This window comes from Panthera tigris, chromosome C2, assembly GCF_018350195.1.
Source record: "Panthera tigris isolate Pti1 chromosome C2, P.tigris_Pti1_mat1.1, whole genome shotgun sequence".
Lineage (NCBI taxonomy): Eukaryota > Metazoa > Chordata > Mammalia > Carnivora > Felidae > Panthera > Panthera tigris.
Window position 1 is genome coordinate 45,447,029 of NC_056668.1, and position 288,358 is coordinate 45,735,386.

The 288,358-nt window shown below is 38.8% G+C and overlaps 6 protein-coding genes, 3 long non-coding RNA genes and 1 pseudogene across 15 annotated transcripts; 5 read left to right on the forward strand and 5 right to left on the reverse strand.

The window, feature by feature from the left end:
- The first annotated feature begins 4,001 nt into the window (after window positions 1–4,001).
- CRYBG3 (crystallin beta-gamma domain containing 3) lies at window positions 4,002–134,277 on the forward strand. 2 transcript variants are annotated; one of them, XM_042998379.1, is made up of 22 exons: window positions 4,002–4,910; window positions 23,014–23,080; window positions 40,076–40,506; window positions 50,557–56,782; window positions 58,147–58,191; window positions 58,539–58,654; window positions 59,619–59,766; window positions 65,483–65,619; window positions 67,153–67,267; window positions 68,398–68,433; window positions 70,541–70,674; window positions 74,001–74,127; window positions 94,464–94,606; window positions 94,718–94,844; window positions 95,736–95,768; window positions 101,342–101,451; window positions 111,077–111,203; window positions 124,380–124,519; window positions 127,341–127,464; window positions 130,962–131,120; window positions 132,249–132,408; window positions 133,166–134,277. In XM_042998379.1, exons 1-22 carry the CDS (start codon window positions 4,762–4,764, stop codon window positions 133,252–133,254), a joined length of 8,943 nt encoding a protein of 2,980 aa, XP_042854313.1. In that variant the 5' UTR covers window positions 4,002–4,761; the 3' UTR covers window positions 133,255–134,277. The 2 variants fall into 2 exon arrangements, with proteins under 2 accessions (XP_042854313.1, XP_042854314.1); XM_042998380.1 differs by lacking the exon at window positions 95,736–95,768.
- On the reverse strand, window positions 49,180–53,275 carry LOC122241935. The gene is made up of 2 exons (XR_006222029.1): window positions 53,147–53,275; window positions 49,180–49,638 (listed from the first exon to the last, which is right to left on the reverse strand). It is a non-coding gene; the product is annotated as an uncharacterized LOC122241935 (long non-coding RNA).
- Window positions 105,215–106,373, reverse strand: LOC102971846 (annotated as a pseudogene).
- Window positions 134,278–134,577: 300 nt separating the features above from the next.
- RIOX2 (ribosomal oxygenase 2) lies at window positions 134,578–162,540 on the reverse strand. Of its 5 annotated transcripts, none has more exons than XM_042998383.1 (10): window positions 162,496–162,540; window positions 156,400–156,871; window positions 150,615–150,734; window positions 149,423–149,551; window positions 143,554–143,657; window positions 140,254–140,356; window positions 139,291–139,459; window positions 137,233–137,321; window positions 135,584–135,670; window positions 134,578–135,156 (listed from the first exon to the last, which is right to left on the reverse strand). In XM_042998383.1, exons 2-10 carry the CDS (start codon window positions 156,832–156,834, stop codon window positions 134,998–135,000), a joined length of 1,395 nt encoding a protein of 464 aa, XP_042854317.1. In that variant the 5' UTR covers window positions 156,835–156,871; window positions 162,496–162,540; the 3' UTR covers window positions 134,578–134,997. The 5 variants fall into 5 exon arrangements, with proteins under 5 accessions (XP_042854317.1, XP_042854316.1, XP_042854318.1 ...); XM_042998382.1 differs by lacking the exon at window positions 162,496–162,540 and adding an exon at window positions 162,416–162,485; XM_042998384.1 differs by lacking the exon at window positions 162,496–162,540 and adding an exon at window positions 162,410–162,482 and having other exon boundaries at window positions 139,291–139,456.
- On the reverse strand, window positions 149,573–150,601 carry LOC122241934. The gene is made up of 3 exons (XR_006222028.1): window positions 150,400–150,601; window positions 150,145–150,271; window positions 149,573–149,636 (listed from the first exon to the last, which is right to left on the reverse strand). It is a non-coding gene; the product is annotated as an uncharacterized LOC122241934 (long non-coding RNA).
- A 3,768-nt stretch (window positions 162,541–166,308) lies between the features above and the next one.
- Window positions 166,309–177,644, forward strand: LOC122230479. Its single transcript, XR_006207453.1, has 3 exons — window positions 166,309–166,593; window positions 169,221–169,425; window positions 177,596–177,644. It is a non-coding gene; the product is annotated as an uncharacterized LOC122230479 (long non-coding RNA).
- GABRR3 (gamma-aminobutyric acid type A receptor subunit rho3) lies at window positions 173,761–222,964 on the reverse strand. 2 transcript variants are annotated; one of them, XM_042956257.1, is made up of 11 exons: window positions 222,844–222,964; window positions 221,254–221,411; window positions 220,948–221,074; window positions 210,805–210,923; window positions 203,822–203,889; window positions 201,146–201,369; window positions 195,532–195,614; window positions 194,383–194,523; window positions 188,358–188,510; window positions 179,134–179,330; window positions 173,761–174,294 (listed from the first exon to the last, which is right to left on the reverse strand). In XM_042956257.1, exons 3-11 carry the CDS (start codon window positions 221,070–221,072, stop codon window positions 173,992–173,994), a joined length of 1,413 nt encoding a protein of 470 aa, XP_042812191.1. In that variant the 5' UTR covers window positions 221,073–221,074; window positions 221,254–221,411; window positions 222,844–222,964; the 3' UTR covers window positions 173,761–173,991. The 2 variants fall into 2 exon arrangements, with proteins under 2 accessions (XP_042812191.1, XP_042812192.1); XM_042956258.1 differs by lacking the exons at window positions 221,254–221,411; window positions 222,844–222,964 and having other exon boundaries at window positions 220,948–221,101.
- Window positions 222,965–239,120: 16,156 nt separating this feature from the next.
- LOC102948794 (olfactory receptor 5AC1-like) lies at window positions 239,121–240,044 on the forward strand. Its single transcript, XM_007095937.1, has one exon. The coding sequence runs from the start codon at window positions 239,121–239,123 to the stop codon at window positions 240,042–240,044; it is 924 nt and encodes a 307-aa protein (XP_007095999.1).
- Window positions 240,045–253,185: 13,141 nt separating this feature from the next.
- On the forward strand, window positions 253,186–254,136 carry LOC102966622 (olfactory receptor 5AC1-like). Its single transcript, XM_007095984.2, has one exon. It carries the CDS (start codon window positions 253,186–253,188, stop codon window positions 254,134–254,136), a length of 951 nt encoding a protein of 316 aa, XP_007096046.2.
- Window positions 254,137–261,898: 7,762 nt separating this feature from the next.
- On the forward strand, window positions 261,899–262,822 carry LOC102949077 (olfactory receptor 5AC1-like). Its single transcript, XM_015543715.2, has one exon. The coding sequence runs from the start codon at window positions 261,899–261,901 to the stop codon at window positions 262,820–262,822; it is 924 nt and encodes a 307-aa protein (XP_015399201.2).
- The last annotated feature ends 25,536 nt before the right edge of the window (window positions 262,823–288,358 follow it).

Consider the following 288,358-nt stretch of genomic DNA (forward strand, 5'->3'; position numbering starts at 1 on the left):
GACTATAATGGAGGTCCATCCTATATGTATGCTCACAGAAAGATTTCCCTATTATACCCTCTTTGCTCATCTGTTTTTCCTATCAAACTTGCCTCTTGAAGGAAAGTATCTTACTCATCTTAGTATCTCTAAGAATAAGCATGCATCTGACACATAGTTTGGCACTTAGGGACAGAGGTTCTGAGGTATCTGAAGATTTTTACAACTTGATGGGTCCTTTTTAAAGAAAAATGATTTAAAATTAAGAATGAAAATTAGATATAGAAATGGATGAAAAAATAAATCATGCAAATTACCAATTTTAAAAAGTCAACTAACAATACAAAATCACAAAGTCTAGAAAACCAATATATTTTTCCATTGCTTGGCATACCTCTATAATACTTTTTTTCTTTTATTTTTAATAGTATACCCTTTGAATTTTTTTTTAATGTTTGTTTTTGAGAGAGAGAGACAGAGCATGAGCAGGGGAGGAGCAGAGAGAGAGGGAGACACAGAATCCGAAACAGGCTCCAGGCTCTGAGCTGTCGGCACAGAGCCCGAGGTGGGGCTCGAACTCACAAACCGTGGGATCACGACCTGAGCCGAAGCTGGATGCTCAACCAACTGAGCCACCCAGGCATCCCAATAGTATACCCTTTGATAGTCTTTCATATGACAATGACTTTCTTTTTTTAAAAACTTTCAAAGTAATGTCTACACCCACCATGGGGCTCAAACTCATGACCCCAAAATCAAAAGTCACATGCTCTATCAACTAAGACAGATCAAGAGTCACATGCTCTACTAACATTGTTTTTCTAATATCACTTTCTATACATCTGGTTGAGTGTATTATTGATTGGAGGGGTATGTAAACTTGAACACTCTCACACACTCACTGTAGTGCTGTGACAGGTTTGTGCCCTACAAAGAAGAATTCTGATACATTTTATGTTACATGATTTTCATTTAAAAAGTTTGATGCAGGCATCTGGATGGCTCAGTTGGTTGAGCATCCGATTCTTGATTTCGGCTCAGGTCATGATCCCAGGGTCGTGGGATCAAGTCCCACATTGGAATCTGTGCTGAGTATGGAACCTGCTTAAGGTTCTCTCTCTCTCTCTCCCTCTGCCCTTTTCCCTCACTCATGCTCTCTCTCTCAAAAAAAGTTTGATATATTAACAGTTATAAAAATTATATACACTGCAGTATTGAACACATTACTGCTATGACAGAAATCACATCAATTGGAAGTGATTCTTCTTGTATTTTGTCTTCTGATGCCTGGAATAATTTTCCACATTCCCTTTTTCCTATTGTACATTTCAAATCTTGTTTCACCTCTACTACCCACACATTTTCAACATCAGGGACTTGATGTTTATATCTTGATAAGACCTCTGTTCCTGCATGTTGGCTATAATGCTTGGTGAGTTGCACAATGGACAAACTGGAATTTAAGCTGTAATTTAGTTAAATTTTGGACACACTGACAATCAGATAAATATATACATCACTAAATCCAAACTGAATGTATATCCAACTCAAATTCCCTAGAAGATGCCAAAATGTTCCCAATAAATCCAACATCAACTGATTTTAGCAGAAGTGTGATGATGGGGGTAGGGGTGTGGGAATCCCAAGTGGAAAGATTATGTGTCTTAATCAATTGCAGTTACAATATTTACTTGTATAAATTTCACAAAAAAAAACACATGACCATGTGATCCCATTCCTGAGTTCACATTGGAAGAGACTGTGCCAGTGAGGAGCCTCGAGGCTTCAGCTTCATCAGCTTCACAACGAATATGCTTCTGCAGTGGGCCTTCACTAAATGGAACAACTGAATGAGTGAATGAACTGTGCTAAATTTTCATCTCTAACATCCTTGCAACTCTAAAATTCATTTGTACAGACTTCCTAATATAATGTTAGAACTTAGTACTCAGAAATTTGTTAATATGAGTCAGAATATCAGGATGTAGGATATCTAAGAACTGATAAATATTAGAAAAGTCAGTGAAAATTTAGGGTCTTTTTTTATGGCTTTAAACTAATCTTGCATTGACAAAGCTTGCCTTAATGGAGCCAGGCACCATTTATATTTACAATTCATTCAAAGTGCTGCTTTGTTCCTCCATAGAATGTAGATTGGAGTATCATTAGATATTGTTTCCTTCATGAAGGAGTTGCTTTTGAGAAAAAAAAAAAGTATCATAGATCTATATTGGCCCAAATGTTCACTTTAGGGGCCTCTAATAACATCTATACTATCTTATACATTTACAAGCTGTTCATTAATACAAGGGATTCTATTTGGATGAACATTAGCATTATTTCCACTACTTATCCTATCATCACCAACACTGTAGAAAATTTTTATGAAGGAGTTTACACATTACAATTCTGATGCCTTCTCACTTACCGAGGATAGTGGCTACTGCAGAAATAGGACTGTCACTGTATTTTCCTTGACAGCTATTTTTCAGAGAAATTCTTATTCTTGGAAAGCTATTGTTAGTTAAAACCATAATTCAGTACTAAATCTTGCTGGATCCCACCCACTTCTATCCCCAGAAAGACTTCCCAAACAATCTACCCACTGCATGGACATTAGGGTATAGGGCCTGCTTTTCACAGTACAAGTTGGGGACACATCTGGTACTCACTTAACATTCCTTTGGGGAGATAAATCATTCTCTGGGCCTTCTAGCTGGAGGGCACAGTTTGCTTCATACTCTCTTTGTTCTCATGTCATCTGGGCTTTCTGGTAAATTGGCATTTAATGGAGATTCTCTGCTAAAATGATAAGTTAGAATTGGGAACTTTACTTGGCCTATGTATTATTCCAGCTTTTCCCTATTTTCTCAGACTCACAGAAAAGGAGGAAATATTTCCAATGAGAAAGCACTGGTCAGTCTGAATCCAGCTGAAGGAAACTGGGCTGATTTAACTTTGGTGGGTTAAATCAAAGCTAGAACAAATTAGGGTGAGTGCCTTGGGCTCTGCTGCAGTTAGGAGGGGTTAGAGTGCTTCTAGGAGACCGCTGGGGGAAGGCAGAGAGGCTCAACAGCCACCAGCTGATGCAGAAATGACCAGGGCTTATAGATGTCCAACTTACTCATAAACAACCTTCTCTTCTTCAGCACCCCAAAGCTAGAGGAGGGATAACCCCCAAGGTACCTTCCTTCCTCTCCCCAAGCCAAAACTGCCTGGGACATTTCATTTACTGGTATATAATTTTTATACAAGTAAAGGACTGATTCTTTGTAAATATGTCTGTAAATATTTCTACACCATCTCAGGAGGAATTTAGTTTAGAAACGAGCAAACAAAACCAAAATACCTGCGGTGAATGAGCCTCAATGTTAGCCACTCTGCTAGCCACTAGGATATAAAAATAAAAGAATATCTATCTACTGTATTAATAAGTCAGACACATAAGAACGAATATTACAGGATAACACTTATATGATGAATCTAAAATAGCCACATTAATAGAAGTAGAGGGGAATGGTGGTCCCCTGGGGCCGCAAGGAGGAGGAAACAGAGCTCTTCAAGGGTACAAAGTTTCAGTTATGAAAAATGAGTACTTCCTAGAGTTCTACTGTACAGCATCGTGCCTATAGTTAACAATACTGTATTGCACACTTAAAAAAATTCCTAAGAAGTTTTTGTGTTGTGTTGTATGTTAAAGTTATCAAATAGTAAGAAGGCAAGAGGAAACTTCTGGTGGTTTATGGCATAGATTGTGATGATGGTTTCAGGAGTGCGTTTATCTCCAAACTCATCAAGATGTATACATTAATTATGTAGGGCTTTCTGTATGTAAAACATAAAAAAAACTAATAAATTCCATACTACTGTATTTAGACTGTTTTTGTTTTTAAGCCATCTTAAAGACTGGTTTCCAGATTTCAGTGACATCTGTGTAAAGACTGTAGAATATATTTCAACAACAAACAGAAATTTAAGTCACGTTTTTATCAGTGTCGTTTTTGCAAGACGGTTCTCAGAGTCGTATATAACATGGAGTGTGAGAAATTTAAGGCGCATCCGGGTTAGGAAAAGTTATTCCACACATAAGGTAACTGAACAAGAAAAGAGTTGACAGACCTACACAGACACCTATGCCCCACCTTCACTTCTGGGACCCCGCCATGGGGTAATCTCTATTGCAGCCCTGGTGGAAAGTGTTTTTGAAGTAGCTGTTTGCTAGCTAAAAGCCCAAGGCTCTCTGATACCGCAGTTTACAAGGTGCTGTCACAAACTTGAGTTCAAGTTCTTTTAAAAGTCTGAGGACAGTTTTCGTTCACTGCCTGAGGGATAGAAAAGAAGTCAGTAATACAGAGTAAAAACTGAGCGCAAAGTCCAAAGGACTACAGCCTAACTGTTTTGGGCGGGAAACCCGGAGCCCAGCGTCCCAGGCTGCGCGTTCACCCCACCCAGGATCTCAGGCTCCCGCCTCCAGCTAGGACCCCGTCGGCCCCGCAGACTCCCGCCGGGCCCAGACTCGGGGCGGTGCCGCGGCTTCTGGCTCCTCCCAGGGGGCGGGCTAGTCGGGGGCGGGAGGAGGAGCCGGCGTGCAGCGCTAGCAACAGCCGCGCGGGGTGCGCATCGCGCCCGCGCCTCTCCCGCCCGGGATGTATTGAGCCGCGCCGGTTGCCCGCGCCCAGTCTGTCCTGCCTTCGCCGGTCCTGCCACGCCGGGCTCCCGGCGTAAGACACCGCCAAACCCGTTCGCCGCGGACCGCCCCGGACCGGCAGCCGCGCAGGGGACATGTCTGGAGGCCGGAGGAGGGGCGGCGCCCCCTGGCACACCTTCTCCCGGTTCTTCGCTCCCCGAAGCCCTTCCCGGGACAAGGAAGAGGACGAGGAGGAGAGGTCGGGGACGAGCCAGCCGCCCGCTCCAGGCCAGGGCGCCGCCAGGTGGGAGCCGCGGGGGACGTCTGGGGGTCCTGCGCGAACTCGCCGGACGGGGGCCCCTGGCCCGACCGGCCGCCTGCAGCCAGCTGCTCTGGGGCCAGGCTGCGCTCCGTTCGCCACTTTCTGTTCTCCTTTCTCCATTGCTAAAGTTTCCTCCTCTTCGCCCGGTCTCCTTGCCGCCTCACTCCCCTTTCCTTGGGTAAATCCGGGTGAAGTTCGTGACCCGCAGAGGAGCGCGTTCCCACCCGGCCCAGCCTGCGCGGCGCTCTTCCTTCCCACTCCCCCTCCCGGAACGTGATTCTGTTCCCGTTCCACACTGGCGTCTGCGCTCCAAGTTCTGTGGCAAAAGCGAGTCCCCCGGCGTCCTGCCGGCAGTAATGGGAAACAGTTGTGAGCGAGCCGAGCCACCAGCCGGGGCGGAGAGGGCGCCATCCGAAACCACTCATGGGGGAAAGGTAAAGCGTTGGAGCGCCACCCTCTCAGATGGTGTTTTGCCATCCTATTTCAATTTCCTCAGAATGATTTTTTTTTTTTTAAATGTGATACCGAGTTCCCAAGACTTCGTCAAAATACAAAACCTCGCTAGTTTTATTTACTATTTTGCCTGGACATTTAAATGATGCCGCCCTTTCTCATGTCTCTTTGGGAACATGTGCCTCAAGTTCCCCAACAGATTCCAGAAACCAGGACTCCGCTGTCTTGGTTTCAGCAAGGATAACGTGCCCCTTCTCTGCAGTCTTTCCTCGTTCCTCCACCTGCTGTAAAATCGATTATTTTTTTTAGACGGGTCTCCGTAAAATGCCCGTTCCTGAGCCTCTTTTTTCGGCTCAGAGGGAAGAGGGGTCAAATACATCTCGCTGTTTTAAGCTTTTGGTGAGAAGACAAGCTTGCAGTCTCTCCTCTCCCAAACTGCACCGGAAGAGTGTAATCCCTTTTGATTGGAAGGACGCTCTCTAGAAAGCTGTGTTTACTTCAGATTTTAAAGACTTCGTGGAGGACTTCAGAGCAAAATGGATAGGAAGCAGAACTGTGACCGAGCTGGTTTCATTAGTATTCAGGTCTCGTGATTTGGTTCTAGTCGCTTATGTGTACCTCGGTTTCCCTCCTTTTGAAACGTGTCCATTACGAATGTCTGTTAATGCCACATCTTTCCAAGACAGCTCCTGTAATGGGTAAATTTTCCTGGGAAGCTTCAGCTATTGTTGCCCTGTTAAGGGGGAACTTAAAATTCATAGTTACACAGTAGTTAAAAATAAGTTTTGAAGTCTGACGGGGCTCAACCAGAGTGTCAGATCTGGTGGGGGCAGACAGCCTGAGGTGCCTGCCATCACTGCAACGACACTAATAATATTGGATAATACGGAAGCAGTGTTTGAAAGAAATCCCAAGTAGTCTTAGCAAAAGTTGGAAACTTGAGTCAGTGTTAGAAGGGAATAGGCTGGCCAACTTCAGGTTCAGAACAGAATTGTGCTGCAACTTTGCCTGCCTTCCTGCCCTGTTTTGGCTTTTTAGGTACTTCTCAGATCTAATTTCCTCCCTCTGGAGCTAACCACTCTAGCAGCTGGCCTCTTGTCTGCTTAGCGCTTCTCCATTCTCATTATCTCCAGATAGGCACACACTGGCCTTTTGACACTGAGGATTTTAATAGTGCTTATGTGAACACTAATTTTGACTTCATCTTTGTAGAACTTTCCCAGTGTTAAGGGGATAGCAGATAATCCTTTCTGTGGGTGTTTTATGTTTTAAATGAGCTTAAATCTTTCTTTTCAAGAATATAAACACATACAAAGCCTTTATTGAAAGTTTAATGAAACAAATGGAAACTCTTAGTAGTACCCAGTGTCCTAGTAACACAACACCCTGATGTTTACAAGTTTGGAAACAGATTTGCAGTTTGTCACTGTGCTCTTATTTCAAAATGAAGGGGCATTTTGGCTCTTAAAGGCAGCAAAAAAATTGTAGTTTTAATGGGAGCCCAGTTTACCTTTTATACGGGTGATTTTGGGTGGCGAGGAATCCCAACAGCAAACATGTTAAGTGCTTGGCGTGGTAAGGACGTAAAGATGACTAGCAAAAGCCTCCTTCTCTCAAGGAACTGTAAGAAGCTGAAAAGACCACTTGTAAACAATAATATTAGCACCTACCATGTATTTAGCATTTAACAATTTGTAAAAGTACTTAAAAAATATTACACTTGAGGTTGGACACACCTTTGCGATTAGCGTCCTCATTTTAGTATAGAAAACAGAGCTAAGGAAACTTGCCCCAAGTCCATAACTACTTTTCGTTCAGTGAACAAGTATTAAGTCCAACGCTGTGCCTGCAACTCTGAGTCCCCTTAATATTACGTTAAGGGTTAATATCTGCGTTCTGATTTTTCAGTGTACTCGAAATGAAATGCATTCTGTCAAACTTGAAACTTGTATAGTTTCCTTTTCTTCACTACCAGTGATGTTTATATGAATTTTATTTACATAATGTAGGCATGTACAAATATAAAATGGGACATAAATTCCTTAAGAACAGAATGAAAATTAAACATAAGACCAATAAGAGTCAAATTTTAAGCATTATCCTGAAAACACTTTTTTGGCTCCTCACAAAATGCAGATGGTACCAACTGGGACAAACACAGGGTCCTTGGGGGTTGTTGTGATTATGCCGTGATTCAGGTTTGCTAATATTTCCTTTTTTGAACCATAGGAAAGCCTTTGCTTTTATGGTGTGCTCTAAATTATTTGGGTTTCATTTGGTGTGAACACATCATTTATTTATTGAGTTTGCTGCTGTTTTGTTCTCAGTAACCTTAGGCAATTAAAGAAGGTCAGGAAACATCAACGCTGTTATATATGCAAATTCAGGTGTGGACACTTGAATTGCTTGTTAGTACTCTTCTTGGGTGACCAGATCCAGGAGGTGCTTATATTTATTTTAGATTATATAGACAGGAAAATGTAACTGAAGTTTTCATAGGAAGCTTGAAAACTCTGAGCTTTGTGTATCCCAGTTATTTCAAACCACTGCTATAATATTTAAACCAATTTATGAGCACATAAGGAAAGAACTCCTTAGAAGTGATGGGCGGGGGGGAATGCCTGGGTGTCTCCGTTGGTTAAGTGGCCGACTTAGGCTCAGGTTATGATCTCACAGTTCATGAGTTCAAGCCCCACTCTGGGGTCTGTGCTGACAGCTCAGAGCCTGTAGCTTGCTTCAGATTCTGTGTCTCCCCCTCTCTCTGCCCCTCTCCCACTTGCACTCTGTCTCTCAAAAAATGAATAAACAATGAAAATAATTAAAAAGTGATAGGGGATAGCAGGGAGGGCTTAACGGTTGAGGGATTGTTACTTGGTTCTTGGAGACATTAGTAGTGTTTTAATAAGAGAACTTAGCCAGTAAGATAGAAATAGGGAACAGGTATTCTAGGTTGAGCAAGAGCCTATAGGAGGTTATGATCTCTTGGGGACTATATAATTTAATATACATTAGTGGGACAGAATGAAAGAGGCAGTAAGGATTGGAGCTAGGTCAGATTTTGGCTCTTGATTTAAAGGTTAGACTACTTATGTGAAAGCCTGTTAAACAGATACTGTGAGAATGTCAAATTTGGAGGATACCTGCCTATTAATATTCTTCATTTGGGGGAAAATGATTGCTCCCTTTCTTTGCTGTATCACACATGATGGACCTATTTACAAGCAATGCTGTGTGACATTTTAACTCTGGAGGGGGGGCAGTAAGGTGAGAACAACATTTATCAAGGCAGACTGTACACATATTGCTGGGTTGGGTACTTTTACTTGCAGCATCTCATTTAAACCTCACCCTCAACTTTGAAGGTTAGTATACTGATCACTATTCTGACAGTTGAGAAAACTGAGGGTGGAGAGTTCTTATTAGTGAACACTGGTGGCATCTTGGGTGGAACGATTCTTTGGTGAACTGGACTCTGCTGTCCTTTGCAGGACATTTAGCATCCGTGACCCCGCCCACTAATTGCCAGTAGCATTCTCCAGTCATTGGGATAATCCAAACACCTCCACCCAGGTGCATGGGAGGAGGTAGAGTGATACCACTCCCGGTGAAGAATGATTTAGCCCAAATCATGGAAGAAATAAGTTTCAAGGTTGAGATTTGAACCTAGGTTTCTCCGACTCTAAAAGCTGTTGTTGTTTTTTTTCCCCCACACCATCTTGCCCACTCTTCTTCTAAACTATGCTCATTCAAAACATATTTGCATACGTAAGTCAATGGGAATTTTTCATACTTTGTTCCAGAATGAGCGTTAGTGTGGCCCATTTCAGATAGATTCTTTTTGGCTGTTCCTTTCAGTGTTCCAGTATATCGTTACTGATAGAAAGTAAGAGAATCACTAGAACCAAGGACAGGGGCTGTGTCTTACTCATCTTGGTGTCCCGTTTACCCAGCTTAGGTGAGGAGTGAATTGCTATTTCTGGATGGAACATTGAAGCACTTACTAGTGGTTTTCAGCTAGAGGTAGTACAGTGTTCCCGCAGCTCTGAAGTGAGCATTTAGACACATGGGGCATCTTGAAAGATTTCTATACAGTGTTTGGCTCTCTATTTAAAGTTTAGAGAATTTTTGCTCGTCACCATGGCTGAGGGTGTTAAATGGGTGGAGCAAGGATGCTAATGACTTGTACAGGAGATATTGTCATAAAAACAAACATGTCAGTAGTGCCCCTGACGCATGAGAGCTTTTGGCTGTTAAGGAACCAGTGTTGACCACAGCATCAAGTAGGTGAGAAAAGGGAGCTTTGTTCTCTGAATTTTCATGGTGATTATATTTTCACTGATTTGCAAGCACTATAGAAAATAATTGGTAACTCGTTTAGTTGAATAAGGAGATACCTGTGTGGTCTTGAAGGACCACATCAGTAGTTCATACCCATTGTAGTAAAGATGGCAGGAAAATTCCAGAAGTCCTCAGCGGTATTTTCTAAGAATGTTGAACTCCTAAGTTGAGTGAAAGCATAGAAGGTGCTTTTGACAGAGTAGAAACACAAACTGTTAGGGTGTTGAAACTGTATCATCTTTCAAGTGAAATTTCTCTCTTTGGGGTTTAATAGGGTGTCTGCCAGATGCCTAATTTGGGGATTCTGTTTCTTGGTGAGGGCATTCCTTGTAAGCTAACTTAGTTGTACACTCTCAGTGTTAAGAGTTGCAAGTACTTCACATTGTCCAGCAATAAATTTACGTCATCAGAACTTCTAACTGTATTGAAAACTGATAGCATTTTCATCTCAGAGGACAATATATAAAGAGATAAAAACAAATTTTGCAAAGAGGAAAATAATATTCCCTTCAAGATAAAATATTTCCTTTCCCAACTAGGGTACTAATGAAATACACTGCAGCCTAGATATGCCAGAAATGCTAATACAGTTATGGTAGCAAGAAAACTTAGGTTGGTGTAAATTTAAATTCAGGAAAATAATCTGGGCTTTCTCCTGAAAAGAGAAGATCAGCATGGAATAAAATTTTAAAATATCATTTATTTGGAGTCTGTTCATTCCATAAATTTGAAGGGCTGCTATGTGTGAGATAATGCTATTAAGCAGTGGGGATAAAGATGAACAAAACTACCCTCAAAGAGTGCATAAATTAACAGAGGAGATAAACACGGACATCTCTGTTCTCAAGATGAGCTCATTATAAGCTAAAAATGTTTTTGACATATGTGCATGTGACCTGTTTGGTTCAGAATACACTTGCTGTTTCATGACTGTCATATATTGTATGAGAGCTTTACTTGGGCTTTCAAGATATCTTCCCACGTTAATTAACTTTTCTGAGCATGGTTTGTTTAGCATCCTTTGCCAAACAATACTGGGGAGATGTGACAGTAACTGTACCAGCAGGATGAATGCTTTTCCCCCGTTGCTCTTGCTCTTCCTAGACTTCACAGGTTTGGTTAAGTTCCAAATGGAGGCAGAAAAGTACATCCTCTCGGGCATTAACATTTCATGTGACTGGAGATCCTTACTTAGTGTCGATAGAGAAAGAAGTTGAAGTTTTGCTGCCAGAAATAACTCATTCTTTTTTTTTTTTATAAAGTTTTTTTTTAAGTTTATTTGAGAGAGAGAGGGTGCACAAGAGAGAACAGAGGGGGGGCAGAGAAAGTTGGAGAGAGAGAATCCCAAGCAGGCTCTGCACTGTCAGTGAGGAGCCCAATGCAGGACTCGATCTCATGTACTGTGAAAGCATGACCTGAGCCGAAATCTAGAGTCGGATGCTTGACCAACTGAGCCATCCAGGCACCCCAGAAATAACTCATTCATAATATTTAGGTGGCAGTTGTGAATGGCCAGTGGTACAACTCCATCAGGACTATGCCTCAATGTGTCATCCCTGGGGGTATTTAATTGCAGGTATCCCAAAGCAGTGAAACAACTGTTTAGTCAAGTGGGTTTTTTTTGCTCGACAGATTAGTGATGACAAAACTAAACCACCCTTTATTAAGGCCATAATCAGACCCAAGGCCTGTGCTTGGGGCTTTAAATACATACATTCATTTAATCCTTAGCAACCTTTGAGAGAGGAGGTATTTTTACTCTGTCTTACAGATCTATAATTTAAGGTTTGGAGAGGTCCAGCAGTTAATCAGAAGTCTCACAGCATCTGTGGTGGAGTCAGAGTCAAATTCTCTTCCTGAATTCAGAGCCTGCTGCATTATGTGATTGCTTCCTCTGCTTAACTTAGGAAGACCTATAAAAGAAAGCTGGCCTTAGAAAATGGTTTTGAATGGAAATAAAAGACAATGGCATGCAGCTGGACGTCTGCCCAGATGGCTTGGGTTAGTGCTCTGTACAATAAAGAGTTTATGGTCCTGACAGTTGAGAAAAGGAAAACAAATGTATATATTTATACAAATTATAAATATATATTTAAACACTTGAAAAGGGTCCATCTTCTTCAAAAGACATAGAAACTGAATGTGTAGTAGCAAGATACCGTATTCTCCCTAATTGATAAGCAAACGAGTTGGATGTGGGGAAACTGGAAGTAGTGACTGGTGGGAGGATAAACTGGAAGGTTCTCTCAGTATTCTGGATTCACATACTGTGACCCAGCACTTCCCTGTAGGAATTCCCTTAGACATGTATAGTTTGCAAACAGACCCAATGTTGTCTTTACAAAGTTAGCCATTGCAGTGTTGCTTATAGCAAAAGGAAAAAAATAAAATTGTTACATGGGGTACAACAACGTAATAGAATATTACACAGCTGCCAAAAAGAATGACAAAAAAAAGCATTTTATGTACTGATAAAGGAATATCTCCAAGATTTTAAGGAAAAAAAAAAAAAAGCTGGAAATCACTGTGTGTGGTATGCTCCCATTCCTGTATCAAAAATGGGGGAGTGTGGGGCGCCTGGATGGCGCAGTCGGTTGAGCGTCCGACTTCAGCCAGGTCACCATCTCGTGGTCCGTGAGTTCGAGCCCCGCGTCAGGCTCTGGGCTGATGGCTCGGAGCCTGGAGCCTGTTTCTGATTCTGTGTCTCCCTCTCTCTCTGCCCCTCCCCCGTTCATGCTCTGTCTCTCTCTGTCCCAAAAATAAATAAAAAACGTTGAAAAAAAAATTAAAAAAAAAAAAAATGGGGGAGTGTGAAATAAGTCTGTTACTGGGGTTGTGTTAACTAGGGGAGATGGAAAAGGGACTCAGGGAATGAGGAACAGGAAGGAATCTTCATTTTATATCTTTTTATACATAAAAAAGTTATGCGAATTACCTATTTCAGGGGAAGTAAGGTTAGTTTAAGACCTGGTGGATATCTGGGTATAAAAGAGGGGAAAAAAAATCAAGAAAATTTAGGATCCTGACTTGGCAGAGATTTTCCAAAAAATGCATGAACTACATTAACTTATTCAAATGAGAGAAGTTATAATTAAGGCTATAAATATATAGAAGTAATATTTATAATACAGAGAGCTTTGATATCTTGACACTTTTTATGAATGAGGTTTGTATATTATAAATCAATAATGTGAAACTGGGTGGAATTAACAGAGCCTCAAAAATACCAACTCATTTTCGTGAGATCACCTGTCATATACTTAGAGTAACAGTATGACCCTAGCATTTCATTCACACTTTCAGTCTTTTGTTAAAAATTGAGGCAGGCCCTCATCTCTAAGGTTTAGCATATGAGGTTTAAATCTCCAGATTTAGCGTATGAGCCCAAACTCCACAGAATAATAAGTGTACAAAATGAGGATGCCTGTATATTAGGACAACTTTTTGTTTTACTGGAAAGGTCATGTATGAAAATGTGTTTTCACCAGTGTTTACCAAGAATTCATTTACCCCTCATACCAGGCACTGTGCTAGGTTCTGGGAATCCAGAACTGAACATGCTACAACATGGTCTTTGGTTCAGAGTACACATGCAGTTTTGTGGGGAAGGCAGACATAGCACAAATCTTTCTTCCCTTAAATTAAGTACCCAGGGCAGAGTATGGAGGGGGTGTTGCTGCTGGGTGGCTCAGTGGGTTAAGCGTTGGACTTCAGCTCAGGTCATGATCTCACGGTTAGTGAGTTCTAGCCCCACATTGGGCTCTCTGCTGTCAGAGCAGAGACCTCTTTGGATCCTCTGTCCCCCTGTCTTTCTGCCCCTCCCCTGCTCATCCTGTCTGTCTGTCTGTCTCTCTGTCTCTCAAAAGTAACATTAAAAAAATATGTCCCCCTGTCTTTCTGCCCCTCCCCTGCTCATCCTGTCTGTCTGTCTGTCTCTCTGTCTCTCAAAAGTAACATTAAAAAAATATGTTCCTTTAAAGAAAAGAAAAAAAAAAAGGATGAGCACCAAGGTGCCACTCAGGGCTATAGGAGCATTTAACAAGTGTGGGCCCTTTCTTGACACACTTTTTAGAGGAAACTTCTAATCTTGTTTAAGCTGTTTCTTTTGGTATTTTTGGACATGTGTCTGAACAATGCCTTACAGTTCTTTCTTGAGTTCTAAACTTTAGATAACTTATATTGACTTCTGGTTATGGTAGATGAGGACTTAGCTATTTTATACCTCTTCCTACTTCCTTTACTCATTCAGCCAATATAATTGTTGATTTTGGAATAAAATCAAAAGCCAATATTTAGATTTTTATGAAATACAATTTTGGTTTCATAATACAACACACTAGCTTTTATATCTTCCTTATGACAAGTAGCACAAATGGCAGTACCAGAAATTGTGAAAATGGCATTTGAGTACCCTCACAAATAGTAGTTTCATATAATTTCTAAAGATATATGTTAGAAGTTTGTGCTTAATTCTTTGTATTAAGATTTATATATAATGTAGATACTACCTTAGTGGCAGATCATATTTTTTTTTTATAATTACCATGCTTCTTATGACAAGAAATGATATACTCTCAATTTTCCATTCTATTAAGTGGAGACCGGTTAGGTGAGATACAGATTCTCAGACTTCCTTGTCTTGTCAGATCACCAAGGAGTGTACCCTCGCTGGAGGGGTGGCATTGCGCTCTATTAGTCAAAGCTGGAAATGTGTCTTGTGATAATTTTGATTATTTCATTGTTTTAGGAAGGCAAATAAGGATCTCCTATATATTATGATACAAATAAGTTATCATTATGTAGTATTTGTAGTATTAGCATTTTGTTATTTGTCTATTCTGAATTCATTTTCACTAACTTCCATTTGTTTGCTTTTCACAATCACTATAATACTTTGCATTTTTTTTCCTTTTTAATAGTAATATATACTTTTTAAAAACAGGTATGAATTACAAGAAAATCAAAAAGAAGAAACAACTCATAACCCTACCGACAAACATACACATACTATCCTGTCAGATCATTTTCAATGTGCATTTACACATATATACATATTTTTACAAAAAGTGGAAGTTCTCTTCAGGATTTTGAAATTTATTTTTTTCCACTCAACCATAATGCTTTAACATTTTCTACAATAGTATATATATTTATATAAATTACAAAAATAATTTTAAATTTAGTCCTTTCAAAAATCTGAGTGTTATCATCACTTTTCAGAATTCAGTTTGAATATCTAAATGTGCCTCTCTGCCTATGTGGGGTTTGCACTGTAATGGGAGAAGACAGAAAATTAACAGATTCTGTAATGTATAATGGTCAGGGTGAGGGTATGGAACATGATGGAGGTAGTGGGTCTGGAGTGAGGTGTAGATAGGATGGTCATGAAAGTCCTCTCTCTTGGGTAACACTTAAGCAAAGGACCTCGATGCTACTTGGGAGTGGGGAACAAATCTAAGGAAAGAACTTTCCAAGCAGAGGGAACAGCCAGTTCCAGGGGCCTGGGGGTAGTATCATGTTGGCGCAGATGCTAGAGTGAGCAGAGACAACAGAACGGAAGAGAGAGCAGCTGTCAATGACATGGGGAAAGGAGTCAGGGCCAGAGGAGATAGGCCAAGGTAGGGAGTTGAGATGATGTTTACTTTTAGAAAGTATCATTTTGGCATAGGTTTATATGTGTGCATGTGTTTATATATTCTCACAAAGGTTGTTGGTTTATTGATGTCTGGAAGAATTTGCAGTGAGAAAGAATTTGAGTTGGAGGTGAGGTCAGGCTCTGGGAAGGCACAGTCTCGCCTGGCCTTGAACCTCCAGTGCCCCTTCCTTAGGACAGTTTGATGAATACTACATGAACGGATGCCTGTTTTAGAGGGCAGCTAGAACCCTGTTTTGAGTTCATGTCACAGCAAAAGATGGAGGGTGTTGATTCATGTGAGGTAGATCACAAATGTTCAGAATCTGAAGGATATGAGGTCAAGGACTTTGGGATAGTAGAACAGTTACTAATATAGTCACATATAGACAGCTCAGGTACACATCAAACATACCAACGTTCTCTGTAGCCTGTGATTAAACTAAAGGGTCTTGTTTCGGGGGGCATGAGCAGGGAGACCGGACGTAAAGCAGCTTCCAGGTAGTTACATAAACAATAGGAGAAGGCTGATATGATAGGGAAAAGACTGTCACAAGAGTCTAAGATGGTAAAGCGACAGAGCTTCATAATCATGTCTTACCTTTCCTCCCTTTCCCGGTTTTTCTCCAAAGAGTTCCGAAATTCAAATGCCAGATGTTTGAACTAAAATACATGCTGTTCGACTGCCTTAAAATGGCAGCTTTTAGTGCTTGCTTCGGCAGCACATATACTAAAATGGCAGCTTTTAGTTACCTTTTAATTTGAAGCCCAGAAATAGTGCCATAACCACCTGTTTTATATTCTGTTAATGGTCATTAAAAAAATACAAGTACTACTCTACTGCTGGCAGACACTGTTTATGAATGGATGGTTTTCCAGATGGTTGTTTGTAAATTGTCCATGTGGAGCTCTGTCTTTATCCCCATAGAAGCTAGGTTGGAAATGTTGGATGCGGCTCCAGGCCAGGGCATACAAGTTGGTTTAATCCATAATATGCCTGCGGTATAATATTGAAAAAAGAGAACTCCACGCTTCTGGTGTGAAGCTGTGTCTGTAAGAAAAAACTTCCAAGGGGTGTAGATGCTCCCAGGGCAGCAGCAGACCCTTTGAGAGTTTGTGGGAATAAAAGCCTATACTGTATTTAAGGACCCCAAGTGAGGGCTGAGAGGGTGGAGCCCAAGGGAATACAGGACAGGCCGCTAGGTGGTTTCAGTAGATTTGAAATAAGGACTGTAGAAGTTTCTGCCTCTTTGTTACAATGTCCTGGTATTAATTTTGTCACCGAGTTGGTTTCTTAGTTAGAGTCTGTCTCTTCCTTCACCACAGAAACTTCAAGGTTAGCCTACCTGTTTCTTTTTCCATTCTTGCTGCCAGTGGAGATTCATATGGGATTTTAGATCTGGCAGAGAGCTGGTCTGACTCTTTCATTTTATGTCTTTGAAAAATCCAGTCCAGGAAGGTACATTTTGACTGAAGTGCCTTTTGTCCCTAAAGTGCTATCCCTGAAACAGACATCTGTCCATTTTGAGTTTTTGCAAAGCATTTTGCTACCAATGACCACAGGAAAAGGGTATGGATAGGTAAAAGACCCTTTCTTGTTCTGTACTATTTTTTCATATACTTCTCCAAGGTAAAGTCATGCCCGGAAGACTGAGTATGATTTGATCACATTTCAAAGGAAGGCCAGATTCTGGCCACTTCTGGAGTTTCATCACAGTACTTATGTCAAGTGGGCTCTGAGGTGAGGAATAATAAATAACATGCCAGACAGGGAGGCCTGATGGAGCTGTGGTGGAGAGGGGGATGCTGTTTAGTGGATCAGGAGAGTTTTATGTTAGTGGAGGAGGAGAAAACAATAGATTTGCCTTGACTGTCTTTCTGTGTCCTTAACCTTGCTGGTTCCTCTACTGTAGACCATTACACCATAAGCGGAAGTGAAAATCAGAAGATAATTTCAGGTGGCATCAGGCTGAGTGGGATGGAGAGAAAGAGAAGGGAGAAAAAAAAAAAAAAAAAATCCTTCATTTCCCTAGGGATGGTGAGAAGTTCCTGTGGACAGTGGATCCAGGCGGGGGAGGGGCTGGGGAGAGGCTGTTTAGATGTATAGGGCATTCCCAAATTGGGGACTACGTTTTATTAAGTGGCTTTGTGTTTAGGGATATGCTCAGAATTACCGCCAGTGATGTCTTGAGCGAGAAATGTTACCTCCTTTCTGAAAATGGCAAGAAATCATAGACTTCTGCATCCGTAGAAAAGTGGGCAAGCCTCCAAAAGACTGTTATGGAAGTTGTATTCAGTTCTTTGACATTTCCAGGTTTTTCTGATACAGCCACAGGAATGATCTGTGAGAGAAAAGGCAGAGTAAGAGGCAATACACAGCAGCTGTGCTCTAGGAGGGGGAGGCGTGAAGAGCCTTACTCTCCCTCACTGTGCCTCCACCCAGTCCTCCGAGTCTGTGTGCTGTCCCCGCATGTCTATCCCTTGACCATCTAGGAAGTTGCATTCCTACCACATGAGGAACTGAGCCTGGAAGAGGCCCAGGAGCATCCCTTATTCTTCAGTCTGTGGTATACACCTAAAAGAAGGGTGTATTTTCTTTTCTTATTTTTTTTTTTTAAGTTTATTTATTTTGAGAGAGAGCATGCATGCAGAGGCGGGGGGAGAGGCAGAGAGGAGGAGAGACAGACTCCCAAGCAGGCTCTGAGACATCCCTGCAGAGCCCAGTGCGGGGCTCGAACTCACAAACTGTGAGATCATGACCTGAGCCGAGATCAAGAGTGGACGTTTAACTGACTGAGCCACCCAGCTGCCCCACGAAGGGTATATTTTCTTGTTGGTCCCACTTTGCACTTGCGATGGTCAGTGTACCCATTCGGGCAACAGCTCTTGGTTGGGGCCAGGAGCTCTGCAGGGCATGGCTGTTGGAAAATGAGTAGTGTTTTACATGACTTGAGTTTTCTAAGTAGTTGATACCTACCCTTTAACTATCAACACTGAACACATTTAAATAATATTAAGTGGAGCTCCCTCAGACTGGATCATTCTCCTCCCTGTACAACTCTCATTTGTTGGCTTCTGCTGAAGAATAGAGGCTCTCAAACCATTGTTTATCAAGAGTGTGGTCAGAGGGCCACCTGCTTCAGAACAATCCTGGGTAGGGGGAGTTGGTTATTGAAAATGTGGACTCCTGGGCCCCACTCCTAACTGGAATCATTGACAGGTAGGCCCATAAATTTGCTTTAAAAATACGATTGCCCAGGTGATGGTGGTGCATCTAGGTAGAGATTCTGAAGGAGTGAGGGCAAAGATTTCGTCTGGTGTGTTCACTGCTCAACCCCTAGCACCAACAACAGTGCCTGGCACTTAAAAGGGATTTGAAAGGAAGGGGCCAGTACTTATCTGCTGACTGAGTGAGTTGATGTGCCCAGTCTTCTTCTGCTTATTTGCTATGGGTTATGGAATCTTGTTATGATTTAATAAAAATAGAAGTATAAGATACATATTAAGTGCCAGGATAGAGACTTTCCTCTGTGTAAATTATTTGAACTCTAGAATATGCTTTGTTTTTTCTTGGCCCAGAGTTTTGTTTTAATTTGTGTCTGGAAAGTAGATGGTAAATGACTGCATGTGGGATTCCTGGTTTTCAAGTATGGTGTAAATTAGGTAGCTTCAAAAATGAGAAGCTTCTGTGTTACTTAGACCTTGATATTTACCTGGGCTGTTTTGAAAGATTAATTTCCAGAATTCCCATAGCTAATAAGTAAGATGAGGCTATTTGGAAATGCAGGGTCCTATTTGTGCCTACGTGTGATTATGATTCCTGCCCCTCACCCCCTGCCATGAGCAAAATGTGTGCTTTCTAAAAATACTGCTATTGAAATATTCCTGGGTCCCAAAGGGGGTTAAATTGTGAGAGAACAATAGAAACGGATTGTCGTCTTTCATAAGGTTTTAGATCATCTGAATTTGAACATGTTTCTCTTTTCTTCATATATTTAAGAGTCTGAGAATACTATTCCAAGCCTTTTGAGTCTTTTCTGTTCATTTTTTTTAACTAATCCGACTGGTAAGTCAATGTTTTCAGTATTTTCATCTACTCTGTTTTATTTTTGTGTGTGTTTTGCCTTTAAATCATCTCAGAATAATCTTATTTCTGTTGAGTATTTTTTCCTACCAACCCCACTCTCTTCTTTATACCTTTCAACAAAAGGTGTATATTCTTTCAAGAGACTTACATACTACTTCATTAAGAAAAAAATATGATTACATTGTTCCCATTTTTTTTGATTAAGCAGGCACAAATAAAGAACCTGTTTGGTATCTTTTTTTTTTTTTTTTAACAATATTTGAATGGCAGATACAATGCTAGGCTCTGGGACATAGACATGAATGATACAATTCTGAATTTAATGAGTTAAAATTCTAATTAGATAGCTAAACATTATAGTATATAGTATAAATGTATGTGTGGTATCACTGGGTTCAATGAGAACCCCCAAAAAAATAAAGATTAAGCTCGGACTAAATTGTAAAGGATTAAGAGCAGGGCAAAGTGTTGAGGATGTTACATACAGGAGAAGAGAGTGGTTTGCCAGCATATTCTGAGAATGTAAAGTGGTTCTATGTGATGGGCGTATCTGGGGCCACGTGAGTAACTTTCTGTATCCTAAGGACTCTTCATTTTATTCATCACCTCGTAGAGATTTGCTGAAGGAATTTTTAAACTGGAAAGTGTGATGATCAGGTTAACAGTCATTTTGACAAGAATAAAGGATTGAAACGTAGCAGTCTTGAAGAGGCCTGAGATCAATTAAGAAGGACTCTTCGTCAGTAAACTAGAAAAGAGGGGGAAAGCTTTAACTGAAACAGTGATTTTTATAGCTAAACCAGAATTCTAAAATACGTTGTTTACTTTAGAACTCAACACAGTTTTAAATTTTGGTTTAGCAGTAAGATTCATGAGTCTTAAACATACCATATAAGGTTTAGAAAGTTTGTGAAGGTATTTTTTTTTTCCAGCTTTTAATTCTTCAGTTGTTTACTCAATACAAAATACTTATATGCTGCCCTACAACTATATTTTTATGGCATTGTGTGTGTGTGTGTGTGTGTATGTGTAGAATATATGTAATTATAACTACTTGAAAATACTGATTTCTGTATTGCTCTCATGAACCTGGAGCTACATTTTCTACAGACCTTTTGTATTGGAAAAGAAACTTTTGCCATTTTCATAGGCAGTAAGTTTACAGAGAGTGCTGTAAACACTCTAGAGTTTCATTTTTTTTTTTTTTAACATTTATTCATTTTTGAGAGAGACAGAGCATGCATGGGGGAGGGGCAGAGAGAGAAGGAGACACAGAATCCGAAGCAGGCTCCAGGCTCTAAGCTGTCAGCACAGAGCCTGACGCAGGGCTCCAACTCAAAAACTGTGAGATCATGACCTGTGGCCAAGTCAGACGCTTAACCAACTCAGCCACCCAGACGCCCCAACACTCGAGAATTTCAGGAGTCTTAAAGGGAAGAACTAGGAGACTAAGGTACTTGTATGTTTACTTTTTAGGTGAATCATTCAAAATAGACTGTAGTTAGAGAATACACTTATAAAACCATTAAGGTCAGTATTATTCGTGATTATATGACAAATCCTTATAATGTGCTCTTTTTACATGTATTTTGCTACCCTCTCTTTTTGCATTGAGCTATAAAATAAACCAGTATTGACATTTAATTTAAAAAGAGAATTGTTGGGGCGCCTAGGTGGCTCAGTCAGTTAAACATTTGACTCTTGATTTCAGCTCAGGTCATGATCTCACATTTACGAGATTGAGCCCTACGTTGAGCTCTGCACTGACAGCATGGAGCCTGCTTGGAATTCTCTCTCTCCTTCTCTCTCTCTCTTACTCGCTTTCTCTTTCTCTCTCTCTCAAAAAAAAAAAAAAAAAAAAGAATTGTTAACAACCTTGTGACAAAAAATAAAGCTAAAATAGAAAATAAATAGCAAATGGAGATAAGAAACCAATCACTTTTAAAGCAGCAATGTTTGAGACCTTTTGTGTGTGTTTGTGTGTATATTAAATGTTTTTGATCACAATTCTGAATTGTACAGTATTTTTCTTTCTGTCCTTGGTTTTTCATATGGAATTTTCATGTGTTAAGCACATATTTATCTCCTTTATACAGTTGCTTTTCCTGCTGGCACTTCAAAGGCTTATGAGTATGACTATTTCTTATTAGTTTGAGTATTCTGCGTAGAGTCTGAGACTCAATGAAATTTAAATCCATTGTATTTTCCACACCTTCATGATCTTTCTACCTTTCTGTCTTTTTATTGTTACCATTTGTTCCCTGTCTACATAATTGCACTGGACATTATGGATAGAAAATCTAACTAGCCTAAATCATGTCTTCTCTTTCTGTTGTGTCTAATCTGAGTTACTGAGACCACCTCCTTTTCATCCCCTCTACCACCAGTCACTATGATGCCCTGTGTTTTCCCCATTCTCCATCATCCCTCCTGCTTTATGCTTGTCCCCTGGCTAAAGGCTTCCCAGTGCTAGTAGGACAAAGATCAAGTTCTGAAACGTGTCAGACAGGTTCTGCATGGTCTGGCAGCCACTACTTCTGGTATCATTCTCCTCTCTAGCAGGGTTACCTCTGCCTGACACAAGTTGTGCTCCAGTCTTATATTAAAAACAAACAAACAAAACATGGTTTCCTGAAAATGCCATATTCTCTATTACCCCTCCTCTGTGCCTTCTCTGAGAGCACTTAGCAGGCAGAATTGCTGTTCTTTGCTTCTTCTGTGCTCCATAGTATTTTGTTCTTTGAGCAGTTGTAACTTCTGCCAAACTGTAGTTTTAGTTTGTTTGTATATCAGTCTCCCCTACAAGACTGAGTTTTATAAAGACCTTGACCTACTTGTTCTTACATCCTCAAGGCCAAGCATAATCCCTGGCGCATGGCAGACAGTCATGATGATCTTTAGTGGGGAGCTGTTCAATTTGTCTAGCATTATGAAAGTATGAAAATAACATCGTGTATAAAACAAATATAAAAGTTTATATCTGAAATGTATATGTGCCTAATAGGAAGCATAGTTCATTATGACATAAGGCATCTGTGAAGGTATTCTAGACCAGACAATTGGGAGGTGACTGTCTGGAAAATCAGGTTCTTAAGGTGCCATCTGGGACACATTTGGGGCTAGATAAGCCTGCATCTATTTTTGAGTATTCCCAAAGTTCACTAGATGATCCTATATGTTTATAAAGACTTGCTGAATAGAAATATATTGTATTCCATGTAGCATTCAGTATAGGCATTAAAAAATATATATCAGGCTGTGGAAAACCCTAATATAAATAAAATTGTAGAGTGTTAATCATTTCCAAGATAGTTGTACGCTGTTCTTTGTAATGATGATTATCAACATAAGAATGTAGCGCGTGATAGATTCACAAGAATTTCTGAGGCTCAGATGAGTATATTTGAATGTGTTTTCAAGTGTAGAGATTCAAATGAACATATTCTTTTACATATTGTGTGTGAATCCTTTGAGCATTGCAAGTGAAGGACCTTTCAGTTTTTACTTTAAACAAAGAAACTGTATTTTCGTAATTCTCTTTTAATTTCAAAGAAACTGTGGTTTTTATTTTTCAGTGTTGAAAATGAGCCCATGAGCACAAGTCAGAAAAAGGAAAATGCGCTTTCATCAGAAGCAGTAAAGGTATAGTTTCAAATTAATATTATATTAAGCAAATATTTTTCTTAGTTTCTGCTCCTTTTAGATTCTGCGTCTCATTTGACATTTGAAAAAGAGCACTGTATTACTGATGTGTAAATCCAGCCCACCTCTGTTGGACATAGTATGTGGGGCAGGGTGGGGGGAGTGGGCACTGAGAGAGTCAGAGAATGGTGTGCTCATCCCAGCTCTGCCACTAACCTTCTGTGAGGCCTTCAGCTCAGGCACTTAACATCTCAGAGCCTTAGTTTTAGTTCTAAATCTGTGAAATGGATCACCTGATCTCCAGAGTTTCTTTTCCCTAGGACATTCTTTGATTTATGTTGTGTTTTCCCAAATGCTGCTGACATCTAATAGTACTTTAGGCAGGCAGTAGTTAACAACATGTTCTTGCATGCTCCTAGTATGTGATGGATATTTTTGATCAGCTCACATATGAACTGGCTTTTTTTTTTTTTTTTCTTCTACAGGACTAGCATGAAAAGTGTGTAAGCTACACACCTCCCTAGATAGTTACTGATAAGTGCGGTTAAAAATCCTTGAGAATCGGGGCGCCTGGGTGGCTCAGTCGGTTAAGCGTCCGACTTCGGCTCAGGTCACGATCTCGCAGTCCGCGGGTTCCAGCCCCGCGTCGGGCTCTGGGCTGATGGCTCAGAGCCTGGAGCCTGCTTCTGATTCTGTGTCTCCCTCTCTCTCTGCCCCTCCCCCGTTCATGCTGTGTCTCTCTCTGTCTGAAAAATAAATAAACGTTAAAAAAAAATTTAAAAAAAAAATCCTTGAGAATCACGAAACCTTGTGACTTTTTTTTTTTTTTTTTTTTTTTTTTTTTTTAACTCATAAGTGGTTTACTAGAAATTGTACATTTGTTTTGTCAGGTGATACGATGCCAGATAGGTGACCAAGTTTTCGTAGCTGTACCACAGTCATGGAGTCTGTTCTCAGTTACTTTCTTCTTACATGATTTGTGACAGTCTATACAGGAGAATGCTTGTACTTCCCATGCATTCCAGAGTAAGTTAGCTTGGTCAGTGGGAGGACCACAAAGTCCAGTGAATTCTTCATTATTGATAGGGGGACTTTTTGTTGCTGTTTGTGTATTTGAGAGAGGGAGAGAGAGAGAATGAGAATGGGAGTGGGGGAGAAGCAGAGAGAGAAGAGAGGATCTCAAGCAGGCTCTGCGCTGTCAGCACAGAGCCTGATGCAGAGCTCGAACTCACCCTGAGATCATGACCTGAGCTGAAATCAAGAGTCAGGCGCTTAAATGACTGAGCCACCCAGGCGCTGCCTGATAGGGGGACCTTTTTTTTTTTTTTTAGATATATAGATAATTTATTGTCAAATTGGTTTCCATACAACACCCAGTGCTCATCCCAACAGGTGTCCTCCTCAATGCCCATCACCCACTTTCTCCTCTCCCTCACAGGGGGACTTTTAAACATTATATAATTCAAAAGGCATTAGATATGGTTGAGATAAAGTTGTTTTCATTCTTCCCCATCATAGTCAACAATATAAATTTATTTTTTTAATTATTTTTAAAATTTTATTTTAGAAAGAATTCTCAAGTGGGGGAGAGATTTTTTTTTAAACTTTTTTTTTTTAACGTTTTATTTATTTTTGAGACAGAGAGAGACAGTATGAACGGGGGAGGGTCAGAGAGAGGGAGACACAGAATCTGAAACAGGCTCCAGGCTCTGAGCGGTCAGCACAGAGCCCGACGTGGGGCTCGAACTCACGGACCGCGAGATCATGACCTGAGCTGAAGTCGGCCGCTTAACCGACTGAGCCACCCAGGTGCCCCTTGATTCTTTTTTTTAAAATTTTTTGAAATATAATTTTTGAAAGAGAGAGGAACAGTGTGAGTGGGGGGACGGGAGGGGCAAAGAGAGAGGGAGACACAGAATTAAGTAGGCTTCAGGCTCTAAGCTGTCAGCACAGAGCCTGATGTGGGGCTCAAACCCATGAGCCATGAGGTCATGACCTGAGCCATGATTTCGCCACCCAGGTGCCTGGAGGTGGGGAGGAAGAGAGAGGGAGGGAAGGGGAAAGGGAGAGGGAGGGAGGAAGATATTCTTAAGCAGGTCTCATGCTCAATGCGGAGACAAAATGGGGTTTGATCCTCGGATCCTGGGATCATAACCTGAGCTGAAATCAAGAGCCAGACACTCAACCAACTGAGCTACCCAGGCCCCCCTAAATTTTTTTGAAAGAAAATATCAGGATCTGATTTTTTTTTAACTTTATTGAAAGAAAAAAATCAGGATTACTTTGCTTTCTTTATCTTTCTTCATTTCTTTGTGAGTTTGACTATTAGATCCTGCTTTAAGGTTTTGTAACATTTCTGCCTACTCCTCTCCTACCTCCTCAACCAGTTGTTAGCCAGCCTGATGGTTGACCACTGCATGGGCTTTGTAGCTTTCTTCTTCTTCTTCAGTTTTTGCATGGTCTTGAGTTTCGTTACTTCAAGATTTTTACTTCTCTTGGTGTACATGCAGCCTTGCTCTTATGTTGTTTTACAGGAAATATTTTCTTTTGAGATCTCAAACTTCAAGGTTTCTTTGGCTACCAGCTACTGTCATTCCATCTTCTAATCCCTCATTGCCTCATTGTACCTGTTCCTTAACCTTCACCAAACATTCCTGCTCTCCTTGCTGTGCCTCCCTTGTCTTGGTCTCTACTTGTTTTCCCACATGGCCTGTAACTGATACTGTACTACTTCAGCTATAATCTCACTAAAAAAAAACCTTCACTCTTCAAACTTGGTCTTCCCTATAGTCTTTCTTTCTACTTGCAGACAAAGGCACACCTTTGTAGATATGGTAAATATATATGTGGGACAAATATAGCAGCTGGACCTCTATTATTACAGTCTTTCTATCCATTCTTAATATCTTGGTTTGAATACCCAAGATAATTTCAGTTTGGGATCTGTGTTCCCAAGTAAATATGGTCCACAGTCCCAAGATTGTTTCTCTTATGATTTAAGGCTTATTGGATTACTTACACACGGGCAGTCCACTGAACTCATATTGGAAGGGCATCACGACACTCCCACTGGAGTGGCCTGAGCATTTTGGTCCTTTGGAAACTGTTAGTAAGATTTCTTCAACCTAGCCACACAGATCCAGTGGTTTAGATACCTATTTCTGCCATGCATAAAAAATATGTATTTTGATAATACCAATAGTCAACACCATTCCTTCAGGGAAAAAATGGGTCAGCAGCAATATTTATGATCTTGTTATTGTAAATAGTCTCAATTTAAGTCTTTTCAGAAGCAAGTGGAATAAAACGTGCATATTTGTTTTCTTTCTAATAAGTAGTTTTCTGAAACACAGCACTCTACTGTAATGTGACATTTGTTACCATGCTTCCATCTTATTAATCTGAATTTTATGATAATGCCTTCTGTGATGAGGAAAAATATGCAGCATTTTTCCTGTTGAGTCTGAAATGTAACAGATTTATGAATAATAAATGTTATCTGTTTCCTTTTGTATTTGATTTTGAGATGCCAAATCAAGATGTTGAAGATCGTTTAGTTGTAAGTTTAAGCTACAAAATTTAATTGTATTTTTCAAACAACTAAAGACTATAGAAGCTTGATACCATGTCTGGACATCATTATATTCTTAGCTGTCACTTATATGCCATATAAGTTTTGCTGTTTTGCGAACATCAGTAGCTATTTCTAACACTTGGATTTGTCTTTCCACTGATAAATTTATTTCTTTTATATGAACTAGGTTTCTATGGCTGGCAAAACTTGTAGATACTTAGTCCATATTCTACCTTTATTTTTCTATGGGGTCTACAGTCTTCGGTCTTGTAGCCTTAGACACCTGGTCTTGGTGCATTCACGCCTACTGTTATTTAAAAGAGTGGGAGACATGTTCTCATTCTCTGCTTCCAGCTACCAACTTCAGAGGAGTTTTCATCCCTTGTTGCCTTCCAAGAATAAACTTCCTTGGGCCCCTTTCTAGTGGTTTGGTCTCTTATTTCCTGCCTTCTCTTGGACCTTGCCTTGACTGTCCATCCCTCCATCTTCGCTGGCTTCTGTTTCTCTTCTTGTTTTGTTTTATTTCTTTTTGTGGGTCTGGTTTCTTTTCAGTCTATCATTTCACTTCACTCCCTGTTTCTACCCAAAAGTTTCTTATGAAAGTCTGTTTCAATCATTGTTAAATTCTTGATCCTTTCAATTTGATTCCTATCTCTTTTCTAGTTTCCTCAGACATGGGAAGCTTAGTACTGTGCCTGGTACACATGTTATAAATACTCAGTAAGTGGTTAAATGAGTAAAAGTCATCCCATGAAACCAGTGACATCTTGCTAACCACAGTCAGTAGTCTTTTCTTAATTCTTAGTTTATTTAACCTATTGAGGCACTTAATTTTCCAGGTCTTGTCTTCTTTACAGAGATTTATTTTTTTATCTTTGCTTCCATAATATCATACTTTGTTTCATTTCCTGTCTCTGGTGAATACCTTCTGTTTCCTTCTGATTTTCTGGCTAAATGACTTTTCATATAGATGTTTCTCAAAGTCCTAGGTCTTCCTCAATGTCAGTCTTCCGAAGTAATTATCTTTCAGTCTTATTATTTTATTTTTTTGGCTCTCACATCTCTATTTGACATTGCTTTTTAACTCCAGACTTGAGCATCAGTGTTCCAGACATTTCTGCATGGATGGCCTTTGATACCTCAAATTCAGTCTGGCCAAAAGTCTTGCTATCTTCAGAGATGTTCTCTATATGTATTTGGTTGGGAGGTGAAGGTGATGGGAGGTAGGGAGGATCCTTCAACTGCTTAGGAAAGGGGAAGAGCCCTGGGCTCACGTATTCTGTCCGAATATTTTCAACCAAACTCTTTACTTTTTATCCTGTGTCTCACACTGTCCTAAGTGGTACCTAGTGTCTTTAAAACCTGACCTTTTTCAGGTTGTCCATGGACTAGATTGTTTCCTTCATGATCAGAGCTCCCCCTTGGGTTGGAGCAGTTGGGTAGAAGTTGGGTTGGAGCAGTTGGTTAGAAGCTTCCTGTGGTCAGTTACCCTGCCTCCAGCTGCCTTTGCCTTCTAAACATTTTTTGAAATTTCTTATCCGCTAATATCTATTCTCTTCCTCTCTTTGTATTTATAACTTAAACATTTCCTTTACTATCATTTTGTAATGTTTTGTACAAGAGAAACAGTATGTGTGCTTCATCAACAGTGCTAATTAGAATTTTTATCTTTTTATAATTGAAGAAAGTGAATCTCAAAGATTGTCACTTAACAAACCTACACTGTTAGTGCGAGGAGACGAGAATTCAGATACAGTTCTGTATAATGTTCCGCATTTGTGAACTTAATTTATAAGATATATTCATAAACTAGATTTACCAAAAAGAAATCTTATTAAAAAATTAGATTCTATTTTCAGAAATGAGTCATTAGCTAAGTAAAGTGAATTGAATTTGGACCATAGGTTATAGATTCTCCAACCCAGCCCTAAATAAATTGATGGTTATTAGGCTTGTTCTCAATAGCTTGAAATCTGCTTTATATAAAATTTAACTTTTTTCCCATTTTAGAACTGCTGCTTATAACTAATCATAAAACTTTCGTGAAGTTTCTAGAGTGGTTTTTAACAGGCGGTTTATAGATACCTATGATGTACCTATGAATAATCAAGGAGTATCAGTCTAGTGCATATTACTATGATTTATAACATCTATTTTTAATCCTGTGAATAAGTCACTTAACAAAGACTCATACTTTTTTTTTTTTAATGTTTATTTATTTATTTTGAGAGAGGGAAAGAACATAAGCTGGGGAGGGGCAGAGAGAGGGAGAGAGAGAATCCCAAGCAGGCTCTGTGCTGTCAGTGCGAAGCCTGCCATGGGGCTAGAACCCATGAACCACGAGGTCATGACCTGAGCTGAAATCAAGAGTTGACCACTTAACTGAGCCACCCAGACCCCCTCCACACACTTTTTATTTATTTTTTTTTAACTATTGCCAGGTAAAGATGGGAAAATTGTAGCTCAAGAAGTTCTTATTGAAGAGAAATAGTCACTAACTGTTCCTTCTACTAATCTATTGAGTGTACAGTGTTGTTTAGTAAGATGGACATACTCAATATATACATCTGTTCATATTTTGATATGCGTAACTCTTCCTTCCTTATTGGTCTCTTTCAACTTTTTCTTGGCCGAAAGTGAAATGATAGCCAAATTTAAATATGTTAAATGTTTTCTTGGTTAGGCTAGGGGGAAGTTGCTTACTGGACTAATTTTTTAAATAAATTATGGCCTTAAATGCTTGCTATCTTTTTTCTCAGCAATACAGATAATAGCGGCAGTAAAACGTCAGTTTTATGTAGAGATTTTCAAATTTTTCTTTTTCAAATTTTTTTTTTTTTAATGTACTTACTTATTTTTGAAGGAGAGAGGGACAGAGCATGAGCAGGGAAGGGGCAGAGAGAGAGGGAGACACAGAATCCAAAGCAGGCTCCAGGCACTGAGCTGTCAGCACAGAGCCCGATGGGGGCTCAAACTCACGAATTGTGACATATGACCTGAGCTGAAGTCGGACGCTTAACCGACTGAGCTGCCCAGGCGCCCCCAAATTTTTTTTTCAAATACAAGAATTCTTTAAAAAAAAAAAATTCAATTGTAATCACTTTTGGAACCCATTTATAAATAGATTAAAGCTTTAGTTGATAGGAATGTTGATGATGGAATGAGTTGTCTCATAGTGAGCCACTACCTATCTGCCTCTGCCAACCATGGGCCTCCTTGGAAAAGTTTTAAAATTACATGTGCAGTGATGGAAAGAACAGTCTTTGGAATCAGACAGATCTGGGCTTAAATCCCAGCTTTCCATGTGGTAGTTTTGTAATCTTGGAAAATTTACTCAACTTCTTTGAACTTTGGTTTGCTGATCTGCAGTGGGAGTGTGTGGAAGGTTGTTCAAATCCTGTTTCATAGAAGTGCTTTGGAATTAACCAAGATAACACATACAGCACTACCTGATGCTGGACACAAAATAGGTACTCAGGAAAAAAGCTGCCTTCTTGCCATATAAAGTCTAGCTGAAACTTAGAAATAACTCTTTGAGAATGATACTGACTTTTTCTGGGTGAATAGTATAGAAGTAGTTACTAGAAACATTAACTCTATCACATTTGAATAGAAGGCACACATGGAGGTACACACACTGAAATTTAGCCAGAAGTAAAAAATTCTCAGCCCTTAATTCCTTCTATAAAGACTGAGGCTGTCAGGTGCCCGAAGTGGAGATTGCACTGTGTATCACTGTGTAGTCCAGATGACCAAAGGAACTGCCAGGGCCAGAGCCTGTCAGTGTGGCTGGTGCTGGTCTGGGGCCTTGATCCTTAGAGTTCCGGGTGTCGAATGTAGTATAAGGTATCTGGTTTGATTTGTGGCAGCTCCATTCTGTCAGAGACCAGTAGTGGTCCTATTTTGTGGTATGATGGAGTACCTTATCAAATGGAAGCTGTGTATGAAAGGTTATCTACATACTCCAGATTTCTGTGAGTATATTTTCCTCCATGGGTGCCACATACTGATTTGAGAACATTAGAAGGGGGTTCCAGAAAGCTCTCATAGAATTAAAAACATTTATTCTTCTGGCCCAGTGTTTTCATCAGAGAAATCTTGATACCATAACAGAAAGGAGTGGCCTTTCTCCTATCTTATGTCATTTGGTTCCTCTTTCTTCTTTCGTTACACACCTGCCCAGGTTGATTGAATTTCTACCTACATCTTAACCCTTGACAAGGCTCACATCTGTCCTTCCAGCCCAATGTGTTCTCCTGAGCTTTAGGGTAAGAGAGCCAATTCTTTGCACCTTTCCTGTCAGTGTCACTGGGTATAAGATTTGATGGTCTCAAAGTTGAACTCAGTCTATTTTATCCTAATTTCCTTCCCTTCTGTATTCCCTATCTTGCTTCAAGGTGCCGCCAATTACCCTATCTTGACATCTGGAAATGACTCTGTCATTTTGTCTCTTCATTGTGCCAGGGACCATCAACAGCCCTTTCTTCCTGTCCATACCCATTGCTACTCTATAGCTGAGACTTTTCATATTTTAGACTGGCAGTTTTTTACTCTCATGTTTTTTTTTCCTCTGACACAGATGATAGATGACTGTCTTGGGTCACCTGTGGTTATGGGCACTTGTTTGGTACACTATATATAACTAAATCCCTTTGTCAGAAATTACATGGAAATGAAAAACTGAAAGTATCATCACAGATAAAACTTGATTTCATGCTAGAGCATTTAAATTTATTTATTTATTTTGAGAGAGAGCACAAGCAGGGGAGGGGGAGAAAGAGAGAGAATCGCAAGCAGGCTCTGCAGGGTCAGTGCAGAGCCTTATGTGGCCTTTGAATTCATGAAACTGTGAAATCATGACCTAAGCCTAAGTCAAGAGTCAGATGCTTAACTGACTAAACCACCCAGGCACCCCCCATTCTAGAATACTATTTGTAAGTGAAATTTCAGCTTTTTAAAAATGTATTTTTTTAGAGACAGAGTGTGAGCAGGGGAGGGGCAGAGAGGGAGACACAGAATCCGAAGCAGCTCCAGGCTCTGAGCTGTGAGCACAGAGCCCAATGTGGGGTTCAACTCACAGACCATGAGATCATGACCTGAGCCGAAATCAAACGCTTAACTGACTGAGCCACCCAAGTGCCCCAAACTTCAGCTTTTTAACTAATTTTAGTAATAAATTATTTGTGACATCTCAAAACTCATCACAGCACAGATATGTCATGACTAAAAGTTGCAGATAACTTATTATGTTAAACAATAACCAGATTAGTCAGGGTGAAATAGTTGATGTCCAACCGGCTGGCCTGTTCTAATTTTTTAGTGGAAAAATAATTCTGTGATAAAAATGTAATACTACCTTTCAAACAAAAATTCCTTTAACAATAAGGGTATAAATAGCTCACCTTTGCACCTTACCATTAGTTGTGAAACCCATTTATTGGAAAAAAGTATTCATGTAAATATGTCTCAATAGTTTATAGTTAATTAAACAACATCCCACAAATTAAATCCATTATGATGAAAGTAAATAGTGATTTTGATTAAAAATTTTAGCACTACTTAAACTATAGCTAACTCAGGATATCAGTAAAAATCTGATAATAAATATCTCCCTCAAAACTGAAGAAATAGTAACTATTGGTGGTAGAATTTCAAAATTTGGCAAATTTGTCAGGTAATGTGTTAACAGCCAGATGTCTTAGCAAACCAACTAGAATTCTCTAGTAAGCAGCTGTTTTTTTTAGTTTATGAGTGTCAGATTTTAGTACCTGTTAATAATTTAGGTGATAGTCTTCCTTTTGGTGAAAGCATATAAAATTGTTTGCCTTTACCTTGTGGTGGCAGGGAAAACAGGATGGTAGGGATGTTTATTGGAAGAACATGTGCATAGGTGATTTTCATTCTGAAAAACCTGAGTTGTATTAGAAATTTCCCAGGCAAAGAGGACAAGGAATAAGTGGTCTCAGCAGTGGGAATAGCATTATTGCAAGGATGTTCTGTAGTAAGAAGAGAGAGGGGAGAGAGGAGATGGAGAAGGACTGAATGAGGATGGATATGATGACATTAGACATTGCAAGCATTGTGAGTGGCAAGAGATGAAATTGGAGAAAGACACAGGGGCCTCCACCCACCAGTACCTTGAGTGCCATACTTGAGAGTTTGGATTTTATCCTGACAGCAATGCATAGCCTTTAAAGGTTTTTAAGGATGATCAGATTTGAATTCTAAAAGACTGCTCTAGTTTTTATCTGGAGAGTAGACTGGGGACAGTGCAAGCAAGGAAACAGATTAAGTCACTGCTGGCAGTATTCTAGGGGAGAGGTCATGGTATCCTGATGATTTTGTCTGACTTTTTAACAAATGGGAATGTTAAGGTTTGCAGAAAAAGGAAGAGTGGAAACAAAGCATAGTCAGGTCAATTTTGGATGTGTTTAGCTAGAGGTTCCAATGAAGTATCCAGGTGGATATGGATGGTGAATTGATAGTTATAACTAATATATCAGATATACTGTCTGAGCTACAAATAAAAATCTGGGAATCCTCTGATTAATCTGTGGGAAATGAAACCTGATAAGATGATCATGAAGATAAAGCAGTCCTAGGCTGGAAATTGAAGCAGCATGTTACATAAGGGATGGCTAGAATGATGTGAACTGGAAGGAGATGGAAAAAGTTTAGAGAAGAAGGTAAATCTCAGAGTAATGTCATAGAAGCCAAAGGAAGATTGGTTATCAGGAAGGGATTAAATCTCACATTCTGCAGACACGGACGAGGCGGGGGGAAAGTATCTTAGCAAGTAGGACAGTGTATTTTAGAGATTGTGGTCAGCACAACTGGGGAGGAAGCTAGATTATGCAAGCACTTAAGGAGTGATTTGGGAGGAAAGGGGAAAGAAGATGGTGAGAGTTAGGAATCCTTTTTTGAGGAGGTTGTTAGTAAAGAGTGGAGAGGGCTTTCCTTGGACATTTACTTATGAACGGTGGGCTAACAGAAGGGGCAGATGAGGAACTTTAATTCCCAAGGAGGCAACAAGGACTCAACTTGTGCCGTGGTGGAGAAATTCGCCTTGGGTGAGGAGTCCTTCCTTCATGAAGAGCATCAGTGAAGGAAGCCGCGCAGATCCTGCTAGAGTCAGAGCTGTGAGGGATCATCTGCATGAAAGAGAGGGTAGGGGGCTCTGCTGAGCAAGTCTGTGGGATAGTGAAGGGAGTAGGAGAGGTGGGAAGTAGCTGCTGTGGAAAATGAGGAAAGAGTACAGACAGATTTCCAGCAGAGGCTGTAAATTGTGAATTATTGGCTGCCTGTATCTGCATAGCGTGCATATACTTGGGGCTTTTTAAAGCAAGACTCATTCGCTTAGGCAGAAAAGATAAAACTGGAAATTTTCTGGGTGGGGATGGCCAAGGAATAAAACAAAGAGACTTTGAGGTTATTCTTCATTTGAGAGCCAGATAGAAAATACAGGAAATTTTGTGGGAACTGAAAGGGACAGTGTAAGAGAGGACAGAAGCTGTGATGAGGCAGGGGACAGTGTGGTAAGACAGCCGGAAAGATGAGAAGGTGGGGACACTGGGGAATGCTTGAGATGGAGTTTCAGAGGTGACACAGTCATGGGTAACCACTAGGGTCAGAGTTAACCAAAGAGGCAAGAAAAGTGGCAGTGGAAGTCACTGGAGTTGAGGGCGCTCAGGATCTGTGAGTCAGGGTGTCTGAAGTATTACCCTTGCTATGTGCAGTAAAGGCACAGTCTGAGGTAGAAAGGATGATGAAGTCAGATGCTTGACACAGTAAAGGAAGAGTCACCTGGCTCTTCACTGTTTTCCACTCAACAGTCTCTATGGTGACACACTCTACCCCTGACCTTTTTGACCTTATGTCCTGTGCTAATCACAATGTTGGGACAGCACCTGCCACCTGTTCCCTGCTATAGACTGCTCATAGGAGGTGATACACTCCAATACTAGTTAGACCTGCAAACAAATTCTTACATCACTAGAATGTGGGTTCCATGAAAGCAGTGCTCTTGGTGGTTTTTTGTTTTGTTGTTTTTACTGTTGCATCTAAACACCTGGAATGGTATCCTTTTGTTCATTATTTACTGAATGAGTGAATGCTTTCAAGTTTGCCTTGACCCTAACTGCTACTTGGTATACCCATTTCAGCCAATTACTACTACATTCCCCCAAAACAATCTTCCAGGTGTTCTCTATTTGGGGAACCCAAATCCCAGCTCCACCTATGTGTCCCTCCTTTGGCTTGTTATCTCTCCTCTCACTTTACTGAGGTCACAGCCACTTGTTGGATCTTGATCTTTGGCTTCTCCCCTCACAGCATTGCTCAGGTCTTAGCCACTTCCTTACCTCTTTACCTGGAAGGGGGAAATGTCTCTACTCTTCTCTAAGGATAATACTTGCCCTTTATTATTATTAGAAGTATTAGAGACTATACTGGTCTCTATCTTACTTTGTGCTTTTTATTCTGGAACCTGCCATCCTTCTCTCTTGTATAGCAGTTACTCCCTTTCCAGTAGGTGCAGAGCCGATCCACAGAACAGGATCAAAAAGCCATCTAGGGGTGCCTGGGTGGCTCAGTCCATTGGGTGTCTGACTTTGGCTCAGGTCATGATCTCACGGTTTGTGACTTTGAGCCCTACATCAGGCTCTGTGCTGACAGCTCAGCTGCCTGGAGCCTGCTTCAGATTCTGTGTCTCCCTCTGTCTCTGTTCTTCCCCCACTCGCACTCTGTCTCTCTCTCTCTCTCTCTCTCAAAAATAAATAAAGATTAAAGAAAAATTTAAAAAAAAATACATCTATTCTGTCTTGGACCTTAAACTCTCATATTCTGTCTTTCCTTTTTTTTTTTTTTTTTTTTTTTTTTTAAGTTAAAAAACTTCTCAGAGTGCTCCCTTCTATTTATGGACTGTTCCTATTCCCTTGTTTAACTACTACTCCTGGCTTAACACCTTGAGTTGGAGGCTGTACTCGCAAGTTCCTGAGTTGTTGCAACTATTTCTTCTGCATTCTTAGGGCTTCTCTATAGTCCTAGTTCCTCATTTACTAACTCAACAACTATTGGAGAGCACCTCTTATTGTCAGGAACATTTCAAGTGCTAGAGACACTACACTGTATAAAATAGACAAAAATCCCTGCACTTGCAGTTTTTACTTTCTATAGGAAGAAACAGATATTAAAGAATATAAGTGTATGTGTGTGTGTATTTGATATTGGCAAGTACAAAGGAGAAAAATCAGAGGATACTGGCACTTTCATAGTGGAGGAATTTACTATTTTAGCATGACTGGGGAAGGTTTCAATGAAGAGATGACTTTCCAATAAAGGTCTGAACGGGAATGAGTCATACAGCTATGTGGGGGAAGAACATTCTAAGCAGAAAGAGTAGATGTACAATTCCTGAGGTATGAGTGTACCTAATGTTTTTGAAGAACAGTGGGAGACGATAGTCACCTTTCTTGCCCTCACATTGGCATTTGTCATTTAGTCCCCATTTGCTTTTAGAAATCCTCGTTGTCCTTTGCAACCAGTATTCTGGAGGGATGAGCTGGTCTGGTTTTTGCCTTTTCCATCGCTCAGTCATTTCTTCTCTATTTGCACCTTTTTAAAATCTTTTTTTCCTGAGGGCTCTTTTGTTGGTCCCCCCCTTTATCCTGCACACACTGTGTTTTGCCAAATTGCATTCTTAAACTATGCTTCTGAGTATTTTCCAGACATCTCAACTTGTACATCACCAGGGGACCAAAAATTCAATGTATTTGCCATCTAAGTAATTTGTTGCCTTATCTCCTCCCAACCCCACAAAGGCCCTAATCTCACCTCTCCTGTTTCCCATATCCATTTTTTGGCTTTACTCAAATAGTTGCCCAATTTAGAAAACTTAGTTGTCTCTGACTTTGTTGTCCCTCTCCCTCTGCTTCTGTGAGTCATCTTATCAACCTCATTCTCTATTCTCTTTACCCCAGTCTTCTTCAGCCTCACCACTGCCATGACAAACATAGTTCATACTTCTGTTTTTGAACATACTATACTGTGTGTCTAGGATGCTCTTCTCAGCCTTTAGGAGCAAGCTCAGATGTTCCCTCCTCCTTGCAGTGGATTCTCCCCATCCCTAGTCAAGTTCATTGTATCCTCCATTGTGTGCATACCTCTTCTAAGCCCCACACAGTGGCACAGTGATAACCATCTTGCCTAAACTATAAGCACGTTGAGGCCAAAGCTACATTTCACTAATCAGTGTCCCTAATGCTTTCCTATGCTTCCATATATTGGGGACATAGCAAAGAGAGTAGAGAGATGGATGAAATTGACCTAAGGGCACTGCATTGCAACAAATTGTGTATGAAGGAAAAAAAATGTCCCAGTTCCCCAGATAACATATGCCTTCGTCAGTAGCCTTTGTATGTTATGTTCAGAATACCAACATCTTTGAGAACAACTGGAATTGATGTTTTGTTTGCTTGGATCCTGACTGCTTTCATTCTACTCCTTGGAACATTGGCAGACAGTCCTGCTGGCAGGCAGCACTGGCCCTAGCTTGTGGCAGGCTGAATTTTATTGTTGTTTAGGCTGAGGGGAAAGAGCAGCTGTTTCAGATCAGACTTAAAATTTTAATTATATAAATATAGAATTTATTGTGTTACTTTGAATAGCAGTACACTTTTCTGCTAGTTTTTGTTTCTAGATTTAGATACTTTTTTTTCTTGTTATAAACAAATTTCTCGTGAGATTTAGGGAGAAATTAAGCAATGGAGACATCTAAGGACAAAAAAAAATGCTCTTCAGTAAACTGAAGATACAGAGATTCTAGAATAGCAAAGAAGCTGAAAATTGGGGGGCATCTGGGTGACTCAGTTAAGTGTCCTACTCTTGGTTTCAGCTCAGGTCATGATCTCACAGTTCATGAGTTCGAGCCCCGGGTCTGGCTTTGCACTGATAGCACAGAGCCTGCTTGGGATTCTCTCTCTCCCCCTCTCCCTTTGCCCATCCCTGGCCTGCTCTCTCTCTTTCTCTCTGTAAAAATAAATAAACATTAAAATTAAAAATATATATATTTAAATACTGAAAATTGGGAAGGAAAAACAAACAATTGTTTTAAAAAATTATGTATAACTCTAAAAAGGTTAAGTGTAAATGCTTTCACTTAGCAAACATATTTTTTTTTTGTTTAGAAAGCAGTCTACAGTATTTTGAAAGGTCAAGTAAAAAATGATAGTTGAGGCAGTGAAATAGTTCTTTTTTTCCTTAGTGTGTGCACACATGTAAGCAGGGGAGAGGGGCAGGGGGGAGAGCGAGAGCACCCCAGGCAGGCTCTATGGTAAGTGCGGAGCCCAACACAGGGCTCAATCCCACGACCCTGAGATCATGACCTCAGCCGGTATCAAGAGTCAGATGCCTATATAATATTTTGGACAGAAATTATTCTTGGGATTTTATTGATGTCAAAAAATGTAATCTCCATATTCTCTTAATTTTCCTTTTTTTAAAAAAAAATCCATTGCCCAATTTTATAAGACTCTTGTGAATCTTTAAAGCATTTTAAGAATATTTACAATATTCTAATGAATGCCCTATAGTTTACTTCCTTCAAATAGCTACCCAGGAAGAGCAGTCATTCATACTAACTATAGAAAAAAAAAATCACCGTTCTGTTCATGTTACAGTCTTAGTTCCTTTTGACAGGAAGAAATGTTGTGGCTGATAATTACAACAAATTAAATGGCATAAAGAACAAAAAAATGTATATCTTCATACACAGAAGCATTTTCAAAATGTCAGCTAGCATTTCTCTTGCCAAACTAAGAGGCTCTTTATGCTGTTTTTGGGAAGAGAGGGCACAACTGATTTATAACACAGGCTCCCATGATGAGCAGAAACTTGGAGGGATGAGGTGGCGACGTGTGGGATCAAATTGCAGTTGAAACCAGTAAAAGGTGAGACTTTGAGTGACTCTGGAAGGTTGATGATATTCTAAATGTAGAGACTCACAAGTTTTATTAAGCTCCTGACTCATTGAAAAAGAATGCTATCTGTGTATTTCCTCAAAAATACCCTCTGACTCCCAAGGTGGGAACAAACTTAAAATACTTTTTGCTTGAAATTAATTTCCAGGGCTTATAGGTCCTAAACATTTTCTCAAGCTTGAATATGCTAAATTTTATTAGCAGTTAGTGGAACACTTCTTTAAACTGTTTTGAATTTGGATTAAAATATGGGACGAGTTAAATAACATTATAATTATGATGCTCTTGCCTGCTTGAGGATCAGCCTCTTAATAAAACTTTATCGTGTGAACGTACAGTGCCCTAAGGTGGTTTTACCTTGGTGTACCGACCTTTCTCTGACTCGCACTTGAGCTTTCCTTTTATGAGGACTAGTGAGCTTGACATCTGACAGATACTGTCAGACAGACATTCCTTTTACAAGTAGGTGAGCAGGCACAGGCTGAGTTGGCACATGGGCATAAAGCTCTTGAAGCTTCAGGAAAGAGTGTGACATGGAATGTCGATACAGCAGCTCAGTCTTTCCTCACAGAGAGTGCACATGAATATGCTTTGCTTTCCTAGTAACTTAACTATGAGCAGGTGAAACACACCTGCAGAACTGTTTAACATCTGCAGGAATTCCCAGTACTGCCCAGGCTTTGCATTAATGCACATCTCAGGGTTTTGTGTTTTACTATTAAGGATAGTGGACTTTTCCTCTGAATTGATAGACCATGTTGCTGTCTTTCCTCATCTTATTGAGGAACAGTTTTACACAATGTGGCGGCTTCGTGGGTTAGCACAGTGCCGAAATGAGGTCTATTTAGGTATTGTCTGATGGTCCAGAGTGCTTGAAAGTACTGTCCATTAGCTCAGAGTAATGAAAGCCGCATTTAAATATACATAACATATGCCATGGTCTGTCCCTTTACTTACCTCTCCATATACATCTTTCACTCTTCTCATTTTGTACCCAAACTCCGTTCATCTTTAACTCTTTAGAAACTGACACATCACTAAATAGAGTTGGGGGGAGGGGAGGAGGAGGAGATGAGAGATGGGGATGGAGGGAGATGCATAAGCATCACAGAGTCACATATTAGGTCTCCTTCAAAGGACACTTCTAGGAATCATCCTCTGAGTTAACCTCCTCTGCTGTCACTGCTACCGAACCTGGACTGCTTACTCCTGTTCTGGCTTCCCACTCATGCTGTACTTCTCTCTCTGTGTGACGTTTACTATACAGCTTTAATGTGTGCTGACCATGCCCTTCATTAGACTGTAAAGGGCCCGAGGAATCAGAAGCCATCAGTCTTACAAATGTATCCCTGGCCTCTGGCACACAGTGTGTCGTATAATAGGTTATTGGTCAATCTGTTATTTTTTAAATGATGATGTTTATAATTCTCTATCTTGTTTTCAAAGATTCCCCAAAGTGAGCACAAAAGGAACCATGCTGAGAAGCTAATCGCTCTTCCAATGCAGGAAGATTCCAAAAAGCCAAATGACCTCTCCCGCTCCACTTCAGATACCAAAATAGGAGAAAGTGATAGGCAGCCGAAGGAAAGCTTTTTTCAGTTTCTTGGTAACTTATTCAATATCTCAGGAAAATCATCTCTTGGTGATGCCAAGCAGTCTTCTTTCAAGGATGACCATGACAAAACTGAGAAAGATTTACAAAATCCCAGTGACCGTCCTGAGGAAGGGGTCAAAAGAGAAAGGGAGATTTTCGGTGGCTCCCTGGGAACCCAGGCACTTCCAGCCGAAGAACCGGAGTCCAACTCAGCAGAGCCCTCAGATTCCTTTTCTTTGGATACAACACAAGACAGTGAACAGGAAACCAGTGATTTACTAAAGTAAGTTTACAATTTACTTAGCCAGAAAGTTAAACTTATGGACCTAGCTCTTAAGCCTTACTTCTAACCCTGATTAATTAAGGGAATTGGAAAAAGTATTGTGTAATGTCTTCGCTACTAGGTAAACAAACAAACAAAAAAAAAATTGTGTGATTTTGTGTACCATACATATAACCTAGGACCTTTCGTGCTATTTTAGGGGGCAGTACCAATACCTTTTAGGTGCTAACTTTGTCAGTACGATATTTATTTCTAATTTAAGACTTCCTTGAATGAGAGTGTTTTCTGTTGTCCAAATTCTTCCTGTATTAGGACAGGCAGTAAGACCAGTGTCTGCATTTTGGGAACAGAAATGGTGCTAAGGAGGGGTGCCTGGGTGGCTCAGTTGGTGCTAAGGAGGGGTGCTTGGGTGGCCCAGTTGGTCAGGTCATGTCTCACAGTTCGTGAGTTCAAGGCCCGCATCAGTCTCTGTGCTGACAGCTCAGAGCCTGGAGCCTGCATCAGATTCTGTGTCTCCCTGTCTCTGTCCCTTCCTTGCTTATACCCTTAGCTTGGTGCTAAGGTTTGTATGCACATTCTATTCATATCTTTCCTTTGTGGAATGACAATAAAGGGGTTAAGAAAAGAAATTAAATTGACTCTACTTGTAAAACTAGCCTTGTGATGCTTTTCCACAGCTCTGAGAAACTGAAATCTTGTGTAGATATAAGGATTATTTCATCATCCCTTTTTTTCTGTCTTTGATTAACAGGTGCCAACTTGTTTTTCTTTTGCTCAAATGAACTTGGAAGGAATATTTTTTACTTAGAAAATGTATATAACAATGTTTGGTCCATTAGTCATTTTGTGTAACTTAGTATTCATTCATAACTAATAAGTATCTGTTGCATTGATTTTTATTTAAAGATGTTTTTATTTATTTTGAGAGTGAGAGAGAGCATGAACTGGGGAGGGGCAGAGAGAGAGGGAGGGAGAGAACCCCACGCAGGCTTTACACTGTCAGTGAAGAGCCCAATCAATGTAGGGCTCAAACTCAGGAACCATGAGATCATGACCTGAGCCAAAATCAAGAGTCAGATGCTTAGCCAACCCAGGTGCCCCTGTTGTATTGATTTTAGCTTCTACTTGTGAATTATTTGTATCATTTTAAGAGGTCATCTATAATAATATAGTCAGAAATAGATGATAACTTAGAGCTTTTTAGTTCTTTATAGTTTCAGAGTGTCTTCATATACGTACTTTGAGTTAATTCCTCATAGGCAAGCTCCAAAGGTAGGCATAGACCCAACTTACAGTTGTGAGAACTGAGACCCTGATAGACTTGAGTTTGCCCATCAAGATTGATGTGGTAGGGCTTGCCCTACCAAATGTCAGTGTACTGATAAAGCCACATAATTTGAAACAGTGTCATACTAATGTAATACTTACTAAACATTTAAGTGAAACAGAATAGATCATCCAGAAGTAGACCCTTATATATATATGTGATTTTAACCCTTGAATGTGATGGCATTTTTACATATTCTTTTTTTTTTTTTTATTGTTTTCCATATTATAGAAAGGAACACTTGGGGAAATTGGTTAACAATTTGGAGGGAACAAAAAGCTAGATACTTATCTCATTGTTACAATAAAATAATTAAAATTCAGTAACAAATGATTTTAAAAAGTACAAAACTAAACTAGCTAAATATGACTTATTCTGTTTTGATGAGAAACCACTTTCTAAGCATGATAGCAATGGAAAGTATCAGGAAAGACCAGTAAACTGCATTACTTTAAAAAAATTTTTTTAATGTTTATTTATTTTTGAGAGAGAGAGACCACAAGCAGAGGAGGGGCAGAGAGGGAGACACAGAATCCAAAGCAGACTTCAGGCTCCGAGCTGTGAGCACAGAGCCCGATGTGGGGCTCGAACCCATGAACCATGACCTGAGCTGAAGTCGGACGTTCAACCAACTGAGCCACCCAGGCACCCCAAGATTACTTTTTTTTCTAACGTTTATTTTGAGAGCAAGAAGAGCATGTGCACATCCCCCCGACCCCCCTCCACACACACAAACATGGGGAGGAGGGGCTCTGAGAGAGAAGAAAAGCAAAAATCCCAAGCAGGCTCTGGGCTAGATCAAACTCATGAACTGAGAGGTCATGACCTGAGCTAAAATCAGGCTGACTGAGCCAGCCAAGTGCCCCTGGATTACTTTTAATTTTCAAACTCCCTATGTCAAACAAAATTAACAGTGATACATTGTATTGGCAAGTGAGAAAATTCGATACAAAAAGATGTCAGAGAATCCTTTAACTGATAAGCATTTTATTAAAAAAATTTTTTTTGTATATATTTATTTTTGAGAGAGAAACAGTGTGAGCAGGTCAGGGGCAGAGAGAGAGGGAGAGAGAATCTAGAAAGGCTCCAGACTCTGAGCCATCAGCACAGAGCCCACTGATGCGGGGGCTCAAACCCATGAACCTTGAGATCATGACCTGAGCCCAAGTTGGAAGCTTAACCAACTGAGCTACTCAGGCGCCCCAGAGCGGATCAGCATTTTAGACACTAACTCAATAGGGGAAAAAAAAAGTGAAAAAAAAAAGTGAAACAATATAAACAAAAGAAATACAAACTGCTAATACATAAGTGGAAAAAAGTTTATTCTCACCAGCAATCAAGGAAATGCCAACTAAAATGGAATAACTTTTATAAAATTTTACTAAAATAATAAATGATATACTCTGTATTACTCAAAGTTGATAGAGCTGATGCTCCATATACAGTGATAGGAGTGGAGGCCATATTTTAGAGCAATATGTATCAAGCTTAGAAAGCTTATAGGTTATTTCTAATTATATAAGGAGGTGTTTACTGAAATATTATTTACAGGAACATATCATTGGAAATAAATGTCCAACAGCAGAAAAATGGTTAAATTGGGGTACCTCGGTAATAAAGGATTGTCTAAAGGAGTTCTGTCTAAAATGTGGTTGGACTAGCAGCATCAACATCACCTGGGAATCATTAGAAATGCAAATTATTTGATTCAGACCCACTAAATCAGAATTTCTGGGAGTGGTGCCCAGCAGTCTTCTAACAACCTCTCCAGATGACTTTTTGTACCAAAGTAACTTAAAGTGGTAAGGATTTTGAGGCTATTATGTGGAAATTATGTGGAATGGAAAGTTTGTGTTTTTTCTTTTTTTCTTGTTAATCCCCCCCTTTGGTTTTGATTAATCGAGTTTATTTCTTTGGTACTGGACAGTTGAAAATGGAAGAGGTTACCTTGCCTCTTATTTCTTGTTAGTAAAACCCTCCTTGTTAATAGAATAATTGCTTAAAGCCCGGGCACCTGGGTGGCTCAGTCAGTTAAGCATCCGACTCTGGATTTTAGTTCGGGTCATGATGTTATGGTTAGTGAGATCAAGCCCCATGTCAGGCTAGGCTCCATGCTGACAGTGCAGAGCCTGCTGGTGAATCTCTCTCTCTTCCTCTCTCTCTCTCTCTCTCTCTCTCTCTCTCTCTCTCTCTCTCTCTCTGCCCCTCCCCTGCTCACATGTACATGTATTCTCTCTCTCCCAAAAATAACCTTAAAAAAAAAAAAAGAATTTCTTAAGGCAGTTACCAGAACCACCTCTGCAAAGCTTTTGTCTTGGCTGAGATACAAGCCTCCTCTGGCCCAGCTCCAGAAGTCCTACAAATTATCAGGTATAGAATTGCAGTTTAGTGACTTCCTACTGTCACATGTTAATTTAAGAATTGACAGGGGCACCTGGGTGTCTCAGTCGGTTAAGCCTCCGACTTCGGCTCGGGTCATGATCTCGCGGTCCGTGAGTTCGAGCCCCGCGTCAGGCTCTGTGCTGACAGCTCAGAGCCTGGAGCCTGTTTCGGATTCTGTGCCTCCCTCTCTCTCAGACCCTCCCCCGTTCATGCTCTGTCTCTCTCTGTCTCAAAAATAAATAAACGTTAAAAAAAATTAAAAAAAAAAGGATTGACATACCATTTTTGTTAATAGTTTATTTTGACAATATGATTAAGGACTACTTATAACTAATTTTAGATATTTAAATAATATATATGGAAAAATTTACTAATAATTTTGAGACTGCATTTTAAGTATTAAAGTTGTTTGTGAAATGAATTTACTAAAAGCAAGGATATATTTAATTTTTCATTGCGATCATGAGAATATTCCAAATATAAAATGTTATTTAAAATTAAGAGTTGCTGATGCATAATTAATAAACCTTGTATATAAGAATCTCTGAAGGTAAGAAAGAGAGTGTTATTGAAACCCAAGTTAGAACAGCTGCCTGGGAAGCACACTCTTCACAGGGAAGAAAGTGCTCTGGGTGATAAACAGTTTTTACAGGGTTATATATGTTTTTACATCTTATGAAAGCTCAAAAGATTATAGACTAGCGTATAAGCAGGAATCACAAGTTTTAAGGTCAAGGAATGCAGGGAATAGGAGCATTGATCAATATTGCAAGGACAGATGGTTTTCTGTTAGGCAACTCATTTATAAAATCAGTATACAGTGTATGTTTGGTGAGCCATAAATCAGGCTTTTGGTTTAAACAAAGTTAGTGTACAGTCAGGCTGACTTAGACATCTAGAATGGCTCTCCTTCTAGCTCAGGCCTTTGGAGAGTGTTTTCTCTCATGAGAGTCTACACTTCTGAAATCGGTAGGAGATTTCAGTGTCACACAAAATTTCAGTTTTTATAACTTCGATTTTTTAATTAACTAAAGGTTTTGCATCATCTTTCTCATGTAAAAATGCCCCTACTTTTTTTTCTCTGTAGGTCTTTTATAATCAGAGTGTACTAAAAAGGGCTAATAGCTTAATTTACACAAGTTTATAAAATAATCTGTGCTGTATAATGCTGTCCATTACTATAATATCAAGCATACTTTTTAAGTCACTATTAATTACAGTTTTCAAAATTTAGGTAAGTTATTAACTATAATTTGAAGTGTGTTCAGAAAAAAATCCTGCTCAAAAGTTATAAATTATTTCATTTCGCTTAATTAAAAATAATAAACAGCTTTGTAATTGTTTTTATGTTGACTATGCCAATTTAATTTTTAATATCCATAAAGCCTTTCATTAAACCTGTTTGGTGACAACTTTTAGATTGTTTTCCATACATTAACTTAGGCCTTCATTGCAGTTTATTAGGAAACTACTTCACTGTTGGGTTGAAATCTTTAAAAAGTTTAAGTTCTATGATTTTTATGTTTTCAACAGATTCATATCCATCATGAAAAAATTTTCTGTCAAAGCTTTATTGTGATTTAAAAAAAAATTGCTGGATTCACAGCCTGTCTTTATACGGAAAAGTTAAAAGCCTTTCCTATTATGAGAGAAGATATTCTTAACTGTAATTTGAAAGGAAATCTATCTTAATGCTGAGAAGATAGCTTAATCATACTTTCTTAAAGTGAGTTAGATACTTTGCTCTAAGGCTGTTATTTTTAGGCTATTATTTAGGATTTCCTTTGAAGAATGACAAATGTCTTTGGTTGACCTTTGAAATATCAGGAATATCAAATATATACAGAAAAGAATATAGCTGTGTTTGGTACCTGGAGGCTTAATAAATCTTTACATGATAGGTAGGTATATCTTGGGCTAAAATGCATAAAACCTTTTCACATTTCCAATATGTACATATGTCTACTTCTTTAAATATTTGAAATGTCTAGGTATGTTACTTTGGTCTTGCTCTCCTTTTTTTTTTTTTTTTTTTTTTTTTTGGTTTGGGCACAGTGTATTTTATTGGTGGTATATGACAAAGTTCGGGGGCCTGGGATGGAAACATTGACGCCAAGGTCATGACAGTCTCTGTAAGTTGGGGCTGAGCTGGGGCAAGGACTCCCTAGCAGCTGAGGGCTTCTCCTCTTGTGCTCTTAATAGAGCTTGTGGTTCAGAGGGCTCTTACTCCTTGAATTGGAGGCCATGTGGACCATAAGATCCACCATTGGTTTCTGTAGCTAAATTCATTGTTGTACCAGGAAATGAGCTTGATAAAGTAGTCATTGAGGTCAATGCCAATCCCAGCATCAAAGATGGAAGGGTGGGGATTACTGTTAAATTTGCAGGAGATAATCTTGCAGTATCTGCTTCACTGTCTTCTTGATATCCTTGTATTTGGCAGCTTTTTCCAGGTGTCAAGTCATATCCATAACTGACCTATTAGGGATAAGGACACATAACGGCATTCCAATGAGCTTTCCACTTGGCCTCAGGGATGGCCTTGCCCACCACTTTGACAGTGCCAATAGAAGCAGGGATGATGTTCTGGGCAGCCCCTTGGCCATCACACCACAGCTTCACAAAGGGGCTGTCAGTCTGCCAGCTGGCACTGATGGCATCAGCTGTGGTCACGAGTCCCTCCACTATGCCAAAGTTGCCATGGATGACCTGGGCCAGAGGGGCCAAGCAGCTGGTGGGGTAGAAGGCATTGCTGACCATCTTGAGGGATTTGTCCTGCTTCTGATGGTTCACACTCCTCACAAACATGAGGGCATCAACAGAAGGGGCAGAGACAATGACCCTCTTGGCTTCATCCTTTGAGTGAACCCCAGCCTTCTCCATGGTGGTAAAGACACTAGTAGACTCCACAACATGTTCAGCACTAGCATCACTCAGTTTGCTGTTGGCAGGATCTCACTCCTGGAAGGTGGAGATGGACTTTGCTGACAAATTTCCCATTCTCAGCCTTGACTGTACCATTGAGTTTGACATGGGTGGAGTCATACCAGAATATGTAGACCATGTAATTGAGGTCAACAAATTGGTGGCAACAGTATCAACTTTGCCAGACTTAAAAAGCAGCCCTTGTGATCAGACACCAATACAGCCAAATCCATTTACTCCAACCTTCACCATCAAGTCTCAGGGATGCAGCTGGCACTGTACAAGAAAATGTGGCTGTCTGTCAAATGGAGAGGAGCAGAGAGCCTGTCTTATTTGGTTCTTACTATTGTTAGGATCATTTAACTTTGGTTGTGTAGGATAAGCTGTAGATCCCATGGACAATTTATATAATATGTGTAATTAATACTCCATTTTCTCTGTGCAGCTTATAAAATTTTAATTTTCCATCTTCAGATTTTATTTTTAAAGTTACGTGTTTTTGATATTTCCATTTTCTATTTTATTTACCAGGCAAAAACTTAACAATTAAAGGACAGTTTTATATTCTTATACTATTCAATTATGGAGACTCAACTGCAACCTGAGAAAGAATGCTGTAGAAAATAGACTACATTGGTGACATGACTAATCTTTTAAAAAGAGGGAGTGTAGCTCATCAGTACCTGACACAACTAATTATAGTACACGAAGTTAGGCTTGAAACTTTGATGTTCAGTGCTTTAAACATGATTATATAGTTGTTTAGTATAAGCAATGTATGTTTTAGTTTCAAGCATATAACATTTCCACCAGGTGCTACAGGAGATTATCTGGTTACAAATTTAAACTAGTTCATATAAATCAGTGTAATCATTTTAGTTGAAAGTACCCAGAAAATCCTAAAAAATGGAGAAAATGATTCTCCTCACCCCTGAAAGGACTCCAAAACTACCAAAAGGCATTATTACAGTGAGTTGACATTTAATGGATTTTTTGTATGTGGTTTATAGAAGACCTTTTAGATCAAAAGGTGCATTAGGATTGATGCAGGATAAAATGTCTTGAGGTCTTTTTAGGAGGGAGTTGGTAGGAAGAGAATGTCAGTTTACTTAAATTGAATTCTGATTCCTGTATCATTTCATATTTCTTTGGAATCATGTACATTTGTGTATCCATGTCTTCAGAATTATTTTATTGATCTTTTGAAGGAAAAAATATTGCAACCTGTTGAGAGTAGATTTTAAATATAAAACATTAAAGCTTTAAAAGAAAAACTGACCAAAAATTTCTTGTCATTTATTCGGGCTTCTCGATCTTCACATGTTGTTCTGAAGGCTCTTGTGTTTTCTGATTAATTAATGTATTTTGATATCCGATTTCACCAATAACGTTACTTTACCTGTATGGTAAAGTACCATGTATTTTTCTCTTCTTGTATGTTTTCACAGGCAATTACCTTATTCGTTTTTGAGTTTGTTTCATAATAAGTCTTTGATCTGGCCTGACACTTATTCTGGAGCTAAAACTACTTTCATAAGGCAAAGCTTTTTCCCTAGTCATCTTGTTTAGCTGCTTTGTAATGGACAGTAAAAACATGCATGTAACCAATACAAGTTTTCACAATAGTGGTGGATTGGATTTCAGAGACCAGCAATTATATAGATTGAAATACATTATTTCAGCTAAAATTCAAGAAATATGTGAGGGGCACAGTTCATAAAAATTTGACCTGTCCGAAGAGGTTTACCATCTGTTTTATCACGTAAATGAGTCTAGTGTTCTTAATGTTACTGCTTTAAAGCAGGGGAGAAAAAGCATTATTTAGGTATTGGAATACTGGTGGCTGGATTTCTTATTCATGTGGGTTCTACAATGTTTTGTTAATTATATGTTTAATCTGAAAAAAAAATAGAACATCAAATATTTCTGCCATACATTTTTAGTGTTAGGATCCTAAAATGAGCCTAGAGTTCAGAATTTAAAACACTTTTATATAATCGATAATAGTGAAGGCAGTCTGGAATAAATCACACACTAAGCACTTACTATCATTGCTTTATTTTAGTCATTCATTGCCCAAAGGTTGTAAATATATATCATTTGCCAAATTTTGTGGGGGGCATTTAAAAATGTAAAAATGGTTAAGACACAGTGCCTTCCTTCAAATAGCCACAAGGCAAGTGGGTAAAATGCATTAAGTGCCTAGATCTTTATAATCTGATATGGCAAATGCTGCGCTCAAGGTTCTTCGCACCCACAGATCAGAGGCTAACTGCCCATGTCAGCAGGAAAGGGGCGCTGGGATCTGTTTGTTCTGGAGATGACTTGTGAACTTAGTCTCAGAAGACATTGGAGTTTCTCTCTGGGGCTGGGATTTAAGGGAAGAGAATGGTGTGTGTCCAGGGCTATTAAGCAGTATCAGATAGCATGAGAACTCCCAGCGAAAGATTCTTCAAAGGAAGTTGGATGCTGAGAGTCTCTGGAACTTTATGCTGGGGCTGAGAAGAAGTAGAGAACTTTTACTAGAAGTCTCTTTTGATTACATTTACCCAAGCAGTTTTATGCTACAGAAATTGAATATTTGAAGAACTTAACATAAGAGCATTTTTAAGGCAATTCTGTCATTGAGTTAACAAATACATGCTGAGTGCTTGATGTGAGTTAGACATCTTACCAGTTGTTTTCCTTTAAGAGTTCTCCCCCTATGTGCTTGAAGTTGCCGTTCAAATTTACATCCAAGAGTAAAGGAAGAGAAGCTTACTGTGGTGCTCTAATATGGTGGACAAATCAGTGACATATCCATGAACTTGTGCCAGTATGAGGCACATAAGGCAGTGTGGTTCCTTCCAGTCAAACACTCTTTGAGATTGTAACTAAAACCCAAGCCTTGGACTTGTCAGCCCACTTTCTGTCTGGTAACTACTGTGAGAGAGATGTAGGTAATCAGGTAAGAGGGAATGGTTTTGGAGCACCTGGCTTTCTCAGTCCGTTAAGCGTCTGACTTCGGCTCAGGTCATGACCTCACGGTTCGTGAGTTTGAGCTCTGTGCTGACAGCTCAGAGCCTGGAGCCTGCTTCCAATTCTGTGTCTCCTTCTCTCTGTGCTTTTCCCCGGCTCACACTCTGTCTCTGTCTTTCAAAAATGAATAGAAATGTTGGAAAAAAAAATCTTTAAAAAGGAATGGTTGTAAGGAGCTCAAACATTCATGTGCCTTGATGTTCATGTGTTCCTTGTCAAATCTTCATTATTTTTAGTAAAGACAGGTTTACCTAAAACATTTTAGGATTTCCTTCTCCAGTTGAATACTTACTAGGAGTAGGAGTATTTGAAAGATATACTTTATCATAACTTCTAGGATTACTGTTAAGTGTTACTAACTATATTTCATGATACTATTGGGCTCTTTCTTTTTACAGACAACTGGATAGTAATCCAGAGAGGCCTTCCGTAACATATGCAACATATCGAGGCCCCAGACAAATTAGGAAATATTTGAAGCACCAGAATGCATTGGAAACTGTGAATCCCTTGGACAGAGAAAATGAAAGTTCTGACTCTAGTACAAGCATCCATATTGGCCCTGGAAGTGACATTGAGGCTAGGATGGTGTCGTCGTTGTCATCAGCTAGTACAGACATATCTGTGAAAGGACATTTGCTCGAAGGCCTGTTAGAAGACTCTGATTGTAGCAAAATAAATGTTAACACAGAAAGCCATCTGACAAACCATTTAGAATTGCCCAATACTGCTGCTTCTACGAATGTTTTAAATAAAAATGATCCTGGGGGACCTGTGAGAAGTAGGTCATCCCCTTCTTCTGTGACTAACTCCAGCTCCACTGCCAGTGAATCTGACTCACGACACCATTTAAGTTGTGCACCAGTTTCTCAGACTGACAGAAATTTGGTATGCTCAGCATTGTTTACAGGAAGTAACAGTAGCAGAGTTCCTTGCAGTCCAGATTTTCAGGGAATAACTACAGCGGAAACTACAATAAAGGAAGACAGCTCAGTGATGAGTGATGGGACATGGGTGCAAAGAGAAGCACGTGTTGGGCATGAGAGCCCTGCTGTTTCTGACTACTCTTCTAGTAAACCTGATGGGAGTGACACTACCAAACAGGGCAGTGCAGATTTGCTGAGTCCAAATAAGTCAATTATGCATGAAGATCTGCAGTTGCCAGAGAGTAAGTGTTCTGACAAGCAAGCTGTTGATAACTCAGCCAAGCAGGCTGCCGGTCATATCAGCACCACGGCTCTTCAGAGACATGCTGTGACAGACACAGAACCTGTAAATGAAGGAAATAGACTGTCTTCCCAAGACTCACAAAAAAATTTGGCTGCTACAAAAATCAGACAAGAAACAGAAAGCACCTTGGTTAGTGAACCCCCAACTTCAAGTCACGTAAAAGCTCCAGAAGGTAGAATTAAGCCACTACCCAAAGATATTGACCAGCTGTTTGTAACGGAATCCAAAAGGTCCAGTTTTAGGCCACATGGCAAAATGCCTCATGTGGTTAGAATAAATCAAAACAGCCCTGCCTCCGGAGAACACATCAGCCAATCAGCAGTTGTAGCGTGCTTAGAAAACAGAATATCCCCTAAGCTGAATTTTGAACCTAACAGAAATCACATTTCAGAATCTCATCTTGACTCTGAGAGTCTTCAACAAACCAAAGTATCACCTGATGTCAGAACACCTCTTATCCTTGACAGTACAAAGTCAGATTTCAGTATTTCATCTCCTACGTTTGTTTCCAGGGTTGGTATGCTGAGCAAGTTAGATACTCCTGTTACAAAGGATGAGTGTTCTGTGCTCACTGAAACTGGGGATGTCAGCATTGTTGGTATTTCCAGTCCGCCTGGTAAATGTCAAGAAGAAAATGTGGCAAATCGTGTTGAGGCAGTAAATGGGAAGGGTACTCCTGCTTGTCTTCATCTGGAGCGTGGATCTGCAACTCTTGAATCCAAGGAAGTTCTTCCGAAAGGTGAAAAATGCCAGGTTGGAGTTGACTCGAGATTGGAGTGTGAAAGCCTCTCTGAGGACAACAGTTCCATTTCACCTCAAGGCCCTGCTAAAGCAGAATTGATGTGTTCAAATGCTAGAGCAAGTAAGAGCACTACAGAGAAGTCTGGTTCTCTTTCCTTGGAAACCAAACCTGACATTGCGAAAATTTTATCAAAGGTGGAAGTTGACGGTCAGAACGGTGTTCCTGTTGAGTTGCATTCTGTAAGAGAAGAAACTGTAGCCATCTCCAAGATCACTGTTTCCCAAACAGAGCCTAGAGATATTTCTCAGGATAAGATTTCTTCTCCATTTGAAGTTACAGATGTGCCAGGAAAGCTTATTTTATCAGAATTAACTTCCCTAGAGGCTGAACAGGACAAAAGTTTTCAATCAATGGATTGTGAGGAGATTAAAGAGAATTGTCAGACTGAGGTATCTCTTCCTGCCTCCAAATATCAAGGTTTTCTGGAAACAGAGGCAAAAGCTTTAGTTTATCCTCCTGCTTTTCCCAAAGGTAATATATCTGAGATTTTACCTCCCGTTCATGACGAAAAAGCTACTAGGCAAATGGCACAGAATTATGAGGCCAATACCTATGTGATTCATCAACCTTCACATATTTTTGGGACTAGAAAGATTTCTGGTTTCTCAGAAATGGCAAAATTCAACTCAACTAGTGCTTCCCCACAATTCCAAGAAGCTGACAGCACACAAGTAAATTCACCTTTTCTGGAATCTGATAAAAGTTTGGGGAAAAATGCTTTTGTATCTGAGAACTCACACTTTCACAATGTTCCTGTGCTGAAATCAGAAAAGAAAGCCTTATCTCACAGAAAAAAAGAGAATAGTCATTCCCTAAGTGGTAGTATTGATAGTGTGTCTTCCTCTGGTAGCTCTGAAGAAGTTAGCATGGTTTTAAGTTCACATAGTCACCAAAATAATTCCAGTTCTGTAAAAGTTACCATAGATGCCACACATGAAGGTGCCTCTTTAACTAACCTGCTGCGCCCTAATAGCCCTTATTTGGAATTTGAAACATCTGTCCCAACAGGGGCAGAAGTGACCCCTTTTCAAGAACATTTTGGGGCTCCTGCTGGGAAGGTGTCTCTCGATTTCCCAACTGCTGCCCAATTTGACAATCCCATGGAAGCAGAGACTGGAGCAGTTGCTGGGGCTCCGACGTCAGTTAACAGCTCAAGCCAGCAGTGTTCTGAAGCCTCTGCTGAGCACACGGAAGCAAGGAGAAGAGTCCATGACCAACTTTTGGACCTCAAAAGTGGTTTAGTTAAAAAGGCTGATACATTGATCGGTGAAATTTTTGTTTCTGTCAGGGAAGAATTAAAATCCACACACATAGTTGATACCTGCCAAGAGCATATAGCCATAGATGGCATAATGAATTCAGGTACTCTGAAAGAAGATGTTCCTGAGAAAAACTCCTCAGAAGTGACACTGGCAGGGATCCAGCTAACAGAGCATTTGGAAGAGCAGGGCATGGAAAACAGGTCAGATGTCCCAGAGGAAGAAAAGGTCTGTGTTTCACTTACAGCTGGTGAGAAGAGTCTCCTTTTTGATTCTGATAGAATGAATTTATCTTGTTTGTTAGAAGATCAAGCTAGGGAATTAGTCAATGAGATTATTTATTCAGCCCAAGAAAATTTGGCAAATGATGCTTTTGAAGATACTGAAGATACCTGGGATTCTGAACTTCAGGCTAATACTTCACAAATTCTCAACAGTGATAGTGTTAAGCCACATGATACATTAAGGGATTTCTTGGTGTCTGAACAGGCAGTAAATCAAAGCACATGTGAAATTAATGAAAATAAAATATTAGGTAGGTTCTTCTCTGTAAGTAACTTAGTTAAGGACGTAGAGTCAATTAAAGGAAGAGAAATTGTTCTCTACCAAGAATCCCCACTTTCTGGAAGTAGAGCTAGACAGGCTGATAGGATAAATTTGTGGGAATCAGATGCTGTTTTACTAGCTGAAGATACACCCCATAAAGGGTTAGATGATAAGGTAAAAACACATTTATTTTTCAAAGAGGACTCTAAAGATAAAGTGGAAATAGCGTGTATGGATAATCACAAAACAGGGACAGAGGATACAAGAACTCTTGTATTAAATTTCAAATGGCCTCCATTTGCAAATGATGACATCCATGTACCTGGGACATCCAAGAACAGTTTTTCTGATAGTCTTGTGTGTATATCTGAAAAAGGCTTGCCAGGACAGAGTAATAAAAACACACTCTTTACAATGTCAGAAGTAGGGAAAGTACACAAGAAAGATATGGAAGTAAATATAAGAAAAATGGAGCTTAGATCTCCCATGTTAGAATTGGAAAAAACAAAGAAAAAGGATGCTGAATTGAATATTACGAAATATGAGGCAGCCCCTCCTATGTTAGAAATGGGAAGAGCACATAAAAAGGATGCCAAATTAAATGTGATAAAAACTGAGCCAACAGCTGACATTTTTAAAGTGGGAGAAGTACACCAAGTGGATGCTGAGAGGTATATTGAAAAAACTGAGGGATTACCTGCCATTTTAGGAATGAAAAAAGCTTATAAAATGAGGGATATCGAAGGAAATCTTGGCAAAACTGACATGATGCCTATTATTTCAGAAGTGAAAAATACCTACCAAAAAGATGCTGAGGTAATTACTGGAAAGACTGAAGTGATGCCTGCCACATTAGAAATGGAAAATATTTACCAAAAGGATGCTGAAGGGGATATTGCAAAGACCGAGGTGATACCTGTTGCATTAGAATTACAAAATATTTACCAAAAGCATGCTGAAGGTGATGTTGGCAAGACCGGGATGACCTCAGTTATGTCAGAAATGGAAAATGTCTACCAAAAAGACTTTGAGGGGGTTACCGAAAAGGCTGAAGTGATCCCTGCCACGTTAGAAATGGAAGATATTTACCCAGAGGATGGTGAAGAGGATATCACAGAGACTGAGGTGATACCTGTTACATTAGAAATGGAAAATATTTACCTAAGTGATGCTGATCTGGACAAAACTGAGGTTATGCCCATTATGTTAGAAGTGGTAAATGTCTACGAAAAAGATGCTGAGGGCATCACTGAAAAGACTGGAAGACCTTTGTTGGAAATATCTTACCAGAAGGATGCTGGAGAGGGTATTAGGAAAACTGAAATGGTACCTTTAGTGTTAGAAGTGAAAGAAGCACACAAGAAGGCAGTCCCTGCCTTCTTCGAAGTGGAAAGGGCATGTAAGACAGAGGATACAGAGGCAGTTGGAATGAGTGTGTCTATGCCCTCTCCAAGAGAAATGGAAAGACTGTCTCCAGAAGATTCTGATGAGGCTCTCAGGAAACACAAAGTATTATCTACAGTGGTAAATGTTAAGAAAACCTATGGAACAAGTCTGGAATTGCCTATTACACAAGCAGAGGCTGTGCCTCCCATATTTGAAGCCGAAAAAACATCCCAAGAGCCTGGTGGAGAGAGTGTTGGAGAAATAGAGAAAGGACCCCCTGAGAGAAAGGAAGGCTTGATAGCGTGTGACAACAGACTTGCCTCATATTTCAGGGGATATGAATCACCTACATTAAGCAAGGATTATGAAGGCTACCCAGCTTTAGCAGTGCCGGATTTTCGACCCAAGGATACCATGGGAAAGCTAGACAAAAGAACATCTGTTACTGCAGTAGATAACCAAATAAGAGATGATAATTATAGTGATGAAAAAGAAGAATCTAATTTAGCCTTCATGTCTCAGGATGAACAAGAAAATTCTTCCTTTACTATATTATATGACGAACCCCTTCAAGATGAGGACAGGTGTGCTACCCCAGAAGTAAGAACACACACTCTGCTGTTTCCTGATACATCTACTGACAGCATGCCTGTAGTCACATGCGAGAGGTCTGAGAGCAGAACTGACCTTGTCCATCATTTTGAAAAGGACACTAAATTAGGTGAGACATTTGATAGTGATAGTTCAGAATCATTCTTATCAGTGGAGGCCAAAAGGTACAAAATTTATCCCTTAGCTTTGTCTCCCATTTATGAGGATGACAGCTCTCAGGAGGACATTCTGTCCAGCGAGGTCTCACCTGGTCACCATGGCTCCACAAAATCAAGAGAGAATGCAAACCAGCCCTCTTCTGTTTTATCCCTTCTCCAGTCGGTATCAGAGCGTTTAAAGATGAATTTTGATGAAGACAGACAGGGGATAGAGGCAGAGGAGGAGGAGGAGGAGGAGAAGGAGGGGGAGGAACCATTACATAAAGGAAGCCTGAGACCTAGGAGGAAGGAAACCATTACTTTGAAGCTGCCAGACCCTTCCATCACGTTTTATCCTGATGATGACCAGGAAAGGACTGGAATCTCTAAGAATTCATACGTAATGTCAAATGAACCTACTACCTCTGATCTGCAAGTTGGTCTGTGGCCAGAAAAGGCTTCATTTCTACAAAAATCTGACCTTACTTCTAAACTACATTCTTCTTTAAAGAGTGCTTATCATCAGTATTTGCATACTTCCAAAACTCACTCCTCAGACAAAGGAGCCAGATTTGGTGGACTTTTTCAGGAACCAGTGTCAAAATATTTCCGTGCTCAGGACATCTCAGGCAGATTAAGCCCATTCACAGAGGTAAGTTATTTTGATTATTAACAAATGAAGTAGTGCTTTGGGTCATGAAATGACCTAAAAACTTATGAAGAAAATCAGTGATTTGAGGTTGTGTAAAGATGGTTTTAAAAATATATCAGAAGTTACTTTATTCTTTATTTGAAGTGTATCATAATCCCTGTATTTTAGCCGGACTGTTAAAGTGAGAAAATGAAAGTGCTTAGGCAGAATTTAAAAGGCATAAGAGAAGCAAGTTATTTCCCCCTTCTTTGCTAATATTTAGTTTTCAAGTGAAATTAAGTGACAGCATTCTGAATTTCTCAAGGTACTATATATGGGGAAATTGTTACATTCCATTGAGCTTATGTGTCTCAGTAAAATATTTCATAATATTCTGAAATATTTTCAGTAATCACTTGGCAGTATCCTGTCAGTACTTGCTCATATTGTTCATACAAAGCAGGGCCACAAACAGTCTAATTGAAAGAAAAAAAGCTGAAAACATTATAGCTGTTAATGGTCTTGAAATTCAGTTTTATGGGTTTTTTTGCCTTAGAAATATTTAAACATTTAATGTAGAATATTCACTTAACATGGGACTTCCTTTCTGGCATTCCCAAGATCATGGAACTTTCTCTACGATTCCCAAGACCCATGTCTTCACCATGAATAGCCACAGTAGCAAATAGTTATATTAGAATACCAACCAGTAGCTTGCAAGGCAAAGTCTTTTTAAAAGAAAGGATAAGATTTGAAGAAATGTTTCTTTAATGATCCCCCATCACCTACCAAGTCAAGTGAAACATCTTCACTATATTACAGCACACCCAAGTCCTGTTTGTCCAACCTTATCTCCACGTGCTCTGGTTATACACCCAGTGTTTCCTACCACCTTGCCTCGGAAAATATGTTCTCCATGGAATTCTTTTATCAACTCCCTGACCCCAACCTGCCACATTTTTTCCCTTATTAAAATCCTGTGTTTTCAAGGTCTTCTCCATATCACTTCCTCCAACAAGCCTTTTGGGGGCCTCCCCGTGCCATCACCTCACCTCTATGCTGGTGTCATTCCCCTAGATGCCCATAAGTTGGCATTTTCTTTGTATTTTACCCATGAGTTTAACCTAGTCCTTCACAGAACAGTCACATGAGTGTGATCATCTGCTCCTTCCTTCCAGGTATAAGCTCCTTGAGGGCACAAACAACACATTATTTACCCTTATATTTGCCCTTGTATCTCTTGTAGTACCTAGAGGTACACTTTGCATATAATGGTCCCTAAGTAAATATGTGATGAATTGGATTTGTGACTGCTAAGAAAGTGAGTTATAGATCTTTCTGTTGATGTTTCTTAAGGCTTACTTCTTCCACATTTACTCTTTCAGAATGTTGACAAACAAATTCTGAGGTGTAACCCGAGACCTGGGAAGGTAAGCATAAGTTTCTTATTAACTAAGGTAAAATATGAAAAGTAAAGTTACGTTAGGGATGCCTGGCTGGCTCAGTCGGTTGGGCATGCGACTCAGGGTCATGAGTTCAAGCCTCACATTGGGCACAGAGCTTACTTTAAAAACAAAAAAAAGGTTACTTTCAGATTTGGGGAGTTTAAAGTAAATACTTTTCACTGACTTTAAAGGGGATTATTTTACTCAAAGATTTAGCATCTATAGTAATCATCTTTTATATGTTTAGGATATTTTCTACATTCTAGGACATTTTGGAATTTTAAATGCATTCTTAACAATTAGTTTTTGTGCCTGCTTTCTGTATATTGCAGATGGTTATCTATGATCTCCATGGAAGTAAATACAAGCAGGAGATCTACTGTAATATTCCCGATGCCACATCATGGTCCTTTCCGAATGGGATACTGATAAAAGTTGTAAGGGGCTGGTAAGAAATCTCTTAAAATTTGGTAGCATTTTCCCCCCAACTAAGTGTGTTTTCTTACTCTTTATGCTTTTTGTATTTTTTATTAAAGTCACATTCCCTTTCCTCTGGTTTTTGACAGAATATTTTGAAACATAATTAGTGTCTTATAATTTAATAGTTCTTTTTATGTACTGTGCCAGAAAATACTGGCTGTTTTTAGTGCTTAAAGCCAATGGGCCATAAGTAGCAAGACCTAATATATATATTATATGCAATTAATACTATTCTGAAACTACATTAGTAGCAGGATGGATTTGGCAAGTTGAGTTGAAGGCATCAGCTAAATGAAGCATAGCTTTGAAAGCGAGTTCACAAGTTGTGGGATGCTAAGGAATGTGAAGGCCACATACTTGAAGTCATTTGTCTAGCTGACATGGTCAAGAAGTGAAGGATTCTTTGTGTGGTGTAAAAATGAGGGGAAACCTCATTTGTTATGGACCATTTCCCTTGCATATGCTGCAGCCAAAATTTCTTTGTCCAGTCTCAGTTACCCACTGGTCAGTACTCATGAAGTAAGTGGTATGGTATAGTGTTGTCTTCATGCAATAAAATGGGACACCTGTGCTCCCATTTTATTCAAGAATTGGAATTGTTAAGCTATTGTTTTTGATAGAAATATATAGCTTTGTTTATATACCATCTAGAAAGTATACGTGCATTTATGCATACATAAATATAGGCGTAGATTATGTTTGGGAATATTTCCAAGTTGTGTGCACTTTTATTCTTATGCCTATGTCTATACTTAAATTAGCATATGTCATTGTTTCAAAAATAGGTTTATATACCAATTGTGGAAAATAGCTCAGGTTTTGAAAGTTAAGTAGGTACAATAGTCTGTGGACTTAATAATAAGTATCATGTGTTTTATGCCTCATTTCTTAGAAAATTAATTATAACCAATCATGCTTTTATATTTGTTCAGCTGGATTTTATATGAGAAGCCACATTTCCAGGGTCAGAAATGTGTGTTGGAAGAAGGAGAAAAGGTGTTAAATCGTGACTGGATCCTTCAGAACAGAAAACATCCACCAAGAGACTTTGTATTGGGTTCTATCAAACGTGTCTTAAAGGTGACACAACCTTTTGTTTTGTTTTGTTTTGTTTTTCCTGTTTTTTTATTTTCTTTTGTCAAGTAGTAAAGCTGTACGTTGGTCTAGCGATGTTTAAAAGCGGTTGCTAATATCCGTGCTAATTTTACCAGTCTTCATTATATTGATGATAATCTTTTGAATTTATGCATATAAAGTGTTACAGTGAGTGATAATTGAAAATGTTGCCTGTAATCTGGCCCATAAAATGAATTGGTGCATGATACATATATGTATGTGTGTATGTATATGTGCATACATATATATATATTTTTTTCTTTTTAATGTTTATTTTTGAGAGACAGGGAGAGAGAGAGAGCAAGCGAGAGAGCACGAGCTAGGGAGGGGAAGAGAGAGAGAGAGAGACACACATAATCGAAAGCAGGTTCTAGGCTGTGAACTGTCAGTACAGAGCCCGATGCAGAGCTCAAATTCAAGAGCCATGAGATAATGACCTGAACTGAAGTTGGACGCTTAACTGACTGGGCAACCCAGGTGCCCCCATACATATATTTTTAATAGTAGTAGGAATACATCATCCAGGCATCTTTAGCAAACGAGCCGAAATTTCCAAATATCTTTTTTTTTTACTATAGATCTCTACCCTTGAGTGTAGGAGTGTGTGTGTGAGTGTGTGCATATGAGTGTTTAGGAAATCAGAGAAGGAAGGGTGGAGAAAGGAAGGTAAGGTGTGTTCCTCTTTTATTTTCTGTTTAGAAAATACTATTTAATACTCACATGAGGAAGGTCTCCCAGTATAATAAAACATTTTGTGTTGGTGTAGAGGAGAGGCGAATTAGTGGTTAGGACAGATCTCAGATAAGGACAGATTTATTTCTCCAGGGCATTCTTAAGAGTTCCTTTAGCATTAAAATAGTGCATGATTTATTACAATCATATGACAGTCATGAATATATATATATTTTTTCAAGTTACGGAGATTTTGTTTATATGCTTAAAAATGTAGGGGCACCTGGGTGGCACAGTCGGTTAAGCGTCCGACTTCAGCCAGGTCACGATCTCGCGGTCCGTGAGTTCGAGCCCCGCGTCGGGCTCTGGGCTGATGGCTCGGAGCCTGGAGCCTGTTTCCGATTCTGTGTCTCCCTCTCTCTCTGCCCCTCCCTCGTTCATGCTCTGTCTCTCTCTGTCCCAAAAATAAATAAAAAACGTTGAAAAAAAAAAAATTAAAAAAAAAAAATGTAAATTCAGGTGGATCCTATAATAGTGATTTGGGTCAATGTTATTAAACTCTTGATAGCTGCAAATAGCATACGGAGGAAGGAAACATAGCTTCCAGGAAAAAGTCTCCATGAAAGGGGTATCTGCAAAAATTTTGTGAATTAATACTTCCTGGAAAACTGCAAACAAGCCTGTATCTTCACAAATACGTGTTTTGCTTTTGGATCCGATACTGTGATGAACACGGGAAATGGAAATACAAGTGAAATATGATCTCATGCTTGAGATTGCTGGAAGTCTAGGGGAGGGACATCTGAGTCACGTAAGCATATGAATTGAGAACGCTCTGCAGGGCCCTCAGGATGCACAAAGAAGAGGTACTCCCCTGGAGGAGGTGGCACCTGATTGGAATCCTGAGAGAGTATAAGCAGTGGGCGGGTGGAGATGTGAGGAAGTTCTTGGCAGAGCCACTTGTGTTAAATAAGGATGTGAATGTTGGTACCACAAGGAGATTGACGGCTGCAGCATCGAGGGTGTTTGTTTGCATTGAAAACCTTAACTGCAAGCAGGTCAGCTCAGCAAGTGGCATCTGAGTGCTCATTTAATTAGCTAACTCACTAGAAATTGATTGAAATGAATAGTGTGTAGGTATAATCTTCTAAGATTTAAATACCTTCAGGTGTGTGTGTGTGTGTGTGCGTGAGAGAGAGAGAGAGAGAGAGAGAGAGAGAGAGAGAGAGAATGTCAGGCATCATGCCAAGCCTAGTGGAGAAAAAAAGGTAAGTTGAAAACAGCAGCCTTCTCACCACAAAACCACAATAAAATCAAAAAACTCAGTTCTGTTGAATATGGATATATAAATGTGTATTTGCACATCCACCATTTGCTTAGATTATATTAAGAGAAAGAGTAAGTGATGCTTGCATTTCTTCCTTCTTCCAGTGCTTGGAGTGCTTGGAGCCTTTTTTTTTATTTTATTTTTAATGTTTATTTTTAAATAAAATTTAATAAAATTAATAAAAATTTATTTTTTAAATTTTATTTTTAATGTTTATTGATTTTTGAGAGAGAGAGAGACAGAGTGCAAGCAGAAGAGGGGCAGAGAGAGAGGGAGACACAGAATCTGAAGCAGACTCTAGGTTTCGAGCTGTCAGCACAGAGCCCGACAAGGGACGTGAACCCACGAACCTCGAGACCATGACCTGAGCCAAAGTCAGACGCTCAACTGACCAAGACACCCAGGAGCCCCTGGAGTCATGTTTTAAATTGCAGTGTTAGTGCACTCATGTCTTGAACAGACTAGCACCTTTCAATGAGGAAGGAAAATAAAACTATTGAGCATCGAATGGAAAAGGCATTAGCATTGTTCTAAATATTTTACAAAATAAGAATCAGGCATCAAACTGCTTCCTTTCTCCAACCTTGTCAAAATTTTGCCTATTGATAGCTTCATTGTCATGGTGATTGTTACCATTCCAGATTAACCTAGGCTTAAGCCTAGTACTAACTTTATCTTATTTCGTTCTCTTTTATTTGCTCTAATCTGAGTAGTCAAAACTTGTGTTCTTTAAGGATAATACTTCATGATGTCTTCACTTCGCTATGAATAGATGCAAAGGACACCGTCAGTTATCAACAGGTGTAGGTTCTGCTCAAAGTCATCTTTGCTCCCAGAAATAATTAGGAGTGAGGTAGCATTGCAAATATTAGAAATTAATATTGCAAATTACTATTTACTGTGCATTTAATATTTTTTTAAAGGAATAACATTTTTCTTGGTCAGAAGTTACTTTGGTTTTGTCCTCACTAATTTACTGAGAAGAGAGAGATCGGATGTTAGGTCAGGTACTGATGGTATTTTATGTGAGGTGGAGTCAGTTAGATTTTCTTATTGTTTTTGTTAACTGTAATCCATTCCTACCCTATTTCTCTCCTATAGTTTTGTCTCCATTCCTACAGAATGATTTAATAGTCTAAGCTTGCAAATTTCATCAAAAGTATATCATGAGTAGAAAAGTTGGGGCGGGGGGGAAGCCATACAAACTTTACTAAGAGTAAACTGTTCATTGTCACTAGATTACTAGAAAGTACCCTTCAGTTGTTAGTGTTACTGCCTCCATCCATCAAGAATTATGCAAGTCTTGCAAGAGACATTATTTCTGTGAGAATAGCCCCCATAAAGAAGGTGAAACTTAACTATTGAAATCTTTTTCATTTAACTAGAGAAAAACCTGGTCCTCTGGCAAAGAGAGTTGAGAACGTAAGCGTTCTTTTTGTTTATTTTCCATTTTTTAGTCATCATCACACTTTTTCCATTATGCTGTTTCCTTCTTTGTTGTGGTGGACTCAAGTGCCTTGTAGCTTTTTCCCTTTTAAAGTACACCACCCAAGCATTGTTTGTATAACACAATGCAGAGGAAACTTATTTGTGTGAGACACTTAGTTATGTATTCTGTTACTGTACCTTCTGTCCCTAGGGGAACATTAATAGGGCAGCATTTCAAATAATGTTAATAGAACTCTATTATTAATAGCAAACAAAAACTTTGAAGATTGACAGGTGACTGTTGTGGACGTTTCTGGCCATTTTTTGAAATGAAATTTGAGGTGTGCCTGGGTGGCTCAGTCAGTTGAGTATCCAATTCTTGATTTCACCCCAGGTCACGATCCCAGGGCCATGGAATCAAGCCCTGCATTGGGCTCCACACTGAGTGAAGGCCTCCTCATGGCTTTGTTATGCTTCTGAGAAGGAAGGCTTAAAGACTTTTGGCACTCTCCCTCTCCCCCGCTTCCCTTCTGCCCCTTTCCCCTGCTCACTCTCTCCCTCTCAAAAAAAAAAAAAAACAAAAAAAAGTAAAATGAAATTTCAAATAATACTTTTATACTTCAAAGGATATTTTAGGTTATGCTTCTTTATTGCATTTCAGAACTAGCTTTCTGAAAATAAGATGTGTTAATGTACTTGTGCATATTGATAAGAATGATTAATAATAAAACTCAGTTTGCAGAAAGGTTAAAAAATCAGAAAATTGGAGTTAAAAATTGCAAAACTAATTATAATAAAAAATAGAATTATTCAGCCTGATAAATATCACCCCTGTTACTCATTTACCTCTTTCATTAAAGCATAATCACTTGAATTTCACAATGTCCTAGGTGAGAATTTTGCTACTGAAATTTTGAATTGTATAATTAAGCACTCATGATTACTGAGTTAGTGTGTTCAGACAGAAGCACATCTTTAATTTCAGAGGAGGGAAAAATAATTGTAGTTTTCATTCCCAAAGAAAAGATGAAGTCTTTTTTGACTTACAACCTGACGATTAGATGATGTTCATAAGTAAGAATACAGAAAATTTCCTGTTTAGTTGCCTTGAGGAAAACATTTATAAAACTTAGACCATATGAAAAAGAGAGTGGGATTAGCATGGATACCAGTATGACTGAAGAGTTGTATGGAGTTCCTTTGGGTCACTGGGTTGGTGCCGTGTTGTAGGAAGGCAAATACATGTAAATTTGATGTGCTTGGGTCTTGAGCCAAGGAGTGTCATGAGGAAAGCGGTGTTCTAACAAGCCTAGCTGTATATAATGTGGTTCATACCTGACTGGTGGAATAGGCCCATAATTGATGTCTTGGCCTTGATAAAAGTCCTTGACAGTGGGAATAGATAAGAGATATACGTAAGGGAAATTTTAAAGGAAGGTTTGACAGGAGATGGTGGCAGTGAGTATGTGATGGAGTGTAGGGTCAAATTTTATAATGCCTTTCTTCTTCAAACCAACTTGTACTAAAGAAAATAAATAGAATCCCACAAGTAGGAAAACAGACTTCCTTTACCCTCACTTCTAATTCCTACTTTTGTCAATGTAAATTAGATAACACACTGAGAGAGTACTGTGCCTCTCTGTTATTTATTTTTTATATCCCCCATGAGATCAGCTTTTACTTAACTCCCTTCCTCCTCATGGCTTTGTTATGCTTCTGAGAAGGAAGGCTTAAAGACATCTGGCACTCACATAGTTTGGTAACTAAACATTGATTGTTTAATAGAACAAGACTTTTAAAAACTACATAGGGCGTCCGACTCTTGGTTTTGGCTCTGGTCAATATCCCATGGTTCGTGAGTTCGAGCCCCACATTGGGCTTCATGCTGACAATATGGAGTCTGCTTGGGATTCTCTCTCTCCCTTTCTCCCTGCCCCTTCCTTGTTTGCTTTCTGTCTCTCTCAAAATAAGTAAATAAACTTAAAAACTATGAAAAAAAAATAAAAACCAAGCCAAAAAAAAAAAGTAATACTTTCTCAATTAATTTTTATAATTTTCATGTCATTAATGTAACTTCTTAGAATAATTCATTTTTAAAACTGGTAAAATGAAACAGTATTTCCTTTGTGCTGTTTTTGAGAAGAAATTCAACTGAACAATGAGAATAATTGTAATTGCATGTCCAGGGTATTGAGAATGCTGGATTGTGTGTGTCTCCAGATGATTTCAAAGCCTTTTTTTTTTTTTTTTCAGGATTGCAGCATTCCAGAGATAGAACTTTGCCCACAGTCTGACCCAGAGTATTGTCCTATCCATATACAGCGAGCCGTCCCCAATTTGGAAGAGCTGAATATCCCTAAATCTGTGTCCTTCACTGTGAAGTCAGGAGTGTATGTATCAGTTTCTTTTTATTACAGTGATTGATGGCCACCAAAGTTAACTTTTTATTTCATGTTTTAGTAGGTGACATACATTTCTGTGAAGTTTTAGTTTATGCTCCTGGATACTCAAGAAAGACTATTGTGGGGATTTGAACAGATTTTGTTTTCCTTTGGATCCAGTTAAGTCTTTGATGTAGAACTCCTAGGAACAGATGGAGATTCTCAGACATAGTTCTTGATAGATTCATCCATCATCTTTTCACCCACCAAATTTTGAGATTGAGAAATAAAAACATGTCCCTGACCTAAAAATCTGGAGTTTGAACTATTTCAAGAATGTCTCAGTGCCAGTAGTTATTGAGTGCCTCCACAGGGCTGGACCCATGGTGCTTTTTTGTTTATTACTATTCCTGCAAGGCAGGTGGAGATACTCATTTTATAAATGAGGAAATTATATTATTTGTCTCAGGCTACCAGCTGGTGGACATGGGTCTGATGCCAAACCTTTCTGATTCTGAAGGTATCTTTCAGACTGTCGGTGCTACTTTGAGCCTGAATTTATTTATTTGTTTTTAAATTTTTTTAGTGTTTTTATTTATTTTGAGAGAGAGAGTGAGAGTGGGGTAGGGGCAGAGAGAGAGGGAGACACATAATCTGAAGCAGGCTCTAGACTCTGAGGCTGTCAGCACAGAGCCTGATGTGGGGCTTGAACCCACAAACCGTGACCTGAACCGAAGTTGGATGCGTAATTGGCTGAGCCACCCAGGCACACCAAACCCTGAGTTTAGTTTCCAGATGAGTTCGAATGACAATTCTGTGATACCAATTCAACACATGTTCCTTTTCTGTCTTTCACTCTTTTCATCTGCTCTGATGATGGTTGATGTACAAGTTGGGGCTCACTGTAGGACATCTTTCTTCATCTCTCCCAACCGTAGATTAAAACTCTTGGGCAGACCCAGTAATTGAGCCTGTCCATGAGATGTCTGTACCTATCAAGTTTAGGCAGAAGGTAGTGGGTCTTTTGGGAATCTCATGTCAAATGCTGTTCCTGAGGCAGCCAAATGAACTGATTATTGATTCTAAAAATGTGGGTCAAAGATGTAAAATGCCTTAAATGAAAAAAAAAAAAAATGTAAAATGCCTTGTAGAATCCCACCTCTGGTTGCCCCACTTTAAAAAAAGAAAACAGTAGAATGTTTTTTTTTTTTTCCAATTCTGCTTGAATCAAAGGTGTCACACCTTTTAAATATTGGAAAATTCTAAGAAAAGTAATGCTTACTGCTTGGAAAACATATAATAAATAGACTTATAAGACAGTGTTTGAATGTTGAGTACTTAATAACACATTAATTCTTGTTATATGCTCTCTAGTGAACTCATTTCGAATATGTTTTACTAGTTGTAATTTTGCCACAAAGGTTTTTTTGTTTTGGGTTTTTGCCTGTTTTTTTTTTTTTTTTTTTGATAGGCCTTTTTACTTTTAATTCTTACAAGACAATAGTATCCCTATTATACTTTAACCATTCATTTCTTATTTAGTTGGCTTGCCTACCCAGATATTAATTTTAAGGGACAAGCTACAGTTTTGGAGGAAGACCATGGACTCTTTGAGATTTCTGCAACAGAAATTAAATCATTGCATCCACTTCAGATGGTAAGCAAATTAAAAAGAAGCATTTTTCCAAAATGCCCATGAGCCCAAAGTTAAATAGCTATGGTGATTGCTCATGCATCTCTATCTTGAGAAATGAGAATGTATACTACTGAATCAACAACCTATATGTTATTTTTCTGTTTCTTTATATTATAGAGAATATCTGTGTGAAAACATTTTAATGCTTTCTAGAAGACAAATGTCTGAATTTACTTTGTGTTAAGTTTATTACAGTGCATGCCATTTCCTTATAAGTACCATTGTACAAAAATTTTGAATAAAGTTCTGAATTTTTTTTGATGCTTATTAGAAAACCACTTACAGTAAATTATGCTTTTCCATTGCAGTAATGAATGATGAGCACAGCATTAATAATAAATAGATCTGTCAGTGGTTGCTCTCTTAAAGATAATAAGTGCATGCAGTATTTATTTTTGTTGCAAACATTTTTATTTGAGGGCAGACTCTTCAATTAAATGTGAGGTGAGTGATAAACCATTCTTGGTTGCTCTGTACTTTTTAAAAAATAAAAACCAAGAAAACCTACAAAATTTTAAGAAATACCACAATGTGGAGTAGCATTAAAAACAGGAAATTCTAGAATTAGTTTTTGTGAAGGGGTTAACCTTTTATGTTCTGCAACCTTGATGTCACAAAGACTGTAAGTATGATAAAAAGTGTTTATAGAACTTGGAAGGGGAAGCACTCTAATTTAGAAAGCCCGAGCAGTTGTCATGAGGAAATGTAGTGTCAGTGGTTTGGAAATCTATTCTGCCAAAGGAGAGTTTTTAAATCTAGCAATTCCACTCTATTTCTTGGTACTCTCTGCAGTGGGATTAAATCTTTAATCAGTTGCATGTGCTTAAGGACTAAAAAGCTCAGTTTCCTTCCTTATACTGGTTGTAATCTGGAATGTATATTTTGAAGATTTCTTGTCCCATCTACATCGATGAGCAGTCTGAGTCTGTTTTGACTGCTATAGAGTTCTGTACTTAAATTTTAAAATTTACCACAACTTAAAGCTGACTGGTATGTAATCTTCACTAATCAGATGTTTATATAACCTACATATGTCACTTAGTTACTTCCAGATATTCTAAGTCTTTAATATTAAAATTTCTTATCTTAAGGGTGGACTAAAAGTGGAAATGCCTATGAACCTAAAGGTGAGTCTTAAAACAGACTTTTATAGTTTCAGTATTAATCTTCACATATTTTGAACTATTAAAGTAAAAAAATGATGACTGGTATATTCTAATAATACTTGGTGGATGTTGGGAGTGGTGGGAAATGACTGCACAGAACAGTCACTGAGGACCCATGCTGTGATGGAGAGTGAGGTCAGTATGCAAGGATGGAGGTCTTGCTGACAACCTAGTCAGACCCAATGAGCAGCTACTACAGGGTGGAAAGGTGATAGGTTTGATTTTTGATTTGGTGGGGAGGGGCTAGGGACGTGGCAGCGTGACATTCAAGCAGAGATATTGAGCAGTCTTTTGGGAGTGATGCTCAGAAAGGAGATCAGGGGTGATCAGAAGAAGCAGTAGGTAGCTCCTGTCAGATATCAGTTGGTAAGAATAAATAAGTACCTGAAGGGAACAGTAGAGACACCAGGATTAAGCCCATTTGGGGAAAGGAAATGAAATTATAAAATGTGTGTGAAAGGAGAGCGGGAAAAAAACCAGTGCAGTGATCAAAGATTCAGCCAGACCTCTGCTTAACTAGCGAATAGCACTTCCACAGGCAGGCATGGAAACAAAGATTCATCTATCTATCTCCTGCCCTGCAAAACAAGACACAGCTCCTCCAACCCTCCCATTTCTCACCTTTCTAACTTATGGAATTGACCACCATTCTCTTAATCACATAGGTGGAATCTTTTAAAAGTTAGTATCTGAGCATAGTATACCTTAGCTCTGTGTTGGAGTCATGCATATCCAAGTTTAAAAAAAAAATACTTACGATTGTATTCCACTCACAGAATATCGTTTTCGTCTGGGGTGTAGTCAGAAGTTTTCAAATTCTACAGGTGATTGTGATAACATGCAGCTGAGGTTTCGAACCAGTGACCTGAAAGATACAAAATTAGCTGTGACAGTTGAGTGACTCCTGTCTCAGTTTCTTCAGGTGTGACAGGCTGGACATTTGCAGTTTGACAGGTTGTAGAGGCATATGAATTAAATAGCTATCACACATGGTCACATTTTCAAGGTGTTATGTGTTAGTTGACGGCTTGCTCATCAAAGAATTACTGCTTCTTAGTTTGAATGTGTTCAGATGTAGAAAGTATTAAACCAAATAAAACTTCACCTCTTCAAATACATCACCCTGTGAAAATTAAATATGTGGAACACCGGAGCTGTACTACATGTTTTTTTTTCAGTTTGTATAATCTTATAAATTTTTGAAAACAAGTTAGATAGAACTTGGTCAGTATGTTTTAGCATGGGGCCTTATTTTGCCAGTTGTATGCAACGTATGCCATTAGCCACAAGTAGGACCTGGTGATAGAACGTAGATAGATTAGTGCCATTATCACCATTATCATTTCCACATACTAAAGGCAGACAGGTCATACTTGGGAAGTAAAGAGCACCAAAATGGTGGAAGAGACCTACTTGGACCAATCCAAATTTAAAATAAATGAAATGCTAGAAATGGGTTTTCTACTATACTTACCTCCCAACCCATATGAATCAAATATAAAAAAAAAAACCCAACAAAAAGAAAACACCATAATTTTTTCAATCATTTCTTCTTATTAGGAAGTTTTATATTTAAATTCAAGAATTTGCATATCTCTTTCTTACTAGTGACTGGCAGCCACCATGTTATAAGAAGCAGCTGTTGTTTCTCAATTCAGTAGATAATTTATTATTATGTCCTAGAACCTCAAGAGTGTTTTTATTTATGTCTAATAGGGGAAAGTCAATAAATACAAGGTGGGCCTGTGTTAAATTCCAGGCAGAGAGCTAAAATTAGGTAATTTAAGAGTCAATTATAAGACAATTTACCCTGTCAGATGGTCCTAGGATTGGGGTAACCAGAACAGCGTAATCGTGACAGAAACATATTATTAAGGTATCTTCATGGTAATAACCCACATAAATCCTTGTCAATATCAGTCAGTGTGCTACGTTGTAAATAAATATTAGTGCAAAAATGGATGGTGTCCCTGTTCATGTTGGGATTTTTAGTGTCACTTAAGTAAATGAATTTTGTACCTATTCTAAAATATGAGCATGTTAAGTAATTTTCTTTCATATCTTCCAGGTTATTATTTATGAAAAACCTCACTTCTGTGGACAGGCCAGAGAGTTTAGTGAACACATAGATTCTGTCCCTAAGTTCTTAAAAAATAACGGGGATTTTCATGGAATTGGATCAATTCGTGTCATCGGTGGAGTGTGAGTGTTATGTTTTCAATATTGCAATTAATAGTCTGTTCTTTGAAGATCACAGAAAATGTGCTAAGCAGAGCAAAAAGAATGTGCCTTAATCTAAAAATATGCATCTTTTCTGTAAGGTACTATAAAATAAAAAAAATAGTTACTAATGGCTTTCCTGTGAACTCTTGATTGTATTAGAGATTTTGAGATAGATTGAATATAGAAAATAGTTTCTAAAACTTAAACACTTGGTATTGCTAAACACAATATAGAAGATAAAAATTGCAAAATAAAATTATTTTGGGTGGGGGGGGATGCCTCAAGGGCTCAATCTGTTCCAGTGTCTGATTCTTGATTTGGACTCATCATGAACCCAGGGTTGTGGGATTGAGCCCCACATTTTGGGATTCTATCTCTCTCTTCGCCACGTTTGCGCACTTGCTTGTGCGCTCGCTCTCTCTCTCAGATAAAAGAAATTGATATGTTTTGTTTTACAAATTTTGAATATGAATGGAAGCCCCAATTTTGATTCTCTATTCTGTGGATCTTAGTTAACTTTCTGTGCTGAGGATCTTGCCAGTGAGTCCTTCATTAAAGAAGTAGCCTGGGTTGTAGGTTTCCCAAGTCAAGTATTTTTTACATTGGTTACCCTCTGACATTATACTGTTTTTGAGGAAGCCCCCCCCAAGAACCTCTAAGTATAAATCTAAGTGTAACCTAATCTCAGTCATCGGTTTATGGGGCAGGGACCCCAGAAAATCCATGACTGAACTGGTGGGATATGGGTTTGTATTTGTATCCTGGCAGATAAAATCAGAGCTTATTTGCCATTGTCAACTTAGTACTAGAATTCCTCCATGAACATTGTTGGTCTCTCTGTTGATATGATAGTTTATTTGGAATGTTGGTTCATTTTAAGTATCCATGTCTCATTATTTGCAGTAACATCATAAAACTTCTTCATGCTATTCTAGCAAAAGATTCTACTAAAATATTTATTCATAGAAGTTAAATGATGGGTCTTAGATCTCTCAAGGGTCTACATTTAGAGACTTAGACTTTGCAGTTTCTGGCTGTAAATCAAGTGATGGCCACACTAGCCAAAATGGAAACATAAGAGACTATGCCATATATTAGATATGTAGGACATATCCATAATTAGTCTGACATTGGTAATCATTTAATTCTTTATCCTTCAATTAAAAAATTATTAGGCCCTTGAAAAACAAACATGTTTTGGATAAACAAATTTTTATTGTGTCATATTTATTTGCAGTCTTCTCTAATCTGTGAACACATATGCTTCTTGTTAACCCTGCTAAATATTATTGCCTTTTCTTCCCTTTGGAATCTGAATGTTTTTCCCATTAACTAGATTGTGATTTGCATTGTTTCCTGAGTTTTTTTGTAATTGTTCTATAAAAACTCTCAAGAAAACATTATGGCTTGTGATACAATATACACAAGTTTCATTTTTCATATGACAACTGTAGGAGTAAAATGTCATATCCCCATTTAAAAGTGAACAGTTGATTTCACTGTTTTTCAGTGTTACTACCACTTTTCACTTTTGTTAACTGTTTATCTGCAGGTAGTAAGAATTCATCTCTGTCCCATCTTGAGGAATCTAGAGAAAGTGAGGTTGATGTTTTTTCATTTTTCTCAGATAACATCTGTTTTTAAATATCCCAGATGGATATATAAATTGAATGTTAGACAAAACTTTATTGTAAAAAAGCTGAGAAGATTTTTGAACTGTCATCATGTAATAATTTATTAATCTGTCTTTAATATTTAGGTCTTCTATATCTTTTATTCTTTTTCCCATTCAGGTTTATTAAAAGCATGTTTTGAGTAGCCACATTTATATAAATGAAAGCCACATTTAGAATTTGAAAGTTTTGGGGACTCCTGGGTGGCTCAGTAGGTTAAGTGTCTGACTCTTGATTTTGCCTCAGGTCATGATCTCACGGTTCATTAGATCGACCCCTGCATCAAGCTTTGTGCTGACAGTGCAGACTCCCTGGGATTCTCTCCCTCTTTCTGTCCCTCCCCAACCCCACATGCACACACCTCAGCTCACTCACTCACTCTCTGTGTCTCAAAAATAAACTCAAAAAAAATTTTGAAAGCTTTCTTGTGCAGTTTATCTTCGCATAATAGTTTAAGAATAAAATAATGTTCTTGTACATATTACAAATTCACTAAGATATATAAAATATGTTTATCCCCATTCATGTGGACCCCTTCTTCCCTTGCCATATACACACCTACATGCAGAAAATGAGGAGGTGTACATGATTGCTGAGCGACTGCTATTATTTTATGCCCTTTGGAAACAATTTTTTGGAGTAGTTTTTTAATTTTTTGAAAACAATAGTAGTCAGCCGTACCCAGCTTCATTTGTCAAGCCCCAGAATGCAGAAGTTCCCAACCCACGAGCCCAAAATAGTCATTCTGGAATCTTCTCCATTGGAGGGGCTCCCATTGTAACACCACAGTGCCCCTCAAGGCAGATTTAAGCAGGCCATTGTGTGTTATGAATCATCCATGCCCACATTACATTCGTTAGCTACTGTGAATTATTCCATAAAAAGGTAAGTTTTGTGGAGGAGCTTAATGACCAATGATGTTTATCAGTGTTCTTTACTGACAGTTTTAGATGAGAAGTCAAGAAACCTGTGTCCCTGGAGCATACTGTGTCACCGTCCTTCCTGTTCCCATTATCACCACTGATTAAATGGTGGGGACAAAATTGCCCACCCCTAAATTTTTACAGAAGCCTTCATATATGTGTGGGCCATCAGCGCTAATGCCAGCCCAGTTGCATTTCCTCTTTGTTAAAACCACCGGTAATGTGTTTTAGATCTGAAGCCTACTGAGAGGTTCTTTTGATTTAAACCCTAGAAAAATGTTTAATATAGTAATCATTCTCTGTGATTACAGAAGGGCTTTGTCAATAAAATAAGAATGGCTCTTTGAATCTCAGCATAGGTTTGTAACTTTTGTCATTGGCTATTTGTACTTTCCATTAATTGGCTGTTCCCCCCGCACCACCACCATATTGAGATACAGTATCATGTCATGCCACAATTAGCAAGCTTTGCCCTGTTGTAATTCTACAATAGTTAACCTTTGTTGGGAAAAGCCGGCAAACTATAAAAGCTATTGATCCATGAAGCATACAGCATTTATCTGTCTTTATAAATGGTAACAAAACAATGTGTTGTTTTTTTAAAATATGGTGATAATACAACTAAGTGCTTTATCGGGATATTTTCTTTTTTTTTTTCTTTTTTCTTTTTTTTATTCATGGCTTAATTGGATATCCTTTGTATTTCTAGGTGGGTTGCCTATGAAAAAGAACATTTTAAAGGCCAGCAATTCTTGCTTGAAGAAGGAAATTTTGAAGACAGTAATGCCTGTGGAGCATTAAGTGGCCCCATCTTGTCTTTCCGCTTCTTACAAGCTGTGAGTTAGCTTTGTTATTCGTAATTTTCTGTTTTCTCTCCATGAAAATCAGTCATGAGTTGTGATAAAACATGAGGTTATAAAATGTTTCTAATACCTGAGAGCATTACACTGAACCACTAATGTGGCTTGCCTGCTTTTCTTAACTTTATGATTATTATAGAATACTTATGTTTACTTTTCATCCATCAATCCCATAAGTACTTTTTGAGCACCTGTTTTGTGAGCTGTATTGTATCAGATACTGGAGATACAGTGGCCACTCAGTCCTTGCTTTCGCAGAGCAGGCAGTCTACTAGAGAAAATAGCATTTATATAAGTGTTTGATATTATTTGGCTATGATTGGATTAAGCACAAAGTACTCAGGGTACCCAGAAAAAGGTCAGTTACTCCCACTTGGAAATAGAGAGGAAAAGATAACAGTTGAGTAAAATGTCTGATTCAAGAGTTAGCCAAGTGGAGAGGTTCCAGGACAGAGTGAATCAGAAAGGTAGGTGCTATTTTAGCAAGAGATTAACATTAAAAGGCAAGGATGCGAGCCACTAGTTCTCAGCTGGAGGTGATTTTACCCCTAGGGAGCATTTGACAGTGTCCGGAGACATTTTGGATTGTTGTGATTTGTGGAGGCCTAGATGGGGGCTGATACTGATAGCTACTCCATGGATGCCGGGGATACTGCCAAACCTCCATAAGTCACAGGACAGCCCTCTCAAAACAAAGAGTCATCTGGTCTAAAATGTTAATAGTGCAGAGGTTGAGAAATCCTCTTATAAGTGAAACTGGGGTGTTTGGGAAATACAATTAAGTCAGGATATTAGGCAGAACTTTGGGAGAAATGAGGGCAAAAGCCAGATAATGAAGGGCCTTATACACATGTTGAGTCCAGATTATTATTTTTTTCTTTATTTGACCTTGAGCCTCTGATGGATCTTATGCCCAGTGAGCAAGATTAGATTAGAAATTTAGAAAGATCTTTGTGGTGACTCTATCCAGAAATGGCTTGGGATGGAGGAGATAAGTCTGGACATTACAGAACTCCAGGTAGAAGTCAAGGTCACAGAGAAGAGATACATGCTAGAGAGTTCTGTAGGGATCAGGGTTTATCAAATGTTGCTTATTTTTCTGACCAGCTCTGGAGATTTTTAAGTATGTTCAGAGGAGCATGCTTTCTTGCAATTCAGGAGTTCTGCAGTCTCTTCCCAAAGTAATCTTTACCCATGTAAATACTAACTGTCTGCAATGACCTCTAAAGCCCTCTTTGAAGGAATTGATAATGAAGTGAAGGGTGTCCACATGAACTTTGAATGGGCACAAAGAGTTGCATGCTCTGGCCTTTTAGGTTTTTGTCTGTCTGGGCTATTCATCTGGTCAGGCAGGAGGAGCCAAGAATGGGGAAAGCTGCACAGGAGCAAGGGAGCTTTTTTTGTGTTTCTCCATGAATGATCCTTGTTAGTAAGACCACGAGTTGGAAACCAGTTCTACCTAAAAGACCTATAAGACAGGCCACTGAAGATAATTGGGCACTGAGTTTCCTTGAGCAGTGGATAGATAACTATGAGGTACTTAGTCCACAATTCTATTATGCAAGGTCCATGCATTTTCTCTACTTAGCTATTCCTTTCTTGACCTCTAAAAAGGCAAGCAAGATGAAACAAGATAGAACCTTCATCCTTTTATTTTAGTTCTTCACAACCATATGCATTCAGGGAACTATGAGTCATGAGTCCAAGAATCTTCTGCTCTAATGTTGAATAATTTTTAATATTTTTCCTCCTTATTTAAAAAGATAGCTGAATGGAAGCCTTGCTGTTCCTAGAAATGTTCAACAATGAATGTGGCATCTTCTCATGATGACTATGACTAAAACAAGCAAACAGAATAAAACCCCAAATCACTCATTGAAATCTCCCAATAATAGAAAATGTGAAAAGATATAAATACTATATATAGCCAAATAATAGGTATTTGGTATAGAAAGTATGATAATATACATTGGAAAAACTGGTAGGAATTGGCATGTTGATTACTGCTGTATACAAAAGTTTGGGGTGTTTACGAAAATAACGACAGCTTTTATGTAAATAAATTCCCTTGACATAAAATCTTCTGTTAAGATTTTTTTTAACAATTAAAAGACTACTTGTTAGCTTATAAAGATATTATTATAATCTTGACATTTGTCAAGTGCTTATTAATGGCCTTACATGCATACTTGTACTGAATCTTCACAAAGACCACAAGATAGACACTGTTACCATTTTCATCTTATAGGAATGGAAACTAAGGGTCTCAGGTAAGAGTCATACCAAGTGTAGAATTGTTATTTGAGACCAAGTCTGTGTTACTGTAGAGCCCATATTTTCCTTTTTTTTTTTTTTTAATTTTTGTTACAGAGTGATTACCCTAAAAAAGTACCTTAACTTTGGAAAACTGGATTTCATTCAACCAAAAGCTTATTAGCATTTCATTTGTAGCTAGAAATGTATGCTAACATTGCAGACCAGTACACATGTATAATAAATATTTACATGACTTTCAGACAGTTCATTTATAATTTAAATTTATGTTCACTAAAATATTTTCAGATGAAATATTTTGCATTCTTCAGACATAGCAGAGAGTTGGAAGAGTTTTGGGTTTTTTTACTACTTTATTGAGACACTGTTGACATATAAAGAGCTGTACATATTTAACATCTACAACTCGATGAGTTTGCAGACATGTGTACACTGGGGAAACCATTACCACCATCAAGACCAGACATACCCGTCTTCTCCCAAAGTTTCTTCCTGCTCCTTTATTATTATTATTTTTTTTTCTTGTGATAAGACATAAGATCTACTCTCTCTGAAAAATTTTAAATTTAAGACACACTATTGTTAGACGTAAGATTTAAAGCTCTCATGGTTGTCATAACCTATATAGGTTAGCAGGTAGATTTGACATGAGACATCTTTTTCCCCATATAGATTTTCAGGTGTCCCTAACCTGGGAAAGAATGATGCACTACATGTAAGATCTAAATTAAAGTAATATAAAACAAAATAAAGAAGAAGATAGATAGAAAAGTTGCATAATGCAATACAGTTTTCTAATGTCCTGGCTTCAGAATGTAGAACACTGTGAATCTACTAAGGTCAAATTCTGGACATGTTCCTTAGGGATAATGTGATCTGTGTCTTGGAGTGCTTGGAGAAGACAACAGGAAATATGTTTCTAATTCCAAATGAGGCAGTCAGATATACTGACTTTGAGTTAATTTCTTTTTTTTTTTTTTCTTTTTTTTTAAAGGAGAGGTCCAGAAGAATATAGGAGTATTTAGACTCCAGGGATTAAACAATGAATTTTTATTCCTTGGCTTCCTCGGTATTTTCCCCTCAGTTTTATACTAGCTTAACTTTTGGATTTGCTTTTGTTAGGATTTTCAGACCTGGGGCCTCTTTTCAGGTCTCTGAAACCAGGTGGTATGCAATGGGGAGACCATTATTTCTCCTAAATAAATGTATATACCAATTCTCCACTGGTGTCTCATAATACTTTGCCCACCAGGGGTTTTAGCACAAGAGCTCCAGGGCAGATCAGCTATGGGATTGTATGGAATTTAAAAACACCCAATTTACTAATCCTTAAAGACTTATCTTTGGTCCCAAAGCATCTGCTCATTTTTTCTGACAATGGGGAGCTCTGGACCAGAGATAGCTTACCAGAGTAAGCTATCCAGATTTTCCCTTGGATATAAGTGCTTTAAAAATATAAAATGGAATACAAATTTTAGATCATTCCATCATTATTCATTCTTCTCAAGCAACAGAGCTCCACTTTAATCTGTGTGACTTTCAAAATTATATAATTTTTGCACCTGGCAAAGCAGGGATGCTAGTAACATAGAAATCTCATGATGCTTACCCTGGACATGACTCTTAAGTGCCTATTGCAATCTCCTCTTGAACAAGGCAGTTAGAAGTTGTGGGTTTGGGTTTTTGTAGTTTTTTGTGTGTTTTATATCACACTTCATACATGTATCCCCAGGAGATTTAGCCCAGGTGATTGGATTTGGGCTAGTTCGAGCTCTGCCCAGTAGGGACACCATATTGATGGTAACTGTCAACTAGATCAGATAATGTATATTTGGTAGATTTGAGTGAAGAATGCAGAGAGTGAAAAAAGGAAAGTGGCTCAGAAAGGTACTTAGAAAAAGATAGAAGGCAAAAGCTGTAAGGCAAGAAAAGCCTTGAGTAAACAAAAGCAGAAGATGGAAAGAGGAGAGTGATGCCACTTAAGAGGCTCCTGTGGCCCTTGGCCGGGTCTCTCAGAATAGCAGACAGAGTAGGAAGGACACAAACTCAATCCATATGAGGAAATTTGTTTGTGAATCCACAAGCATATGGCAGCAGTCAGCTCTTATACTTGACACTGGGTCCTGTGACAGTGGGTCCCTCCTCTGCTCAGCTTCCAGGCTGCATTGTTGTTGCCTGCTTCCCAGTTCACTCTTGCACAGCCCACACAGTAGGATTTGTGCAAATCATTGCTCAAGTAAAGTACATAACATCATAACATAGTTATTTCTTAATGAAAGGTCACAAACACAGCACATGTACACATATCTGTATTTGTCTTTTTATGTCTTTGTCTCATTTTACTCCAATATAATGTGAACCATGGCGTTTCAGCTTATCCTTGTTCCCCTATTCCTGCAACCCTAACAGGGAGTAGAGAACAGTTGTAGGGGCAGAAGAAGTAAAAGCAGAGATGGAGCATTCCAGAGTTACCAGAGTAAGGGAGGAGAGGGCCATGTAATTAAGAACTGCTACAGACTCTCCTGGAGCTCTTGGGCCTGCTTGGTTAGTTACTGTTAGTACCAGTTCCTTGACCAGGACCCAGATGGGGCTCCTTTCAGCTAATCCTCACATTGTATCCTCACAGCCACTTGGAGCTTGTTTTATACTTACAGGTTACAAGAAACAGGCATGTTCAGCTTCTTCGGGTGATGAAAATTTGTGTTGTCAGTATAACCAGGATTGCTGGTGTGCCACCAGTTGTGCATATTTCAGTTGAAAGGCTTGTCCTGGGGACTTTACGGCAAATCACTTATGGAACATTTAAAGGCTTGATTTTATATATTTATGTATGTGTGTGTATATATATATATTTTTTTTTTAATATATTTTTATACTTTTATATTTGTATCTGGAAAATGGTGGATCTTTCTCAAGATAGACATGTGTATGCATGTATATGCATGTATATTACATGTATATATATAAAATTAGGATTTAGGGGAGCTCAATGATAACAAGTACAGGTATTTTAAGGATAAAGTGTTATATTAATAAAAGAAGGGATGGTGGGGAGCCTGGGTGACTCAGTCGGTTAAGTTCTGACTTCAGCTCAGGTCATGATCTCACAGTTCATGGGTTTGAGCCCCGCATCGGGCTCTGTGCTGACAGCTCAGAGCCTGGAGCCTGCTTTGGATTCTGTGTCTCCCTCTCTCTCTGTCCCTCCCCTGCTCGCGCTCTGTCTCTCTCTCAAAATAAATAAACATGAAAAAAGAAAAATTTTAAAAAGAAGGGATGGTGACAGTGATGTGAAATAAATTCACCCAACTCTCATTTTTATTTAAGAACCTTGTGAAGGTAATGAAAGTAACACATATTGTCAGGTTCCAAAGGTTTACTGTCAAGGAGGAATTAAAAACACAATTATGGGTTATGAATTATAATAAACATTTCAGGTAAAAAGCCTTTCTCTTTTATCCTGAAGTCTCAAATGAAATTTGATCCATTGATATGAAGTTTTTAATTCCTTGGAAGTTGAGAAGTAAGTAGTAAATGAGAGGTTTTTTTAATGTATTTTCTTCTGATAGATGCTTTGGTTGTTTTTGACGCTGTTTTGCTTGTTCATGTAAGGTGAATGTTTATCCTCGAAATCTATTCTTAGATTAGATTTATAACGTATTAAAAGCAGGAGAAAATGGATATTGTTTAGACTTACAGAAGTTGCTAACATTTTCCATAGGTCTAAGACTAATCTACAAACAACGAAATAGTAGGGACAGAGGAAGAGAGTTTGGTTCTCTAGCAGTAATGTCGCACACAGAGAGTCGTGATATTGAGACTTCTCTTTCCAGGAAGCAACTTTATTCCTGCCGGCACCCCTCAGTTGGGCTCGTCCTCAAAGAACTGAGCCCCAAATGCCACGTGGCATAGTTTTTAATGTATTTTTTACTTGTTTGTCTCCCATATATGGTAACACACAAACATGTAGTCTGATTAAGTGGTCTCATGTTACAAGGTCGCGAGGGATGTTGTCAAGTGCACTAATAGCAAGATTTCCTTGAGGTTTTTTTTTTTTTTTTTTTTTATCCTTAGGGAGGGGACCCTACCACATTACCCCCTCTGATGCTCAGACCCCTCTATTTAGGGTCAAAGAGCATCATCTTGGTTTAGAGGTTAAATTTTTTATAACATCATTACATGAGTGGCTTTTTTTTTTTTTTTTTTTTTTTTTTTTTTTTTAATTATGGCCTCAATGAGATTGGAGGCAGACTACATCCAGGGGAGCTAAGCAAGGTTACATTAAGCAGCCTCCTAAAATTAGGAGGATAATTTCCATGAGGATTTTGAATCCCCTGAGAGTTGAAAATCATCCTCCAAATAACTCCCCAGGGTTTCAGTCGTTCGAGGTCTGGACTGGGACACGAGAAACCTTTTTCATTTGATCCGTGATCTCTTCTTGGACTTTCCTCTCATTACCTATCTGTAGGCAGCAGTTGCTCAAGTTAAATTTTCCATAAACACCTCGCTCAGAAGCAAGCATGTAATCTAAGGCCAAGCAATTTTGATAGATGGCATTGCACATTTTGGTTTGTTGCTTGGCTAGTAAGTTAAGAGCTCTGGCAGTTTCATTGTTAAAATTTTTACAACTGCTTGCAGTCTAATTATGCGGTTTAGCATGTAAATGGGAGTGTAGTAGCCGCAATACCCATCCTCTGCCCAGATGGCAGGGCCATGATATTGGATTATATGCTCCAGAGGCCATTTATTATCTTTTTGAGTATTAATTTGTAAGGCACACTGCTTTCTTTGAGTCTCCCTGTCCCCATATACTTGGAATCCCAAATACTTCTCTCTAGCAAGTGGGAGCAGGAAGAAAGATGGATGAGTAGTTTCCAGCACATATGACCCTGACCAGATTGAGGGAAGTAGTATATAGGCTGTCTTTGCACATATCTAGCATAGTCCACCTGGGACTCGCCTTTGATGCCTGTGTTGACATTGTCTCAGGCCTCTCAGAGATGGGAGAAGTTAGACAAGGGGTGGGGATCTGGCTCAAGGTGACCTGAGGTCCCTCACCATTGGGTTTTTCGGACAGTTGAGTTATAAAATCTTTGGCATAGGCGTGCTAAATTTTTAACAGACGACAATGAACTTTTCTCCACTAGGCAAGACAGTTTTTTTCCCAGTAACTGAGCTTTTAAGAAGCCAAACCCCAATAGTAGGACTGGGGTATTTTGTTTTACTATAAGGTTTGTGGGGATCTAATTTTTAGTCTCTTAAGGCCATTGTTTCCCCATGTAGGTACCAGCGAAGTATTCTATTCCCAAAAGGAAGGTGAGTGTTAACAAAAACCTCTCATCACATTTTTAGCCAGCCGAGGCAGCCTCTGCCAACCTATGGAAAGGAGTAGAGCAGGAACCACAATGGTAGTGGGAAACAAGGCGTGATAGTGCATCACAGTAAGGAAACATATAGAAAATAAGGACAGTCTTTTGGACTTAAGGACATCGATTCCTCAAGCTTCTGCCATGCATGGATTAGTCAGCTTCTGGAGTGACTAAAGCAGGGCTGCAGTTTCTTGGAGCCTCTGGAGTTGCATATTGCTTCTTCCATATGGTCAGCTTGCACAGCATTGATAGATCAGGAACGCATTCCCAGTTTCAAGATGCCAGCTTCACTCTGCTGTGGTGAATCCAGGTACCCACTTTGGCTACCTTTACTGTAGTAGGGGTGGACAAAATGACAGTGAATGGTCCCCTCCAGAGGGGCTTTAGGGGTTGGACATTTTACTACTTTATCCATATTGCATTTCCTGGTTTAAAGGGGTGAGCATCTGTAGGCAGATTCACAGGTAATCGTTCCCTGACCCAGTGGTGAAAGGTGGTTAGGGTAAAGCCAAGGGCCCGTATCTGTTGTTTTAGGATTAGATTGTCTATCTCATTTAGATCCCCTGCTTGTGCCCTTGATAAAGGATTTTATAAGGGGAGAACCCCATCTGCTTTTTTAGCCTCCCACTTGCAGCTGCAGTCTTTCCCTGAAGGTCCCTTATCTCTCCCTGCCTAATGTTAACCCTTTCCCTATTTATTTCTCCCCTGGCATAGGGCCTGTAACTACTGTTAGGGAACAGGGACGATGACCGTTCTGGCTTCTTCAAGCTAAGGGACGGTATAGGGGTACAGCAGTTAGTCTACCTAAGGGTTGGTCGAATGGCCCACAGTATGGTTTTACAGGAAGGCTGGCAGGTATGAGGTGGCATAAACGTTAGTAGACATAAAGAGAAAAACACAAAGTAAAGATTATATTGACCAATAAGATGGCGTCTTAAGATAATGTCTCTAGTTTCCAAACCTGTCAAATAATCTAGGAGAGACCCTGACTTTGTAAACAACATATGTCAGGGAATCTCTCATAACCCAAGTGATGGAGAAGCAGGAGCAGTAAGTAATCAATGGTGGCTCTATTTTTAAGAGTTTGGCATGTAATCCTTGTGAGGTGTTAGAGTTTTGCTGAGTATAAGCAGACAGTCTGCTTTATTTTGATGTGTAAAACTTTTTTAAGAGCCAGGAGTTCTATTAGAGAAAGAGTCAAGGCAGCCATTTACCATTATTAATTTGTAAATATTTAGATAAGCCAAACCTGGGTATTATTTTATGAAGCAGAATTTTTATTACTTTTTGTGCCTTTTTTGTCTTGTAGGAGAAGGCCTCTACCCAATTAAAAGTATTAACCCATACAAACAGATGGTGGATTTTTTTTTTTTGACCTTGGCATCTGAGTGAGACCTAATTGTTAATCTTTCCTGGATAGTCTCCAGTTCCTTGACTGTCTGGGAAAGCAAGTTTGTGGTTGAAAGGATTGTTTCTAAGACGCACTTCACAGCCTGATACTACTTGGAGAAATGTCCTTGACAAATTTTTTCTAGTAAACATCTTTGGGCCATTTGATAAGTTTTGTCCCTCCCTAAATAGAAGCCCTGATGCTGTGTTTTAATCATCTTTTAGCTCTGTGAGCTTGGTAATAGTAATTGCCCTGCTTGTTTGTAACCATTCCAAGGGCTAGAGACAGTGTTTAGGAGTCAGACCCCAGTTTATTTATTTATTTTTTGTAGAGAGTAGGTGTGATTGAGTCTCCTTTAATAATTGATTTAGCAGCAAACTATTTTCCTGAACCCTTTAATATCCAGTAATTTCCAAAACACATAAAATATCCAGTAATTTCCAAAAACACATAATTGTTTATCTGTCCTGGAGTTAGTAGCACCATAGTCTCTAATTTAGTTACAATGTTCCTTTCTAGCAAAGGAGTAAGGCTCTCTGGCATTAGCCGTAAAGAATGAGAAAAAAGTAGGTTTCCTCATATACATCCCAGGGTCTGAGAGAAAAATTTAGTTTTTCAAAGATGCCTCTCGTGCTGTGTTTGGATAGTTGGCCTGGAGTGGAAAGGAGGACAGAAAGGGTAGCTCTGGTGTTAAGCAGAAAATCAGTTTTTCTTCCATATTTAGAGTTACCTGAGGTTCTGGGTTTCTGATAAACAGTTGGTTTAGGGGAGCCACCGTGAAGAGCCCCAGGCCCCGGTTAGTCCCTTCCAGGGACATTGGTTATCTGAACCCTCACAGATAGAGGTCCCTGAGGGGTGTTCAGATCTCCAGTGATTGTCTCCACATAGGGGCATGGCTAATGGGGTGTTCATTTTGGTTGTCCCCTCTGAGGACGTTCTCCTTTTCGTGCTCTGAATGGCCATATAAATGGCACTTGGTGCCAGGACCTCAGGAAGTCTGGTCTGACATAGTACGCAAGGCCACAATTAAGGCCTCAGATTTTTTTTTTTTTAAGCTTCCTTTTCTGTTTTGTTAGTAATACCCAATTGGCAGCTTATAAGAGCTCCTCCAGAGTCCCTTCAAGGCCAACAGCCAATTTTTGCATTTTTCTCTGAATATCTAGGGCTGACTGAGTGACAAATTTGTTCTTTAAAATTATCTCAGCCTTAGGGGTGTCAGGGGAGATAGCCGTATATTTAATGAGAGCCTCCCTCAACCTCTCCAGGAAGGCCGTTGAGCTCTTATTTTGTGTTTGTAAGATAGTGGCTAATTTAGCTTAATTTAAGGGTTAAATCTTATATTTCCTTAATTTTTTTTTAAACATCTGTCTCATTAAGAGTCTGACTTAACAAAATTATTATATCTTAATTTTTTTAAGGCCCAAAAACAATGAACATAGGGGTATTCTCCCCATTTCCTTCACATTTGCAAAACACCTCCTTTTGTAGGGTAGTATTGTTATTGATATGTTCCTCTGGGGGCCAGGTTCCCTCTTCCAATTTGTATGGGAGCCAAGCCTTTATGCAAAGAAATGAATCATAATGCATTCCAATGGAGTAATGGCCTTGGATGGGGAATTACCCATTTATAGGAAAAAGGAAGAAAGTTGTCCCTTATCTCAATTTCCTATAGCCTGCCTGGAGAAACCTCACCTCCTGGCCCCTTGTTTCGGCTGGCTATGCGATTGGCAGCCAAAAGCCCTGTCAGTCTCTGAGTTGCTGGGAGTAGTCATTCTTAACCAGGCTTGACTCTACCTCTGAGAGCTGGCCTGGTCTTTCCTGTTTTTTGTTTTGTTTTGTTTTGTTGTTTTGACCCCTCCATTTCCTGCCTGTAGGACCTTGGGGGTATGTTGGAGGTATGGACTGTGACCAAGCAATATTTTCTTGGTTGTTGTAGGATGCACTAATTTTATTTTGGCCCAGCAGTAACTTACATATCAATCATTGGCCATTGAGGGAGGGGGTTAAAGAGCCAAAGTCAAGGTCTATTTCCCTGCCTTTCTCAACAATGCCCACATAAATGTTTCAGCCATGTGGATATCCATTTTTGGCATACAACGGGCTAAGTTTAGTAAAATGGCTCCCATGTATCTTAGTAAAAGCCCTTCATTTATCATCCATCCCTCACATGGCAAAGGCGTCCATTCCTCTGCTGAACAGGAATAACACAAATGTGGAGGATTTGGAGGCTGGCACCAGAGTATTGCCATCATTTTCCCAGCCTTTGGATCAAACGAGGAGGAATTTTAATCTTAACCCCGTGTACTTTTAAAATCCAATTATTTTAACCTTGGTCCTTCCTGACCACACATTAAATGTCTTTTTAAAGATTTTTCTTCACAAACCTTCTACAACTTTTCTTTGCATTTAGATTTTGTCCCAAGCCATTTCTCTCCAAATAACCAGTCTCGTTTAGGACAAAATTACTTTCTTTTACCTTCAAAAAAATATATATTTCCATTGCTTATATATTTTTTTATATTTCCTACTTATCTAGATACAGAGTTGCTTTTCTAATTTTTATCAGTTTTAACTACATGTAGCAGAATTTTAACTCTTAGAAACCTTAGTCTCCAGTGAAAACTAAGTAGTAACCAATTACGAACTCTGTTACATCAGAATTTTTTTTAGATGGCAAACTTATGAATACATTAAGCACAAAGCATGTTTTTTTTTTAACAATTCCAAATACCCTTAGTTTTTTGCAACAAGTGAGAAGCACAAACCTACATCTAATAAATAGGGCTTTAATCTCGTTAGATATCTAATGAATTAAATCTCAATTTATCATGCGAGCAAAACTTTAACATTTTAGGTTACCAAAGACTTTGAAAGCTATCTTAAGGATTACCCATGAAAACTTTGAGACAGACAAAATTAACCATCACTTTAAGTCATCCTTTTGTTAGCAAATTAGAACAGAGATAACATGAACCTATTTGACCTTCAGCAAATCTAGGTTGAATAAAAGTTTGCTTCTGTGTGTGTGTGTGTGTGTGTGTGTGTGTGTGTGCGCGCGCGCGCGTTTAATGTTGATAAACACTGTCTTAAACTAACAAACTTAAATTAGCTTAAACACTGAATACGTTTTATTTGGGTTCGTGAAATGCAATTTGTTCCCTTCCCCATGGTTAATCTTTACCTGGAACATTGGTGGGGAAATCTGACGTGGAATTCTTTGATCCTGGACATTTGGGTGGGAGGAGGAGCTGATGGTGCCAAAGGCATTGAGGAGCCAGTTGTGCAGGCCACCCCCCAAGTAGTGTAGAAACAGGAAGGGGGGTGTGGAGGAAACGCAGAAGAGACAAGGTGCCAGCGGAAGGCAGAGAAAGAGAATTCGCAGTTTTAAATCTTGTCAGCTTGGACAAAGGAGCAGGCACCAGTTTCTTTTGTTTTGTTTTCCACCAGTGGACTTAGGCAGTAAATGTCAGTCCAGAGAAGGCAAGGAATTTCCCTGAAACAAAAGGAGTTTTGGCAGCTGCTTGGGAATATTCCTTAAAGTCCCTGTTCTGATATAGAATAACCAGAGACACTTGGCTCTAATTATCATAGTCATTGATCCAGGAAATAGAGAAAAGTCCCCAAACACAGTCACATGGCGACTCCAACCTGCCACCCAGCGCCCAGTGCCTTAGAGTTGCAGCTTTGTTCCTTGTCCCTTGTGGAATTACTAGTGCGACTCTGGGAGGTGATCAGGTTCCCCTTCTGCCTCTTGCAAGTCTACCAAAACGAACCCGGGTTTTTACCAGTCTGACGGGTGCTCCCTTAGCTGGTTCCTGAGCCTCATGGGTTCCATTAGCGCACACAGGGTCCTCTCCCCAGCACGCCAGGAGGGCTAGTCTCCTTCCTCTGCTGGCGCCAGCCTCTCCTGGTGCCCCGATGGTTCGCATTCCCAGTGGCAAAGGAGGTGGCAACTCACTGACTCTGAATCCTGGACGAGCCCCCAAGTGATGTAGCAGGATTCTTGCACAGAGAGTCATGAAACCGAGGCTTTTCTTTTCAGGAAGCAACTTTATTCCTGCTGGCACTGCTCAGTTGGGTTTGTACCCAAAGAACTGAGCCCCAAATGCCATATGGCACAGGTTCTTATATATTTTTTATTTCTTTGTCTCCCATATATGGTAACACACAAACTTACTCTGATTAAGTGGTCTTATGTTACAGGGTGGGGATGGAGGTTGTCAAGTATACAAATAACAAGGTTCCCTTGAGGTGTTTTTTTTTTTTCTTCTTTCTTTGGAAGGGGACCCTACCACAGTTCTTTTTAAAAATAACGTATTCTGGGGTTCTTGGGTGGCTCAGTCAGTTAAGCGTCTGACTTCGGCTCAGGTCATGATCTCATGGTTTGTGAGTTCGAGCCCTGTGTCAGGCTCTGTACTGACAGCTCAGAGCCTGGAGCCTGCTTCAGATTCTGTGTCTTCCTCTCTCTCTGCACTTCCCTGCGCACACTGTCTCCCTCTTTCCCAAAAATAATAAACATTAAAAAAATTAAAAAATAATGTATTCTGTATTTTCCAATTAAAAAGTATATCTGTTACAAAGTTTTGTAAAAAAGGTAGGTTAAAATTATCCAATTTCTCTGGACCCAACCACTCTTGAGTTTTTTTCCTACTAGTGTTCTTTTATGAAAAGTTGGGGGGGGGGGGTTTGCATGCTTATTGTCTTACCAGTTTTATAAGGGAGAGGTTTTGTCATATTCTTTCATCCTGACAGTGATTAAGGTAAGTAGATAAATAGATTTTGACTTAAATTCAGTCTGCCCCTCAGTAGCTGTGTTACTTCAAGCAAATTACTCCCCTTCCTTAGCTGGAAAATGAGAATGATGGTAATATAATCTCATGTGGTAGCTCTTTTGGAAATAAAACACATAAAGCTCTTGGCCAGTAGTAAGTATATTCCATCAGGTGGTAGGTAGATATATAAAGATTTATGCTTATGCGTCGTTTGGGTATTTGCACTATTTACAACTTTTTGGTATTACAAAAAAAATTCATCTTTGAATATAAATTCCCATCATTTAGTTTTAAGAAACTTTTTCTAGCTAAAAAAAAGAATTTTACCAAAAATATGAGAGAGTTAAACAATATCACCCTTTAAAATGTATTTGTAAATTATTTTCAACTTCCGGTCACGCCATCATTACATCGTGGTTTACTTCACCAAGGTTTTTAGGGTCTCGGCCAACATGGCAGAGAAGTAGGAGGATCCGTACTTCCCGTGACTTGCCAACAAAGAAGTGCAGAAGCTAAAAGACTATGAACACCAGAGCCTGGGAGGAAAAGAGACTGAATCTAGTAGGAAGAAAATGGGGAAGCTTGAAAGAAGATAGGGCTACTCCAAGGAACAAATCAAAGCACACCTAGTGGAGGATCGAAAATATCACTACGAGTAGGGTAATAAAATAACCAAACACAACAACAGAGAGCAAGTAACAATCTCCGAAAAAACAACTCCTGAAGGGACAGGCCCTGGACAGTGTATGACCCTCTTTTAATATAGCAGTGCTCGCAGGTGCAAAGACCACAACAAGCTTTTAAAATGCATAAGGGACAGAAAACTAGCCAAAATGATGAAACGCAAGGATTCTCCTCAAAACAAATCCCAAGAAGTAGCAACAGCTAACGAATTGATCAAAACCTATTTAACCAATATAACTGAACAAGAATTTAGAATAATAGTCATAAAATTAATTGCTGTGTTGAAAAAAGCATACAGACAGCAGAGAATCTATTGCTACAGAGATCAAGGGACTAAAAAATAGTCATGATGAATTAAAAAATGTTATAAATGAGATGGAAAATAAAATGGAAGCGGCCACAGCATGGATTGAAGAGGCAGAGGGGAGAATAGGTGAAGTAAAAGATAAAATTATGGAAAAAGAGGAAGCTGAGAAAAAGATTAAAAAATCCAGGAGTATGAGGGGAGAATTAGAATTCGAGAGAACTAAGTGATGCAATCAAATGGAACAATATCCATATCATAGGAATTCCAGAAGTAGAAAGAGAGAAGGGGGCTGAAGGTATACTTGAACAAATCATAGCTGAGAACTTCACTGATCTGGGAAAGGAAACAGGCATTGAAATCCAAGAGGTACAAAGAACTCCCTTCAGACGTAACTTGAATCGATCTTCTGCACGATATATCATAGTGAAACTGGCAAAATACAAGGATAAAGAGAGAATTCTGAAAGCAGCTAGGGATAAAAGGGCCTTAACATACAAAGGTAGACACATGACGGTAGTCATGAATCCTTTACCCAGCAAGTCTGTCATTCAGAATAGAAGGACAGAATAGAAGGACAGATAAAGGTTTTCCCAAACAAACAAAAACTGAAGGAATTCATCACCACTAGACTAGCCCTACAAGAGATCCTAAGGGAGATTCTGTGAGTGAAATGTTGCAAGGACCACAAAGTACCAGAGACACCACTACAAGCATGAAACCTAATCACAATGACTCTAAACCCATATCTTTCAATAATAGCACTGAATGTAAATGGACTAAATGCTCCAACCAAAAGACATAGGGTATCAGAATGTATAAAAAACAAGACCCATCTATTTTCTGTCTACAAGAGACTCATTTTAGACCTGAGGACACCTTCAGATTGAAAGTGAGGGGGTGGAGAACTATCTATCATGCTACTAGAAGTTAAAAGAAAGCTGGAGTAACCATACTTATATCAGACAAGCTAGACATTAATTTAAAGGCTGTAACAAGAGATGAAGAAGGGCATTATATAAAAATTATGGGGTCTATCCATCAGGAAAAGCTAACAGTTATAAATGTCTATGCACCGAATTCGGTACCACCAAATATATAAAACAATCACAAACATAAGCAACCTTATTGATAAGAATGTGGCAATTGCAGGGGACTTTAATACTCCACTTACAGCAATGGATAGATCATCTAGACAGAGAATCAATAAAGAAACAAGGGCCCCAAATGATACATTGGATCAGATGGACTTGAATGAAAATACAAAAGTCCAAATGCTTTGGGATGCAGAGAAGGCAGTTGTGAGAGGAAAATACACTGCAATCCAGGCCTATCTCAAGAAACAAGAAAAATCCCGAATACAAAATCTAACAGCACACCTAAAGGAACTAGAAGCGGAACAGCAAAGACACCCCAAACCCACCAGAAGAAGAGAAATAATAAAGATCACAGCAGAAATAATATAGAATCTAAAAAAACAGAGCAGATAAGTGAAATCAACGGTTGGATTCTTGAAAAAATAAAATTGATAAACCTCTAGCCAGGCTTCTCAAAAGGGAGAGGACCCAAGTAGATAAAATCATGAATGAAAATGGAATTATTACAACCAATCCATCAGAAATACAAGCAATTATCAGGGAATACTATGAAAAATTATATGCCAACAGACTGGACAACCTGAAAGAGATGGACAAATTCCTAAACACCCACACACTTCCAAAACTCAAACAGGAAGAGATAGAAAACTTGAACATACCCATAACCAGCGAGAAATTGAATCAGTTATCAAAAATCTCCTAACAAATAAAGAGTCCAGGACTAGATGGCTTCCCTGGGGAATACTACCAGACATTTAAAGCAGAGATAATGCCTATCCTTCTCAAGCTGTTCCAAAACATAGAAAGGGAAGGAAAACTTCCAGACTCATTCTATGAAGCTAGCATTACTTTGATTCCCAAACCAGACAGAGACCCAGCAATAAAAGAGCACTACAGGCCAATATCCCTGATGAATGTGGATGCAAAAATTTTCAGTAAGATACTAGCATATTGAATTCAATAGGATATAAAAAGAATTATTTACCATGATCAAGTGGGATTCATTCCTGGGCTGCAGGGCTGGTTCAACATTGGCAAATCAATCAATGTGATACATCACATTAATAAAAGATAAGAACCATATGATCCTGTCAATTGATGCAGAAAAAAGCATTTGACAAAATACAGCATCCTTTCTTAATAAAGACCCTCGAGAGAGTCAAGATAGAAGGAACATACTGAAACATCATAAAAGCCATTTATGAAAAGCCCACAGCTAATATCATCCTCAGTGGGCAAAAACTGAGAGCTTTCCCCCTGAGGTCAGGAACATGACAGGGATGTCCACTCTCATCGCTGTTGTTTAACATAGTGTTGGAAGTTCTAACTTCAGCAATCAGACAACAAAAAGAAATCAAAGGCATCAAAATTGGCAAAGATGAAGTCAAGCTTTCCCTTTTTGCAGATGACATGATACTATACATGGAAAACCCGACAGACTCTTCCAAAAGTCTGCTAGAACTGGTACATGAATTCAATAAAATCGCAGGATACAAAATTAATGTACAGAAATCAGTTGCATTCTTATAAACTAATAATGAAGCAACAGAAAGACAAATAAAGGAACTGATCCCATTCACAATTGCACCAAGGATCATAAAAGATCTCGGAATAAACCTAACCAAAGATGTAAAAGATCTGTATGCTAAAAACTATAGAAAGCTTATGAAGGAAATTGAAAAAGATACAAAGAAATGGAAAAACATTCCGTGCTCATGGATTGGAAGGATAAGTATTGTTAAAATGTTAATACTTCCCAAAGCAATCTACACATTTAATGCAATCCCAATCAAAATTGCACCAGCTTTCTTCTCGAAGCTAGAACAAGCAATCCTAAAATTTATATGGAACCACAAAAGACCCCAAATAGCCAAAGTAATATTGAAGAAGAAGACCAAAGCGGGAGGCATCACAACCCCACACTTTAGCTTCTACTAGAAAGCTGTAATAATCAAGACAGCATGGTATTGGCACAAAAACAAACACATAGACCAATGGAATAGAATAGAAACCCCAGAACTAGACCCACAAACGTATGGCCAACTAATCTTTGACAAAGCAGGAAAGAATATCCAATGGAAAAAAGACAGTCTCTTCAACAAATGTTGCTGGGAGAACTGGACAGCAACATGCAAAAGGTTGAATCTAGACCACTTTCTCACACCATTCGCAAAAATAAACTCAAAATGGATAAAGGACCTGAATGTGAGACAGGAAACCATCAAAACCCTAGAGGAGAAAGCAGGAAAAAACCTCTCTGACCTCAGCTGCAGCGATTTCTTACTCGACACATCTCCAAAGGCAAGGGAATTAAAAGCAAAGATGAACTCTTGGGACCTCATCAAGATAAAAAGCTTCTGCACAGCAAAGGAAACAATCAACAAAACTAAAAGGCAACCAACAGAATGGGAAAAGATATTTGCAAATGACATATCGGACAAAGGGCTAGTATCCAAAATCTATAAAGAGCTTACCAAACTCCACACCCGAAAAACAAATAATCCAGTAAAGAAATGGGCAGAAAACATGAATAGACACTTCTCTAAAGAAGACATCCAGATGGCCAACAGGCACATTGAAAAGAAGCCCAACATCACTCCTCATGAGGGAAATATAAATCAAAACCACACTCAGATACCACCTCACGCCAGTCAGAGTAGCTAAAATGAACAAATCAGGAGACTATAGATGCTGGTGAGGACATGGAGAAATGGGAACCCTCTTGCACTGTTGGTGGGAATGTAAACTGGTGCAGCTACTCTGGAAAACGGTGTGGAGCTTCCTCAAAAAATTAAAAATAGAAATACCCTATGACCCAGCAATAGCACTGCTAGGAATTTACCCAAGGGATACAGGAGTGCTGATGCATAGGGGCACTTGCACCCCAATGTTTATAGCAGCACTTTCAACAATAGCCAAATTATGGAAAGAGCCTAAATGTCCATCAACTGATGAATGGATAAAGAAGACGTGGTTTATATATACAATGGAATACTACTTGGCAATGAGAAAGAATGAAATCTGGCTTTTTGTAGCAATGTGGATGGAAGTGGAGAGTATTATGCTAAGTGAAATAAGTCAGGCAGAGAAAGACAAATACCATTTGTTTCACTCTTATGTAGATCCTGAGAAACTTAATAGAGGGCGGGGGGGAAGGGAAGAGGGGGAAAAAAAAGAAGTTACAGAGGGAAGGAGGCAAATGATAAGAGACACTTGAATACTGAGAGCAAACTGAGGGTTGACGGGGGGGGGGGGGGGGGGGGGGGGAGACGGGAAAGTGGGTGATGGGCATTGAGTAGGGCACCTGTTGGGATGAGCACTGGGTGTTGTACTGAAACCAATTTGACAATAAATTATATATATAAATTAATAAAAATATTACAGAAAATAGTTTCTTTTAGTATTAAGTGCCAGAGGCTCCATAAATAAATAAATAAATAAATAAATAAATAAATAAATAAATATTTTCTAAAATTGCTATCCAATTTATATGTATATATATTTTTTACATTTATTTATTTTTTGAGAAACAGAGAGCACAAGCAGGTAAGGGGCAGAGAGAGGGAGACACAGAATCAGAAGCAGGCTCCAGGCTCTGAGTTGTCAGCACAGAGCCCAACGTGGGGCTTGACCTCAAGAACAACAAGATTATGACCAGGGCCAAAGTCAGATGTGTAACCAAGTGAGCCACCCAGGTGCCCCCATCCAATTTATTTTTTTTTACCAGGAATGTTTCTAGATAAAACTGGATTTTTACAACCTCCTTATTTTAAAAAATGAAAATTGTATCTAAGGATTTTAATTTGAATTTCTTATTTTTTACTGGTGAAATTGGACTTTTGCATATTTGTTTTTAATGCCAATCTTTTTTGTGAATTGTCTGTGTCCTTCGTGGATTTATCAACTTGGATCTTAAAATTTTTCTGATATTTTTGTTGTAAATATATTATCTATAAAAACTTCAAAATTTTCCTCTCATTTTAACTTTTTTAATCTTTGGTCAAGGAAATTTCATTTTTTCTTTTACATTTAAGCTTATAAAATCCTCTCCCACAAAATGCACACTGTACATTTTGTATTTACTCTTGGCTCCATGTTGTGGCTTCACTTTTGAGGCACAAGTGAAACTTTCGTTTCCTTTATAAGTGGTGTAACATATAATAGCCTGTAAGTCCCAGCCATTTACCAACTCTTGATTAATTTCCACTTCTATAACAATGTTGATTTCCTGATTAAAGTAAATTGGTATTTATTTTTTTCTTTAAGCTTTAAAAGTAATAACTATCAAAATTGTTTCCAGTCACATTTAAAATTCCTCCTGGAGTTATGTGTGTGAAATCCCAAGTATGAAAATTGTGCAAAGGTACAACAATTTATAGAACAAAATCCTTATGCTCTCTTTAACTTTCTTCTTCCTCTTTTTAGAATTTTATAGAATCCTCTATCACGCTATTTGAATCTGACCTAGAAAGTGGGAAGTTTATTGACATTACAAATCAGGAAATTTCTGACTTGGAAGAAATCGGCTTTGGCAGTGAAACCAGATCCATTCACGTTAAAAGTGGCGTGTAAGTTTTCTCCCATTCTGAGAACTTTGAGAGGTTCTTTGGTTTTAAAATTGTTGGTTTGTTTGCTCGATTCTGTATCATCTCTGTTCTTTTTCTTTTTTTTCCTGCTAGATGGGTTGCCTACCACCAGAAGTTCTTTTGTGGAGAACAGTACATTTTAGAGAAAGGAAAATACAAATGCTTTTTTGACTGGGGAGGATCAAATAATATAATCATGTCCATACGACCTATCCAACTGGTGAGTCAGCTATGACCATAACCAATTCTAGAGCATGTAACAGTGTACAGCTGAACATGTAGAACAGGCTTTTTAAACGTGAAACTGCTGGATTATGTTATGTGAATATACAGAGAAAACGAAATAGCATATTAATTGCTTTAGATTCTTTAGGGAGCTGATAGTAGGTGGTATCAACACATCAATGAGATGCCTGTAATTTGATCACTTCATTCATTTAACAGTATTTATTTGGTGCTTCATATGCCAGACACTACTGATCACTGGAGATAAAAGATGAATAGGATCGCCCTGATGGTGCTCAGTCTCATTGAGGAGATTGATATATAGATGACTGATTATAGTGTGATGAGTGAGGAGGTGAGGTGTGTAGGCAGTGCGGGGGAACCTGTGAAGGAGCACTCAGAGCCTGGGAGTTGGGCAGCAGGCCTCTTCTCAAGAAGAGGTTGTGTTGAGTGATATCTTTAGGGTTAAAAGCAGTTTAGTCACACGATGACGTGGGGCAGAAAAAGCAGTCCTCAAAGAGGGAATAATCTCATGTACAAAATCATGAAGTTAGGAAAGAGTGTGGTTAGGAAAGAGTGTTCTTTGTGTAACAACACAGAACAAGAAGGGTGCCCATGAAATAGTGGTGGCAAAGGTAATGACAGGAAGCTCAGACTCTGTTTGATGGACATTGAGGCACATATTTTTTCCCAGCTACATTACTCAAAAGGAATTAGTAATGAGTACTAAAATCAAGATAATTCAGTTATTTGAAGGTCATAACTAGTTCAAGAAATCTAGTAAATTACTTTTTTTTTCATTTTTCAAATGGTATTTTCAAACTTTCGAAAAGATAAGTAAGATTATACGATTACAATTTTTAAAATGTTTTAATATATGTTTCAGGAACCACTTGGAATAAATGAGCCTCCCCATTTGGTATGTTTGAAAATTTTTTTATTTACTAAAAACATTTGTGCCCTTTGTCTCAATATCTCAATTCTTTGTTTCCCTCAGATAAATTTCTTATGTCTATATGACAGGACAGTTTATATCATACTTGGTACCCACAGGCAGAAGAGTGTCCCTCTTCATTACTGGTTGCATTGGCCTGGACTTAACATATTTCCTTTTGGTTTCTCCTCATAGAGCTTTAACTCTGACCTCTTTGGGGTCATTTTGAATCTCTGCCACTCTTTTCCTATTGCCCGTTCATTTTTCAATGTCATATATTTTTTTCTTTAAGTTTATATATTTATTTTGAGAGAGTGTGCATGTACACATGGTCAAATGAGGGAAGGGCAGAGATTGAGGGGGAGAGAAATCCCAAGCAGGCCCTGGCACTGCAAGCACAGGGCCTGACACAGGGTTGAATCTCACAAACCATGAGATCATGACCTGACCCGAAATCTAGAGTCTGATGCTTTAACCAACTGAACCACCTAGGTGCCCCCATTCAGTGTCACATTCTTATTCAGCACAGTATGTTATCCTGTGTTGGGAGGAGCAAACTTAATGTGGAAAAATGGCTGTCTTGGCATGCTTATTATTTAAATGTATTTCTAATACCTAAATCACATATTTCCTAAAAGTGCTAGCAAAGTTGCAGCCCTGCTTGTTTATTTCTAGTGTGTTCATGGATTGAAGGATTTAACAATACTCTGGAGCCTAACGTTTGTTTGTGATCCATTGAAGGTTACAAATTATGCTTAATTTGTGCTTGTGATAAATCTGTAAGGTCAAAATTAATCCCAGTTATTGATGAGAAAGCCAAGATTTGGAATTTAAGTGTCATTTCACACAGCTAGAAATAACAAAATAGGCATTTTTTAGTATCTGACTCCACTTAAACCACATTTTCAGGATTTTACATCAGAGTAAGACCTGTGGTATAATCAGTACATCCATAGAAGGGAGAGGGGATAAGAGACATTGCTTCCTTCCTCTGTCTCACTTTAAATAACAGATTTGGGAAAAGAAGCCAATTGAGTGATTAAGCTTAAATACTGGACATTTGCTGGCTTTAGATGAAGCTAAATCTTTTTCTCTGAGTGTGTATGTTTTTCATGTTCTTGCCAGTGTTTATGTATTTCAAGTCAACTTCGTTGTAACCATGTTTCTGTTAACAGTATGTTTTCAGGTTTTCTTATTTTCTGATTAGTTCAAGTCCTATTGGGAACATTTCCTTTTTGAATATAATTGAGTTGTTGATTCAGAGACACTTCCTGCCAGATTTGTATTTTGAATCTTTGAAAACTCCAACAGCAGACTTTTAAAGCACTTGTACAGGAATCAACCTGAGTAGTTAAAGAGTTAAACAGAGATAATTCCAAACTGCACATTTTCTAAGTTTTTAAGTGCAGATAAAAGTCACATTCTTTTAAGTGCTGTTTTTCCCTCCTACATTCCTGTTCTTTTTTATGGACTTCCTTGTTTGGAGCAGATTGCTCCGAGGATTTTCTTTATAGTATTTCCAGTCCAACTTGAAGAGAAAGGAAGCAGCAGAAAACGCCCAGTGAAATGAGCCCCACTTCATATTTCTGGATATGGCTCAGCCATAGCCTTGTGAAATAAGTGTTTCTGACAGGTATATGATAGCTGAGTATTTAGTAACGTGAAGAAGACAAAGCCTCCTTAGTTTACCCAGTATCAAAGCTCTTATTATTTCTATTGGACCACATTTTCAGAATGTTTTGCTTGTTTTTACTTAGGGGAAAGGATCTTGGCTGACACTCTGGTTCCATTCAGTAACTAGAAAGTATTTTCTCCTTCACAAATAGCTGTGATAGTCATATTGACTATTTCAGATGTTATTTTCGCTGAGGAATAAGGAAATGACATCTCAGAGTTGAAGTCGAAGAATTTTTTTTTTCTTTGTTTGTGCTGGTGATTTTAAAGGGAACCTCAAGCAACCTAAGAAGGGAAAAGCCAGAATATGTATGTATACAGAGATAAATACACATCATGAATGTTCCTCTAATAAATATATTAGTTCTGATGTGTTACCATATTATTATGAGATCTGTTTTATTTGAGACCCAGAACACCTCCTTTAATGCAGAAGATTATTATTTTACCTATGGCTGAAGATCAATCACTAAGTCTAATTGCCAACTCAAAATATACAGCATCATTATATAGTTCTTCATAATACCAGCTGGCATTTAATTTTTTCATTTTTTTCCCCAAATAAAAACAGAATATGAATTATGTTCATAATTTCATCACCTCTTTATCTTAGCAGAACATCAGACATCTCACTAGATTAAATCTTATAAAAGTGAGTTTAGCTTTCAAAGAGGTATAGTCAGGCACCATTCTCTAGAAATTATAAACAGTTATTCCCTTTGATACAACTGAGGACCTTTTTTTCTTCCTAGAATCTTTTTCAAGTGCATTTGCAAATATTATTAGTAGAAGTTTTGATTTCTTTAAATTTTGAGCCTCTGTTCCATTTTATATATGATTCTATCTGAGAAAAAGCAACTCTAGATATTTTCTTGTATTGGATAGTTTGGCCACATTGAATTTTAGAGTGATCACAGCATCTTTAACAGTTGGGGTTACTGTTATCCTGTATGGGGGACAGGAAAGTAACAGCTTTAGGCTAGTAAGATTCAAGGGTACCAGAGGAAAACACTTCTTCATGGTGCTACAACCAGATCATTTTTACAGAATCCAAAGACCAGAAATACTCAGGAAGAGCTAATTATCTAAGTAAAGAAAACCCTTTACGAGTAATCAGGGAAATAAAATTGTGTAGTAAACATTTGATGTGAGGAGTACAAAACAGGACAGTAGGAGACAGTGTGATGTAATAGTAGAATAGAAACAAATAGAAACAAGACTGTTCTTTGTTTAATAATGAGCATGTTTGTGTAAAGGAGGTCCAAAAGGCTGCACAAGGTCTTATTTAGGTAGGATAGAAAGTTTCTCATAAAAATTGTTTTAGCATTGGAATAAATGAAGTTACAATGAAAAAATTATTCTGATAGTGTGAAATAAATTGAGCACAACTTATGTGTTTGGTCAATAATTAAAATTTTGAGTTCTTAGTTTGTCATATTAAAGACCTATTACGTTTACTCACATATATCACAAATGAAAAGTACATAATAAAAAATATTTCTGCAAAAAGTTCATCATAAAGTAGTGATAGTTTCTGTCTGATAGAGTAGTTCTAAAGAGGTATAATAATGTGTGTGAAAAGGCAGTTTGCACTGCAAAACTGTGGTATGCGGTCTTTTTTTTTTTTTTTTTCCATCCATACAGTTCCATTTGGGAGGCTGGTAGGGATTGAGCCATACCTAAATGGCATAGGTTTAGTTTGAAATAAACTCATCTCTTGTTTATATTTTTGCCTTGATTCTAAGCATCCTATCTGAGTTACTTTGTACATTCTCCATTTATCTGGAAAGGAAACCAAAATAGTGATTTATCCACCTGGCTTTTCCCAGGACTTAATTTTACCAAGGTCCTGTTATTTAATTTCACTAAGAGTAGAAACCACAATTTAATTATAATTAATAATCACAGAATTGGTTTCTGTATGGACCAATCTCAGAACATTATCATGAGAATGTTCTGTTGAGACATTCATAAGGTCATCAGAGTGAGGCATTACTTTTCTGGGGCTGGACAAATTTTGGGTGAACCATATGACATCTTATTTTGAGAGTAAAAATAAAATAAGCTCAGATTGGCATTAAGCCTGCTTTTTGTTTGTTTGGGCAAAGAATATTCTAACCCATCGAATCAAAAAGGTACTTGATGACAAGTGTGTGTGTCTATGTGTATTTTAATTAATGCTTCTGCTTATGAAGACAGATTAGACACTAGAGTTGGCTACAACATAGACCATCTGAAATATGTTTAGCTTGCACTGTCACTTGTCTGGGATTTCATGGCTTCATGGTGATAAACTGAAGTATAAATCTTAAGCTCAGCCATATAAAAACCGGGTATTTGCACAGTGAACAAGACAGCCGTGACCTCTGTTTGCATGTGGCTTTTCCAACTCTTATCATGAATTAAGATAATACTTGCATATAGAAAAAATTACTATACATTTTTGGAAGTTAAATTGTGGTATACTTCTCAATCTAATGTTTTTATAAGCCTTTAAGTTAAAACATGTAGTGTATAAACTAACCAAAATGTGTGTTCTTATCAAGGAAATTACCGGCAGTTTCCCCGGACACATAAAATTGTGCTTACATGAGAAATTGTTGCACAGGTCTGTCTCGTTCTGGACTTCATTTTTCTTACTACCTTCTGTATCCACTAGAAGGATCATGATAGAAACTTCCTTAAGGCAGGGAGTAGCTGGTGTTTTAATGCTCCAAATGCAGACTGGTTTCATGATAGGAAGTTATGTTGTGCAAGCCACGGATGGTCCAGGGGAATCCGTTCCTCCACCTCCCTGGTTTTCGCTAGTCTTTGATGTCAGAGCAGAAGAAGACAGTCAAGACACAGTTGCACAGAACTCAGAGGCCATCAGCCTCTAAGAGGGCTCTTGGGAAGATGAAGGAGGCAAACATCAACTGCTCAAAGAAGCCTTGTTCTTGATACAGCGTGAGCAGGAAAAAGGACAATGCTGCCCAGCCCTCATTATGATGCCTTTTTAGCTACAATGCGGGCCTGTCAGTGCAGGGTGAACCTGTGGGCTGTGTTATTTCAAGGCTCCCATGTATTTTGAAATATTTATAGGGCTCATTAACTTTTTCTTTCCTATTATATAGATTCAAGGCCACTAGAGTTGCAGATTATTGTATTTCTGGACTGAAGGGAATAACTGAGATTTCATGGATTTTTCTTGACAAAAAGGACTGAAGTAGAAATGTGTTTATATATTAAACAGTAAGCTGTACATTTAAGATATTCTTAACAGTAAGCAGAAGTCTCTTAGCTAAAATGGATGTCTTTCTTTGTTCACCATAAATCTTCCAGAAATCTTGTTGTCATTATTTTCTCTGCCATCTGCTCCTGTGTTCTCAGGCCCACGTAGGGGCATGCCTTCATGCTTCAACCTTTTATTAACTGGATCAGCAAGACTTGGGAAGAGAAAAGACTTAATACTAACCACCCCTCATACTAGCTGAAACTGCCTTCGTATTTAACACTACATCGCTTCTTATTTTATGCATGTCGTCTCACCACAAGGGATAATGATTGTTTGACACAATAGATAGGGACCACATTTTAGTGGAGGAAGGATTCTGATTTAATCTTACAGGTAGAATTTTTTTCTGGGACCCTGTGCCCAGAATCTGATGCAAAAGATGGATGAAAATAGTAAATAAATGGTGACATTGCTGGAAATGGGTAAGGAAACAAACAATGGGAGTTTAAAGAGCAGATCACCCTTAACCTCGATTCATTGGTAATAGATAAAATTCTGTCTCATATTTTGCTGAATTTTTTAAATAAATATAGGAAAAGGTTTTCATTTGCTTTTGTGATAATGTCAAACAGTTGTTTCCTATTAAATTGTTGTGTTATTGTTCTCCTAGCTCAAAGCATTCAGTAAACCAGGGTTCCAGGGTGAATGTGTAGATTTTACAGAAGAAATCTCTGATTTGACTTCATTCAGGCCATGTTCTTTTAAAGTTCTTCGGGGTTGGTAAGTATGCTTGTTGAGTGCTTTCTACTGTTGTTCAATAACTAAATTTGCTTTAAATTCACAGGGATTTGACTTGTTTATTTTGTATTCACAGTGAATTAAAAACATTCTTTTAGTCATTGGTCAACTGCTAATTAGCCTATAGTAATTTTTCCTAGCTTATATTATGAACCATTGTGTAATACAGAGAAACGAAATGCTAGTGAGCCAATTTTTGGGAGCATTGTGGTCATTTTATTTTCTCACTGATAACTTAGACTATTTCCTAAACATTTTGAATGTTTGTATGTTTATTGGATAGTATAATAGAACGCTATTTAAAAAACTTCTGTTTCTGTCCAGATTAGATATAGTACTCCTAAATTTAAAAAATATATATATTTTGTTGAAATTCTTTATCAAATCAACCTTGTTTCACAGATGAGTACTCCTGATTTCAGAGTTAGTGTTCCAAAGATCCCACACCTAATATTAGACCCAGGATTGCTTTAGTCTTTTCTTTTGTTTTTTCTTTTTCTTTCTTTTTCTTTCTTTCTTTCTTTTTTTTTCTTTTTGAGAGAGAGAGAGAGAGAGAGAGAGAGAGCGTGCGCGCAAGTGAGCAGGGGAGGGGCAGAAAGAGAGGAAGAGAGAGAATCCCAATCAGGCCCTGCACAGTCAGCACAGAGCCCCATGTAGGGTTCAAACTCACAAACCCAACCATGAGATCATGACCTGAGCCAAAGTCAAGAGTTGGATGCTTAACCACCTGAGCTACACATGTACCCTCTCCTCCCTTTTTTAAAATTTATTTTGAGAGAGAGAGAGAGAGAGCAAGTGAGCAGGGAGTGGCAGAGAGTCAATTCTTTTTGATTTTTTAAATTAAATCAATTTTAATAAATTTAAATTAAATCTAGGGGCACTTGGGTGGTTCAGTCAGTTAAGCATCTGACTCTTGATTTTGGCTTAGGTCCTATTCTCACAGTTCATGAGTTCAAGCCCCACATCAGGCTCCCCACTGACAGTGAGGAGCCTGCTTGGGATTCTCTCTCTCTGCCCCTCTCCCACTCTCTCAAATAAAGAAACTTTAAAAAATAATAATAAAACTTGTGTTCTTTGAGCTACAGCAATATACTAGATTTTTGTCAGATATAAATGAACTATATGTGATTCTCAAGACTAAAACATAATTCCTCCATTTTTTAATTATAAAATATTCATAAAATACACGTTACCTCTGTAGCCATTTTAAAGTGTGCAGTTCAGTGGTAGATCTATTTCAAGTATTTACCTAATAACTCCTCAGAATCTCTTTGTTCATTCTTTAAGATATCTTGGATTCATCAATTCTCCTTTTCCCTTGAGCCAGTTCTTCCATTTGAAGGAATTCTGTCTCCTAAGTAGCACCATTCCAGTAACATCTTACTTTTCCATTGTTGACCAGAAACCAGTTATAGCCCAATTGTATGTCCCCAAATCCAGTTTCATATTTTTACTACTTTTCCTTAAATCCCGCAGTCATCCCTCTAATACTAGTCAGGCCAAGTTCAAATGCCTCCTTTATATATATATATTTTTTTCTTTAATATGAAATTTATTGTCCAATTGGTTTCCATACAACCCCCAGTGCTCCTCCCAACAGGAGCTTTCCACAATGACCATCACCCACCCTCCCCTCCCTCTCACTCCCCATCAACCCTCAGTTTGTTCTCAGTATTCAAGACTCTCTTATGGTTTGGCGCTCTCCCTCTCTAACTTTTTTTTTCCTTCCCCTCCCCCATGGTCTTCTGTTAAGTTTCTCAGGATCCACATATGAGTGAAAACATATGGTATCTGTCTTTCTCTGTATGACTTATTTCACTTAGCATAACCCTCTCCAGTTCCATCCATGTTGCTGCAAATGTCCAGATTACATTCTTTCTCACTGCCAAGTAGTATTCCATTGTATATATAAACCACATCTTCTTTATCCATTCATCAGTTGATGGAGATTTAGTCTCTTTCCATAATTCAGCTGTTGTTGAAAGTGCTGCTATAAACATTGGGGTGGAAGTGCCCCTATGCATCAGCACTCCTGTATCCCCTTGGGCAAATTCCTAGCAGTGCTATTGCTGGGTCATAGGGTATTTCTATTTTTAATTTTTTGAGGAACCTCCACACTGTTTTCCAGAGTGGTTGCACCAGTTTACATTCCCACCAACAATGCAAGAAGGTTCCCGTTTCTCCATGTCCTCACCAGCATCTATAGTCTCCTGATTTGTTCATTTTAGCCACTCTGACTGGTGTGAGGTGGTATCTGAGTGTGGTTTTGACTTGTATTTCCCTCATGAGGAGTGATATTGGGCATCTTTTCATGTGCCTGTTGGCCATCTGGATGTCTTCCTTAGAGACATGTCTATTCATGTCTTCTGCCTATTTCTTCACTGGATTATTTGCTTTTTGGATGTGGAGTTTGGTGAGCTCTTTATAGATTTTGGATACTAGCCCTTTGTCCAATATGTCATTTGCAAATATCTTTTCCCATTCCGTCGGTTGCCTTTTAGTTTTGTTGATTGTTTCCTTTGCAGTGCAGAGGCTTTTTATCTTCACGAGAACCCAATGGTTCATTTTTGCTTTTAATTCCCTTGCCTTTGGAGATGTGTCGAGTAAGAAATCGCTGTGGCTGAGGTCAGAGAGGTTTTTTTCTACTTTCTCCTTTAGGGTTTTGATGGTTTCCTGTCTCACATTCAAGTCCTTCATCCATTTTGAGTTTACTTTTGTGTATGGTGTAAGAAGGTGGTCTAGTTTCATTCTTCTGCATGTTGCTGTCCAGTTTTCCCAGCACCATTTGTTAAAGAGACTGTCCTTTTTTCATTGGATATTCTTTCCTGCTTTGTCAAAGATTAGTTGGCCATCATTCTCCAAGATAGATCACATACTGGGTCACAAAACAGCCCTTCATAAGTATACAAGAATTGAGATCATACCATGCACACCTTCAGACCACAACTTGAAATCAACCACAGGAAAAAGTCTGGAAAATCTCTAAAAGCATGGAGGTTAAAACACCCTACTAAAGAATGAATGGGTCAACCAGGCAATTAGAGAAGAAATTAAAAATATATGGAAACAAATGAAAATGAAAATACAATAATCCAAATGCTTTGGGATGCAGAAAAGGCAGTCCTAAGAGGAAAATACATTGTAATCCAGGCCTATCTCAAGAAACAAGAAAAATCCCAAATACAAAATCTAACAGCACACCTAAAGGAACTAGAAGCAGGGCAGCAAAGACACCCCAAACCCAGCAGAAGAAGAGAAATAATAAAGATCAGAGCAGAAATAAATAATATAGAATCTAAAAAAACTGTAGAGCTGAACAATGAAACCAAGAGTTGGTTTTTTGTTTGTTTGTTTGTTTGTTTTTGAGCATCTGAAATCCTTTATTGGTAGATCATTGCTGTTTACCATATTAGAAGACTCGAGAGCAGATGAACAGTGAAAACAGAGCCCATAGTGACTGGAGCAGGCCTCTGGGCTGGCGACCCTCCCCACACCCCACGGACCAGCCTAGCGACCTCCAACCCTCCCTGGACCCTCAGGCCTTTGGCATAATGCTCTGATGGGTGGCCTGCAGGCAGTGAAGCCCCTTGACTCAAAGCAGAGACTTGGATGAGCACTGAGGTGGGGGCAGTGGGATGGGGGCAGCTCTCTCCCTGACCCGGGCTGGGCGGGAGCAGCGAAAGTGGAGGAAGCCAGGAGCTGGGGAGAGGTATCTATTTTTGTTTTCTGAAAAGGGGCACACGGGGGCCTGCGGGCAGGCAGGCGGCAGCCAGAGCGAGTCACTCGCTGACATCCTTCTTGTCACCTGGCTTGGGGCCGGCTTCCAGCAAGGGGTCCCCGGGGCCTGTCTCCTCCCCATCCTTGGCCTCGCTGGACTTGGGGTTGGGGACTCAGAGGCCAGAGTCGATGCAGCGCTGCATGTGGTACTTAGCATCAGTGTGGTCCATCTTGCTGATGGTGTCTTGAAGCATCTGCACATCTTTCACTCAAAGCATTTCTGTAGTTCCTCAGAGAGAGACTCGTAGACCTCCACGGGGTTCAAACCGCCGGGGCCTAGCCGCTTCCGGCGCTGCTCCTCCTCGTATTTCTTCATGGCCTTCTCCATGCGCAGCTTGGCGCGGCCCCGCATGCGCTCCTTGAAGGCCTCCAGTTCGTCGTTGAAGCCCTGCATGTACTGGCGGTCAGCTGTCTTGATCTTGGTGAAGAACTGCCAGAAGCAGGCGCGGGGATCCACCTTCAGGCTCTTAGCCAGCTCCAGGATGAACTGCATGATGATGGTCTGGTGGGCCACCTGTTCCTTCTCCTCCACCTCTAGGTCAATGCACCAGATGACAAGGTAGTTGGCGGTCTCCTCGCACACCAGATGGACATTGTCCGACAGGTACTTCTGGCTGTCGTCCCAGCGACGGAGCATGCCAGAGTGCTTGATCTGTTTCTCGTACTTCTCCACGTTTGTGTTTCTGCTCCCTCACTTCCTCCGACGACTCCTCTGTCTGCTTTGGCTTGGTATTGACCATGCTCTTGCTGAAGCCGTCCTTGCTGAGTGTGTCCACGTTCCAGGGCGTGCTCTTCTCCTTCTTGCGCATCTCCTCCAGCTTCTGCTCCCAGCTGGGCTCCTCCTTGCGCAGCTGCTGAGCCTTAGCCTGCAGCCGCTCTAGCTCCGCCTTGCTGCTCTCGCCCTCCGCCGCCTCCAGCTTCTTCAGCCTCTGCTGGCACTCGGCCACCTTGCGCCTGCACTGGCGGCAGCCCCTCTCCAGCTCCTCCTTCTCCTTGTGGAACCGCTCCATGCGCTCCACCTGGGCCTGGTGCCGCCAGTGGAAGAGACTGTCCGTGTCGATTTTGGGGTGCGTCTTGTCCTCATCGTCAGACACCTCGATGTGGTTCCACACACTATAGTCCACCATCTTGCCTCAGCAGCTCAGCCTGCACTGGCTCCAGCTCTGACTCTGGCGGCGGCAGTGCTGGAGACCCAAGAGTTGGTTTTTTTGAAAAAATAAGTAAAATTGATAAACCTGTAGCCAGGCTTCTCAAAGAGAAAAGGGAGATGACTCAGATAAAATCATGAATGAAAATGGAATTATTACAACCAATCCATCAGAAATACAAGCAATTATCAGGGAATACTATGAAAAATTATATGCCAACAGACTGGACAACCTGAAAGAAATGGACAAATTCCTAAACACCCACACACTTCCAAAACTCAAACAGGAAGAAATAGAAAACTTGAACACATCCATAACCAGCGAGAAATTGAATCAGTTATCAAAAATCTCCCAACAAATAAGAGTCCAGGACTAGATGGCTTCCCTGGGGAATACTACCAGATATTTAAAGCAGAGATAATACCTAGCCTTCTCAAGCTTTTCCAAAAAATAGAAAGGGAAGGAAAACTTTCAGACTCATTCTATGAAGCCAGCATTACTTTGATTCCTAAACCAGACAGAGACCCAACAAAAAAAGAGCACTACAGGCCAATATCCCTGATGAATATGGATGCAAAAATGCTCAATAAGAGACTAGCAAATCGAATTCAACAGCATATAGAAAGAATTATTTACCATGATCAAGTGGGATTCATTCCTGGGCTGCAGGGCTGGTTCAACATTGGCAAATCAATCAACGTGATGCATCACATTAATAAAAGAAAAGATAAGAACCATATGATCCTGTCAATTGATGCAGAAAAAGCATTTGACAAAATACAGCATCCTTTCTTAATAAAGACCCTGGAGAGAGTCGAGATAGAAGGATCATACGGAAACATCATAAAAGCCATTTATGAAAAGCCCACAGCTAATATCATCCTCAGTGGGCAAAAACTGAGAGCTTTCCCCCTGAGGTCAGGAACACGATAGGGATGTCCACTCTCACCGCTGTTGTTTAACATAGTGTTGGAAGTTCTAGCATCAGCAATCAGACAACAAAAAGAAATCAAAGGCATCAAAATTGGCAAAGATGAAGTCAAGCTTTCTCTTTTTTGCACATGATGTGATATTATACATGGAAAACCTGACAGACCCCACCAAAGAGTCTACAACTGATACATGAATTCTCCTAGAATTCTACTAGAACTGATAAATGAATTCAGCAAAGTCGCGGGATACAAAATCAATGTACAGAAATCAGTTGCATTCTTGTACACTAATAATGAAGCAACAAAAAGACAAAGAAACTGATCACATTCACAATTGCACCAAGAAGCGTAAAATACTTAGGAATAAACCTAACCAAAGATGTCAAAGATCTATATGCTGAAAACTATAGAAAGCTTATGAAGGAAACTGAATAAGACATAAAGAAATGGAAAAACATTCTGTGCTCATGTATTGGAAGAATCAATATTGTTAAAATGTCAATACTACCCAAAGCTATCTACACATTCAATGCAATCCCAATCAAAATTGCACCAGCATTCTTCTCGAAGCTAGAACAAGCAATCCTAAAATTTGTATGGAACCACAAAAGACCCTGAATAGCCAAAGTAATATTGAAGAAGAAGGCCAAAGCGGGAGGCATCACAATCCCAGACTTTAGCCTCTACTACAAAGCTATAATCACGAAGACAGCATGGTATTGGCACAAAAACAGACACATAGACCAATGGAATAGAGTAGAGACTCCAGAATTGAACCCACAAATGTATGGTTAAATGCCTCCTTTTCCAGGGCTTACCATCAGTCAGTCTCATTTTTCCCATCCATTCCCATTCTATCCTTACACTGTCTCCCTGTCTTCCCCTCTTCCAACATTTACTCAGTTGAGTATTTTTTTTTTCCTTACTGATACCAGGGGTCAGTTAGCAAACCTTTTCTATAAGGGTCAGGTAGTAAGTATTTTTAGCTTTGTGAGCCACACAGGCTGTGTCCCAGCTACTCAGCACTGCCATTGTAAGCACTAAATCAGCCACAGAAGATAGATAAATGGGCATGACTGTGTTTCAATAAAATGCTAGTCAGTGAAACTTGAATTGTACAGTATATTTACGTATCACAAGCTATTCTTTTAATTTTTTAAAACCACTGAAGCATGAGTGGCTCAGTTGGTTAAGCATCCAGCTTCAGCTCAGATCATGATCTCATGGTTTGTGGTTTCAAGCCCCACGTCAGGCTCTGTGCTGACAGCTCAGAGCCTGGAACATGTTTTGCATTCTGTGTCTCCCTCTCTGCCCCTCCTCTGCTTGTCTGTGTGTGTGTGTGTGTGTGTGTGTGTGTGTGTGTGTGTGTGTGTGTGTGTGCGCGCGCGCGTGCTCTCTCTCTCTCTCTCTCTCTCGCTCTCTCAAAAATAAATAAACATAAAAAAAAAACTGAAGCATGTGAAAAGCAGTCTTAGCTTGTGGTTTGTATTAAAGCTGGCAGTGGGACAGATTTTACAACCACAGGCTATAGTTGGCTAATCCCTGCTCTATAGGAAACGCTGTAGGTTTCAGGTAAAGCTAACTAGCCAGCAATGTTATTTGTTTGGCCTACACAGTATGTTAAACAAAAATGTATCAGTATTTTGGTTTAGGGTGTTTTTCACCTTCTCTTTAAGAAATCAAAAGATTTGATAACCTTAAGAAGCATTCATCTTTGGCAATTATTAGCTAGTGTTAAGTAAATGGGATATGTGGTCCCAGTGTACCATAGGATATATTTGCAGCTTTTTTTTTTTTTTTAACCTGGTATGCTACTCATGTATATTACCTGCTTGGCCTCCTATTGGTATATATGTTTGTAGCCTCCATTTGATATTAAACTGAGTATATCTTTAAGGATCAGTCCACCCAGTCCATACTGATTCTGTCAACCCTCTTGATTAACCCTAACTCCACCAGTCTTTCCCTCTCAGATTTTCTATAGCTCTAACTAGTTTGAACTTCTCTGTGTATGTTATTATTTTTATACTTACAAAAAAGGATACGAGGGTTTTACAATCTTAAAACACATAAAATAGGGTACTATAAGTTAAGTAGATTATCTGCAACTCTTATTGTCTAAAATAATTTTGTTACTAGTATTTGGCTCTGAGTTTCTTCTCCACTAAGATAAAAAATTACTTAGTGACATATATTTTCATTATCTAATAAAGGGAAGTATTGAAGGTTTTCTGGAGGAAAGTGTTTTTCCTGACACTGAAATCTGGAACAAATTAGTCCTGTGTTTGCTTTATGTAAGGAATATTCTCTCTGTGTGTGTGTGTGTGTGTGTGTGTGTGTGTAATTTAAAATTGTGTTGTGTGTAGTTTATTAAACTGCAGTCTTATAAAAGAATACAGGAACCCTGGCGGTTGCTTGAGTACCTGGGAGACCTGGATTAAAGACCAGTTCCACCACTTCCTAGATATATAACCTTCAACAAATTGGATCATCTGCCTGAATCATTTTTCTCGTCTGTAAAGGAGGGATAATAACAGTACCTACCTCAAAGGATTCTTATAAGGGCCAAATAAATGATGCACAGGAAGGGCTAACTCCATGCCTAACACGTTGAAAACCTTTGATAAAATGCCCAATTACATAGAAGATATGAGACTAATTACAATGTTACAGAGCATATCTGTGGTTATCCTAAGTTAACCTGGTCTAGCGAGAGTACAGTTCTTTTGGTCTTAAAGTATAAGGTTAAAACTCAAACACACCAGAAGTGAAGTAGTAACAGCCAGTTCATTTCTCCCTTGGGCTCCTTCTTTTCAAAAGGGCATAGGTCTTAACCAAGTTTTTGATGAATGGTGTATTGAAGATAATTGACTGCCAAAGATTCTTAATGGGCTTACTTCTTTTTAAAAATCTCCATTAGCGGGGCGCCTGGGTGGCTCAGTAGGTTAAACGTCCGACTTCAGCTCAGGTCACGGTCTCGCGGTCCATGAGTTCGAGCCCCGTGTCGGGCTCTGGGCTGATGGCTCAGAGCCTGGAGCCTGCTTCTGATTCTGTGTCTCCCTCTCTCTCTGCCCCTCCCCTGTTCATGCTCTGTCTCTCTCTGTCTCAAAAATAAATAAACGTTAAAAAAAAAAAAATCTCCATTAGCTATCAGATATACAGGTGATAGATTTTATTTACTGTCTTGTGATGTTAGGAGTCTGGTTTCTTTACTCCCCTACACTGACATCAGGCTCATCATTAAATAAGGATACAAATTAATTGTTTTTCCTAAAAGAAACACAAGCAGTATTTTTCTAATCTGTTCAAGTACTTAATAATCACCATAATCTGATCCCAAGGTTGTGTACTTGGAGGTACCAAATGAAGCTAATGTCTTTAGCGTAAAGCAGATGTCTTGTTTCAAATTGCAACGCTGTCATTTAACAGTTGAGGAGACCTTGCGCAAATTACCTAACCTTTCTAATACTTAGTTTTGTTGCCTATAAAAATAAGGATGTGTTTCTACTTCATAGAATTGAGGACACAGTGTGATAATATAGGTAAAGTACCTAGCACATTTCTAGCACATGGTAAGCAGTCAGTAAATGATAGTGGTAGTTGTTTCTTTAAACTGAAGCTGGGTCTTTGCTGCTGGTCAGCACCATGACTTTGATGTCCTACTCCTTCCCTGGTTCCCCACAGCATGATGATGAGCCTGAGATGTCAACTGATGTAATTTGTCCGAATGTCTTATTGCTTGTTTTTAAGCTGGCTCCTATATTACCAAGAGGACATTTCTAATAATCAGTGTGTATTAGAAGAAGGCCTCTATGCTGACCTTACTTCCTGTGGCTGCCCAACATCTAGAGTTAAATCCCTCAAGCCCATTGACTATGTAAGTACTTTGCTTGGGTGCATAATTATAAGACTTTTTTCTTGTCCTGTTTAATTACCATAAATGATGTGATGTTGGAAGAAGTGATACACGGGTAAATATAACAGTATGAATATTTATTCGTGGACTGTAAAATTGAGATTCACTCATGAAATCCAAAACGTAAGACTGATATATGTATCATATATATATATTTTATATTTTACACATATGATATACATATATATGATACATATAAAATATATATACATCATACATATATATATGCATCATATATATTTTTTAAAGCAAGGGTTCAAAACTCAGGACCTATAGTAATATGTATAGACCTAGGCTTAAATCTCAGTTTGATATTTCAACCATTTTGGATGACATTAGTAAAGTTACGCAGTTTCCTTGTCTATGAAAAATAATAGTACTTTATAAGTCTCCTGGGATATTGAGTGAAATGATGCTTATAAAATGCCCAGCACATGGTGAACAGTCATTAAACATTAGCTGTTAATTAGCTATAACTGTTAGTTGTAATTGTTGCAGCTGCTTAATAAAGATAATAACCTGATAATTTTATTATCCTACTTGATAAGTCACACAATGTTACTTTAAGGCCTGGGTCCTGATATGGCCACTGGTACTGATTTCACACCTTTGTTTGAGGGAACTAGGGATTTCCTGCCTGCTGTGTGCAGAATTACCTGGGTCACCTTGGAGACCCACATCTGTAGAGTAAGTGGTTTTTCCTTTCTGTCCTATTTACTCAGAATTTTGTTGTGAGCAAAACAGGATCACTACTCTGCAGCATCAGTTCTGTGCTCCATGTTTGTAGGTCTGGGCAGAGGAAGTAATGAGGATCTGGGATATTTTCAAGATGTCTGATTGTGATCATTCCCTTGGAGCATTTGGTCAAAGCTGAGGTTTACACAGAGATGAGATAATTTGAAGCCCTGCATAATGGTATGAATGACTGAGACCTTTCAACCAGAGCTGACTCCAGAAATGATGATCATACTCAGAAACTTTGATTCCAGCCTAAGCAATGTAGCCTTATTTCAAAACCTTCCTGGATAGAGTATTCTTGGTATCAGGCTAAGAATAGAGTCTTGGTTGAGGAACAAAAATAGAAACAGTCCTCGGTCTCTCTCAGTTGCATCTTAGACACCAACTGGTAAAGACTTAAGTGGCTATTGATTGATACTTCCTGTCTGTTGGACAAAAAACAGAAAGGGGGAAAAAAGAATGTGGTCTGTTCAGTCTCTCCCAAGTATTGATAAGGTTGAAAAAGACATTGGAAAGTAGTCCACATTTACTGGGAAGGAATTTTCTTAGCAATTTTAGTGGTCAAGCCAGCAGACAGATACTTATTTTGTATATGTAGTTCTAAATATGAAAGTATCATCTTGAAAGGATTTTGCAGGACTTCTATTTCAGTGAGCTAAACCAACTAAATTTTTAGGGAGGGAGTTTTAGAATCAATCAAAATTAATGAGTATTACTGTTTTTCTTTGAAGAGTTTACACTCATGAAGTCAAAAGTGAATAATTAAAATAAGGAATGAAAATAGAAGAAATGTTTTTAAGTTTTACCGTGCACTTGTGTGTCACTATTTTGGTTCTGTGAAAGCCAAGCAGTATAGATGAAGGTGCATCTTAGGAAGGACCTGGGAGCTATAGCCTTTTCTCTCTAAGAACTGATTAAAGAATATATCCAGTTTATGTAAGGACAACACATTCATTGTCTTAATGCTTTTACACAGTATGTTTTTAAATCTTTGAAAAGTCTTTGTTGAAGATATATTTAGGTAGTAGGTTTGGTTGTGAAATGGAAGGAATGTGAGGTAAGGTTGGGCATCCCAAGAAAGACCCCCCAGATGACCATGAAGAGGCTTTAACAGGTAACATTTCTTTGGTGAATTCCACCGTGCTTCACGCTGGTGGCCCTGACACTCTGAGTTGATCCAACCTAGGAGATTGATAAATGAACCAGGTCAATACAGTAATCTGTAGAAGGTGGATTCTCATGGCTAGAATGCTTGAGAATTCTGTCCTGAGCATTTTTTTCCCCTCTCTAGAACATAGAAAACTGAAATAGTCCTCAGAAGGTTATTTGTTGAGCATAAGACCTAGGTAAAATGAAGTAGGTATCTTGAGATTAGTTTACTCAGCTAACCTTCCCCACAGAAGAGACTCCTGAGGGTCCCAGGTGTTTACATTCTCCAAATCCTGGAAAATGCTAGACACCCTCTACCTATCCTGCTTCTCTGCTTCAGTCTGCATCCCCACTGCCCCCACGTTTTCCTCCAGATTTATTAATGTCACTGTGTAAGCCACAGTCCAGTGGGATTCTGGAAAATGTTTCTCTCCAGTTGAGTTGACATGAATATGGACTAACTTCTTGATTTTGCTTTAATTAGTTACAACTGCAGAATTCTGAGGGTGTTGCCTGTAGTTAGCATTCCCAGACATGCTGTGAATTACTGTTAAAGTGTCATAATGGAATAATGTTGAGGAGTTTTAAGACTTTCTCTTCGTACAAGATGAGTATGTTTTGCAGATGACAGTTTGCTGATTTCTGTTTGTCTAGACATTTGTTACATTCTAGAAGCCCATGGATAATTTGCAGTCATTTTATAGTGAAAGGACCTTAGGAGTATATTTTATAGTTCTCCTTTCACTAAGGTGATATTGGGAAAATCACTTAATTTATTTGTACCTCACTTAACTCATATGTAAAGAAACTGTTAGGTATTTTCAAATCTTTGTCAGCCTTTAGTTCTGTTGCAAATAAGCATCTTGGGTATATTTCTAATCGGGCATGCAAAACAATATATCCAGCATTAGGACTCATGCGGTGTGAGGGAATAACATAGTAGATTAGCTTCCAATAAAGTTATGCCATATAACAGTCCCCAGAACAGTTGGTTAGGAGCTGAAGGTGAGTGGGGAACCTATATAAATGCTTTAAGCATTGGCCCAGTAGTGTGTGAGGTAACCTTTTATTGCGTTTCCATGGGAGCAGCATTCTGCTCATTACTTCTTTAGTGTCTCCATGGTGGCCTGGCATGGAAGTTGGCCTCCTTTGAAGTAATAATCCAATCCTGGCAGCTATAAACAGGCAAAGCAAAAGAAACATTGTAACAAGAGGCTGTAGAAAAACTTCAAATGAAATTATAACTGTGATGACATAATGATATTAAGAGGTAGAGTAAGAATTGGCAAGGCAGTGATTGATTCTGTGCAAGCATGCTAAATAAGGAACACAGCCATAAATAGTCGAAGACTGTAAATCCAGCCACAGAATGAAAGGAAGCAATGAGTTTATAAAGTGTCTGAGAGTTTGGTTACTATTAAACTTTTCAGCTGAATCCATATTTAGTTAATAGTTTAAACTATTGCATACAATTTTAAAATGAAGGCCAGCAAAACCCTGCAGACTAAACATCACACTTCCTAGTAAGACATTTGAAGCATTTCCCCTTAAAGTTAGGCAGAAGACAAAGGTATCTACTATCACCATTTCTATTCGTGATTCTGGATCCCCAAACACTTGAATAAGATAAAATCCAAAAAATGTTTAAAGAAAGAAAATTGTCAAATTATTAGAGTTAATATGAAGTTTTAAGAAGTTTCTGGATACAAGGTAAATGCCAATGAAACTATAGGATACTTAAGAATAAGTCAAACCACAAGGCAAGTAATTCATTTATGGAGAAAATAATAAAAACTTTATCGAAGGGCATAAAAGATGAAGAGATAATAATCTTTTATAGATTGAAATGACTCGATATTGTGAAGTTGTGGTCCTCTCCAAATTATTACAACTTCAGGCAAGATGCTTACAGAATCTTTTGACTTTCTAGGATAGTGCCTTTTTAGGGTGAGATGGTAAAACATGACAAGCTTATCCTAAATTTGGAAAAGATAGGGATCCAAAATAGCCAAGATAATTTTCTTACTAAGAACAACAGACAGGGTCACTTGTCCTGCCAAATATATATTGCGTTATACAGCAATAGTAATAAAGACAGTGGGTATTGGTGCAAGGGAAGAACACAGAACTGGGGAATAGGATAGCATAGAAACTGACCTACATAAATAATGGAATTGGAAGGTGACTGAAATAGGTTACAATGGGGCTATTATGAACTATTAAATAAATTGGTGTTGGGACAATTGGCTCTTTACATGGAAAAAGAGTTAGAATCTTGCTTTACTCCAAACGCAGAAATAAGTTCCAGATGGATTGTGGCAACCTAAATGTGAAAAACAAACTTCAAAACTTACAAGAAAATATGGAAACTAGCCTAATAGTATTGGAGTAGAATGGATTTAAAACAAAATGTACATGTCAGTAAGAGAAAGGGAAAAGGCAAGTGTATTCATTTCCTATTGCTGCTATAACAAATTACCACAAACTTAGTGACTTAAAACAACAAACCATATTACAGTTCTAGAGGTCAGAAGGTCTAAAATGGTCTTAGCCTGATAAAAATATGGTGCTGGCAAGACTGCATTCCTTCTGGAAGATGCTAAGGGGAGAATTGGTTTCCTTACCTTTTCCAGCTTCTCAACCTCCTCAGCATTCCTTGACTCATGGCCGTTGTCTGTCTTCAAAGTGCATCACCCCAACTTCTCTCTGTCCTGTATCTCTGACCCTCCTGCCTCCCTCTGATAAGGACCCTTGTGACTATATTAGGCCTCTGTGGATAATCCAGACTAATATCCCCGCCTCAAGTTTTTTAACTGTTAGTCACATCTACAAAGTCCCGTTTACCATGTCAGGTAACATATTCACAGGTTTTAGGGATTAGGATGGGGACATTTTGGGGGTTGGGTGGGGGTGAGAGGTGTGGAGGTGGGGGAACATTATTCAGCCTACCGCAACAAGCCACAGACTTAGGAGGGTATATTTGCAGCCCTTATAAAACCTGCAAAGGTTTAGTGTACAGAATATAAAAAGAACTCTCAAATCAATTGAGAAAAAAAGAAAAACGTATTTCAAAACTTAGCAGGAGGATGTGAATAGTTCATAGAAGAGAGAAAAATGGCTAAAGGATATGCAAAAAATATTAAACTTCACTAGTGATCAAGTAAATGCAAAATAAAGTAATAATTAGGTAATATTGCCTTACTTTAAATAGAAACATTTGAATGGTTTGGTGGCAGAGAAGTGGGATTATTCATACACAGTTTTTGGAAACCGTGTCAGTTACATGAGGTGGTGCTGTAGGCAGGGCAGTGGAATAAGGATGTTTGTTGCAGTTTATTGATGGATGAAAAGGAGCCACAGCACATCCATGTGAGGAAATGTAAGACAGTGGCTACAATAAATGAAAGTGAGTTCCATGTATTACTAAAGGGTATTATGGTAAGATACTGTAAGTGAAATTTAAAAACAAAAGATGCAGGGGTACCTGGGTGGCTCAGTAAGTTGAATGTCCGACTCTTGGTTTCTGCTCAAGTTGTGATCTCCAGGTCCGTGAGTTCAAGCCCAACATTAGGCTCTGCACTGTCAAGATTGGGATTCTCGCTCTCCCTCTCTCTCTCTGCCCCTCCCCCACTTGTGTGCACACACTCTGCCTTTCTCTCTCTCAAAATAAATAAACATTAAAAAAATAAAAAATAAAAACAAAGGACGCATAACCGTTAGTAAAGTATAAAAATATGAGCTGGAAGGACTCACATCTTCAGCATAGTGATTACCTTTAGAGAGAAGAGGTTCAAATTCAGCTGTACCTGTTAATGTATTTATAAAATTCAGTACAAATATAAAAAAATGTATTACTTTTGGATGATGGGTACATAACCCATCTATATATTATTTTTTAATGTTTAGCTTCTTTTAAATAGGGGCAGATAATTTTCTTAAAAAGTGGAAAGGGGAAACCAATTAGAAAGGTAGATCTAGAATGAAACTGATTTTCTAAACCAAATGAAAGCAGTTTTCTGAGGAGGATTATAGTTCACTGGTGAAGTCTGGGAGCCCGACAGACCTGAGTGGCCCTGGACATGTTTCTGACTACCCTAAGCCTCAACTTTCTCATCTAATAAAGTGTGAGGTTTAAACAAGCTACTGCATGTACAGCCCTTAGCTCATAAGCACTCACTAATTGAGCTCATAGACCATAATTAATATTCACTAAGCAACATGAAGACTACCATTAGCGTGGTAGGTTGAAGGTATTTATATATTTTTGTTTTTAATATGCCAAACTTAAAAGATTCCAGATTAGAGTCATATTAGACATTTATGAGCCTTATTTAAATTTGTATCATTTTACATAACTTTTTGCCAACACACTGGTATTGCTCTGGAATGGAATGGTTTTAGAGGTATGCATTATGGTTACTTTCCTTTAATTCATCTTACTTGTATTTCCTGTTTTAGCTAGGCATTGTTCATTTGGCAAAGATTGAGATGAATTGATGTTGTCAGGCTATATGGATATGGCTGTTCTCATGGCTGATTGCTGAATATTTTGAAAAGTATACGTTATATTTAGAGTCTAACCAATTAATATAACCCTGAGGTATTGTCAACACCTCTTCCATATACATGGTGATTTGAAACTCAAAGAACTCTACAGTTGCTAAAGTAAAGGTCTGTAGTTTTTTTCTAAGTCAAAAATTACTTAGATTTAAAAATTTTATCCATTATATTGAAGATATGTTTATATAAATGTAGTCCCTCTAGCAGAATACTCTCACTAGGATCTCAGAACTTCAAATTCAGGTGGCAGACAACACTTTTGAAGCCAGAGAGAGAGGTAAGAATAGGAATCTTATACGTTGCCCAACTGACCAAGTTGGGAGTCAAGTGCTCCAGACATTATCACACATGCCAGTAGAAGTATTCGCCATTAAAACTACTGGCATTTAGAATATGTTAGAGCCACAGTGTAGGGGTTAAGAACATAGCCTCTGGGGTCATACTTTGTAAACTCAAATGCCAGCTCTTACACTTACTGCGTGTGACCTGTGCCTTGATTCTTCATCTGTAAAGTGGGGTTAAAAATAGCCCCCACATCAAAGGGAAGTTGTGTGGGTTAAATAAGTAAATAAATTCACAATCCACTAATCTGAATATATTTTGGGATTTGGGATATTTTCCCCATTTTAAACAGTGATATGGTTCATACATAGCACTTAAGGAAACACTGCAAAAGCGTTCTAAGTAGCACCCCATAACTAAACACATTCCTATTACTGTAGCAAATATATTTATGGCTACACACATATTGGAGAAATACTATAAGTAGCCCTCTATTCAGGTCAGATTTTGCTGCCAATTGAGTTAAGAAAAAAAAAAGGGGGGGGGGTGGGGGACTTAGACTAAGGTTTTTGTGTGCTGAACGATGGATAAGGAGTTGTGGATGGATATATTTACATATAATGTCTGGTGCATATGAAAGTGCTGTATATATTAATTATTACTAGTCTTGTCACTTAAAATGTGGTTTAGTTGATGGGATGCGGTGGAGGGTTTTTTTCTTCTTAAAAGTTCTTTCATACAATTTGTTCAAGTATTCTTTTTCTTTCTTAACTATGTTCTCCTTTTAGAAACTGTCTGATTTTTGCCTTAGACTTAACCCAGCAGGAATGTCCCATTACTATTGACCCCTAAGAAGAGCCTTTGGCCCAAAATGGTTGGCTGTCTTCTAAGTTAACATGGACTGAGGCCAAGACATTTGTAGAGCTCAAATTGTAGTTAAATTCTGGTGTTTTCTGTTGTCCTTGGAAAGTTCAGATTATTCTGTCATCTGCAGTTTTGAAGACTATTAATAGTTTATATTCCTATTTTCATGTCTGGAAAATGTATCAGAAAAATAGGATTTTAAAGTAGTTCTTCATTCTTTTTTCTGAATGATTACCTATCTACCAGCTTCCACTGTTCTTTCCATTAGCACTTATGTTGATGTTCCTAACCTTTAAGTACATGTATAAATCAAATGCATCTATAAATTTAAATACATTTAAAAATTAAAACCATTTAAATTTAAACAACTTAGAGAAAAATCAAGTTTAAATATAGATCAGACCTCTAGAGGGTGGATAACTGTAAGTGTAGAGATAATAGATGTTCTCAAATGAGAAGTCTAGTCAATGGGACCACTTGGTGATAGCCCATTACTGTTAGTGGAGCAGCAGGTTGTTTTTACTGATTTATGTAAACTCATAAAACATACTGTCTCGGTGCCTGAGTGGCTCAGTCAATTGGGCGGCTGACTTTGGCTCAGGTCATGATCTCACAGCTCATGAGTTCAAGCCCCACGTCGGGCTTTGTGTGACAGCTCAGAGCCTGGAGCCTGGTTCAGATTCTGTGTCTCCCTCGCTCTCTGCCCTTCCCCTGCTCACACTCTGTTTCTCCCTCTCTCAAAAATAAACAAACATTAAAAAAAAAGAAATACTGTCTCTATCATTCTTTACAATTTTGTTCTCTGTCTTCCTGCATCATCATTTTAAAACCATCTTTTGTGATCCCCTGCACCGCATTTTACATTGTTTCCCAAAGACAAATTTCTAGATTCAGAATTGCTATTCGGGAGTGAATTTGATTCAGTTTGAGGGATAATGGCCATCTTTTTAAAAATGTCTTTGCGTTTTGCAAAAGAGGAAGAAAAATGTACACAGGTCCTATTTTTCTTAGAATAATGCTTAGCATTTAAATTGCATTCTCCTAGTAAGCTTTTAATTTTTTTCCCTCTTGGGTTTAAAACAGTTACATTATGTCAGCCTTAAATGCCTTTAATAGAGGCATCTGCCATTCTACCCCAGCAGGCTCTTAACTGGGGAGAATGTTGCTAACAATTGACTGTGAGCCCTGTCTGGGCTCCTTGCCTGGCTGCCCTTCCTTACTAGTTAGTAACTCAACCAGAAGATGTATGAAGAGGTAAGCTGAAATGCTTTTTTAAAAGCTTAAGGGTGAAGATGTTGGAGAAAGTCCAACAGTAAAGGCAGGGGCTTATCTGTGGATTTTGATTATCTATCTTCAGTCACCAGTTTTAGAGGGTAATTTAGAATCTGCTGTTTTTACCTGCTGCTCTGGACTCCTGTAAGGACATTTCTTCCATAAGCTGTTGGGATGCTTCCAGTTTTTATTTTGCAGATAGCAGAAGAGGTGCCGAATCTTACCTGTGGTCACTCAGTGACTAGAGATGAAGCCCTATTCCTGACCCAGTTTGTGGTGTTTACTGAAGGAAAATCAGTGCTCCTGGACAGCCCTTTAAGGCTTACCTTACTGTCTCACTGCACACAGTGATTGTGACATTCTTTTACAGTATCCTCTAATCCCTAAATCTGTACTCTCCATTACCATACACTAGCCACGTCATTATTTCTTATTTATTCACATTAGATTTATAACATCATATTTATATTTAATATTTACTTAATTAAAATAAAACTAATTCAGTCCCTTGGTTACACAAGCCGAATTTCAAATGATCAGTGACCACATGTGGCTGATAAGTACAGATAAGCAGCATTTCTATCACTGCAGAAAGTGCTGTTGGATAGTACTTCATACCTTCTTCCTTCGTCAGGTAACCTTTGCCACATAATGTAAAGAGAAACTAACTCACACATTTACCTGGAAATTTCTTTGGCATTCTTTTTCTATCTTTCCTTGTATTTCCGAGGAAGTATAGTTCATCTTTTCAAAGTGATATTTCCCTTCATGGACTGATTCCTAGTCAGAGGTTCTGTACTGATGGGAAACAATGGACTGGACATCTCGCTTCTTCCTTAGAACCATCCCTCTCATCTTACATTGTTGAGCTTTTTCTATCCTACGCCACTGTGCCTACAAACATTCTTATGGGCCACCAGCCCATTTCCCTCCTCTTCACCAACATTCTCTAAAATGTGCAATCCCATGCACCCTGTCTACAATTTCTCACCACTCATTCCTCAGTCCCTATGACCTAGATTCCACCCCTCGTGTCTTGCACACCACTCAGAGTTCTCTTACAGGTTTCTAGCTGCCTCCTGATCGCCCAGACCCCAGCAGCATTGCCACAGCCACCCTCTTCCTCCACATTGCAAACGTATTTGGTACTATGGATGACTCTTCCTTCGCCTTTCCTTTCCCCTTTATTTCCTTGGTGTTTTCTTTTTAGCTGTGCTTTCATAGTACATTTACTCCACTGCCTCCACAGCCTCCTTTGCATGTCTGCCCAGTTCTGCCCTCTTTTCCCTTTCCTCACCCCTACCCATCTCTGGTTGTCACCCAGATCCTGGGAGCTCCCACGCTCTTCATGCCTGCATGGGATTTGTTTCCCTGAAGCACAGATCCAAAAGTCCAGTCTTCGGTGGACATTTCTGTTAAGATTACCCTGTCTGTCCTGTCTGTCTGAACATTAAAAACACCCAGTTCTAAATAGAAGTTCTTAGCTTCATTTATTAGAAGTTCTTAGCTTACATTTCCCTCCAAATTTCCTTGTATGATAAGTTATACCATGGTGCCCCCAGCCACATCTTTGCATGTTGTCTTCTGTATTTACTCATTCCATTTGTTAGCCCTATGTCTGTTTTAGCACTGTGATAGATTTTCTGGCCATCCCTTGTTGACCAGTCCTAACCTTCCACCATCACCCCCCGCCGCCCTGCTTCGCCCCCAACACACACACACACACACACACACACACACACACACACACACACTTTAGGGTCTGGCTCTTTCTTGGGACTGGAGTATTTTTCCCATCTACTTTCCATTTCTGTTTTCTTCACTCATGTTGTCTGATATATTTCCCAAAGTCCATTTAAAGAAAAACACAGGGCTACCTGGGTGTCTCAGTTAAGCATCTCAGTTTTGGCTCAAGTCATGATCTCATGGTTTGTGACTTTGAGCCCCACATCAGGCTCTGAGCTGATAGTGCAGAGCCTCCTTGGGATTCTCTCTGTCTGCCTCTCCCCCTCTCTCTGCCCCTCCCCTGCTTGTGTGCCCTGCCTCAAATAAGTTTAAAAAAAGAAAAAAAAAATACACATATATGCAAAATGTGCATAATAATCACCGATTTAAATTTTTGAGGGGCACCTGGGTGTCTCGGTTAAGTGTCTGACTTCAGCTCAGGTTGTGATCTTATGGTTCACGAGTTCAAGCCCCGCATTGGGCTCTGTGCTGACGGCTCAGAGCCTAGAGCCTGATTCAGATTCTGTGTCTCTCTCTCTCTCTCTCTCTCTCTCTCTCTCTCTCTCTCTCTCTCTCTCTCTCTCTCCCCCCCTTCCCCACTCACACTCTGTCTCTCTCAAAAATAAATAAACATTTTAAAAAGTTAAATTTTTGAATAAATAATACATTTCTAAGCTTCAAAAATCAAAAAGTACGAAAGGCATGTAGTCAAAACCTCAGCTCCCACTTTCATCTTTCAGATCCTATTCTGATAGATAGTCATGGAGTAGTTTCGTTTCTTTTCTTTTCTTTTCTTTTTTCTTTTCTTTTCTTTTCTTTTCTTTTCTCTTCTTTTCTTTTCTTTTCTTTCTTTTCCTTTCTTTCTTTCAAGAAAATTGTTCATGTGTACACGTGCACATTATTTGTGGGCATGTGCATAAGTTTTCCCTTTAATGCACAAGTGGAAGCAGAAGAAATATGCTATTCCACACTACTGTTCACTGTATTTACCTCTAAGGAATATATCTTAGAGATCTTTCATAAAGATCTCCTTATTCTTTTTTACAGCTGTATTTCTCTATGAATGTACCATAACTTATTTAGCCAGTCTCCTTTTGATGGATATTTAAGTCATCTGTATCCTTTGTTATTCCAAACACTGCTGCAAAGAATAATGCTTTCATAATTCATCTTGCTCTTAGGCAAAGTCAGTTGTTTATTTACTGTTCTTTGAACATCCACATTCCCTGCTGCTAGTGCTCTGTTTCTCATGTACCAATTACAGATACTTTCCTAGGCCCCTGTCCAGAAGCCTTCAAGGACTCCCCATTGGCAGTAAATCTGTCTCTGCCCTGTTAGTGACAAGGAGAAGCAGACAATTCAATACCCCCTAGCAAACAGTGGGGGTACTTGACACTGTTTCCTTTTGGACTCTATTCTAGTTATATGGATCTATTTGCTATTCCCTTAACATGTTCCATGCATTTCTGTCTCCCTTCCTTCGTATAGAGTGCCTTCCCTCCATTCTCTCTGGGCCTGTCCAAATCATGGCATCCTTGAAGACTGAGCTCACATACCACGACATCCACCTTTGTGAAGCTTCCTTGATCCTTACTCCTTTCTGCTAAAAAAAAGCATCAAGTCTTCTGTATTCTGAGAACTTTCACAGAGCATATCCTTTTCTACCCTGGATTACATTTCAATACCTGTGCAATTCTCCAATTTTAGTTACTAGTTAGTAATGACCCAGACACAAGGATGGTGCCTTGCTTTGTCTTCTCATCCCTGAAAAGTCTTCTAGCATGGTGTCTTGCATATACCAATGAGTGAAAAAGAGCAAAGTTGGTTCTGTTCTTCTCTGACACAAGGAGTTGGGGAATACTTACTTTGAATGTAGGTATCACTCCTGCCCCTGTGCATTTTGGCTTTTGGTTGTTGTTAAATTAAAAATGCCTTTTTCTGGGGTGCCTGGGTGGCCCAGTTGCTTGAGCATCTGACTCTTGATTTTAGGTCAGGTCATGATCTTACAGTCATGGGATTGAGAGCCCCATGTTGGGCTCCATGCTAAGCATGGAACCTGCTTGAGATTCTCTCTCCCTCTGCCCCTCTCCTCCTTCTCTTTCTCTCTCAAAAAAAGAAAAAGAATGCCTTTTTCTTCCTCCTAGGAATGAGTTTAAGAGCCTGGAGCCATCATGTGTTGGATTCTCAGTGACTGCTCCTGTGGCTTTCTGGGGAAGTGGTGCCGTTCCATTCCATGTTCATCCTGTTACCAGCTGAAAGTGCTGGCAAGACCAAAATGTCCGTATTATAGCACAGCCAGACCTTAATTGGAACCAAGTGTCCATTTCCATTATGAGACTGAGATTGCTGTTCTAAACCTCCGAACAAAAATTATGAGTAGAATTTAGTCTCACCTGTGCAGTTTTGACTATAACGTCATTAGAGGGTAGAGCAGTAAACTGTATGCGTTCAAGAATACGGTGGATCCTGGGTACCCTGTGTTGTGACTGGGAGGTCACTGGAGAATGGCCACCCTGTATGGTGATGCTTTCTCTTTTTTGCTGTTAGGTTTTTGAAGAACCCTCCATTAGCCTTTTTGCTCTGGAACACTGTGAGGGAAGAGAGTTACATCTAGAAGAGGCTGTGAACTCTGTTCTGAACAAGGACCTGCACTTTTACACCCAGTCTGTGTGGGTAAAAAGTGGACTGTAAGTATGGGACAAAGGTATGGCCTGGTTCATTTACTGTTTTAGGAGAGAGCTGCACAGTTGCGCTTTTTTTTTTTTTTTTTTTCCATTTATTTTGAGAGCGAGCAAGTGCCAGCAGGGGACAGACGGGGGCGGGGTGGGGGGGGGGGGGCGGAACGGGGAGGGGAAGGAGAATTCCAAGCAGGCTTCATACTGTCAGTGCAGAGCCTGATGTGGGGCTTGAACTCACGACTGTGAGATCCTGACCTGAGCTGAAATCAAGGAGAGTCGGATGCTCAACCAGCTGAGCCATGTGGCCACCCAAGCACAGTTGCTTTTTATCTCTCCACTGCTATTGTTGTCTGGTCTGGAGATGCTATTATTCCTTTTCTTTCTCAACGTAACAAGAGTAGTATCTGTTTACATAAGATTAGGCCGTGGATTAGGTCCAATATATAGTAACATGCGGCAGTCTGGGAGAAGAGCCCTTTGGGAGAGATGGGCTGCCCTGTGTTGATAGCATGTGTCTTAGAGTAGGTGGACCAGGTGACCTTGACTGGTTGAGACCACTGCCTGCCTAAGATAACCGACTATTTCTCACACTGGAAGTGTGTTGTTGTATTTTGATTTGACGTCCTGTTTGTTCTAGAGCCTTTTGCTCCAGGGTACTTCTTTTCATGCTGAGGGTTCGGGTGAATCTAGCCCACCCACCAGTGTTGCTGTCCATTCAGGTTGTCAGGGTGGATCCAGGTTGTGTGGGGCCTGCACTTATACAATCCGGGAGACTGCTTTAAGAAAAGGAATGAAAAATGACAGATACATAAATTAGGTATGAACTTGCATATTTATTTAGAACAAAAATGGTAAGAGGCCTGGCAGTGAGAGTTCCAGAGGTTGAGGCCCTAAGACTTCCTGGGAGATCTGTTTCTCAGGACCTATCTGGAGAGTGGCACAAGAGCCTGCCCTGCCTCCTGCACTGTTGCTGTTTTGGTATCAAAAGTGAACTAAAAGACCGCACATAGCTCTTGATGATTAATATAAAGATGATTGTTTTTTTTTTTTTTGACTTTTAAATTGTGTGATAATCAACTCTGCTTATTTAAGTGTCTGGGGATAACAGAAGAGAAAGCCAAGAATATAAATTGATTTGAAAATTAAGTCAACTATTATAATAAATGAAGTTTGAATAGTCACCTGTATAGCAATTTAATTTTTCTTCTTCAGAGCATTTGACATTGGTGTTTCTTAACCATAAATTGACTTACTCTCTCTAAGCATAATAATTCCTATACTAGATACTAGTATATTATTTACCACTTAACTAAGTCTTTTGAATTCTACATCCTGGTGATAATACGACTTTCACAGCATTTTTACACTTTACTTTCCTAAGTGGAACTGATAATTATTGACTCACCTGTTGTAATTTCTTACCATTTCTTATTTCACTCTTTTGTAGAAAACTGGTACTATTTTACCTTGACATTATTTCTTCTCTTTAGCTTATTATCCACCTACTCTGCCTGTTCTGGATTCTCTAAGAGAAAATCAGTATACAGAGTAAGGAATAGAGAATGCTGTCTGAAGGTTTTCCTAGGCTGCAGATGGCTCAGAATAGGACTTAATGCACAGCCAGCTGCCCTTTTGACACATTTTGTTTTGTTTAATCCCCGTATTATCCCATATCTCCAATTGTCAAGCTTTAACGCTTTTTAGCTGTGGAATCCATTAAGATTAATGTATGGTGCAGTGTAGTTTATTAAAGTCTTGCCTTATAACTGAAACTTCCCTGCCTATTTAAAAAGTCTGCACAGCTGGAGAGGTAGATGAGCCTCTCCATAGTTTAGATTCGTGTATGTAAGAAGGGGCAGAGGGAAGGCCAAATATCCTATTCATCTCTCCATGAAAAATCAGGCCAAGCCTGATCTTGATTGTGGGAAGCAAGCAGAGTGCTTTGGTCTGAACCAGGCAAGGTAGCCACCTCATCTTCCACACATACTTTCTGAAAGCACTGTTTGTGGTGACGTTGAGTCCTGAGAATTTCAGATCTTCTTGGCACTCCCAGTTTATTATAAACCTTAGCTGTTGAGCTAAATCAGGGCTCAGCAAACTTTTTCCGTAAAGGACCAGATGATGATTTCAGTTTGTTGGCCATCCTATTTCAGTCACAACTATTCACATGCCAGTCAGTAAAAGAATGAATGTGGCCACTTAAGTCTTGAGACTCCCCTCAAGGCCCTGAACGCTTCTACATGCTTTAACTTGGCCCCAGTTGGAGGCCTCAAGGGCAGTGAGCAGACTTTGTAACAGAGCTGGGCCTTAAAGCAAGAGAGTGGATTTCTATAGATAATTTTCAGTTGTCCTTGGTGACCTTGGAGAAGTTATAGAAGGAGGTGTGCCTGGGAGTTCCCTGGAACCACCTAGAGAGACTCTGAAGGACACCCGGCGATGAGCCTACGATGGGAGAGTAAACCTAGTATTTTGTAACTGGTAACAGGGAAAGGCTGTGGTTGGTTTTTGAATGTTAAACTGTTACAAAAAAAAAAAAAAAAAAAAGACAGCATTATCAAAGAAACACAGAATTTTAGACCCGGAGGGAACCTTGTTTTAGAAGTAAGGAAACCAGAATCCTAACTGAAATGCAAATCTTCTGAGCCCCAGTGCAGTGGGCTTTCTCCCGGTCCCTCCTATCCTTTCTGTTAAAAAACAGTTATACATTTTTTCTTTGAAAATCTACAAACCCAGAAGTCTTAAAGAATGAACCTTGTATACAAGAAGGTGTTTTTGATAAGAGATTGCTTTTTGTTTTTAAGTATTCTGTTTTTTTCCTGCTTTTATATAGGTGGATAGCTTATGAAGGATCCAATTTCTTAGGAAGACAAATCCTACTCGAGCCTAATGAGATCCCAAATTGGACAGCATTCAGTGGATGGAAAACAATTGGTTCCCTCCGTCCTATGAAGCAGGTAAGGAGGAGAGAAAAAACCCATAAGATCCAAAATAGCTTGATTTTTCTAGTACAAATGTCATGAACCACAGCATCTGAAATATTGACCATTTAGTTTGACATTTATGTTACAAGGGGATCACATTAGGATGAGAAATCTTGTAGATGTTAACCAATTCATTAAATTGTATCTAAGGTCAATGTTGGGTTTTAGGTTTGAGTCCACAATCTTACTGACCTTGTTGACCTTTCATGGAAAAAATAAATATCATGAGGTCTGTGGAAAGCAAACGAAACAATGAAGTCAGAGACTGCCCTAGTTTTACTTTCTAAGAACTTGGATGTTTTCCCCTACTTAATAAAACTCAGGATGGATCTTACACACCTACTGCTTGTCGATCTTCCGTTCAAAAGCTTCTGGGTCACAGAAAGGAAATATCAGCATGTGTGGAGCCATGGGAGGTTTCACAGAAGGTGGGAAAGCCAAGCCAGGCGATCAGGTGTGATCGTCAGTGGATATGCCATTTGACTTCTAATTTGAAAGACTTCTCACTTGATTCCAACAACAGCCCTTTAAGGTAGGAGTTGTTATTCCCATTTTCCAGATGGGAAAATAAAGGTCAGAGAGGTAAAGCAAATTAGCAAAAGTCCTCCAACTGTCAGAACCAGGATTTGAACACAGATTTATTTTCTAAAATTTGTGTTGAGCAGCCATATGCTTAACTTCGTCCAAAATAAGATCAGCATTTACAGAGTGGCACCATACATTCCAGGCACTGAGCTGAGGGTGGCATAGTGGATAGAAGTGCTGAGGCTCTGATGTTCAGATTGGACATATGGCAGCCAGTAAGTGGTCTTGCTGCCCCCGCCTCCTGCCACACACACATCCACACTGTGCCCATTCCTACCACTCTCTGGTTCTGTTGGTTCAAATCCTGGCTCTGCCACTTGTAAGCAGTGTGACTTTGGGTGAGTCACTTCACTTCCTGGCACCTCAGATTCCTCTCATGAAACAGCGATCCCCTTGCTCACCTCTCAGTATTGTTGTGAGGATTAAATAAGAACATGTATGTAAAGAGCCTGACACGACATCTGGCTTAGATTACTGTGGGAACACATTTATTTTGAAAGTTCCTTCATCAGTGTCCCTTGAGAGAATCAGAGATGCTCTTCTGAGTGACACTAAACGTGAGCAGGCTTTTCCTGGCAAAGAGTTGGTGGTACAGGATTTCGTGACCTTCACATCTCGCTTATTCCTCACTCCGGTCACATGAGATGGTGGGTAATCCTACTGAAAACCATAGGAAAAAGCAAGGCAGAAGTGGGAATTCAGTTTAGCTTTTCCCAACTATATAATAATGCTTAATCCTATGTTGTTAGGAACTTTAGAGGCCAACCTAGACGCTAAGACTATCCTCTCACTTGTGAAACGTAGCTCCTTACTGAAGAAGGTCTCTGTGATTGTTCAGGGTCCCGAGATCAAGGATAGCTAGAACAACAGCCTCTAATTTCACATAAAAGTTTTTTGACAGTTAACACTGTGTTGTTATTGTGTTGTGCTTTAGGACCTGATTCCCATTCTGGTTTAATAATCAATTTTAAGAATATTTTTATAGATTATTTTGTCTTTGTTTATTTAGGCCACAGCTTTAGAACCCAGCAAAGGAATTCTGGGTTTCTAAAACAGTATTATTATGGGTCATTTCCGTTTTGGTAAGGCTCTCGGTACTGCTGTAATTCATCTTCTTGTATGGAAATTCAGGAATAATTAAAATGTGATCCTCTTTGAGTTTGGGAATTAGGAAGTCACTAAGGCACTTATAATGCACATCACTATTTTAAAGTGTAATTACAGAAGAGTCAGACTACAAGTGTGTAATAAGGGTAATTAGTACTTTGAGTTAATTGATTAAAACTGTAATGTTTGGTCCTAACATAATTGGAATTGTGTCCTCTGTGAAGGTCACACCTCACGCCTGTTTTCTGTGTGCAAAGTAAAGAAACTAATAAAGCTGTACTGAAGCCTCAAGAATTAAAAATTGGCAGTGGGAGACTTACGGAATTATATCCCTCCTATAAACTTATTATCAATCACAGATATTTAAGCACATTCATTACTGTGTCAGTATGAATGTGGAAGTGGTGCTCTGAAGCATTGAAAACATTTTGCTAGTAGAGGTCTTTTTTACCGGCTTTAAATGGCCAGATACAAATGTGTCCTTCTATTTGCTTAAGTACACAGAATGTTTATTTCCTTAGAAAGGCCGAACGTGGCAGCAATACACCAAAATTCAGCTGGCTTTCAGTTGATCTGAGTTTCAAAAGAGTAGAATATGGCGGGCTTACCATGATACATTATTGCATTTACCTAGCAGTTGGGTTTCTCAGAGTGGAAGTGCTTCCTTATTAAATAGATGGTTTGTTATTATCTAGCAGAATTCTGATTAGGGTGCCAGCATATGACCCAAGGTGGGGATGTGGAGTGTCTTGTATTTTATTTCATTAAGACAGGAGGCCTATGGCTAAAAAAATGGTTTCTGGGGAGTTTCCATCCTATGCTGTGTCCCTTCCTTCTCTGACTTAATTCACACCACCACCTTCTCTTGTTCTCTGTGTCTGAGGGTAATTAGTACACATAAGCAAACCTTAGAGCATCATGGTTAAGAGGGACAGTTTTGGTGAAGGCCAACCTGGCTTCTGCACATCTGTGTTAACTTTGTAAATTTGGCTCATAATTGTACTTTCTTAAAGGGTTCTTCTGGTTATTGACTTGGACAGATAATACAATAGCCCAGAAAGCATTTATTTTAGCACACTGGTTGACATATACTAAGCTCTCAATAAATATTAACTATTATCCTTAGAGGCAAGTCCTAGATTTAATATTGTATTTGAAAACTTTGTATATGTATTCCAGGCCCAGGGGATGAAGTTCTTGAGTACCCACATAGTGATTAAACATACATAGTCTCTTCTCTTGAAGTGTGAAGGTCCACAACGTATAAATTAAACACACTACCACAGCTGCTCAGGCCCTCAGCTACCTGGGTTTTTCAAGACTTGCACAGCAGGCGTTTGGCACTTAACAGTAGCTCAAACAGTGGGTCTCATTATTGCAGTGTTCGCTAAGTTGTTGTTAGAGCCTTGTAGGTGGCCAGTATCTCGCCCTCCTCCTCTTCCCCTTGCTCTCCCAGCACAGATGGGACACCCTGGTTCCTGAATGAAACTGAGCAAGTCCGGCATGCTTCACCGCCCCTTGCCATGTGGCATTTTAATGAATGAAACTATTACCTTTCACTTTTCCAAAAGGGCCCTGTTGAGCAAAGTGTTCAGTGACCTGAGGTCTCTCAGTAGAAAAATAGTAACTTAAACATACTGACTCAAGGGAGGAAGGGCGCAAGTGCATAGCAAGCCGAATTCCGTCACCGCCTGCCTTCTAAGCTGCTGTCCTGTGGAAGGCTTGATTGCCAGGTTCATAATGTTTTTTCCTAATTGGCGGTCTCTCCCCTGTGCTAGCCTGCAGTGTACATCAGAATAAGGAACCGGGCCCAGGACGAGTACCTGACCGTCACCGGCAATGTCGCTGACACAAGGGCAACATCTGTGTGCGTTTCTCCCTATAGCGGCAAGACCACTCAGGTTTGGCACTACTGCCGAGGACTCTTCAAGTCCAAGGTAACCACCCACTGATACCTCGCCCTGCCTTTTGGCTTTTTCTTTTGGAAACCAGAATCTTGCCCGATCAGATGGGAGTATAAAATAATGCAAAGGTCGGGGCACCTGGGTGTCTCAGTCGGTTGAGCGACTGTGGCTCAGGTCAGGATCTCGCGGTCCGTGGGTTCGAGCCCCGCGTCAGGCTCTGTGCTGACAGCTCGGAGCCTGGAGCCTGCTTCGGATTCTTTGTCTCCCTTTCTCTCTGCCCCTGCCCTGCTCTCGCACTCGGTCTCTCAAAAAGTGTATAAACATTTAAAAAAATATTTAAAATAATGCACCTTCCTAGAAACAGTTGCATGATTATTCAGATACTGTGATGTATATTACTAAGGCTTTTCAGTGAAATCGATTTAGAAACTGAATTTTCTAGATGGGAAAATTCTCTATTTGAAGTGAAAAACTAAGGTTATCACACACTGGATGTGCCTAAATGATTTTTAAAACCAGTGACAACTCACTGGATTCAACTGGACATTGTGCTTTTGTGACACATTCCTTACTGTGGCCCAGGTAAAATCAGGTGTCTGTGATTTAAACATGTTGAACCTTTCACTTTGAAAATACACAAGGAAGCAGTAGTACAAGAAGTTGTTACTGGAGAAAGCTTAGAAAAACCAAGTTTACATTTGTGATGCTCCATTACATTTGATGCTCTGGGGAACAGAACACCAGTTTTATTATGTCACCAATGGATTGCCTACCTTTTTCTCGTCAACAAAAATGAAAAGCACTTAAGAGTAATTATCATATGGCTATCTAGCACATCACGGATGCTTTTATAGGAAAACCAAGCTCCAGTGATCCGATACGTTTATGCTAATAAACATTTAATTGTAATGCAGCAAACCTTCATTGACCATCTGTTGTCAGATGCAGGTATCCTTTTAAAAAATGAGCACCTCTATTTCAGTAGATCTATTTCTGTACCATCTCCTTCTCTCAGCCATAAAGAAGACTTAAAAAGTTAGTGGAATTGTAACTATGCTATACAGTCTTCTTTTTTAGATGAGAGTTGTGTAAAGAAAAGGGACCCCGTTCACTTGATTCGAGATAACACAGTGCTGCCAATTTTCTTCCTAATCCTTTTAGGCCAGTGATACATGCCTGGATGTGATTGGTGGCCGGGACACACCTGGAGCCAAAGTGGCTCTATGGACCGAACATGGACAGTTCCGGCAGAAGTGGAGGCTGAACAGAAATGGAACCATCAGCTCCTATCTCAGTGATCAGCTTGTCCTTGATGTTAAAGGTGGGCCTTTGGACAAACCCACAGGACAAACGTTGTGTGTCCCTGGATGTAATTTAAATTCCAAACCTCCTTCTCTTCCTGGGTAAAAGAAATACTAAGTTATTTCTAATTATTCTTGAAAAGAGATACCGCTGTTTTAATGAACAAAACAATTAGCTACTTGGATCAAGTAGGAAAAGCCTAAGGACAAACCTTAGAAGGTTTTTGTACATTAGTACAGTTGTAAAATTCTCATTTGCTACGTGATCTTTGAGAACATTTGTAAATGTGAAGCTTTATCAACTATAAGATGTCCTGTTTCTTAGAAAGAAACCGCTTTTTGCTGTGAACTGCTGTACTCCTTAAAAACCCTCAGTTAAAACTGACGGTGGGTATTGTTCAAGCTTGTTTATTAGCAAGGTCCGGGCTGTTCCTTTAACTGGCTTAGTCATAGCCACTGTCCGTGTGGAAGCAAAATCACAGCCCCTGACATTCAGCCAGAGCTGCCTCCGACCCAGCGCTTTGACTGCAAAAGCAGTGTGCCCCAACAAAGCGATTCTGAACAACAATTTACACCCCTTAGTTTTTCAGTTTGAGCCATGATAAGGTCCGGTTTGAGGTTAATAACAGCTAAGCTTATTTAAACTCAGTCTTCCATCTCAGGCTGCTCTGTAAATCAAATATTAGTCTACCACTCAATGGGCTGAACAAAAGCTTGTGAACATGCTTAAGCACCTGTGTGAACAAATAATCTTTTCTTTTGGAATTTCTATTGTAGGAGGAAATTATTATGACAAGACTCATGTAATTGTAAATCAACCCCTGGAGGGAGAAGAAACACAGAAATGGGACATTGAAATATTGTAAGAGAATTGGCAACATCTCGAGAAAGAGCAAAAGAAGAAGGAACTTCACATCCCATAGAGACGAAGCTCCTTGTCCTCAGACTTCTCCATCACTGAGCAGAAGGTTTTCTCCCAGGTTCCAAACCATTGTTAACCGTGGAAAAGCTCAAAGTGTTCTTGCCAGCTATTCAGTGTTCCTATGAAGAACACATGTTCTGATTTCTGTGAAAGGTTCTATTCCTGCTTGATCTCCATCAAGTGTGTGTTTTCTCTCCTAAGATCCTCCTAGTAGATGGGTGTGAGTGCTAAGCAGAGGAAAACAGATTCCTTTAGGTCAAGTTGTACTTTTCCTAGAAGATAACTTTTTTAGCAATACCTGAAAACATATTTAATAAGCCTTCCTATTAAGTTGCTGTATTTAGGTAAGCCTTAAAGGTTCTTCTCTATTGAAGCTTTTATAACAGAAGCACCTTAAGTATTCATACTTGTAACTGACCCCAGGGAGGACCTCAGCTTTGTTAGGAAAAAGGCTCAAGTACTGGCATATTTTCTGTGGCCAAACTAAAAAAAAAGAGGGCACAAATAACCTGTGGCCATCCTTTTCCTCTGTAGTAATAACAGGCACCCTTCAGGGTGGCAAGACTGTAACCAGTGGTCACCTGTCCTGGTGCTGAGGCCTCGTCCTAGAATCTGCCTGATCTGCCCTCAAGGAGTGTTTAGTCACAGTTTTCTTTGCTGAAGTAAATTTCAGATGTTCAAATGAAAACCCAAATAGTATTTGAGCCTTGACTCTACCATTTTATTTAATAAAATGACTGAAAACTCAGCTTTCCATTTATAAGCAAAATCAGGTTGGATATCAAGTAATGGTTACCACCTTTAAAAATTAGTTCTTAGTATTTTTTCCTCCTGAGTTGGTTTTAAACAAATTGAGGCAGCTGTTCCCCCTCATCCCCAACTTTTACCAGAAAGCAAAAAACCACCTATTTTTATATAGATTCAATCTGCTAGCAATATTTTTAAATATCCCCCTATAAGCACTTTAGAATATAAAATAACAGTGAATTGTTTAAACACAAAGACCCGCTATTTTGAGCATTTTTTTTTTTTATAGAGACTTGGTCTTTCCATGTAAATATTGAGTTTTTTTTCCTTCACTCTCAGGCTTTTTGTCATCTCTGAAGCAGCGTTGTAAAACTCCCTTAAGCCCATAGATGTGAGTGCCTCTCATTAGTTTGGCAGTATTTAATGAAACTTATAGGGGTAACGTTATTTTAATGGGGGGGGGTGGGGTTATGTATACACAAAGGTATGTATATTTTCATTGTGAAAAACCAATTTAAAATTTAATTGTTGAAAAGATTTTTATAGAGCCAGTGAGGCTCTTTAAAGAAGTTGTTTCTTCCAAAGAACAAAGCCAGGTAAATGACATTCAAATTTCAATGATACATTTATTGGAGTTGTACCTTTTCTACCACACTGGATTAAAGAAGTTTGTCAAAAGTACGGTTTTGTTACTTTCTGAGACATCTACTTCATCTGCCATTCTTTCCTCCATGTGCCTCTGTAATACACATGGCCAACCAACTTCCTGAAACAGGGAGGTCTCACATCGTTAGGTAAGGACAGTTGTAAAGACAGCTGCTGTAGAACCATTCCCAGGCTGCTGACTGAGAGCAACAGAAGCTGCCTAGCACATAAATGTTTGCTCCTCCTCTTCTCATACGTATGTAACAGATGGTCCATTCTCAATTCTGGAAAGGCACTAGACTACCTGGATCAAGCATTCTGTCCAGAGGGATAACACCAGATTTTCCTTTTCCTCATCTGTAGGAAGTCTCAGGTTCTTGACAGAAACAGCTGGATGGCCCCAAATTTGCTTCAGTGCATCCATATGTGATAAAGGAAAGCGAAGTCCATGAGACTGAAAAAGGACAAACCATTTAGGTAAAAAATGTACTTTCATAAAAAAAACTTCTATAGTTATCAGTACATCATTTTTGATAACCTTAAAATTAGGTAACCTACAGAACTGGCCAATTCCCATATAAAAATTTAGACTTTATGAAAGGCATCCTAGTTTATATAATAGTCTTTTGCACTGCTTCATATTTATTACATTACACATTTCCTTCAAGGCTGCAAGTCCCAGCTAGTATCTTTTAAAGCTGGTATATGTACATCACAGAACTGTCTGGCTTCATCATCCCCATGCAAGGGCTTTGTCAATTGTGTGAAACGTTAAGTCCATGCTGCGATCATAAAAAAGCACATCACCCATAAATCAAAGGTAACACGTTCTTCCCAGCCACCACCAAATCACAGGAAAGACATTTTAGGTTGGAACGGACCTCTGTTTCCTCATTTCCCATCATGTGTGTCTCTCTCCTGTTCTTTAAGGAATGATAGATGTAAATCATCTTTTCCTGAGTTTCGTCCTTTAAAAGAAAAAAGGGGAGGGGTGGGTTAAGTTGTCAACAATAAAATAGGAGGTGACTACTAGGAGTGTTTTCCAATAATGAAATTCAACACCCAGAATACTGTAAAGAATCTTTTTGACACAAAATGATTATATACAAGGTATATATTATAATCAGATTACTATTTGTATATAACAAATAGGCACTTTTTAAAGAGTGTAGCTGGTAGAACATCATCAGAAATGGGGTTTAATTAAAAAACAAATGTTTACATATCAACTTATCAATGAAACACGTTTGTTCCTTTGATCCTAACAGCACAGTTTTATGTCAGAATTTGACATTCCCAGTTATAGATAAGCTGACAATTTATGAACACCATGGAGCAAATATTACCAGCCACAGGAGCTATAAAAACTTCCAATTACAGTAGCCTCCCAAATAGTCCCAACTTCCCTTCCTATCCATCCTACACGGGGGTTTATCATCCTAATCAGAACCCTCACTCATTCCTGGTCACCTCTTACATCAGGGACAAAGACCTTGGCCTGATACAGAATGTCTCAAACTGATTATCAGAATAACTAGGATTTTTTTTTTTTTTTAAATAGGAATACAAGAGTGTATACTTCTGAGGTTTTTTTTCCTGTGTGTTTTATAAATCAGTCCTCTCCAGGTCTGGCCATGATGGCTGTGACAGTCTGGTTACAGACACACCTAGCTGCCCCACACTCTCATCCCCCTCCAATCATTTATGGAGTACCTATCAAGATAGCGAATTAAAAGGAAGAGGGGGAAGTCATAGGGCAGGGGATGGTGTCCAGGGAGCTTTACTAATAAATACAGAAGCTCCAACCCAGAGCAGATGAAGCCCAGGAATTTAAAACTTCTAAAACTTTTCCAGTTGGGGCACCTGGGTGGCTCAGGCATTTGTGCCTCCGACTCTTGATTTCAGCTCAGCTCATGATCTCACAACAGTGAGATCAAGCCCTGAATCAGCATGCCCAGCATGGAGCCTGCTTAAGATTCTCCTCCTCTCTCTTTGCCCCTCCCCCACTGGCACTCACTCTCCAAAAAAAAAAAAAATTCCAATAGAGTCAAGGATCAGTTAGCCGGTTTTGGCAACCATAGGATTAGGTGACAAGGTTACGGAATGTCAACTTTCTTCTCCATGATCTACAAGATAGAGATTTTTTGAGAAGAAACCTTCACAAAGCCATATGTAATGATAGATTTGGACAACATTCAGGAGGGGAGAGGGACTGAGGGAGGTGCATGAACAAGGGTCTGCAGTTATCTGAGCAAGAGCAGTATGGCCTGAGACCAGGCAATAATCCCCACATGAGGGGAATAAAGGAGAATCTGTGGGGATGAGGGCAAGCCCCAAACGTCCAACAGGCAGGCCTCTCTGGCCCAGTGAGATGTAAGCACCATCTGATTGATGTAAAGCCAGGGCACAAAGTTATGAGGACAGATGCATGAGGGGTAAAGGCAGGGGCCGTTTGTTAATTTGATAACCTGAGGCCCGTGACAGAAATGTTCTGAGAAAACAGGAAACCTCCTCCCCTCTGTATACTCACAGACTGATCCTGATGCAGCCCTACTGTGAGGATGGTGTGGTCTTTAAACTGCAGTCTCACTGTGCTGTCCAACCTTGGTAACTGTCCACCTAGAAGACCCACAGGGAGAAAGACAACCTTCACAAGAGGAAACCCAGGCTGAATCTTGTCTGTGGGTAAAATCTAAGTGTGGGGTACCCTCCAACTCAAGTATTGGCTTACCCTATATCTATAATGATACTGAAATATAGTTTACATCCTTATGGAGCTCATTCTTCCAGTGCAGATGTTTAACAGATCAGTAACGATAGATGGTTAAGCATATTAAATAGATGTATACAATACCATGGAAGCATGACAGCTGTCACAATAGGGCCACCGTGCCTTCTGCACACAACACTCCCTTCCCCAGTTTCTGTCCTCTGCCTCTTGCTCTACACGTGGACCCTGAAAGGACTGCGTTCAAACCGCACCATCTCACCAACTAGTTGTATAATCATAGCAAATTATTCTATCCATGTAGGTCAAGCATAAGATCATAAAAGCCAGCTAATAAAATTCACAGAAATAAAAAAATAGTCCTTTCCCAAGTTAGATTTAACTTAGTGAAAAAGTAGCCACTAAAAACAGACTAATCTTACAGGGTCATCTGGTTCAAGAGTCTCGAAAGAACAGAGCCTTATGGACGATAATGGCTAAGACAAGGAAAACCTTAGAGAAGATATTCCGTGCCATAAGCTGATACTCAGAAAATGGTTCTATAAAGATGAAATACATGCTGAAAAAAATCTGTTTTGAATAGGACCAAACTAATTCTAAACTTCCCCTAAAGACTGTACTAAAAATATAAATTGAATCAATGTTAGAGGCAACCTTATAGACTATTTCAGTGGTTCTCAACTATGATAAATAAGGTTTTAATAAAAATTAGTAAAAATGAGACTCTTACTCCATGGAGAAAGCACCAAGCAGCCCGAGATTGGGCCTGGAGCTCACAGCCACGTGTCGGTGCTCTGCTGAACACAGTCCCCCTGAACACCAACAGTAAGCAAGGCCCCTCCTCTGTGAGAGAGCCAGACTAAAACAGGACCGCTCCACAATCATGTCAGAACTCAGGCAAAAGCAAGAACTTTGTCCAAACCTCCAAAAGGACCACAGGTCCCCATCCTGCTAATCTGGGAAGCAGATCCCATTTTACTAATTCCAACTTCAGCTTCCTTTCACTTCTCCTGCCTATAGAAGACCCAATTAGACTCCCTATTTTCTGACAGCATCCAACTCCGAGCAAAGCCCCACTCTCTTAACCCTCCTAAAAAATCACCTAACCAGAGCCCAAATCCTATAAAGCCTTCCAACACTCTTTTACTGAGATGCCCCACAACCCTCAACAGTGTGTGGTCTTCCCAGTTGCAACCTAAACCCATTTGTCCCCCTGCAGGAGTGCCATACTGATGATACGCTATCACCATCTATCCACAAGTGTTAGGTCATTTGCAGCCTAAACCTGTCCCAAAGTAGTCACATGGGACTTAGGGAAAGTTGGTGACCACCTTGGGCATTCTTAAATTTCACCTGCTGGTGGCAACATTTTACCCATCCCTGAGTTCATCTTGTTGGAATTAGTTCAGTGTTCAAGTTATTAAAACTTCCTGAAGATGATGAGTACCAGAGGACCCATAAATACACCTATTTTTCACCCACAATCACAGGGCTCTTTCTCCCCAACATGCTGGGAGGCAGGATGCCTAAAGGCACAGCATGTCCTATCCAAACATAACACGCCAAAGACAGATCCAGATCCACCTTACCAGCTTCTTGGGGCACCTGGGTGGCTCATTGGTTAAGTGATGGACTTACGATTTTGGCTCAGGTCATAATCTCACGCTTCGTGAGATGGAGCCCTACATTGGGCTCTGCACTGACAGCATGGAGCCTGCCTGGGATTTTCTCTCTCCCTCTCTCTCAAATAAACTTTAAGATGCTTCTTACTTTCCATCTTCCCAAAGAGGAGCCCACCCAGGAAAGCCTCAAAATATGCCACATCAGCCCAACCACCTAGAAGAAAAGCAAAAGCTCCACCTGGCGTTGAAAACTCTGATCCGTCTCCCATATGGTAAGGGGGGAGTCTGTTCATAACAAAATCCTTCTTCATGTCTGCTGAAAGCAGCTCTTTGGTGCCCTCCAGGCGGTCTGCAAGGGTCCTCAGAAAGCCACTTAATCTTGTTGCAACCGCTGTGGCTTCCACCTGCTGGAAAGAGAAGTGAGTGCTGGCCCAAACTCCAACAAGACTTACTGCCCAGGTCCTGGTCTCCAAAGTAGTACACTGAGCATAATCACCCAGTACAGACGAAGATCCATGACGCTTCTGGGGGTATGGGGCAGGGGACAACCAGTGTGTTTAAGAATACCCCATTATTTCCTTGTAACCACTATTCATCATAAGCTGCCTTTTGTTAGCCAAAACAAGATCAATTGTCAGGATTTTGCCTAGAAAGAGGGATCCCTAGAAATATGGTGCAGTCTCAGCTCTGCCTTTAGGAAAGCCAACTCATCATCCTGAGGTGACTGCTTCAGACAGTGAAAGTAACCTTTGCTCAACTTAGCACTAATTCAGTCACCTGAAAACTAGCCTAACAGTGCTGCTGTTTCAAACATAAAACAAGGATGCAGAGGAAAGCCAGGAATACCCAAGTACCCCAAGGATCTCCTGTGGGTCTCTCCTAACTAATCATGTGCAATCAATCTATGGCTCTCCTAGCCACATGTCTTACTTATTCAACCACTTATTCAGCCAGCGTCCTCACAGCGCCTGCTACTGCCGCCGTGACATATGGAAAGAGGGCTGTCTGCACAACACCCTAGGCTCTTTGGGTCCCACGTCCCGTGCGGCACGACCCTCCTCTGCAAACCTCCCAGCTCTGCCGTCAGCCCAGGAGACAAGCTTGACTCCTGTGGGAGGAAGGATCCTGGGGTCCCTCCGAGGGGGACAACGGCTTCCGCCGGCCTGGGCTGCCACTCCCCCCACCCGCCTTCACTCCTCACCAGAAGCAGCTGCCGGGGTATGCCAGCCCGGAACTCCAGATCTTCCTTTGCGGTGTCAAACACAAGCCCCGACATGGCGTCCAAAAGGAAATCTCCCCATGAACTGCAACATGCACCAAAAAAGAAAACAGACCACACACGGAATTTACAAAAAACACTGATTTCGAGAGTAAATCCCAAAGCTACAAAGGGCATTCCAACTTCCTTCCCTTCCCCAGGCATCGTGAGTTTAATTAATTTGACATTACTCAGCACAAAAAACTTTAAAAGACCTTCATCAATCACACATCTTCTCTCCCCCGCCTTTCCCAGACACTCACGTGGAAAGTTAAAAGTGGGAAGCGAGACTTTATTCACAATTTTTCCTAAAGATACCACACAATCATATACAGTCTAAGTGGGAAGTTCAAGGGACCAATATTTTATAATGTCTTCAACTATAACACAAGTGTCTATGAGAGGAGCTTTGTAGGAGATTTTAACAATTATAGGACATAAAAAATGTTTATGTTCAAAAACTACAAAAGAAATACATTTAGGGTAACCGTAAGATCCCTAGACTGTGTAATCATCTGAACTGTTACACGCTACATTTTCCTTTTTCCCTTGTAATAGAGGGGCACTCTTCCCCAGTAAAATATCCAACATCAACAATTTTAAAATAGTCAACTTGCAACTTGTTGAAACTCTAGCAGTGGTTTACTGGGATAGAAGGGTAGAATCCAATGGCCAAAAATAACATTTAGGGATGAGCATCGGTGTTCAATTACCTGTGCTTTCTCTGGGGCATTTACCACTGGCTCACTCCCAAATGTGTGCCACTGTAAGAAATGCTCTGTGGGGTTGCTCTCTTTAAACATTTCTTAGCTGTTTAAAATTTTCCTCAGTGTCACCAGATTTCAAATTGCTGGCTACGCGCAAAATGGAAATTCACAGTATGACTTTTGCTTTTCACCCACTAAGCAAAATTAACACTTTTATGCTTCCCTTCCGGAAAAGTGGCAAACGAAGACAAAAGCCACATCAGAGACACTTTCCCTAAGATGTCCACCCTTTGGCATCTTCACCACTTTATAACTTCACGTTACACCCAACCTCACAGATCTGACTGCGTGAACCTCCTCCTGGAGATTTTTCACCAGCACAAAAATAAGCTCCTTTTGCAAGGCCATAGGTGAAATCATGTGGCAGTAGCTCATGAAGAGATTAACTGCAGCTAACCAGAGCTCTGTGCTCTTTTCAGAGTCAGAATGGATGTTGGGCCTTTCCAGAATTTGAGGTTAATAACTCTCGAGGGGCTCACTTTGGTAAAATAGCCAAACCAACCTGCTGCTGTCCCACAGAGGTCCCAAAAATTCCCAAAAAAGCTACCCTTAAGAGGTGTTAGGAAAAGGCCCTGAAATCCTCACCCTGCCACAGTGCCTTCAAGAGTACTAGGACCAAAGCACAGGGACATCTCTGGGGAGCAATGGTTCATGAGTTAAATTTGTCCCATTCTAGCCCCAGCACCACCGATAAAGGCTCAGGTCAGAGTCTGACCTACACACGTCAGTCATGGTGTCCATCCACATCCCCAGCTGACCAAAGACATGGGTGGGACCCAGGGAAGAGCCCACTAGCTCTTCACTCTTGGAACTAGGAAACAGTTTAGCAAAAGTAAAAGCTATTAAGTCCACTGAGATACAGGGAGGTCAGACAAGAAACCTAATACTGGCTTATGGTGAGTCAATGTTATGAGTGAACAGAAGATGAGGAAAGACAACAAAGTACGTGAAAAACCAATTACTAGGAAACCAGTCGGGGCCAGTAAGTGAAATGCAGAAGACAGAGAATCACAGAAAGGGGGATGAGCTGAGTAACATTAATGGCGGGACACCAGAAGCTACATGGACATTCATGGTGCCAAACTGGCTGTCAAGGCCCAGAGGTACTTTGTACCCACACTGAACTTCAGGTTCTGGCCTCCCTGTGGCTGGCTCTTTCCACTTCCTACAATCTCATTCCCTCAATTGTCCCCGCTCTTCTTAAGCTGGCCTTGGTGACTTTCTGTTCCCGGCCATGCCCAAGAATCTGCCTAGCCACAGTGACAAAGGCATTTTTCATAAGCTTTGGCCTTCTATTTGTGGGCAAGGACGGCACTAACTTTAGGCCAGGCTCCTGCAAGTTCCTCTGAGCAGCCTCTTAAACGCAGGGGTTAATTTCACCCAGAAAACCCAGATGAGGAAGTAGAAGTACCTTACTAACTTGTTTTGCAAGTTATGGCTTTGAAGGTAGGAGGGGACTTGGCTGTCCGTCAGGACTAGAATGCCTCTCCTACTTTGACCTTCTGACCCACCTCTACTTACTCATCCTTTGAGACTCACTCAGCTTGGGTGTCAAGTCATTTCTGAAGCCTTCCTAGATGCCCCAGCTTGGCAAAATGCATTCCTCTATGCTGCAAGAGTTCCCCCTGCAGACCCATGATGGAATCTGCCCCGACTTCCAGACTGCAAGTTCTCTCAAAGACCCTTCAGTAACAGGCCTGCATTCCCAGCAACTAGCACAGCGGCTGGTGCCTGCAGGCTGCGATACAGTAATGACTTTCAAGGAGGTCTGGACTACTAGCAAGGTCGCTGCTGTTCAGAAATCACTCACAGGGAGGGCGCTTCTGCCCGGGTCCTGTGAGGAGGCACTCACCGAAATGGAACACAGTTTTAATTAGAACTGTTTTCAGCACATGTGAGTTTAGGTCTTACTGTTCCAGACTTCCTCTCCTACATAACTTCATGAACTTTTATAAAAGACAGAAACCTTAAAAGAGATCCAGAGGTTTCAGTGGACACGAGGGTTTCTGTTTGGGGTGATGAAATGTTTTGGAAACAGATAGTGGTGATGCTTACACAACAGTGTGAATGTAATTATTGTCACCAAATTGTACACTTAAAAATGGTTACAGTGGCATATACTACGTTGTAAATATTTTACTGCAATAAAAGATTTTTAAAAAGGGACAGACTACCAGTCCAGCCTGGCATCTTTAACACTGCCACACCCACAACTATGGTTCTTTCATCCCAAATTTTCGAGTCTTCGTTGGGTAAATCCCAATGTTCATGGCGTTCCCAGAAGGAATCCCCGACGGGGCGATGGCAGGGAGAAGACTCTAAAGGAGTATGGAGTTAGCAAGGAAGCCTGAATGAAACCCCTGAGATTGGATAAGGAGGACAGTAGTGGCCAACTCCCTCATTCCCTTCTGTGTGTGGTTGCCCCGGGCCACAACTTGAGCTGCCCTGGGACACGAGGCTGAGAAGAGGGTCATACTTGTTCTGGTAGGTGCTGATGGTCACGTGAGTAGAGTGGGCCAGACCTGGAGGAGTGTCCGCTTGATGAATAGTCCCTCTGGGGAAGTACAGGAAATCACCCGGCTAAAGGAAGAAAAAGAAAAGGGAGGAGGGAGTTAATAAGGAGGAGATCTTCTCAATCCTTTGTCTTGAAGAAACAAAAATAGGCTCTGAGTTTCAGTTCTCCCTTCTAGAAACCTTCTACTTACTGATTCATGGGGTGGTCTGTATGCTGGGCTCCTGGGGTCCCATTAGTCTAGCTTCACTGTGCCTGTGAGTCTGTCACTGTGAACCCCAGTCCTGAGAGGCTTTCAGTACCCGAAGTCCCCTTCTTTATTCACAGCCAAGACCAGTTACACTTGAAACTGCCCCATCCCAATCCAGGGATCAAGCAGGTGACCTCCTGTGTCTGGGAAGCCTGCACCCTTCCTCTCCACCCTCTGAAGGGTCCAGCAGTCAAGAGTAGAAGCGTTAGAGTCATACAGACGTTGCCATTTACTGGCGAGGAACCTCAGAAAATTATTTAACCCACCAAAGTCTCAGTTCCTTCACCTGTAAAATGGAGGCAATGGCCCAAAATTCACAGACTTATTTTCAGGATTAAAGGAGATGCCATATCCAGAGCTCTTGGAACAGTGATAGGCAGATGGTTGTACCGTAAGTACTATTTTACCTGCCACTCCCCCATCAACCATCAGGAAGTTTGTGAGCTCTTCCAGGGAGGGTCGAGGTCCATCGTGTGTCCTCCAGAACCTGAACTCCCAAAGCATCAGGTGTATAATAGAGGCTCAATGAATGTTTGGATGACTAGATGAAAAACCATGTAACCCTTCCCTTGAACCTAAAAACTAGATGGAACTGAAGATCAGTCCCTCTCTTGGGCAGGTGAGCCGCCTCCATCCTGTCCTAGGACTCGCCCAAGCCAGGGGATAGAAATATCCTTCCTAAATCACTCCTGAAGCTACTTCCTCCCCAATCCCACCCAGACGAGAAACATTCCATATAGCAGTTGCCTAAGGAGGAGAGGCAATCCTGATAGCCGCTTGCCTCCCATCGGCAACACGGGAAGCAGTCTGACTCTGGTTAAGAGCCCAGGAGGTGTGATTCAAGAGACAGGAGACAAAAAGACAAACAAACCAAAAACCCTTTCCTTAACGCTAAGATTTTCCTTTGAAAGAAACAGTATACAATTAAATATATTCATAAGGGCTCTCTTAGGGGCTCATTCACCCTGAACGACACCAAACTGACAGGGAAATTACCACTTGAAGCAAATGCTTGACTCACAATTACAGCTATCATTTGCTCAGTGTCTCTGCACCACCCTCCAAATGAGACCTTCATTCATTCATTCATTCATTCATTCATTTATTCATCCCACAAACATTTGGTTAACCCCTCTCCATCCTCCTCCCACGCCAGGCAAGATGCGAGGCACCGGGGTTAGAGCATTAAACAAAGACCTGCCCCTTTGTAGTTCATTTGAGATGAGAGCAAACATTTAAGAAGAGAGAAGAGACAATGAATACAAGAAAAACACTCGAGTGGGGCGAGGCAGAAAATAAAGCAGTAAATAATGTCAAGCAGTGGTAAGTGCAATGAAGACAAAGAAGCAGAAGACAGACATGAATGATGCATATGGAGGTGGTGGGCAGGGTGTGCCTGGGGTAAGAGATGCCACTGTTATCCAGGATGGGCGCTAAAACCTCACTCTGCTAGACTGACATTTCAATTGAGACTTTAGAGAATGAGCAAACTAGCCAAGTGACTACCTGGGCCAAAAGGATTCCAGGCAGGGGGAAGAGCAAGGGCAAAGGTCCTGAGGTTAAAAATGTGCTTGGGTCCATGTGGCAGGAGAGCAGTGAGGGTGGAAATGATGGGAAGTGAAGTGAGAAGGCAGCAGAGGGGCTGGATTACAGGACCTTCTGGCCTGTTTTAAACACTTTGGCTTTTATTCTGGATTTAATAGAAAGCTACTGTAGATCTGGGCAAAGGGTACAATGGATCTCAAAAGATCATTATGGTCATGTCAGAAAAGCCTGCAAAGGGGATACCAGATACGAGGCTTTTGTATAAATCCACATCTAAGGGTTTTATCCTGAACAAGCAGGAAAATGTGTCACATTTACAGGAAAGAAGGCTGGGGACAGCAGGAAATGGGAGTTTGCTTTGCAGAATACTAAGTTTGTGGCACCTTTTATCTTTCCAGTAGAGACATTAAGTAGGCAGTTGGATAGGAGTTTAGAGATGTGGGCTAAAGACAGGACATAGCATTGCAAATACATCAGTCTAAAGGGAATTTATTTAAAAAATTTTTTTTAATGTTTATTTGTGACAGAGAGAGAGAGAGAGAGACAGTGTGAGTGGGGGAGGGGCAGAGAGACAGGGAGACACAGAATCTGAAGCAGGCTCCAGGCTCTGAGCTGTCAGCGCAGAGCCCGATGCGGGGCTCGAACTCATGAACTGTGAGATCATGACCTGAGCCGAAGTCGGACGCTTACCGAGTGAGCCACCCAGGGGCCCCAATTTATTTATTTTTAAATGTTTTATTTTTGAGAGAGAGCAAGTGGGGAGTTGCAGAGAGGGAGGGGACAGAGGATCCAAAGCAGGCTCCTCACTGACAGCAGAGAGCTAGATGCGGGGTTTGAACCCACAAACCGTGAGGTCATGACCTGAGCTGAAGTCTCAGCCCCTCTAGAGGGAATTTAAAACCATGGGAGTGGGTATGGATTGAGGAAAGAGGTCCAGGAAATAAACCCTGGCACCCTAACTTTCAGAGGTGCAAAGACTGAAGATAAAACAGCCAAAGAGAATAAAGAGGAACAGCCAGTAAGCAGGAAAGAGAAGCGAAAGAGGCTGGCATCCTAGCACCCCAGTGAGGAAGGTGGGAGTGAACCACTGTGTCCAATGAGGCTGACAGGAGGCTGTTAAGATGGGGACTGAGAGGGGGGCACCTGGGTGGTTCAGTCGGTTAAGCGTCCAACTTCGGCTCAGGTCACGATCTCATGGTTTGTGGGTTCAAGCCCCATCAGGCTCTACACTAACAATGCGAAGCCTCCTTGGGATTCTCTCCCTCTCCTTCTCTCTCTGCCCCTCCCCTGATCATGCTCTCTATCTCTAGCTCAGAATAAATACAACTTTAAAAAAAGGAATGATGGGAACTCGGGAGGCAAGCACTGTACTTGACAACGTGGTGGCCCCTGGTAACCTTGGGGAGACTGGTCCTGGAGCAAGTCTGGGGGCGGGAGCCTCCTGGGAGGTGTTCCCAGGAGCAGGAGAGAAGACTGGGCAGGGTCCCTGAAGATGTCTGTGGCCTAATCCCCGGCATCTATGAATATAGATGATATGAACAGGCTGTGAATGGAATTAAAGTTGCTGAGAGGGAAATTATTCTGGATTATCCGGGCAGGTATGACATAATCACAAGGATCCCTAAAAGTAGAAGATGGTACAGGAGGAGAGAACCAAAGAGATGTCAGCATGAGAAAGACTGGGCTCTATGTTCCTGGCTTTGCAGATGGAGGAAGGGCTGTGAGCCAAAGAATGCAGGAGGTCTCTAAAAGCTAGAAAAAGCATGGAAATGGATTCTCCCCTAGAGTCTCTGGAAGGAACAGTCTTGCCAATACCTGATTTCAGCCAAGGAAAACCAAATCCCTTCTGGACTGATGAACCGCAGAACTAAATGTGTGTTGTTTTAAGCCACTGAATTTGCAGGAATTTGTGGTAATTTGATAAGCAGTAATAAATGTACTGACATACAGCCGTCTCTTCCAAGGAGTTTCATTGTAAAGGAGGCATCAAAACCTATCCTTCCAGGGCACCTGGATGGCTCAGTTGGTTAAGCATCCGACTTTGGCTCAGGTCATGTTCTCACAGTTCTTGAGTTTAACCCCCACATCAGGCTCTGCGCTGACAGCTCAGAGACTGGAGCCTGCTTCAGATTCTGTGTCTCCCTCTCTCTCTGCCCCTCCCCGCTCACACTCTGTCTCTCTCAAAAATAAACAAATATTAAAAAAAACAAAAAACAAAAAACTTCAGTTCTTACAACCTACAAAGGTAAATATTATGCTCTCATTTTCAATAAAGGAGAAACTGAGACTGACATAAACAACTTGCCCAAGAACACATAGCTCTTAAGCGACCACAGCTACATTCAAAGCCAGGTGTGTCAGGCCCCAAAACCACAGAGTGGTGCTTCCATCACAGGGGTGGTCTTCATCCCAAGACCCCAGGTGTGATGACCTTCGTCGTGGCCTTCATGCCCACCCCACCCAGAATGACTCAGCTTTTCTGTTTCATATACTAAGCATTTATGCCAAGATTTCATTTGAGGATCTTCGGTGGTTTAAAATTCACATGTATATAAATGTGCAATTGAGAAAAAACCTTACGGTACCTGATGCTTGCCTTTCTCCTCCTAGGAGACTCAGGGCTGCTCTTAATGAATGGAGATCCTCATGAGTGTGACCAATGGGCATCCCTCCATGACATCCCGGCCTCTCAGCACCGCCTCACAGAACCCACATCATCTATACCTGAAGACCACTATAAAGACTAACTTTCTTGGGCAGGACCAGTTGGCTGTCATCAAGCTAAGGAACTCAGCCTGGGCCTCAGAGACCATGGATAGCTTAATCTTTCCCTAAAAATAATCAACCAAGAGCCTATTAAACATGCTTCATGGAGAGCAAGGGTTGGTGAACTCTTTTTGTAAAGGGCTCCATGGTAAACATTGGTTCATGGGCCATGTGGTCTCTGTGGCAACCAGCCAACTCTATGGGTGCAATGTGAATGGAGCCCTAGACAATAAATAAGGAATACATATGGTTGTGTGCCGGTAAACTTTATAAAAACAGGCAGCAGGCCATTATTTCTGGCCCATGTGCCATGGTCTGCTGACTGCTGACCAAGAACTTAAAAAAATGATACCTTTATTGTGTCTATTCAAATCTCCTGTAATATAAGCACACATCAAAAAAGGAGATTGCTTCTCCTAGGTACAGGCAGGCAGGAAAACTTTTTAAAATCAGAAAGGTCCATAAGGCATTGAGTAATTATAACTAGTGATAAATTCAAGACACAAGAAATGCAAAAACAGTAACTATATACATCAAGTTGGTAGAATCTCTGGAATGGTTTGAGCTAACTATGGTATCTTAATTCAATATGTAAAGTTGAATTAAGGACCTATTCTCATCCCTCCAAGATTTTTTTCTCAGCAATCTCACCTGCTAGGGATTGGCTACGAGTCCACCCAGGCTAACTGCTCAAAGACAGACTCTTTCTGTAGCAAGATGCCGGCGAGCCTGCCGCCATGATCAAGCCACCTGGCTTCCTGGAGGAAGATTCCTTAAGACCTTTCATTATTACTATTCTTCTGGTGGCTACACATGCAGGGGGAGGGAGGGGGAGTGCAGAGAGGGTCTACTGTACAATCAGGAGGAGAGTGGGTCATGCTAGCATTCTACCAACAAAAAAACTAAGAAGCCCCCGGCTGTGCTCTGCCTGAGCAAGCTACAGCCCAGTCCTGACTGCTCTCTTAGATTTGGTGAAGCTGCCCCAGGCCAAACCTTCCACTTCTAAGTCAGTAGTCACCGAGCTCATAATCCATTCCTGTGGAACTTGGGTTATATTTGAAGACAGGTTGTTTGGAAAATGAATGTAACATTTCCTCAGCTCAGTTCTACACACGCAAACACCAAGTCTCCTTTACAAGCTGCACGTGCTCGAGTGAGAGCCACCCTCCCCCCTCCCACGCTCTTGCGCGTATTCTGAGGACCATCACACAAACACTAAACCCCAGACCTGAACTTGTCTCACGAGCAGCTCCCGTGATAGAGGTCCCGTACCTTCAACGTGAACTCATGTGTCGGCCTCCCAATCCTGTCCTCGGCCTCCACGCTGTACTCTCGTGCCAGGGGCACAGTGGGGTGGTAAAGGCACCAGTGTTTCTCTCCCTCCAGCTGCAGGATGAAAACCTACAGAGAGCCACAGGACCTGGGAATGTCAGCTTCCGGACAACTCATGAGGCAAAGCGGTTTAGGGTATTAGCCCCGCCAAGGGCTTCGATGAATTACACATTCCAGATGGAAAATAAAAATGAGAGATTAGTGTTGCATTTCACTCTACACTTGAATAAAAGTTGCCACTACTGCTTTTCACTTTTAAAAAAACAGGTCATCATGAACCTTGATACTGGAAGGATATTCATTCTTTTCAGTGTAATAAAGCCTCACTGGGCTCTTTATGTCCCACTATCTCCTTCCTTTAAGTCTTCTATCAGACAACAAAGCCCATAATCTCTGAGGGAAAAGCCAAGTTTTAGAAATTACTCATGGTGCCTAAAATCCTGAATATCATCCTTGGCAGATAGGAAAACATCAAGTTTTTTATTCTTCATTCAGTCAAAGATATCTTAAAGCTCTGTTTAAAATATTAAAAACAAAATCAAAAACTTTTGGGAAATGTATTGCTATCAAATTGCCTTCAGAGGGGGGAAAAAGGAGACTTTTTACTAATAACTGTATTAGTATAAAAATAAAAGTACAAAATGCCCAAGCCAAAGAGTTACCTTTTTTGGCAGCCACATGAGAGTGAAGCAACACTTGTCAAGGTGCCAGTGTTTAAGTGAGACCATGACCTTCATTCAAGCTGCCCCAAGATTTTCACAAATGGAAAAAATTATCCATTTTTGGCAGCTCCAGAAAAAGGACAAAATGAAAGCAGATGTAAAGATTACTTGTGACCTCACTTTATTAAAACCCTTATGCTGTGAAATTACAGAAAAAGCCACTCATGCTTTTCTGTGGACAGATTCAGTAAATACCTGTTTTGTAGGGATATGTAGCTCTTTACATTAGTAAGGCTGGAAACCATCTCTCCTGTTTGAGAATGAGCAGGAAGCCAGTTTGGTGGGATTAATTTGGCCCAACATCTAGGTGAGGTCAGGATCTCTAAGACCACACAGCAAGAAGGGCAGAGAGCTGAACTGAACCCTGACAGCTAACCCAGGCCCCAAGAGAACAATTTTCTTCCTCTTACCTCGACATCATCATAATGGGGTGGGAGGCCCTGGGATCCTGCAGGGGTTATGTATACATTCGAGCCAACCAAGGAGCCAAAGTAGCATTCTAGCTTCTCCTGGATCCTCCAAAGCTCATCCTGAAAAAGAAAGGAGGATAGGAGAAGAGGTGAAAAGTATATTAGAAATAAGAGGAAAGACACATTCTTACTCACTTAGCAAGTCTTTATGCTGCAGCTATTATGTTCCACATACCCAAGAATTCAGCAGTGAAAGAGCCAACGCCTGTGCCCTGGAGAATCTTCCATCCTGGTGCAGACCAGCACAGACAAACGAGAAACTGGCAAAGCAGGCAATCAAGAGTCATGCAGGATTTTAAGCAGGACAATGACATGATCTAATTTATGTTAAAAAAAAATTTTTTTTTAATCTTTATTCACTTTTGAGAGACAGAGCCTGAGTGGAGGAAGGGCACAGAGAGAGGGGAGACACAGAATCTCAAGCAGGCTCCAGGCTCTGAGCTGTCAGCACAGAGCCCGACGTGGGGCTTGAACCCACGAACCATGAAATCATGACCTGAGCCGAAGTCGGACGCTTACCAACTGAGCCACTCAGGTGCCCCCTACTTTACATTTTTAAAAGCTCACTCTGGCTGGTATGTGGAGAATGGCCTGGAGAAAAGCAAGAGAGATCGGTCTGGAAGCTACTAAGGCAGTCGCCCAGGCCAGAGATGACCAGGGTGGTGGGGGAGAAGCAGAGAGGGGCAGATGCACCCTGGAAGCAGCACTGGCAGGGCCTGGGAGGCACCAAGTACAGTGGGCTGGTAGAAGGGGAAGACTATTCAAACCCTCCTGGCTTTGGATGGGCAATTAGTGCCTGGTTCCACTTATTGAAATAGTAAAGACTTATTAGAGAACAAGTTTTTTTGCAGGGGTGAAAGGGGAGATGTGTGCAGGCAGAGTTATACATTGGTTCCAGAGAGAGACAGACACAGAGAGAGAGAGAATATGAATCCTGATTTTCCCAAGCAGATGAGAAGGGAAGCCACATGGTTATTAGCACTTTCTCTATTCCAAGCCCTGTTTCTAAGGGCTTTTACATATACTGGTTATATATGTCCCCAACAACCCTGTCTCTCTCATAAGGTGAGCACTATCATCCTTCCTGGTTTACAGATGAGGAAACTGAAGCATGAGAACACACAGCTACTAGATGACGTGGCCAGGATTTAAATCCAGGCAGCCTGGCTTGAGCACTTTAACCATGGCTCCATATTGCCTCTTTTGGAATTATCTTAAGGAAAACACAGGTCACCTACAAGGACTCTAATGGACATTCAAGACCCCAAGTCTCAAGTGTATGAACGTACAGTGCCTGACACACAACAGACACTAAAATGTTTTTTTTTTTTTTAATTTATTTATTTGTCTATTTTTGAGAGAAAGAATGCATGAGCATGAGTGTGCCCACAATCAGGGGAAGGGCAGAGGGACAATCCCAAGCTGGCTCCACTCTGGCAGCGGCAGCCCCATGTGGGACTCGAACTCACAAACCATGAGATCATGACCTAAGCTGAAACCAAGAGTTGGACACTTAGCCAATTGAGCCACTCTGGTGCCCCGCTAAAATGCATTTTTAAAAATTTGGTGAATAAACCAATAACCACAGCTTAGGAATCAATCCTACCATTTGACTGAAAAAGGACCTACAGTATTAAAAGTTTCAAGTGGAAAAGAATTAGGTCAGTATAAAAAAAGCTTTGGGAGACATCTTTATAAAGACTACTGGGCTACTCTATTTATAGATCTCAAGGGTTCTACTTAACACAGGAAGAATAATTTAATGGCTTCTGAATAGCTCCAAAGAGTTAAGAGAGCTCCCAAGAAGCCTAATTTATACCAGGGAGGGGCCAGCAGGACCTGGTTCTGTAATTACATTTATACGGTGACTGAAACCATTAGAAAACCAAAGCTTCTCTTTCTAATGGCTTGAGAGGTATCTCAGGACCATGTAGGTGACTTTATGGTTCCCAGCCCAAGCATCTGGGTCTATAATTGATACGTATATGTCTCCTTTCTTGTTAAAGGTTACAAAAATCCTAGCAATTGCACAATTTTCCTATTTCTCCTGAACCTTTAGCTTCTGAATCTGCCAAGTATAGCCTAGTAGAAAGAGATCAGGACAAAGCACCTCAATCCAAGATGCAGTTACAAACTAAATGACTTTCGCTTCTTTATTTGTAAAACGAGGACTCCACCTCCTTCCCCCAAGGTTGTTGGGGAACAGCATAAAACAACTTACCTGCAAACTTATTTACATTGCCTCACCAACACTGACTCAGGCACAAACAAGGCTCTTTTGAAACCAGTCTTCTTTAATTCAGGACTCGCAACTATGCCTGGAGCTGCCCAGGAGGGCCCCAGAGCAGCGAAAAGGGAAGGTGGCAGCCTCTCCCCTTGCTGGGGACAACCTCCTCTCTCCACTGACCTACTCACAAAATCGAAACTGAATGCAACTGCTAAGACCAGAGAAGCTCACGGGTACACCTAGAGAAAAGCAAAAACACACACACCAAAGCCCTACTACATTTCAAATAACATCTTTAAAAGTATGGTATGAAACTGCCTCAAATTTGGAGTCGGAAGTGCTTACTTAGCAGTTACGAAAAAGTCACATCTCTGAACCTGTTTTTTTTTTCACATGTAAGATGCAGACCACAATGAATGCTCTATTTTAAACGTCTGTTAGAAGGTTCAAGTGAACACGTGTATTTGGTAAACTCACCCAGACCTTTGACATATGGATTACCCAAAGCAGGAGTGGAAACAACTTATGGCTTTCTGATTCCTCCTTATTCACCTCCAGACCAACTAGAATAATAAGTTGTGCACATACTGAGACCCCAAAAAACAAGGCACTAACTGTCCACTTAACAGTCTCCCAACCTAGCTACTGACAAACCATCTCTAGACTTTTTCAATCCTGATATTAACATGCACATTCCTAAATATACAACACTAGTCCTTCTCAGAAAATATTTAGAACCCAGATTCTACTATAAGAGGATGAGCTCCCACAGCTCCTATAGGTCTCTCTACTGGTGGAAAGAGAAAAGGCAGGGTGCAACCCAGTCTATCCTGGGAGCTGAGTTTAGACTGAGAAAGCTCATCCTTCCCACTTTTATAAACCTGGCCAAAGAACAGAGTCAATGGGGCAAAGCAAGTACAAGTGTTTGGCCCACCTGGAATCAGAGAGGAGAAATGTACAGGACTTAAGAGATGAGCAGAGAAAAGCCAAAAATAATTCTAATGTACAGATATGACAGCCACTAAGGACACCACACATATGCCAAATAATAACTTTGTACTGGTTTGTGACCCAATCACATACAATCAACTTCACTGACCTTTTATGTTCATAGTTATTAGATGTCTAAAACACATTTTTTAAAGTTTTTATTTTTTTTCAATATATGAAATTTATTGTCAAATTGGTTTCCATACAACACCCAGTGCTCATCTCAAAAGGTGCCCTCCTCCACCTTTTGGGATGAGCACTGAGTGTTTTATGGAAACCAATTTGACAATAAACTTCATATATTGAAAAAAAAAAAAAAAAAAAAAAAAGGTGCCCTCCTCAATACCCATCACCCACCCTCCTCGCCCTCCCACCCCCCATCAACCCTCAGTTTGTTTTCAGGTTTTAAGAGTCTCTTATGCTTTGGCTCTCTCCCACTCTAACCTGTTTTTTTTTTCCTTCCCCTCCCCCATGGGTTTCTATTAAGTTTCTCAGGATCCACATAAGAGTGAAAACATATGGTATCTGTCTTTCTCAGTATGGCTTATTTCACTTAGCATCACACTCTCCAGTTCCATCCACGTTGCTACAAAGGGCCATATTTCATTCTTTCTCATTGCCACGTAGTACTCCATTGCGTATATAAACCACAATGTCTTTATCCATTCATCAGTTGATGGACATTTAGGCTCTTTCCATAATTTGGCTATTGTTGGGGCGCCTGGGTGGCTCAGTCGGTTAAGCGGCTGACTTCGGCTCGGGTCATGATCTCGCAGTCCGTGAGTTCGAGCCCCGCGTCGGGCTCTGTGCTGACAGCTCAGAGCCTGGAGCCTGTTTCAGATTCTGTGTCTCCCTCTCTCTCTGCCCCTCCCCCACTCATGCTCTGTCTCTCTCTGTCTCAAAAATAAATAAACGTTAAAAAAAATTAAATAAAAAAATAATTTGGCTATTGTTGAGAGTGCTGCTATAAACATTGGGATACAAGTGCCCCTATGCATCAGTACTCCTGTATCCCTTGGGTAAATTCCTAGCAGTGCTACTGCTGGGTAATAGAGTACGTCTATTTTTAATTTTTTGAGGAACCTCCACACTGTTCTCCAGAGTGGCTGCACCAGTTTGCATTCCCACCAACAGTGCAAGAGGGTTCCCATTTCTCCACATCCTCTCCAGCATCTATAGTCTCCTGATTTGTTCATTTTGGCCACTCTGACTGGCGTGAGGTGATATCTGAGTGTGGTAAAACACACATTTTAAGAAGTGTTGCTTCTAACCAAGAGAAGAGTCAAGGACTAGCTAAGAGAGAAGCACTGTGGTGTCCACATTTCCTGAACACAAATCATGACTTGGTCTGGCAAGTGATTTATAAGTTCTTTTTGGGTGTTTGGGCCAAAAGGTTGGCAACCTAGGGACATTTCAACTTCTTATGATTGCATGAGATGGAATATCTGAAATTAGGACTTGTACTGAAACATCTAAGAGTACTTACCCTTTCTCCAGAGCAGAAACAGGTTCAAGATCCTTTATGTAGACAGCAAAATACATTCACTAGATTTGGCCAATGGGCTCTAACAAAGCAACTGAGTTCAATCATAGGAAACATTACTGGTAACTGATGACAAAGTCCCAGGAGCCATCACACAGCCAGAATCCTCAACATGGAGCCTTAGGAACCACTCTCCTTCTCCTCCCATGCTGCCATTTTGGTTCAGCCATGGATCACAAAAGGGAATTTCTGAACTCAGAATACTCCCTCAATCCTTCTGGGCCACCTGTCATGTAAAGATTTCAAACCTCTACAGAAGCAGATAAGCTATGACTGCATTTTATAAAGCAGAAACTGAGCAGAAAGGAGGCCAAGTATTTCTCAAATGTTAACCACTGATACAGAATAAAAAGTTAGCCAGTCTCCCAGACTTGCAAATCACAGCTACCCTCCATCTATGACTGTCTCCCCAGGAACAGTTCTAAGACCCAGCTCCTCAATGCCACCTAAGCAGCTGTTAATAAGGGTGAAGTCTCTTTCTTGAACATGCATCCGGTCCTTGATCCGGTCACAGCTGTAAAGCCTCTACTTAGCTAGAATGTCAGCAGTAAAGGGAAGTAACTTCAAGAAGAAAATGATCACCTCGACACTATCACGCCTTATATTATAATGACATTTAATTATAATTTAATTTATAATGACCAAATAGAAAGGTCTACCATATACCAAAACATAAAAGAGCCCACAGAACACGCTCCTGAAGGGGTAATAATTTATAAACTTGCAATAGAGTTTTTGCAGTGTGATGACATCTAATCATGTCCACCTGAGCTGTCGGGAGATTCCAATGGTTTAGCCAAAAGATAACACAGGGTCTCCTAATTTGGAATGCATTTAAAGAGCAAACAGGAGGTATCTCTTCTCAGACTGGCAGGTTCATCACAGGTTCACCCCTGAGCTGACCTGTGGCCAAATGTTAGCACTTTAATACATTTAACGATTCCATAATAGGGAGAACCTGTTACCTTAAATCTCTGAGGTTGGTGAAACTGAATTGTTGCCCTTTTCTGATCAAAATCTTTTCTCAGTTGAAGAAAGTGCACTTTGCCATCTTTATTTAAAACCTTCTTCTTCCCATTGACACACCGGCAGACATTTATGTCTCTTCCATAGTACATACCCCGGCTGCATAGACTCTTCAGATCTGACAGCCTGAACAGGGACCGGTAATATGTAGCCACTGCAGGGTCATCTCTCTGAATGAGAAGGGGCTTCTTCTCCCAGAATTCCCTGAAAAAAGTCTCTGTCTTGATGGGCGAGATTAAACTTTCAAACAGATCACTGGGGCTTTCAAAATTTAAAATAGAGGAGGGTCCACCAGCTGCCTCTATCTTCACCTGCTTGCAGGGAACAGACCCCTCTTCCTTCCCATTCCCTGTGGGCTTTGCTTTCTTCGGCATCGTTCTGTCTTCAAGACAAAGCAGTGACGAGGTGCACCTACCAGAGAACAAAGCACACGTGGTTAGGTTCACCAGGAGTTCTAGCAGTGGCAGATGGCACGCACACAACTCGTGTGACCATGCCACCTTCATGAGCACTTGTAAGTCAAAGCCCTTTCCTCCAGGATGGGATACAGCCTTAATCCAACACCACATCATCCAAGAGAGGATTCAGCCTCAAACACCACTCAGATTACATATTCATCTAAAGGAAAGCATTTTTTTTTTCTCGGGCATAGGCACTAAATCGTTAAAGTCACCATTTGTTTGTTAGGAGGTATAATGATCCCAAATTAAATGGTTCAGCCACCTAAGCAGTTCCTAGTCACAGTTTTAGCCTGTGGCCGTTGACACAGCAGTCTAAAATCTTGACTTTGGCTTCAATCAGCACCAGGTCCCAAATCTAATTAGACGCACTCTTGAGTTACAGGCACTCGCCTCGAGAACTACCAACAGGGGCTCACCGCCAGGTGCTCCTTACCACAGCACCACCCCCAACTGTTAGGAAGGCAGCCCAGGTGCCCTGGGCCAGTGTCACCTGGTGGCTGGAACAAGAACCTGCTGCTCCCAAGTCTTCCTCACCACATGAACCTCCGCACTTTTGATTCCCAGCTTTTTCCTGAAAACTGCTACTTTATGAGAAAACCCGCCCCCATTAAAAAAACCAAACGAGTTCGAGACTACAAAGTAAAGGCTAAAGACAGTTATGCCCCATTTTTAAAAAGCTTTAACTTTTAAACTAAGACACAATACCAACATCACCTAGACATCGCCTTCTAGAACTGCCTTCTGCATTTCTAACAAGCTCCCGGGTAACAATGCTTTTGCTGGTCCATGGGACACATCTGAGGAGTGACAATCCCAAGCCCTGCCAAGCCTCTCTCAGAACTGTCCCCAAACCACAACTACTGTCACACTTAAAATAATGCAGGTGTTCTTCACCTGGGGTTCAAGAATGGTATTTCAAATTACATGAATTTTCAGAAACTGTAAGATCCTATTTCAAACTGTGTGTCTACATCTCTCTATATAAATATATATTTGGGTGCGGGCACATTGTGCTCACCTGATTCTTAAAGAAGGGCTAAGAACCACTGCACTTACAAAGAACGATTTTTCCCAGAGACCAATAACTTATTTATAGATATCACAGTTTTCTATTTTGTACTGCTAGCAAAATTTTAAGAACACTGTTTTCTGCCCTTTTGTTACTATAACTAAGCTGTATTTCAGCTACACTGTGGACTAAGTAGAATTAGTGGTCTGGCCTGGCAAGTAAGCACCTGGAACACTGTGTTACACATTGCAACAATTTACAAATGAACCTTTGGAATGCAACCCAAATATAAACTGAACAATTCAGGAAGTGGAAACATCAAAATATACAACTCTAGTGCCCTCATTTTAGCTGCTAAACTTTTGTACAGCTCAGATCAAGTGCCTTTGGTAGGTCACATAGGACAGAAGTGGAAAACAAGTACAAATGGATGGACAGCGGTGGAAAACAAGTACAAACTGATGGACAGAGGTGGAAAACAAGTACAAACTGATGGACGGAGGTGGAAAACAAGTACAAACTGACCCTAAAAGCTTGCACTGGAGGACTGAAGGCTTAAGCTAAGAAAAAAACAAACTTTGGTGTTGGCTATGTCACCAATGAGACATTTTCTGAAAATGTTCTGCACACCTTTTAAGCTTCCCAGCCAGTGTGATTTTTCAATTAAAGAATCAAGCCTTCCATGAACAAAAGTATTGCTAATACTTGGAACACAGATGTGATGCAGAAATGCAAGGAGACATGAAGACACAGTAAAAAGCACAGCTCGGAGACATGAAGACACAGTAAAAAGCACAGCTCGTGCAGAAGAGTTACCAGCCATCCTTTGAAAGGCCCAACTATAGCTAAGGTCTGAGAACTCAGATTTCAGAAGCATTCCACCACCTTTAACTGATAAGAGTGACTCACTCTGCCTTAATTGTTTGCACAATGTGGTTTATAATGAACACCTGTTTTCCTTCTCAGAGTCTGGAATTTTGGTAGGTGCCAGGCAGAGGGTGCCTATGTGGTCAGTCCCCAATAAAAACCCTGAGTTCTGAGTGTCTGATGAGCTTCTCTGGCTGGCAACATTTCACACGAGTTGTCACAACTAGTTGCTGGGCCAATTAAGCACCTGGTCTTTTGCTATAATAAATCAGCAAGTCCTAGTAGATCACTGAACGGAGGGATGGTCTTAGAGATCCCCCCAACACATTGCTATTTTTAAAGTGTTAAATTGGGAGCACCTGGGTGGCTCAGTTGGTTAAGCATCTGACTTCAGCTCAGGTCATGATCTGCTAATGAGTTCGAACCCAGCATCGAGCTCTGTGCTGTCAGCATGGAGCCCGCTTAGGATCCTCTTTCCCCCCACTCTGCCCCTCCCCTGCTTGCACTCACTCTCTCTCTCTCAAAAATAAGTAAACATTAAAAAAAAAAAGTGTTAAATTGGTTCAGAAGGTTTGTTACCATTAAGGTACCCTATAATGAAAACATAATTTCATATTCAGCCACACATCTCTTATCTCTCACAATTGGTCAGTTTAAAATTTATTTAAGGGATGTGGACAGCAGGAAGATGCTGCTGAAAGGCCTTTCTTTAAGCCTACCTAAGCCAAAAAAAATCACTTAAAGCATTTTTCCTATCTACGATCACTAACATAATAAACCCAGCACTGCATAACAAATGTTTTTGTTAGAATCTATATTTCACTATTTATACTGCCAAAAGTTGCATCATTTCTTGTCTGCCTTCATATTGAAATGATTTAAGGTTCAGTTAATTGGAACCTGGCTTAGAGATTACTGGGCAAATAAACTATTTCTCTGATTCTCACACTACCCATATTGTAAGACAACCATTCTTTTTAATAGCTTTGGGGAGTGGAGAACAGATGACATACCCTATCACATTAAACATGTAAAAATCTTAGTATGCATCACAATTTCAGAAAAAGTAAAAAAGCATATCTTAGAATCTAAGAAATTTAGGGGCACCCGGGTGGCTCAGCAGTTGAGTATCTGACTTCAGCTCAGGTCATGATCTCACACAGCTCGTGACTTCAAGCCCCACGTAGAGCTCTGTGCTGATAGCTCAGAGCCTGGAGGCTGCTTCAGATCCTGTGTCTCCCTCTCTCTCTGCCCCTCTCCCACTCGCTTGCTCACTCTCTCACACACACAAATATAAACATTAAAAAAATTGTTTTCTAAAGTATCTAAGAAATATAGTAATGAGACAAGGAAAACCTTTGTCTAGAAAAGTAAAGCCAATACCGTCCAGCCCAGAAACCTCACAGACCACCCAAACAGAAGTTTAGAGTAAATATTTTTATAAAGCTACAGGAAAAAAAGCAGCCTTTAAAAAAGCAATTAGTGGCTTTTAAAAAAAGCAACTGGCCTGGGTAGTTCAGTGTTCCACTTCAGCTCAGGTATGATCTCACTTGCGTGAGTTCGAGCCCTATGTCGGGTTCTGTGCTGACAGCTCAGAGCCTGGAGCCTGCTTCTGATTCTGTCTCTCTCTCTCTCTCTCTCTCTCTCTGCCCCTCACCCACTCACACTCTGTCTCTCTCTTTCAAAAATAAACAAACATTAACTTTAAAAAAAAAAAGCAATTGGTATCATTTAACAATTTATACAAATATCAAATCATGGTATACACCTGAAACTGTTATATATCTATTATTCCAATTTTTAAAAAAACAAATGTTTCCAATCTGAGTTGACTATAAGCATTAGTGTAAAAAGAGTCACGGTTCATATTTTACTAGCTGCCCACAGATTAAAAAAAAAACAAAACACCAACTGATCTGAACTTTGAAGGATTAAAACTCTACAATAAAATCCACTGATATCCATTCTACAGCCAATAAATATAAACCGAGCCTTTATATCCTTAAGTGTCCTAACCTTCTTTTCTGTAGTAATATTCACCAACAAAAAGTCAACACAGCTTCGTCTGGGGAACAGCCATCTGCACGGTCCCAGAGCCTAGCACAGAACGGGGCACATAGGTCCCCAAGAAATGTTTGCTGAATGAATTATCCTCCTTTTTCATCGTCTGTATATATTAGAGAAAAATCCTCAAAAGCCTTACACAAAACAGAGTTGGGAGGAAAAGTTTATTCAAAGGGGATAATTCTGATGGCAGCTGTAGCTTGGGTATTCAACCGCACTGTCAGAGCTGAAAGGCAAATTAGCCTGCAGTGGTTATTACCAACCAGAGGGAGGTATGTCTCTACAGTCTTCAGAGCAGTGCTTTTTACTGTGTAGTCACCAGAAATACTTGTTCACCTGCACATTTCTGGGCTCCCTATCAAGCCTACTAGATTAAGCACTTCTTGTGCTGGGTCCTAAAAATCTACATTAACACAGGAAATATTCCACTGGAATTTTAGATCCATTAACATTAGTCAAACTCTGCTCAATTAAACACACACACCTGACAGAAATATTACCTGTAAGGAGGTTGCCTCGGCTGACCTAAAATATTTTTTTTAGGTTTATTTGTTTATTGAGGGAGAGAGGGAGAGAGAGAATCGCAAGCAGGCTCCACACTGTCAGCATGGAGCCAAATGGGGGGCTTGAACCCACTAACCCTGGGATCATAAACTGGGCCAAAACCAAGAGTCAGATGCTTAACCCACTGAGCAACCCAGCCCACCCTGACCTAAAATATTCCTTTTCTGCCTAACAGAAATGTTCATCCGGAGGGAAAACTCGTTCTCCTGTTGACCTAATGCTGTGATTGGCAGTTACCCTTTTAGTCCTATTTTAAAAAGAAAATAGATTACAACACCTCCGTGTCTTGTGGTAAGCACGATGTTACGAAGGATGAGGCCAGAGAGGCAAAAACTATCCAAGCGATGGTGGCAGAGGCTGGATAAGTCAGGCTCCTCCATTTAAACGTGAGTCCAGAGGGAAATCAACGGCCTGGCGCCGAATTTACAGCTCATCAGTGGACTCCCAGGCCCCTGCTTCCTGAACACGCAGTGAGCAAGACACGAACCTGTTGGACAACCCACTGTCGGGCTGCCGAACTAGTAACACTTGCTGAGTGAACTGGCAGAGGGGTCTGTAATTTTAAAGTCAGGCTGGGACCAGACAGCCGCGACGCCCCCGCCCCGTAGCCCGGGCTGCAGGGCTCCCAGCAGTAAAGCCTGTCTCTTAGGCCCGACCTGACGCCAGAGGCACAACCCACGTGGAGGCCGCGCTCCCCGGCGGGCGTCACCCTCCCCGCGGAGCCTCCAAACTTTCCGCGCGCTCGTCCCAGTCTCCAGACCACCGGCGGCCCACGTGGGCCACTCAGGGTGCTCAAGCCATTCGTGACCCTACTCCCGCATCCGGGCAGCAGCAGACCCGGCGTGTCCTCCCTGCCCCGGTCCCCGGGATCATGGACCGCGTCGGCGCGCGTCCCCGGTCCCAAAAGCACCAGCGCCCCCAGGCCGCCCCGGCCGCTCTGAGGGTCCCGGGGACTGGGCTCTCAGGCCACCCGCCAGGCCCTACCCGCACCAGCTCTCGGAGGCCCAACAGGACGTGCACGACCCCGCCCCCGGCGGCGCGGGGTAGCCGGCGAACACCGCTCCACTCACCCTGCACGGCCTGTTGCGCGCGGCCGCGAGCGGGCGGGGCAGCGGCTGGGGGCGGGGCGGGGCGGGGCAGCGTGCGCACGCTGGGGGGCGGCCCGCTCCGGCTCCTGCCTGAGCTCCCGCTCCCGCTCCGGCTCCACCCCGCGCCAGGCCGCGGGTAGTAGGTGCTTCTGGCGCTCAGTATCCGCAGGTGTTGGGTCTTCGCGCCATCACGTTTTTCCCTTTGATGTTAAAGGAAATGCATGGTTCTTGGTTGTTGTTGTTTTTTTTTTTTGAGTTAGGGGCGGGATGAGTCTCTGGATTTGGGGCAAGTGTTCTATAGTACAATCCTATTCTTTTTATGAATGGAGAAACCCAGATGCAGAGAGGAGACGAGAGCTTTCCAAGTTTAGGAAGTCGGAGGTCCAGATTCTCCCATCGCTTTCTTTTGGGCTCTCCATGCTAAGCTGTGCTGCTTTGTACTGTCAACTGTAATTTATATCCCGTTGCTCCCAGAGTCAGAATTAATCCTGGCTTAAAAGGATACTGGAAATTCTTTGTGACGGTAGCTATAGAAGAGAAGAACAAAAGCAATTATTTAATTTTGGCCCAAGGCTCTGTCCTTTAGACAGACAAACTGCTTGGAAACGTTTGGGTGGGGAGGCTGGACCAACTGAGCACGGGGATCAATGGCACAGCTCTGCTTTGGCCTGTGTCCTTCTTTGCTCTGTAGACAGCCAAAGAGGACTTAAAGGAAATTATTTCATTCTGTCAGGATGATTGAGACCAATGACTAGCTTCTGATATCGATGTGGACACGTGAGCAAATGGGAACAAAGTACAGCCTTGTCTAACACTCGTCCGAAACTAACAATAATAGCAACACCTGAATTGAGTTCTTGCTGTAAGGCACCATGCTAATTGTTTCGGGGACTCCTCACTCCATCCTCACCACAATCTTGTGCTTACCTCCATTTTACAGCTGAGAAGACTGGGTCTGGAGAAGTTAACTTGCACAAAGTCACATTTAGATTTGGAAGAGCTAAGTCTTTCGGGAAAGACTTTCTCAGATCTGTCTTTCGGCAGAGACTATAAAAAAAAATCTAGTCCACTTGACATTATATTGGTAATGTACTTTGCTCTTTATTTTGACTACAAAACATCTATCAAGATAATGTAGAACAGTATTGATGTTACAAGGATTCAGAAAACGGTAAATTCTTACCCATGTCCATTATATGGAAAAGCACCACTTTGTGTTTGTATAAAGAAAAGTTTCAATGTCAACACAAATAAAACCATCTCCTAGACAGAGAATCGTCACTAGGGTGCCTGACAGAACAAAAGTACATATTGAAGTCAGCTCTGCTAGGGAAAATCATACATCTTGTATAGGAGTTCCCCTGATGCAAAATTAGTCTTTCAATGTGTTCTCTCTGATACTGTCATTATAATTCAGATTTGTTAGCATAGCAAGCAAAAAAAAAGAAAAAAAAAGAAAAAAAAAAAAGGTTATGCTCATTCAGTCTTCAGACCTAAACACAATGGCTGGCGTGTCTACAAAGAAAAGGAGGAGGGAGAGAAGTGAGGAAAAGGGGTGGGGGGGGGAGGGATGTGAGAGAAGAGCTTCCAGAATCTATGGCATTCCTAACATACTGTTTGAGTACTTTGTTTTTTCATCTTTTGCTTTTAGTCCATTGAGTTTAAAGTTGTTCCAGAGGACAAGAAGCAGGCCACTATGCAGTCTCCAACTTATCTATTCCAGACTCATTAAAAAGTCAGTTATTTTCTTTCTGTAATCTATTTTCTCATAAAAACAATGTCATAGATAGCTGAGTCATAGACGGCTCAGTGACCCAGACCTACCCAGAAGGGCCTGAAGAAGCCCCCAGATATCTGAATCAATAGACTAGTGATCCTCCCGTGGAGCCTGGGAACAAGATGCCGAGATGATAGGAAAGAGCAGAGAATTCCATCCTTATACAGAAACCCTGAAATAAACTTGTCTGCGATTCTCACAAAAATAACTTGCACTTCTGCAAGAGTGTTTTATGTTTATACATTTTGTGTTGCTTTGTGTTGCTTCATTTCAAACCCAAGTTTGTCATCCTCTCCTGTGATTTCCTAGGCTGTTCTTCCTATAGAACTTTAGGTTTTGGCCGCTTCACTGGAGCTCCCCACTGGGCCTGCCCTGCCTGGGTGTCAGGCTGCACAAACCCATCTCTGTCCTTTCTCCACTGCCAATCAGAATGATCCTGGGCTTAAAGAATCTTAGAATTATGCTGTGTGAGTGTACTTTTTAAGGTTACTCAGGGGGAAGAGATGCAAAGTACATGAACTTAACTTTCTCTTTTTGCTAATGCTCAGTTTCCTCACTTATTAGGTGAGATTGAACCAGATAATTCTTATTATCCCTACTGGCTCTCACATTCTATAATCCTAAAGGTCTGTGCACCAATTTCCACAGGGTATTAGAAGAAAAATCAGGAATCATGCATACTGCCCCCTAGGTATTTGTATTGTGTTTGTATTCACTTTGGTCCAGAAAAGATATAAGTGATTTATTTCTTTTATATGATTTTATTTAATACCTGTACCATTATTATTACCATCCTAACTTTTGCAAACAATATATATAATATAAGGAAACCAAGACATAGTGAGGTTAAATAACTTGCTCAAAATTATACAGCCATTGGATAGCACAACTGGGACTTAAATCCCATGGTGCCTATCGACTAATCTTTTTGAACCTCATTTTCTGCACCTGTAGAAATGGTTAATTTTGCTTTGTTTGTCTAACTCATAAAGCTGCTGTGAGTCTCAGGTGAGCCAGAGTAAGCAGAAGAGTGTTAAAACTGTAGAATGCTATTCACCTGAGAGGCATTATTGTTAAATCCATTACAACATCTTGAACATGATCCACAGAATGAATTAAATGCAACCGAGGCTTTTACATGTATATGTTTCACTTCCTTGACTAAACTCATCCAACAGGGCACCTTCTCACTGACATAGCCATATCACCATGAATAATCTTGGTCAGACTTAGTGAACTTCAGAAAGAGCCACATTTTTTTAATGACCCAGGCTGAGGTCTTCCAAAATTATAGTTATGATACATCTCATTGAAATCAATATTCCTATAGCTATGTTTTAAACTCTTTGGAGCCAGGAAATTGCTTTCATCTATTCTGAGAACTAGAACAGAGCTTTGCATGGTGTAGTTACTCAATGTTTACAGAATTGGATTGGGTTAGTATTCCCATTTTCTTGTCTGACTTACAGTCTGATTTCTTGTATAGCCTATGCCTGTAGGAAAGTCAGTGACAGGCTGTATAACTTTTTTAATTAAATGATGCTACACACCTCTCTTCTTCAATAGCCAAGCACTTGCAAATGAAAATACACCTTGGGTTTTGGCCAGTGACTCTTTCCCTCAGAGAGAGAAGTTGTTTAATATGTTACCCATAAAACCTGAAATAAATTTGTCCATGATTCTTATAAAAATAAGATGTAATCCTACACAGGTGTTTTCTGTTCATACTGCTTGGATTGCCTTTGTTAAAAAGGAAACAGGCTCCAACTGAAAAATGTTTCCTGGGAGACTAGCACAACATATATGGATGGATGAGAGAGACTCACGTGGTGATGGTACATTCATTTACTTATCTTTCTTTAAAATTTTTTGTCATAATGACCTAATAATGACCCATTGATTGATCTCAAAGGTGTAGTAGTTGGGAACTGACAGGTCTGCTAATGAATCTTTTTAAACTTTCAAGGAAGAGAAAAATATGCCTTACATAAACTGCTTCTAAATATAGAAAAGGAAAATAACCCTTTTAAGAAAGAAAATTATAGACTGTTATTTGTAAAAATAGATGCATGAACTTTGGCATGGACAGGAAAGGAGCATGAAGTCACACGAGGTCAGAGATCTAAGGGTTAACTTTAATGAACCACAGCGTGTAGACCTCCAAAGAACATTCACCAGTAGCCCTTGAAAGCTTCAACATTTGAACACCTGCCACCAGGGATGGCTACATTATTGGCGGGACCAAGTGCAAAATGAGTATGTGAAGCTCCTTGTTCCAAAAGAAGACGGAAGTGCCGTTAAAGGTACTAAAATATAGAACGATTCTTTTGCAGTCTCTCTCTTCGCTATAATGGTGGGTGCTTTTTATTTGCTATTCAATGTCATGCTCTAGAAAACACAGGAATACTTGAAAGGTGAGTGCATACATTCACAGGCATGGGAGGACCCTGCGGTGCTGCTCAGCATCCACACATGCACAGAAGCACATGGCCCACAGGCTACTCAGTACCCCCTCCTGCTAACCATTGGATCAGCACTGCTGTGCTCAGGCCAGGGGTGGAGAAGTCAATCTTCCTGATTCACTGGTCAGGGTCCCAACCCAAAGCAGACTGGCCAACCTCAGGAGATTATAACCTCCCAGGACTCACACCTTACCTGGATAGGGGGTGGGTAAGAGGCGTGCTCCAGTCTAAACACTCTTCAAACCCACCAGGGCACTGCCAGCCCAGGGCAGGGAAATGCTGTGGTATGTGTGGACCTATGTACAAGCCCCTGCCAGGGGAAGAGAGCAGTGGTGGGCCTCAGGTGGGACCAGAAGAAGGAGTCAGGAAAGTGACGTCCAGAACCCGTCCCACAGGAAGCGGAACTGCACGTGCCAAACCTGGGTACACGCGTTGTTGTTCCAACAGACTTTACTTACAAAATAAATTTAAAGATTACATGATTAAGAATTTCAAGATGGCAACTGTAGAGCATTAACCCCCAAGGGTGGGGCCTTGTGTGAGGATACTGGTTTCATGCTCAGGAAACCAGGTGTACCTGCCCCCTAGAGGACATCAACCAAGCAAAGAACTAAAATACATTATACCATTTAAGTAAAAAGACTTTTGCCAATCCCCAATCTTACCCATCCATTCCTTGCCCTTGAACCTGGTAGAATGGAAAAGGGTAGGAGAGAGGCCTGTACTAGAGCAGATGTTACCTTCTTCCTAGGACAATTTCCCCACAGGGTTTAAGTCTGAGGTGGGAAAAGTGAAAACACACTGAAATCAGTCTAGGCTTTATACCCGAAAACAAATCTCCATCATCAAACTGTTTTGTTTGTATGTATATGTCTATATGTGCTTGTTAATTGATTGATTGATAATTCACAGTATCTAAAAAGCTGTGGGATCTACCTGAGATGCCAGCAAGGGGCAGAGAAGTTGTAGCTAATAAAGCATATTAAACAGTCATTGATTAAAAATAAAGCCATATTCTATCAGTACCCCCAACAAATTCAGATTATTTCATGTAAAATATAGTTCAGCAATATAATAAATGGTTAATCTACATTAGTCAAGTAGAACTCAACAGAAATTCCACCACTGAATTTACTGCATAAAAGGAGTAAGAGTTAATGTCATGAGAGAATCAAATGATCCTAATAACTTAAATAATTTGATTACTTTGGTCAAGATGGCATATTATATTGAGTACTTGGTGACCAACATGCAATTAATTACTTTGATTGCCCCAAGACACACAATCTTTTGTACAAATGAGCAATAATCATCTGATTGTATTAATCTAGACCAGGATATCACCCAAAATAATTAAATATAATTAATTTTGCCCTCAAATCCAAATCTTCCCTTAAGACACATACCACAGAACTTTGTTTTGTGAAATGAACCACATTTTTAGCTTCTACCGTTCTCCTTTCTTTTGCCTTATTTTTCTCTCCTACTTCAAATTCACATTATCTCTACAAGTCACATTAAATTATTAGAGCTCTTTTCAGAAAACCTCTTTCTTCACTGTGTACCTGAACTGCATACTCGTTTAAAAGCTCTTTAGCAGGTATTCAGGTTTCTTTCACTTTGAGTCACCATTTAATTTAAATATGACCTCACCCAACATACAACCTAATTAACAAAACATTTTAAGTTATTCTGGGGTGGTGTGAATGCTCTAAAAATTTGTTTGATGTGTGGGTTTATGTTCATAACACTTCTTTAGAGCGTAAAACACTTGAAACACCTGCATTAATGTTCTCTGAAGAACAGAAGAAATTAATGTATGTAAGCACTTCCTTCCTTAGGGTGCCTTGTTCAGTTAGCTAGTCTTCTTGAAAATATTGTGTTACTTTTAAACAATTCAGGCATGGGGCGCCTGGGTGGCTCAGTCAGTTAAGCATCTGATTTCAGCTTGGTCATGATTTCATGGCTTGGGGGTTCGAGCCCCGCATCAGGCTCTGTGCTGACAGCTCAGAGCCTGGAGCCTGCTTTGGATTCTGTGTCTCCCTCTCTCTCTGTCCCTCCCCCCACTCATGCTCTGTCTCTCTCTCTCAAAAATAAACAAACATTAAAAAAATTTTTTAAAGAATTTAGGCTTGTGTATCGAACTTCAGAAAGCATTACTACTTCATAATAGGTTTAAAAATATTTGTTAATGACATTATAACATCATCTCCTTTGGATGGCCTAAGGCAAGGAGTGAGCCACTAACAGCATAATTTTGTAGAAAGCCTTTGAAGCACTCTTGTAGAAAATAAGTTTCTATAATGAATTATATTGATCCTGGGATCAAAAGTAATAGCACATTCATCAAATGGCCTAATTGATAATAAAATATAGTTCAATATTTCCTACATCAAATTATCAATATATTGAAAAGAAAACTATGGTAATTTTTCTCAGTGACTGTGAAATCCCTTTTCCACACACAGCCCTTTTATTGATCAAAAAACATTATGATTCAGCAGTAGATTGAAATGGAAAAACAACTGACAAGGTGGAACCTCATCTGAAGAAGCCCGTGTGTTCCTGGAAAATCGCAAGAGTCAAAAAATCTGCCCCCCTACCACCATTTTGTCTTCTGAGGAATGACCACTTGCTGTTGTATATTCTAAGACCCACCTCTACCCTTCCTCAGTAAGACTCCCTTGTGTTTATGTCTTTTTGGATTTCTGGGCTCCCTTCCTTAATTTTGAGATGTTCCTCATTAATGAATATCCTTCCTAGTGTAATAGCCTGACAAAATCATCTCAATTATCTGGTGCATTTTTTCTTTCAGTTTGTTTATAAGAGAAAACACAATGTTCAAGTTCTTTGTTAAATTCAGGGAAGTCAAATTGCAGTTGGAAGGTGACAGAACTTTAAAATTAAGCAAGACTTTACAGTTTGATTGTTTTAAAGCAATGTGTATAGGGAAAGACTAGGCATCACGCAAATGAAATAGCTGGAATGTAACACTGACTGGGCTGCCTCCGGCCCTACCAGGAAACAGCACCAGGTGTAGAATTGCAGTTGAAATAGCAATTTCCTTACCCCTTTTTAACCTTGCTTCTTTGAGGGTGTTGTTAATCTTATTGGAATTCTGACCTTAATAATGACTACAGAATTAGGTATAATTCCTTTCCTCATTAATCTCCATGTTAAAAAATTGTGTGTGTGTGTGTGTGAGTGATTTGAACAGGCTTAAGAGCAGCACGATACAAAATGATAGACCTTATTCATGAAAACTAATCCACCTGCAAGAATTAAGACAATGTAACCATAAATTATGATTGTGCAACAACTCATATGCAAATATTTGCAATCTCCGTTGCCCTCCTACTTACAAAAAGGGCTTGTGATGGCAGTAACAATCATGGAAGAAAGCAGAATTTAAATAAATAGAACTGCTTTAAATAGGTATTTTATACAATGTCTAAACTTCTTCTATAAAGGGAATGCCAGTGGATACAGATCCATATAAACAGACTGGTAACTGAGTCTGACATGACAGATTCTAGTGGCAAATAGGAATTCTTATAAAGGAAATAAATGCTGAACTTCAGATATGGCTAAAAATTTTGTTTCTAAAATAATTTTACTTCTAAATATTCTTTATGTTGCTAATTGTAGCCCATTATAATCACACACAATAGGAAATAAAACCAAAGTCCCACAGGAGAAGATGGGTTACATAAATTACAGTACACTCATTTAGTGGATTGCTCTGTAGCATATAAAAATTATTTTGCAGGAAAAAATGGCATAGAAAGTTGTTTATGAAAAGAATAATTAAACAAAGCTGCATTTTAAAAAAAAATGTTGCTTATGATCCAGAGAAGAAAATCTGGCTACAAATTGCCTAAGTTAAACACATTCCCAGCTAGAATGTAAGTTCAGTTAGTTAGGGAGTGTCCATCTTTACTGTATCCCTAGCAAGGTGTTTGGTGTGATATAAGTGATTAAATTAATAAATGCAAGTATATACAAATGATTCCATTGGAAAAATATATGTTATGCATAGAAAAACTCTAAGAATATACATTAAAATGTTAACTACTTGGGCACCTGGGTGGCTCAGTCAGTTGAGTGTCTGTCTGACTTCGGCTCCAGTCACGTTCTCAGGATTTGTGGGTTCGAGGCCCGCATCGGGCTCTGTGCTGACAGCTCAGAGTCGGGAGCCTGCTTTGGATTCTGTGTCTCCCTCTATCTCTGCTCCTCCTACATTCACACACACACACTCTCTTTGTCTCTCTCTCTCAAAAATAAACATTAAAAAAAATTTTAAATGTTAACGGCTTAATTCTGAGTGGAATTTTTTTGCCACTTGGTATTTTTAATTTTTATAGTGAAATTGTATTTCTTTTGTAATCAGAAAACAATAAAATTAAGTTAAAAATATATCTTTCATAGATTTTCCAGAGCAGTCCCTATAAAATATCCTGTTTCTATATTTAGGCAGTTTACAGAGCTGGCTGGCTTTTTCTTAAATCTTGGAAAGCAGCTTATTTTCTGAAATCCTCACATTTTATCCAAGCTTATCCCTCAGTGAACAATCACATGCAGTCTGTTCTGGATTGTGATCAGTAAATGAAGTCAAAATCAAAATGAGGTACCTATTATATGCTGTCTGTCACTCATACATTTCCAAGGTAACTGTGATTTCATTCTTTTTGAAATAACAGAGCCAGGAACACTGGTGTTCCTTAGTGGAAATGAGGTTCACAGGAACAGTTGTACCCTCACAGTCTTCTACAAGCCACTGATTTGAGGAGATGAAGACCGGCCAAAATCCCAAGTGCTCACTCTGAATGTTCTAATAATTCTCTTGAGCAGCAAGCGTATTTTAGACATTACTGAAAAATGCAAAGACTGTTTCTAGTCTTTAGCAAAAGTTATGTTCGATCAGCCAACAGTTGTGCATTAGTACTCCTCAAGAGGAATGCTGAGTGTATGAGTAGTGTGGTGGAGACCTAGAGTGCAGATGTATTAGTATTAGTCTAGAGTATTAGATGTATTAGTCTAGAGTGCCAGATGTATTCAGTGATGCATTTGATTTGAAATTGTGAAATAAATATGCCCAGGGAAAGCCTTAGACATTCTGAATGGTATAGTTCAAAGTAGAAGAAAAACAGTAACATCTGAGGAACCCAAGAGAAGAAGGGAACAGTATAGATTTATTCTGTTCATTTGTAGATTTTTCCTTTTTTTAAAAAAAAATTATTTTGAGAGAGAGAGGGAGAGAGAGAATCCCAAGCAGACTCCTGCACTGTCAGTACAGAGCCCAACTCAGGGCTTGATCTCAGAAACCTCGACCTGAGCGGAAATCAGGAGTCAGACACTTAACTGATTGGGCCATCCAGGAACCCTCTCCCTTTTTTTTTTTAACATCAGTTGTATAGAGAGTATGTCAGAATCAGAAATGTTAAGCCAACTGTAGAACTCTCCTCAAATAATAGCTACAAATTCTCAAAGAAACACCTAGCATATTAATCTGTTCTGTATTCTGAAAATGTAATCCTATAAAATTACTATTCCTTTTAAGTCAAGCTTAAAAACTATTAGTTTTCTAATTTACTTATTGTCTATCCATAACTAAATGGACAAGGGTTTTAATAAGTTATATTAGTTCAATTTTGGACAGTTTCCTAGAAAAATATAATCCTTGGAAAATTCTGAAGGAATTAGAGAAGTTGTATTAAGAAAATAGAATGAAGTATCCCAGAATTAGCCTGTGAGGGAAGTTATGATAGAGATGGGATTTGCCTTTAAAACTTTTGTGCCCAAGAGGAAAATAAGTTTCTAGAACCCTATGTCACTCACAGCAGAGAACCAAAATCAATGTTACTGGTAAATAAGCAGGAAGTTACTTGTCTTTTAACCTAGCACAAAATAGTTCAAATCATTTGGTTCACTTTATGGTGAAATAAATGGCAATACACTTAATGTAACACACCATTTAATTTATTTCCCTTAATTCAATGCCAAAAGTCAAAACAGGAAGGGAAAATATTTCATACTTCTTACCGAGGGCTGATCTCTAAATGGAATCTTTTCCACAAAATACTTAACACAAAAGCATGCACACTACCAGTCTACAAAATGAATGCTAATCGTTAGAGGTTTTTCTACTTAACAAACATTTATTTAATACCCACTTGACCTGATTTACTTGGTTCAACCAACGTTACTATGGGATTACTATGGGATATACAAATTTCATTCAACTGTTCACTCAATACCATGTCTGGAAGCATCTTTAGTCATTTATGAACTGAGACTCCACATCCCTTCATGGATGTTCTTTTCCTTGTTTTGGTATCCCCTTTACAGAACTCAGACAGCATGGTGTACAAGCCTCTATTTTACATCTATTGTAATTATTATATTTGTTATTTATGAAAGCTACCAGTTCACTGTTCCTGATAGGCTGTGCACTCACTGATAGCAGGAATGCCGTTTTATATTCATTTTTGACTACGTAACACCTAATAAAGTAACTGGCTTATACAGGAGGTCAATAATATTTGGTAAATACAGTAACTAATTCACTAAATGCCTCCCGAAATCTATGAAAGCTATGACTCAACTGTAAAATACAAGATTCTATTACTGAAGATTGACATATTAATTTAACATTAGGATGGGAGCAAAGTTTAGATGTTTTGCTCTTGGACTCAATAATATATGAAATTTAATAGTGAAATAAGATAAAAGACTTGATTGGAGATGGACGGGGAAGCTCTTCATGTACATCTCAGCTGTATAAGTGTCCATGGTCCCACCTTGATGTTGATGTTCTTCCTCACAAGGATTCAACTCTGTTAGGTAGCATGGCACATGGCTAGCACTAAGAATCAATGTTTCTTGAATCATTGTCATAGTCCAACTTTATTGCTTAGTTAAATACAAAACGTTTACATTTAGAAAGCAAGGAGGGTCTAGGCGAAGTAGTTACAAAGCCCATCCCTGTGGAAATTTTTCTGTAATATGCATGCCTGTGACTCTTATGTATGGAATCAAATTCTCCAGGGACCTTAAACTCTTTCCTAGATGTAAATCAGTCAACTTTAAAATCTTCTATAGGCCAAGAGAGGTGACTGACTGGCTGACTCGCAGTTGAATCAAGTACAGTCCAACTCATAGTCAAGAGTTGTTTGTTGTTGTTGTTGTTGTTAACCTACTCTGATTCCAAAATGAGTATTATACATTGGGAATTCTTCCTCACACATATACACCCCAGTAAAATAAATTAAATGCAATATACACAGTGGGAAATAAAATCCTTGAGTAGGTGTCAATGACATGATTATTTTCCAGAATGATTGTACCAATATGCCCTCCTAAGGATTGTCTTCTTTTTATCTGAGATGTATCTGTGCTGGGACTACCTGTGGATCTTCCTTGCATGGCGTCCTCTTCTGAGTGTAGAGAAAAGGAAGTCTGGTCCATTTCAGTCTTGCTGTCATGGTAACAACCGTCGAAGGCCATGGCTTGAAATGTATCAATATTATACATTCCAGAAATCTGACAAAAAGACTTTTTGTTAGTAAGCCATGAATATGGTTCTATATGTAGGAACTACAGTAAAAGTCTAAACAATCAGATTTTTAAAAGAGTTTCAATAAATGCTAAGAATGTTCTGCTTATTTTATTTTATTTTAGTTTATTTTTTGAGAGAGAAAGAGAGAGTGAGCAGGGGAGAGGCAGAGAGAAGGGGGGACATAGGATTGGAAGCAGGCTCTGAGCCAACAGCAAAGAGCCCAATGTGGGGCTTGAACTCATTACCTGTGAGATCATGACCTGAGCCAAAGTTGGACATTTAACCAACTGAAATACCCAGATGCCCCTGTTTTGCTTATTTTAAAGAATAGAATTCTGGTTTTGCTTTTGGTATCTGACTAAAAGTCATTTTAATAATAAATGAAAAACATTATCAAAGAGATCTGTTTTTAATAGGGACTTAGCAAGGTTTATTATTATCTCCATAGAGATAGTTGAACATTATACAAATAAATGTTTCACAATTATAATGTCAGTGTTTTCTAATTTAGTTTTGGCCTGATAGACTTTTACACTCAATGCATGTTTCCCCAGAAGGGAACACTGTTTCAGGTTTCCCCCTTTGTTTCTGCATAGTATGAATTGTTTGACATAAGTTTGAGTTGAAATTGAATATGATTTATCAGCAAAACCAATTGGATTTGCTTTTCAACATATTTTTGTCTTTAGAGAAAACACAGTAATACGCCTGGTCAGTGTAATTTTTTGTCCAAAACCAAAACAATATTATCAGGTGATCGACTTATGCTTAAATTTGGAGTAGGGATAGGAAATGATTTTAGCTACTCTCTTTAAATGCAAATTGGTCAACCTTTCTCATTTTTTGCTGAGAAGTACCTATAAATGATACCAACACAGCCCAATTAAACAACTTGAAATTGGCTTATGTTTCGGAAGGAGAGAATGAATTATCAATGCTTTCTGGCTCCAGTGCCTGATTAAATCTAAACTACCACTTTTCTTTAAGGTTTTACTTTGAGGGAGATGGTGGTTCTCACTGATACAGAACTGTGTCTAGGAAGTAGGTGTTACTAATTGCTTTATGAGAAAACGAAATCACTTCTTGATCTATAGGGAAGTTAAAAAAATGAGCAAATATGAACAGGCTACCACTGGCTGAAATTATTCAGAATTCAAATTGGAAGCTACAGAATAAAGTCTGCCAAAACATGTATTTGGTTCACAGCAATTAAAAAAACTAATATTTTACTGAATTCAAGAGACATAGAGAATATTTTGTGTAGTCAGTAAACTAACCAAGGACCCATACTCAAGTTATGTTGTCCTTTTTTGTTTTAGCCATAGGAACTTTTCATAACAAAATGAAAATGGATGATAGGAACATAAAATAAGATCAGGACTCAAAAACTAACCTCAGATAGTAAAAAATAACACTAATAATATATTCAACTCTGGATCTGAGAACAGAATAACTAGTATAATCTCTTTCGCGGTTTTACTATACCCACCCAGAACACTGCTGAGTTATCCCACTGGACACTATGATAATTTAGAACCATTCATATAATTGATTAAATCTTGCAGTATACAATTTACCAGTAGGGTGCTAATTTCCACAATTTCATAAGTTGGTTGTTCTAATAGAAACAGTTTTAGAATGGGTCTTTAATTTTTCACTCCAGCCTACAAATAAGCACATACCTAAGGCATATTATATCTAAAGTATAGATTTGACTGTTTTATGTGGAGTTCTAAGTCCTGGAAGTAGGAAAACATTCAGATGAAGGAATAAGAAAGAAAAGAATTTCCTTTCTCCTTTCTGGGCAAAGGTCAACAGTAGGGACAATTTTCCCATGATCCTTGCTGTTCTCCCAGCTCTTGGCACCTGGGGGAGGTTGGGACAGGGTGTGTGATGGTGGTGGTGGCAGGAAATGAGCTTTGCTTCACTTCATGATTTCATCGGAAGGAACTCCATAGCCTAAGATTCCCGGTCTTTCTCACTATCCCTGCATTATTCCATCCTAGAGGTTTCGCAGAAGGAATTAGCATGTGTGGCTCAGCAGCTCCTTTTGAGTCCTCACTTTAGGATCTGCATTGGTACCTAAGTTTGTTCTCTGAAGTGAGGTAAAAGGAGATTATCCTTACAGGGAGAGTCCTGAATTGTCTAGCTTCACCAGTGACCGGAAGGGGTAAGCACATTCAGTACAGTGATGAAGTATTAGTGAGACCTCCTGCTCCCATATCTAAGCACTTACTCCAAACTGCTTTATCAACAACAAAGGTGACATCCTCCCATCTGCCTGGTTTCCACATCTTTCTCTAAAACTGGTTTCCCACTTTAGGCGTAGAGAAAAGAAGTATCACCAATTATCCCCCCAAACCTACAGACATATCCTTCTACCCTGCCCCTCACCAGGGCATCCTACCCCTTTAACAATATCTCATCTCAGACAGCCTGTTCCCACTTTCCTTGTTAAAACCACTATTTGCTCAGAGCACATGAGCTGGGCATTAATCACAATAATAACTCAATATTTATGTAGCATGTTACAGTTTGCAAAAGTTTCAGACCCATTTATTACATTATTCGCAACAGCCCTATGAGGTAAATAGGGAAGAAATTCCACCATTTTGAAAATGAAGAATGAGATCCAGGAACAAAAAGCTAGAAAGTGGCAGAGTTAGGTTTGGCATCACTACTTCTGACTCCAAATCTGTGTTCTTTCATTTTTCCCCACAAATATATGAATGGTAGGACATTTCTTTGAGATAATTGCACCTTTGAAGGAGGATGCTTAGAATGGTGGTTCCTAGAGGCTGGGGAAAGGGGAGAATGGGGAGTTGTTGAACGGGCACAGAGTTTCAGTTTTGTAGGATGAAAAAGTTCTGGAGATTGCTTGTACAACAATGTGAGTATTCTTAACACTACTGAACTACACACTTAAAAACAGGTTAAGATGGTAAGCTCTATGTTATGTGGATTTTACCACAACTTAAAAATTTTTTTAAATGGATGGTACTTACTAATTAAAAGATTTTCTTCTTAGTGGTACACAAGAAGAGTGTGTATAGCCCCAAGTAGTGAAAACTAAAATTCAGGTAGTGTGAACATATGTGTTGTGTGGCAGGTGGGAGTGGATTAGATGTAGACAGTTTGGAACCAAAAGACTGGATAGAGATGGGCCCAAATTCCTACAGTGCCTCTTGCTTGGGTTAACCACTTCCACATAAAAATAGAACAGAACAACAACAACATTCTTTTTCTTATCACACGCCTTTTTTCTCTGTCACCTTTAATTCACAGATTATCTAAATCGTTGCTATTCTCAGTGCAGGCAATGGATCAATGGCATCTGGGACTTGTTAGAAATGCAGACTCCAATCCCACCCCACATCTGCTGAATGAATATCTGAACAAATCCCAGGTGATGTGTACACACCCATCACTGCATCCTTGTCCAGAAGCTCCCAGTTCTCTCACATCTGCCTAGAAGTCATATGGGTATGCGTGCGGTGGGGACACATACACAGTGTCAACAAAAGAAATGGAGGCATCAGCAATAAAGCAAAATCAGCTCCTATTACAGCTTTGATTCAAAGGGGATATAATAGAAGAAGGAAGTGGTATTACAGGAGATCTGAATTTCAAATGCATCTCTGTTGGCTGTGAATCTCTTGACAAATCACTTCACTAAAACTCTGCTGCTTCATCTCAAAAATAGAGATAATAATCTCTGCAAGGCCTACATCATGGAGCTGAGATGAAGGCTCAATTTGAGAAGAGGATATAAAACACTCTGAAAAGTAAGAAACACTCTCACTAGAGGTATAAGAAATATTAAATAATGTTTTGGGTGTACATAAGTATGCATATAAGAATTTCTCAAACCAATGTGAATATATTTCATTAAAATCATGTTCATAGATGCGACACACACACACACACACACACACACACACACACACACATATGTATATATATATACAGCCTTAAGTACAGGCTACCAAACAGATTAATTACGTTTCTTAAGTACAATATCTTATGTCAGTTGTCATAATAACAGGGAACTGGTGCCCTGATCCTTTGTGAAACGAAGCAGGTAGAGATCAATCTGTCCATGTTTACTAAACCCTGGCACAAGAAACATGTGATGACATTTAGAACCCAGAAACCACCTTTTATCCCCAGTATCCCAAGGAGAGAAGAACCTCTCTTTATGCTCTGCCACTCTCCCAAGTAACAAGAAGAGAAACATAAATCCTAGCTCTGGTGGAGAGAAGCACATCATTTATGGATTGAGAGCACAGCCATTGGAGTCAGGGAGACCCAGAAACAAATCCTAATTCCTCTTTGGCTGTGTGACCTTGGCCAAGTTACTCCCTAGCTGCTCCTATTTCACCTCTGTAAAATGAGGGTTATACAGTACCTACCTCTCGGGGCTACTCTGAGAATTAAATGACATGCTGTGTCATTAGGTGGTTAGTGCAATACCAATATAGAATAAACACACATTAAATGTTAGCTATCATCATCATCGTCTTCTTGAAAGGATGTAGTTTACACCTCAACCCTTTCTTTTCAAAGGATAGAGCCGGTGGAGAGGAGCACACTGAGAGAAATTCCTCACACAAGAAAACCCTCCTGGCAAAGGTGAATGAGATGCTGAGGAAACCAGTCAGCACAGGCAGAATAAAGTTCAATATTAAATCCTGTGAACTTGCATCTTGCCAAGGCATATAGACTTAATACAAGGGCTTACAACACTGTCAGGAGAGGGTTATAGGTAAGGACAGTCTTTTTCACATTCCAAAAGGGATCAGATAGTTAAAGCCAGGCAATACCTTCCCTGTCTTCTTGAATTGTTTCCACTCTTCCACTGTGGTGAGGTAGTTCACAGCTGCATACTCAATGACTGACAGGAACACAAAGAGGGAGCTGACCCACAGGTACACGTCCACGGCCTTGATGTAGGACACCTGGGGCATGGAGGCACTCATGCCAGAGATGATGGTGGACATGGTCAGCACTGTGGTGATTCCTGCCATTGGAGAACAGTGACAAGCTCAGTGACATAACCACTCTGTTCTAGGATCTGGTGCTGGATTACACCAGGGTAAGTTTTTCTGGAACACTTTCAGATGATCAAAGCTGGGAGTGGGGGAGGAATCCCTGCATGTTAACCTAGTACACATCTTGAGCCCAAGCAAGAAGCTCTCCTTGGATTTGTCTCTTTGCCCTGCCCTCACCCCAACTGTCCATAATGTTTCCTTCCCCCCATCTAAAGACTTCACAGACTCAAACATATTTTTAAGGACTCATTCACTCATTTGCCTTCAGTTGGGCCTCTTTAAACCATCCCAGAAAGGTTCAAATGTGTTCAATTTTAAAATTCCTTCTGGAAAAGAAATTCTAAAACCATTCCCACTACCCTTTCCTGTCATTTTGCAATTTACTGTTAAGAAATTGCCTTTGAGTCAATCTTTAATCTTTCATTCACCAGAGAGTGATCTTGTCATTTTCCATATTTTTCTTTCATATAGAATACTTATGAGCCATTAGTATTGCTATCACTCTGTCCCTTGTTACTGAAACTACAGTTCAATTGAGATTTAGGATGGAAGTGTGATCCTGGAGGCTCAGTTCAGCGTAAATACTTGCTATTTGACTGTGAAATGCCATTTACATTCCCCCCCCCTCCCCCTCCCTTTCCTTCCCTTCCTTGTTGGCCAGTCTCTCCCCTTCCCTCTTCTTTTCTTCCTTTCCCTTCTTTATCCTCTGGCATAAGCATCAGAGGTAATGAGATCAAGATTCTGGGGCACAATGGAGAAAGAAGTGACTCGAGATTTCCTTAACAAAATGCGGGCCTCGGGGTGGGCTAGTCTGTGTCTGCACTAATTTCTCAGAGGGACGCAGCGAGAGTGCTGCCTGGAGAAAAAGTACAGTATTGTAAATATTTGAAATGTACACTAGCTGGCACAGTTTTATTTCCTAACTTCCCACCAGGGAGGCACAAATGGAGTCCTTAATGATTTTTATAAGTTGTGAGGACATTTTAATGTCAACAGACAGAGTCCCGAACAGCAGGAAGAGCACCATGATTTACTCCTAAATGTACAGACACAGCATGTGGACAGCTTTCATCACACACTTCCACCCTTCTACAATAATTCTTCAAGGTTCTCATCTGAGGGAGCCCATATCAAAGACAATGACAGATCTACAGAGCTATTCAATTTCAAATTAAGTTTTCCATTTGTATGATCAAGACCAAGGACTTGGCATTTTGGCAGTCACCATGGGAGGGCCCTGGAGTCTTACCTTGACACTGATTCAAACTCCAGGATAAGAAACCTAAATGCTATTCTAGCTCTTATCATTAAATACAGGCCACTGTCTCACTGAGTCCCAGATCTCCCCAACAACGGTAGTATGGACCATCTGCATATCAGTGGATGCTGTTTGCATTCCTTGCTACATAAATGTGGATATGTGATTTTTTTTTATTCCCATTACAAATGTATGCATAGCTGAAGGCAAGATTTTTTTAAAAAATGTTTTTATTTATTTTTAAGAGAGAGAGAGCACAAGCAGGGGAGGGGCGGGGGGGGAGGGGCAAGATTATTAAATAAAGCTTGCTTGCCTTTATTGAATGTTTACCCACCAAAAACCCAGGTAAGTAAATATTATTAGCCACACATTGCAGAAAAGAAATATGAGCCGAGAGGGGCTAAGTAACCAGCCTGAGTTTGAAAAGCTCCTGAGTCAGGAGCAGGGCTAGAAATTTTCTGAGTGTGGAACCCATGCTTTTTATATGCAAACCTGCTGCTTCTCATTCCAGAGGGATCTCTTTTTGTTTCTAACATTATAAACCAATCTCTATACATGAAGCAACTCTGAGAGGAAGACACTATAAAGCTAAGAGTAGAATTATGTCAGGAGATATACTTTGTGCTTTTCAAAAAGCTAAAAGTCCTATTCCTTTCAGGACTTCACTGGTAAAACTGAATGAATCCTGCACTAATATTCATATTTAGTAGTTTACCTTATTAGTTAAAAAAATTTAATGTCTTTTTTTACTGGTTTTCTACAATATAGAAGATAGAACTTGAGTTTTTTTCAATGAACAGTAACATGGGGCTTAATGGACAAAATAAAGGTTTAGAACCCATATATGAGTTTCCTACATGCCAGATAGATCTTATTGGGCATTTTATTTTTATTTTTATTTTTTTCAATGTTTTTTATTTATTTTTGGGACAGAGAGAGACAGAGCATGAACGGGGGAGGGGCAGAGAGAGAGGGAGACACAGAATCGGAAACAGGCTCCAGGCTCCGAGCCATCAGCCCAGAGCCTGACGCGGGGCTCGAACTCACAGACCGCGAGATCGTGACCTGGCTGAAGTCGGACGCTTAACCGACTGCGCCACCCAGGCGCCCCTTATTGGGCATTTTAAATAGGTGACTAGTGAAAGGCCACTAAATCGATGGCCAGTAAAAGGAAACTGCATTATCTATTTTTTGCCAGAGAGCAATAAACTATCATTTTCCTTAAAAGGATACTTAGTACAGCTAATTTACTATAGCTTTATTTATTTTTAAACCAGCATTTTAGATTTTCCTTCTTTAAAATGAGCAATAAAAAATAGTGAGTAGGGAGGAGAGATTGTTTGAGTATGCAAGTAAAGGATGAGAAAACTGATATACAAATTCCTAAAGCAATAGAACTTGAGTCAGGAGTGTTAACATCTACTGATTAAAACACTTATGTCTTGAGCCACTCCTTAGAAATGCATTAATCTTGACAAATTGTATTCCTTCCAAACCCTTTAAAGTTAACATCCCAATAAAGGCACTTTAAATATATGAAGTGACCATTTAGTCAAAGAAAGGTTCTGTTTAGATTAGGATTAGAAAATTATCTTCTCACCTACCAATATTGCTCTGCATGGTCAGGAAAGTGTTAGGAGACAATATTTGGTCTGGCCCATGGGACTGAATTCCCCTGAGCCAGTTATGCCATATTATGCATTATGCCAGTTATGCAGTTATGCCATATTAATTCTTAAGGACACATATAGGGTCCTAAGAACCCTTTGGTCTAGTGAGAGATACTGATCTTTGTGTTTCATTGGCCATGTTTCTTCACCTGTGATGGAGAGGTTCATTGACTAGTGTGATGGCAATAGGCATCACTTATGGAACTATTGAGTCAGTTGTGTATTCAGTAGTTGTGCTGTGGACAGGTCTTTTGAAGGCATAGGTATCTACATTTATGTTTAAGTGAATAAAAACATTTTCCCTGTAGGCCTAAGCAGAAAGAAAATATCAAGTGATCTGAGAGAAAAGAAGGTAGGTTGGATAGCCTAACACCACGAGTCTACGGCTAGAAACTAACAACCATTGCCGCACAAAGGTGGTGTCAGAGTCCAGTGCCTAGAAGTTCTGGTAACCTCTATGATGGTTAAATGAATTACTCCTAATTATTTACTTTTTTCAGGCATATGTCATATCCTCTGTTAGGAGACATTTTTCTTTATAAGTGTCTACATGCCTGAAAACTTCAGTTGTCTTTCTCTGCCATGTCTGTTCCTGGTAAATGACTCTATTACTTAATATGCAGTATGAATGGCATACCTAGAGGAGCCAAATGAGAAAGATGGAGGCAAGGGAAGAGGAGGCAGATAGAAGGAAGAGATGAAAGTACAATACTACGCATCCTTCCATGAGGGTTAAAACATCCTTGAACAACTTTATAATAGTCTCATTCCCTCTCCACACCAAATCATATGGAAAGATAGATTAGTATTTTTAACCCATCCCACATTCCAAATTATGGTAGCTATTGTCTCTTATGAAAATCTCCTAATCACAATTGATACTTCTATGCCGTTCAGCCTCTATTGTTTTTCATTTGAAACATGACAAATGTGAAAGGATCTTAACAAGCAAATGATTCATCCTTACTTAGCAAATGAATCCAAATGTGGAAAGGTCTTAACCAACAATGAATCCTTATTGTTTTCAGTTAGTAACTAAAATACAGTTATTAAAAACATGGTGGGCTAAACATTGGCAATTTAACAACTATGTATTGAGAACAAAATATGTGCAGGATACTGTACTAGTCACTACAGGAACAGAAAAGATGGTAATAACGATCCTCGTCCTTAAGGAACTCACATTCTAATACAGGAGACAGGATAAGCTACCAAGGCACCCCGTAGCTATTACAAGATAGAGGAAGTAAGGTAGAAGAGATACCTTAGGGGAGATACAAAGTGCCATGTGGCTCAAATATTGGAGAGACCATGTCTGCCTGGTGCCATCAGTAGAAGTTTGTGGCCATTGAGAAATGGCAAGACTTTGACAGAGGAGGGATAGGTAGAGTAAGAACAAGAATAAAGGTATAGAAGTACTATAGATAAGATAAGCAGTTAGTCATGAGCGACTGTTGAGAACACTGAATATTCAAACTGGTTGAAGCTTAGACAACCACTTGGGGCAGGAGTATGGTTAAAGATGCAGCAAATAAAAATACACGACACTCAGTAATATCTGAATTTCAAATAAGCAACAAATACTGTGTTACTATAAGTACATCCCATACAATGTTCAGGATATACTTATACTAACACAGTATTTGGTGCTTATCTAAAACTCAAATTCGACCAAGTGTCTTGTATTTCATCTGACAACCCTCAAGAGGCACCTTGAATTCCAAGCTGAGGATATTTACTTCAGTGGCATTTGAGATGAGAGTGTTGTGATCACAGCTGAGTTTAGAAATATTACTCTGGTAGTACGGTTGGATTGTGGCAAGAAGAATAGGAAGTGAAATAAGCAAGTACAAGGCCTATACAAGCCCATACTACAGCTTTGTGCAAATCAGCAAATGGTGCCTTTTTTCTGGAGGATATCATCCCATACCATGTCCCAGAGAGCTTGGGCTGGATTTCTGCTCCTAACTCCCATCTGGATCAGATGTCACAGCCTTGCAACATGGCCCTGGGCAGGTAGGGATCTGTTAGGGCAATCCAGGAAAAATTAACAAAGGTCCCAGCACTGGTCAAGGCAGGAGGAATGGAAGAGAAAGGATAAGCATATCTGAGGACTTTTTATAGAGAAGGCTAACTCTGAAGATTTAGGTACCTTATAGCCACAGTTCTCAAAGTGTGGTCAGTGGCTCCTTTGGGCTCTCCAAGACATTTTCAGAGGGTCTGTATAGTGAAGATGAATTTCACAATACTAAGACATTGTTTACCTTTTCCCTATGTTGATATTTGCAATGGTGGGAAGCACTGCTGGGAAAAGTTACTGTTGCCTTATCATGAATTCAGGCAGCAACACCCACCTGGTCTAGCAACTGACAATCACTGTATTCTTTAACTGTCAGTATCACAGTGAAAAGAAATCAGTAAAATGTTTTAATTTTATTAAATTACAGCCTTTGTGTATATACCTTTTTAATATTCTGGTTGATGAAATGAGCAGTATATACAAGGCACTTCTCCATACCAAACAGCAATGGCTGTCTTGAGGGAAAATGCTCAGACAGTTGAGTTATGAGCTGAACAGGAGACACTTTTAAAAATGGGACATCACTGTCACTTAAAAGAACAACTCACAGAGAAACTCTGGTTGTTCAGATTTGGGTATCTTCAGGCATTTTGTCAAAACTGAGTAAAGTAAGCCTATCACTTGAAGTAAAGCAACTAATGATGTTTGTTGCTAAATGATAAAATTTGAGATTTCAAGCCAAAACTAGAATGATGTTAAACTTGTATGTATCACTATGAGCTTGAGAGTTTTTCCATTACTCAAAAACTTTTTGATGAGATTAATAAATGTGAGTTTTTGAATTTATATAATTAATTACATGAACATTGAGAAGATCTGTATAACTCAGTACACCAGTATTTTTCAAATGGTTGACGCACGGGTGAAAAGATCTAGGCAAAATGCAAGCTAGATCAATGAATTTTAATCTAATAGAGTACAAAAAAATTCACTGATAGAATATCAGATTCCACATTGTAATTAACCTTTAAGAAACTGTCACTTTCTGAGTTTTGGTGCAATGTCAAGAAAGACGATGCACAACACTATTGAAATATGGCTCTTTTCTCTAACCACATATCTGAACGAGGCAGATTTCTTCCTATATTTCAACTAAAACCTATTACAACAGATTGAATGAGGAAGCAGAGATGGGAATCCAGCTGCCCTCCAGAAGGCCAGATATTAAAGGTTTGCAAAAATGTACAACAATACCACTCTTCTCACTAATATTTTTTGTTTTAGAAAAAAGTTATTTTATGGGGCACCTGGGTGGCTCAGTCGGTTAAGCATCCAACTCTTGGTTTCAGCTGAGGTCATGAGTTCACGGTTTCGTGAGTTTGAGCCCCTCATTGGGCTCTGTGCTGACAGTGCAGAGTCTGCTTGGGATGCTCTCTCTCCCTCTCTCTCTGTCTCTCCCTGACTCATAATGTCTCTGTCTCTCTTAAAATAAAGAAAGAAAGAAAACTTTAAAAAATGCCTTTAGAGAAGTGATTTTTCATAGAATATGCTAACTTTTAATGAGTTTATTATTGCTAATTTTAAATGGACTAATGCAGATTTTTAAAAATTCTGTTTCAATAGCCAACATGGATAAATAATGATAGATATAACCCACAAAACAAAAGCTCTCTAGGGTTCCTAATAATTTTTAAGATGTAAATGGGTCCTAAGAACCTAAGAATGACTGCCCAAGACTAAGGAAATTAAGGGTCCAATAGTGAAAGACTCAACACATTCGGGGCCCTTAGAAGAACAAGAAAAGTCAAGAGACTAAATGGGATTTGGGCAGGGGTGGCAGAGTTGGGAAGAGTAGTTTGTTGGGTTTTGAACATGTGGAGTACCTGTAGTACCTGGAAATGAAGTCCAGGCGGGCAGCTGGGAGTAGTATCTAGAACTTGAGAGAAAGATTTGTGGTAAAGACAGGGTTGGGATTTGCTTTCATAGAGACAGTAGTCAGAAGCAAAGGCTTGTTCCATTTGATGAGAGAATCAAAAGCGAGCAAAACCTTAGAAGGTAATTACCCAGATTACCTACTCAGGGAATAGAAGGAAGACAAAGTAGGAGTACAAATGAAAGAAAAGTCTAAAAAAGGAGAAAACCTAGACTAGTACAGAGTACCAAAAACAAACTTATTGTTTGTTTAGTCTCATCAAACACTATGAGCCAGGCACAGCCTAGGCAGTTGACATAAATGCTCCCATTTATTTCATACAGTGACCTTGGAAGGCTGTATTAATCATCTCATTTTGCAGATGAGGAAGATGAGGCTGGGCTCTTGACCACTACACCTGATTCTGAATTTGGAGAGGATGCTTAATAGTGTCAAATACTTCAGAGCTTCAGATGATGGAGGGGGAACAACCGAGAAAAGGCAAGAGTAAGATAGAAAGATAGAAGGACCTTCTGGAGAATCAGGTAGCCCAGTAGTATTTGTGAACAGCCAGTAAAGCAGAGCCCAAAATACCTTTGAAAAAACTTGAGGGTGTTAGGAAGCAAAAACCTGAGAAGATAGCAGCAGTGGTATAGGCATACTACAGTTCCCTTTATTAAGAGAAGAGGGGAAAGGGACACTTCTGATTTATATATTATTTTATACAAATCTGAATAGCAATTTTCCAACCCTGCAGGGACCCAATGTAGATGCAAGAAGCATAGAATTTCAGGGGTTACTTAAATGCATTTCAGTGTTTTCCATTCACCCCAACCCACCCTGGAACCAGCTTTGATTACTTGTCATTTTCAAAGTGTAAGAGCTGAGTAGTTGGCTTCAGGAATCTGATTGAAAATCATGTTTATAAACCTTTAGAGACTGGATGTCTTTCTCATTTTGTCTTGAGGGCTGGTAATGTGCCTTTAGCCTCCTGTTCAATTCTACCCTGTCCCACTGCTGCACTGAGGTCAGGGCATAACTGTTCTGATGTGAAGGAACAGCCACAATGCTTTAATTACTTATTCAGATGGTATTTTTTCCCATGAAGATATTCAAGCCTCAAATGCTTGTAGATTGAAGCTTTTAATAGGGGAAAGAGGTGAACAAATTATTAATATTAATAACAATTTATGTCTTTCAAACGGTCTTTTGAAGTATGCATATAATTTGCGAACATTAACTTAGAGATCACCCTTTCTGGAATGAATTGTGTGATAATTACAATGATTGTGAAGCACTTATAACAATCTTCTCTCTAGATAGAGCATTACAGGTGAAAACAAAATCAGCTGAAATGAAGGGAGCTCTGCCCTGAACCAGCCAAGAAGGCAAGTGGAATTGACTCTTGAGTTCTCATTAAGTAACGTGTTATCTAAGTGCTTAGCCAGGCATCCTGCACTTAGTGAGAACATAGTAACTGCTAAGTGGGTCTGAAATGGTTCCCATAAATCAGTATGTGTGACAGTGGCATACAACATGCTAGGTGGAGTAGATAATCACACCTGTGTGGTGACTTCATGAAGCTGGCAATGTCTCTCCACTTGAAATCGCTTGCCAACTAAAGTACCACAATAACTGAAATTTCACTGCAGTTGATTCTGATTTTGGTGTTTAGGTTAAGGCCTGATTTCTAATTGGCATTGCCCCCTATCTCAAGAAGTAATTTATTAGGATACCAGTAGTATAGTGGATTGAAGGTTCTTTTTTCTATGATGCAAAGGTTTGTCATGCATAGCAAAATGGGTTTGGGCAAGGGATGGGGAGGTTTCCTGAAAGTGAGGAGATAGGTTTGTAAAGTGAGGCTGTTTATGCTTCATAATTTCATAATTTATCCTTATTAGTCAGCATTTGGTCAGCTGGTGCAGGCTTCATACCTAATGTCTCAGTTTCCAAGGAGAGAGTCCAATTACAGTTTGCTGCTGAGGCTGTTGAGATCAATGTTATAAGCTGAGTGTAAGTCTCTAACTATCCCTACTAAACCATCACTCCTTTCTCTCTACTTATCATCCCTTTTTATTTACCTTCATTGAACTTTCTCTGATATTAGCATTTCACAAAGATTCAGAAAAACCTTACCCAGGGAAACTCTTGCAGGAACAGCTCTTCGGTCAATCCAAAATGAAACCCATGAAAGCATCACCATCAACATTGCTGGGAAATAAGTTTGTAGCACGAAGAAGAAGATATGCCTCCTTAGCACAAAATTGATGAAAAGCCTATTGTACCAACCTATGAGAAAAAGCCAGAGTTTTCCTTAGAACAGGCTTCCACATGAAAACATCACACTTCATGAAATGACCTGCTTCTTTAAACTCTAAGCTCTTAGGGAACATGGAACAGAACACACTCACCCTTGTTTACCCAGCACAAGGACAGGGTCTGGGCCTGGCATTCCATCAATGTCTGTTGAACTGAAGTCTGTTAAGTGATCTGAAGTCTGTTTAATTATGTGATTCAAAGATTCCCCTTAAATTTCATAGCTGCTGTTCAGGAATGAATGGTAATCATATTGTGTGAAATGGCCTTTAAAGACCTTTTTTCCAAAATATATTGTGTTCACATCATTTCTACAAGCGAGCCAGTCTTCAATACATGACTAATAACTGCATGCAATAGCCAATAAACCATTTATTAGCTATAACAAATGAAAGAGAACATCTTATGTGAAGGAAAAGGTTCACAGTAGCTACTGAGTCATTGGATTCCAAGTTGGAACCCAGACAGTGAGGCTTTCGTAAAGGGAGTGGGTGAAAGGAATATCTGTAAACTGTTTGTATTATTTCAAAGTCTGGCGGGTACCATTAATTTATGTATGGTAAATCTACAAAAAAGTAACCAAATGATGATGTTTCTTTGCTTCTGACTGGAATTAAATAGATTCATGTTGCTAATATTGATTAATTCATGCTGATCAGAAGTAAGAATTGTGGTCACATCCATACAATTTTGTTCAGGTTTCCCTTTTCACATTGGCTGCAAGGAAGTTTAAAGCCAAAAAACAAGGGACTATTAGGTTAAAAATTATAAAACAAAGTCATAAGTATTGCAAAGTTAGAGAACCCTTCTTCTAGTCTCAGTATTAATTTCTTAGGAAACTCAAGATGGCAAACCTATTACACAGAACAGGTCAATATTTAGGCATTCAGCCTAAAACATATACCTAGCAAACCCACCTTGAATTGGCATATTATTCTCTTAGTATTCTCTTCTCAATTATGTGCTGATGACCCTTCTTGTCCCCACCTGTTCTGAGGTTCTCATCATCAGTTGATATATGTTTCAGGAATATCAAACAATTTCATTACCAAGGTTAACAACAGATACATTACATAGTGCATTCTAAAGTCAGAATATACATTATTTTTTAAGCTACTCATTTTGTCTTGTATTACCCATGCCACAGCCCTGCTTGATTTTTGTGTGCGGTTGAGAGTTTTTATTATAGCTGTATAGTGGAATAGCAGTCTCTCTGATGTTACAGCTTCATACAATTATTTTGAGATTAAAAGAGATGAGTAAAAGCTGTGAAAGAACTTCATAAAGAAACACTTAGGGTATGTGGTTTTAGCTATGACTTAAATTTTGGTAACATGTCCTTTCTTTATTTGTAATTTTCTGAAGAATAAATTTGTTTTTGGCAACCAATCAGGAGAAATGCTACTATGTTGTGTGGCTTTTCAGGGCAGGGGAGACTAGGGATACTATTGTGGTTGAAGCTGCAGGCCAGAAAGAGCTCCCTCCACCACCAAGAAATGTGGTGCTGCCTTGGAAAGATGGTGGAACCCTCATCCTGGGTAGTGTAATAAAGAGTCTGACTCCACTTCCGATACTTGACTCCTCATAGCTCCCAAACCCCACTGGTCCTTCTCCTTCTGTCTCACACCTGGGCAAGCTAATAGGAAAGCTGGGTGCTCCCTATTTTGGCACCCATGGGAAATTCAAGTCATGCAAGGGAATGCTTCCCCCCCAGTCTCACCCTTTAACCACCATAAAACTTTAAGCCAGTTGCCCTTCTCTGATTTCTCAGGCCATTTTCAGACCTACTTTGGGAGCTTACTCCACTCTCTCTGGAAAACTTCATTACATGCATAATAAATCTCTTTATAACCTTTTGCTTTGTGTGCGGCATCATCAGTTTTGACATCTGAACCACATTCTGGGTGGAAGGTCTGTCAGCCTCCATCAGGTTGCCGCACAGTAGAAAGAAGGGGAGTTTATGAAAGAAGGAGAGGGCTGGAGAGTTGGCAGCAGGAAAATGCAAGAGAGGGGAAGTGATTGAGGAGTCAGTCAGGTTCAAGGAGTCAGGTTCAAGAAGAGTTTTACACCTGAGACTGTCACCTTCAACGGGTGGTTGATGCGAAAGGCTTCAATCTGTGTCAAAAGGATCAAGATGATGTTTATGAAAATAGTGATGATGAGAGCTACTAGCTAATATTTACTGGTTACTCACCATGTGATAGACAGTATTCTAAGTTATTGATGGCAGACTTTATTCTAAATTATTTAAATGTATTAAATCATGTATCCTCACAACCTTCTGAGGTAGAGAGTGTTACAAAAGATGAAGACATTGAGGCTTAGAGAGATAAGGCAACCTGTCCACATTTCTAATAAGCAGTTGAGCCAGGATTTGAACTCATGCAGCCTGTCTCCAAAACTTATACTTGTAGCCACCATATGATGCTGCAATAAAGAATAATTGTCAATGCATTCTTTAGGGGCAGGAGTCATTTTTTTTTCCTTCATAAATCTACAGTGCATGATTGTGAGGGGCACTGAAAGGCATGAGGGGGAATAAGCCCTCAACTGCTTGTTACTATTGCCAGGGAGTGGTGAAGACAGAGCCAAGGGAAAAACTTGGGGACATGATGGTGCAGCTATCAAATAGAAACTAAAGTTACATAATTCTAACTCTACTTCTGGCTCTCCAAACCAGAGTCGCAAGTACAGATTTTACTGTATAGCTGATTTGGCAGTGCAGGTTACAGTGGTTGTTATAATGACAGGAACGAAGACAAAATAAACATAAAAAAATTATTTTTGATTAAGCTAATATGTTTAAACAGGATACTAATTGGAGAAAAACACTTGAGTTTAGCTCTCAGGAGACCACATTTAATATTTCATGGATAATGTGAGACAGAACTATCACATGCTTGTAAATTAAAATAAATGTCTAAATGCTGATCTTTCTGAAACCTAAGAATGGTTGAATAAACCCAGATATGATTAATAACTGGATTCATAGCCAATGGAATGGTGTATTGATGAAGTAAGAATTTGGAAATCAAATTTAACCTTTTATTTTTAAGAGGATAGTTGGGTATATATTAATGGATACTTGGGCTTCAAAATCTGAAGAAATGTCATTGCTATGATTATATATGTAGCATACATTCTGTGGAGGGAACAATACTCTTAGATTTCTATGCTTTGTATATATGACATTTTTAAAATGCTTATTAATTTTTGAGAGACACAGCATGAGTGGGGGAGAGGCAGAGAGAGAGAAACACACACAGAATCTGAAGCAGGCTCCAGGCTCTGAGCTGTCAACACAGGGCCCGACACAGGGCTGGAATCCATGAACGATGAGATCATGACCTGAGCCAAGGTTGATGCTCAACCTACTGAGCCACCCAGGCACCCCTCTGACATTTTAATAGCTTCAAACATTGCAAAGACCTGTTCACAATTTATCATATGCCAAAGTTATTTCATCATAACAACAGCAAAATGAAAACAGTTATAAATTACACTTTGACATGTATCATTGTTCACTGCATGCATTCCTTTGTTTAAATATTAATTAAATTTAGGACTATGAACATTAAAATCCTGATAAAAACATACTTATACAGTTGACCATTGAACAGTGTAGGGGTTTGGGGTACGGGCCCTGGTGCAGTGGAAAATCTGCATATAACTTTCTAGTCCCCCAAACCTACTAACAGCCTAAAGCTGCCTGGAAGCCTCACTATAACGGAACAGTGGATTAAGACATATTTTGCATGTTATCTGTATTATACACTGTATTCTTACAATAAATTAAGGTAGGGAAAAGAAAATGTTAAAAAATCATAAAGGAGAGAAAATGCATGTGTATTACCTTAGTGTATGTATTGAAAAATTCACATGTAAGTGGACTGTGTGGTTCAAAATCGTGTTGTTCAAGGGTTAGTATTTACTTATGCAGAGTAAGACAGGAAGACAGAGAAAAGAAAAAGAAGGAGAAGAAACTATATAAAAATAATAATATGGTTTATCTTTATGAGGTTGGATTATAAAGGCTTTTTCTTTAAATTTCTCTGAATTTTTTTTCAAGTTATCTGCCATTTATTCATTTGTTCAACAATTACCTATGGAGCATTTAGTATGTGCCAGGGATATACCAATGGTCGAAACAAATAATATGTATTATTTATATAATCAGAAAAGTCCATAAGCGTTATTACAGTTAATAGCATTATCTGCTGAATCCTGAGCAATGTAGACAAATAATGAAGTGAAATAGAGCATTTCTCCTGGATCTAAATAGCAAAATAGCTGTTGGTTCTAGAAAGTCCCTCAGCTTCTCTGTGATGTAAATTTTGATTTCTCTCTTATGATTCAGGCTTTTATTTTTTTTAATGCTTATTTATTGTTGAGAAACAGAGCAAGCTAGCACATGAGTGGGGGAGGGGCAGAGAGAGAGGTAGACAAAGAATCTGAACAGGCTCCATGCTGTGAGCACAGAGCCCCACATGGGGCTTGAACTCATGAACTGTGAGATCATATCTGAGCCAAAGTCTGAGGCTTAACCAACTGAGCCACCCAGGCCCGATGATTCTGGCTTTTAGATAACAACTTGATAACTCCTCTCCGGAGTCTAAGGGCAAGAGTAGAGCACCCTCCAGGGAGAAAAGTCAGTAGGTAAAAGGATTCTAGGCACTCAGGGCAGCATACATTTTCCAACCTATGCATGGCTTAAAAAATCTAAAATGGCATTTTATATGGATTCTTCCTGAAATGACCTAGAATGCTAATAACCAGGGAAGAGGGAGCTACTTTTAACTTTAATCAACAGGAAGCAAGTATAATTTATTTATTTTTTGTTTATTTTTTTTAAATGGGGCCACATATAATTTAAAAAGTGCCTTGGAGACATGTTACCAAATGAAAAATATATCTGTCATAGTAAAGAGTATACAATATAGGTCCAATATTGAATAGGTTTTCTCTTCTGAGCAATGATGCCCTTTACTGACTGATTCCTTCAGCGATACTTATTGCGTATATGTGCTGCCGAAGTGAGCACAGTGATATTTATTGAGTATCTATCATGTACCATGCCCATTCCAGATGCTGGGGAAGAAATGGTGAACAAGGCAGACAGATTTCTTGCACTCTTTCTAGTCAGGCACTCCGGCGATAAAGCAGTCACATAGAGATATATTTCAGGAAGTGTTAAGTGCTATGAAGACAAATAACAGATAGGGAATGGTGAGGAAGGAGGCCTCGTTTAGACGGGATGCTTGAGGAAGCACTCTCTGAGGAGGTGATATTTGAACAACACCTGAATGACAGGAAGGAGCCGGTCATGAGAAAGCTGGGGGGAAAGCATTGTAGGCAGAGGGAGGAAAAGGCCAAAACAGAAGCCCTGCAGATAGAATGAGACAGGTGTGTTTGAGGACAGGCAGGAAGGCCAGCGTGGGTGGTGTGGGATGTGGTGGAGGGGGGCGGGTGTAGTGGGTGAGGTCAGAGGTAGCTCGTGTAGACCTTGGAGGTCATTTGAGAAACTTGAATTTTGTCATAAGTGTGACAGAAAAACCCTGGAGGGTTTTAAGCAGGAAGGAATTGTGGTCTTTGCGTTTGCGAAGAGCACTCTCTCTGCTGTATTAAGAGTAGACTGCAGAGGCCAGGGGTAGAAGCAAGGCATTTGTCTAGAGGTGGCTGCATGAGGACAAGAGTGGTCATGGACTGGAGGTGGAGGAGACTGCTTGTGAAGGAGGGAGGATGCTGAGACCACACGGGACAGTTGTGTGAATTCAGGTCTCTTCACATGTTTCGCAACGGGAGGTGTCAGTAAGTGCTGATGAACTGTCCCCATAAAACAGCGCACCTGTGCTGCTGTAGAAAGCGAATCCGCTGGATGCACTGAACTCCTCAACGAAGAACTGAGACAGGGAAATATGTTCATCAGTATTTAAGGACTTGTTCCCATGTTTCCAGTACAGCATTAAATCCTCTTCGGTGTAGGCATCTGAAACAAGAGAATAGTTTCCCATCACTGGCTCTTGTGAGTTCCACAGGTATTCCACCATGTTTTACACAGTTCTGTATCTCCAGTGCCTGGTCCAATGACATGTATATATTGGGTACTGAAAAATGTGTTTGCCGATAGACTGATAATACCCATACCTACCAAAGGAAAAATAATCTCCAAAACTTAGACCCTAATTACTGGCATAGTGTGGAGGCTTTTCTGGTGCCCATGTGAGGACTGAAAACTCTCCAGATAGCTGCTCCCATACCTGCGTGCACTGAGTGATGTCATAGCACTGCCTGTCCCCCATCACAGGTCCCACCCTAGGTCTTCTGGCCCCATTAGTTTTGCGGCTCTCTTGCATGAAATTACAAAATGAGCTGCGCTCAGTAAAGAATTTTCTCCTGAAATCAACTAGCATTACAGAGAGTTTCTAATGGATTTGGGGAGGAACAACCACTGAAATTCCCAGCATTTTTGCCACATTGTGAAAAACTGCTGTCAGTTTTAAGATGTATCAAAAACAGCTGAGGGATCAAAGTGATTGACAAGGAGTTTGGCTCGGATGCTCTCTGACAGGGCTTTGATCAGCGAGTGTATGTCTTAGAGCTGCATTTTTCTAGGGAACCCAACCAAGTATATTTAATGGAAGATTGTGATTTACATGGGAACATGAATTCCAGAGCTTTCCTAATTTGGGAAGTGTGTCAGTCTATATAGTTAATAGCATATAGAATATTCCTTTTTAGGGAGCTTGTTCCTTTACAACCCTTGTGGAAACTGCAGAATATGTAATTATGAAAACATTCTTTCCCTGGTTGTTCTCTTTTGGCAGGCAATCTGCCATCATCCTTAGTTTTTTAAAAAAATGTAACTATTTTGAACAAATATATTTAACTTATATCGAGATTTTTAATGCTTGTTAAGAACACGCTTATTTACATGTAAGTAGGTGATCGTGTGTTCAGATCATGAGTGCCTGCTCCATCAGTAAGTAGGACTTACAGCTTTCCAGTTCAAGGGAACAGTTTTGAGTGTCAAGAGGAAACCTGCTGAAATCCATAAAGCACATGGCTGAAACAGTTATCCTGGAAGAGGAAAGAGAAAACAAAAACTGCAGGTCATTTAACCAGATGGCTGAATGAACATGCAATATTGAACCTTCCTGTTTGCTTGTCTTGTGTGCCTTTCAAGAATAATGCAACACGGGGGTGTCTTGGGTGGCTCAGTCGGTTGAGCATCTGACTTCGGTTCAGGTCATGATCTCATGGTTCATGAGTTGGAGCCCCACATTGGGCGCTCCACTGTCAGCACAGAGCCTGCTTCGGATCCTCTGTCCTGCCCTCTCTCTCTCTCTCTCTCTGTCTCCCCCGCTCATGTTCTCTCTCAAAATTAAATAAACATTAAAAAAAAAAAAGAAGAGGGGCGCCTGGGTGGCGCAGTCGGTTAAGCGTCCGACTTCAGCCAGGTCACGATCTCGCGGTCCGTGAGTTCGAGCCCCGCGTCAGGCTCTGGGCTGATGGCTCGGAGCCTGGAGCCTGTTTCAGATTCTGTGTCTCCCTCTCTCTCTGCCCCTCCCCCGTTCATGCCCTGTCTCTCTCTGTCCCAAAAATAAATAAAAAACGTAAAAAAAAAAAAAAAAGAAGAATGCAAAACAGGCATTACTATCCTTTAGCAAAATAATGTAGAAGGAAGCAAACTCAGGAAGGTGGGTGATTTGCTAAAGACACAGAGTTAATGAGTGAATTCCTGCTCTAACAATTGTTTCTAATCTCACAATTTCCTAGTCAGCTCCCTCTATATTTTTTGGCTGTGATGTCTTTCAGAAAAACATACTTCGGAGGGAGGAGACTTTTTTGTTTGTTTGTTTTTTAATGTTTATTTATTTTTGAGAGAGAGAGAGAATGAGTGAGCCAGAGAGAGAGAGAGAGAGAGAGAGAGAGCATGAATGGGATAGGGGCAGAGAGAGAGAGAAGACAGAATCCTAAGTAGGCTCCAGGCTCTGAGCTGTCAGCACAGAACCTGATGCGGGGCTAGAACTCATGAACCATGAGGTCATGACCTGAGCCAAAGTCAGGTGCTTAACTGACTGAGCCACCCAGGCACCCCCAGAGGGAGAAGATTTTTAAATGGATTTAAATATCTTCTGGTTTTTGGAAGATCTAAACTTAGTTTCTAGTCATAAAGGGCTGGGATAGTGGTAATAAAAGCCTATGGGTAAAGGTTTCTCTCACAAAGCAAGTTTGCCTGAGAAAATTCTTTTCCAGGAGCGAGGAGAAAGCCTGGAGCATTTTTAGTTATAGATTTATGGGCACAATGCATAATTCAGGTGCCATTAAACCTTGCATACTGATGAATATTGTTTTTTCAAATTTTATATCCTCCTAGGTTTTCTGGCTTTAGGCAGATGCTGCTATACTATGATCCTGCCTCAAAGTAGAAACTCTGGTACCCACAACAGCAGATCAGAGGTTTATAAAAGGCCCCTGAGCAAGTCTGCAAAAAAACACAAAGTCAACAGCTGCTTCTACCCATGGTGCCCCAAGTTAATCAGGAACGATTTTATCTTCCATGGGTTGAATTCTGTTGTCAACAGTCATGCAGCAAAATGCCAAGCCAGGGAGGTTTCTGGATGACTTTGTGTCACAAAACACTCATTTTACCATATTCCTGGCTCAGTTGACTTTTGAACAATACAGGGTTAGGGAGGCCAACCTCTGTGTAGTTGAAAATCCTGTGTAACTTTTGACTCCCCAAAAACTTAACTGCTAAAAGCCTACTGTTGACAGGAAGCCTTACCAACAACATAGTTAATGCATATTTTGTATATGTATTTTATACTGTATTCTTACAGTAAAGTTAGCTAGAAAAAAGAAAATGTTACTAAGAAAATCATAAGAGAAAATACATTCACAGTACTGTACTATATTTATTGAAAAAAATCCACATATAAGTGGATGTGTGCAGTTCAAATCTGTGTTGTTCAAGTGCACTTTAAAGCTGGAAGGGACCACTGAAGTCTTTGAGTCTACCTCCTTCACAGTATATACATGGATAAATTAGCAACCAAAGTGCTTAGGCGAGTCGTGGTAAAGAAAATATTATTCATGACACTTGGTGTTTTTTAAAAAAAAATTAGTGTTTATTTATTTTTGAGAGAGAAAGAGAGATGGAGTGCAAGTGGGGGAGGGACATAGAGAGAGGGAGACACAGAATCCGAAGCAGGCTCCAGGTTCTGAGCAGTCAGCACAGAGCCTGATGTGGGGCTCGAACCCATGGACTGCAAGATCATGACCTGAGATGAAGTCGGACACTCAACAACTGACTGAGCCACCCAGGCGCCCTCATGACACTTGTTAAAGAACAGTAAGGAAGATTTTATTTAGGGGGACTACTATACTTTGGTTTATATAGGGAGAGGGTGGGCTCAGGTCCAAATATAACAAGGCAAAGTGGGAATTTATAGCCAAGGAGTAGGGTGGGGGGCAGTGGATGGGAAATTACTCAGAGGAAACATCGGGGGTGAGGGGTGGGTGATTCTGGCTAAAAGGACCTAACAGGATCCTTGCTGAAGGCAGACCAGGGTGATCAGACATCACTTGTGGGTAGTGCAAGATGAGGAATCTTATCAGATTTGAAGGGAGGCAGATATTATGGATGGAGGATTCTGGCTAAATGGACGTAGCAGAGATAAACATGGAAGCTCAAAAGTCAGAGTCTAGGTGAGAAGTAAGTTCAGAGGAGCCTTAGCAGAGTTTGGTCAAAGAGAGAATCTCTGTCAGTAGATAGTGTCAGAACCAAGCCTGGAACCAGGTAACCTGTCTCTGGGCTTTGACTGGCTCTGCTATCAACTGGAATAGCTGTGTGGACAACAATTTTGAGTCCTCCTTTGTTTGGCGATTCCCCAAGACCATCCTCAGGTTCCATGATTCACTAGAAGGACTCACAGGACTCATCAAAGTTGTTCCACTGACAGTTATGGTTTATTGTAATGAAAGGACACAGATTAAAACCAGCAATGGAAAGGCACAGAGGGCAGGGTCCAGGAGAGACCAAGAGCAAGTTTCCATCTGTCCTGTTCGAGTGGAGTTATGTGGGCAGTGCTACTGTCCTAACAGGGAGTGTGACAACACACATGGAGGACTTCCAACCAGGGGAGCTACCTGAGTCTTGGGGTCCAAAGTATTAACTGAGAGTTGGTCACACAGGTCTGGCTGACCTCGGTCTCCAGCCCCTCCAGGGGTCAAGCTGCTACTGGGTAGCTCAAAGCCTCCTCCATAGATCACATTGTTAGCATAGACTTCCTGGTGTGGCCCAAGGCTTCAGGGGAAACAAAGATCTTCTTAACAGGCAAGATATTTCAAGGGCTTAGAGGTCATCTCCCAGGAGCCAGAAATCATTCTTTGGAATATGTAGGGTACAGACAATCTACTCAACTAATTCTTTCATCAAAATTAATTATTTTGAAAAGTTAAAAGTTTTACAAAGTTGGTACCTTGGCCAGATGCTGCCATTGTGCTACTGATTCCTGGTAAGGCCCGACTCTAGTTCTTATTAGAGGCCCATGTTACACCTGACTTAATATTTCTGTTGAAAGTGGTTCTCCTGGGGGGCTCAGTGGGTTAAGCATCAGACTCTTGATTTCTGCTCAGGTCATGACCTCACAATTCGGTTCATGAGATCAAGCCCTGTGTCAGGCTCCACGCTGAGAGCACTGAGCCTGCTTGGGGTCCTCTCTCCCTCTCTCTCTGCACCCCTTCCTGCTCTTGTATGCTCTCTCTCAAAATAAACATTTTTTTAAAGTTCCATTGAAAGTGGTACTTTCCTTTTCATTGCATTTTTATTTTCATTTTTTAAAATAGTTATTTATTTTGAGAGAGATCATGTGCGAGCATGAGTGGGGGAGAGGCAGAGAGAGAGGAAGAGAGAGAATCCCAAGCAGGCCCCACACCCAGCATGGAGCCCAATGTGGGGTTTGATCTCAGGACCATGAGATCATGACTTGAGCCAAAATTAAGAGTTGGAGGCTTAACTGACTGAGTCACCCAGGCAGCCCCCTTTCATTGCATTTTTAAAAACATTGACATCAATATGGCAATAGCACCTTTGCACTAAAGTGAGCAAGGTGTAGAGCAAAAAGAATCTATTAATAATTTTCTATTACCACTTGGTGGCTTAAAACAACAGAAGTTTCTTCTTTCACAGTTTTGGAGGACAAGTCTGAAATTAGTATCACTGCACTGAAATCAAGGTGTCAGAAAGGTCCTGTTCCCTCCAAAGGCTTTTGGGGAAAATTCATTCCTTGCCTCTTCCAGCTTCTGGCAGCTGCTGGCATTCCTGTACTAGTGGCTGCATCACACTCCACTCTCTATCTTAGTGGTCACATTGTCTTCTACTCTTCTTTGCATGTCAGATCGTACTCTACCTTTCTCTAACGAGGATGCTTATGATGGATAGCACTTAGATCCCAACCAACTGATGGAAGATAATTTTCCTATCTCAAGATCCTTAACTTAATCATATCTGCAAGGATCCTTTTCTTCTTTCTTTTCTTTCTTTCTTTCTTACCTTTCTTTTCTTTCTTTCTTTTCTCTTTCTTTCTTTCTCTTTCTTTCTTTCTTTCCCTCTTTCTTTCTTTCTTTCTTTCTTTCTTTCTTTCTTTCTTTCTTTCTTTCTTTTTTCTTTCACCAAATAAGGTAACTTCTGCATGTTTCAAGGACTAGGACATGGATACCTTTCAGGGAGCCATTTTTTTCCCCCACAGTCTTACTATAGAGTTTTCCTAGGATTTTTAAGATATGAAAAAAATTGAATTACTTGGATTTACTACACATTTTAAGAATTATCAATGATAAGCCATCAGTATGTACAGGATTTATTAGGCTAAAAGAATATATAGTGCATTAAAGATGGAGTGCTGTTATAGCATAGTGTCAGAAAAAATGGTGGCTTTTAAAATTTTTTGTTAGCGTTTAGTGGAGAGAGAGAGAGAGAGAGTGAGCACAAGCAGAGGAGGGGCAGAGAGAAGAGTAAGACACAGAATCCTAAGCAGGCTCCAGGCTCTGGGTTGTCAGCACAGAGCCCGATGTGGGCTGACCTGAGCCGAAGTTGGACACTCAACTGACTGAGCCACACAGGCGCCCCAGAAAAATGTTTTGAATTAAAAAAAAATGAAAAGGAAGTGAAAAAATTAGCAGTAATTTGAATGATGACTATACCTTCTTGTGAAAAATGAATGAGATAATTAAGAAAACTAGTTAATCCAAGATTCTAAGACTGTTTGGTAGTATGTAGTTGGTGAAGAAGAAAAGCAATTTTATGTACCTATAAAACTGTGGGCCAGGCTTTTAGGGATTTCCAAAATTCAGCTCCACTCTGTCCCATCTTCTTTTCTATCATTCTCCAACAATACACTGTATAGGTAGAGTTAGACTAGAAAACTATTCTTTAAAATCTGGAAGTTAGTATAAGGAAAAATCATATTTTCTGCTGTGTCTCAGTCTTCAGGATGACTAAATAGACAGTAATAGTGTGAGCTTAGCCTGAAGTGAGATCCACTAACTTTAGTGTAGACGACCCTGGCATAGGGAAGCCAAAGACGGTCCATAGCCCTCCTTACCTGAGACTGAAAAGGACATTTCCATCAGGGTATACACGTAGCATGATGTTCTCCACAGTTGTATCATGGATGAATGATCTTTTAGAATGGACAAAAAATATGTCAGGCACCCAAATCTTTTTGATCAATCTATGATCAAAGGTCATGCTTTTGTTTGTTGTGCTAGGAAAGGAGAGCCTCTCATCTTTCCAGTAATGTCTGAGATAAAAGGTCATTGTAAAGTCCTAGGCAGAGAGAAACAGAGACAAGTCAAAGCCTGTAAGAATATAGTTCAGGATGACCAATCAATACCATTAGTCCCAGATTGATTGGCATGGGTGTTAATGACATATAAAATGAATGGCATATATTGTATTTTCTGGTAGATTTAGGATAAATCCAGTGAGCTTGAGTTGCAGAACCTCTCCTTCATCTGGAGTCTGGTGAATGTTGAGTTTCTGGGAACCATAGAGAATTCAATTTGGGTAAGGGAAGCCAGGTTATAACTGGGAAACATTTCTGTGTAAGTACTGGTCAATCACCTAAAGAGATCTCAGAAGAAAAGGACTTGAATCCACATGGCCCAATATTTTATTTTGACTTATTCTTTTTATTGCAAATAAATATTCACTTTTATAATGTATCCATAAATTTATATTGTTTTTGTTAAGGAACAAAACTACAGTCCCATAAAACTACAGCCCCCCCATTTGAATAACCTATAGTCCCACAAAAACAGATACGGTATTTATTAGAGCTATTAGTGGTAAGTGTGCTGTCAGAGATCCTGAGATGGAGACAATGATTTTCTTCAGCTTGGGAGACACAAAGAATACCAATAAATAGTGGTTCTCAAATTCTAGTGTGCAAAAGACTTACCTGTGAATTTGTTAAAATGGCATATTCCCCAGAAGCTAGTACCAGTGTGGCTCAGGGAATTGAATTGTTAGTGTATAACCCAATTGTAAAGAGATAAATATGAGGGGGGATTATATTAATGTTGTTTTAGAGAAAAAAAAATTTGGTTAGTCACTACTTTGAGCTTTGTTTGGCTTTCAGATGCTATGTTTACTATTTTGTTTGTTTGAACAGAAACTCCCCTAGCTACATTCAAGTCATTGGGTGTGGACAATGATGATGTGTTTCACCTTTCACAATTGTTTATTTCTTACTATCATTTATTTCCCAGCAATACTCAAATTATTGTCTAACTAGTTACATGTGATAGAACTTTGACATTTATTATATAGGCAAAAGACAAACTTCAGTAAACTACAAATAAGTCACCAATTAATGATGAACTAGTTTTGGTTTTTTTTTGTTTGTTTGTTTTTTGTTTTTTAGGTTAGGAATAGAGGTACATTGTACTATTGCTCTTGGTTAATCAGGGAGCATCAGCCATGCCTAATTTTGGATTAGGGTGAGCGCAAATAAATAGAATGATTCATTCATTCCCCTAACACTACTCTATAGGGAGTTGTGTGGGTTACTGCATGGACTGCTTTAGTAAGCATATATTTAGAATTAGGTGCTCAGTCTGATTTGAAGGTCACTGGGCAAACACAGAGCCTAGGAAGTGGAATAGCAGACATTGGTACATGTCAGTGATACATCAACATCACCACTAGTGGGCACTATCATGAGAAAGCAGGCTGAAGAGCATGTTGAGAAGAGCGTGGGGTAAAACTCCAAGGAATTGAAAGTGAATTCAGGGTAGGGCAAGTGAATGACAGGGTGGGAAGATGATAAATGAGAAGCAAAAGAAGCCAACACTGGGTGTCACTTATAATTAGAAAGCATTTTGTCATTGGGCATGGAGAACCCAGTCCAGTTTTAGCTGATACTGAATACCAGAGAAGACCTTAATCAGGAGAGAAGGATGAGGTTGGGTTTTAGGGGCAGAGGGTGGAGACAATGAGTCATTCAGGGATAATTTAGAGATTATGCTAGGAAAGGGGAAATGAATGTTTGCTCCTAGAGTACAACAGGCTCAAGAAAATGTCAGTAAAAGCAGATTTTGGTCAGGTAAGACCCAAAACCTTCTAAACAAGGCATTTTTGAGTAGTGAGTACTATCTGTGCTATTGCCTTTGGAGTAGTGTGGTTAAAATGAAGGAAGTTTCAGAGTGAACTGAAATAAATATTGAATTTTCTAATGATAAGGACTAGAAGAACATTAATTGAAGATTGAAACAAGATATAATAGGTCATAAAAAATTTTGTTTAGAATTTGTTGGAATTTTTATATGTCCTATAATTTTTCATTCAGCTAGCATTTCGATGGCAATAACTAGCTGGAGGAATCACTATAAATAAAAATATTAAGTATACATGTAAATATATTGCTTGATCTTCCAACTTCATTGATTAATGTTTTCTAGATCTGGCTTCCTTAAGAGATTCCCAACCTTGTTCTCTCTCTCTCTCCTTTTTTTTTTTTTTATGCATCTTCATTTTTTTTTTTACATTTTATCTTTCATTGTGGTATTTGCATATTATAAAAGTAATACATAAAATCTAAATTTCAAGCAGAAAGAAGTGAATAGAGAGAGCCAAGCAACTTCAACTCTATGACGTAAAATAAGAAAAATATATAATAGTAACATACATAACTAAAATGGTTTATTAAAGCACCAGTGATTTTGACACTATTCTCTAACCTTCCAGGGAAAGACCAATGTCTTGTGGAGAAACTTACCATGTTAACCTCCGAAATGCTGTCAAGGCTTTCAATTTGGACATCTATACCCACTGGTACTGGAGACCCTTAAGAAAGAAGAATGAATGATATACTCAGAAATCATTAAAATTATTTTGGAAACATTCAAAGCAGAGAGAGATCAATGTTGCAAATTAACAACAAATTTCTCCAGTATCCATCAATATATTATCATACACTTAATGACAATAAAAGGGCACATATATAAATAAACGTTATTTCAATAATTATTATATATTTGCTTATGAACAACTCAGTATCTTCCTTCTTATAGTATACTTAGAGTATAGAAATAGTGTTTCAATTTTTTTTTGTTTTGGCTAGTAGTGATTTAAAAAGGAAGAACGTTTCAAAAATATGTCTGAGAGTATGTAGAATTATGGGTTCTCTACGGTAAGAGTCATATTTTATAGTCAGGGAGTGTAGTCATGGAATTCATGACTCTGGGAAGTGTGGAAGCCTTTTCTCTCTTGCCAAAAACTCAGCCTCTTTCACTTGGGCTGTGCATGGCAGACTAGAGGAACACAGATGATAGTATAGTGCTGTGCAGGGACGTCAAACATTCACAGATGTCCCTTTGCAGAACATCAGTAACCACAACCTGCAGTTCGGTTGAAGCAAACATCCTTCAAATGTGTTTGAGGGACATCTGGATGGCTCAGTCGGTTAAGCATCTGACTCTTGATTGGGCTCAGGTCATGATCTCACGGTTTGTGAGTTCAAGCCTTGCATCGGGCTCTACACTGACAGTGCAGAGCCTGGTTGGGATTCTCTCTCACCCTTTTCCTCTCTCTCTCTCTCAAGATAAATAAATACATTTGAAAAAAAAAAAAGAAACATGTTTGATGAAAATGTATTGAAAGTCAGAACTGGAGAAATCTCAGACAGACTAGTGTTGAGATGTGTTTGCAGTTGGGCCTCAGAGAACCAGGTTGTGACCAATTCTCAATTAAATCTTATTGTCTCTGTATAATTCTGAATTTTAAAAAATGCTTTCAACTATTTTTGAAAAAATAGAAATCTTGCCTAGATGGATCCCAGGTGGCTGTTTTAGTCAAGATTCTGAGAATGAGAAGGGTCAGGCTAGAAAACTTCCTTACTAAGGCTAATTAATGTCTGGATGTGCTATATGTGACATACATGTGCATACCATTCAACAAAGCACCTAATTATTGTGTTTTAAATGTGCAACTTATTTTAAAACAAGATACGCCTCACCAGTCCCTGTCCACCATCTTTGACTCCCTTCATTAAGGCTGAAGACACCTTCCTTTTACAAATACAGATTCCCTTTTATGTTCCATAATATACCCTTATATCATTCCTTATTTACAGAGGTTGTAGCTGGACAGGCCCCGGGTCTGTCACTCAAATATATTTCTGCTCCAGGCTTCAGGAACACCTTACTTGCATCTTAACCACTAATGACTTCCTGCCATATTGGATTAATTACTTTCTACAACATTAATTATGACAATTATATTTAAAAATTGTTTAATGATAATTATGATTATGCATTAACTTGGGGACATTTCAATATTACTCCATTACTTATTGAGTTCAGCTCTAATGCTTTTGTTTTGTTTACTCTTTTTCCTTAATAAGTATAGATATCAAAATAAAACTTCATGGCCTTTCAGGATGGCTTCAGGATGAGTACATCTTTCCATTAACTCCAATACTCCAAGGGACTGAAAGGCTTGCCAAGATCTTAGAGAGAGGTAGCAGGAATGTCCTGGTTAAAATTCCAGTGTTAGAGTCACAGACTAGAGTTTGAACCTAACTCGACCACTCATATGTGATCTAGGGTAAGTAACATTTCTAAGCTTAGTTTCCTCACCTTTAAAATCTCACCTTGGAGACTTATTTGAGGACTAGAAACAATGCGCAGTTAGTGAACTTAATTGGTGCTCAATAAATGGCACTAAATAAATGTTATTGCTACTGCAATTCAGCAAAAATGTGAACCTGCTCCAAGGAATGCAAGCTACTATTCCCAATCTGACACTCAAACATTTAGATAATCCGTCCACCTCTGACTAGAAAATGATACAGTGCTTCTCATAGAGTTCTTATTTCATGACAAAACCTGAGAACAATTTGCATTTGGGATCGTGTGACCTGTAAGCAGATCCCAGTTGCTAATGACTATTTCTGCAAGGCTGGGGCACTCTTATAAAGCCACCATCCAAGGAGGTAGTTATGCCACCACTGGGTGAGCAACAGACCCTCAGGGTTGTTTGAAGGCTGGTCTGAGAGTGGGACAGAAACATGGCTAGGAGTGGACTCCTAGAAACATTCTACATTTCTTTTTTTTCCTTTCGATTTATTCTATTCTTGTGGGGATGAGCTCTGCCATTTTGAAGAAAAGTGTTTGCCCTCAGATGCCATCTGACCTCATTTTTAGCTCCTTTGAACTCCATGCTCAAGTGTACCTTGTCTGGGGTCTGGGAATCTACACATTCCTGAGGACCATGGGGAGAGTGAGGGGCATATAAAGGCAAGATACAAAATCACAGAATTGTGTAGATACATATAAGTGCCAAAAATTCTTTTTACAGATAAGGAGCTGAGTCTCAGAGAAAGGGTAATAATAAAGCAGATACATTAAAAATCATAGAATTTCTAGCCACTAAACCTGAACTGAAGCCAAACTTCCGTAAATCCCTTAATTCCTCTGAGCTTAGTTTGCTTATCTGTAAAATAGTGGGAATAATTCTGTGGTACTTCCCTAATAGCATCACTGTGAGACTAAGCAAAACAATGCATGTCAAGACCTTGACCTAACCCCATTCAAATGGCTTAACAACCAACTTGTTCAGCGTCTACTGGATCAGTCATACATACAACAACATGAATGATAACAATTTCACAAATACTTTCATTAATGCTATATATAAAGCATCTGGAATACAGTAAAAATAAATAAATATTAACCATTATCATGTGTTGATTTTCCAGGATCGTTGTCTAGGTAGTAGTACGCACATTTATAGTCTTTTTTTTACATACATAGATTGCCAGTCTATTTTTTACATAGGCTGGGATAAGAGTTAAATAACAGTTACACATCTTATGTGGATAGTGCATTTAAAATACATTATACAATATTTTATCCCATATTGTCATTATAGCCGTTTGTTAGGTAGGTTGAGCCAATGTTAGATGCAATTGACATACGACCTAACTCATTCAGAGATACTGGAGAGCTTGCCTGAAACCTAAAGCTAGTTAATGCAGGAATACGGCCAGGTCCCTCTGGCTCTCAGTCTAGTCCTTTTGTTTGACAAGCATGGATTATACAAGCGGCTCTCACAACGTTAGCTTTTGACTGGACTCAGTAGCCAGTATCTAGATGCTAAATTGATTTCACTTTAAAGAACCAAAGAAATCATCATCTCTAGGACTGAGACAAAAAAGCCCTTAGTGATGAGAGATGTAAAGGGTGGGGAAAACATAAAGAAAATGAGCTGCAATTTACAACCCAAGTTAAACAAAAAGCTCCCCTAAATTTATATCCTCCTGTTTCCACATAATGAGTCAATTAATCTTCTAATGCTTTATAAAAGTAAAAAACACTGCGGTAGCAGCTGGTTTTAATGTTAAAGCTAATTAGGAAAACACATTAAGGCAAGAGAAGTGCTGAAGTTACATTTAGCTCAAGAGGAAAGAGGTATGTGTGTGTGTTTATGTTGTGGACAAGTATAAAGAAAGAGAAGATAAATTAAAGCTTGTCATTTATATCCTGCAGCCTGATTTCCTCAGGAAGGCAGCCTTGAGAGAACAGAGAAATGGGTCACCGGTAGGAAGAGCTGCTCTGACCAAGACAAGAGAAGGTTAAGGACTGTATTTCACAGAGCTACCAGTGTGACACTTCGGACTGAATTTATGGATTTTTCTGCCTGAAATGACTGAACATGTAAGACATTTGGACACCATTTAGCCCCAGTCCACGATTGTCAGAAAAATTTCCTCATCGTGGGATGATTTGCCACCTGCCACTAAGTAGCGTTTCAATTGCATTTTTAATAACCCCACAAAGTAGCCTCAGGAAAAATAAAATTGTTTAAAAAAATCATTCCCACTCAAAATCTTAACAGGTTATCTCTAACAGATCAAAACAAGTGGAAATGTAAGGTCAATTCTATGTTTTTGTTGGGGATGGGGATGATACACGCAAGGGAGAATGAAGATTTAAGTGTTTTAAGGTAAGAACAGAGGGTCCTCACTTGGCAATCTACAGTCGTGTTTCTCAAATTGTAAAGTGTGTTCAAATCACCTGGGGATTTTATTAAAATGTGGATTTTGATTCAGAAAGGCTGAGCAAGGAGCCTGAGCTTCTGCATTTCTAACTAACTTCCAGGTGATTCTGCTGCTGGCCCTTGAACCATTTTGAGCGATGAAGCTTTCTAGAGTGCGTGTTTCAAGGTCCAAATAAAGGACAGTCATTTTTCTCTTACTCTTTCTGGGTTTCAATGGTTCAAAATAGACTCACAGAAACCCTTTTCTCTAAGATAGGAATTCATTTAATTGAGGAACCTAAACTGACAGGAATTAGGGCAGCGTTTTGAATTGGTGTTGAAGAGCATACATCATTTTGGGGTTCGAATTGCTGTTCAGGAGACGCCAGTTCCAAGCGATTCCTGTGAGACTGGCGCCCTCTAGTGTCTAAAAAGGCCCGCAGCAGGGCAAATTTCTCTTCATAACATTTTCTCCAACTAAATGGTGATGGAGGAGAATTTAGAAGTTTTGTATTGAATCATGGAGACCAAGGTACAGAATGATTGCATGATAGTTGTAGAGCATATTATCAAAACGTTGGGCAAACTTTGGTTGGGGGAAAGAAACGGTCTGTTGGAAATTGAGGGCTCAGGCATCTTTAGGAGAATTGCAGTAAGGAACACATTTAAGGAACAGTGATGTGAAGAAAACAAGATAAAGAAGCGGCCTTGGAAGTGAAACACGGACATACTTTAACTTGATTAATTTAGAGGCATCTAAAACCTTAAATTCAGTTCAGTAAGTGTGAGAAATTCTCTGGAAAAACCAAAAATGAAACTCACCAAGATCTACTCTGATGCTGATAATCGAATTCAGCAATTATCAAGTGTGATTCTCAGACCGGGTTCATCAGCATCACCTAGCAATTTATTAGAAATGCAAATAGTTGGCCCCACCCAGACCTAGGGAATTAAAACCTGGGTGTGGGGGTGGGGCTCAGTAATTTGTTGTGAAGAAGCCCCCAGGTGGCTTTGATGCCTGCTAATGTTTTAGTCAAGAATGTAATAAAATCAAAGCTAGACACTCAGAATTGCAATCCAATGGATTCCATGAAATTAAACAACAACAAATATCCTTCAACATAAAAACTACCTGACGTACTGTTTTATTTTACCTGCTAACAAGTGAGTTCTCTGACGTACCAACAAGCTTCCTTTGGTCATAACCACGATATAGCAAGTGTCACGTTTCCCCCACCCCATGCCAAAAATCAAAGTATTCGTTATTTTTGAAAAAGCTGCACCTGTTCTACAGCTGAGGGCTCCTGCCTTCTCAGCCTCACATTCACTTCTGTCACATCCACACCTCTAGTATTCTGAAAAGTTGTCAGCTCGGGAATGGTATGAATGGGGAATTTAGGTCAATGATAGAAGAATCAGGATGGATTTAGCAGTAAGGCAGAGAGTTCACATTAACCGCTTGATTTTACCACATTCTGTGTGTCTCTGGAAAACTTGGTACCCTCTGTGATGCAACTGTATGCTCATTAAACAATCTGAGGAAAGACATTGTTCCAAGTATGTCTTTACCTGGCTTTCTTCTGTCCTCCTTATTTGCCCTTGCATCTTGGTTCTCCCACATACTGCTTTTTTCATGGCTTTGAGCAAATCTCCTAACCTCTCTACACCCCAGTCTCCACACTGGAATAGGAGGGATCACGATAGTGCCTCTTTCTTTTTTAATTTTTTTTTTTTTTAACGTTTATTTATTTTTGAGATAGAGAGCATGAAAGGGGGAGAGTCAGAGAGAGGGAGACACAGAATCTGAAACAGGTTCCAGGCTCTGAGCTGTCAGCACAGAGCCGGACGCGGGGCTTGAACTCACGGACCGCGAGATCATGACCTGAGCCGAAGTCGGCCGCTTAACCGACTGAGCCACCCAGGCGCCCCTGATAGTGCCTCTTTCTTAGGAGGGTGGAATAAGCTAGTGCATTAACAGCCTCAGCCCAGTGCTTGGCACTCCAATATTCTGATCAACTTCGGTTGCTGGAAGTGATTGAAGGAGAAACCTGAACAGAGTTGTTCCATAGGGAGCCATGGCATTTGGTGTGTTCGTCCTTCCACCAAAGCTGGGCACTCCAGCTTATAAGGTTATTCACAAGATTTCAGGAATATCATTACATAATACAATTTACAGGTTTTAGTTGAAAGAATAAGCTGCTGTATAGGCAGTATATATCCATTCACTATTTATTGAACACATATTATTTACAATTAGTAAACAGTATGAATATTTACTAAAGATATTTATCTTCTTTGTGATTAATTTAAAATGTATCAATTGTTCTCATTCAAGACAGTATCATTGTAAACATTTTTTTTAATAGATGGTCTTTGCTTGTGTTTTGGTCTTAATTGCTTCAAATTTTCAGCTTCATTTTGACAGTGCAATGGATTGTGACATAAGAGTTTCATTTTTTTCATTTTTAATAAAAAATATTTAAACATTTATTTATTTTTGAGAGACAGAGAGAGATAGAGCACAAGCAGGGGAGGAGCAGAGAGGGAGAGGGAGACACAGAATCCAAAGCAGGCTCCAGGCCCTGGGCTGTCAGCACAGAGCCCTACGCGGGGCCCAAACCCACAGACCGCGAAATCATGACCTGAGCTGAAGTCAGCTGCTTAACCAACTGAGCCACCCAGGCACCCTAGACATAAGAGTTTTAGAAAGATAATACTCACCTCCAAATCCAGGTCTCATTGCAAAATCATGGTCCTCTATATGGAGAAGTTGTTTGTATTTCAGGAGCCATGCTTTGGTGCTGTCATTGTTTCTCATTCTGGTTTCTTGTTTGCTCTCCCTCCAAAGGGGAAAAAATAGTTTTAAGATACATATACTTCTGGGTGTTTTGATTTAGGTTAGCCTTCTGTATTCAACATGGTATCCTCTGAAATATATACATAGAAGCTCATTTTCTCAGCTTGTATTACACTTAGCTAAAGATCTGCCAACATTTACTCTTCATTATATAAAGGTGGGGCAGGTAAGGGAACCCAAAATTTGGAGCAACTTATATAAAAAACTTAGTTTGGATGTAAAGCACTATTACATAATGCAGGCAGTATTTCTCCAAATATGGTTTTGAGACCAGGAAAACCTTATCGCTACCACCTTATCCCAGATCACCTAAACCAAAGCCTGAGGAAACAAGGCCTAGGAATCTGCATTAAACATGTTACCTAAGTGATTCTTGGGGTCACTGAAGTCAAAGTACTTCTGCACCAAGACAGTAAAACAAAACAAAACAAAACAAAAACAAAATCACTGTAGAATTGTAAACTGATGAAAATAGTTTTACAAAGACAAAAGGAGCAGAAAGTATGGGTACAAGTTGAGATTTGAGTAGAATGTCTGCAGTAGGTTCTAGGACCTGAGGGATGGCAATGGGAATGGAGAAGGATCCAAAGGAAAAATGGATGGATTTAACAATTGATTGGATTTGATGTCTGGTCCAGTTGTGAAGTGAGCAAAGTCAATTTTCACCTACAGTTATCCAGCATGTAGGCAAAGTGGGGAGTGGCCTCTCAGGTGTTCCCAGAGTCTGATGTGGGGGTTTACTCTGTTACTCCCTGGGTCTGTGAACTCGGGAAAGTTGCTGGATCTCCCTGACTCATTTTCTGTCCTGTGATACACACTTCGAGTGATTTGCTAAGTGTGGAAGCAGAATGTCTGTGGAAGCCCAGCTCCTCTGGAACTAGAGCAGCTCTCTTGTTCTGGGTGCTAGAGACTTTGCTCAGCTCCTTCCAGAGAAACATGCCTGCCATCTTCACTGTCATCATCAGCAGCAGCAGCAGCAATAACAACACCAGGCATTGAAGGGGCTACTAAGTGAATTCTAGTTACTCTGAATTCCTGATATGCTTTTGCATTAATAAATGTCTTCTCCAGAAAAGAGATGTGAACTTTAACATAAGACTTGTGGATACGATTTCTTAGCTTAATAAAGTGACATTGATGGTGAGAATTTCACATCTTGAAGCAGCTGATTCAAGAAATATGTCCAGGCTTAAAGGCACCTATCACCATCCATATGGTTTTTCAATAGGGAAGTTTCTGGTTGAGACCCTCAGAGGTTTATGTATGTATTTTTGCCATTGAGAGAAATGGGGAAGTTGGAAGAAGAAATCTGCCTTGGGTAGAAGACAATGAGTTTGATTTTAAACTTGTTAAGTCATTGTATTCTACAAATAAGTGAACATATAGAACTATTTCTTCCAAGGATCTCAAATTAACTAGAACCTTTCTTTTAAGGAGCTAGAGTGAACTATTTATTGAAAAAGCAATAGTAGCTAATGTGTTTATTAGATGCCTATTATGTTCAAGGTCTCATGCCAGGATGTTTTATAAATATTAAATATTATCTTCTTTGGCATGTGTCTGAATCACCTGGCTTGCTGGGACCTATTCCCAGAACTTCTGATTCAAGAGGCTGGGGATGTGAGAGTTTGCATTTATAACAGTTTCTTAGGAGAACCATTGGTCTGGAAAACAGTTGACATTTAATAAAAGCTAGCTAATTGTTATCATTTTAGGAAAACTCAAGTGTAGCTTTGGGTGGAAACTCATGAAAATTTGTGAATTCCTTTGGTAATATAACAAAATGGCCGTCACTTGTTTTTTTGGAAGCATACATTTTCAGAAGCATCATGTGATTGAAAAGGATAAATCTTAATTAAGATTCCCAAGAACACTGAACACAGAGCCTATGTGAAGTGCACTCTTGGCAGGTAGCGAAAGCACACACACTATTTTTAACTTGAGGGCTCTTCTGATGCACAGTGAGATGTCCCATACTTATTTATTTTTTACTTTATTTATACCTCATCTATTTTTCACAAAGGATTATGTGGCTTACATACCCTCTAAAAGAATTTGAAAATCTACGTACTCACACATTTAAATAGATGTCAACAATTTTCTCATTATAAACTTTAAAATTACTTAAATATCAAAAATTTAGAAGAAAACCCATATCCTTCCTCTTAATGTATTCAATGAATCTAAATACCCACACTATGCAATTTAAAATATGTGAATAAACTCCCCCTTTAAAAAGAAGAATAAACTCCCCTTTATATCATTCCTTGTTTTCTTTGAACTTGTATTTCCATTTTATTACATTCATAGAATTTTATCACCTCACCATATTTCTTTGCAAGAATATATGTATACACATTAACTATTGTGTATTATGTATACACATTAGCATCTATGACTATTACAATTGGAGCAAAACATAACTCATATAAATGTTGATAGATACTTATTAAAATTTTATTGGCAATGGATTTCTTAATGAAGTGATTATACATCTTCCCCAATTACATCGTGTACATGGATATTACTCATTGCTAGGATGAAAACAATTCTAGCATCATTCTATTCTAGCATAAATGCTATTCCTGTTCTTTACTTTTATAGATGAAAGTATTAAAAAACTTTCACATACATAAAATTTGAAGAAATTTTGTGTCAGCATTGTTTTAGCAACGTAACTTGATTTTTTAAATTCTTTCTTAGTTTCCAAAATTCACATCATGATCTATCATCAGTAATTATTTCTAATGATTTGTAACCTGACAAATTAATTAGGTTCTTCTTTTAATTTTGTTCAAAGCAAAGAAACAACAACCTAGCTTGGAAAACAATGTGTTATTTACTCTAGAGTCATCCACTACTCAACAACAATATTTATAATGATCTCTTTGTACCTAGGAGGATTTTATACACTGGGGCAATACATAAAGTGATATTCAGGAAAAGGGAGATGTACGCCTTTTTTCTGCCAAATGAGACAGCAATAATTTAATTAAAGGGATGCTCTAAAGGAGACTGAAGACATGCTTTCAGGTAGATCAATTCTAAGAAAGAGGTCAAAGGAAGTCAAAGATCCAGAAATTGATTGTTTTAAAACTATCCGTGGCCACATGCCTCTCTGATAGTTTGAATGTACCCTGAGGGGTACATTATACTTCAGGAGTATAGGTTTCCTAGCTTGAAGACCCTGGCTTATGCAACAACAAAAAAAGATATATGTAAAGGTTAATAAAGTGAAGACTGAAATAGAACAAAGGCAAGAGAAGCAAGTATGCTTAATAAGGGGACATTCAATATATGATGGAACATCAGACTTAGCTCAGAGCTTTCTGGTCTAATTCAATATATATATACCATTTTAAACCACTTTGTGTCTTCTGCCCTCTCCCTTCTTCTAGAAAAAAACAAAAAATCTTCATTTTTAGTAGCTCCTGAAAGAAAGCTTTTGGATAACTTCTGTCTGAGGAGAGGGCCTTCTAAAAGGCTGAGTCCTGATGGGATAAAGCAAAGAAATCTCAATTTGTGAAAGAGGCTTACCTGAGTGTTCTTAATCTTTGTCTTTTCTTTCCCACAAAGAATAACAAACACTGTTTAAGAAATAGTAGGTGTATGTCTTGGTAATAGTTATCAATTTTTGCTTTGAGTTAGAATCTTTTCCTTCCTGGATGAAACAAAGGAAAACTATTTCCATGTTCCCCTTCTCCTCAGTATCAGAAACTCTACTATAGGGGCACCTGGGTGGCTCAGTCAGTTGAGGGTCTTGTTTCAGCTCAGACCATATTCTCACCTTCTGTGAGTTTGAGCCCTGTGTTGGGCTCTGCGCTGACAGCTCAGAGCTTGGACCCTGCTTTGGATTTGTGTCTCCTTCTCTCTGCCCTTCCCCTGTTCCCTCTCTGTCTCTGTCCCTCTCTCAAAAATAAATAAACATTAAAAAAAGAAAGAAAGTTGGGGCGCCTGGGTGGCTCAGTCAGTTGAACATCCGACTTCGGCCCAGGTCATGATCTCACAGTTCATGAGTTTGAGCCCCTCGTCAGGCTCTGTGCTGACATCTCAGAGCCTGGAGCCTGCTTCGGATTCTGTGTCTCCCTCTCTCTCTCTCTACCCCTCCTCAACTCGTGCTCTCTCTCTCTCTCTCTCTCTCAAAAGTAAATAAACATTAAAAAAAAAAAAGAAAGAAATTCTACTATAATTTTGTGACTAAGAAAGTGGGGGAAGAAAAGGCTGGATTTTGAGTGGTTTCAGGGAGATTAAGAGTCTTTGAGAAGGACATATTAGGCAAAGAATGAAAAAAGTACTAGAGCCAGATAAGGAAAAGCAAAAAAAAAAATATAAGTCATTCTGATGCATTAGAGTTAAATTAATGGAATGACAAAAACTCATTTTAATTGAGTCACTAACACTCAGCAGGTTACTTTACAAAACTGTTTTCTGAAGGGCATATATACTTGATTAGTTTACTAGGATGAAACTAGTTGAAAACAAGTAGGTTGACATGAATAAACTACTTACTCAAGGAAGGATATAATTAACAAGCATTTTGAAAAACATTTAATCTAAGAGAGTTAACAGTGAGATACCAATTAAGACCATAACTACCATTTTATACCTATTAAATGAGCCCCAAACACAAAATCTTAGTAGCCAACCATGTTAAAAGGATATGATGAAATGGAAACATTTATACTTTGTATATGGCGGCATAAATATTGGCAAAACCTTTTTAGAAATCAATTTCAAGAGCTATGAAGATAATTCCTATGCTTTGATTCATAATTCATTTCCATCCATATTATAGTTTTATTGCTACAGGGAAAATTACATGCATAAAAATATTTACTGCTGTGATTCACAACAGTGCAAATTTGAAAATAAGTGTTCAATAATAAAGTAGGTAATTTTGGTCCTTTAATTCAAAGTAATAATATGGAGTGATTAAAAATACTAACCATTATAATGTCTGTGAAACAATGTAGAAAATAATTAGTTAATAAAATACAAAATGGTTTCTATACTATAATTTCAAACATGAAAAATCATGGAGCTATATGAATAAGGATTAGAACTTGGAAAAGGGAAAGCATAATTGAGATTCTTTGTATTATTTCCATGTAAAATTCCATTATTGAATTTGTGTAATAAATGCTTCATAAATTATCTAGAACAAGGAGGACTTGCCATGTTGGATCTTTTCCAAATAAAGATCTAGGTATGGCTCTCCACCTTGTTGATGGGGGAGCATAAGGCAAGCTGAGGGCAAAGCACAAGCTAACAACCTACCCCCTTCCAAGGAGGGATTACATTCCCCAGGCACTCCTGGCTGCCCAAGAACAAAGGAAAGGAAAAAAAAAACAAACCAAGGGAAAAAAACGCACAAACCAGTGTTTAACTGATAGAGATCACAGTCATGCAGGACATAAGTCTTCATCAGTTTATAAATGTCTTAGTAAATTACAAGAAAAAGGCAATCTTGTCAATAGCCTACCCTCCCGAAACCCATAGACTCAAGTTTCTTGGAGCCCTAGCATCATCCTCCCCTCCACAGTGATGTTAGGAATAACTGTGAAGAAGAAATTGTAAATAACATTAAATTTCTTTATAACCTGTACCCCATTGACAAATACTTGAGGCAATGCAGAGGCTAACCTTTCTCTAGGAACCTCCTACTGTCTTAAGCTTCATGCCTTACTAGATCAAAAACAACCTTAGCTTGACAATAGCAAGGCCCCTGGCATCTTATGAGTCCTCTTCAGCATATGAAAATCCTTCTGGAGGCCTCCCTTTTGCCTTTACCTCCCCCAACTCCATAGTATATAACCAGCCACTTCTCACAACCCCAGTGCAGCTCTTTCTGCCCACAGGTCCTGTCCCCGTGCTTTAATAAAGTCATCTTTTGCACTACAGATGTCTCAAGAATTCTTTTTACTGGCTCTGGACCCCCCCACCACTCCAACTTCATCATTATCATTCCATTTTCCTTGTCATTCTAGAAGCATGTCCTGCTGCTTAACATGGACTTTTTTTTCTCACTGAAGCTCTATTATGAACCAGTACACATAGAGGCCCAGGAGTCTCAAATAATGTATAGGCAACATTTAAAAACTTTGCATAGACTTAACTATTTTTCTTTAGAAAAATACAAAATGAAGCAAAAATGATCTATTAGGCTACATAGATACAAATCCAAGGATGCAATAAAGTAGTAGGAAAATTAGGTGATCCAGGCTTTGATCACTAAGACAACCTTCATACTTCTGGATCCAGTGGTTATATCTAGGTCCCTGATGCTTTTGCTATTTCTTAGGGACAACATGGTGCACTATACAGAGCAAATCTTCTGGCTTTGACTGAACTGCTCCTGAGCTCCTGAATTCTGGACATACATACCTGACTTTAGTCAATAGCCCATCTCTTATAAAGAAAAAAACCTATACAGATGAACATTTCTGTGGAAGAGTCAGCCAGAGAGAAGGCCCCCACTTAAGACACGACAGTTCCTGTGTCTTACTTGGGCCTCTATCTGATCATGAGCTCAGTGGTGAGGTCTCAGTTTCCTTACCTGGGAAATGAGGAAATTGGACCAGATTAGGAGCTGGTCTGTAGATATTTTTTTTGACTAGCCCATGTGGCATATGATATTGGAAAATTTCACATGAAAATCTTAGTTTCCTGCTTCTTTTACAACCTCAAAGAATCTAGCAACACTGGGCTCAAGTTTTCTTACAAGAAAAGGCTGGACCTGACCAGCTATTGCGTCCAGAGCAGTGTATCCTCTCTAGTAGTACAACCTCTGCCACTGCCCTCTGTCTTACCTGCAGTAGCACTTGAATGGCCTTTCATGTTAGGTTCACAAATGCGCGTAAATGTTTAACAAGTTATTCTCCAGGAGAGAAACAGCCCTATTTGTAGTGTTTGCTGATTTCCATGATGTAAATACTCCCACATGGCTGATTTCAAGGTACTGACCTGATGGAGCTGTAGCCCATGCATGTAGCCATGCATAGCCCATGGTGTAGGGCTGTATAATATAATATAATATGATATAATATAACATAATATGGTGTAGTATGATTTAACATCATTTACTATAATAGGATAGGATAACACAGTATAGCATGGATTTCTACCACATAGATAGAATAGATGTAAATAACCTAAAGAACAATGGTAACGGTAAAATGTAGTAAAGGAGTTAGAAAGCGGTGAGTTTGAAGTGCAGCTTCAACTTTAAAAAAATTTTAAAAATTTTAAATAAATTTAAAATTTATTTAAATAAATTTAAAATTTTAAATAAAATTTAAAAATTTATTTAAAAATTAATAAAAAAATTACTTTAAAAAAATTTATTTTGGGGCGCCTGGGTGGCTCAGTCGGTTGAGCGTCCGACTTCGGCTTAGGTCATGATCTCACGGTTCCTGAGTTTGAGTCCCGCGTCGGGCTCTGTGCTGACAGCATACAGCCTGGAGCCTGCTTCAAATTCTGTGTCTCCCTCTCTCTCTACTCCTCCCCCGCTCATTCTCTGTCTCTCTCTCTCCTTCAAAAATAAGTAAAAAAAACATTTAAAAAATTTAAAAAATTATTTAATTGTATGTTTATATAATTTAATTTTTAATAATGTTTATTTTTAACAGCTAGCAAATAGATTTCCTGAAAATGTGACAATTATCTCCTGCAAGCCCGTTTAGGCAAAGTCCCTACTCTACTCACTCTTCTTAAGACCTGAGACAGCATATTGTTCCCCTGGCATCCATAATCCCTGACCCAGCACTTGGCATATAAAGGGCACCCAAGACAACCATTAGAAGAATGAATAAATATTCAGTGAACCTATATGCCTAATCTTCTTTGTATCACCAGGGAGCCAAACCTCATTCCTAGGCAAAACAGGGACATTTTTCACCTGCCAAAACTTGCTTTATTCACCTTTCCCCTTTTCCTCCTATTTTGTTTTTAAGAAACAAAGGATATCTTTAGGTAGAAGATTTCAACAATATTTGGATAAAAAAGGGAATCTTTGGGTAAAGAGTATGATTATATTCTGAAAAAAAAAATAATAGCAAAGCATTTAAAGACCCGACTGAATGAAAACTGGCTCAAATTAATGCACATAAATGCAAAGTAATGTAAATTCCACTTCCTAATTTTCAAAGAAAGATCAGGCCTTTCTTCCATGTTCATTCTATTAGTTCTCTTATGTTATGAAAGAATGGATTATTAACTAATTAAATCATCACTTATTTAGTTACTGATAATGAGATTGGGTGTGGGGCAAAGAACCTCACAGTATTTATTCACATACTGAGGTCTGAAGAATCCTGGGCTCCCCACTCTAGAAACTACCATATACAGTAATTTCCGTGTTTTTGTCAAAAATGCCTTCAAATCTGCATGAGAGACTGGCGAGTGACAGCTCAGAAATTGGCTGGCTGGATTACTCTGTTCAGTCAGAGAAAATGACTGGCTTTCATTCTAAGTGGCTACTTTTGAACCAGGGTTGATGGCTTACTCAATCCCTAGTGCCCTAGAGGATTTTTGTTTGAAGAACAAAAGAAAGCAATATAAATTTTAATGAATAATATTCCAGCTTAATGCTGAAAGGGGTACCTCACCTAGGATACAGAGAAGTGAAAACAGACATGCTTGACCCCATGTAGCAGAAACCCTGAGATGCCCTCTTCATTTAAATAGGGTCTAAAAATGAGACCTCTAACATAAGAAATTTCCACCTCACCACAAAGAACTGATGCCCCTCCTGCCTCTTAAAGAACACCTGAAAAATACACAAAGAATATTATCCTGCAGCAACTCTATCATTGATAGTGGGCCAGTGTGATGGGTTAGCTCCTATCACAATCTCCCTTTTCCTCAGTCTGGTGTTATAACCCCATGTTTCCCAAATATTGCTTTCTTAATTGCCTTGAATAAGACTCAGAAGGTGGTTAAACTGGATGAAACTTCATATTATCTCAGATCTGAGCATGCAAAAAAAGTGTGGGAGGTGGCCCGTGATTTTTAAGAACAGAGCAGAAATCAGGAAGGAGTCTAGTAAATTTTTCCTCCCAACCTCTCCACACTTCTTTTGTTTCCGATCATTAAATCTGAGGCTTCACAAGGATTTATTAAATTTTTATGTTCTTTTTCCTGATATTATTGTGAGTGCTTCATAAATATTCAAGATGTGAGGGCAATCTGGCTGAAACATCTGTCACCTCATTGATTGCCAAGATTGGCTGAGTGATATTACTCACCTTCATTCCTCAATTTCCCCTACTGGGTATTTTTGAAAATCTTGTGCTTGGTGAAAGGGAACAAGAGGTCACTTTTTGCTTATTAAAGATACTGGAGTATTAGGGTGAGTCGTCATTCCTGTTTGCTTGGGACAGAGGGGATTCATAGGACACTTAGTGCTAAAACCCAGGGAGTTTCTGGCAAAGCAGGATGAACTAGTCACTCTACTAGATTGCTTCCCCACTGGCATTTGCAAATATGCTCTCAATTATCGATGATAAGATAGTAATAATGATGTATTGACATTCAGGATAATATTTCAAAGGTATGGAAACTCGTCTTGAAAGGTAAAAAATGGTCTGATGCTTTTCATTACTATATTACCAATTTGTGGAACTATATACTCTCTAAGTGCTTGACATTAGAAGTTGCTTAGACTAATTTCTACTCAAAAAAACTTGACAAAACTTTAAACATGTGTCATTAATAGTAATAGATACATTATTCATTGAAGAAATACATTCCCTGAAAGAAGATCCCTACATGAGCCCGTAATTGTATTCTCCAAAAATAAGCATACAATTGCCAGCAGAACCCAAGATTTATTAGCATCTTTCTGATGCTAACCAGAAGTGATTAATTTTGATGGGTGATCGCTAGTTCTAGAGACAATCACCACCACAAATACAATGGAGATTGGTTTCCAGGTTTCCCACAGGTGTGAGGCAGCTGGTGAGGGAAAGTGGGCAATGACTGCAGAGACTGGACTCTGACTATCTTACCGGGCTCTTTTCACTGAAGCGGAGCACCGCTGGTAGGACTTCTTGATTTCAGAAGCAGCAAAAACATCTGGCGTCCGTGTGATCCAGATACAGGTGAGGAAGACCAACTGGGAAGCCAGGATCATCTCTTCCAAAAGAAAGGAATGTAGATGGACGCAACCAATATTATTATCAGTATTGTTTCCTCATGTGGCTCTTTAAAAGTAAACAGAGTGCCACGTAGAAGGTTTCAAGGAAAAAAGAGAGGCATTGCCTTCAATATGGTGTGGTTTGTTTTAGTAGATTAAATAGGTTCACATCACTTACAGGCAAACATCTGTCTGGCTCATCAGCAGTTTAAGGAAAACAAAGCAGATCTTTTCATTTTCAGTTTCCATCCTTCAGTCCCTCTTTCCTGGGAAGGTGCTTAGTGAGATGCTTGATCCCCTACTCAATAAACTCTCAGCTGCAGTCTGGTCCCCGGCCTACAAAGAAGTGAGGTTAGGCATTAAATCCCCTTAATCCAACACAATATCATTTGAATATATTTAATGATTCAGCAAAATAATATGCTTAAAGAGAACAAAGATGATTAATTTAATTTTAATTATGCACTGGAGGACCTTTTTAACCAGAAATGAATCTTTCTCTCCCTATATGCATACAGATTGCCATAGTACATAGAAAAACATTAACTTACTATTTTTGTTGAACAAATAATCATATTTTAAAATGATGGTGTATTCCATTGAAAGCGAAAGTGGTTCAATTTAAGATTTAATATGGTAAACAGCCTGATAAATAAAAACAAAATTAGCCTTGGGCAGTGGGAAAGAAACACACTGTCACTGATAAATTATAGCCACAAGCATTCCTAAAAGTTCTTTGCACCTATAGAGTAGAAATATACCCAGGAAACACTCCCTCTAAGTCTGTAAAGTTCCAAAGAATGAGAATGTCAGTGAAATTAAATTTCTCCAGCTGGAATATCACAAGGTGATCAACATAGCAACAGTTGACCTGTTTACCAGGACTTAAGAAAAATACCATTTTCTTCTCAGAAACAGAATGTGAAGGAAATTCTTAAATTTTCCCGGAATTGATTTGTCTCCTTGACACCTTGTATCTTGGGTTATTGCTTTACCACATTAATTTATTTTGACTTAGGTTACATCTTCTCTTAGCCAATGTATTAAAACCTCCTTGTATGCTTCTTAGGCATGCCTTTCCTCTTTAAAATATATGCTTAATATAAAATATTACAAATATACAGAATGGTGTAATAAATTCTTACCTCTCCCCTTATCCTCTAGTGTTTATCATCATATAAAGTTACACTATTAACATGTATATATTCATAAATAACATACAACCTTTTTGCATGTTTCAAAAGCTATAAAAATTGTGTCATACTTTTACTTCTGCAATCAGCTTTTTCTCTTAGCTTTATGCTGAGAGATTTATTATGTTGATAGATGTAGCTCTAGTTTTAATTGATTTTTAACTGCTACATGGCATTTCAATGCGTGGATGACTAACATTTAATTTATTCATTCTTTTGTTGACAGACATTATGTCTTATTTTTCTGTCATAAACAATCTATTATAAACAATTCTGCAGTGAATGTTTGTAAATATATCCTTGTGCACAACTGTACGGCTAGAAGTAAAACTGCTAGGCTGAACAATTTTTACATCTTCAAATTTACTGGATAATACTATATTGCTCATAAAAGTGAGTATACCAATTTACAACCCCACTACTAGAAAACGAGAGCCCTCATTTTAAAAAATCTTTTAAAAAATTTGTATTAACAGGTTTCTAAATATTACCTAATCCAATGGCTGTTGTAGTTTTAATTTTAATTTCCCTATTGGCTTGAGAAGTGTCAACCTTAAAACTGTCAGTTATCTTACCAGCAGAAACAGGTTCATTAAAGAATAGTAGAGAATTGCAATCTGCGCCAAGCAAGCTACTGCAAGACAGAGGCAAATCCACAGAACAAAGGAGAGGAAATCTTTAGGGAGGAAGAGGAAAGGTTGGGAGGGGCTGTTATAAACAAAAAGTCCATTGGAATAAACAGAGTTTGAAGTGTAGTGGCTTCTCATTGGCTGAGTTGTGACAGTCTCTCATTGGCTGGGCTGTAAGAAAGTCTTTCTTCCTCCTGCTGGGATATTTAAAAACGGAGTATCGTCTGGCATGGTCTGTCTCTTCCTGTTGGGTCCACAATTGACAAGGAGTGGTAGGGTGTGAGGGCTCCCCCTGCTGACCTCCGGATTTCATCCTGAACAAGGTTTCCTTTGATTAATTTTCACAGATGTTGGAGCTTTTTTTTTTTTTTTTTTTTCATGTATTTCTGGGTCAGTAAGCTTTCCTCTTCTGCAAAGAGCCAATCAATAGAAGACATGTAAGCAGAGTTGTTGGTCTTAAACTACTGTCACTTTGGCTGCTGGAGGATTTCCTTGTGATACAGTTTGTTTTCCACCTCAGTGCCCTCATGAGATGCAGGGCCTGACCCCTTGATCCTACCATTCCAGGCTACCAAGGCCTATTCTCTTCACTTAGTACCATTATCTACACCAACATTTCCCAAATTAGTTTGTGGCTACACTGGAGATATTTTGTAAAAAAGTGCTCTGTGCTAAGTGAGTTTGGGACATGGCATTTTACAACCCTGTCAGGGATTTATGGTTCACAATACATGGAACAGTGAAATTACTCTTGTCTTGCAGCAACTTGAAGGATGCTTGCTCAATGGTCTAGTCTCAGTCTTTATCATGCTTGGTCTATTAGAAGTATTGACACACCTGATCTCCCTCCTATTTGAAACATTTTCTTCACCTGCTTTCTGGGATCCCATACTCTCCTGTTTTCCTCTTACCTCTCTGGTCATTCTTTCTTAGTCCTGTTATCTGATTCTCCCTTCTCTGTCAGATTGCGTAATATTGGAGTGGCCCTACCTGTGGTACCTTGGTACTTTAGCACTGGTCTTTCCTTTCAACTCACTTATATGGCACTTACCGTGTTTTATATAATTTACTTATTATGTTTATCACTCATTTTCTGTCCAATCTTGCTAGAATGTAAGCTGTACAAGAGAGCAATCTTTGTCTTATTCCTTGGAGTATTCCAAACATATAACCATTTTTGGCATATAGTTTGTGTTTAATAAATATTTGTTGAATGATTAATACATCAGAAACCTCAATAAAAAAAAGCTTGTTTAGTTCCACTGGATTCTGTTTCCCAAAGTTGATCGACCTTAGATCTCTTATTGATTAATTGATTGATTGATTTTAGAAAGAGAGAGAGAGAGAGACGGCAAGCAGGGGAGAAGGGCAGAGGAAGAGAAAGAGAGAATTCCAAGCAGACTCCATGCTCAGTGCAGAGCCCAGTGACTGTGTGATCATGACCTGAGCAGAAATCAAGAGTCGGAGGCTCAACCAATTGAGCCACTCAGGTGCCTCAATCTCAGATCTCCTTTTAAAAAAAATCTGCAATATTTGCATTAATGTTCCTCAAAAAAAAAGTGCTCCTCCAGAACATCCATGGGGAAATTCTGATTTATAGGTAAATCTGTGCTTTACCCATCCTCCCTATCAAATGCTATGTCTCATCATCTCGAGACTACTTTTGATGACTGCTAATCTTTAAAAAAAAATTTTTTTTACTGTTTATTTATTTTTGATAGAGAGAAACAGAGTGTGACAGGGGAGGGGCAAAGAGAGATGGAGACACAGAATTTGAAGCAGGCTCCAGGCTCTGAGCTGTCAGCACAGAGCCCTACGTGGGGCTCAAACCCACAAACCTGGAGATCATGACCTGAGCCAGACGCTTAACCGACTGAGCCACCCAGGTGCCCAGACTGCTAAACTTTTAAATTCACAATGTAATAGTGATGGCTGATAAAAACCAGACAAGACATTGAGAGGGGATTTCGAAGCAATATTCTGAGCCGAAGGAATGATGCACAAAAGCAAAAGTTGTCCACATTTTAGGCCAGCAGTGGAGCTACTTTGGAGCATGTGTTTTTCAAATGTACCTGACAGATCATATGCCTTCCTTCACCACTTAAATCACATCAGGGTGTCCCTCTCCACACTGTAGGGATGACTCAGTGGTGAAAGTCCTTCTCACTTTACTGAATAATCTTAGCTAGACTAACTACTCATATCAATATTAAGATTAAGGGAGGAATAAAAGTCATCTATATGTTGTCAATTATGAATTTTAAGTGGAAATGGTTTGCGTAAAAATGAAAATAAGGCAATGACCTAGCCTACAAAGAGCTGGCCCATGGAAGGTCTTAGGGTTTCAGTTCAATTACAATAAGGCATCTGTCTCTGTGATGCTGAATCGGCTCCTTAACCTTATCCCTTTAGTACTTTCTGTGGAAGCCCAGTAAGCTTCTTAAGAGAAAAGCAGAAAACCACATCTGTCAAAATTAGAAAGTGGTAACTACAAGGAAACAAAATAAATCACAGGGTCACTGGAGAATTTTGTAATGACTTGTCCCCCTTGAATAAATTGCCTCTTCTACATTCTTCTTCCACCCTGATGATGTCAGCCAGCTTTGATTCCTTTGATAGGGAGCCAAAAAGAAAATTCAGCTAGGCTGGCTGTGTCCTCAATGTATTCATCATGGACCATGTAGCTATTACTTTGCCTACAAAGAGAGAAAAGGAAAGTGAAGGTCTTATTTAGACTGGATCAAGAACATCTAACAAAAACGGTAAAATCCAAGCCTCCAGAAATTTCTCAAAGTATCTGCAATGATGTCACGTAGACAAAATACTTTGAGATGAAAATTGTGGAGTTGTGGAACTTCCATATGAAAAACTTTGGAGATCACTTAGACTACCCCCTCGTCTTTTTAATATATGAAGAAACTAAGATTAGAGAGATTATATACAATTCATTTGCGTTTGCTTTCTTGTTTATTTTGCTTTACTCTCTTGGAAATAGAATATAACCTGGCCATGCCAAGATCAGCCAGTAGGGGGCATTCACTCCCCTCCACAAAATCTTTGTTCTCATTCAGAGATGGTGTTTTCTCTTCCGTTTCTCGGAATTACCAGAGCTCTAGTAAAGCTTCTTTCCTTTTCACCACTTTTTTTATTCCCCTCTCAGTTCAGTTCCGAGATACAGAATGCGTTGTGGGAGGAGAGGGGACTGGAGAATCTTGCTCTGCTATAGAAGAAAGTGGGCGGCACTAAAACCGAGAAATCTTCATCACGGTGCAATAGTACAATACGACCACTAGATGACAGCACAGACTACACATACCCAGCCGGACCACACTAATACGTGTCCTCTTCCTGTCAAAGGAAAATCACAATGATTTGCACTTAACAGTACAGGCACTATTAAAGGAAAAGATTAATGATATAATGCCAAATGACTCAGGGGGAAAAAGTTCCTGCTATCGAGGAAAATGCAATTATTTATGTCGAATGTAGATTGACTAATGATGTTTGTTGGTTTCTCTTACCTACATGTAAAAATTTTATCTCTGGGAATGCTAGGAGGTACAAGTGAACACTATAGAAACAGAAACTTTCTATAGTGCATTTTGCACAATGAAAATACAACAATCACCTCAATTAATGTTAACTGCCAACCTTACTCCTCTCTATTAATATAGTCTTTGTATTTCCAACATCATGATTTTGATCATGATTCCCACCATTCTTCCAGTCTACCAGTCTCGAAAATTTGAAGTCATCTTTGATCCTTCCATTTTCAAGATTTGATTTTTTCTTCCTTTTTCTTTCTCTTTCTTTCTTTCTTTCTTTCTTTCTTTCTTTCCTTTTCTTTCTTTCTTTCTTTCTTTCTTTCTTTCTTTCTTTCTTCTTTCTTCCTTCCTTCCTTCCTTTCTTTCTCTCTTTTTTTTTTCCTTCCAATTTATGTGTTGAGGGGCATCTAGGTGGCTCAATTAGGCGCTGGACTCTTGATTTCAGCTCAGGTCCTGATCTCAGGTGGTGAGTTCAAATTGGGCATGGAGCCCACTTAAAAAAATTGTGTTTTCCTTCAAAACTTCTTTTGCAGTTCCTTTGTATTCCCATTGCCACCTTTTGCCTTACTATAAATATATATCTAAATCAGCCTCCTTGCCTCAAGTCTTCCTAGTTTACTCTCTTCTATATGTAGTTTTGCTAATATACACTAATCATACTTCTTTTTCTAATATCTTTTCTCTGGCAAAAGTGTTTTCCCATTGCCTGTAGGAGAAATTCTATTCTGTTATGATGGTCTTATGTTATTATTCCTTTGCTAATACCACACTGCCTTGATCATTGTAACTTCATAGTAAATAAATTTTAAAATCCTTCAACTTTATTCTTCTTTTTCAAAGCTGTTTTAATTAGTCTAGTTCTTTTGTCCTTGTGTACAAGTTTTCAAGTCAGCTTTTCTACATCTACAAAACAATTCTGCTACGATTTTGATTGACACTGCATTAAATCTGTAGGTCAAAGTGGTGATAATTAACATCTTATTGTGTTGAGCTATCCAATCAATGAGCATGGTATGCCTCTACCTGGGTCTTTTGTGATTTCTTTTATCAGTGTTTATAGTTTTCAGCATACAGATCTAATATGTATTTTGTTAGATTTATACCTAAGTGGTTTATGTTTTTGGAATTCTTATAAATGTCATTGATTTAAAAAGTGTTGGCTTCCAATTGTACATTGTTAGTATATAGAAATATGATTGATTTTTTATTCAATTTTTAAAATTGTGAAAAACACATAGCATGAAATTTATCATTTTAACCATGCTTTGGTGTACAGCACAGAATTATTAAGTATATTCAAATTATTGTGCAACCATCATCACTGTTCATTTCCAGATCTTTTTTTTTTTTTAAATTAAGACAATTTTTTTTACAGAAGCTTAAGGTTCACAGCAAAATTGAGAGGGGGGTATGGAGACTTTCTACATAGCCACTTTCTCTACTCATGTGTATCCTCCCCTATTATCAACATCTTCAAACAGAAGATGTACATTTGTTACAATTGATAGACCTACATAGATACATGATAGTCACCAAACGTCCATAGCTTATATTATACTTCACTCTTAATGTTGTGCTTCCTATGGATTTGGACACATGAATAATGACATGTATCCATCATTATAGTATCATATGTAGTATTTTCACTAACCTAAAAAGCCTCTGTGCCTCACCTATTTATCTCTTTCCCTTCAACCCCAGGCAACCACTGGTCTTTTTACTGTCTCAGTAGTTTTGCTTTTTCCTCAATATTATATATCAGAACCCTACAGTATGTAGCATTTTCAGTTGACGTCCTTCACTTAGTAATATGCATTTAAGTTTCCTCCATGTCTTTCCATGGCTTGATCGTTTCTGTTTAGCACTGAATAATAGTTTATTGTCTGTATGTACCACAGTTGATTTATCCATTCACCAACAATATGGGTTGTTTTCTAGCCTTTGCAATTATGAATAAAGCTTCTGTAAACATCCGCGTACAGGTTTTTGTGCGGGCATACGTTTTCAACTTCTTTGGGTAAATGCCAACAAGTGGAACTGCTGGATTATACGGTAAGAGTACATTCAGTTTGTAAGAGACCACCACAGTCTTTAAGAATGGCTGGACCATTTTGTACACCCACCAACAATGAACCAAACTTCTTGTTGGTCCACATCCTTGCCAGCATATGGTGTTGTCTCTGTTCCAGGTTTTGACCATTCTAATACATGTGTGGTGGTAGCTCATGGTTTTTTAAATTTATATTTCCCTGGTAACATATGATGTGTAGCATCTTTTTATATTCTTATTTGCCATTTGTATATCTTCTTTAGTGCCATGTCTGTTAAGGTGTTTGGCCCACTTTTAATTGGCTTGTTTATTTTTCTTATTGCTGAGGTTTAAGAACTCTTTGTTCATCTTAGATAACTATCTTTTATCAGATGTGTCTTTTGTAAATAATTTTTCCCAGTCTGTGGCTTGTTTTCTTGTTCTCTTGACATTACCTTTTGCAGAGCCAAAGTTTTTAATTTTAATAAAGTCCAGCTCATCCTTTTTTTTTCATGGATCATGTCTTTGGTGTTGTATCTAAAAAGGCATCACCATACCTAAGGTCACCTAGCTTAGTGGGCATCCCTGTCGTGTTCCTGATCTCAGGGGGAAAGCTCTCGGTTTTTCCCCATTGAGGATGATATTAGCTGTGGGCTTTTCATAAATGGCTTTATGAAGTTTAAGTATGTTCCTTCTATCCCTACTTTCTTGAGGGTTTTTATTAAGACAGGATGGTGAATTTTGTCAAATGCTTTTTTCTGCATCGATTGACAGGATCATATAGTTCTTTTCTTTTCTTTTATTAATGTGATGTATCACAGTGATTGATTTGCAAATGTTGAACCAGCCCTGCAGCCCAGGAATGAATCCCACTTGATCATGGTGAATAATTCTTTTTATATGCTGTTGAATTCGATTTGCTAGTCTCTTATTGAGCATTTTTGCATCCATATTCATCAGGGATATTGGCCTGTAGTTCTCTTTTTTTGTTGGGTCTCTGTCTGGTTTAGGAATCAAAGTAATGCTGGCTTCGTAGAATGAGTCTGAAAGTTTTCCTTCCCTTTCTATTTTTTGGAAAAGCTTGAGAAGGCTAGGTATTATCTCTGCTTTAAATGTCTGGTAGTATTCCCCAGGGAAGCCATCTGGTCCTGGACTTTTATTTGTTGGGAGATTTTTGATAACTGATTCAATTTCCTCTCTGGTTATGGGTCTGTGCAAGTTTTCTATTTCTTTATGTTTCAGTTTTGGAAGTGTGTGGGTGCTTAGGAATTTGTCCATTTCTTCCAGGTTGTCCAGTTTGTTGGTATACAATTTTTTATAGTATTTCCTGATAATTGTTTGTATCTCTGAGGGATTGGTTGTAATAATTCCATTTTCACTCATGATTTTATCTATTTGGGTCCTCTCCCTTTTCTTTTTGAGAAGCCTGGCTAGAGGTTTATCAATTTTATTTATTTTTTCAAAAAACCAACTCTTGGTTTCATTGATATGCTCTACAGTTGTTTTAGATTCTATATTGTTTATCTCTGCTCTGATCTTTATTATTTCTCTTCTTCTGCTGGGTTTGGAGTGTGTTTGCTGTTCTGCTTCTAGTTCCTTTAGGTGTGCTGTTAGATTTTGTATTTGGGATTTTTCTTGTTTCTTGAGATAGGCCTGGATTGCAATGAATTTTCCTCTCAGGACTGCCTTTACTGTATCCCAAAGCATTTGGATGGTTATATTTTCATTTCCATTTGTTTCCATATATTTTTTAATTTCTTCTCTAATTGCCTGGTTGACCCATTCATTCTTTAGTAGGGTGTTCTGTTTTTTAAAATTTTTTTTAACGTTTATTTATTTTTGAGACAGAGAGAGACAGAGCATGAACGGGGGAGGGTCAGAGAGAGGGAGACACAGAATCTGAAACAGGCTCCAGGCTCTGAGCTGTCAGCACAGCTCATGGACCGCGAAATCATGACCTGAGCCGAAGTTGGCCGCTTAACCAACTGAGCCACCCAGTCGCCCCAGTAGGGTGTTCTTTAACCTCCATGCTTTTGAAGGTTTTCCAGACTTTTCTCTGTGGTTGATTTCAAGTTTCATAGCATTGTGGTCTGAAAGTGTGCATGGTATGATCTCAATTCTTGTATACTTATGAAGGGCTGTTTTGTGACCCAGTATGTGATCTATCTTGGAGAATGTTCCATGTGCACTGGAGAAGAAAGTATATTCCGTTGCTTTGGGATGCGGAGTTCTAAATATATCTGTCAAGTCCATCTGATCCAATGTATCATTCAGGGCCCTTGTTTTGTTATTGATTCTGTGTCTACATGATCTATCCATTGTTGTAAGTGGGGTATTAAAGTCCCCTGCAATGACCACATTCTTCTCAATAAGGTTGCTTATGTTTGTGATTAATTGCTTTATGTATTTGGGGGCTTCCGTATTCGGTGCATAGACATTTATAATTGTTAGCTCTTCCTGATGGATAGACCCTATAATTATTATATAATGCCCTTCTTCATCTTCAGCATTTAAAGTCTAGCTTGTCTGATATAAGTATGGCTACTCCAGCTTTCTTTTGACTTCCAGTAGCATGATGGATAGTTCTCCATCCCCTGACTTTCAGTCTGAACGTGTCCTCAGGTCTAAAATGAGTCTCTTGTAGAGAGCAAATAGATGGATCTTGTTTTTTTATCCATTCTGATACCGTATGTCTTTTGGTTGGAGCATTTAGTCCATTTATATTCAGTGTTATTATAGAAAGATAAGGGTTTAGAGTCATTGTGATATCTGTAGGTTTCATGCTTGTAGTGATGTCTCTGGTACTTTGTGGTCCTTGCAACATTTCACTCACAGAATCCCCCTTAGGATCTCTTGTAGGGCTGGTTTAGTGGTGATAAATTCCTTCAGTTTTGTTTGTTTGGGAAAACCTTTATCTCTCCTTCTATTCTGAATGACAGACTTGCTGGATAAAGGATTCTTCGCTGTATATTTTTTCTGTTCAGCACATTGAAGATTTCCTGCCATTCCTTTCTGGCCTGCCAAATTTCAGTAGATAGGTCTGCCACCTGTCTTATGGGTCTCCCTTTGTAAGTTAGAGCCTGTTTATCCCTAGCTGCTTTCAGAATTTTCTCTTTATCCTTGTATTTTGCTCGTTTCACTATGATATGTTGTGCAGAAGATCAATTCAAGTTGTCTGAAGGGAGTTCTCTGGCCTCTTGGATTTCAATGCCTTTTTCCTTCCCCAGATCAGGGAAGTTCTCAGCTATGATTTAAGTACACCTTCAGCCCCTTTCTCTCTTCTTCTTCTGGAATTCCTATGATATGGATATTGTTCCGTTTGATTGCATCACTTAGTTCTCTAATTTTCCCCTCATACTCCTGGATTTTTTTATCTCTCTTTTTCTCAGCTTCTTCTTTTTCCATAATTTTATCTTCTACTTCACCTCTTCTCTCTTCTGCCTCTTCAGTCTGTGCTATGGCCACCTCCATTTTATTTTGTACCTCATTTATAGCATTTTTTAGCTCCTCATGACTATTTCCTAGACCCTTGATCTCTGTAGCAATACATTCTCTGCTGTCCTCTATGCTTTTTTCAAGCCCAGCGATTAATTTTATGACTATTATTCTAAATTCTTGTTCTGTTATATTGCTTAAATCGTTTTTGATCACTTCGTTAGCTGTCACTACTTCCTGGAGTTTCTTTTGAGGAGAATTCTTCCATTTCATCATTTTGGATAGTCCCTGGAGTGGTGCGGAACTGCAGGGCTCTTCCCCTGTGGTGTCGGGAGTAACTTGCATTGGTGGGCGGGCCGTAGGCAGACTTGATGTCTGCCTCCAGCCCACCGCTGGGGCCACAGTCAGACTGGTGTGTACCTTACCTTCCCCTCTTCCAGGGGCAGGACTCACTGTGGAGTGCTGTGGCCCCTGTCTGGGCTACTTGCACACTGCCAGGCTTGTGGTGCTGGTTTGATGGGATCTGGTCAAGGGCGTATTAGCTGGGGTGGATCCGCAAGTTGCACAGGGGCAGGAGGGGAAGGCTTAGCTTGCTTTGCAGTTGGTGGTCCCCTGGGGGAGGGGCCCTGCAGCACCAGGAGGGAGGCAGGCCCATCAGAGGGATGGATCCACAGAAGCACAGCACTGGGCCTTTGTGCAGTGCAAGCAAGTTCAGTGATGGGAACTGGTTCCCTTTGGAATTTCATCTGGGGGTGGGAGAGGGGAATGGAGCTTGCCAGGGCCTTTGTTTCTACGCTGAGCTGAGCTCTGTCTTTCAGGGCTCAACGACTCTCCCTCCCAGCATCCTCTCACCCTCCCTGCTCTCCAAGAGCAGAGCTGTTGACTTTTAACATTCCAGATGTTAAATCCTGATGGCTATCAGAATTCATGAAGTCCAGCCCCTCTGCTTTTACAAGCCAGACTCAGGGGCTCTGTCTTGCCCAGTGGGCTGCCTCTCCACCACCCCAACTCCCTCCCGCCAGTCCGTGTAGTGCGCACTGCCTCTCCGCCCTTCCTACCCTCTTCTGTGGGCCTCTTGTCTATCTTGGCTCTGGAGAATCCGTTCTGCTAGTCTTCTGGTGGTTTTCTGGGTTATTTAGGCAGATGTGGGTGGAACCTAAGCAATCAACAGGACAAGGTGAGCCCAGCGTCCTCCTACACTGCCATCTTCCCCTCTGAGTCAACATTTTCATTCTTAAACTTTGTTGTGCACAAGACCACAGGTATTAGATTCAGTAGATCATTGGGGGGCTTGAGGTTCTGCATTATTCAGAGGCATCCCAGCTGATTCTGATGCAGATGTGGTTTGGGTCACATTTTGAGAGACAAAGCACTAAAATTGATCAAACATTCATGACCATCACTTTAGATTTTGAATTTTTCTTTTTTCTTAATAGGAAAGCCTACCTTATAAATCAAACAAGAAAAAGAAATAAAAAGCATCCAACTGGGAAAAAGAAGTAAAACTATCACTATTTGCAAATGAAATGATACTACATATAGAAAATGCTAAAGATTTTACGAAAAATATTTAGAACTAATAAATGAATTAATTAAGGTTTCAGGATAGAAAATTAATATACAGAAATCTGTTGTATTTCTATGTACTAATAATAAACTATCAGAAAAAGAAATCAAGAGAATACTTCCATTTACATTTATGTCAAAGAGAATAAGTACTTAGGAATAAATTAACCGAGGAGTTGAAAAACCTGTACTCTGAAAACTAGAAGACATTGATGAAAGAAATTGAAGATGACAAAAATAAATAAAAAGATAAACCGTGCTTGTGGATTGAAAGAATTCATGTTGCTAAAATGTCCTTACTAGTCAAAGCAATCTATAGATTCAATGCAATCCCTATCAAAATATGAATGGCATTTCCCACAGAACTAGAACAAATCATCAAGATTTGAAATCCTCAGATTTCAAAATATATTATCTACATTCAAACAGTATGGCACTGGCACAAGCTACACATATAGATCCATGGAACACAAGGGAGAGCCCAGAAATAAACCCATACTTATACAGTCAACTAATCTACAAAAAGGACCAAGAATATAAAGTGGGGAAAAGACAATCTTTTCAATAAATGGTACTGGGAAAATGCGACAGCTACCAGCAAAAGAATGGACCTGAACCATTTTCTTATACTATATACAAAAATAAACTCAAAATGGATTAAGGACCTAAATGTAAGACCTGAAACCATAAATCTCCTAAAAGAAAACAAGCAGTAAAGTGTTGGACATTGGTCTTAGCAATAATTTTTGGACCTGTTTCCTCAGGCAAATGCAACAAAAGCAAAACATTTGGATCTATGTCAACCTAAAAATCTTTTGCACAGCAAAGGAAACCATCAACAAAACAAAAAAGCAAGCTTCTTAGTGGGGGAAGGTATTTTCAAATGATATAGCTGATAGGAGTTAAATATCCAAAATATATAAAGAACTCATACAACTTAGCACCAAAAAAAAAAGAAATCAAACAATCTATTTAAAAAATGGACAGAGGACCTGAACAGACATTTTCCCAAGAAGATATAGAGATGACCAACAGATATATGAAAAAATACTTAACAATGCTAAGCCTTAAGGAAATGCAAATCAAAACCAAAATGAGATATTACCTTACACCTGGCTAATATCAAAAAGACATGAAATAACAAGTGTTGGTGAAGATGTGGAGAAAAGGGAACCCTCGTGCTCTGGTGGTGGGAATACTGGTGCAGGCACTGTGGAAAACAGTATAGAGTTTCCTCAAAAAATTAAAAATAGGAGTACCATACAATCCAGTAATTCCAATTCTGAATATTTGCTCAAAGAAAATGAAATAATTTCAAAAAGATATATACACCCTTATGTTTAGCATTATTTACAACTGCCAAGATATGAAAGCAACTTAAGTGTCCATTAATAGATGAGTGGATAAAGATGTGATATGTGTGTGTGTATTGTGTACACACACACACACACACACACACATCAATGGAATATTATTCAACCATAAAATGAATGAAATCTTGCTATTTGCTACAACATGCATGAACCTAGAGGGTATTATGCTAAGTGAAATAAGTAAAAAAGAGAAAGACAAATGCTGTATGATTTTACTTTATATGTGAAATCTAAAAAACAAAAGAAATAAAACAATAACACACTCATAAGTGCAGAGAGCAAACTGTTGTTTGCCAGAGGAAAAGGGTTAGGGGGATAGGTGAAATAGGTGGAGATTAAGAGATATAAATTTCCAGCTATAAAATAAGTGAGTTATGGAGATGTAATGTACAGCATAGGGAATATAGTCAATAATATTGTAGTAACTATACATGATTACAGATGTTAGCTAGACCTAACATGGTGATCATTTCATAACTTACATAAATGTGAAATTGGGGCACCTGGGTTGGCTCAGTCGATTAAGCGTCCATCTTCAGCTCAGGTCATGATTTCATTGCTCGTGAGTTCGAGCCTTGTGTCAGGCTCTGTGCTGACAGCTCAGAGCCTGGAGCCCACTTCAGATTCTGTGACTCCCTCTCTCTCTCTGCCCCTCCCCGCTCACGCTCTATCTCTCTCCTTCAATAATAAATAAGCATTAAAAAAAAGTCAAATCACTTTGTTGTACACCTGAAACTAATATAATATTGTATGCCAACCACACTTAAATAAAAACTGGTTTATGAAAAATTATGTATACCAGTGCCATAATTTTATTTTTATATGTATATATAAAATGTTTATATTATTATGTAAATATAAATATATGTATTAATTACATACAATAAAGTATACATAAAAATAGCTACATGTATAGATAAATGATGGCAGAAATATATACTAAAAAGTTAACTGTTCTTATCAGTGATTAGCGAATTATAGCAGTTTGTTTTCTTTTTGCTGTTTTACATTTTCAATGTTTTTTCTGCCATTAACCTGTAATGTTTTTGTTTGCAGAAGAAAGAAAGAAGCTATAAAAAGAACAGTCACAAAAGTCTGTGTTAGAAGTGATTTGTTGATTATGCCTATAATGCCCAGTAGGTTGACTTCATTCTACAGGGAATCTTTTGGTGCCATTGAGGGAATTTCAATACTATGTTCACAAACAGGTTTGAAGATGGGAAGAAATAAATATCTTCCCTTCCAAACAGTATTTTTCAAAGAAAAATAACATGAAACAAATAGTTGTCTTTGACATTTTTTTCTTGTATCTTAAGAGCTCTTCATGAAAATTTATATTTTATGGCATCTCTGCATCTTCTTATAAGCATTAGGTGAGAATACAGTACTTTATTTTATTGTAAATTATTCTTTCCAAGAAAACTATTAGAAAATACCATTTTAGTACCAAGAGTTTCTCATGAGCTATCAAAATTCGTGAAAAATATTTTTCAGATGATTTAGTTTCCAAATGGAACATCCTGAATTGAATAGCTAAATAAACATTATGTGTATTTCCTCTGAAAACTTTTAGACATCAAGCTATGTCTTTGTAGAATGAACAATTGAACTCAGGCAATTCAGTTATGGCATTGTGTGCTTTACTACTATGCTTATGCTACCTACTAAAGAGCAGAGGGGGGTCATAGTCACACAGACTGTGGGTGGAAATGTACCTTAGAAAATCTGGTGCTTTAGATGAGAACCTCAAAACAAGGGTCATAAAGCTCATAATTACTTGCCAATTCAGACGTGGAATAGAGATTCAAAGCCTCTGAAATATTGTTACATTATTGTTAATTTGGGGGGGCAGTATAATGAATTATAAAACACATTTAATATTTTTTGTGTCTTTGAAAATTAAAATTCATTCTGGCATTTCATTTACATGGAAACACAAACAGAATGAAGAAGATTTCTGACTGTTAAGAATCATAGAGTTATGGGGTTTTTTAAAGGAGTGTATGATTTCCCCTTCTACTTGGATCTTTTTTAAGATGATACTTTGCTGGAAACATGCACGCACATACAAAAGAGTTCGCCACAACTATTAAGAGCCACAACTTGTTATATTCTGTGAAGAGCGGAAAATAAGGATAATCGGATGTTTGTAGCGATTTGACAGCAGCGTGTTTATTTGATGATTACTGCTGATACTAACAGCGTCTCTGTTTCTTAATGTCTAATGTAAATCTCAAACACATTTTCTCTTTTTCTATTTCCACGAAGATTGAGAAGAAGTTTTTCTCCAAATGGTTTCCTTTTCACAGGGGAAAAAATTCCAGGTGACTTTTTATAGAATATACCTCAAGTCTCATATGTATTTTTATTGTTCAAACATTATTCTCATTAGAACTGAATATTTCACAAACTCTGTCTTCCCTCAATTTTCTGTATTGTTCTCGGTCTTTGAATCACCAAGCTGGCACTTTAGGGAAATGTTTCAGGCCAGTACAGACTTGGGGAATGAAGTCTTCAGCTTCTGTACAGAACTGGTGACTGGGTTATAGAAGTAAACATGGGGCGCCTGGGTGGCTCAGTCGGCTGAGCGACCCACTTCGGCTCAGGTCATGATCTTGCGGTCTGTGAGCCCGATTCCTGCGTCGGGCTCTGGGCTGATGGCTCAGAGCCTGGAGCCTGCTTCTGATTCTGTGTCTCCCTCTCTTTCTGCCCCTCTCCCACTCATGCTCTGTCTCTCTCTGTCTCAGAAATAAATAAACATAAAAAAATTTAAAAAAAAAAGAACTAAACATATGGGATAGATGATACCCACTTGGGTGGTCTTGGTATGAAAGCCTGGGAGCTGTGAATCTAAAAATGGGAAATATTCCTTTGAATGGTTAATATTTAGATCAGCTGTTTGTAAATGGGTAGATCCTGTTTTAGATACCAAGGCAGGGATCTGAATACACAAAACATATTTTATGTTCAGACTTGTGCATTATTTGTGAAATGCATTGTGATGGTGAGGACTGAGGTTTTCTTCTCCTGGGTCTCCACAAGATCTAGCCTTCTCACTTGCTTCCTTAGGCTTGTAAAACTCGTGGATACATTTTTAGTCTGGGACTCTTAACTGTCTCGACTGGATTTATGTTAGTCATTACCTATTACTGTGATTCATCTTTTCTCATTTGCTTTGCCTTTTAAACAAAATTTATAATTTCTACTATTTAAATTGAATCCACCTTTTCAAAACACTGGTTATTTTTTCTACCGTGGTGTCATTTGTAATGTTTCATTCCACCTTGACTTTGATAGTCCTACTTGTAATCCCAAAAAGAACAGGAAAAGAAAAATCCTTCCAATCATTTTAGAATTTGTGCCTCTGAAATATTAAAACATATTCTCAGTTAATTGGATGGTAATTGTTTTATTTGGCCTATAAAATGACAGCCTTTGGATCCTTCCCAAACCTGTAAATAAGCTGGTGGTGTCTTTGTTTCTTCACTCCTCTTCAAAGGGGGGGGCTTTTATTTTTTTATCTTGGGTGCGACACCAGGTAGAGTTTCTACGTGTGACTGAGCTAAGAATGACAGCGTTCTAACTGAGGAGGTACTACACAGATATTTGGTGACTGAATGAATGATTATATTCACATATGAGAGTTTATTGGGGATAATTAAAAAGTGTTAATTAGAAATTAAGAGTGGTTTTGAGTAATATAAAATCAAAAGACTTGATTAGGTATCTGGGGTGATTTATATGAATATATAATCAAATAACAATGATAATGGACAGTAAAAACAGTAATGCAATATTAATTTACTGTCTTCTTATTTAACCTATTAATGCCTTAAAGGAACTGAATGATGTATATCATTAATATCAAAGACAGAGTCCATTTTTCATTCAATAGAAAAGATACACAACATTTTCTGAAAAAGAGTAATAATAACACTTTTGAAACTGAACTGCTGCTGTTTTTAGAGACTTTCATATAAAATGTATGTTTTTATTCTCAGTTCTGAAAAACAATTCACTGTTAATATATTCAATTCTAAATATGTATGTACTTAAAAGCCTTTTTAAAAAATCTTTCTCAAAATTATTTATTATATACTTAATGCCCTTAAGTGTGTTTGTAAAAAAGAGAAACACTGTCCCTTCATATTTGTTGAGAAAGTGCCATCTGAAATAGGGAACAGACATTACCATTCGATACCAGTTTTCATGACCTTTGATTGTTTTTTTTTTCCTTTACCTATTCTCTCATGGTAGTAATCAGCCTGAGTGGATATGATGGAGACAAACAAGACACAGGTGACGCAGTTTGTTCTCACAGGACTGACAGATCGTCCAGGGATGCAGGCCCCCCTGTTCCTGGCGTTCTTGGTCATCTATCTCACCACCATGGTGGGCAACCTCGGACTGATTTTCCTCACCTGGAAGGACCCCCATCTTCACACCCCCATGTACTTATTCCTTGCTAGTTTGGCCCTTGCAGATGCCTGTTCCTCATCCTCTGTGACTCCAAAGATGTTAATGAATTTTTTATCTAACAATCACATGATATCCCTGGTCAAATGCATCACCCAATTTTATATTTTTGCTTCCAGTGCCACCACAGAGTGTTTCCTCTTGGTAGTGATGGCCTATGACCGCTACGCAGCCATATGCAACCCCTTGCTTTATCCAGTGGTGATGTCCAACCGACTCTGTACCTGGTTGATAAGTGTGTCATATGCGATTGGTTTTCTGCATCCCGTCATTCATGTGGGATTATTGTTTAGATTAACCTTCTGCAGGTCCAATATAATACCTCATTTCTACTGTGAAATTTTGTCACTATATACAATTTCTTGCACTGACCCATCTCTTAATGCGTTGGTGATTTTTATTTTTGCTGCTTGTATACAAGCTTTTACTTTTACGACCATCATGGTGTCTTATACCCGTGTCCTCTTTGCCATCCTGAAAAAGAAGTCTGAGAAGGGCAGGAGCAAAGCCTTCTCCACGTGCAGCGCCCACCTGCTCTCTGTCTCTTTGTTCTATGGCACTCTCTTCTTCATGTATGTGCGTCCTGGGTCTGGGCCAGATCAATATCAGGACAAAATGTATTCATTGTTCTACACGGTTATAATCCCTCTGCTAAACCCCTTTATTTATAGCCTAAGAAACAAGGAAGTTTTAGGTGCACTGAGAAAAGTGATAAAGAAATAAATATTTTTTTGGGGGAAAGCTTTCATTATTCCTTATGTTTTCCTCTGTTTAAATAAAGCATAATGTGGGTTTGCACATAGTGGGGATTTAATCTATAATCGTTAAATGAATGAATAAAAAATTTAGAGTAGATAGACTTGTCTTCATCATAAGTTGTTGTGATCATCAAAATAATTAATGAGCATGGTAAAGACAGGCTCCATTTACTTTGTGTTATTGTTGTTTTTAATCCATCTTCAAAGACAAAAGTGAAACAGAAATCTCCAAATTACTATATCTTTGTAACGTGAAGAGCTTTGTGTTTCCAGATACTCACACTTCAAAACTCCTTTGAGTTTATAGTTTTTACAGGAAGACTCATCCTGTATAAGCCCTCTTTTTAAAAAAGACTCATGCCTTTTTAAATAATTCTTGAATGGGTACTTTTTCAAAACCTTGTCTTTAGTAGTTATTTATAATTACCCAAACAATATGAAAACCAAAGTAATATTGTTAGACTGAATATGACAATATATAACGTATTGAGGCATTTAAAATGAACATCTCTACAAGGTTTAAAAGTAATTTTGCAAATTATATTTGTATTGCAACCATTGAAAAGTTAAAAAATTTAACAATCATATATTTAAGAGAAAGTAATTTTCCTGCAATGTAATGAAAAGTCCTAAATTCTTTAAAATGTCCACCTTTTAATTTATCAAGCACTCTCAATAAGCATCTTGCATCTGACACACATATGCCAATTGAATTTTTTTTCTCCTGTAATTGACAACTACCTGGAATAGCAGATGTGCTTGATCAAGTCATAATTATGCAACTTAAGTGACTTTTTCTTTATAAAAACTATATATGTGTTCTGTCTGACCCTGTTACCATTTTTGAGTTCCTGAGGTAATTACATATGGCTCTGTGAATATTTTAGTCAAAAATAAAGGAAAAGGTAGGTAGTTTGACCTACATTACGTTATTGATAGAGCCGATTTTCATAACCCTTAGATGTCTCTTACAGGGCATACAAGGGCAAAGGAGCATATAAACCATGAATAGTGACCCTAGTGCATTCTGGGGGGCAAAGAAAAAGAGTAAAGTATTGCTATATACATGGCACATTTCTCAGATCCTAGCCTATTATTTTGATTTGAGGATATAAAAAATTTGTTGAGTCATCGAACAACAAAGCACGTGGTGTGGCCAAGTGGCTCCAGCACAGTGTGTTTGGGGCTCAGTTTTCCCAGACTCTGCTCCTCTCATTGCATCTGAGCTCTGCCTTCTGCTGTGTGGGCTCATTCGAAGCAGGTTGCTCCCTGTGGCTGCAGAATCTCTGTAGGAGTTCTTGCCTCCACTTCTCCACACTCAAGGCCAGCGGCAAAACTCTCTCTTTTTTTCTATGTGCCACACAGACTATTTTAAGTATTGGCTGTGTACAATTGCTATCTGGCAATATATAGATGTTCTCTGCCTCCTTTATACCTCTATTATTTCAAGGCAGCGTGGTGCCTGAGTCCACGCTTTTAACCACTACCCTATGCTGCTTCTATACGACTACAACGTCTTACATGAGACCTAACACTAGTGGCTGAAGAGGCACACAGAAGGAGATGGTACTAGCCAAATCACTGACTGCTTCTTCCGCTCCACAGTGTGCCCTGTGGATAAGAGGAAGGAAGTAAGCCTTCTGATGTGCTTCCTGGATTCTTCTTTTACTGTAAAGCTCAGGTCACCATGCTAGGTTTTCCCCAGGAGATTGTGAGTTCTTTTGTAGAAACTTTTATGTTTTATGGTTTTATATTTTATGTGAAAGATGGTTTGGAATCCAACTAATACTACATAATCCATAAGAATGACCACATCTCAGGTGCTTCATAGTTCAGCTTATAGCATATTGTAAAACTGAGTAGTTCTTTGTTACATCACACTCTGTCGATAACAACTAACAGAATTAAAGACTTAATGTCACCAATAAAGTCTTGCCCATCTGCCTCCTCACCCAGATGGTATAGGCCAGTGGTCCTCACTTGGTTATCACCTCAAACCAAACAGACTAGAATTTTTAAGATGGGGTTCCAGGCTTCTCATAGTTTTATAAACCTGTCTAAGTGATTCTAATATGCAGTCAGTGTTGACAGTCACTAGAGATAATTATCACGTGAAACTTGGCAACCTTCCGATGAAGATTAGATGATAATTGAGTATAGAAACATCACTGTATGACTATTACAATGGCTGTTTGCCAAAGTGGCCACTTTATGAGAGTTTATCCAATTTTTTATCAAGTTTTTATCTTTATTTCTCCCCATTTCTTATGGCACCAAGGGAATAATGATAGACGTCACGTATATTGCATACTATGCTTTTTTATTTAAGGGAGTGGTTCTCAGTCCTTGTTGGAGTCACCTAAGGTCCTTAAAAATTAAGATTCTCTGACCCAGTCTCAAGCCAGTGAAGTCAGCTTCTCTGGAGACGTGACCCAGCTATTAGTATATCTTTATCACTCCAGGGGATGCCAATGTACAGCCCAGGTTGAAAACTACTGGTTTAAGGGAAAAGTAAAATCTTCATATGGTCTTGATTCTTTAGTTGGATTTGGAAGTCTGACACAATTATCCATATTCTACTGAATATGGACCTGCAGTTTGCTGTCTGAAAACAAGTTCACAAATAAACAAGTAGTAGATAATACTAATTTCTTTCAAATTCCTACCAGATAATGAGTTTGGAGAGACAGACTATGCATATCCAGACAGTTCACCAAAAGTTAGCTGCAATTCTTTCCTAACAAATATTTCTCTTGCATTAATAGAGACCCATATTTCAGTAGATATTTTACATATGTTGGACAGTTCTCCATTCTTGTCCATATGGTAATATGGTATGATCAATCCACTGAATGTCAGCTAGGCTCTTACAAAGTGTCTACAAGGTAAATACTTTATAGAATTGGAGTCTATAGCCTTTATATAACATCTAAAACTGGTTTAGTTAAGCAGAAGAGGGGCCAATGTCATGGAGATTTTTCACTTGAGGTTTTCATTTTTAAGCTTTCGTGTGCATGAACCCACAGGTATTGTATTCAGCAGATCATTGGCTGGTTTGAGGTTCTGTACTATTCACAGGTATCCCAGGCAATTCTGAGGCAGGTGGGCCTGGACTACATTCTGAAACACAAAGCTCTAACACTCATCATGATCATATTAGATTGTGATTTTGATTCCTACTTAATAGGAAAGTCTACCTGCTATTGTCTGAATGTTTGTGTCCTCCCCAAATTCATACTTTAAAATCTCATTCCCCAAAGATGATGGTGTTAAAAGCTAAGGCCTTTGGAAGTTGCTTAAGTCAGGCGGTGGAGCCTTCATGAATGGGATTAGTGTCTTATAAGAAAAGGTTTCAGAGAGATCCCCAACCTTTTACTCCATGTGAGGACATATTGAAAAGACCCTGGCTATGAATCAGGACGAGGACTTTCATCAGAATGCAACAATACTGGCAATACCTTGCCAGTACCTTGATTTTGGACTTCCAGACTCCAGAACTGTGAGAAATAAATTTCTGTGTTTATAAGCTACCCAGTCTGTGGTATGTTTTTATGGCAGCCTGAATGGACTAAGGTACTACCTCCTATTTAAATATTACTTCAAGACTTTTAGAGTATATTCATCTGAATTATCCTAACTGATCCTTTCAGTCACTCTGGAAAAATAGAAGGGAGGTGGTATTTCTTCCATTTACATGTGAGGCAGCCTGGAGTAATGGAAAAGCACAGTGTGTCAAATCAGATCTGGTATTTTATTCCTGAGTCTTAGATGAAGCTAAAAGTGACCACAATAGCCTCCATGAAATCTTGTAGGTCATAGACAGAAGAAAACAATGAGTGTCTGAGGATATTTAAATGGGCAGTGCCTTAATTTCTTCATTTGTATAATAGAGATTATAATATGCATTTATGTCCCTATTCAGCTGATTGGGTGAGACAATATATGGGATGGTACATTACACAGCATAAATCACTATACAAATACAGGTTTTGTCTTTATGAGGAAGTTAAGATCCAACTTTTCTAAAGTGATATAATCAATAAAGGGCTATGCTAAGACAAGAACCACTGTCACAAACTGTCACAGGTTGCTGGTATGGCCACTCCAGAATTCTTTTCATTATATAAGAAGGTAATGTAAGAAATGGCAGGTGCTCCAATATGGTTGAGATACTTTATATGAATATGTCTTTGTTGAAAGTAAGATACAAAAAATATATTCTTATGATAATGATTATTATATATTTATTAAACACATAAATCCAAAAAATTAGTCTTAGGAGACCCTAGGAGACCTACAAAGTGTGAGAAACAGGAACCATTGGACAAGCCAGAATTTGGAGTGATTTACATTTATGTTGAGGCATCTTTTTCCTTTCAAGGAAAACCTCTGACCAGGGTCTACCATAACAGACACTTAAATATATTTTTGGAATGAATGACTAAGCTATTCAAAGTAAGCCTTTTAAAATCACCAACAATTTGCCTTCAAGAAGGAAGGTAGGGCTGTGAACTTCTGGCAAGGTCAAATAAGTCTAAACAACGTTTAGATATTTGCTTAAATTTTTCTTTAAGATTTTATTTTTAAGTAATCTTTACACCCAATGTGGGGCTCAATCTCACAACCCCAAGATTAAGAGTCACATGCTCCACCGACTGAGCCAGCCAGGGGCCCCTAAATTTTTTTATAATAAATTTCAGAACATTTCATCTTAATTTCCTCTTTTTTTTTGTAGTTGTGTCAAAGTATTCCAGCCAAAAATGTAGAACAAATGACAGAACTAAAAATTATTATTTAAAAATCCCTAATAATATAATTGGTTCTGGCAAGAATCATCAAAGGATGCTAAGACCTTAGCTAAAAAAATGAATGGGGACCTGGATAGTTTTACAAGGTGCAAAAGTATCATATCTTTAGTTATTTGCCAGATGTAAGGGAAAATACATAACTTTACAGTAAGGAGATCTGCCTGTTAACCCCTTAACCCAGGGATTACTCCAAACTCCACCAACAGTGACACAAACAGGCTTACTGTACTTCCTGATGTTACGCAATGTGAAATTCATAGCATCATTTATGAAGAATTTTTGTCAAAATGTTTAATTAAGCCTTTAGATATAAATTCCACTGGGAATAGAAAAATATAAAGAGTAGGAGAATAAGTCAAACAAGGCAGCTAGACAAATCCAGAATGAAGAAATTCCACAAGACTATTGAACAATTGGCCCACTCTCTCCACGTCATTTCATAAAGGGGAAAAACAAATAAGAAAACCATGATGATTAACAACAACAACAACAACAAAGAAGTAAATAAAGGGGGAAAGAAATGATACTTTTGGATTGAAAGAGTCTTGATGAATACAACAAACGCAATGTTACAAAAATAATTTGGTAACAACTGGAGAAATTTGAGCATAGACTGCTTATTTGATGGTATTTGAAGTATAGTTTCATTTTATCTAATATCAAAATGGAATTGTGGTTAGGGAAAAATGTCCTTTGTTAATGATGCAGTGTGGAATGTTTAGTTATGAAATGTCATGATATCTGTAATTTTCATTAAAATAAATGTTTCCCTTTAAAATGTGTTGTACCTATAGGTTTTTTTCTTCTAGAAGATGTATCTCATTTGCTCAACATAAATCACTACTTACTGGTCTCTGTGCCAACCTGCAGATGAGCTAATTATAAAAGTATTTTATGTACAAAGTTAAACTACCATTGTTACAAACTGGCAACATGACAACATATACCACAATTTGCTCACTCCCAAACCATTCTCTAACAAAAGAGCTTAGCTGCTTTACTTATGCATAACTAAAATAACTAACATACACAGTTACCTACTGTTTAACGAGCCCTTCCTATCTGTCAAATACAGTGCTAATGGCTTGACATTAACTCTCTCATCTGATTCTTTCAACAACCTGGTAAGTGCACATTTTGACTTCATTTTGCAAATGAGATCTCAAAGCTTAGAGAGTTTAAGTTATTGATGAAAGACATAGAGACAAAGCCAGATCTGAAACCAAAGTCTGTGCTTTCAAGCAACTTTTCTACTCTTCCTCCCCATATCTAGAAGTGGATATTTAAATTTAAGTGAATTTGTATCCATAGTGAACCTTGATGACATCAAGAATAATTTCAGTTATTACAGCTAACTTTATGATATATTGCAAACTCGGTATGGGACATCTCCCTTCTTTATCCTTTTTGAAAAAAAATTTTACAATAATCTATTTGTTATTATAGATGAATTAAACATTTCTAGTTAAACTATTTCCTTATTACTTTGTTTAATATTTCATCCAATTTATAAATTAATTTGGAAAAATTAATGCCTTTACTAGATCAAATCTTTCTGCTTAGATAAAATTATGACTTTTCACACATTAAACAGATTTTTATGCCCTTCAGTAGTTTTGCATTTATACCAAATACATATAGATCAGGCATATTTCTTGCCAAGTTTAATCACATATGTATGTATACACACACACACACACACACACACACACACACATATATGCGCATCTGTATATCTATATATAGATACATAGATTTTTTTCAAGAAATATATTGGGAATTTTTTTAGATTTTTGACAATTTGAAAAAACTCTCAGATGAACTTCATAGTCTGGAAATATTGAAAAATTAGGAAAAAGGTATGTCATGAATGCATAACATATGTGATACTAGTCTATTTTATCATACTACCATAAAACATACAAAAATCTATATAAAAAGTTAAAGTTTATCAAAACCAACACACACACACACACACACACACACACACACGTAGAGTCTGCACATGGCTATACTGGCAGTTGAGAGAAAGCAGCATTAAGTCACAACTACATAAAATTAACTGTGGTAATACTGTACCACTGTAATAATTTCATAGTCGCCTTCGGCTGCTGTTGCAATGAGCTCATGTTGAGTACCTGCTTACACAACTTTTGAGGCTAATCACCTCTACGTAAGCAATTGGTTTTTCTAGCAAATTGCATATTGCAGTATAAAGTGATCCTGTAGTTCTCACGTTTTTCTCATCATATTTAGTGCAATACCATAAACCTTGAATAAAACTATGGGACACATATGAAGTGCCATTAGTGGTTCTGTTAGTGTTCCCAAAAGTCAGAGAAGAATCATGACGTTACAAGAAAAAGTTGAATTGTTTAATATGTGTGGTAGATTGAGGTCTGCAGCTGTGGTTGCCTGCCGTGTAAAGATAAATGGATACAGTATAAAGGACCACTATGAAAAAAAAAAAAAAAGAAGGGAAATTCTTGAAGCAATCACTGCAACTACGCTAGCAGACTCACAGGTACAAAAACCTTGCATTTTTTGCAAAATACCTTTTAATCTCATATTAAAAATGTAGGTTTTATGTGGGTGCGGAATTGCTATAAGAAAGGCATAGCTATAGGCTCTAACATGATTCAAGAGAAAGTGAAGTCATATGATAACTTAAAGCAAAAGGAAGGTGAAAGATCTAAAGTTGGAGAATTTAATGCCAGCAAAAGATGGTTTGATTATTTTAGAAGGACGTTTGGCTTAAAAAAACATCAAGATAACAGGAGAAGCAGCTCTGTCAACTAAAAGGCAGCAGAAGAGTTCCGGGATGCCATTCAAAAAATCATTGAGGAGAAAAGATGACTACCTGAATAGGTTTTGAATGCAGATGAAAGGGTCCTATTCTGGAAAAAAAAAATGCTATAAAGGACATTTATTAGTAAGGAAGAAAAGCGAGCACCAGGATTTAAGGCAGGGAGAGATGGGCCAAATCTACTGTTTTGTGCAAATGCCGTTGGGTTTATGATCAGGACAGTCCTTATCTATGAAGCTGATGACCCCTAAGCCTTGAAGGGAAAAGAGCAATCCCAGCTTCCAGCCTTTTGGTTGTACAAGAAAGCCCAGACAATAAGAACAGTTTTTCTGAATTGGTTCCATCCTCGCTTTGTTCCTGAATGCAGGAAGTACCTTGCCAGTAAGGGATTGCCTTTTGAAGTTCTTTTGATGTTGGACATTGCCCCCAGCCAACCAGAACCCCGAGTTCAACACCAAAGATATTATAGTGGTCTACTTGTCCCCAAACACAATGTTTCTAGTTTAGCCTCTAGATCAGCGGTTCATAAGAACCTTTAATGCTCATTATACACAGTAATATATGGAAGGGACTGTCAATAGTTTGGAAGAGAACCGCAATAGAGAGAATATCATAAAAGTGTGGAAGGATTATACCATTGAAGATGCCATCATTGTTACAGAAAAATCATGAAAGCCACCAAGCCCAAAACAATAAATTCTTGCTGGGAAAACTGTGTTCAGATGTTGTACACAATACGATTTATGACAGAGTCAATCAAGGAAATCATTAAAGAGGTTGCGGATGTGGCAAAAAAGGTGGGGCGTGAAGGTTCTCAAGATACGGATCTTGAAGAAATTCATGAACTAATACACACCACACCAGAAGAATTAACAGAGGATGACATGATGGAAATGAATGCTTCTGAGCCAGTGCTAGACGATAGGGAAGAAGACGGCAGAAGCAATGCCAGAAACAAATCAACACTAGACAATCTGGCAGAAGGTGCTGATTGATTATTCAAGACTGTTTTTGAGTTTGATGACATGGACCCTTCTATGATATGAGAACTGAAAATAAAGCAAATGGAGGAAGAAGGATTGGTACTGGGTTAGAAACATTTTGAGAGGAATGAAAAAGCAAAAAAGTCAGAGAGAAAGGACAATGTATTTTGGTAAAGTTACACTGAGTGGGCCTGCTTCTCCCACAACCTTTTCCACCTCCTTCACCTCTTCTGCCTCTGCTACCTTTGGGCCAAGACCAACTCCTCCTTTTCTTTCTCCTCCTGAGTCTCCTCAGTGTGAAGACAAGGATGAATACCTATATGATGATTTATGTCTACTTCATGAAGCAAATAATCATCATGCCATACAGTTAAAACAAAACCTATTTTATGTGTGTGTCTTCATGTGAGAAATTTAGTAACCACACAGCACGAACTGTATGAGATATTTTTGTATCAACTTCATCATCAGCAACATCGCCTATGTATTCATCCTGCAGATGAATACAAGTGCAAGTCTTGTATGGGAGCAAATAGCCTAACCTTACACAGGTGTAAAGTGAGTGATATGTAATACAAAATTAATAAGGCATTAGTTTTATAACTTTGCTTTCAAAGAATTACATCATCATACAGTATGCCTCTCTCTCTTTCGTTATTGGTAAAAACTGTTGATAAGAAGTTCCTATTATCACAGGTGTTTTTTTTAAATGTAACAATGTTTCCAATACTGTATTATGAATATAGCTGTAATACGGTATGCCATAAAGAACTTATAACAATTAATTCATTTAATGTATGGTCTGGGCCACCATCAGGCAATCATATTAATTATAGTAGACTATCATAAAGCAATCATATTGCTGCTTCTTTGTAACAGTGCATGAACTGTATTCCTGTAAATAAATATGAATTTCTTTTTCACAGCTTTTCATTTTTGATATCTAGTGTTAGTAACACATATAACGTCTACAGTGTTTTGTATCCTAAGACAATATTGATGTAGGTACTGACAATTCATCTTTCAGAGGATGTAAACTTACGATACTGATACAGTACAGTACTGTAAATGTATTTTCTCTTATAATTTTATCAATAATATTTTCTTTTCTCTAGCTTACTTTGTTGTGAGAATATAGTACATAATACATTTAATACACAAAATATGTGTTGATTAAGAATTTATTTTATTGGTAAGGCTTATAGTCAACAGCAGGCTATTACAGTAGTTACATTTTTGAGGAGTCAAGTTATACACAGATTTTCACCCACACAGCTGATTGGTGCCCCTAACTCTCATGTTGTTCAAGAGTCAACTGTAATGATATAGAAGACTATATATGGTATACATTAAGTTAAAAATAGCTTATGAAAACTTATGTATAGCAGAGCCATTATTTTGTTTTAAAATGTTCATAAAAATTATGCATCTATAAATTATGTATTTATAAGTATACATAAACATTAACTACATGCATGGGTAAATAATAGGAGAAATATACACCAAAAAGTTAACTGTATTTATCAGTTGTTACTGAGATTACAACAATTTTGTTTCTTTGTGCTTTTCTATGTTTTCAATTTTTTTTCTGCAATTAACTTGCTTTCATTTTCAGAAGAAACAAGCTATAAAAATAATACAAATAAGCATGTTAAAAGTGATTTGTTGATTAGTCTATAATTCCCAATAGATTGAGTTCATTCCACAGGGAATCTTTTGGTGGCATTGAGGGAGTTTCCACATTCTCTTCACAAACAGGTTTGAAGATGGGAAGAAATAAATATCTTTTCTTCCAAACTGCATTTTTCAAAGAAAAATAACATGAGACAAACAGTTGTGTTTGACATTTTTGTTCTTGTATCTTAAGAGTTCTTCATGAAAATTTATATCTTATGACATCTCTGCATCTTCTTATAAGAAGTGGGTGAGAATACAGTGCTTTATTTTATTGTCATTATTCTTTCCATGAAAAGTGATAGAACATATCATTTTAGTAACAAGCGTTTCTCATGAGCTGTCAAAATATCTTCAAATTTTTTTGAGATGATTTATCTATCAAATGGAACAGAAAAGAATCCTAACTGAATAGCTAAATAAAAATGTTGTTCATCTCCTTCAACCCCTTGTGGATACAAGGCTATGTATCTATAGAATGAGGATTTGAACCCATGCTATAATATAGTCTGTGTGCTTCACCACTATGCTATGCCACCTACTAAGTAGCTAAGATGAATTATAGTCTCATAGGCTGTGGGCAGAAATACACCTCAGAAATTCCAATGCTGTACAAAAGAGAATCTTAAAACGAAGGTCATACAGTGGCTTAGGCTTATCACTTAGTAATTTAGAAGTAGAATTGAGACTCAAGCTTTTAAAATTTTGTTACATTTCTGTTAACATTTATTTTGCCAGGATAATGAATTATAGAATCAATCTGTTTTATAATTTGTGTCTTTGAAAGTAAAATTCATTCTGACCTTTATATTATTATGGGAACTTCACAGAATCAGTTAAAAGTTAGAAATTATAGTTAAGGGGCTTTTCAAGTTTTTTAAAGACCTTTAAAGGGAGGTTATGCCTTCCCCTTCAGTGTGGTTCTTGTTGAGATATTAGTTTTCTAGAAATATGCAGAAAAGAGTTCACCACATCTGCCGAGAACCACACCTCACTGTTGTGTTCTTGGAGGGGTATAAAATAAGGATAATCTTGTACTTGCAGTGGTTTGACAGCAGTGCGCTTACTCGACGATTACTGTCAATGTGACCAGCCTCTCTGTTGGTGTTTCTCCATGTCTAAAATAAATCCCAAATTTTCTCTTTTCCTATTTCCAGTGAAAATGAAGAACTGCTTTCCTCAAAATAGCCTCTCTTTTAAAGTGGAAAAACTCCAGGTGTCTTTTTATAGAAAACACCCCAATTCTTCTATATATTTTTACAGTTCAAAGATTATTTTCATTAGAGCTGAATTTTTCGCAAATATTGTTATTCTTCCTTTTGAATTACAGAGTGAAAGCTTTGAGATGTTTCAGCCTAGCACACACTTAGGGAGGGAATCTTCAGCTACGTCTATACAGAATTGATGTCTACGTTACAGAAGTATACATATGTGTTGGAATGACAACCACTTGGGTAGTCTTGTCATAAAACCCTGGGGGCTGCAAATCCAAGATAGGTAAATATTGTCTTGAATGGTTGTATACTTCATTAGCTGTTTATTAAAGGGTCGATCTTTTAGATGCTAAGAGAGGGTGTTGAATACATAAAACATATTTTATGTTCAGACTTGTGCATAATTTATCATTCATGAAATGCACTGTGATGGTGAGGACTGAAGCTTTTTCTTTGGGGTCTCCACAAGATCCAGCCTTCTCACTTTCTTTCCAGGCTTATGGAACTCGTGGATACATTTTATTTTGGGGCTCTTATCTGCCTTGACTGCTGTCTTTATGTTAGTCATTACCTATTACTGTGGTTCATCTTTTCTCATTTGATTTGCCTTTTAAACAAAATTTATAATTTTTACTATTTAAATTGAATCCACCTTTTCAAAAACACTGGTTATTTTTCCTACTTGGGGACCATTTGTAATGTTTCATTCCACCCTGACTTTGATAGTCCCATTTGTAATCCCCAAAAGTACAGGAAAAGAAAAATCCTTCCAATCATTTTATAATTATGAGCCTCTGAAATATTAAAAACATTCTTGGTTAACCACATAATTGTCTACATTGGCATGTTGAATGGGAGCTCTTGGATCTGTTCCAAATGTGCAAATAAGCTGGCTAGTGTTTTTGTTTCTTCTCTAGTCTTGAAAGAGTGATTATTTTAGCATCTTGAGTGCAGCACCAGAATTAGAAGATCTATGTGTGACTGAGCTAAGAATGATAGTGCTGTAATGTAGAAGGCACTAAATACATATTTATTGACTGAACGCATATGTTCACATCGGACAATTTATTGGGAAAATTAAATATTCCATTAGAAATTTGGAGTGGCTTGGAAGAATGTATAATAAAAAGGATCTGTTAGGAATTTGAGGAGATTTTGATGAATATACAATCAAATAACATAATAGTAATGGACATAGAACAGGTGAAATGGGATTGTAACTTACTGTCTTATTAGTCTATACAGTAATATCTTGGAAAGAATGATATATATCACCAATACCAAAGATAGAGTCCAGTTTTCATTCAATAAAAAAGACATGAAGGAGTTCCTGAGAAAAGGTGAAAGTACATCTGAACCTGAACGAGTGTCTCTATCATCCTTCAAGTAATACTATACATATTTTAAAAGCCTTTTTATCAAGCCTTTACTTCTTGAAATTATCTATATTTATTATCATTAGTATGTTTTAAACAAGAGAAGCTCTAAGCTTTACTATTTGTTGAGTAAGGGCCATCTGAAATAGAGGAATATGACTTTGTCATATAATACCAGTTTTCACGATCTTTGTTCATTTTTTCCTTTATCTATTCTGTTATTGCAGGAAACAGCCTGAGTGGATATGATGGAGGCAAACAAGACACAGGTGACACAGTTTGTTCTCACAGGACTGACAGATCGTCCAGGGATGCAGGTTCCCCTGTTCCTGGCGTTCTTGGTCATCTACCTCACCACCATGGTGGGCAACCTCGGACTGATTTTCCTCATCTGGAAGGACCCTCATCTTCACACTCCCATGTACTTATTCCTTGGCAGTTTGGCCTTTGCAGATGCTTGTTCCTCATCCTCTGTGACTCCCAGGATGTTTGTCAGCATCTTAGACAAAAGTCAAATGATATCTCTCTTTGAGTGCATGGCCCAGTATTATTTTTTTGGTTCCAGTGCCACCACAGAGTGTTTCCTCTTGGTAGTGATGGCCTATGACCGCTACGCAGCCATATGCAACCCCTTGCTTTATCCAGTGGTGATGTCCAACCGACTCTGTACCTGGTTGATAAGTGTGTCATATGCGATTGGTTTTCTGCATCCCGTCATTCATGTGGGATTATTGTTTAGATTAACCTTCTGCAGGTCCAATATAATACCTCATTTCTACTGTGAAATTTTGTCACTATATACAATTTCTTGCACTGACCCATCTCTTAATGCGTTGGTGATTTTTATTTTTGCTGCTTGTATACAAGCTTTTACTTTTACGACCATCATGGTGTCTTATACCCGTGTCCTCTTTGCCATCCTGAAAAAGAAGTCTGAGAAGGGCAGGAGCAAAGCCTTCTCCACGTGCAGCGCCCACCTGCTCTCTGTCTCTTTGTTCTATGGCACTCTCTTCTTCATGTATGTGCGTCCTGGGTCTGGGCCAGATCAATATCAGGACAAAATGTATTCATTGTTCTACACGGTTATAATCCCTCTGCTAAACCCCTTTATTTATAGCCTAAGAAACAAGGAAGTTTTAGGTGCACTGAGAAAAGTGATAAAGAAATATTTGGGGAAAGCTTTCATTATTCCTTAAATCTCATTCTGTTTAAATAAAGCAAAATGTGTCCCTGGGTTTTGCATGTAGTGGGGACTTAATCTATAATCATTAAATGAATGAATAAAAAATTTAGAGTAGACTTTTCTTCATCATAAGTTGTTGTGATCATCAAAATAATTAATGAGCATGGTAAAGACAGGCTCCGTTTACTTTGTGTTGTTGTTGTTTTTAATCCATCCTCAAAGATAAAAATAAAACAGAAATCTCCAAATTACTATGTCTTTGTAATTTGAATGAGCTTTTGTGCTTCCAGATACACACATTTTAAAACTTTTTGAACTTATATTCTTTTACAGGAAGATTTAGCATATGTAAATCCTCTTTAAATACTGCTCAAGCCCTCCTAGATAATTCTTGACTAAGTAATTTTCAAGATTTTATAGATATAAATATCTTTGATAGATGTTTATAACTATGCAAATGCTATGTGCACCAACGTAATACTGTTAGACTAAATATGACACTAATTCTTCTTGAGGCATTTAATGTAATATATCTGGGACATTTACAATGTTGAATATTAACTTGCATTTGCATGGAATTCAATGAAAGATATGAAAATCAAGCAATTAATTACTTAAAATAATCTCTTTTCCTGCAATATAGTGAATAACTCTGAGTTCTTTAAAAATTTCTTTTTAATTTATTGAGTAATCTCACTGAGAACCTTGTTTCCAGAACAGATATACCAGTTGAATACTTTTTTCTCCTGTAACTGACAACTACCTGAGGTAGCAAGTGTGCTTGATCTTTTCCTTACAAATGTTACCTGTGTTTTCCATCTGGCCCTGCAGCCTCTTTGGTCTCCTGACTTTATTACGTATGGCCTTGCGAATACCCTAGTGAAAAGCAAGAAAAGATAGCCCCATATACATGACACATCCCTCTAACACCTGGTCTATTATTTCGATTTGAGGATAGAAACAATTTGTTGAGTCATTGAACAACAAAATCCGAGGTGGGGCCCACTGGCTTCACTACCGTGTGTTTGGGGTTTGGGGCTCCGTTTCCTCAGACCTACTCCTCTCACTGCACCTAAGCTCTGTCTTCTGCTCTATGGGCTCATTGGAACCACATTTCTCTCTATGGGCTCATTGGAACCACATTTCTCTCTATGGGTGCCAAGCATCTGTTAAGTTTCTGTCTCCACCTCTCCACAGTCAAGGCCAGTGGTGAAACTTTTTTTCTTTTTAAGTATTGGCTGTGTATCATGGTTATCTGTCAATGTATAGATGTTCTCTCTCATCTTTATTTTTTCTAACAGAGTTGTCACTAAGGTGGGGTGTAACCCAGCAGCAGATTGGTACATTCTTCTGTGGTTTTGTCAGCACGGGATGATACATAGCAGGACTGCTATCTTCACAGGCCCCCTGGTGAAACAGCCATAGCGAGTTCCATGGTCCATGGGGATAATTTTTTTTGCAAATGTTAAGCTATGCAATTTAAATATCCCATTTTATTGTGTTTGTTTTCATGGTGTTTAAAGTTGGAAAAAGCTAGTACTTGACTTTTTAGAGATTCTTTAAGAGGAGACTTTCTAAATTTATTTACTTCCTTTTCACCAGAGATATTCCAGGTTTGGTGAATTCACCTCTTCTTGTTTTTCTTATTTTTTTGTTTTTTTCTATGACTAGAGGGTCTTAAACTTGCTACTTTGTTACAAAGAAGACATGTCATTAAAGGGGACAAGCTCACCTCTTGTGGACCTGGGAGGTTAGGGGAAAGACAGAAGATGGCAATAGTGAAAGAAGAATCAGTCTTGCAGGTTTTAATGTCTCCCTCTGGAGAGGACTGGGATTTGGAAGGCAGGGGGCAAATTGATAGTATGAAGTAGTGTGTTTTCTATTGCTGTTTTAACAAATAACCATGAACAGTGGCTTAAAACAATACAGATTTATTACATTAGCTCTGTAACGCAGAAGTCTGACAATCTCATTGAATGAAAATCAAGGTGTTGGCAGGGTGAATTCCTTTTTGGAAGCTTTGGGTGAGACTTTACTTCCTCCCCTTTTCCAGTTCTAGAAGCTGCCTACATCCTTTAACTCATGGGCCCCTTCCTGCACCTTCAAAGCCAGCAGTGTTGCATCTCTCGGTGCCTGTCTTCTGTAGTCACAGTTTAGTCTTTAGACTCTGGCTCTTCTGCCTCCCTCTTCCACTTTAATGACCTTTGTGATTGCATTGGACCTCTCCAGATAATGCAGAATAATCTCCCTATTTTAAGGTCAGCTTATGGGCAAATGTAACTCTACCTGCAAGATTAATAACTCCTTTCATGCAACCTAACATATTTACAGGTTCATATCTTTGATGGCCATTATTTTGCCTACCACACAGACAGCCTTAGAAGAGAGGAACTTCTTCCTAGATTGCCAGTTAGGGCACTGGAAAAAAATTTTCTTGCTCTTCTCCTTCCTTATTTGGCTACATCAAAATGAACTTCATCCTGAAGTGTGTGAAGGCAGGAGAGCCTTGATGTTTAGCTTAGAGGCTGCTTCCCCTCACTGCATTGCATGGCCAGCACCTGGAAATTCCTGCATATCTGAAACTGGCTGGGAGACGCACTCCTGAAAAGTAATGTTAAAGAATGGACTAGGGCATGTAGATAGAGGGTATAATAGACACCCTAAGAGAGTTAGGAGAGGCAGAAAGCCTTTCAGGATAGTCAAGCCCTGTTCCATTCAAGAGAGACCAGATCACAAGTTCCCACAGGCCTTGACTTCGGCTGCAAAAGCTGAACAAATGAACAGTCTATAAGAGTGTGAGGATATTAGTAGGACAGAAGGTCCTAGGGACTTTCCTTACACTCCCAACATGTCACATGCTACCTCCCCCCCCCCCCATATTTTTATAGGCCATCTCAGAGACAAAGATGAAAAAGATGTAAATTAATTTCTTTTCTGCCATGTAGTGGTGGATATTCTATACCTGTTCCATGGATTGTTCAACAAATCATTGACTAGAATTACAGACCTCAGTCATCTCCAGGCTGAGGACATGACCTCATGATAAAAAGAATGGGAGATAGCAAGTTAACAGCCAAGCAATTAAGTCCCCTTCTTGGACTCTGAATGTTTGAGTGTCACTTTTTCATGAGAACAGCCCAATTCCAACAGTGATAACTCAGTTCACAGAGGTAGCCTGGGACATATTTGTGAAGACCAGATGTGGGAGGACATGACCAGAGTCTCTAGCCAAGTCTAAAAGAGAGCCTGAAGCTTGTCAGGCAGAAGCCAAGGCCAATGTGAGAAATCTGACGAAATTAGCAAGTGAAGGCATACTAATCGTCCAACAATCAGCTCATCCAGCAACTGTTTCCACTCAAGCCAGACAGGTGAGGCATAGATGGGGCTACAACTTGGGAGTGGGAGTGAACATGTGGGAGAGAAGAACACTCAAGAGAAATAGGGGTTGGGGTGAAATTCTACACTTTCTGACACCTTATCAGAGACAACTGCTTAATCTCCAGATATTTCTGACCCACCCTATATTTAGACATACACAAGGGTAGCCTTGCTGACCATGTAGCTGAGATCCCTGGAATAGAGACAGGTTAAATACAGGGGCGGGGACAGCTTCCTAACAGGAGGAAAGACTTTCATCCAATATCTAGGTTTACTTAGCCAAACTTTGACAGTCTGTAACACAATCTGTAACACAGAAAATCAGATTAAGGACAGAGGTCTTCTTGCAAGTGGGTAGATCCCTCAAAAAGAGTCTTTTGAGTGGAGTAAAGTTTACTAAGAAGAGAATGTAATGGGTTGGGAAGACAGAAGGAAAATTTATTTGGGGGACATTTTGTAGAACAGCAAGCTGGTTCATTTATATTGACACTATCATGTTGATAAATACTCTGGATACATTTCCAAAGCTCATGTACTCCATAAAATGGCAGGTAAATCCTACAAAAATTGTATATTGGCAGTGTATAATTATAACACGTGGCAAAATAATATATTTTAAAAATTCTTGTTTCCTAGACAAAGAACAGCTATAGCTAGATTTGATAGAGAGACCAGATTATCAACTGGAGATCCTAGCTTTTTCTTAGAATATAGGTTATACGGGAATTGGGTTTGACTCCCTTGGGAAAATGCTGAAAGTATTGTCTATGTGGGAAGAAGGGTAAAACAGGTAAATGATAATCAGAAACTGTAGTAGAATCAGTGGAAGAAACTGTTAGGTGATCACCAAATCCATTTTCTTTTCATCCTAGACACACAGCCTCTGTCTTCAGTTGACTGTAGTAATGTGATTGAGTTTAGGTTTGCAAGTGATGTGTATCACTTACATTTCTGGCTCATAAGCACCTCACATTTGGAATCTCCTGTGCTTTCCCCTTCTAGCTTTATCCAAATGAAAACACAAACCCTGAAAGAAGTCATGTGTGGAAGATGCTTGAGTGACAAGTTGGAAAGAGTATGGGACTCTGAATCATCAAATGGAATGAGTTATTCAATTAAGACCATGTGCTTCATACTTATCATAAAGGAGAACTAAACTTCTATTATGTCGATCCACTAAAATATTGGCTATTATTTGTAAGTGTAATTAGTGTTACTATAAATTATATATATATATATATGTATATATATATATATATATACGCACACACACAATGCAAAAAACAAACAAACACCTCTTCAATTGTATACAGTTAGTTATTGGGTCTACTCCCTCAGTGTAGGGACATGGATATTTAGGGTTAACAATTTTAGTTGTTAGTCAACGTAGAATGAGTTATTTATACATGTCAAGTGGGGAGAGTGTGTGTGTAATGGATGATAGTGAAATGGTGTACACATTATAAAAATCAGTCTGGTGTCAGTGTGGAAAATGGACTGGAAGCCAGTGTTAGCAGATGCAGATAGTGTAGTTATGAGGTCACTTAATAAGCCCAGGCAAGAGATGAATGCATCATGGATTTTAGGATTAACTGTACAAATAGAAATTGTTGGTTTTAATACATCTCTAGTACATAAAATCTAGAGGCCATCATCAAAAACATGGAATTGAGGGAGAGGCTAGTTTCAGGAATATGTTTACGGTGTGCACAAATACTTATTTGGTGACCCTATTCCCTGAGACAGGGAACATTGGAAGAATACCAGGTTTGGGAGTGGAATAGAGAAAGATCTTAATTTTAGATCTGGACATGTTAATTCTAATATACCTTTGGGATTTCCAAGTGGACAAGTAGGGAGTTGGATAGCAGGATCATTAAAAGACATAAGAGGAAGGAAAACAAGCTTATTCAAACTCCATTCAGTGACGTTTTATAAATATACCCCTACAGTGAACCCTTAAGACACAATGTGTGCTTTAATTGTTGTAACTAGTTGTGTATAGATAATTTGATGATTAGTTCACAAGGCCCACTAGAACAACTTTGACTTCATTCTACTGGGAATCCTTTGGAAGCATTAAGGGAATTTCAGATTTTTTTAAAGAACAGATTTGCAGATAGAAGGAAGAAATGCTATCTCCCTCCAGTTTGGAGTTTCCAAGGAAAATCAATGCATAAATAATACTGCTTCATTTCTGTACCTTTTGTGTTACTTCAAGAAAACCAGGACATTTCCAATTTCCCATGACTTACAGGAAGTAGGTGAGAGTGCAGAGATTTTCATAAACTTCCTTAATATAATGTTGTAATATGTCTGTATAATAACAAACACCTAAGTAAGAAATAAAAATCCTAGACAGGCTTTTTGCCTTTTTAAATAAGCAATGACAATCTAGACAGAAGCAAATGTCTGTCTGAACATGTATTTTTCAGTTAGAATTTTTACTCTGTAGATAACACATTTGGGGAGAAGTTTTTAAATAATAAACTTTGATTAATAGAGAAATAAAAAATAGAGAAACTCAATAATAGTGACAAAAATTCAGGGTTCATTTCATCTTGTGAAGTTTTCTTAATTGAGACATAAGCTATAAGCTCAAATCTAACTTATTTGTAATTTTTTCAGAATGAGAAATTCTGGCTTAAGTTTTGTGTCTGAGTATCATAAAAATTCTTTAATTTCATGAAATCATGAGTAGTAACCTCAAAAGTCTCATGAAATCACTGGTAATAACCTCAAAAGTCTCCTTGTATTACTTATCACATACCTCTTGAGACAAAATTCACAGAGATTTCTAATTCTTGGCCAAATTACACACTGTAGGAACTAAAACTAGGAATAACTAAAACATTTGGTTATTTGAGGTTATAAAGAAAGTTGGGCCAGGTTATGCAGGGCAAAAATCTCTTAAGTTCTTAATTTTCAATTAATATTTTTCCCTGTGTTGTACATATTAGGGTTCCTTGTGAGTATATATTCAAAAGTAAAAATTCTTAAACTCATGTTTTTAGTGAAGATAGAATAATATCTCACAATCTAAAGGCTCTTTAGTCCTAGTTCTACATTAGACAAACTCAGTTTTTCTAATATATTCTCATGGTAAAAAAATTTTATGTTCCATCAGTATTGAGAAATATGACTATAGAATTATTAAAATGTTTTTTTCATACAGGAAAATAATATAATCTGTATACCTGAATGTATTTATTTTTCTTTTTATGGTAATCTAAAGGGATCTATATTCACTGGAAAACTCTTTTTTAGAGTTCTTTCAGAGACTACCAATCATGAAAAAAATCAATGTCATTACTTCATGCAGACAGCAAATGTTATATTCACAACAGTGACTAAACAATAAGTATGCAGAAATAAATTTAATAAAAAAATTACTAAAATTGCAAAAAAAGTCTAAAAAACTCTGTTGTTCTACTTGAATCCCTATCTTATACAATTACAGATAACTTTGGAATATATAAAAAAAATCATATCTACTCTCAATGGCCAGTGGTTGGCTCCCACTGACAATTTCCAAAAGAAAATGCTAATTTCCATGAAGTCTATTTCTGTACAAAAATTTAGAGATGATTAGATCTTAATTTTACAATGTAATTTTCAGTGCCAAAACATCTCCTTGAAAAAGAAAACAATAGGATATCATCATTCTAGTTTCCTTTCTCCATTAACATGCTGGAGACTATTCTTTCACTCATCTTTTTATGTATGTACATTGGTGTATATAGATATATGCAAAAATAAATCAATTACATAACTTCATGTGAAAGAGATCATAATATGTATGTTGCTGTTCTCACAGAACTCTTTTTGTGTGTTTGTTTATTTATTTTGACAAAGAGAGAGAGAGACAGAGTGGTGCAGAGAGAGAAAGTCCCAAGCAGGCTCCGCACTGTCAGCTCAGAGCCTGAGGTGGGGCTCAAACCCACCAACCATGAGATCATAATCTGAGCTGAAATTACGAGTTGCACCACCTGAATGAGCTACCCAGCCACCCCAGAACTTTTACTTTGATTTCTCTCTTTCTCTCTCTTGTGCTTCCCTCATTTCTACCTCTACTCTTATTCCAGAAAACCCAGTGCTATAAACTTCATTTCTATTATCCATATATAGTTCTTAAAACCTCTGTTAGATTGAAAAGGATTTTCATTAAGTTTACTTGTTACTTTAGGCGAATAATCAATTATCATTTTTATTATGGAAATTTCTGCATGTATATAAAAGTAGACAAAGGTAAAAATAAACAAAATTACTAATTAAATGAGAGGATCTCTTACAAATATATTAGTTACACAAAAACTACACTGCTTTTTATGATTCTTTTGTGACTGTTTCCACACTTAATTCTTTTATTTTACTGACTGGCCAGGTCATTTTCTTCTATGGCAGAAGAAAATAAGACACAGGTGACGGAGTTTGTTCTCATGGGACTTACAGATCTTCCAGGGCTGCAGGTCCCCCTGTTCCTGGTGTTCTTGGTCATCTATCTCACCACCATGGTGGGCAACCTTGGTCTGGTTGCTCTCATCTGGAAGGACACCCACCTTCACAACCCCATGTACTTATTCCTCGGCAGTTTGGCCTTTGCAGATGCCTGTACTTCATCCTCTGTAACTCCCAGGATGCTTGTAAATTTTTTATCCAAGAATCATGCGATATCTCTTTCTGACTGTCTGGCTCAGTTTTACATTTTTGGTTCCAGTGCCACCACAGAGTGCTTCCTCCTGGTAGTGATGGCCTATGACCGCTATGTAGCCATTTGCAACCCTTTGCTTTATCCAGTCATGATGTCCAATAACCTCTGTACTCAGTTCATTGGCGTTTCATATTTTATTGGTTTTCTACATTCAGCAATTCATGTGGGTTTGTTATTTAGATTAACTTTCTGCAGGTCCAATGAAATACATTGTTTCTACTGTGAAATTATACAACTTTTCAAAATTTCTTGCACTGATCCTACAGTTAATACACTTCTGGTTTTAGTCTTTTCGGCCTTTGTACAAGTCTTCACTTTTACGACCATCATGGTGTCTTATACCCGTGTCCTCTTTGCCATCCTGAAAAAGAAGTCTGAAAAGGGCAGGAGCAGAGCCTTCTCCACGTGCAGCGCCCACCTGCTCTCTGTTTCCTTGTTCTATGGCACTCTCTTCTTCATGTATGTGCGTCCTGGGTCTGGCTACACTGAAGATCATGATAAAATTTATTCTTTATTTTACACAATAATAATTCCTCTGCTAAATCCTTTTATTTACAGCTTGAGGAACAAAGAGGTTATAGGTGCCTTGAGAAGAATAATGAAGAAATAAATAGTGGCCAGACAATTTTCAAAATGTTTCTGTTTTACCTTCTGCTGATAAAAGCCCCAAGTCCTATAGATAAGTCACGACTCTGCCATTTCACCAGAAGGCTAATGGTCAGGGGACTCCATAAGCTCTGTGTGAAGCATCCCAGCTTCCGATTATGCTTTCTTGGATATGGGTCCAGTTGGGGACATTACCTATATAATTATCTTACTTAGACACATTGCGCTTTATTTTTATCTGAACATTTAGCTTTTGCAAATTAGTTGTTTTCTAGGGCCTTCCAAAATTCCAGATAGTAACAGAAAATTGGCATATAGAATTCATCATTTAGTTCATGAGTGAGCCCAGCCCATTGCTCTGGACCTGCAAATTAATAAGGCTTTGTTGTTTTCTGCCATACCCAGTAACTCTGGTCGACTGATAAAGTAAAATTCTGCTTCTTGACAAAATGAAAAGTTCTACAGAAATTTGCAGATATCAGGAAGAAAATGGAAGCTGGCATGAGTTAAAGAATGAAGTAACAAAGTTACTTACAGCTCATAGTTATAACTCCATAGCTATAACTCCACATACAGTATCAGGGATACTACATATAGCATGATATTCAACAATTTATAAGCTTAGGAATATTTGAGTGCAATAAAAAGCAATTTCAGAGATTAGCCTTGTGGTTGCATTACTTTCCTATCAGTTTTAGTAGAAGCTGACTGGGCAGAGGCAAGGAGCCTGGATCAGAGACAAGAACCTCACTTAGGATGTAGATATGGGTGAAAACTGTGTCAGTGAATTCTCTCCTACTGATTTACGTCCAATTCAGGGACATGATCACTTAAAGCATATATATTTTTAAATTTATTTTAGACTTTTATAGACATAAGTGATTCAACTCTTCTTTTGGCAAAACAATTATATTCCTTGAACAATCTGTTTTTTTTTTCTTTTTTGAGCACATTCACTTAGGAAAAGCCATTATTGAAAATAAGAATTAAGTTGAAGAACGAAAATATGCCTGTTGTTCTAGTGTTTTTAAAACACATTAGATTTTGTCAATAGTTCCAACAAATAGACTAAAAGTATTATCTAAAAATGTAGGCATATGATAAATATCTCCTATCACTTAAATTTATTTCTCATACATTATTGGAAAAAGTCAATGTGTTTGTATGGTCTTAAGACTAATTCTGGTTGGTCCCCAGTGACAAAAATTTCTTTTAAAAATATTCCAGATGATTAAGTTTATTCTCTTTAAAAGCCACCTGTACTTATAAGGCAGTTTTCAGCAATTCCACAGTTTTTGTGACTCATTTTGCAAACACTGTAAACTAAGTCTGTTTAACATTTTTATTTTCTTTTAAAGTAAAACCTCTTTTCTAGAATTTACTATTGGTCTTTTTAAAGTAATCCCTAAGTACTATTTATTATTTATGTAAATGAAATATACTTATTTCTTAATGAACGTAGATGATACATGTTTTGCTTGAAGTATCTGCAAAGGCAACTATGTGCTATGATATTTACACTCTTACTATCTTTATAAGTGCACAAGTAACAGATGATTTTATCAAGATTATTTTCAATAATATCCCAGGTATTATGTTGTATTATCTTGGAAATAAAGGGTTAAGAACTGAACTGTAATCTTTTACTCCAGTTGGAGGACCTTCTAAGGAACTGACATTTATACACTCTTGCAATGCAAACTCAATAGATGCATTGACTTGGGATAAATTAGGTTCTTGCTGAGGTTGGTATGAACTGATTGCTGATCCAAAATGTTTCTAAGTATGTTGTACATGAGGCATGTCAAGTATATCAAGATTGTTTACTGTATAGACTGTATTTTATGGAATGCAACTGCACTAAAAAATGGACTTGAGGCAAACATCCATCTAGGTGCTAGGTTACAAGCAAGTTACTTAAGCTGAGAGACTGTCAACCTTGCACGTTCCCTGTGCTGAGTGATCTATACTTAGATCAGTTTGCATTCAGTAAATGAAGCTTTGGAAACTCTCGGGGTAGCCAAAGCTTCTGTCATGTTGCTGCTATGCATGCTGCTGCTTTACTTGTTCCATATTCTTGCTTAAAGCTAAATGAACTTGGGCAATAAACTTGGGTAAATAAATACTGTAAGCCTATTGCATCTTGTGAATTTGACTGTCATTCTACATTTGAAATTTACTACAGTGGTCTTATTCAATGGCCCTTGTGAAGAAGGATGGGTAGAGAAGTTCTTTTGAGATTTGGTGCTAGGATATCCACAAACTAATCCCTGGTTTGAGATAGTGGAAGTTTTTTGAGGCAAATTATGGGGTATAAATCTTATCAATGGAATTTAGGTTATAAAGTTTCAAATATCTAAGATTTAGCAGAATGGGTTAATAAACAAAGGCAAGTAGGGAAAATGGCTAGAAACATTGCTTGTTGGTTATCAATAGTATTCATAAAATGGAATAGAAGATGAGTCATGAAGTTTTTTACTTGGCAGATATTATATTTAGCTAGAAGTCAACATACTCACTGTCCATGAGAGAGAAGAACAAGACCAGGTAACCATGGAAATGACAGGGTACTGTTAAGTAATTGGGACATCTTTCAAACAAATAAACACTAGAAACCTGACGAGTTTTTGTTGGTATAGATACTCAGACCACATGATCAAGGGGGTTGGGATTTCAATGGTAGAGAATCCATTGAGTTTGAATGGAGAGAATTAAATGGCCTGACTACTATGGACTTTAGTATACATTTTTCATTCCAAATAATGATACTACCACGGTTAAGGTAGAAATCTAATAATCTTACATTGAAAAGGCTACCCACTCAATTTTTTCACCTAATTATAAATAAATGGTAGTAAATATGTTCCAAATTCAGGTAACTTAGATTCTATATAGATAAACAATAAAATCATGAAAAATGCCTCTAATGCAAACTTTAGAGAAATTCAATGATAAGGACAGTTCATTATGCTTGGTACCCTTACATAATCTTGTAGGAGAACAAAACGCTATACAGACAGTTATGGCAAACTTGTTAGCAAGCTCCTTTTCTTGGATCTCAGTGACAGAAGAAAGTGTTGTGCTTTTCAAAAGAAAAGGAATAATCAATGATGGTATAGCCACATGGAAGTATTCTGGTGCCTCATGAAAGTTGGATGAAAAAGAAAGAAATTGGCAAAGGCGCTATATAAAATTTGACAGTAATTTCTGGTTGGGAGATGGAAAACACCTGGCACTTTGGGCAACCACACTTACCTTGCTAAAAAGAACCATATAGAGTTGTTGTATTTAGTCCTGTTTGGAATATGTCAAAGGGTACTGGTAAAATAAAGTGAGTGAGTAAGGTGCAGGAATACTCTATTTGTTAAGGCAGTAGAATAAGAGAATTGAAGTCTACTTGCAAAATATCGTCAGGGAAATCTAAAGATTAATGATTGGTCTAAGTTGAATGGCTTTGAGATGGTGAACAGAGTTTTCTGGTATCACCAGAAACTGGAATGCAATACATGATGATATCAGCAAGAGACAGAGAGGGCAACATTGGAGGGTCAAAGATAAAACTTTGAGGATAACATGATGCTGTGGTAATAGGTACCAGAGTTATATTAAATTACATATTGAAGTATGTGACTGTAAGAAGAGCCTGTAGAAATGTCACCTCTATCTGAATGTTTTATTCAATTTGATATGTTGTGAGACCAGAGAACTTCACCATTGCTTGCTAATATCTAATCAGGTCAAGTCTGCCTCCATCCATTTCTAATTTGCCACACAAACAGAATCTTTAGAATTGTGAAAACTCTCCTCTGTAGTGAATATTAAACAATACCAAATCCTTGGAGGACAATAATGCATTTCTGCTTTAAGAGATGGTAGAAATAGGGACTTTAATCCCTGATTGACCAATTATATAAAGGTCCTATCTGGCATCTGAGAAAAAAGAGTTAATGAAGACTTACTATGACTTACTATGACTACTGAGGTCTAAATAATTTAGTTCTACTGATAATAATACTTCTACTGATAAGAGGTCCAGTGAGCTAAAGGTGATTGGTATGCTACTATAGAGTTGGCCAAGGATTTATGAGTTTTTTAACGTTTATTTATTCTGAGAGAGAGAAGAGGGGGTGGGAAGAGAGAGAAAGGGAAAGAATACCAAGCAGGCTCTGCATGGTCAGTATAGAGTCCAACATGGAGCTCGATCCCACAAACTGCGAGATCATGACCTGAGCCAAAATCAAGAGTCAGACACCCAACCGAGTGAGCCACCTAGGCATCCCAGATTTATGTTTTTATTCTAATTTCAGAAGAACTTTGAAAATCAAAATTTTCTTTCATTTGACAAAGGCTCCAATATATGTTTGAGATAATTAATCACTCCAGTGTAGCCATGTACCTTGATTAGATAAGATATAGATTTAATCCCTATAAAGAGGATACTAGTTCATTACTTTGAAAATACATTCTATCATAATTTATCTCTGAGAAAAGGAAGACACCTAGGAATTAAAAATTGCGGTTACACATATGACTAATCTGAAATGGTTAATCTATCCATCTCAAATATAAGGCCTTGACTGATCCATAAAATTTGGGAGAATAATTTGAACTAGGACCACAATAGACATTTTACAGATAGTATGGAATAAATTACAGTCTTTTCAGAACCTCTAGATAAGAAGAGGGCAATTTACATGTTGGTGAATGTGTATTCTGTACTTGAGCATTTTATTAATCCCTATATTGAGTTACTGAAAGAAATCTGAATTTTAATGGCGTGGGGAGAAAAAACAAGCTTTAGAGAGTTATAAACTGAGCTCAATCTCTGTGAAATCATATCATCCCAAGTCACAAGTGGTTTCAGAGGTGTCTGTTATGTAATTGGAGTCTTGCAAATATCAACAGTATCACACAAATAGCATCCATTCAGGATATTGTAAAGTACTTGATGCGCACTAAGGAAGAGCCCTTTTGAAATCTAAGTGCAGATCTATTATTAGGCTCTGGTGGAAATAGTTCCCTTCGTGGAAAGACAGCAGATAATTATAAAACTTGAGATAACCACTGTATAGGAAGAATGCCAAAGAAATGTCTCCCAGAATGAGACAGTTCAACAGAGCTTACTCATTAAATGAAAAGAGTATGTATAGGAATATCCACAGGTGGTGGCTTAGTAAAGTGGGGGACACCTTTGTCAGGTTGCTGAGATATAAAGATAGGAAAGAGGGATGAAGGTTTTCTATACTTAAAAAAATCATTTGAGATATATCATTTTTTTATTGAGGTATAATTGACTTATAAAATTGTGTTAGTTTTATATGTACAGCATGATTATATATATATATGTATATATATATGAGAAATATTATATATATATGTATATATATATATGAGAAATAATTAGCACTATAAGCTTCTTTAACATCCACTACCACATATAGTTACAAACTTTTTCTTGTGGTGGCAATTTTTAAGCTATACTTTCTTAGCAACTTTCAACTATATAATAGAATATTGTTAGCTACAGTCACCAGGCTGTACACCACAGCCCAGGACTTCTTTATTTTATAAGTAGAAGTTTATACCTTTTGCCTCACTTCACTCGTTCTGTCCATCCCTCAGCCCCAGCCTTTGGTATCACCAATCTGTCCTCCATTTCTTTTTGGTTTGTCTTTTAGATGCCATATATATGTGAGATCATATATCTCTTTTACTCTCATTTATTTCACTTAGCATAATGCCCTCAAGGTCCATCCATGTTGTCACAAATGTCAAGATTTCCTGATTGTTTTTTTATGGCTGAACATTGTTTTATTATATATATAAATAATTGGAGTCTCTGGAAAATATATATATATATATGTGTGTGTGTATATATATATCACAATTTCTTTATCAATTTATCTGTTGATGAACATCTGTTTTTTTCATGTCTTGGCTATTGTAAATAGCGCTGCAATGGACGTGAGGGTGAAGCTATCTCTTTGAAACAGAGATTTCACTCCCTTCAGACACATACCCACGAGTGAAATTCCTGGATCATATGGTAGTTCTACTTGCGATTTTTTTTTTTTTTTTTTTTAAGGAACCTCCATACTTATGTTTTCTGTAGTGGTTGCACTAATTTACATTTCCACCAAAAGTGCACAAAGCATTCTTTTTCCTCCACATCTTCACCAACACTTGTTTTTTGGATAATAGCGATTCCAATAGGTCTGACATGATATTGCCTGTGGCCTTGATTTGCATTTCTGATGATCAGTGATGCTGAGCATCTTTTCATGTAGGTATTGGCCATTTGTATGTCTTCTTTGGATAAGTGTTTATGTTCTCTGCCCATTTTTAAATTGGATTGTTTGGATTTTTTTTTTTTTTTTTTGCTATTGAGTTACATGAGCTTTTAAAATATATTTTGGATATTAATCCCTTACCAGGTATATGATTTGCAAATATCTTTGCTTTTGCTTATCACCTTTGCTATTGTAGTCAACTCCAAAAAATCATTGCTAAGACTGACATCAAGGTGCCGACCCTCTATGTTTTCTTCTAGGAGTTTTATGGTCTCAGGTCTTACATTCAAGTCTTTATTCTGTTTTGAGCTAATTTTTGTGTATGGCATAAGACAGTGGTCTTGTTTCATTCTTTTGCACATGGATGTCCAGTTTTCCCAACATGAGGAGACTATCCTCCTCCTATTGAATATTCTTGGCTCCCTTGTTATAAATTAATTGACTGTAAATTAATGGTTCTTATACTTTTTAATACACCAACTTCTACAATATTGATGGACAATAATAGACATACTAAAAGTGCAACAAACACCAGGTCCTATATCATCCTTTTTCCCCACTATTCATTATTACTTAAAATTTTTGTAGAAGGTGAATAGAAGCAATCAACTGTATGTGGAATTTTTACTAAGCTAAAATTACCTTTTCTTCTCATCAGGCCATTTCCAGATGTATTATACAAATTAGAGAGTTTAAGGACAATTTCCCAAGTATCTCTTCATCCAGAGTATTAAGGTCCAGATAATTTACATTTTAATTTAGGTTTATACGTGAACCAACAAATTCTGAATTTCAGCATCAGTGTGGAAATGAGGGTAAAATAATGTTTAACAAACAGTTAATATTATATCAGTTAATATTACGATGCCATAGTTAATATTTAATTCCAGTTAACATTCTTAATGCTATAAAAGTTTCCACTGTTAAAATCCCATATATAGTTTTTTATTTTTTTATTTTATTTACTTTATTTATTTATTTTTTTGGAGAGAGAGAGTTCAAGCGGGGGAGAGGGGCAGAGGGAGAAAGAAAGACTCTTAAGCAGGCTCCACACTCAAGAGGGAACTTGACACGGGGCTCGATCCCACAACCCTGGGATCATAACCTAAGCCAATATCAAGAGTCAGATGCTCAACTGACTGAGCCACCCAGGTTCCCCCTATATATCAATTTTTTAAGTGGCCACTGCATATTGTTTTATTGGAGAACCTTTGCCTTACTCTAAGGCCAGGGAGATTTTGTTCTGTGTTTTTTTCCTAGAAGTTTTAGTTTTAACGTTTAGCTGTAAGAGTTATTCCAATTTACTTTTTGTTTAGGGAGTGAGTTAATGTTGAGGTTTATATCTATCTATCTATCTATCTATCTATCATCTATCTAATCTCCATGTTTAAAAGTCCTATTTTTTAGAAAGATTCTCTTTTCTCCCATTGAATTACACTGGTACTCTTGAAAAAAATCAACTAATCACATACATCAGTCAGATTTCCCCAGAGAAGCAGACCCAACCAAGTAATTTATTTTAAGGAACTGGCTTACATAATTGTGGGGATTGTCAAGTCTGAAATTCACAGGGAAGGCTGGCATGCTGGACACTCAGGCAGTATTTCTATATTATAGTCTTGAAGAAGAATTTCTTTATCTCCAGGAAGCCTGTTTTTGCTCTTAAGGGCTTCAACTGACTGGATGAGGCTCATTCACATTATTGAGAGTAATCTTCTTTACTAAAAGTCAGCTGAGCAAAAGTGAATTACATCTGCAAAATACTTTCATAGCAACATCTAGACTAGCATTTACCTGAACATTACAGGGCTGCATATGCATACTGCATATGTTCTGCACCACAGTGGTGGTGTGCTGCCTGTTGTCTGCTGTCTTAAACAGTTGCTTCATATATGTGCCCAGGTTTCTATCTGTGTGTAGTGTAAAAGTCCCACAGCAATCACCTTTTCAGTGAGGAAAAACTGAAATACAAGACACTGTTTTCTATCATGTCTTATCTCTGACTAAAATCTCCTAGTACTTCCTTTCTGCCTACATAATAGAGTCTACAGTCCTTAGCAGAGTGTGGACATACATACAGTAACCAAGCAAATATTCTGCATTCTTGCATTGAATAGATAATTTACTTGTTTCTATGACTTTGCTCCTATAACTCCCTTCTTTCTCAAATGGAAAGCCTTTTTCATCTTTCATTTCTAAAGTATGGCCTTTAGAGTTCTAAGAAGCTTGACCATCCCAATCAGTTGCTTCTTGCAGCTATAATCTTTATTACTTATGCCAATTTATTAGTTCATTCAATCATTCATGTATTTGTTCAAGAAAACTTAATAAATGTCTAATAGATAAACTTAACCACAACTATTGTTTTCAAAGAACTGAGTCTAGAGAAGAAATACATTTGTAAAAATGTTGACTGTACTAGAGAATGAAAGTGCCATAAAAGAAGTACAAGGAATAGAGCTGGTGTAAAGGAGATACTGCTCAAGTCTACTTTATGGTAATAATGGAGGAAAATCGGAGAGAACTTCCTAGAGGAGATGGCATTGATACGGGACTAGAAGCATAAGAGTTAGCAGGGGAATCCACAAGGCACTCATGCCAGAATGAGGGAGCATAATATATAAAAACAATGCTCCGAGTTTGAATCTTATGTTTAAATCTAGATGGAAAATAAGGTGATGGGGGATGGTGGTACCATAGATAGGACTGGAGATGTAAGCAGGCATTAGACAATGGAAAACCACTTGTCATGCTAATGAGTTGGACCTTATTATAGGTAAAAGGGGTACTAATGATAGGTTATGAGAAAAATAAAAAAAATATATTTTGCAAGTTCAATTCTGGTGACAGCATGAAAAACAGATTGAAAACATGGCAAGATTAAACACAAAGAGAAAAATAAGGTTATAATTATAAATCATTAAAAATTTATTTTCCTGAAATTCTAGAAATATTGTTCATCTACATGTATCTATATCTATACGTTGCTATTGAAAAGGTCTGATGCCAACCTGATTTTCCTTCTTTTATCTGGAAGCCCAGAGGTATTCCCTTTACTTTAAAATTTAATAGTTTAAATTTCAATAATAATATGCTATGTCTCAAAAAGATTATTTAATTTTCCAAGGCATATAATAAACTTATTAATAATATATTAATAGCTTTTTATTTCTGTGAAGTTTTCTTAGATTATAATTTTCATAATTTTATTTAATTGATTTTTTTTATTCTTCAAGAACTCATTATATATATGTTGGATTTTATTTGAATATCAGCTATATAAATAATTTTTTCTCTGATAATTTTTATTTCTTTTTACTTTTACTTTTCCCTCTGGTTTTTTCACACGTTTTCTGAATGTTTCTCTATTTATGTGTAAAAAATGACCAAAATTTAGTGACCTACCAACAATCTACTTACTATTTCTGTGGGTTGGCCAGGCTCAAATGGGTAGTTATTTTGCTCCATGTAATCTCAGCTGCTCTGCAGTAATCTGTAGGCATAATTGTTCTGGATTTTCCAACATGGCTCATTCATAAATCTGGTCCATTGATGAAGATGGCTGAACTCTGGGCTCAGCTAATGTATTAGACTTTGGGCCTCTGTCTCTCCATGTGATCTCTCAGGATCCAAAAGTGAAAGCAACTTCTTAAGCTTGAATTGGTACAGCATTACTTTTGCCATACTTTACTGTTTAAGGAGCGTCATTGGGTCAGCCCAGATTCAGTGTAGGTGGGACTACACGAGAGCATGAAGACCAGGACACGTAGACTATTAGAGGCCATCTTTCAAAACTGGTTTCCACATTCAATGTTCTACAGTATGTTTTCAAAAAAATATATTTTTCTGGGGTGCCTGGGTGGCTAAGCTGGTTAAGCATCCAACTCCTAATTTAGGCTCAGGTTATGATCTCATGGTTGTGAGACTGAGCCCCATGTCAGGCTTGCATTGAGCATGGACCATGCTTGGGGTTTTCTCTTTTCCTCTCTCTCTCTCCTTCACTTGTTCACACATGCACACAAGCCCTTTCTCTCTCTCTCTCTCTCTCTCTGAAAATAAATAAATAAATGTAAAAATATACAATAAAAATCTATTTTTCCTTGGCACCTTAATAGGTCAGTCTATAAGATATTTTTTTCTTCTTTAATTCTTTCTTTAATCCAATCAACTTGCTTCACATTTTAATTTTGATCTATATCTGTTCTTAGTTTTAGAATTTTTATTTGAATGTTTTCTTATGTATCTGCATATTGAAGGATGTTTAATTTGAGTTGGTGTCCTGTGATTCTATGTTACAATCATGTCTTACTCCACCAGTATTTTTAGGGGTAAATATAGGAATGCATTAGTTTTCATCTTATAATAGCTTGCTATGGATATTCTCAAATGCTTTCTGGCCTTTTGAAACGTTATTTTCTAAGACCATCAAATATAGGTATAGATAGACATGTAGAAGGGATTTGGATAGTTCACTAGATTTTTGTAGTTCATCATGCCATTCTTCTATTGGTCTACACTAAAATGAAAGTTTCAAATTTCTAGGACCTGCCTTGGAGGAGAGTTTGAAGTATATTCTGATTTTGTGATTCTCTTTTGTTTCTTTGGGACCCTTTTTATTCCTTTCTGTCTCTTTACTACAAGACTGACAGGGCTTCCTCCATCTTCCATATCCTGCCTTCCACAGAGGCAATGCTTTCACCGAGACTGCTTATTTTGCTCTTGTATACTTCCAGATACTTTCTTTTTGATACCTCATAGCCTTTGCTCTTACTTTCCAGGATTCAGGCTGGTTCTTTGTATTTTCATCATTCAGGATGGAACTTTCAGGCCTCAATTTTGCTTTTTTGTTCCCCTGTAGAATCTCCATCTTTTCTGCAGTCAGGTCCAGGCTCCAGAGTGGGTTTCGGTATAATTTACTGCCTACTATAAATTAAAGTTCATAGTTTTGTTTTTTTTTTTTTCTCTTTCCTAGGTATACTAAAGAAGTGTTTTATGGATATTTTTGTTTTCTTTGTTCATCAGTATTTTTTTTAACTTGAGGATGTGTGGAGAGATTTGGATTCTTTTAGTTTCCATTATTTTATTGAAACCATATGGATAATAAGGATTAAATTATTTTTTAGGAGTAAACATTAATTAACTTTAGATGACACAGGGTACAAATAAGTCAACTAAATCTATTGCATGCCTTTTCCAAAAATTGTCTGGATGAGGGGGTACTGTATGAAGGTAAGTCAGATCCACTTTCAGGGCTCAGGATAAAAACCACTATATTTTTCTGAAAGATACTGATATTTAGGACATTTTGACCTTCACAGATCTCTGTGTCTTAATATATGTCATTTGTAGCAAAATAAAATCTCCATGAATTCTTTTTTCCCCCCAAAAATCAAGAAGCATTTATTGAGCATCTAATATATGCTAAGTCATGATAAATAAAACTTTTTTCTTAAAACATAATTTATTGTCAAATTGGCTAACACACAGTGTATGCAGTATGCTCTTGGTTTGTGGGGAAGATTCCTGTAATTCATTGCTTACATACACCTAGTGCTCATCCCAACAAGTGCCCTTCTCAATGCACATCATCCATTTCTCCCCCCCCCCCCCCCCCCGCCCCTGCAAATTTACCCTCAGTTTGTTCTCTGTATTTAAGAGTCTCATGGTTTACCTCTCTCTCTGTTTGTAACTATTTTTCCCCCTCCTTTCCCCCATGGTCTTCTGTTAAGTTTCTCAAGTTCCACATATAAGTGAAAACATATGATATCTATCTCTGACATTTCACTTAGCATAATACCTTCCAGTTCCATCCATGTTGCTGCAGAATGCATGATTTCATTCTTTCTCATTGCCTAAGTAGTATTCCATTGTATATATAAACCATATCTTCTTTATCCATTCATTAGTTGATGGACATTTAGACTCTTTCCATAATCTGGCTATTGTTAAAAGCTCTGCTATAAACATTGGGGTACATGTGCCTCTATGAATCAGCACTCCTGTATCCTTTTGATAAATTCCTAGTAGTGTTATTGCTGGGTCGTAGAGTAGTTCTATTTTTATTTTTTTGAGAAAACTCCACACTGTTTTCCAGAGTGGCTGCACCACTTTGCATTCCCACCAACAGTGCAGGAGGGTTCCCATTTCTCCATATCCTCGTCAGCATCTGTTATTTCCTGAGTTGTTAATTTTAGCCACTCCAACCAGTGTGAGGTGGTATCTCAGTGTGGTTTTGATTTGTATTTCCCTGATGATGAGTGATGTTAAGCATCTTTTCATGTGTCAGTTGGCCACCTGGATGTCTTCTTTCGAAAAGTGCCGATTCATGTCTTATGGCCATTTCTTCACTGGATTATTTGTTTTTCAGATGTGGAGTTTGGTAAGTTCTTTATAGATTTTGGATACTAACCCTTTATCTGATATGCCATTTGCAAATATCTTTTCCCATTATGTCGGTTCCCTTTTACTTTTCTTGATTATTTCCTTCGCAGTGCAGAAAGCTTCTTATCTTGATGAGGTCCCAATACTTCATGTTTGCTTTGAATTCCCTTGCCTTTGGAGATGTGTCAAGTAAGAAATTGCTGCGGCTGAGGTCAAAGAGGTTGTTGCTGGTTTTCTCCTCTAGGGTTTTGATGGTTTCCTGTCTCACATTCAGGTCTTTCATCCATTTTGAGTTTATTTTTGTATATAGGGTAAGAAAATGGTCTAGTTTCATTCTTCTTCATGTTGCTGTCAATTTCTCCCAGCACGATTTGCTAAAGAGACTGTCTTCTTCCATTGGATACTCTTTCCTGCTTTGTCAAATATTAGTTGGCCATACATTTGTGGGTCCAATTCTGGGTTCTCTATTCTATTCCATTGGTCTATGTGTCTGTTTTTGTGCCAATACCATACTGTCTTGATGATTACAGCTTTGTAGTAGAGGCTATAAAGTCTGGGATTGTGATGTCTCCCAATTTGGTTTTCTTTTCCAACATTACTTTGGCTGTTCAGGGTCTCTTATGGTTCCATACAAATTTCAGGATTGTCTGTTCTATCTTTGAGAAGCATGCTGGTGCAGTTTTGATTGGGATTGCATTGAATGTGTAGACTGCATTGGGTAGTATTGACATTATAACAATACTTATTCTTCCAATCCATGAGCATGGAATGTTTTTCCATTTATTTTTGTCGTCTTCAATTTCCTTCATAAGTTTTCTATACTTTTCAGCATACAGATCTTTTACATCTTTGGTTAGATTCATTCCTAGGTGTTTTATGGTTCTTGGTGCAATTGTAAATGTGATCGATTTCTTGATTTCTCTTTCTGTTGCTTCATTATTGGTGTATAGAAATGCAACTGATTTCTGTACATTGGTTTTGTATTCTGCAACTTTGCTGAATTCCATGAATTCTTTACTGTCTGAACAGAAATGGTGTTAAGTCCTGGGTTTATAATTTCTCACCCTTGTACCAACCATGATGTTCCATTCATAAGGGCATGGCCAGGCTACAGTACGTTATCTTTTCTAGGACTTTTCTCTTCATCAGTGGAAACTGGATTAAGAAGATGCTGAAATACTGTTGCTATCTTGAGAGAATTCTGTACATTTCTTAACTAATATTTGTGAATCTAGCTTTAAATTCAACAGAAATTAAATTTAGATAGTATAATATTAAATACATCAGGCACTGTTAACAACAACAACAACAGAGAACTAACTCACTATGGTGATCCTGCTCTTATCGAAGTGGGTAATGGTAAATAAATAGAACCTGGTGCCTGTATGATATTAAAGTCCAAATGAAGGACAAAGAAGTCAAACATGTAATCTCTAAGATCATAAAAGTTGAACCTTCAAATAATATAATACTTGGATTCTGCAGCAAGATTGTTCCATGTCATCAATAAGTTCCATAACTATTTATTCACACTAAACAAACATATAGGCATATCACCAGCCAGACAATTTGTGTTGGTTATCACTTTGTAACCACAGAGGACTGGTCACCATAAAAGACACAGGCAATCTCTGCTCCTATTTAGGGTAACCTGAAAAGGTGTAAACAAAGAAAGGGAGGATACATGGGACACTTGAAAATTTGCAAATGTAAATACTTTAGGACAAATTTCAGATTTCCCAGTTATCTATTTAGTTATCAGTGTGTATGTCATTTTTGAAAATGAATTCCCAGTTACCTATTTAGTTGTCAATGTGTGTGTCATTTTTAGAAATGAATTCTTGGAGCATCGAAGACTATAAATTGCCACGTATCTAAGAAGGGGAAGCAAGGTAAATTGGGGATAAAACGTAAAACACCTTATGTCTCCTAGTTTGGTAAAATATAAAGCTGAATTGTTAAGCCTGTTTATAAATGGCTCAGAAAATGTTGGAGCAAGTCTTTTGGGATAACTAACCATGCTTTGAAGAGGTAACCTTAGGTCAATATCCAAGGTGGGTAATTAAGAGAGAAGAGACTAGCTCAGGGAAAAGTCACTTGGTCTGGACCTGAGGAGATACTGGCACAAGGGAGCTTCCTTTCAATGTAAATTTACTTACGACTTTAGAGAGTAAGGATGAAGCCAACTATAATGATTGAAACACAGCCTATGTTCAAACCTTCTGTTATACCAGGCTTGAGAATAATTATCTTTGCTTCTATAGGGAAAAAACACTTAACAGGGTGCCATGAGAATGGTAATTATTGCAAATAATGAGAAACAACCCAAGGGAAATTTGTAAAAGTTTGGTGACAGGAAGTTAGATCACAGTTTCCAATTCTTACGTGAGCAATGGCATGATTAGCAGACATTTCCATTAGTCCCTAAATATCTCCTCTAAATGAGTGCTGGGCTGATAATGAGAGACTTAAAGTTGAAATTCAAATTACATAGGGTACTGATTAATTCAATCCTTATTAATTTCAACCCTTATTAATCCTGATTCAAATCATGTCCTTGTCAGCTACAGATTCTCAACTGTTTCTTCCTTCCTGAGCCCCATCAATGTCAGGATCCCTGGCCCTTTACAACTCAATTATGGAATAAATTGATAACGGCAGTCAACTGGCTCCTACAATATATTTAGAAATGACCAATTCTCAAGTTTTAATATGCACACATTATCATATTCTTATTGATTTCAGAAACTTTCTCAATCCTTTTGACACACCAGTGTGATTTCCTCTAAATTTTAAAAAATGAACCTCTTCACAAGATACTTCTGGTAAGCAAAAAAGCAAAACAGTGTTTAAAATGGATATAGTTAGGAGCACCTGGGTGATTCAGTTGGTGGCTCCAACACTTGATTTCAGCTCAGGTCATGATCTCCAGTTCGTGGGACTAAGCCTCGTGTCAGACTCTGTGCTGAGAGCATGGAGCCTGCTTGGGATTCTCTCTCTCTCTTTCTCTCTCTGCCCCTGCCCAGCTTTCTCTGTCTCTCTCAAAATAAGTAAATAAACATTAAAAACAATCAGTACAATCAAGTGACTTGGTCTGTCAAGCTCAGGGAGGAACTATGTTTTTCTTTATTTCTACAACTTTCAACAGAGAACAGAGAGAAGAAAAATTAATGAAATTTATCACATCACACTTATTCTAGACTTCTGTACATGAACAGAAATCCCTGTGATGTTGCTTTATTTTATCTTGCTTTTTTTCTATACATTGCTTGCTCTGTAACATTTTTAGTTCACATATCTTCTCCCAGGTATACCTAAGAAAAAAGCAAACTCTTGTTCCAAACTTTCTCAATTTCTGCTTAGGCAAGTAGTTAAATAAAGCATCCTGCATCCACTCTCCTACCTCTAAAGCTGTTTGCCTAATTTATTCTGCCATGAAATTCTCCTTATTATCTTCCTAGTAGCTTTCTAACATTCCATGTAAATTTTGCTATTTTCATCCTTTAATTATCCAATCTATATTTCTTACTTTCCATAATGTTCTTTCTTTTTCCTTTGTGGAAATTTTTAATATTGAACATTTAAAAATTTTTCCCACTCAAGTGAGCATCATTCTACTCAAGTTACTTTTCATTGTACTTCACATTAATGTTAAATTTCTTAAAAAACATTACATGATGGCAATGGCTTCCTGTACCATTCATCAGTGCAGAATCCTCAGTAAATACTTTTTTAGGTTCTATTGATATTCAGCATTTTAAGCTCTCTCCCTTTCCCAGAGGGTGTATTTCCCAGGACACTGAAAAGTATACTTAAAGATTCATTCTAAATTACTTATATCTTCCCAATCATTTATGCATGTTGTTACTCTAATTATATTTATTAGTATTATATTGGCTAGATTATTAGCAGAATGAGTAAAAGGACATAAAACTATTCAGTGATGTCTGGAAAATGATTTATAAGTTCTTTCTCTATTTATTTCTCTCCTTCCATAGACTGAATAAAATGTTTCATTGGAAGGAATGTGATCCCAAAATGAGTTTCTAGGGAATTACTTTGTAAGAATTTACTGAGCTATTTCTTCTTTCAGTAGTCGCTAATGAGATTGAGTTGAATATTCTCAAGTGGCACAGTTTAGCATAAGTCCCAGAATACAGAAGACTCATACATATATATTTGGTAAAGAATACCTATGTTCGTATTTGATTTTAAAATGTAAATATAAATTTACATATTTTAAAAACATTTTTTACCATATGGGATATACTATATAAAGATTTATTTATTTAGCAAACATTTATATGACACCATTTAAGGCAGTGTTCCAAATATAGTGTTACTAATTTAATCTTCATAGAATCTTGTAACATAGGAATGATCTTGTCCTCATTTTACATATTAGGAAACTGGAGTACAAAATGAACAAGTAATTCATCTTAAGGAGTGGCTGAAGATGATTAAACCCAGGAAATCTGGCTCCAGGATTTTTGCCCTTAACCACCATACTGTATGTTAATAAGTGCCTAAGAAGTTCATGGTATGGGAAAGAAGAAAAAGGGCAAGGAAAAAGAAGTAGAGTGTGAATAAAAGTCTAAGAGTGTTCAAGAGGGGAAAGTGGGAGGGAATAATAAAGTAAAAAGAAGCTTATAAATGGAGATAGGGTCAGCCACTTCCTTCTATCCCCCTGCTTCTCTGCTTCAATAGGGTTAGAATTGAGGGGGTAAAGGTCAGCCCCTGGCTATACTTTCTGGATTCCTCTTCTTTTTTTCCCCAGAATGTTGGGGAGCATTTGCTGGATTTTCCATAAAATTCTATAAGCTCTTTGCATACATTTTTATTCTTTCCAATTTTATATTTTGTGGTGGAAGATGGTTTGGATGCCACCTTGTTTCTATATCACCCATGTGAGTAGGGGCATTTCAAGAGCTGCTAGTTTACAGGATATTTTAGAGCTAGATAATCCTCTCACTAATCAGACCCTGTAGATAAGCAGTAACACAATTAATGAAAAGTCATTCATTATCTAGATTTTGTCTTGTTTGCTTTATTTTACCACATTTTCCTCTAAAAGATACAGATCAGTGGTTCTCATTCTTGATTGCAAAAAGAATCACCTAGAGCAACTATAAGAAATAGTAACATCAGGACCCACACAGGTCAAATAAAATCAGAATTGCTAAGGGTTAGGCCCAGTATTTTTTCAAAGTTCTCAAGATGGTTCTAATGTCCATCCAGGATTAAGAATTATCCATAATGATTGTTCAAACATAATTCTCCATGGGCCTTTCATTTTTCTGAGTGCCTTACAAGCAGAGGCACTGACCATCTCCGTTCTGGACTACCTTTTCAGAGATGTTTGCAGAGATGTTTCAGGATGTTTGCAGAGCAAACAATTTTGGAAGACTGTGATTGTATGTGGAGACTGTGTCTTCATCCAGGGCAAAGCGCAGGCTGATTTACTGCCTATCATAAAAGATTCAGGTTTCCTAAATGCACAGGTAATGGTGTAACTGTTCCACTTAACATAGGCCATGAGAACTGTGTTTTGAGGAACTGGCACCAAGACTGACAATCTTGATACTACTACTGCTGTGAGTAACAAAGCCCTTTGTCTCTGACCTGTTGCCTCCTATCTTCTGGCAGCATCCATAACAATGTAGCCGACTAACCTCAGCTCCTGACAACAATTACTTCTTTTTTTTTTTTTAATGTTTTTATTTATTTTTGAGACAGAGAGAGACCGAGCATGAGCAGGGGAGGGGCAGAGAGAGGGGGAGACACAGAATCTGAAGCAGGCTCCAGGCTCTGAGCTGTCGGCACAGAGCCGGACACGGGGCTCGAACTCACAAGTGTGAGATCATGACCTGAGCTGAAGTCGGACGCTCAACCGACTGAGCCACCCAGACGCCCCAACAGTTACTTCTTAAAACTTGACAAACCAGTTGCTGAAGATTAGGTGATTATAATTAAGTCAGAATTTTTCCTGTTTGATGACTATTATGACACTTACCCCAAAACGGAAATTTCATGGAAGATTTATCTAAGGTCCCATGGTACCTTTCTTCATTGTTCTGGATTTTGATGACTAATGAGACATAGAATATTTTTTTCTCTTAAAAACAGAGAATATTGTTTCATCTGAGGGGAGAAGAAAATCTCCAAGTGGCTGTTAATAGTGAAAATCTACACAAAATTTGGTGTTCTGGAAAGAAATACATCTATAAAAATGGCTGGCACTAATTTCTGTTCAACAACCATCAGATAGTCACAGAATATATAAAGCATGTATACTTCTTTATGGATTGATTGTTTCTTAGGCCTTCTCAGAGTTTCACATTGTAGCAGGTATTTCATTTATGTTAGATACTTCTCCATTTTTGTTTATATTACAGTGCAGTAAATTAATTCATTGAGTATCAGTTAAGCTCTTAAAATGTGTCTATTCTGTGCTCTGGTTATTTACACCTAAGAAACATTTGCAATTATTTTTTAATGTTTATTTTATTTTGAGAGAGATAGTCTGTGTAGGAGGGACAGAGGGAGGGAGACACAGAATCTGAAGCTGGCTCCAGGCTTTGAGCTATCAGCACAGAGTCCAACGTGGGGCTCGAACTCACAAAATGCAAGATCATGACCTGAGCCAAAGTCCCACACTCAACTGACTGAGCCACTGAGGCACCCTGAAATTATATTATATAATATTGGCAACCATCAACTTAAGGGAAAAATTACAAATGTTAGTTTATTCACCTGAGAATGTTATCATATTTTAGTATGTACATGTCAGACTCATTTGATTCACCAGATCTTTGATGGGGTCAGAGGTTCTGCATTGTAATAAACATCTAAGTGATTATGATTCTCATGGGCTTTGGACTATGCTTTGAGACATATTCTACTGTAAATTATTTAAGTAACCCTGAGGATAACTTTAATTATAAAATTTTCTTCCTTAAATCACATTTAAATAATATTAAAAGACCTCTAAATTGATCAATTAATCAGTCTTCAGAATAAGGGAGGGCAGCTTGTGTTTATTCCATTTTTACTTTATTTATTTATTTATTTATTTACTTTCAGACTTTATTGCTACAAGTTGAAGGTGTCAAATATTATAAGGCAAAAATTTCAACTTTTATAGAAACAAGTAAACTATAAATACTGGCATTGTCAGCTTCAAAGTTAAAAAAAATATTGAATCGTTTCTCACACTGCAGCTGCCAAACAGTATTTTATAATTCATTATATTTTGTTTGTAGTAATTAATATCCCTCTATAAGATAGAAGTTAACCTCCTCCCTGCACTTTTTTAAATTATCATGAAGGATTCAAGAGTATTTTTCATTTTATGTGTTATAATACAACACGATAAAATTTTTGGCTGCTCAAATTGTTTAAATGTGCACAGTTGTTTTCCTTTCATGCCGGTTTCTGTGTTTTTTTGAAAAGTCTAATGATTTGTGGGGAACTATCTTTATTTTCTTTATTAAAAAATTTTCCATAATCACTTGGTATTTTTGCTTCCTCAAATGTAAAAGTGGTAATTTTTCCATGGAGCCAGATTCCTTCATGTGAAAAATGGTGTTTAAAAACTGAGATCTCATACCAGCACCTCAGTTTCCATTAAGTGCTTAGAATTTTGTCTATCCTCTGACAATCCATATTTTCAAACTCATTTTCCCACATTAAAATACGGGTTTTTTTTTTCAAAAAAATTATGATTTTAAGAATGTTCTGAGTTTGGGATGTATGTTTTTTCTTTAAATTAATAGCCAATTGGCCAATGAGATTTTTTTTTTACACATTCCACTTTTCTCTCTGATCTCAAAATGTATCTTCATCATATGATAAATGCACAAATACAGATTCTTCACATGGTCTACTTCTCTCATAATATATGTCTCTGTACTTTAAAAAAATTCCAGTATAGTTGAAATTGGATGAGTTAACATGGCAGAGTAGTATGGTCACCTTGAGCTTCTCTCATCCCTGAAGTGCAGACAGATCAACATCAAACCATTTTGAACACCTAGGAAATTGACCTGAGGATTAACACAACAATCTTCATAAGTTGAATGACAGAGCTTGACAAGTACATGGTGCAGAGAAGTGAATTGGGGGAGAGAAAAGTCATGGTGCTATGGAGGGTACGGAGCTGTTTTCGTGGAGACAGGACAGAAAGAGAGAGAAAGGAGGAAATAGTGCAGCTTGTTGGAATCATGCAAGGAAAGCACTCCCCCTGAAAGTAGCTGGAAAGAAAGAGTGAAAACACTCACAGGGGACTGGATAAGAAATCTGTGCCCCAAACACTGAAATAGGAGAGTCTCAACACTGCCAGTTTTGTATAAACAATGGAGTGCAGAGTCTGAAGTTTTGGAGCTCAGTGCCTGGCAGTGCTTCAGTGAGGAAGCAGAGTGAATCCCTGGGAAAGGGCAGCATGGTCTGAAGGGACTATGTGCAGCACAGAGAGAAGTGGTCCCCTGCTTGGAGTGCATTTGGTAGAGACAATATGGCTTCTCAGCAGGCAAAACTCCAGCAAGCCATAGAGAGCTGCCACATTTATTGATATATGAACAAAGATGCCAGCTGAGGGCAGCAAAACCTGGCACTGGCTGTGTGTTGTCATTTACCATAAACTCTGAGGCTCTGCTGCTGCACATCGTGCAAATGTTTTCTGAGACAAGTTGCTACCCAGCCATTGATCAGCAGGACCCTCATCTGGAGGATCAGGGTGGGTTGGAGCCACAGGTTCTTTTAACTGTGGGGTTTTGAAACACAACCCCATCTGGGATAAAACTCTGGAAGGAGGAGCTGGCTGGTGGCAGACAGCTTGGATACAGACAGGGTAAAGGCAGGGAGCAGACAAAAACCTATGAAAATGGAGGGGTGATTGATCACATATTTCTGAAGGTGTGAAAGTCTTACTCCTAAGACTAGAGAGCAGGGGTGGGGGGAGTAATTTTCACCTTAGCCCACCTGCACTGATCAACTCCAGTGAGCTAAGCAGCACTGCCAAGTGGAGAACAGAGCCATTACACCAAACCCCACCCACCTGCGCCCTCCAGGCACATCCCCCAGAAGACCAGCACAAATCCCTTCCACCCACCTAGTCTATGGATCACAGTGTGCTGCACAGTTTCAGTTCTAGGGGAAAATGGATTTAGCTTTATCCAGGTTTCTTTTTGTTGCTTTTTTTTTTGTTTGTTTTCTTTGCTTCTGTATTTGCTTATGTATTTTTTTTTCATTTTTTTCTTGGATACAGAAGGAAGGAATTTTTTAATTCTATTTTTTTCTTTATTTTATTATTAAAAATTTTTTACTTTTAATTTCTTTTATTTTTTATATTTTGTTCTTTTCTCTTTTCTATAAAGCTTTTCTTAAGCAGACTGAAACACATCTAGGATCTAGCTTCCTTTATTTGATTTTGTTTTGCTTTTAGTTTTTTTTATTTTTTATTTTATTTTATTAACCTTTTTTTCTTCCTCCAAAATGACCAGAGTGAGCAATTCACCCCAAAGGAAAGAACAAGAAGAAATGATGGCCTGGGACTTAATCAACACTGATATAGGTAAGATGTCTGAACTATAATTTAACACCACAATTATAAGAATACTAGCTGGGGTTGAAAAAAGGATAGGAGACATCAGAGAATCCCTTTCTGCAGAAATAAAATAGAAGTAAAATCTGGTGAGGCTGAAATTAAAAATGCTATAATTGAGATGCAATCTTCAATGGATGCATGACAGTGAGGATGGATGAAGCAGAACAGCAAATCGTTATACAGGAGATAAAATTATGGAAAATAATAAAGATGAAAAAAAATAGGGAAACAAGGGCAAAAGACCATGATATGAGACTTAAAGAACTCAGTGAGTTATTGAAGAGGAATAAACCTTTCTTTCATAGCAGTCCCAGAAGATGAAGAGAGAGAAAAAGGGGCAGTAAGTTTATATGAGCAAATTAGAACTGAACATTTCTCTAATCTGGGGAAGGACACAAATATCAAAATCCAACAAGCACAGAGAACTCCCATTAAATTCAACAAAAGCCATTACAAAGGTATATCATAGTGAAATTCATAATATACACAGACAAGGAATAATCCCTGAAGGCAGCAAGGGAGAAAAAGTCATTAACCTACAAGAGAAGACATATCAGGTTCATAGCAGATCTGTCCACAGAAACTTGGCAGGCCAGAAAGGAATTATGGGATGTGTTCAACATGCTGAATGGGAAAAATAGGCAGTCAAGAATTGTTTATCCAGCAAGGTTGTCATTCAGAATAGAAGGAGAGATAGTTTCCCAGACAAACAAAAACTAAACGAATTCGTGACCACTAAACCAGCCCAGCAAGAAATTTTAAGGTGACTCTGAGTGGAGAAAAACAACAACAAAATACATACCAAAAGAAACAAAGAGTAGAAAAGACAAGAGAACAACATCAGAAACATCAACTCTATAGGTAACACAATGGCACTAGCTTCATATCTTTCAGTAATCACTCTGAATGTAATTGGACTAAATGCTCCAATCTAAAGACATAGGGTATCAGAATGGATAAGACGACCACGGCAACAACAACAACAACAACAACAACAACAACAAGATCCTTCTTTATGCTTCCAAGAGACTCATTTTAGACCTAGAGACACCTGCAAACAAAGTGAGGTAATGGAGAACCATCTGTCATGCTAATGGACGTCAAAAGAAAACTGGGGTAGCCATACTTATACCAGACAAACTAGATTTTAAGACAAAGACCACAACTAGAGATGAAGAAGGACATTTTATCATAACTAAGGGGTCTATCCATCAAGAAGATCAAACAATTGTAAATATTTATACCTAAATGTGAAAGCACCCAAATATATAAATCAATTAATAACAAATACAAAGAAACTCATTAATAATAATACAATAATAATAGGGACTTTAATACCCCATTTACAACAATGGACAGATCTTCTAAGCAGAAAATCAACAAGAAAACAATGACTTTGAATGACACATTGGACCAGATTGACTTAACAGATATATTCAGAACATTTCATCCTATAGCAGCAGAATGCACATTCTTTTTGAGTGCACATGGAACATTCTTGAGAATAGACCATATACTGGGTCACAAATCAGACCTCAACAAGTACAAAAAGATCAAGATCATACCATGCATATTTTTAGACCACAACGCTATGAAACTTGAAATCAACCACAAGAAAATTTTGGAAAGACCACAAATATTTGGAAATTAAAGAACATCCTACTAAAGAATGAATGAGTTAACCAAGGAATCAAAAAATATATACAGAAGCCAATAAAAATGAAAACACAACAGTCCAAAACCTTTGGACTGCAGCAAAAGCGGTATAAGAAGGAAATATGTACCAATCCAGGCCTTCCTAAAGAAATATGAAATGTCTCAAATATACAACCTAACCTTACACGTAAAGGAGGTGGAAAAAGAACAGCAAATTAAGCTCAAAACCAGCAAAAGAAAGGAAATAATAAAGATTAGAGCAGAAAACAATGATACTAAAAAAAAATAATACACACACACACAAACACACACACACACACAGTAGAAAAGATCAAGAAAATTAGGAGCTGGTTCTTTGAAACACTTAAAAATATTGATAAACCCCTCACCAGACTTAACAAAAAGAAAAGGGAAAGCACTCAAATGTATATAAAATAACGAATGAAAGAGGAGAGATCACAACCAACACTGTAGAAATACAAGCAATAGTAAGATAATACTATGAGCAATTATATGCCAACAAATTGGCAATCTCGAAGAAATGGATAAACTCTTAGAAACATATAAAGTACCAAAACTGAAATGAAGAAATAGATAATTTGAATAGACCCATAACAAGTAAGGAAATTGAATCAGTAATAAAAAATTCTCAACAAAGAGTCCAGGGCCATATGGCTTCCCAGGGGAATTCTACCAAACATTTAGAGAAGATTAATACCTATTCTTTTGAAACTGCTCCAAAAAATAGATATGGAAGAACTTCCAAACTCATTTTTCGAAGCTAGCATTACCTTGATTCCAAAGCCAAAGGCCACACTAAAAAGGAGAATTACAGGCCAATATCCCTGATGAACATGGATGCAAAAATTCTCAACAAGATACTAGCAAATCAAATTCAACAGTACATTAAAAGGATTATTCACCACGATCAAGTGGGATTTATTCCTGGGCTGCAGGAGTGGTTCAATATCTACAAATCAATCAACATGATACACCACATCAATAAATTAAAGGACAAAAACCACATGATCCTCTGAATAGATGCAGAAAAAGCATTTGCCAAAATAAAGCATCCTTTCTTGATAAAAGCCCTCAAGAAAGTAGGGCTAGAAGGAGCATACCTCAACATCATAAAGGCCATATATGAAAGACCCACAGCTAATATCATCCTCAATGAGGAAAAACTGAGGGCTTTCATCCTAAGATCAGGAACACAACAGGGATTTCCACTCTCACCACTGTTGTTTAACATAGTACTTGAAATCCTATTTTCAGCAATCAGATAACAAAAAGAAATAAAATGCATACAAATTGGCAAGGAAGAAGTCAAACTTTCAGTCTTTGCAGACAACATGATACTCTCTGTGGGAAACCTGAAAGACTCCACCAAAAAACTGCTAGAGCTGATACCTGAATTCCCCAAAGTCACTGGATATACAATCAATATACATAATATACTGTTTCATTTATTTTTTTAAAATTCTTTAACATTTTATTTTTTGAGAAACACAGAGACAGAAGGATAGCAGAGGAGGAGCAGAGAGGGAGTGGGAGACACAGAATCTGAAGCAGGCTCCAGGCTCTGAACCGTCAGCACAGAGCCTGATGT

What these genes read in the sequence shown, in the direction of transcription:
- CRYBG3 (XM_042998379.1), top strand. Translation starts at nt 4,762, where the DNA reads ATGTCTGGAGGCCGGAGGAGGGGCGGCGCCCCCTGGCACACCTTCTCC. An exon ending in GTAACCCGAGACCTGGGAAG is followed by an intron (nt 58,192 to 58,538) that starts GTAAGCATAAGT and finishes TGTATATTGCAG; the next exon opens with ATGGTTATCTATGATCTCCA. An exon ending in ATTCGTGTCATCGGTGGAGT is followed by an intron (nt 70,675 to 74,000) that starts GTGAGTGTTATG and finishes TTGTATTTCTAG; the next exon opens with GTGGGTTGCCTATGAAAAAG.
- GABRR3 (XM_042956257.1), bottom strand. Translation starts at nt 221,072, where the DNA reads ATGATCCTGGCTTCCCAGTTGGTCTTCCTCACCTGTATCTGGATCACA. An exon ending in GCTTCAGTGAAAAGAGCCCG is followed by an intron (nt 210,924 to 220,947) that starts GTAAGATAGTCA and finishes TCCCCTTTGGAG; the next exon opens with GGAGAGCAAACAAGAAACCA. An exon ending in AATTCAAGAAGACAGGGAAG is followed by an intron (nt 174,295 to 179,133) that starts GTATTGCCTGGC and finishes TCTTTTTGTCAG; the next exon opens with ATTTCTGGAATGTATAATAT.
- LOC102949077 (XM_015543715.2), top strand. Translation starts at nt 261,899, where the DNA reads ATGGCAGAAGAAAATAAGACACAGGTGACGGAGTTTGTTCTCATGGGA.
- RIOX2 (XM_042998383.1), bottom strand. Translation starts at nt 156,834, where the DNA reads ATGCCGAAGAAAGCAAAGCCCACAGGGAATGGGAAGGAAGAGGGGTCT. An exon ending in CCCATTATGATGATGTCGAG is followed by an intron (nt 149,552 to 150,614) that starts GTAAGAGGAAGA and finishes GGCTCTCTGTAG; the next exon opens with GTTTTCATCCTGCAGCTGGA. An exon ending in ATCAGCACCTACCAGAACAA is followed by an intron (nt 140,357 to 143,553) that starts GTATGACCCTCT and finishes TGCATGTTGCAG; the next exon opens with TTCATGGGGAGATTTCCTTT.
- LOC102948794 (XM_007095937.1), top strand. Translation starts at nt 239,121, where the DNA reads ATGATGGAGACAAACAAGACACAGGTGACGCAGTTTGTTCTCACAGGA.
- LOC102966622 (XM_007095984.2), top strand. Translation starts at nt 253,186, where the DNA reads ATGATGGAGGCAAACAAGACACAGGTGACACAGTTTGTTCTCACAGGA.